The sequence below is a fragment of the Cornus florida genome, unplaced genomic scaffold (genome assembly GCF_030987335.1).
Source record: "Cornus florida cultivar Cherokee Brave unplaced genomic scaffold, ASM3098733v1 CherokeeBrave_3.0.0_Hap2_Chr04, whole genome shotgun sequence".
Lineage (NCBI taxonomy): Eukaryota > Viridiplantae > Streptophyta > Magnoliopsida > Cornales > Cornaceae > Cornus > Cornus florida.
Window position 1 is genome coordinate 99,783,655 of NW_026775574.1, and position 278,533 is coordinate 100,062,187.

At 35.3% G+C, this 278,533-nt stretch overlaps 14 protein-coding genes, 1 long non-coding RNA gene and 2 pseudogenes across 23 annotated transcripts; 10 read left to right on the forward strand and 7 right to left on the reverse strand.

Annotated features, from left to right (window-relative positions):
• Positions 1 to 8,434: 8,434 nt before the first annotated feature.
• On the reverse strand, positions 8,435 to 9,916 carry LOC132305465 (uncharacterized). Its single transcript, XM_059803105.1, has 3 exons — positions 9,586 to 9,916; positions 9,296 to 9,429; positions 8,435 to 9,148 (listed from the first exon to the last, which is right to left on the reverse strand). The coding sequence occupies exons 1-3, from the start codon at positions 9,914 to 9,916 to the stop codon at positions 8,435 to 8,437; spliced, it is 1,179 nt and encodes a 392-aa protein (XP_059659088.1).
• A 58,198-nt stretch (positions 9,917 to 68,114) lies between these two features.
• Positions 68,115 to 83,570, forward strand: LOC132304170 (uncharacterized). The gene is made up of 4 exons (XR_009481523.1): positions 68,115 to 68,445; positions 68,730 to 68,794; positions 69,047 to 69,100; positions 82,968 to 83,570. It is a non-coding gene; the product is annotated as an uncharacterized LOC132304170 (long non-coding RNA).
• Positions 83,571 to 93,595: 10,025 nt separating this feature from the next.
• LOC132304171 (U-box domain-containing protein 45-like) lies at positions 93,596 to 100,497 on the forward strand. The gene is made up of 6 exons (XM_059801729.1): positions 93,596 to 93,825; positions 94,641 to 94,735; positions 95,173 to 95,358; positions 95,919 to 96,026; positions 97,247 to 98,409; positions 99,440 to 100,497. Exons 2-6 carry the CDS (start codon positions 94,685 to 94,687, stop codon positions 100,221 to 100,223), a joined length of 2,292 nt encoding a protein of 763 aa, XP_059657712.1. The 5' UTR covers positions 93,596 to 93,825; positions 94,641 to 94,684; the 3' UTR covers positions 100,224 to 100,497.
• A 1,556-nt stretch (positions 100,498 to 102,053) lies between these two features.
• On the reverse strand, positions 102,054 to 103,863 carry LOC132302372 (AAA-ATPase At3g50940-like; annotated as a pseudogene).
• A 2,289-nt stretch (positions 103,864 to 106,152) lies between these two features.
• LOC132305466 (AAA-ATPase At3g50940-like) lies at positions 106,153 to 107,376 on the reverse strand. The gene has a single exon (XM_059803106.1). It carries the CDS (start codon positions 107,374 to 107,376, stop codon positions 106,153 to 106,155), a length of 1,224 nt encoding a protein of 407 aa, XP_059659089.1.
• A 2,766-nt stretch (positions 107,377 to 110,142) lies between these two features.
• LOC132304175 (AAA-ATPase At3g50940-like) lies at positions 110,143 to 112,496 on the reverse strand. Its single transcript, XM_059801735.1, has 2 exons — positions 111,370 to 112,496; positions 110,143 to 110,855 (listed from the first exon to the last, which is right to left on the reverse strand). The coding sequence occupies exons 1-2, from the start codon at positions 112,363 to 112,365 to the stop codon at positions 110,364 to 110,366; spliced, it is 1,488 nt and encodes a 495-aa protein (XP_059657718.1). The 5' UTR covers positions 112,366 to 112,496; the 3' UTR covers positions 110,143 to 110,363.
• A 2,795-nt stretch (positions 112,497 to 115,291) lies between these two features.
• Positions 115,292 to 119,801, forward strand: LOC132304178 (uncharacterized). Of its 2 annotated transcripts, none has more exons than XM_059801739.1 (4): positions 115,292 to 115,842; positions 117,041 to 117,316; positions 118,248 to 118,385; positions 118,746 to 119,801. In XM_059801739.1, the coding sequence occupies exons 1-4, from the start codon at positions 115,519 to 115,521 to the stop codon at positions 119,385 to 119,387; spliced, it is 1,380 nt and encodes a 459-aa protein (XP_059657722.1). In that variant the 5' UTR covers positions 115,292 to 115,518; the 3' UTR covers positions 119,388 to 119,801. The 2 variants fall into 2 exon arrangements, with proteins under 2 accessions (XP_059657722.1, XP_059657721.1); XM_059801738.1 differs by having other exon boundaries at positions 115,293 to 115,842; positions 118,743 to 119,801.
• Positions 119,802 to 120,101: 300 nt separating this feature from the next.
• LOC132304173 (uncharacterized) lies at positions 120,102 to 131,707 on the forward strand. 3 transcript variants are annotated; one of them, XM_059801731.1, is made up of 5 exons: positions 120,102 to 120,322; positions 127,384 to 127,748; positions 128,947 to 129,222; positions 130,154 to 130,291; positions 130,652 to 131,707. In XM_059801731.1, the coding sequence occupies exons 1-5, from the start codon at positions 120,199 to 120,201 to the stop codon at positions 131,291 to 131,293; spliced, it is 1,545 nt and encodes a 514-aa protein (XP_059657714.1). In that variant the 5' UTR covers positions 120,102 to 120,198; the 3' UTR covers positions 131,294 to 131,707. The 3 variants fall into 3 exon arrangements, 2 of the variants coding, with proteins under 2 accessions (XP_059657714.1, XP_059657713.1); XM_059801730.1 differs by having other exon boundaries at positions 120,103 to 120,322; positions 130,649 to 131,707; XR_009481524.1 differs by lacking the exons at positions 127,384 to 127,748; positions 128,947 to 129,222; positions 130,154 to 130,291; positions 130,652 to 131,707 and adding an exon at positions 123,810 to 125,098 and having other exon boundaries at positions 120,190 to 120,322.
• On the reverse strand, positions 120,930 to 123,478 carry LOC132304177 (AAA-ATPase At3g50940-like). The gene is made up of 2 exons (XM_059801737.1): positions 122,321 to 123,478; positions 120,930 to 121,810 (listed from the first exon to the last, which is right to left on the reverse strand). Exons 1-2 carry the CDS (start codon positions 123,314 to 123,316, stop codon positions 121,319 to 121,321), a joined length of 1,488 nt encoding a protein of 495 aa, XP_059657720.1. The 5' UTR covers positions 123,317 to 123,478; the 3' UTR covers positions 120,930 to 121,318.
• Positions 131,708 to 132,007: 300 nt separating the features above from the next.
• LOC132304174 (uncharacterized) lies at positions 132,008 to 143,613 on the forward strand. Of its 2 annotated transcripts, none has more exons than XM_059801734.1 (5): positions 132,008 to 132,228; positions 139,290 to 139,654; positions 140,853 to 141,128; positions 142,060 to 142,197; positions 142,558 to 143,613. In XM_059801734.1, exons 1-5 carry the CDS (start codon positions 132,105 to 132,107, stop codon positions 143,197 to 143,199), a joined length of 1,545 nt encoding a protein of 514 aa, XP_059657717.1. In that variant the 5' UTR covers positions 132,008 to 132,104; the 3' UTR covers positions 143,200 to 143,613. The 2 variants fall into 2 exon arrangements, with proteins under 2 accessions (XP_059657717.1, XP_059657715.1); XM_059801732.1 differs by having other exon boundaries at positions 132,009 to 132,228; positions 142,555 to 143,613.
• On the reverse strand, positions 132,836 to 135,384 carry LOC132304176 (AAA-ATPase At3g50940-like). The gene is made up of 2 exons (XM_059801736.1): positions 134,227 to 135,384; positions 132,836 to 133,716 (listed from the first exon to the last, which is right to left on the reverse strand). Exons 1-2 carry the CDS (start codon positions 135,220 to 135,222, stop codon positions 133,225 to 133,227), a joined length of 1,488 nt encoding a protein of 495 aa, XP_059657719.1. The 5' UTR covers positions 135,223 to 135,384; the 3' UTR covers positions 132,836 to 133,224.
• A 260-nt stretch (positions 143,614 to 143,873) lies between the features above and the next one.
• Positions 143,874 to 155,290, forward strand: LOC132304179 (uncharacterized). 3 transcript variants are annotated; one of them, XM_059801741.1, is made up of 5 exons: positions 143,874 to 144,134; positions 150,287 to 150,651; positions 151,850 to 152,125; positions 153,056 to 153,193; positions 153,554 to 155,290. In XM_059801741.1, exons 1-5 carry the CDS (start codon positions 144,011 to 144,013, stop codon positions 155,102 to 155,104), a joined length of 2,454 nt encoding a protein of 817 aa, XP_059657724.1. In that variant the 5' UTR covers positions 143,874 to 144,010; the 3' UTR covers positions 155,105 to 155,290. The 3 variants fall into 3 exon arrangements, with proteins under 3 accessions (XP_059657724.1, XP_059657723.1, XP_059657725.1); XM_059801740.1 differs by having other exon boundaries at positions 143,875 to 144,134; positions 153,551 to 155,290; XM_059801742.1 differs by lacking the exon at positions 150,287 to 150,651 and having other exon boundaries at positions 144,059 to 144,134; positions 153,551 to 155,290.
• Positions 144,742 to 147,264, reverse strand: LOC132304180 (AAA-ATPase At3g50940-like). Its single transcript, XM_059801743.1, has 2 exons — positions 146,138 to 147,264; positions 144,742 to 145,622 (listed from the first exon to the last, which is right to left on the reverse strand). Exons 1-2 carry the CDS (start codon positions 147,131 to 147,133, stop codon positions 145,131 to 145,133), a joined length of 1,488 nt encoding a protein of 495 aa, XP_059657726.1. The 5' UTR covers positions 147,134 to 147,264; the 3' UTR covers positions 144,742 to 145,130.
• A 2,021-nt stretch (positions 155,291 to 157,311) lies between the features above and the next one.
• LOC132304181 (probable pre-mRNA-splicing factor ATP-dependent RNA helicase DEAH4) lies at positions 157,312 to 170,917 on the forward strand. Its single transcript, XM_059801744.1, has 16 exons — positions 157,312 to 157,693; positions 158,374 to 158,466; positions 158,571 to 158,675; positions 158,922 to 159,139; positions 159,387 to 159,439; positions 159,547 to 159,663; positions 161,355 to 161,446; positions 162,350 to 162,436; positions 163,221 to 163,435; positions 163,533 to 163,625; positions 164,101 to 164,224; positions 165,166 to 165,310; positions 165,945 to 166,014; positions 169,368 to 169,528; positions 169,919 to 170,094; positions 170,216 to 170,917. Exons 1-16 carry the CDS (start codon positions 157,494 to 157,496, stop codon positions 170,364 to 170,366), a joined length of 2,100 nt encoding a protein of 699 aa, XP_059657727.1. The 5' UTR covers positions 157,312 to 157,493; the 3' UTR covers positions 170,367 to 170,917.
• A 1,827-nt stretch (positions 170,918 to 172,744) lies between these two features.
• LOC132304182 (urease) lies at positions 172,745 to 192,729 on the forward strand. 3 transcript variants are annotated; one of them, XR_009481528.1, is made up of 20 exons: positions 172,745 to 172,986; positions 173,604 to 173,742; positions 174,046 to 174,119; positions 175,038 to 175,083; positions 175,573 to 175,678; positions 177,379 to 177,521; positions 178,198 to 178,308; positions 179,359 to 179,522; positions 179,670 to 180,042; positions 180,115 to 180,223; positions 183,328 to 183,467; positions 184,376 to 184,513; positions 184,617 to 184,708; positions 186,135 to 186,264; positions 186,338 to 186,496; positions 187,588 to 187,737; positions 188,595 to 188,729; positions 189,525 to 189,596; positions 189,693 to 190,478; positions 190,678 to 192,729. XR_009481528.1 is itself a non-coding variant. In XM_059801745.1 (19 exons), the coding sequence occupies exons 2-19, from the start codon at positions 173,617 to 173,619 to the stop codon at positions 189,912 to 189,914; spliced, it is 2,490 nt and encodes an 829-aa protein (XP_059657728.1). In that variant the 5' UTR covers positions 172,746 to 172,986; positions 173,547 to 173,616; the 3' UTR covers positions 189,915 to 192,729. The 3 variants fall into 3 exon arrangements, 1 of the variants encoding a protein (XP_059657728.1); XR_009481527.1 differs by having other exon boundaries at positions 172,746 to 172,986; positions 173,547 to 173,742; XM_059801745.1 differs by having other exon boundaries at positions 172,746 to 172,986; positions 173,547 to 173,742; positions 189,693 to 192,729.
• A 5,617-nt stretch (positions 192,730 to 198,346) lies between these two features.
• On the forward strand, positions 198,347 to 200,052 carry LOC132302373 (stemmadenine O-acetyltransferase-like). Its single transcript, XM_059799209.1, has one exon. It carries the CDS (start codon positions 198,559 to 198,561, stop codon positions 199,852 to 199,854), a length of 1,296 nt encoding a protein of 431 aa, XP_059655192.1. The 5' UTR covers positions 198,347 to 198,558; the 3' UTR covers positions 199,855 to 200,052.
• A 49,230-nt stretch (positions 200,053 to 249,282) lies between these two features.
• Positions 249,283 to 250,592, forward strand: LOC132305467 (vinorine synthase-like; annotated as a pseudogene).
• The last annotated feature ends 27,941 nt before the right edge of the window (positions 250,593 to 278,533 follow it).

The following is a 278,533-nucleotide window of genomic DNA, read 5'->3' on the forward strand; positions in this document are numbered from 1 at the left end:
AGTAGTATCGGGCTTGAGAACAGTGATCTTGGACTAGCCTCAAACTCAATTTGGGTTTGAGCGAGGTGGGCTTCATAAACTCATCAAGGATAAGTTTATATTTATGATGATGTGGATTATTCTCATTGGAGGGAGATTTTTCCCTCCACACTTTGCCCCCAATTCCTCTTTAATTGGGTTACGGCTCCTAATTAAAGAGGAATTGAAGTTGTGTAGTTTCCACTTTCGCACGAGGCGTTTCCATTTGTGTCTTTTGTTATTCTGACTCAAGGACTTCATCAAGACTTGCTTTTGTTCTCAGTGTGCTCGTTCCGTCCATTGCGTTTGTAATACCCCGATATTTTAAAGGATTTATTAATTAGAATTAATTACTTTTATTTTATTTTTAAATGATATATTTGATTTAATTTGAATTAATTGCGTTTATTTTAATTTTTAATTGATTTGTTTTATTGAGTGCTTAGATTAATTGTTTTATTTTATTTATATTTCGTGAATTATTGATATAATGATTGTTGTGTGTGTGCTTAGTTATTGATTGAATTGTTGGCGTGTTAATTTTATTGGTATGGTGTAACTTGGTTGTAATTTATTGTTTTGTTTATGTGCTTAGTGTAATTAGTTTTTAGTTTTTATTATTTAAGTGTCTATTTAATTATTTGATTTATTTAAATTAATTGGGTTTGGGATTAAGGGAAGTTGGACCAAAAGATGTGGTATTGGGCTTGTATGAAGCCTTATTGGGTTAATTAATAAAGGCTCATGATTATTTAATTATTTAAATGATCATTTTTTGTATTAATTATAAATATATATAATTATATATAAATATAATTAATTAATAATTGTTATAGAAAGATATATATAAAGATATATATTTATGAATATATATAGGTCTATATGATTTAATTAACCCACGAATTAATTATGGAAGGTATATATATATATATTTGTAATATAATATGTGTTTATAGATATATATTATTTAAGAATTATTATTTTATTTGAAAGTCCTAGTAAGAATAGGATTTGGATTCTAATGTGTATAAATATACACATAAGGATTAGGGTTAAAAAGTTTACACGTTAGAAAAATTAAGAGAGACAGAGAGGGAAGAAGAAGAGAGAACGGACAAGGAGTAGGCCGGATCTGAGAAAGAGGATGCCGGAATTGGAAGAAACAATCAAAGGTTAAAGCTTCGATTTCGTTTCGAATTCTTCAGGCAAGTTCTTTTCTAACTCTCCTCTTAGGACCCATAAGTTTATCACCTTGAGTATCAATATTTAGATTTAAACTTGTTTGATTAAATAATAGTTAGATCGGATAAATAAAACCCTGAATTATTATATTTTATTTTTTTAAAAAAATAAACTTTAGATTTTAAATGGATAGTTGAATGTGATATGTTTATTTTAGAATCAACTAATATGCTTGATTTATGACCCATAATGGTTCATTAGGGTTTATAGAATTTTTGATAATTTTCTATAATTTTTCAGAAATTTTTGGGATTTTTCTATAATTTTTATGATGTTTTAGAATTATATATATAATTATATTTGTGTATAAATATAATATATATATATATATACTGTTCTACGGTGGGGGTCGGTGGCGCATCAAATAGGGTGGCTAATCCAGTGTAGCGCGGCGTATAGTTTTATGGTGTATGCGTTGATTTGGGCCGTGGGTAGAATTAATGGATGATAGATTGTTTTAATGTTTTGCGGTGCATGATATGTTGATGCACATGCAAAATCCAATGGTTGGATTTAAATGAGGGAAGGGAGATGTTTCAGTGCATCATAATGCATAGGAGTATGGTCCGCACGCACATCTGGGTTGTTGGATTGGTCTGGTCAACAAAATAACAATCCAATGCATCGCGGCTCACAGGAACACGGAGGACAGCCAATGAAAAGCTGCCAACACGCGCCGAGAGTACATCAGGCGTGTGAGGACGCGTGCAGGCGCGTGGACGCGCCTGCCAGCAAATAATGGCGCGTGGAAGCGCGTGCAGAGACTGTGGGAAGGTGTGGCAGCGCGTGAGAGAGCGTGGGGATGCGTGCGGGGCCTTGGAAAGTTCCTGTGGGGTCCAATAATGTTCCAGAGTTGATTTTAAGCTAGTTGGTGTTGCAATCAACCCTCAAAGGATGTGTTATTGGTGTTCGGAGAGTTATAGAGTATCACCACGGTATTTACTAAGTGTATATATAATTAATTAATAACTTGTGATGGAATGAAGTATATATATATATATATATGATTTATTTAATTGATGAGTAGTGTGGATAGTTGTATATATATGATTTAAGTAATCAATGATTATTAATGATGGTGTTTTATATGTATGTATGTATATATATCATTTAAGAGTATTAATATTATTATTCTTATTTGGTATAAAGGAGTGTTTGATTAAATCATAATAGGCTGATTATTAAATTATTGATATGCAAATAATATGCATGAGGTGTCTATGTATGATTTAGGTTGTTGTGAAGTTTGAATTGGGTACATGGTTGAATGTAGGCATGGATAAGTTGCCGTAGGCGTAAATATATTGCCTAAGTATTGGTATGAATAAAATACATATATAGGAAGTATGGATGAGTTGCTAGTTTAAAAATATAAATATATATGTTTGTAGAGGCATGGTTGAATTATCAATGTATAAAAATACATACATGGAGGCATGGTTGAATTGCCAATGTGTAAATAAATATACTTGTGGAGGCATGGTTGATTTGCCAATGTATAAATGAATATACCTAAAGGAGGCATGGTTGAATTGCCAATTTGTATAACTAAATATATTTATAATGGCATGGTTGATTTGCCAAAGTGTACTTATATTGATATGTGTTAAATGATTAAAATATCATCTATGGTTATGTTATGTATAGATTGGATTAGGATTAGATATTCTTAAGCTAGAATAGCCTAGTACTTACAGGTTAGTGTATTACTTTATATATATTAATAAAGTAATACTGGTGGAGACATGGATGATTCGTCAAAGCTTGAATATTGAATATGTGATTTAAATAATTACAGTTATTATTAGGGATGAGATTAAATATATTTTTTCATTAATTATGTTTTATTATTTAAGTGATTAAATAATCATTCAGGATGGGATTAAGGTTTAAGGAACTTTTCTTTAAAAGAAATAATGGATTGGTGTAGGTATGATTAATATTTAATTATTGTTTATAGGTTTTGAAAAGTTAATGAACCTAGTAGTAGATATGGTTAGGGTATTATATATAATTATTTATATATAAGCGTATTATTGTTTATTAAAGTAAAAATTTTATTAGGTTTGGTTTTGATCAGAGATGATCTATTTATTGGTTTTCAGAAGCCTGGTAGAGTGAACTTGCTCGTAGGGTTTAACCCACGATTTATTTTTTTCAGATTATTAGAAGTTCAAGTCTCAAGGTTGAGGATCCGTGACTGGAAGACTTATCTATTCTTTCTATTTTATTTCAAAATAGGATATTATCACTTCCGTAAGTATTAATGGATTAATAGATAGTGGATTTTGGTTTAGGGGTCCTTGAGTTACAGGATTCCCGAGTTGTAAATTTTGGAAAATTATTAATGAAACTTTTATTTAATAGATTCCCTTCAGCGAGTTATTTATTCTTTTTATTTTTGTAATCTGTGCTTGTTTAAATACTTTAATTGTTTTGATATCCTCTGATTTTGTGCGCGGACTTGATCAACCCGTGTTCCGAAATTAGGGGGTATCACAGCGTTCTTCACATTCTCATATTTCCAGGTTAGTTCTTCTTTTCTTTTTTCCAATCCTACATTATGAGTACTTCGACTACTCCTGAACGTATAGAAATTGCAGACTCTGAGCCCACGCCCTCGTCTCTCCCTAATCTCATTAGGGTTCCTCCTCCTAGGGTTTCGAACTTTCTTAAGTCTGCAAATGACTCGGTTAATCAACCAGATGTTTCCCCAATCCAGGCTGAGACATCCACCTCTAGGTCGGACAATATTATTACTGAGGAAGAAAGAAACGTAATTTTATCTGTTCGTCGTATCAAGTTTTCCATTGAATCCGTAATGGAAGATTTTGAGATTCCCGAGGGGGTAAAAATTGTAGAATACCCCAAGGGCACTGATTTTTGTGTCAGCAAGGGCGTCGGAAAAGACGAGTTGCTCATTTCTGTTGGGCATCTTAACGCTCTTAGATTCCCCCTTCGTCATTTTTATCATTTAGTCTTTAATAAATTGGGGATTGCACCCCTACAAGTAAACCCTAACTTCATTCGAGTAATCTCGGCACTCCTCATTCACCGATGGCTGGAGAGTCTTGACCTGACTCTGGCTGACTTGCTGATCACTTGCACTATTTCTAAGCATGGAACCGAACTTGGTCGTTTCTATTTCACCTCTCCCTTGCACCAGAGGATATGTACAGACCTCTCTACTTCTAAAAAGAAGTGAAAAGAGAGGATGATAATTGTTAAAGGGAGATGGGCCGTACCTCAATCGAGCAAACTCCCAATCCCACACAAGTTCGGGAAGTTAGGTATAAAACGTCCCCCTTCTCTTCATGAAGATTGTTTTGGCTGTTTCCCATGTCGAGTCTTATTTTTTCGGTATATTTATGAGTTTCTTGGTGTTTTTTCAGTGACATTCCCTTCCTCTGCTGCTAAGAAGATGCTTTCCATCATTGAAGAGCAGGTTTAGAAGGACCCTCCTTCTGTTGAGGACTTGCTTACCTCTGCAAACCTTAAAGCAGTTGCTTCCAGAGCCGTAGCTGCAGATCTCATGGACCTCTTACTTTTATCTTTTGATAGCTTCCCCATGACTGAGGAAGAAAAACAAAGGGCTGAAGCCTTAAAGAGAAAGGCTGCGGAAAGTGCCCCATTGACTATATTGCGCTCAAACGAACAGGAGAAGGAGATTGATGTAATTCCTCTTAACAAGAAGGCGAGGTTAACTTCTTCTTCAACCACGAAATCCAAGGGTGCTTCCAACCCAAAAAGTAAAGGGAAGAAGGCTGAAGAGACTAATCTTGAAGAGGAGGTCAGAGCTTACGTCCTTGCTGAGGTTGGAGCACCTTGGACTCGTTCTTTCTCGAGAGCTGACAAATCAGTCCTCCATACCGGTGATTCTATGATCACTGATCCATCTACGGCGCTGGCTGTTGCTCGTGGAATGTGGCTCCCCAAGGATGAAGAGATTATTGGTAGGATGGGATTGGAACAGCTGCTCCCTTCTGCCCCCATTCGAGCCATAGAGGTTTGCTCCTCCCCTCTTCTTCTATTGTCGTAATCATCTCACCAATTTTCTTATATTGTTATTGTTTCTATCTGACAATGCAGGGCCTATACCACACCATGGCTCTTTGTGCCACCGCTAAGGCTCAGTCTCTCTCCATTCAGAAGTTGGAGAAAAACCTCAGCAATTCTGAGAAGAAGGCATCATATGCCATTGCAAATGCACAAATTGCATATGAAGCTAGGGATGTTTATAAGAAGCGTCTGGCTACTTCTGATGCAAAAGTGGAGTCGCTGGAAACTAAGGTCTAGCGTTTAAATGATGCTCTTAGCACCTGTATCATTGCAGGGAGGCAGATGCAGGGGCGTTACTCCAGTTTAGTGCGTTTGTCTAGCGCTAAAGCCTATAGGTCCGGCTTCAATCAAGGTTCAGGCGAGAAAATAACAGATCCTGAGGCTTTTATTACTCATATGGGGGTGTCTTTCCCTTATGACGAGGGTCCGAAGGCTCAGGAAGCTGAAGTTTTCTTTGCTGGGATGGTGAAGGCTCATCCTGAAGTCCCTCTATCTCCAAGTGCCTCAACTCTTGCAGCTGCTCCTGGCCCATCAAATCCTCCACCTTTAAGTCCAGCTGTGGTGGATGCTTTTGAATCTACCCCGTTTGATCCGAAGAGGAAGTAGGATCAAGTAATCTTGTTTTTTTTTTGTAATGAAACAATATTTGGAATGATAGTTATGAATAATATAACCATGCTTCTTAAGCTATGACGCCTTAATTTTGATTCGACTGAATATGCTTGAATGCTTTTAATATTGTACACACTTTATTAAATGTGATCATTTTGAGGAAAGTACTCTGCCTAAGGGTTCCACATTTGTTTTAGTCCGAAGCAAAACTAAATAAGATATGCAGAAGGGATCTCCTTTGACGGTTTACCTGATAACGGAGGACTATTTTTTCCTTTGGTGATTTAACCTTCAAGGGAACCCTTCTTGAAATGGATTTGTGTGAAGTAAGTATGTTTGTACTTGTTTCTTCTTGTATTTTTTCGATATGGGACAATCTCGTGGCTCATATTACCGAACTTAGAGTCAGTGAGTATGACCTCCACAAGACCTCGGTATTGAGCGTAAGAGTAAGTTTTGCTAAACCGGACACTTAGGGTCCGAAGCGAATGAATTACTCCCCGGCACCGAGCCTGGGGGGAGGTTTGCCGAGCTGGACACTTAGAGTCTGAAGCGAATGAATTACTCCCCGGCGTTGAGCCTGAGGGGAGGTTTGCTGGGTCGGACACTTAGGGTTCGAAGCGAATGAATTACTCCCCGGCATTGAGCCTGAGGGGAGGTTTGTTGGGCCGGACACTTAGGGTCCGAAGTGAATGAATTACTCCCCTGTGCTGAGCCTGAAGGGAGGTTTGCTGAGCCAGACACTTAGGGTCTGAAGCGAATGAATTACTCGCCGGCGCTGAGCATGAGGGGAGGTTTGATGGGCCGGACACTTAGGGTCCGAAGCGAATGAATTACTCCCCGGCGCTGAGCCTGAGGGGAGGTTTGCTGAGCCGGACACTTAGGGTCCGAAGCGAATGAATTACTCCCCGACGCTGAGCCTGAGGGGAGGTTTGCTGGGCCGGACACTTAGGGTCCGAAGTGAATGAATTACTCCCCGGCGCTGAGCCTGAGGGGAGGTTTGCTGAGCCGGACACTTAGGGGTCTGTAGCGAATGAATTACTCCCCTGCGCTGAGCCTGAGGGGAGGTTTGCTGAGTCGGATACTTAGGGTCCGAAGCGAATGAATTACTCCCCAGCGCTGAGCCTGAGGAGAAGTTTAACTGAACCATCGTATATATATTCATCATCATTTCATTTTTTTTTTTTTTTTTTTAAACAACTTGTCATGAAGCCGAAGAGTCAAAAATGATAGGAGGCCAAGAAAGCGAGTAACAGTGGATGGGAAGTTTCCTATTCGTTTATTTTGGAGACTTTCTTCCACTGAGACTCCCTTCTTGGCGACCAAATGTAGTGGATTACGCATATATCAGCTGCATTCTTTTTCTACTTTTATCCGATGTGGGACATAAATTAAATTTTGTCAAAAAGGTCAGTGTAAGGAATGCCTCTGGTATTGGGCTTAGCCGCCTTTAATACCAGTGGGCTCTCCTTACACTGTAGTCAACTATTTGAATATTCTCATATATAACAAAATGTAAAACATACTTTTTTTTATCGATGTGGGATAGAGAGCTTTAAATATAGGCAATAACTTGGGTTTTTTTAAAAAAGAATCATTGTGAAGAATGCTTCTTGATAACTTGATTGCTTTGAATAAGAATTGCATAATGCGTAATATGCATAAAAATCGCATAATTATAGGGTACTAGTATGGCCCCCATTTTTATGGAAAGAAAGAAATGAAGTAAAATTGTACCGAATACGATGGAAGCAACATAAAGAAATAACTTGACTGATTGTGGGCATAAGCAGCCTTATTTGTGAAGAAATTCTAGCAAAATTGACAAACTTATCTAATGGTAATACCTTTTAAGGTGTATTGCATTCCAAGGACGCGCAATGGGACGTCCGTCAGCTTCGGCCAAATGATATGCTCCCTTCCCCACTACTTCGGTAACCCTATAGGGTCCAATCCAATTAGGTTCCAGTTTCTTTACATGAGCTGTCTCTTGCTTCAAAACCTAATCGCCTACCACAAAGCTCCTGAACCTGACGCGTTTGTTATAACTGTTACGCAACTGTTGCTGACATGAAACAAGCCTAATTGTCGCAGCATCCCTCTTCTCGTCCAGGAGATCGAGGCTGTGTTCAAGCTGCTGACCGTTGTTTCCTTCAAGTAACAAGAATGTCCGAAGGGTTGGAACTACCGCCTCGGTTGGGATCACAGCTTCGGATCCATAAGCCATGGCAAATGGACTTTCCCCCGTGGGCCACCGTGGAGTAGTTCGGTACGCCCAAAGCACCTGAGGGAGATTCTCGTACCATTTTGTTTTGAGTTTCTCTAACTTCTTCTTTAAACAATTGAAAATGGTTCGGTTAGTTATTTCAGCCTGTCCATTCCCTTGTGGATGACTGACTGCAGCTAGCTTTTGTACAATTCCATGCTCGGTGAAGAATTTTCTTGTACTCTTATTGTCGAGGTTCTTACCATTGTCCATCATAATGACTTTTGGTACCCCAAACTAGCAGATGATGTTGTTCCAAAGGAAATTCTTTACCTGCTCATGGGTCACACTTGAGTAAGCCTCGATTTCCACCCATTTCGTGAAATAGTCTGTAGCTAGCAGCACGTATTCCTTTTGTTCCACGGTCTTGGGTAAAGGGCCCACCATATCAATCCCCCATTGTGCGAACGGCCATGGATTTGCCATTGCATGCAAATCTTCGGCAGGTTGATGCTTCATTGGACCGTGGCGCTGACACTTATCACATCTCCCAGCATACTCTTCAGCATTCCGAGCCAAGTACAGCCAGAAGTAGCCTTGAGTTAGAACCTTATGTGTAAGGGATCTGCCTCCAGAGTGGTTACCGCAATCTCCATCATGAATCTGTTTCAACACCACAAGAGCCTCAGTAGGGCTTAAACATTTCAGGTTAGGACCTAAAAATGACTTCCGATATAACTGGTTGTTGATGATGGCATATTTAGCTGCGGTGAGTCTGAGCTTCCGCGCCTCAGTTTTTTGGTTTGGAAGAGTCCCATGCTTGAGGTAGGCTTCCAATGGATCAATCCAACATGGTTCTCGCGGAATGACTGGAATCACCATTACTTCTTGCTGAGGGTTGATGCTGGGTTCATCCAGGACGTCAATTGGCATAATCCGAGTTAGATCTTCATTTGAGGATGACGCTGCTGTGGCCAATTGATCTGCTTCAGCATTCTCAACATGAGGTAACTAATGGAATTTGACTTGATTGAATCCTCGTGTAACATTCTCCACAGCTTCTTTATATGCTTTTATCCTTTCCTTTTTGGGATGAAACTGACCTGTCACTTGATTTATAACAAGCTATGAGTCACTAAAAACTTTTAAACAACGTACCTGAAGGCTGCTGGCCAATCGAAGACCAGCAAGTAACGCCTCATATTCAGCCTCATTGTTTGTAGTAGGGAAATTCAAGCAAATGGACTGCTGCAACTTGGTGCCTTCGGGTGTTGATATGACAACCCCAACTCCTGCACTTGTTTGGTTTGAAGAGCCATCGACCCGAAGCTCTCACTGTGGTTTTGGGAGTTCTGGCTCTTCAGGAGTGTCCTCATATTCTAGAAGAAAGTCTCCTAAGGCTTGTCCCTTGTGCGACACCTTCAGCTCATAAGTTATGTCAAAGGAACTGAGCTCGATAGCCCATTTGGTAATTCTTCCAGATAGATCTGGCTTAGAGAGTATACCCCATATAGGATAGTTGGTGAGTACCACAATGCTATGAGATTCAAAATAATGCCGAAGCTTCTTCTTGGCATAAACCAAGGCTAAGATGATTTTCTCCGCTTTGCTATACCATGTCTCCGCATCTGTCATTGTCTTACTTGTGTAAAAGACTGGATGTTGATTCTTTCCTTCTTCTCTAATCAACGTTGCACTTGTCGCTATGCTAGAAATTGCTAAGTACATAATAAGAACTTCTCCGGGTTTTGGAGAGGATAGAATTGGAGGTTCGGCCATATAACGTTTCAACTGATTGAGGGCCACCTGCTGCTGAGGTCCCTATATATCCTTATTCTTAGATCTTATGGCATCAAAGAATGGTTTGCACTTATCTGATAATCGGGATATAAACCGACTGAGGGCTGCAATCCGACCAGTAAGAACTTGCACCTCCCTACAATTTTTTGGTTCCTGATTCTGCATGAGGGCCTTAGCCTGAGCCGGGCTTACCTCTATCCCTCTTTTATTCACTATATAGCTGAGGAATTGACCCGATGATACTACAAATGAGCACTTGGAAGGATTCAGCTTCATGTTGTATTTCTTCAGAGAATTGAAAACTTCCTGGAGGTGCTTCGGATGGTCTTCCTTCTTCACACTTTTGACCACCATGTCATCTATATATGCTTCAACTGTCTTCCCTAACAAATTGTCAAATATCTTATTAACAAGGCGTTGATAAGTGGCCCTGGCGTTCTTCAGCCCGAAGGGCATGACCCTGTAACAATAAGTCCCCTTTTCTGTAATGAAAGCAGTTTTCTCTTCATCTTCTGGGTTCATAGGAATCTGATTGTATCCCGAGTACGCATCGAGGAATGTCAGCCTCTCGTAGCCAGTAGTAGCATTAACCATCTGATATATCTTTGGCAGAGGGAAGCTATCTTTAGGGCAAGCTTTGTTAAGGTTGGTATAGTCTACACAAACCATCGATTTTCCATTCTTCTTTTGTACGATCACCACGTTTGACAGCCATTGTGGATATTGCATTTCTCGAATGAAACCTGCTTGCAACAACTTGTTCACTTCTTCAGCTATAATGCGATTGCGTTCGGGAGCAAACCTTCGATGTTTCTGCTTAACCAGTTTGAACTCCGGATGTACCTTCAAGCTATGGCAGGAGACTAAAGGATCGATTCTTACCATGTCCGAGTGATCCCATGCAAAAGCATCTGCATTGCTCCGAATGACATCAATTAATGCTTCCTTTTCTTCAGACGTGGAATAAGAGCCTAAATAAGTGACCTTATGAGTGTTACCGAGGATAACTTCTACGGCTTCGAAGGTCTCCTCGGTAGGCTTCGTAGCTTCTTCTTCCTCCTCTACCTTAAGATACTTGGGCAGAGGGCTCTATAATTGCTATTTGAATATATTTCTGGAAATCACGCCTGGTTGAAGCTGTCTAGACACCTTCTTTGCTTCAGCTTGCGTCAGCATATAGCATTCTTTCGCAGCGACTTGATCACCCTATAGGTTAATAACCTCTTTTTCATCCGGAGATAAGCACCGCATCACCTGATGAAGGGTGGACGAAACTCCTTTCATCTGGTGTATCCAGCCTCTTCCCATGATGAGATTATAGGAAGAATGGATCTCTGTTAAGACAAAGTTCTCCTTCAGAGTCCTCTTTGCTGCAGTAATGGATAAGTCTATTACCCCAAGGGGATCTACTCTTGTGCCATCGAACCCCATCAATGGGCTGGAGGTAGGTCGAATAGATGATGACGGGATCTCTAGCTGCTCAAAGACCGTCTTTGTGATGATGTTGGCGCTACTCCCTGGGTCTATCAAAACCCTCTTGATCATGCAATTTGCCACTAAAAGACTGATGACCAATGGATCCTCGTGGGGGAGTTGAATTCTGGATAGGTCACTATCGCCGAATCTGATACTGATGCTACCCGAAGCGATAGCATTGACTGAGGATATCTTCCTGAGCTTATAGGTTGCCCTCAATCTGGATCTGTATACCTCCTCGGACTCTTGATCATCTTCAAATCTGTCATGTATTGCATGAATAACCTTTACTTGAGTACCTTTTACCTTGCGAGGATAGACCTCGCGGGGCTTTACATACTCCTTCGTCATGAAGTAGTCTGCCAACTCACCTCTGGCTATCATATTTTCTACTTGTTGTCTAAGGGATCTGCAATCATTAGTTGAATGCCCATAATCTCGATGATAAGCGCAATGCTTGCTTTTATCCCTTTGCTCCAAGGTTGCTTCATTGGCGGTGGGGCTGTGAACTTCATCTTATTCTCTTGGAAGAGCCGAGCCAAGGTAGTTTGGAGAGGTGTAAACCCTTCCTCTATCCTTTGCCTCTTCTCAGGTGCCTGGGTGATCGGCGTTGAGGCGCGTTAGCTTTTCTAAATTTTTGAATTTAGAATTCTCTTTCGAGGCTTGTTCTTTACTATCACGAGGGTGGCGTGCTGCACTCGGTGGGCTACATTTTCCTCGAGCCGAATGTAGATCTGGGCCCTGGCATTGAGAGTCTACATGTCGGGAGGAGAATATTTAACCAAGGAAGTGTGAAACTTTGTCCCCTGAATCATTGCAAGTTTAAATGTTTCTATAGCAGTCGCGAGATGACAGTTTGCTATTTCTGAGGCTTCCATGTTGAATCTAAATAAGAAATCCTGCACTGTTTCCCCCCTTTTTTTGCCTTACGGTGAAGAGGCTAGCAATACTCTTCTTTTGCTTCTTATTTCCATAGTATTGTGCTAGGAACATGGTGCACAGAGTTACATAATCTGGGATGGACTTATGTGGCCTATTCCTGAACCACTCTAGTGCTGCTCCTGTTAAACTGGTAGGAAAAACTCTACACATCCAAGGATCATTACGGTCATCCAAAGCCATCTTTTGGGCCTAATGATCTAGGTGCCGAGAAGGATCTTCCGTACCGTCAAACTGAGTAAAGGAAGGTATGGTAAATTTCTTGGGCCTTTCAACCATATACACATTGTCAGTGAAAGGAGTTTTCACCAGGGAGTTTTTGTGCTCTCTAGCCATCTCAGCGGGTGTCTGAATCTTCAAGAGTTTCTTCTCATCAAAGGCATCTTGAACACTTGCACCATCTGGAATTCCATTAGACCACACCGTGAGCTTATGGCTAGACTCAACTTGCTCATCCTGTGTGCGACGAGGGATGTTGTCTGAAGTGACAACCTCGAACCTTGCCCTCTGTTGTTGCTGAACTTTATTTGGCTGAGCCTCGTTGGGTCGTGCCCCATTAAGTGGAAGCCCGTTAACTGGAGGAATATTCTGATTAGAGGGTGCTGCTGTGTCACCTAGTGGTGGCGGTGGTGCCAACTAAGCCATCGCCGTTTGCAGAGTGTTATTCTGCTGTTGAAGCAAGGCGATCTGAGCCACGCTAGCTTTGTTTGCTTGACGAAGTACGTCAAACTGGTGTAGAAACTCTTCACGCATCTTTTGCATCAACTTCATCTGTTGATCTGTTGAAGATCCTTCGTTCGACATTCTGGATGGTAGTTGCAGGATTCACTTGTGAAACAAGAGTGGGAATATATTTGCACACTTTCCCACAGACGGCGCCAAAGTGTAGGTGCAAAATTCCGCTCAACCAATAATGATTGAGAAAAATAATACAACACACTCAAGAACAGTAAAAATAAATAAGAACAGTGTATAGAGAAGCGTAAAATTGCTTGGATCCATTTATTTGAGGTCTAAGCCTCTATTTATACACACAAATTGGTAGAATTAAGGTAGGACTCGCGTTGCTTGTCCTCCAATTCTTCCCATACATGACTTTCTTTACAAATAGAGTTCTTTCTATTGTATAATATTTCTTACGTAGAACTTGCCTTGTATAGAACTTCCTATCAAAGAATTCTCCTTTTATGATAAATCCTTCTACCGATAGGATTTGTCCAATCTTGGAAAACTGGGCTGAATATACCTTGAACCAGTTGGGCTTGAATAACGGGCCGGATGTTTGATGTTACCATATTGGGCTGATAATCTCTTGATTCGGGCTTCAACAGGGCTGAAGGTCAAATAACAGTAGTATTGGGCTTGTGAACAGTGATCTTGGACTAGCCTCAAACTCAATTTGGGTTTGAGCGAGGTGGGCTTCATAAACTCATAAGGATAAGTTTATATTTATGATGACGTGGATTATTCTCATTGGAGGGAGATTTTTCCCTCCACAGGAACATTACAGGAAGATTGATAAAGCAAATTGCCAAAATTATATTTAGGGAATTCCTAAAGAGTATATGGTCAATTTTTGAACGTGACAGGATGAGGCGCTCTCATTCTTGTTGCATTGTTGGAGAGAGGTAGATATCTGTAGGGTTCAGAAGAACCTTTCTATCATTGGACAAATTTACTGATAATCTTAAAGAAGGTTCCAATTATCAACCGATTGACGTGGTGGGCTTTGGTAATGACATAGTTTGCATCCTTGGTCATGTTGATGGGTAATTGATTCGTAAGATGTAATGATGATTGGGTCCTTTGGTTACTTGTCCTAACAGTAGTATCTCGGATATGGCTCGTTTGTATGTACATGGTATGTTGTGTCTGCTGTATAGATGGTTTTAGCTTACGCTGGTCTTTTCTTATTATTGTTTATGGACTTCTATATTCCTTATCTGCTGTATAGATGGTTTTAGCTTGCCACTGATTTTCTTCTTTTGATTTAGGGGGCCTGAAGGGATAGGTTATCAGAATGGTGGTGCGTAAAGACAAGCTTATGGTAATGAGTTGGATTTACGAGTATGGGTAAACCTATAATGAGCAGAACATTATTAAATTATGTCAGACTTGTAATGTATTTATGTTGGTAAGAGTTTTAATTGGGCTCGAGATTTGCTAGCTGATGTGAAGACCAACACTATGTATCCTCCTGGTTGGTTTGAAAAATTATATTATTGTTATATATATAAATTATTGTACTTTTAATGATCAATCTCTCTCTCTCTCAAATTAGACATAAAAGTCGAATAGTGTTTTTCCTGAATGCTAAACTTGTGGAGGATGATTTTTCATAGTAAAAGATTGTGCAGCCTGTCAATGGTTTATCCGGGATGAATAATCAACTAGACTGCAAGATCCTTTTTTTTTTTTTTTTCCTTATGGCAAGCGTATTGGCCCCACAATGCACGCCCTATTCAAATCACGAGTGCGATTCGAAAACGAAATCTCAAAGACTTACCTCCCGATCCTTGCCAACGCCATTATGCCCCAGGGGGCAAATTGCAAGATCCTTGAGAGGATCAAAAATACTAAAAAAATATTTTATTTTAGTGAATTGACATGAAATTGATTTTTTTTTATTCCATGCTTTTTTATGCTAATTTGCAGTGTGCAGGAATACGCAACACTATTATTCAACACAATTATTTAGAAATTACAATACAATTACTTGTAACTTGATATAATTTGCAATACATTAAATTAACGCATGTCGAAATGTTTGCAATATGCAAGGAATACTCGCACACTTTTATCAGCATGAGACCACGGTGGGAAATAATAAACTACATCCCCGAATACAAAGTAATCTTGAACGACAGAAGAGATGTTTTATTCATTCACCTAACAAGATACAGAACTTTCTCCAACAAAAATTAATTGAATTTTCCCTCTCTTCTATGTTTCTGTTTCTAGTATGCGTGTGTTGCAAAATTGTGTGAATGTAGCTTTTTTGCAACAGTCTGCTTTAGGAAAGTACCAATGACGTTGGATTTCCCTACATTCTTAATCAACCTACCATTGGTGTGTACATGAATGGCTCGAGTTTTTGCGAATAATGTAACCATGGTCAAGTGGCCCGAGCCACTTAGTCTCAAAATCAATTTCACCAAACCATATTAAAATTTGTCCGAACCATTTAATTTGGGTTGTACCCAATTTATTTTATATTTAGTATATATGCATTTTTTGAGTGTGAGAGTATTACACGGAGTTGGTTATAGTCATATCCGTGAATTTGAAGTGCTGATCATTGTATTGAGAGAATCGCCATCCATTAGCACCATGCGGGGTGTAAATTGTCTTTAGCACATAACACCCAATACTAGTCTCGGTCCAAGTTATTTTTTTATTATTTAAAATTTTATGGTTATAGTTTGCATGTTTAATTAAATATTTAGTTGAATATATATTAATTATGGGTTAAGTGCTCTGACACCCCCTCAGGTTTGGATTTATTGCCCCCATATTAAACCTTAGTCATTTTTGCTTTCACATCCCCTATGAAAAGTAAGAAAAAAAAATGATTTTACTATAATACCCTTACCTTTATTTAACTTTAAACTTATGTCAACAGATAAAACGTGAAATGACAATATTACCCTACACTCAAAAGAGTTTCTAATTTTTTTTTTTTTTTTTTTTTTTTTGATAAATTCTATAGAATTGACTTTGCAGAAATAGTGATGGCCATGGCTTCTATATATATATATTTTCCTCACATGTGGTTGTGGTGTGGTGGCAGTGGTTGTGGTGACCATGGTTTGTTTTCTGCTCTTCCAGTGGTACTGTGGTTGTGGTGGTGTTTGGATTCGCCATGGAAGATTTGTTAGGGTTATTTTGGTCCATTAAATTGGCATTATATTTACATAAAACTATGGAGGGTAATTTAGGCATTATATTTTATCAATTTGAAAGAAAGGGGTGTCACAACAAGATAAACCAAACCTTGTGGGGGTGTATTAGCAAAATTGGCTGAGGTTTAATATGAGAGCAATAAACTGAAATCTCAAGGGGTGTTAGAGCATTTAACCCATTAATTATTTCTTAACATAATATTAAGGATGAACTACAATGACCTAACCCAACCAAACCCAATGTTGGCATTACCCCCATATATCCACTATTTGACTTTCATGTTTGTTGAGAAACAAAGATAGAACCTTGCAAATGTAGATGAGGTTAAATATTTAATATATGACATTTCCAAGATATGAAAACCATAATAACTATGTCATAGTTAAAATTTCAGGATTATCTTAAAATTATAGGGGGATATTATCCGTGGATGAGATTTGCAACAAGTTACCTTATCATATAATATATATTTATAAATGTGTGTGTTCTTAATTCTAAGAGATTTAAGATAGGACAAAAAATAATTTATAATACTGGTTATACAGGGGGATAATATCCATGGATGAGATTTGCAACAAGTTACCTTATCATATAATATATATTTATAAATGTGTGTGTTCTTAATTCTAAGAGATTTAAGATATGACAAAAAATAATTTATAATACTGGTTATACAGGGGGATATTATCCATGGATGAGATTTGCAACAAGTTACCTTATCATATAATATATATTTATAAATGTGTGTGTTCTTAATTCTAAGAGATTTAAGATAGGACAAAAAATAAATTATAATACTGGTTATAACAGTAGTGCATCTTGTTTCAGTGAGTAAAATATTTACTGGGACAATTAGAGGAGTTCATTTTTCCAGTTAAAGAGTTAAGTGTGCATGTTTAATTGATTTTTCGTTGGGCTCCACGATCCTGTAATGAGGTTGCTCATAGAGTGAGTAAAAATGCTTCAAGTCAAAAGTGTAATGATCTACAATGGCAGATTTGGCCTCAATGGCTTTCTGATGTATTGTTGGAGGACTTGTCCTCTGTTTCTTCGTAATGCAAATCTCTGTTCTTGAAAAAAAAAATTAATAATAATAGAAAAAGAAAAAACCAGTGAGCTAAGGGGAAATTAAATACATAATTTATTTTCTTTAATATATACAGACCTCAAAACTGATTTGATCGTCGAAGGGTATCCAGCTGATAACACACCGGTGCCAGGCCTTGCTCACCATCCCTTTTCTTTTGCAGGAATAGTATGGATTCAGGTCGTGCAGAATTTCGCTTAAACAATTACAAAATAATGTAAGGTAAAATTAATAAAACATGATTTAGAAAATCCGGTATAATGCTCAAAAAAATACTTCAAGTAAATCTTCAATGGAGTGAGATATGATATTGTGATTAATGGAAAAGAGAAAAAGAACTTGTAATTAAAGTGGCGGGAGGCATTACAACGAGAGACAAGGAAAAGTACGTGATAGACAAGGGGGAAAAAAAAGGAAGATAAAAGTTTAAAGGGGAATATGGAAAGTTTTACAATTCCAATATATATTAAAAAAATAAGGGGTTATAATGATAATGACAGAGAAGAATAAAAAATATGGAAGGGCAATTAGAGGGAGAGGGAAAAAAATTAAGATACGTATCTAAATCTTTTGGGCCCACAATTAAAGTTTACTATTGATAGGAAACAAAAATTTTAAGAAGATCGTAATATATGAAAATTGTTAGAGTTGTACTACACAATCAACCGAATTTGATTCCAGTTGTTATGGCGGAAACGCAAAATAACAACGCACATTGTTCGAGGAATAATCAAGCAATCGCAAAGAATAAAAAAATCACACCTAAGAACACAAGATATACATGGTTCACCCAAATCTTAGGGTTACGTCCATGGAGCACACCGAACAAATTCACTATGAAAAAGATGAAGAATTACAAGGAGAATTCTCTCTCAATCTCTCTCAATTGCTCTCTCTTGTATTGGCACAAATTTTTCTCTAACTTTCTCACCTTATTTATAGAGTCCCCAAACTTGTCCTACAAGAATTTGCCTTTTGTAGAATCCAAAACCAATAAGGAAGTTAAATCAGATTAGGAAACTGAATTTTCCTTAAACCAATAAGGAAGTCAAATCAGATTAGGAAACTGAATTTTCCTTAATAGATTAGGAAACTGAATTTTCCCTAAAATTCAGTACTCTTGAAGTTTCCATATAATTAAATGTTCCTAAAAATCTTCCACCTAATCAGACTCCACAAAACCACAGCAATCTCCCACTTGGAGTCTGGAGCACTTGTAAACCCATTCCATCCTCTTCTCTTGCATGTCCCATACATGTCGGTGCGCTTCTTTTTGTCTTCAAGCTAGAAAACCAACTAAAGTTGCACACAACTTCAGTTTCTCCATAGTCACTGTCTTGGTCAACATGAGTGATACCAAAGTTCTATATGCTTGGTCCTTGAATGAAATGCTGAATTCTTTGCCAGATGTATCGCACTCTGACTATCATTATGCAAAACATTCTTTACCTGTTCGAATCCCAACTCTGTTAACAAACCTTGTAACCAAATCATCTCCTTGCTAGCCTCTGTCATCGCCACATACTCTGCCTCTGTAGTAGATAACGCTACAATCCTCTGTATTTGCGAAACCCAACTAACTGCAGTTGTACCCACCATGAACACATACCCGGTAGTACTTCTTCTATGGTCCACCTCGCCAGCAAAATCTGAATCTACATAGCCATGTAGCTTCACTTCGCCCCTTTTCAAACATAGGCATCTATCTGTGGTACCCCGTAGATATCTCAATATCCACTTTACTACTTCCCAGTGTAGCTTGCCCGGATCCTTCATGAACCTGCTTACTGCTCCACTGCATATGCAATTTCTGGTCTTGTGCACACCATAGCATACATTAAACTTCCAATGGCTAAGGCATATGGAATTTTAGCCATGAAGTTTTTCTCATCATCTATCTTCGGACACTGAACATGAGATAATCAGAAGTGATTAGCTAAGGGAGTACTCACCGCCTTAGCATTATTCATGTTGAACCTCTTCAGAACCCGTTCAACGTACTCAGTCTGAGACAACTGCTCCCAAGAATCTGCTTCACTGCACCAAGATCCTTCATCTCGAATTCACTAGACAACTGCTTCTTTAATTTGCTGATTTCTTCAAAATCAGAACCTACCACTAACATGTCATCAACATAAAGTAGAAGGATAATGAATTTGACTTAAACCTCTTGAAGTAGCAGCAATGGTCAATGTTGCACTTTTTCTAGCCATGTCGCTTCATAAAACCATTAAACTTCTTATACCACTGCCTCGGGGCTTGCTTCAAACCATATAAGCTTTTCTTTAACTTGCACACTGGTTTTTCTTTCCCTTTGACTAAGAAACCCTCCGGTTGTTGCTTGTAAATCTCCTCCTCAAGGTCACCATGGAGGAAAGTAGTTTTGACATCTAACTGCTCGAGGTGCAACCCTTCTGCTGCAATAATGCTAAGAACTGAGCCAATGGTACTCAGTTTCACAACTGGGGAAAAAATGTCTGTGTTATCAATCCTTGCTTTTGCTGAAAGCCTTTGACCACCAATCTCGGCTTGTATCTCTTGGAACCATTATGTTCCTCTTTTACCCCGTACACCCATTTGTTGTGAAGAGCTTTCTTCCCCATGGGCAACTTGGCTAGTTCGCATGTTTTGTTGGAGCTAAGGGACTTCATCTCATCTTCCATTGCAAGCTCCCACTTGCTAGCATCTTCAACTTGACATGCTTCATCATAGCATTCAGGCTCACCATCATCTGTGAGCAACATATAATCCAAATATTTCCTATTCGGTACATGAGGTGGCATAGACCTTTTGGGTGCAGGCATAGGAGTTGGAATCTGCGGTGAACTATGCTCTGTGAGTTCTGGCCAAGAACCCTCATCTGTCTATTCCGCATCAATGCTCTCTGGATCATCATCCAACTCAACAAACTCATGCTTACTCTGTACAGGACTAGTTAACTGTGCTGCATCTCTATCCTTGTATATCACATTTTCGTTGAAAATCACATCTCTACTTTTGATGATTTTCTTGTTCTGATTATCCCAGAGTCGATAACCAAACTCATCTCCACCATACCCAACGAAGATACATTTTAGTGACTTGGGGTCGAGCTTCCCCTAGCATGGTCACTAATATGCGCATATGCAATACAACCAAAAACTTTCAACCATGAAAGATTTACCTCTTTGCCATTCCATACCTCTTCTGGTATTCGATGCTCCAAAGGCACCGATGGTCCACGATTAATTAGGTATGATGTTGTATTGACCGCTTCTACCCAAAATTGTTTGGGTAGACCCGAATGTATGCTCATGCTTCTGGCTCTTTCTGTCAATGTTCGGTTTATCCGTTCTACCAATCCATTCTGCTGTGGGGTTCCTTGCACAGTCCTCTCTAATCTGATCCTATTATCAAAACAGAACTTCTTGAACCCAGTGTCTTCATACTCACCACCATTGTCTAATGTAATACCCCTAGTTTTCAAAAGGATAAGATTGGAATTTAAATTTGATTCTATGTGTCAAATTGTTTATTGAATAATGGTTTATTTTGTTTTACTTAAATGAATTATTTTTATTGTGTTTATTTGAATTAATTAATTTGTTTAAATATGATTTTTGCTTTTCTGTAGTTACATTAATGATGTTTATAGACTTAGTGTTTAAGGACTTAATTGTCATTATTTGAATTAGTTGCATTTATTACATTAGTGGATTTAACTTGTTTGATGGTGTGTCCTTAAGTGTTTTTATAATTTTATTTTTATTTTTTTTATAATTGAGTAATTAAGTTAAATAAGTGTTTTTATTACGTTAATTATTTACAGTCCTTTGGAAGTCAGGTATGTAGGTGCCGTAGATGATAACTGAGGTTTTGTTGGGCCGACTGGGATTGGAATTAAGGCTTAGTCTCTAATTGGATATGGACTAGGGTTACGGTAATAAGCTTATAAATATAAGCATTACAGTGGTTTAGGTTTAGAAATGTGAGCATAATGGTTGTAAAACAGAGAGAGTTACAGAGGGAATTACAGAGAGAGATAAAGGGATAAAGTCTAGGGTTTTGCCTTAGGCTAGGGCTGAACCAAGGAGGAGGAGGAGCAGAGGTTGGCTTGTGGGTAAAACCAAGAGCAACAGAGGTGGAACGGTCGTCAGAGATTTCAAAATTCAGAGACGGTTAAGGCAAGTTCTTTCTTTCCTCTTTCCCTTTGACCTGTGTTCTGTGCACCTAGATAGTCTCTAGGGTTAAACTGATTATTAACTGAACTTTACATGTTTATTACATGCTTTATTAATGATCTGTAAGTGTTCAATACGTTCTGTAATGGTTTGTGCATAACTGGGTTTCAAGTTGTTCATTAAGCAAGTTAAATCGGTAGCACTTTTAACCTCTGTAATTGAGTCCAACTGGTATAATCAAACCCCTAGAAAGCTACTGGGTGTTTCTAGGAATCTTAAGACCAGGTTTAAAAAGGAACAGAAGGGTAGGAAAGGGGCGTAGATGAAGCAGATCATCGAAAACGGCGAAGGAACGAAACAGAGGCTCTCAAAGGAGAGAGAGACGGCTCTCCCATGGAAAGAGCCGGCTCTAGGCAAGGAGAGCCGGCTCCCCTTGTGGGAGAGCCGGCTCTAGGTAGTTTTAGAGCCTGCTCTAGGTTTCTAAGAGCAGGCTCTGTAATCTTAAGTGTGTACTGAAGCTTGTTTGTGCGTTGTTCAAACTGTGTTCTGCTCCACTGTGTGTGGGTTAATGTGATGGTTTTAAACATTAATTCATGGAGTGTTAAAGGCCTAGGGTGTAATATTTATAGGCTAATGTTTTAAACTGTAGGAAAGTCTAAGGCAAGTCGTAAGCAATTTACGGACTTAGTGGACCGAAAGGATTTAATTGTGCAAACTGGGTCTATAAATTAAAAAGAGTTGGAACATGGATTCCAAACATTATATCATGCTATACTAGATCCATTTTTAATAAATTAATGTCTTTGTACTCAGGGATTTAACCGTAGGAAGGTATACAGCAGTGCAGGTTGTTAACGGATGGAAGAGGTTTAATTGCTTAATTTTGTTTTAGCAATTTAATGGAGTATATATATATTTATAAATCTGGTTGTAGGTGCATGCTAGTATCATTTAATTAACAAGTGTGACCTATGCATATCCTAGATGTTAATTGTTGAAATATATAATACTTTTCTGCAATGCATGGATTTAAGCTTGGAACTTTAGTTGCGGTAATTTTAAGCATTACACTGCAATTAGTTGGATTAGAGTTTGGACTTAAATTGCTGAACTAGTACTTAGGTTCTGTCAATCTAATTGGACGTTGGCTTGGAATTAATTGAAGAATTAAATATATATTTTCTGTCAATTACCTGGATGGATGCTGGAATATAACTTGACCAATTAGTAATCTTTGTCTCGTTTAATTACATGGATAGATTCTGGATTTTTAATTGATGACTTGTTTAAATTCTGTGTTTATTAACTATATGGATAATATGGACTTTATTTGATGTACTGCTTATAATGTTGCATCATTTACGGATCATTTGCATGTATGCACCGGTATGGGACGGTGTCATACAGAGGGATGGATTAGGTCACAACGCTAATTCCTACCCATTCATACATACAAAATGGATTAACTAAAATAGTTAAATCCTACATGGTTTCATGTCCTGTCAACTAAAACAGTTGAATGACATACTGGATGATTGTTTATATTTCTGCATTAAGAAGGATAGGGTTTTAACTAAAACGTTTAAATCCTGATTATATGTTATGTCATGGCAACGAACAGTTGAGCGGCACTACATTGGTTTGGATGGGAATTTATATATATAAAATATGGTACCGCGATCTGAGCTTGAGTCTCATAGTCGACGGTTAGGGTGCGTATATGCAATAGGATGCGTAGCTAGCTATGTTGGTTGAGGTATACCCTGTTAGGCTTAGGTAGTCATGTCCACTCAGGTGCGTATTGCATGTTGCCTTCTATTCAGGTTGAGAGCCTCAGCATAGTGTAGTGAGAGTCCTGTAATGTGGATATAAATTTATTTATTACGGACTATATAGATATGGTTGAGACATCTAGGATGTATCTGCGTATTGGATCTCTGTTTGGATTATAGTTAGGATAGAACTTGTTCGTGGGCCTGACCCACTATTATTTTTCAGGTAACGAACGGTTCCAAGTCTTAGATCTTGTTCGTGCTGAGCAAAGACGGCTTCTCATTCTTCCGGCGACGTAGGAGCTTCTTCATGATTTAGCAGTGGAGTTCTTCAGTTGATGATTTCAGTGTTGTAGTTTTTAGGGGTCCACCAGATGGATTCCCGAGTTGTATTAGAAATGGAGAATTTGGATGTATCAGAATAATTCTTTATTAATTTAATTTTATTCTGAGGTTTCGGTATTTGGATTATCATTCTAGTTTCTTTTCAGCAAATTTTTATTTATTCCTATTTCCTCAATTGTATTTTGTGTTCGTTTATTGCTAATTGGTTTGATATCCTTGGGTAATCGGGCGTGGGTGTGACGGTTCCGATTTTCACCATTTTCATTTTTTTTTGGAATTTCATTGATGCAAGGGCATTTCGGTCTTTTTTACGTTTTGTGTTCGGGATTGTGGTTGGGTCCATTTGCATTTTGTGCATTTTAATGTGCATAAACTATATGGTATTTGGATAAGGTGCATTCACATGTTTTGTGATGTAAAATGGAAGAATAAAGAAAAAGAGAAAAGAAATTCAAAATTTGTGAGACCCACCACTAAGCCTTAAGTGGTCTAGAGACCACCCATTTTTCCTCACAAGCTTTCTCTCTCCCGTAACTCCTTCCTCTCTCAATTCTCTCTTTATTTATTTCTTTTCTTTTCTTTTCTTTTCTTTGGAAACAAATCTTTGAAGCAAGTTTTCTCTCTCATTTCTTGGTGGATTAAGGTGCCGTTTGAGGCAAAACGAAGCCCGCGACGAGCTCTACGTGCTCATTCAAGCAATTTTAGTTCTTCTTAGGGACTTCGAATTTAGAGACCCATTTTGAGTTTTCGCAAATTAAGAGGTAAGGGTTTCTAATCCTTGAAATTCTTGTTCCCTAGTGAATTATCCTCTGTTAATTATAGCTTAACATGCTTATTGGTGTTGATTACCTCTAAAATGATTTGATTGTTGTATATGGAGTACATGATTATGTGTATAAGTGGCTTTTGTGTGAAAAAACATGCTTAAATGCCAATTTTACATGCTTGTGTGCTTGATAACTTGTCAAAAACTTACTATGTGGAATACATGTCTATATGTTGATTTCTTATGCCCATGATGTTAGATGTTTACTAGAAATTTTGCTAAAAGGAAGTATGTTAAATTGTATAGTATATGAATCTCCCATTTATCATGGCATTGAGTAGTATGTATTGTTCATGCATGTTATTGGGCATGAAAACGGGGAAAAATGTTTGAAAATGAGAAAAGGGATTTCGGGAAATAAGCTTTGGATAAAAAGAGTTTTGAGAAAACCCAGTCGCCGCGGAGTCACCAAAGGGCCGATAGGTTAATGTAACTTAGAGGGAACTAGGGAGATTGCCCTAGCATGGTTGAGCTATCTGGGCCCATAATGACGCTGCGGAGTTACCAACAGTCAGGGACAGTAGCCAATCCTTCTCTCGGCACTGAGGGGGTGCCAAAGGGGGTTACATTAACAGTTTGAAAAGTGACAGATGGATGGTTTTGAAAATAGAGAGCGACATTGGCATGCATTGCATTTTATTGCACTATGTTGCTAATGCTAAATTTGGATATGATGTTGTATTTTCCCGACAGAGTATGACCCCGACTCCTATTGTTCTATTCTTTATTTGGGTTCACAGGGATACAAGAGGCGAGTCTTAGGCACCACCTACTGAGCAATTTTGTTCACCCCATTTTTTTGACATTTTTTTTACAGGAAACGGGAAAAAAGTGACGGATAACATTCTACCATAGACTTAGTATGGATTAGGAACTTATTTTGTTGTTTTTTGTACTTGGGTCACTCTATTTTTGTAAGATTAAGCATAATGTATTTTGTACGATAACTTATGGACTTTGAATATTATAATTATACCTATGGGCTTGTAAAGCATAGACATTTGATCTTAATCTTGTATTTTGGGACTGTGATTATGATACTTGGATGATATAGTATGTGGTTGTACCACCATGGAATGTATTAGATGTTTATTGTGTTGGGACAGGTTAAAAAAAAAAATGCTTTTAAACAGGTTGTAGGACGATTTTTAGCGAAGGTCATGCCAAAATTTTTTTAAAATTTTGGCATCAGTTAGGGTCGTTACAGTGGGCCTGTCCAACCCGCATCCGGAAACTCGGGGGTATCACATCTGATCTCAACCTCTTGATCTTCAAACCTATCTCATTCTCCACCATGGCCTTCCACTTCTTGAACACATCAAATACCTCAGATTTGTGCTTCAAAAAATAAACCCATACCTTCCTCGTGTGATCATCAATGAAAGTCACGAAGTAGGATTTTCTATCAATGGATGAAACAGTGGTTGGCCCCCAAACATCTGTGTGAACTAACTCAAGTTTTTCTTTTCTGAGATCTCTGCCACTCTTCTTAAAACTGACCCTCTTCTTCTTGCCCATCACGCAACTCTCACAGAAGTCAATATCAATTGCCCGTATGCCTAGTAGTTTCCCCTTTGAGTGCATAATCTTGAGCACCCTTTCACTCATGTGACCTAGTCTCTGTTGCCAAAGGTTGTGATCTTCTCCGTTTTCTACAACTGCTATAGACCCACAAGCACTGGTAGTTGTGTAAGGAGTGCCAGATTTCTTACCACGTGCAATGGTCATAGCACCTCTGGAAACTTTCCACGAGTCTCTATTGAAGGTTGTAATAAAACCTTCATCTGACAATTGTCCTACCGAAATCAGATTCTTCCTCGAGTCAGGGATGTGTCTCACATCCTTCAACTTCCAAGCTAACCCATTCAACTTGATTTGTACTTCACCTTTGCCAACGACGTTGCAGGGCTGATCATCACCAAGATACACCTTACCAAGGTTACTCGGTTCATAGCTATTAAATAGTTCTTTGTTTGAGGTGCCATGAAACGATGCGCCAGAATCTAAAACCCATGACTCCGCCTTGCTCTCCAAAGAGCATATCAATGCATCATCTGATTCTTCTGAAACAAAATTTACTTCAGTTTTTCTTTCAGTTCCCTTCTTTGGAAGTCTGCAATCAAAACGGTAATGTCCCTTCTTTTCACAATTCCAACACTCAACGTCACTGAGATCTATAAAATTCCTGAAATTTTGAGACTGTGTCCTTTCATTCCTTGACTTGGATCTGCCTCTGTTTCTATTACTGTTGCCCTTCTTCTTGTTTGAACCCTTGCCTTTGCTTTCAACATTCAATGCCGAACCACTGGTGGAAACCACTGTTGTTTGCCTTCTGATTTCTTCAGTTAGAATCATACTCATAACTTCATCAAATTTCAACTTGGTCTTCCCTGCAGAGCTACTAATCGCTGTAACTGTGCCACTCCATCTTCATGTTGAACAACTTCTTGATCAAGTGCACCTTGTTCGCTGCAAAAAGCTGTTCATACATACTAGAAAGGGCTGCTATGAGAGACATCGTCGTCTTCTCGTTTTTGATGTTGAAGGCGACTGGCTTTGACAACGTCAATCTGACGGTGCCAAGAGCTTTCCTATCAAGTAATTCCCAATCTGCATCCTTTGTATCATCTGGCTTCTCTCCCAAAGGTTGATACAGATTTTTCTGAAACAAGAGGTCTTCTATTTGCATCTTCCAGAAACCGAAGTTTGTGCCATCGAACTTCTCGATCATGGATGTGGATGTTTTATCTTCTGATGCCATTACTCCCACTCGAACGGACAGATCTGATCAAAAGACTTTCGAAATTTTGTCAAACACCTTCTGTGCCCTAGGTTCTCAACCAAAGGCTCTGATACCAGTTGTTAGAGTTGCACCACACAATCAACCGAATTTGATTCCAGTTGTTATGGCGGAAACGCAAAATAACAACGCACGTTGTTCAAGGAATAATCAAGCAATCACAAAGAATAAAAAAAAATCACATACAAGAACACAAGATATACATGGTTCACCCAAATGTTAGGGCTACGTCCATGAAGCACACCGAACAAATTCACTATAAAAAAGATGAAAAATTACAAGGAGAATTCTCTCTCAATCTCTCTCAATTGCTCTCTCTTGTATTGGCACAAATTTTTCTCTAACTTTCTCACCCTATTTATAGAGTCCCCAAACTTGTCCTACAAGAATTTGCCTTTTGTAAAATCCAAAACCAATAAGGAAGTTAAATCAGATTAAGAAACTGAATTTTCTTTAAACCAATAAGGAAGCCAAATCAGATTAGGAAACTGAATTTTCCCTAATAGATTAGAAAACTAAATTTTCCCTAAAATTCAGTACTCTTGAAGTTTTCATATAATTAAATCTTCCTAAAATCTTCCACCTAATCAGACTCCACAAAATCACAACAAAAATAATTTTTTTTTTGGGGCATTTTATAATTATAGATATATTTTGAACCCATTATTACATTTCACTGTTGGAAGGAAATAAAAATATTAGAAATTTTATAATATATGAAAATAAAATATTTTGAGGTATTTTTATTAATTAGGGGTCTTAAGCGATCGCTTAACTTGTCTACATTGGAGCTTGTCCTGTATTGAATTACAAGTGTTCCAAAATACAAAACACATTCGAGACGAAGAGCTATATTGATAACACATTCGATTAATAACCAAAATGAAGTGTCATAAATGCGTTGAAATATAATAGGAGCTATCATTGGTTTTGAGACGAACAGCTGCACCCAGACAGGCACACATACACCGAGAGGCACCAATGTAGTCAATAAATATCACCTTGGCCATAATTCATTCGTGCCAATTCTTTGATTTCTTCTCCTCCTCTTTCACGAATACAAGTGGGTTCAAGCCATGGTCAAGTCACCCGAGCCACCTAGACCTAAAATTAATTTCACAGAGCCAAATTAAAATTGGTCCAACCCATTTTGTTCGATTTATACCCAATTCATTTTTTATTTAGTATAGATGCATTTTTTAGTCAAAAATAGTATCACAAGGATGTGCTTCGTCGTATCCACTTGTTTGAAGTATTGCTACTAGTGGATGGATATCGTTGGTCCTGGTCATGAGAGATAATCACCATAGAGTAATTGTGTTAAGGACATAATATCCGATACCAACCTCAATCCAAGTTTTTTTATTTTATTTTGAATAATTTATTATTTTATTTTGTGTGTTTAATTAAATATTTAGTATATTATTTCTTAACTTATTATTAATTATTTCATAATATATTATTGTAAGGTTTGTTATATGTTAAATGTTGCATAGTGTATTTTTCAACAATATGTATCTGTTTCATGGGCGCGAATCATTTGCTGTAATTATTCCTGCAGTCCTCTACTGTCTACCGTCTTGTGGCCTTGGTTTGGCCACGTAATTCTTCATAAAACAAACACTAAGTCCGCGTTTGACAATTACACCATTATTTATAAGTAACATTTTACCACCATTTATAAGTAACATCACATAATCTAAAAAGTAACGTTACCATTTGTAAAAAGAAATATTTTTAATAAATATTTACAGTTCTCTCTGTTTTTCCTTCTATTTTGATATGAGAATGTAATTTAAGTTTTACTACTTCTTTTTTGCATGATAGTTTGAAATTCGTTCATCGTCATAATGTTTTGAATCTATCGTACGTGTATGTGCCTACTGGACCATTTTGTTTCATATTTTCCCCCCAAGGACCCACATGTCACTATGCCAGTTAGCTTGTTGGCATTCTCTAGATGTATTATTTCCATGCCCAATTGGAACTTGGATGCATCTTCATGAAACAGAACCGTGACACATGTTTCTCCATGGTGTTACATTGTTATTCATTCCATAGTTCTCATTGCACAATCTTATGAGACCAAAGCATTATCTGTTTATTCGGGTTGACTATGCACTCTCTAATCACATAGAGCTCTATGAATTAAAATAGTGAAATTTGTTGCATTTCCATTTATTCTCCATGCTTATTAGCGTTGGGGTCCTCACAACAAATTCTTCAACTCTACTTGCCTTAGTCCACAACGCTCATAAGCCTACTAAATGTCTCCATCACCATAATGAAAAGCAATGGAGATGGAGGATCTCCGTGTAGCAAAAGCAACACTAAATCCTTCTCCTTAACCATCCCCAAAACATTTCCTTTCCAAGATGTACAACAAAATGTTCTTACTAACATAATTGTGCACCTTGTCGATATCCAATTTGCACACAACTCTCGGTGCACCACTACCCAGTCTGGAGTCGACAAACTTGCTGGCAATGACCATAGTTGTTAAAGGTGTGCCCGAGGCGCTGGGCACAACCATGGCGCTTGGGCAAGTGTGAGGCAAGGCAAATAGACTTAGGCGCGCACCTATTGGATAGGCACAACAGGTACAGTGCGTGGTGAAGGCGCTCCTTATTGGAACCATTAATTTTTTCTTTTTAGCTTTAACGGTTCAAATGTTTTTTTGTTCTCATATAAGTTAATGGTGTTGATCCGAAGGTTTCAACCTAAGGGTATTTTGGCATTTTTTATTGCAACAAACTATTATAGTTTGAAGCTAATCATTCTTCTTGTGTTTAAGGTTTGATGAGTGTTAGTTTAACGTGTAAAGTTAATTTTTGAGTAACTAGTTTGAATGCTTAATTCATGACTTAGTGGAGTGGTGTATGGGCGGGAGGTGGTTGTCAATGAGGATGGGGCTGCTTCTGACCTTATACTGATTAGATCTGTTCTTGATCTCGGACATGGCTCAGGTGGCATTGGGTAGGCCCGTGTTGGATCATATTCCTTTGTTGCTTGATTGTGGAGGGCTGAGGAGGAAGAAGAGTCCTTTCAAGTTTGAGAATATGTTGCTTAGAGCGGAAGTTTTCAAGGAGTCGGTTCTCAGAGGTGGTGGACAGGTGGTTATGTGGTTTTGGGGAACAGGGACTTTCTGATTTATGTCATGGTGAGGATGGGGTTTGCTTAGAGGTGGAGCTTATGGATTCCCCTTTGCATTCCCACGACGAGATTCTCTGTGCTGGTTAGTGGCGTCCACACGGTTTCTTTGTCAGCTCGAGAGGATCGAGGCCGGGGTTCCCTCATCTTGTGGTGGGCGCTTTGGAAGGAGAGGAACCTTAGATTCCCTGATGGGGTGGAGTCTCCTTTGGGGGTTGGTTGGATATTCTCTTCTAATTTCTTTATTTGTTTGGGTACCTGGCTCTAATTGTAAATCTGTGGAGGTTTTTGTGCTGTTTTTCCGATCCACGTCCTTTTTTTTGGCCGCTTTTCAATGGATACTTATTTATCGATATACATATATATATATATATATATATATATATATATATATATATATATATTTGCATGTGCATTACATATTATGTGAAAATTTACATAATTCTGTCCCTCTTTCTTTCTTTTCCATCTACTTCTCCTCCTTATTAAAAGAGCATCATTGATATTCCCCCGTCGTGACTTCTTCCAGTCCCTTTGTGGCCATGCCTCTATGTCTTGGAGTCGGGATTTACTACATTTTGTGAGCATTACAGGAAGAGTGATAAAATCAAAGTGAGTGGCAAGAATCACTTTGTGGTCAGAAGGTTTCATGCAAAGTGAGTGGCAAGAATCCCGATAGATTTTGCGATATTTCAATGGAACATTACAGGAAGAGTGATAAAATCAATTGCCGAAATTATAGAGGGAATTCCTAAAGAGTATATGGTCAATTTTTGAACATGACGGGGATGAGGCGCTCTCATTCTTGTTGCACTGTTGGAGAGGTAGATTTCTCTAGGGTTCAGAAGAACCTTTCTATCATTGGACAAACTTACTGATAATCTTAAAGAAGGTTCCAATTATCAACCGATTGACATGGTGGGCTTTGGCAATGACATAGTTTGCATCCTTGGTCATGTTGATGAGTAATTGATTCGTAAGATGTAATGATTGGGTCCTTTGGTTACTTGTCCTAATAGTAGTATCTCGGATATGGCTCGTTTGCATGTACATGGTATGTTGTGTCTGCTGTATAGATGGTTTTAGCTTGCACTGGTCTTTTCTTATTATTGTTTATGGACTTCTATATTCCTTCTCTGCTGTATATATGGTTTTAGCTTGCCACTGATTTTCTTCTTTTAATTTAGGGGGGCCTGAAGGGATAGGTTATCAGAATGGTGGTGCGTAAAGACAAGCTTATGGTAACGAGTTGGATTTATGAGTATGGGTAAAACCTATAACGGGCAGAACATTATTAAATTATGTCAGACTTGTAATGGATTTATGTTGGTAAGAGTTTTAATTGGGCTCAGGATTTGCTAGCTGATGTGAGACCAATACTATGTATCCTCCTGGTTGGTTTGAAAAATTATATTATTATTATATATATAAATTATTGTACTTATAATTATCAATCTCTCTCTCTCTCTCTTAAATTATGTATCCTGGTTGGCATTAAATTGATTTTTTTTTTTTTTTTTATACTAATTTGCAGTGTGCGCGAATATGCAACACTATTATTTTACAATTTATTATTTGGAAATTACAATTTATTATTTGGAAATTACAATACAATTACTTGGAACGTGATATAATTTGCAATACATTAAATTAAGGCATGTAAAAAATGGTTGACATATGCAAGGAATACTTGCTCACTTTTATCAGGTGAGAAATAGTAAACTACATCCACGAATACAAGTAATTCTTGAAAGAGAGAGGAGACGTTTTAGTCATTCACCAAACAAAATACAGAATTTTCTCCAACAAAAATGATTTGAAATTTCCTCTCTTTGGTTTTTGTTTTTAGTACGCAAGTGTTAAAATGCTTTATGAAGAAAATATCAGTCACAGTGGGCACGTGGTTGGATTCCCCCTGCATGCTTAATCAACCTACCATCATTACGTTCATTTTTAAGCTGTGAGGTCGGGAGTATTTTTTTTGTTTTTTTTTTTCTTGGCGCTATCCTTCCTTCCGTTCTGAATGTTTGGATGTGTTGGAGGCTAGCCCTCTTTTGTAATTGTACTTCATTGTTTTATTTATTAAATTTTCCATCATTTAGAAAAAATAATAATAAATAAATAAATCTACCATTACATTGTGGCGTGCACGAACATGAATGACTCGAGTTTTTGAGTTTTTGTGATACTCTTAATTTTCGAACGCGGGTTGATCAAGTCCTTGCCCAAAAACCGACGGATATCAAAACAATTAGTAATAAACGAATGTAAAATACCAAGAGGATAAATAAATATACTTTGAAAAGAAAACTAAATAATAAATAAATAAACTCCTCTGATAATAATCTCCAATAAATATTCCCATAATAATGATCATCTACAAGTAATCTTAAATAAAATCCTCCAACGTATAACTCGGGAATCCGTAAAACATGGACTCCTGAATAAAACCCAACATTGGGATAAACGTCTAAACAATAAATAAATGAAGTATAAGCATCGAATGTTCGGAAAAGTGAATGTGAAAGCTCTCTGATCAGCACGTGAACTCTAAGTTTGGAACTGACGTGGACCTGAAAAATAAAAGTGCAGGTCAAACCCACGGACAAACTCTTTCTACTACAACCCAATTAGAGAACCGATAAACGATATATCCCTAATCAAACTCGTGCAATAGCTATATAGTCGATAAATATATATATATATATATATATATATATATATATATATATATATATATACACACACACTATAGACTCTCATGGGACTATAAGGCAGTCTCAACCGTGTAGTGGGTATCTCATAAAAAATCGCACATGAGGTGGTCATGAGTCCCCATTTTACTAGGGCACACACATCTTCTATATCCAACTACCCATCTCAACCGGCAATATACGCCTCAGTCCTAACCACTAATCCCGAGACCTTAAACTCGTATCATAACACACATAAATATATATCTAGCCATATCCTGACAATGACACACCAAACATATATTACCATAACCATATCCTGACAATGACACGGCAACATATAAAATATTGTAGCCATATCTTAACAATAACACAATAAAATGTCATAGGCACACCATGAAGTAAGTTTATACTTATTAGCCAGCTCACACTCACATACATGTATCACATAGCCATATCCTGACAATGGCATAAAATAGAATGGATCTAACTTATTAGTCAGTCCACATATACTCAGCAATACAACAAAGCCATATTGTGACAAATGCATAAAATATCAAGGAGCCTAGCTTATTAGCTATCTCAATGATCACGTCACATACACTCATTAATCTCATCGTAGCCATATCTAATATTGGCACCAAATACAACACAACCAAACCAGACTATAAAAGCGAGTCTATGATTATTAACCAACCCACATGTTCTCCACAATGCACATAACTCATATATGAATGATTATTATTAATTACAACTTATATGTTAAATAAGTTCATCATTGTGTATATATAATAATCATCATTTAAGAATATATATCATCATCTATTATAATATCCCATAACAAACCAATATGATGAGTATCACAAACACAACTACAATTGCATTATGATTAATCATCATAAGTAACATGATTAATATCATAAATCACATTATAATTAACATCATTTATAATATGATCAATATCATTTATCAAAATATCTAATAATAACAATAATATAATAAATATCACTTATCAACAAGAATGAATAATTACGCTTAATAGCGTTTCTCATATTATATCATATACTCCGACTATGATTATTATCTTCTAATACTATACCCACCATATTTTCAATATGATTAATATTATTTATCAAACATACACTCTATATTTAACTCATCATTTAAAATTTATCTATAGTGAACGAAATTCCAGAAATTAGCCTACAAATAAAGTTTCTCTAAAAATTCTGGAAAAATTTAATAAAAAACGTAACCAACAAAAATTACCAACTCTAAAATTTTAGAACAATTGGATTTCATTTCAGCCTCCAACAAAAATTACAAAAATATTATGATACCTCCTAACAGATTAAAAACATGATTTTGGAACCTGGTTTTCGGCCAAAAACTGACATGACCCACAAGCTTTTGCTAGTGGGTTTTTCTCAATCGATCATTTCCACCCAAAAAACACTATTATCTGGTCGAAAACGGACTTATCAAACTGCTGCTCAGAATTCTATCCAGACAGATAGAGTTCTACCTTACATCATCTGAAGATTGTTTCTTAATAATTGTAGAGAACAGTTTAATCATTTAATTACAGTTAATCAAAACACAAACAATGTTCAAATTCATCCGACAACAACAATTAATCAAATTAGAGTTTTCAAAACTAAATTAACAATTTTTAAGAAACAAAGACATACATATATATCTACAAGCATATACAATTCAATATAGATCAAATTAGATGATGTAATCATGTTCAATTTCCTCTTCATTAAACCCTAAAGTCAAGCATAATGTGTATAATTTATAAGAACTAATAAGAGGAGTAGAACATAGAACTTGTATAATTGATTTTCAGATCGAAAATCAATTACAACTTCTCTGGTCGACTTCCTCAACTCCGGCAATGATTCCGGTCACCATCTTCCTTCTCTCTCTCTCCTTAGCCAAGCCCCCTTTTCTTCTTCTCTCAAAACTCACATAGAAACCAAAAAACCCTCTTCTCTAACTATTACACATGTATACAAGGTACCCACAAATCCTAACCTAAATCCAACTAACATAATATATATATATATATATATATATATATATATATATGATGACATATATGATAATTTAATTTAAATAACACAAAAATTAAATTTTATACACACACACACACACAACTACACATTCCCCATGGCCCAAATCCTTCTCAACACACCTAGGCATCTTCCAACTAGCCCAAACCCATTACTTTGGTATCTACTAACTCTAAGCCCAATCTGTGCTATATTAAAATAAAATAAATAATTAAATAAACCAAGTAATTATACCTCCAGCAATTAAACACATATGCACAACTTAAATAAAATATTTAAATTAAACAAATAATAAAGCAATTTAAATTAACCAATTAAATCAAATAACACAAACAAGACAAATAATGCAATTAAATCAAATCAAATAAGCCTTTAAAATATAAGGGTATTACAGTTTTTGAGTTTTAGCGAATAACGTAACTATTACGTCTAATGATATTTTCAATGAATCTGGATTACAAGTGTTTCAAAATACGAACCACATCCAATCGCCGGTGACCGTTGAAGAACATATTTTGTTAATAACCGAAAGGATATATTATACATGCGTTGGAATCGAATAGATGTTATCACTGGTTGTAAGATGAAGAGGTGCACCCCAATAGACACACCAATACACCAAGAAGCATACCACTTGGCTACCATAATTCATTTGTTCCAAGTCTTTGATTTATGTTTTCCCTCTCTTATGAAACCAAATAGGTTCAAGCCATGGTCAAGTCGCCCGAGCCACTTAATCCCAAAACCAATTTCACCGAGCCATATTAAAATTGGTCCGAGCCATTTGGTTCGGGTTTCACCCAATTCAATTTATATTTAGTATAGATGCATTTTTGAGTCAGAGAGAGTATTACATGAAGTTGGTTAGTCATATCCACGAATTTGAAGTGTTGATCATTGTATTGACTCTTGAGAGACAATCATCATGAAATCCATCTGCACCATGCGGGGTGTAAATTGTCTTAAGCGCATAATACCCAATACTAACCTAGCTCCAAGTTATTTATTTTAGTAAATTGTCTTAAGCGCATAGTACCCAATTCTAACCTAGCTCCAAGTTATTTATTTTATTATTCATAATTTTATGGTTTTATTTTGCATGTTTAATTAAATATTTAGTTGAATATATATTAATTATTTCGTAACATATTATTACGTGTAAACTAGAATGACCTAACCCAACCAATCGAAAACTCAAACCCCACTGTCGCCATAACCCAATGTCTACCTCTCTCTCCTCTAATGTGGTTAATCTCTAACATTAATTCACAGTAATGTGTGTGACTTACTATAAGAACAAGCTAGAGATAAAGTGGGTAAAATGAGTACATATGCACTAGAGACTGATATACATGCTGGTTGAGAAACAAATGTAGAACCTTGAAAATGTATATGAGGTTAAGTATTTAATATATGACATTTTAAAAATATGAAAACCATAACAACTACGCCATAGCTAAAATTTCAGGATTATCTCAAAGATGGGGTTATTATCCATAAATGAAATTTGCTACAAGTTACCTTATCATATAAGACATTTATAATATTGGTTATAATAATAGTGCAGCTTATTTCCAGTGAAGAAAATATTTATCGGGACAATTAGAGGAGTTCATTGTTCCAACTGAAAAGTTAAATGCGCAAGCTTATAAATTCTTGAAGGGATTAAAGTAAGTACCAAGACAATGAAATAAATGTGATATAAAAATCATTCTAAGCCTTGAAACATTAGTGATATACTAAGTACTATATTAGATATGAAATATTTCACATCAGATTCCATAGTATATTCTCAATAGAGTGAAACTATGATCTACTAATTTGACATATAACCCCCCTGAACTAACCAATTTGGTGCAATTAACACCGTCCGGTGATAAGGTGGTTGAATTTGACCGTAAAGACGCACATGATGGGTCACGTGACAACCCAAATTTTTTAAAATGACCATACAACCCTTTATGAAACTAAAAGACCATAATGCCCCTTTTATTACCGTTAAATCCCAACCAAACATTCTCAATCGAATTCCCACATACACACACACACATACACACACACACACACTTTGTAATCATATATATCTAAATCAGTTGAATTATCATTTGAATACAACAATTTGTATTGGAAAGAAAAAGAAAAAAAAAAAAAAAAACATTTTAATTAAAACAAACAACCACCATGGCAGCCAACACACTCTCTCTCTTAAACACACGTTTTCTCTCTCTAACCAGCACACTCTCTCATGGTGGCTCTGCATCACCCTCACTTTGCGCCCGTCTTGTTTGGTCGAGTTTTGCTGGGATCTTGACACTCTACAAATTTGTTGGGATCCTTGTTGCCATACAAATTGACGCACACCCTCTGTCGCCTCAGTCAGATCATTCAAGAACGGCTCGTCGGCGGAGGAGGAGGTCATTGATCCATCTCATCGGACCGAAGGTCGTCGGCAGTGGTAGCGAAGCACGGCGGTGGCTTCCCCCTCCAGAAAAAGACCCACCGCTCCTTCCCGGAACCGACCCAGCACTGATCCAGACGATGGTGGCTTTGCCAGAATCAGCCTCCGCTCCTTCCCGGTGCTTAACAGCGATAGCGGAGTCCCCGTTCGTGGTGGTTGTTGGTTGGGGTACAGTTTGGCCCAAGGAAGATGTTGTACAGATTTTACCCAAAAAAAAAAAAAAAAAAAATTTTGACTGGTATTTTGGTTTTGTATATTCTGGTAGTGGTTTTTTCGTATAGATTAGGCCTTCCACATTAAACTAATGGTGATAAGGTTGGTGTGTGTTGTCAATTTTTTAGTGGTTGCTAAGATTAAACCCTCCATGTCAGACCATGGTGATAGTGTTTGTTTTTGTTGCTGATATTTTAACTGAAACGACGCAATTTTTATAAGGGGTAAAATTGTCTTTCACTATTTTTGTTTTCACCAATTGGCCGGAAATGTCACATTGGGGGTTAATTGCACCAAATTCAATAGTTCAAGGGGGCAAATTGTAGTTCAGGGGGGTTAATTGCACATGGCCAATAGTTGAAGGGGGTTTTTTTGCACTTTACCCTATAAATTATAGTAAAGTATATCACAAGTTGAGATTATAAGACAGGCTAATTAGTAAATGTGATTACATGCACACTATCAATCAAGGATTGGATCATTAAAAGGCAATAAATATTATAGTTGAAATACACCTTAAGTTTGCATTTATTAAGGTATCCAGTTAGACTAGAGGTATAAGAGTGACGGAATTTGCATGTAAGATATTAAAGACTTCAAGTCCAATAGAAGATATGTCTTTAATATTAAAAGTCTAGTTGTATGTCCTCAATATAAACCATGCTAAAAACTTTGAATAAATCAAACATATAAGTCAATAGACTCACTTAAAGGACATTTCGAAGTAAGTCTACACCTGTGTCATAAAAGATAATGATATTGCTAACAATAAGTAATTTTAGGGCACAAAGTATACAATTGCTCTTAACTTGGGAAATCTATGAAGAGTGTAATATTTGCAAAGACAATATTGTGGCCTCATATAAACTGAGGTTGTACTAGAGAGCAAATGGACAAGTCATCGAGAAGAATGTAATTACCCTAAACCCCAACAAGCCACCTTAATGGAAACCTTATCTAGCTGATTGGAAATCCCGACATCTAGATTCAAAGGGACAACGCACATTTTGAGTGACTTACCAGTAGCACTGGGAAGATTGAAATTTTCTACCCATTCCCTATATGATGATGACATAGTGTTGCCTGTCACATGGTTCCAGATAAGCTATGCTTTTAATGTCTCCTAAGACTTGAAAATTCAAGTGGGGTATTGCAGAATACTTTTAAATAGGAAATCACTTATGTGAGTGTGAAGTGCTCCACTTCCATTAGAACCTTAAAGGCCAGGTTGATCTAGTAACACTAATGAATATTATGAGTTGTTTAGGGCCAAAATGAACACAACAATGAGAACTAACTTTGTGAGATATGGTATGGTATTGTATTGTCTTGGTTTACACAAATATCTGAATAATTCAAGGTGTTAGGTCCATTAGTTAGCCAAGTAAATCTGCTAGTTATACACTAAATAAGATTCAAGGCCAAAAGTTATCCATCCCGAAGCAGTAACTTGCCAACTAAACTCTCTTTAGGGTCTGCATAATCATCTATTACTTCTAAGAAGCTAATTTTCATTCATGTGCGTGGTAGTTAGAAAATTGTGTGAATGTAACTTGCCTACAACGGTATGCTTTACGAAGGAGTCTGTAACATTCCATAAGGGTAAATCTTACTGTTATAATCGCGGTGGGTTGTTGGTTGGATTCCACTATGTGGTTAATCAACTTACCGGTAACAGTCGGTTGATGGTTGGATTTTTTAATCCAGCTACCATTACGTTGTAGTGCGTACGAATATGAATGCCTAAGCTTTTAGGAAGTGGTGTATAGCGTAACCATTTATTTTCAGTAACTTTGGGTTCCGGGTGGCTCAATTTAGTTCGAGGCTTTAGGTGAAAATAACATAAATATCATTTCACAATTTTATAATTTTGTAATTCTTTTATATGAATTGGTTGTTCATTTATTGAATTTTCACTTCTTTTTTTTTGTTATATTTTGATTATTAATTGAAACAATTTTATCAATAGCTTCTAAGGTTACAAAATAATTTAAGGTAAAATCAGTAGAACCTAATTTAGAAAAATCCGGTCTAATGGTCCAAAAAATACTTCAAGTAAATATTCAATAGAGTGAGATTATGAGATTGTGATTAATGGAAAAGAGAAAAGAAGTTGTAATGAAAGTGGAGGGAGGCATTGTAATGAGATTTTTTTTTTTTATTTTCCTGATTATGATTGTCTCATGAGCCTGATTGTTAGACAGGTTTAGGTGGGATTCATCCAATTTTGATTTGGTAAGATTCGGACTGTTTTAGAGGTTATTTGGTAAGTGGGTTTTCATTTTCCTTCCGATATTTGAAGCTTCAATTTTATGTCATGGCTTGAGTTTAAATAAAAGTTGAACAGATAGATTTCCTATGGTCTCTGTTCTGTATTCTGTTGAAATGGCCTAATTTAAGTTTCAATTAGATTTTACTTTCTGCTGGCTACCTATTTGAACCACCTAGCTAGCAAATTTCTTGCTTAATAAGTTAGCAAAAGTAGTATTTGAAACATGCTTAACCAAACAGTAGTGCTTGTGGGTTTCCCTTTGTTCTCTCTTCAAACCAATGCTTGTGTTTTCCTTTTTCTTTAACTCACTTCTTGCTCAGATATTGAGTTGTTTTGAAATTTGAAAGTTTGTTTCTGAATTTGGTTATAATAAGGGTTTCATCTTTACGATGATGATGATGATGATGGTGATGGTTATAAGGGTTTCAGTTTTTTTATTCTAAAACTGTGTACCATGCATTAATTCGTCACTTTTAGTCTCGAAAAGCACTTACTTAGAGCTCTGAAAGGACGGGTGAGATTAGATAGTCTTGTCCTAGAGCGAGCTGCTACAACTAGTTGGTTGATTGAATATATGAAAACAGGTGGTTTCAACTGCCTCAACATTTGATTAGTTGGTGGAGCATGAAAGGCTTGCTGCAAAGCCATTTTTGGCTTGTCCTAGCTCCAACTTTATCATTTGATGTTGCCATCGGATTGATTTTTATAAGAGCTGTCCAAAAAATATTTTTAGGACTCACTTAAAAAAATATATATTCAGAAGCCAAACATCAGGGAAAATATTTTCCGGATTTCTACAAACACCTGAAAATTAAAAATGAAAATATTTTATACTAAAAAAATTTATTTTTTGTCAAAACAAACAGAGGGAGGTGGATTTTCCAAGATTAGTTAGTTATCAAATCCTCTCTTTTCAGAAAATAAGTAGATTGTTCGGCAAAGAAAAGAAAGGAGGTGACAATTTACTTTGATGCTAAAGTTACTAGAACTGGCACTCAATAGTTAAATAACAAATACTAGTTATGACTATCGGCTTGCAAATTAAAAATTAAAAAACTAATTCAACTAAATTTGAAATATCATAATACTATAAGATGTAAAATATGTAGTAAAAAGATAAGGGGAAAAAAAAAAAAGATTAAATATTTAATTAAGTTATTCTTGACAAAATAAACTTCAAAATTATATTATATTATCATGTATTTTGATGTCATCTAAATATTGAGCTCTCACGCATAGAACTTTGAATAGAGCGGGTTTGAAGTGATGGGGGAAGTGCAGAAAACACCCCTCAAGTATACTTTTAATAGCACTTTTACCCCTTATTTGTAAAAGTGTACAATAAACACCCTTAATCTTTTGAAATTGTGCAAAATTAATCCTTTGTCAAAAATCTTACATAAATTATTACTCTAATACCCATTTTACCCTTTTAGTCTTCCAAAAATACCCATCCTTCTCTCTCTCCTCTAGATGGCTGTCTTATGTTGCCTCATAGAGTAGGGGTTCATGTTCTCACATAACAGTCAAACTGATTCAACGTCGATCCCGTTTCTTCGCAATGACTAAATGGAACTCATCCTTAGGGCAAAATGCACCCTCCAAAAGGGGTCACCCGGCACTACAACTATGGAAACAAAGTATCATCGTGGCCGGTCCTTTTCTTGAATTATTCGAGGCGGCAGCAAAATTCACATCGATCAATCCTACAACCTGTGTAAAACTCAATCCAAGCTCTCCACAGTCGTCGCCCACTGCTCTCCACAGCCGGTCTGCCGTCACCGCCGCTGCATCGCCGAGCCCTCCCTTGCTCACCAGCCGCTGATTCCACCAGCCGAGCTCGCCGCCGAGTCATCCACGGCCAAGCTCTCCACAGCCGAGCTCGTCTTCTCACCACCGTCCGTCCTCTCTGCAATCGCTCCATCAAAGCCGAGCTCGCCGTCGCTCACAGCAAAGAAGCTCACAGCCGGTCCATTCCGTCACCGCCTACTGCACCGTCTTTGCTCACCGGTGTTTCCGATGATGGGGTTTCTAGCTCTCGCAGAAGCCGGCGATTGTGACTGTCGAAGGTGGAAACGACGGGTGGCGAAAAATCCTTGGACACTTCAATCTTGATTTTGTCGTTGAACTCTGCTAAATCCTTGGACACTTCAATTGGGTTCGCTTTCGATTGGATTTTGCAAATCAATTCTTGTGATTGGGTTGCTTGTGATCTGGGGTTGAGAATTCTGTTGAGATTTGGTGAGAATTTTGCAAATCAATACATATATGTTGAGAATTTTGCGATTTGGCTTGCTTATGATCCGGCCGCCTGTATCACCAATTCCAGAAATTGGAGTTGCCGAAGTGGAGCCACGGCGGCCGATGGTGCTCATGGATGCGCAGGACCGAATTGCAAAATGGGTGTGCATCACTGTTTATTGCATCACTATTTATTGTCCTTTTTTGTCTTTTAACAAAATTTTGTATTTTTACATATTTTATAAAATTATTAACTAAGTGTATTTTAGTCAAATTTTGTTTTAAATGTGCCAAGGGACTTGATTGCACCAAATTGAAATTTGAGGGATGTTTTTTGCACGGGAGGGGTGCGATATACACTGTAAGCATACTTGAGGAATGTTTTTTGCACTTGATCCTTGAAGTGATTTTATGTGAATCCAAATCCAAATTCAAATTCATCGACCCAAATTTTAAATCTATCAAATGGTATTATCCATATTCAATCCATATACAAGTATCTAACATTAGCGTGATCTATGAGTAAACTTAATCCATGTAATAATTACGTAGACAAATAAATGGCCTATCTCCAAAATATGAATTTCACACCTATTTTTCCTATCAAAAAAATAATATAAAACTTCTCACTCATCATTAAAAAAATCGACTTAAGATCGGACATTGGACAAAAATTTTGGTTTCGAATTAAAGTCCAACCCATTTAAAAGTGGACTAAAGATTGGACAAAAATTTTGGTTTAGAGTTGAAGTCCAACCCATTTAAAAATGGACTTAAGATGGATCAAAACTTGGGCCGAGCCACTTCCACCACTTCCATTTCAAGCCTCACTCACACATCAGGGAACAAAATCGTGCAAAGTAATATAATTATGGGTGCAACTTAGGCAGGCTAATACCTTCCTTAAAAACAAAAAAAAATTAGGCAGGCTAATAACCCCAGGGCTTGGCCCAATTAAAAAAGGCTTGAGTCCTAGTGTCTCATGAAATATTAGATCTCAAGTTCAATTCCTGCTAAGTGTAAACATAATGGGTCTATCATGAAGTTGCTGCCATGCTAAAAATAAATACTATCATAAAGCGAGCGAGCTTGCTTTGGGGAATGGTAGTCTCAAATTAGATTTGGTCTATAGAGTCAAACAATGTCATATTGCTCTTGTTATGGATGGCTTCTTATGCTATGTTTGGTTGAAGGGAATGAGGGGGATAAAACAAATATTTAGTGTCCGGTTAAAGGGATGGGAAAAGAGAAAAGAGGAAGGAAGCAAGTATCCCTCCTTCCTTTATAATTTTCTATTGCCCGGATTTGGGGAGAGAGGAGAGAAAAAACAGAATAATAACAAACAAGTTTTTAATTTTCATTTTTAACCTTCTTGTTGTATAATTTTGAATGGATATACAATTTTTGTAATTTTATATAATGTGTATATTAGTCAAAACAATATAAAAATTTTATTTTCTTTCCTTCCAACCAAACAAAAAAAAAATTTGTGTAACCGCATCTATCCTTTCGACTATTTATTTCCATCCAACCAAATAAAAAATTAGAGAGACCTTCCTTTTGCAGGGATGTCTCATCTATCTATTCCCCTCTCCCTTCCGTTCATTGTTCCATCCATCCAACCAAACGAAGCATTAGTGTCTTCTTTTTTGTGTGTTTATGTTACAATAAAAAAAAATAAAGTAAATAAATAAACTGTATGGCATTATTGGTGAAAAAGTTGGTGATAATAATGTTCTGAGCCCAATTAAAACTCTTACCAACATATTCGACTTTTATGTCTAATTTGAGAGAGAGAGAGAGATTGATCATTAAAAGTACAATAATTTTTATATAACAATAATATAATTTTTCAAACCAACCAGGAGGATACATAGTATTGGTCTTCACATCAGCTAGCAAATCCCGAGCCCAATTAAAACTCTTACCAACATAAATACATTACAAGTCTGACATAATTTAATAATGTTCTGCTCATTATAGGTTTTACCCATACTCATAAATCCAACTCATTACCATAAGCTGGTCTTTACGCACCACCATTCTGATAACCTATCCCTTCAGGCCCCCTAAATCAAAAGAAGAAAATCAGTGGCAAGCTAAAACCATCTATACAGCAGATAAGGAATATAGAAGTCCATAAACAATAAGAAAAGACCAGCGCAAGCTAAAACCATCCATGCAGCATACACAACATACCATGTACATACAAACGAGCCATATACGAGATACTACTCTTAGGACAAGTAACCAAAGGACCCAATCATCATTACATCTTACGAATCAATTACCCATCAACATGACCAAGGATGCAAACTATGTCATTGCCAAAGCCCACCAACGGTTGATAATTGAAACCTTCTTTAAGATTATCAGTAAGTTTGTCCAATGATAGAAAGGTTCTTCTGAACCCTAGAGAAATCTACCTCTCTCCAACAATGCAACGAGAATGAGAGCGCCTCATCCCCGTCATGTTCAAAAATTGACCATATACTCTTTAGGAATTCCCTCAAAAAAATTTCAGCAATTGGTTTTAACACTCTTCCTATAATGTTCCATTGAAATATCGCAAAATCTATCGGGATTCTTGCCACTCACTTTGCATGAAACCTTCTGACCAGATGCTCACAAAATATAGTAAATCCCGACTCCAAGACATAGAGGCATGGCCACAAAGGGACTGGAAGAAGTCACAACGGGGGAATATCAATTATGCTCTTTCAATAAGGAGGAGAAGTAGATGGAAAAGAAAGAAAGAGGGACAGAATTATGTAAATTTTCACACACACGCATATATATATATGCATATATATATATATGTATATATATATAAATATATATACAAGTATCCATTGAAAGCGACCAAAAAAAAAGGGCTTTGGGTTGGAAAAACAGCACAAAAACCTCCATAGATTTAAAATTAGAGCCAGGTACCAAAACAAATAAAGAACTTAGAAGAGAATATCCAACCAACCCACAAAGGAGACTCCACCCCATCAAAAAATCTAATGTTCCTCTCCTTCCAAAGCGCCCACCACAAGATGAGGGATCCCCCGGCCTCGATCCTCTCGAGCTGACAAAGAAACCATGGGAACGCCACTAACCAGCACAGAGACTCTCGTTGTGGGAATGCAAAGGGGAATTCCATAAGCTCCACCTCTAAGCAAACCCCATCCTCACCATGACATAAATCAGAAAGTCCCTGCTCCCCAAAACCACATAACCTGTCCACCACCTCTGAGAACCAACTCCTTGAAAACTTCCCACAATATAATAGTTTGTTGCAATAAAAAATGCCAATATAATAGTCATGAATTAAGCACTCCACTAAGTCATGAATTAAGCATTCAAACTAGTTACTCAAAAATTAACTTTACAAGTTAAACTAACACTCATCAAACCTTAAACACAAGCAGAATGATTAGCTTCACAATATAATAGTTTGTTGCAATAAAAAATGCCAAAATACCCTTAGGTTGAAACCTTCGGATCAACACCATTAACTTATGCGAGACAAAAAAAACATTTGAACCGTTAAAGCTAAAAAGAAAAAATTATAGATTCCAATAAGAAGCGCCGTCACCACGCATTGTACCTGTTGCGCCTATCCAATAGGTGCGCGCCTAAGGCTATTTGCCTCGCCTCACACTCACCCAAGCACCATGGTTGTGCCCAGCGCCTCGGGCACACCTTTAACAACTATGGTCATTGCCAGCAAGTTTGTCGACTCCAGACTGGGTAGTGGTGCACCGAAAGTTGTGTGCAAATTGGATATCGACAAGGTGCACAATTATGTTAGTAAGAGCATTTTGTTGTACATCTTGGAAAGGAAATATTTGGGGATGGTTAAGGAGAAGGATTTAGCGTTGCTTTTGCTACAGAGAGATCCTCCATCTCCATTACTTTTCATTATGGTGATGGAGACATTTAGTAGGCTTATGAGCGTTGTGGACTTAGGCAAGCAGAGTTGAAGAATTTGTTGTGAGGACCCCAACGCTAATAAGCATGGAGAATAAATGGAAATGCAACAAATTTCACTATTTTAATTCATAGAGCTCTATGTGATTAGAAAGTGCATAGTCAACCTGAATAAAGAGATAAAGCTCTGGTCTCATAAGATTGTGCAATGAGAACTACAACGAATAACGATGTAACACCATGGAGAAACATGTGTCACAGTTCTGTTTCATGAAGATGCATCCAAGTTCCAACTGGGCATGGAAATAATACATCTAGAGAATGCCAACAAGCTAATTGGCATAGTGACATGTGGGTCCTTGGGGGAGAATATGAAACAAAATGGTCCAGTAGGCACATTATAAGGCACATACACATACGATAGATTCAAAACATTATAATGATGAACGAATTTCAAACTATCATGCAAAAAAAAGTATAAAACTTAAATAACATTCTCATATAAAAATAGAAGGAAAAATAGAGAGAACTGTAACTCAAAGTTTTGAAACAAAATGAACCTCTTTTTGATCCATTCATTTAGTTGAAGCAACCTGTTATAAAAACAATGTAAGGACATGAGACACATTCTACCAAATATTATATTGTTCAAAATCAATGCTTAGATATGTCAATATAGATATTTATAGTGTCCTAATAAAAGAAAGTCTCAATAACAAAAGATAAAATTTTAAATGCAAATAAAAAAAGCATAAACATCTCATGAGAATACCAAATGTCCCATGTGTGTACTTATAGATGTACTTAAATATTTGAACATCAAGGCATTAATAAAATTCAAGGGGAGTAATAACATAAATAAAATTCGATGTACCAGTCGTAACTATGCTCTCCTAATTGTATCTTAACTAAAAAATGCACAGAAAAATATAGGTGAATATTTGAAAGAGCTAAAATTAAATAACATCCACATAAACAAACTTCGAAAGCAGAAATTTTAGTGCATAGAGCAACAGAGTAAAACATACCCTCGACTAACTTGTTTACCAATAATATATCCAGCCACAATAGACAACCCCCTAGCAACTGTTGAGGTACAAAAGGGCAATAAAGCGTGTGAAACCATTTTTAAACTGAATTTGATAAAATATGAGGCACAACAAAGACACAAGCTTCAATGGAAACTTACCGGGACCAGAGGTCGTTGAAGCTACAGCTACACACATCTTGTTGGCAATCTGTAAGCAATCATTCCATAAAAATAGATTTTCAGACCAAGAAAAAGCATCCAAATATTAAATTATTCACAAACTGGAACTATTATACATAATTGTATGACACATAACGGAATAAAATTAGGGTTTTATCATTGAAAAGCATGAATAAAAAAAGGATGACATGTAAGGAGGAAAAGGAACACACACAAACACAAATCAAAAACCCTAGGCACCGCAGTAGGCAGAGTCAGAAAATCAAAAACTATCCACAATGTAAAATTGATGCTATCAGAGACTGAGTTTCCGTACCTGAAAGCCCTAATTGAGAACAGAGGTGAGAACAGTAACTGGGTTATAATTATCTTACACGAAACCCACAGGTGCTTCTCTCGCGTTTTTTCGCAATTGCTTTTTCCTTTACTAGGGTTTCAATCAAACAGCTTTTAAGGGGTGAACCTAGTTGTTACGTTTGGCTATAGGCGTAATATTCTCCTTCTTGTGGATAAGTGGGATGGTCGGACTGGTCCGAAGACTCCAACCTATGACCATACAACTTTAGTTTGAAACAAATATATACATGTATACATATATGTATGAAACAACACTTTTTGTTGAAAAATACACTCTTACGCGACATTTAACATATAACAAATCTTATACTAATAATGAGATAATTAATAATAAACTAAGAAATAATTAATTAAATATTCAGTTAAATATTTAATTAAACATGCAAAATAAAGCAATAAAATTATTCAAAATAAAATAAAATAACCTGGATTGAGACTGGTATCGGATATCATGTCCTTAAGACAATTACTCTGTGGTGATTATATCCCAGGACCAACAATATCCATCCACTAGTAGCAGTAATTCAGACACGTGGATACCACAAACCACATCCTTGTAATACTTTTTCTGACTAAAAAATGCATCTATGTGGCTTGGACTAATTTTAATATGGCTCAGAGAAATTGATTTTAGATATAAGTGGCTCGGGTGACTTGACCATGGCTTGAACCCACTTGTTCTCATGAGAGAGGAAGAGAATAAATCAAAGAATTGGCACGAATAAATTATGGCCAAGGTGGTATTTATTGACTACATTGGTGCCTCTCGGTGTATGATGTGCCTGTTTGGGTGCACCTCTTCATCTCAGAACCAATGATAGCTCCTATTATATTTTGACACATTTATGACACTTCGTTTTGGTTATTAATCGAATATGTTATCCAACGATCACAAACTATTAGATGTGTTTTGTATTTTGGAACACTTGTAGGCTAGAACGTAGGCAAGTTAGGCGGTCGCCCAAGGCCCTAGCCAATAGAAATGCCTCAAAATATTTTACTTTCAAATATTATAATATTTATAATATTTTTATTTCCTTCCAACAGTGAAATGTAATAATGGGCTCAAAATATTTCTATACTTATCTCAATTTTAGAAACGACCCCAAAAAAAATTTTATTTCCATATGTTACAATCTTCCTAAAATCTTTATTTCCTTTCAATCGTAAACTTTAATTGTGGGCCCAAAAACTCGAGTCATTCATGTTCGTGCACACCACAACATAATGGTAGGTTGATTAAGCATGAAGGGGGATCCAACATTGGTATTTTCGTAAAGCATATTGTTACAAACAAGTTACATTCACACAATTTTCTAACACATACATACAAGAAACAAAAACAAATAGAGGAAAATTTTAATTCATTTTTGTTGGAGAAAGTTCTGTATCTTGTTTGGTGAATAAATAAAAAGTCACTTCTTTCTTTCAAGATTACTTTGTATTCGTGGATGTAGTTTATATTTCCCACCATGCTGATAAAAGTGCGCAAGTATTCCTTGCCTATTGCAAACATTTTTGACATGCGTTAATTTAATGTATAGAAAATTATATCACGTTGCAAGTAATTGTATTAAAACCATTGACATAGGCTGCACAATGTTTTATCAGGAAAAATCATCCTCCACAAGTTTAGCATTCAGGAAAAACACTATTCGACTTTTATGTCTAATTTGAGAGAGAGAGAGAGAGAGAGAGAGAGAGAGAGAGATTGATAATTAAAAGTACAATAATTTATATATATAATAATAATATAATTTTTCAAACCAACCAGGAGGATACATAGTATTGGTCTCACATCAGCTAGCAAATCCTGAGCCCAATTAAAACTCTTATCAACATAAATCCATTACAAGTCTGACATAATTTAATAATGTTCTGCTCATTATAGGTTTTACCCATACTCATAATTCCAACTCATTACCATAAGCCTGTCTTAGAAGAGATTGAGAATATCCAAACAAATAAAGAACTAAGAAGAGATTGAGAATATCCAACCAACCCCCAAAGGAGACTCCACCCCATCAAGAAATCTGATGTTCCTCTCCTCCCAAACCGCCCACCACAAGATAAGGGATCCCACTGCCTCAATCCTCTCGAGCTGCGAAAGAAATGCCCGTGGAAACACCACTAACCAACACAGAGAATCTCGTCGTGGGAATGCAAAAGGGAATTCATGCGCTCCACCTCTCACCAAACCCCATCCTCTCCATGACATAAATCAGAAAGACCCTGTTCCCCGAAACCTCATAACCTGTCTGCCACCTCTGAACCAACTCCTTGAAAACTTCTGCTCTAAGCCACATATTCTCAGACTAGAACGGACTCTTCTTCCTCCTCAGCTCTCCCCAATCAAGCAACAAAGGAATATGATCCAACACGGGCCTACCCAATGCCACCTGAGCCATGTCCGAGACCAAGAACAGATCTAATAAGTAAAAGGTTAGAAGGAGCCCCCTCCACATTGACAACCACCTCCCGCCCGTAGACCACTCCACTAGGTCATGAATTAAGCATTCAAACTTGTTACTCAAAAAATTACTTTACAAGTTAAACTAACACTCACCAAACCCTAATCTACCAAAGTTTTCATCTTTAATCTTTGGGAATAAAATCTTATGGCTTGGATCCATTTACCTTTGCCATTGATCGTTAATTTAATTTAAAACCTAAAAACATATACTCAAGCAGAATGATTAGCTTCACACTATAACAGTTTGTTGCAAAAAAAATTTCCAAAGAACCCTTGAGTTGAAACCTTCGGATTAACGCCATTAACTTAGACGTGCACAAGAAAACATTTGAACCATTAAAGCTAAAAAGAAAAAATTGTAAGTTCCAATAAGGAGCACCTTCATCACGCATTGTACCCGTTGCGCCTATCCAATAGGTGCGCCCCCTAAGGCTATTTGCCTCGCCTGACACTCGCCCAAGCACCATGGTAGTGCCCAGCGCCTCGGGCTCACCTTTAACAACTATGGTCATTGCTAGCAAGTGAGTCGACTCCAGATTGGGTAGTGGTGCACTGAGAGTTGTGTGCAAATTGGATATCGACAAGATGCACAATTATGTTAGTAACATTATGTTGTACATCTCGGAAAAGAAAAATTTTGGGGGTGGTTGGAGGAGAAGGATTTAGTGTTGCTTTTGCTACAAGGAGATCCTCTATCTCCATTACTTTTCATTATGGTGATGGAGACATTTGGTAGGCTTATGAGCGTTGTGGAGTTAGGCTTTGATCAAGGATTCAGACTGGGCAGGGACTCTCCTAGTTAGATGAAGATCGCTCATCCTTTGTTTGTGGATGACACTATTGTGTTTTTGTGATGTTGATGATGCTCAGCTCAGGCATTTGAGATGATCAACTCGGACACTGGAGATGTGTTTTGGTATGCTTTTAGGCAGTATGTCAGTATTTGGCCTGAAAGTCAACCTTCAGAAGTGCGAGATTGGGCCTACAGCGGAGATTGGGGTTATAGCCTCCTTCGTGGATATTTTGGAGTCCTCACCATTTTTAATTTTTTATCTTGAGTAGCCTTTGGGGTGTGCCAACAAGGGGGGAAGGCTTACCCTTTTGCATGGGTGTACACCTATTCAGCTAGGTGGCTTAGGTGTTTGGAGGCTGGATGTCTTCAACAAAGCGTTCTCAGACAAGTGGCTTTGAAGATGTGTAAAGGGGCACAGCTTCCGAAGAAGGGTGATTTCGTGCAAATATGGAGATTTTAGGTGCAAACGGTACTCCTTGGAGGAGAGGGGTCCCGCTAGCATGGGTAGTTGGAAAGTCATCCAAAAAGGTCGGGGTTGATTTCCAAATCATATTCGATTCAAGCTAAGGAGTGGGAGGCGGCTTTGATTGTAGCTGGATATCTAGTGACGGGACAGACCAATTGCTTGTGCTTTCCCGAGGCTATTCAGTATCGTAATTGATTCCCAGATGGCTATGAGCTTGATAGCGGGAGGTTGTCATGGGATGTATGCTTCTCTAAACGTTTTCAGGATTGGAAGGTGATCAATTGTGAGAATGTGGTTGTCGAGGAGATGGACGAGCGGATATGGTAAATTTTTTATCACGGGAGATTCGAGGTGCTATTTTTGAAGGATGGTAGTCCCCCCAAGGAAGTCTATCCTTGGATCACCAAAGCTCCGGGTGGAGGTGAACGGCAATGTTGGAGAAGATTCTATCGATTGACAACTTTTGAGTACGAGGCAGCAAAAGTATATGTGTTTGGAGAGTGAATAATCAAACTACATAACGAGGTTAGGCAATCAGAGTTGAAGAATTTGTTGTGAGGACCCCAACACTAACAAGCATGGAGAATAAATGGAAATGCAACAAATTTTACTATTTTTATTCATAGTGCACTATGTGGTTAGAGAGTGCATAGACATAACAAGGTTAGGCAATCGGAGTTCAAAAATTTGTTGTGAGGACCCCAACACTAACAAGCATGGAGAATAAATGGAAATGCAACAAATTTTACTATTTTTATCATAGTGCACTATGTGGTTAGAGAGTGCATAGTCAATCCGAGTAAAGAGATAAAGATCTGGTCTCAAAAGACTGTGCAATAAAAACTATGGAACGAATAACAATGCAGCACCATGGAGAAGTAACATGTGTCACGGTTTTGTTTCATGAAGATGCATCCAAGTTCCAACTGGGCATGGAAATCATACTTCTAGAGAATGCCAACAAGCTAATTGGCATAGTGACATATAGGTCCTTAGGGGCATACATGAAACAAAATGGTCCACTAGGTACATTATAGGCACATACACGATGTTAGATTCAAAATATTATAATGATGCAGTAATTTCAAACTATCATGCAAAAAAGAAGTATAAAACTTGAATTACATTCTCATATCATCAAGGACCAAAATAGAAGGGAAAACAAAGATAAGTGTAACTCAAGTTTCAAAACAAAACGTTCTTTTTTTTTTATCCTTTCACTTACTCGAAGCAACCTGTTATGAAAACAATGTAAGGACATGAGACACATTCTACCAAAAATATTATATTGTTCAAAATCAATGCTTAGATATGTCAATATAGAAATTATTAGTGTCCTAATAACAGAAAGTCTCAATAACATAATATAAAATTCTAAATGCAAATAAAAAAAACATAAACATCTCATGAGAATACCAAATGTCCCATGTGTGTACTTATAGATGTACTCAAAATATTTCAACATCAAGGCATTAAATGGACCCAAATGTGGTTTCCTAAGCATTTTTCAAGCGAAGTAAGTTGATAAATAAAATTTGATGCACCATACATAATTGTGCTCTCCTAAATGTATCTTAACTAAAACAAATAACATTAAAAAAAATAGATTAGTTGTTAAACCAAATATCTAAACAATGAAGTCACGATTGTGCTCATTCTTCATCATAAAGTGTGGTCAGGAGTTAGTTTTATTCTCTGGTCATCAGAACTTGAGGTATATTCAATTTCAATAAAATTGAACGCCAAACATGCGACCTGGGATGTTTTCCTTCAAGAATACACTTTTGTACTCAACCATAGTAGAGGGCAGACAATAACCAGCTGATGCCATCAGTCGTGTCTTGCCCGTCCTGCAGGCTATGAGTGCTCATGTGATACGATTTGAGAGGGTGAAAGGTGATTATGCTACTTGTCCTGATTTTGGTATAATATTCCAGGAGGTTCAAAATGGAAACCGGCGTGATTATGTTGACCTTGTCCTTAGAGACGTTTCCTGTTTCGAGGCTCTCAACTTTGCATTCCCCGAGCTTCACTTAGAGACTTCTTAGTCAGGGAGTTGCATGCAGGGGTCTTGCAGGTCACCTTAATTGAGGATATATTTTATTAGCCATCCTAAACAAAGATGTTGCCTGGGTAGTGCCCAGTGTCGTACTTGTCTGTTACAGATCTGCTTCCTCTTACGCAGTTTCTCTTTCACACTCCCATTTCTTCTGCTCGACAAAATTCTATGGAAGAAAGGTTTGTTCACTTTTTAAAAAGCCTGGGATTCCTCTCGAATCCAACACTCTCATGTGCCAAGGATTTCTGTAGCCTGCTGCATCATTATTCTTCACAAGAATCCATCTTTTGTTAATCTACAGAAAAGATAACGGAGTTTACCTTCTATAGGTGCCAATTGCTTCAAAGTTTCAGATCATAGAGATCTTCATCTTGCCTGCCAGTCCAAGACATCTACAAGTCTGATGGAAGGTCTGATTTGAGCTCTCCGAAGGCTATTTCTGACAGAGAAGGTGGCTGCCAACAGAAGATGATAGTTTGTGTTGGCAAAAAAATTCGCATCACTCTTCGTCATGATTCTGCAGCTTTGTTGGTCGAAGAGTTGAAAACGCATAGGGCACTGACTGATGAAATGCCATGCACAGCTCCAGATCCTCAGGATGACAGATTGGTGGGGGGTGAGGGGCAGCTCCATTGACCGGTTGTCTTGCGAAGAGTCTGAGGAGGGGCCAGGTTGTGAGGGAAGTGTGCTTATGGATCAGAGGGGCTGGCCTCTTGATGTTTTACTGAGGGAGTGGATGGAGTTTCCAGATTTGGGCATCGATGGCCCTCTGCCTGTGGTTCAACCGGAAGGTCCGGAAGGCATGGCAGTGGGTATTTTTGAACAGGAAATTGTCAATCAAGGCAAGGACTGAGGAGTGGGTTAAGGAGAACATCAGTGTGAGAAGCAATATTTTGGGTGTTTCTTTTGAAGGCAACAAAGAGCAGGCTTGTTAAATTATTCATGCGACAGACGAGGGGAGACAGAGGTGAGTTTGAAGAAGAAGTAAGGGGGACCGGAACGCTATTGTTTCATTATGGAGTTCTAAATCATATTTTGGAACGTCCATCGTAAGTTGGCCCAATACATATGTAATCGACTTACAATCAGATATAGGCACTCGTCCAAATTTTAATGCGGAGGATTTATCACCTTACCGAGGGCTTAGAGCCTCCTTTTTCTTTTGGTTTGTCTACAGGTGGATCTCCTTCGTCACTAGCTCCAGTGCTTCATCTTCCAGAAGCCCAGCCACAGTCAAGGGGTCGTCCAGACTCAAATTCAGCATGGATTTCACAGGATCAATTCCGTTGTATCGATCCTGATCTTCTAGAGCAGTATCTTCAGAGTTTCCCTCCGGATGAGAGTTTTTCTCAGCAGGAGAGAATTGATGGAGATAGTGACGTGTTTCGCACCTATGTCAGGGTATTTTGGTGCTTTAGGATAGGAGATGACTAGCAAAGGTTGATATGTGAAAAGGGAGATTCTCTCTCTCTCTCTCTCTCTCTCTCTCTTGCTCTCAATGGAGGAGGATGGCTCTTAATGGGTTTCTTGATGTCTATGGCAATGTGAAGGATGCGGAGAGGAGATTGTTGTGGAAGGAATTGACTAATTTCAAAAGAGGTGAAATGCCCCCAAGGTGGGTGGGTGGTGATTTCAATGTGGTCAAATTTCCATTTTAGAGGTCTTTGGGGTGGGCACCTCATTGTCTCTCTGCTTTGTCTAAAGAATTAGATAAAAAGAGATATAGAAGCTAAAGATGGGTTTTTAAATCATCCACAAATCACCGCTCTCAACCGAGTCATGACCAAGATAAAAGTGATTGTTGCTCCAGCCGATGTCACAACCTATCTTGGTCTCGATCTCAACCAATCAAGTTTTAAAACATAGCTATTGTAGGTGTGTGCGGGCACTAATATACCGACTCGTAATAATATTTCCAAAAGGTCCATATCACAACAATAACAACAGCAATTTTAAATCATAAAGCGAGCTAGAATTAAAGCACCAATGTGAAACCTAAAAGTTACACATGAAAAAAAAATGTCAAGAATATCTTCCATGTAAAACTTAACTGACTTGAGGGCACTAATTTAACTTAATAGACCATATCTTGCCTGCTCGAGGCCAAAATTTATTCCTTTGACACCAACCCTAAAAATAAGAACAGAATATGCAACTCCACGCACAAATTAAACTAAGGGTATTTCCAAATAGCAATTTAGCTCTCAAGTCAAGCTGCCCATTTCTCTTACGATTTTTTTCCCCTGAATGGGATTATATTATGAAAACAAGAAATAAAGTACAGCGCAAGGAGGAGGCATACCACCCAAATTAGAATACAACTAGCACACAACATTACAGACTAAAAAATAGCAAGTCTGCTAGACTAAAATGAAAATCATGAAGAACATCCCAAACAATACAATTTCTCTTACTATACTTCCCAACCTCCAACTCGCTTTGCTAGATTTAACTTGCAAAAACATAAAGCGAACTCCAAATTATTCATCATTTTCTTTGTTTTTAATTGAGTAAAAAAAATGGAAGTAGATTTTGTCCTTTGTAGCACAATGGCATTAAAAGAATAATATTAACAAAAATAAAAATAAAAATAGTCTACCTTCTTCTTGTATAAGTAGGGGATGTTTTATTTATGATACTTACTCATATTGGTATTTTTCAGAAAATAAACCAATTTCCTTTTATTTTAACATCGTTATAAACATGGTGAGAATTGCAACAAAAATGTTTTAGTTTAATAAATTAAAACATTATCAATGCAATGGTGCTCAAAAGCAATAGTATCACAAATCCAAAGTAAATTAGTAAACTACTTAGAGTAAAAGATTACACAACTAGTTGAGCAAAATGAAAATCCCCAATTGCATGAGCAATTTCTCAGACATTATTAATGAGAAACGGTTTTCAATCAAAACGACATAATGTTGCTCAAACACAAACATGCATCAGCTTCGCTAAAGAAGGCAGGCCAAGGGAGGAGGAAGAACAAACACTTTTCAGCCTTCACGGATCTCAATTAAGATCATAAAACACAGTTGAAGAATACTAATATACATAACAAGCCGTAAATATAACTTTCAAAAAAACAAAAAAAAAAAAACCCATAAATCAAAAGAAAAAAAAAATGCGCAGAAATATATATGTGAATATTTGAAAGAGCTAAAAGAAGCTCTGCAGTAGTAACATCCACATAAACAAACTTCGAAAGCAGAAATTTTAGTTCATAGAGCAACAGAGTAAAACATACCCTCGACTAACTTGTTTACCAATAATATATCCAACCACAATAGACAATCCATACCGACTGTTGAGATACAAAAGGAGAAGAAAGCGTGTGAAAATATTTTTAAACTGAATTTGATAAAATATGAGGCGCAACAAAGACACAGGCTTCAATGAAACTTACCGGGACCAGAGGTCGTTGAAGCTACAACTACTCACATCTTGTTGGCACTCTGTAAGCAATCATTACATAAAAATAGATTTTCAGACCAAGAAAAAAGCATCCAAATATTAAATAATTCACAAACTGGAACTATAATACATAATTGTATGACACACAACGAATAAAATTAGGGTCTTTCCATTGAAAAGCATGAATAAAAAAAAAGATAATGTAAGAAATAAAAGGAACACAAGCAAACACAAATCAAAACCCTAGGCACCGCAGTAGGCAGAGTCAGAAAATCAAAAAACCATACACATTGTAAAGTTGATGCTATCAGAGATTGAGTTTCCGTACCTAAAAGTGAGAACAGAGGTGAGAACAGTAACTGGGTTATGATCATCTTACGCGAAACCCAAAGGTGCTTCTCTCGCGCTTTTTCGCAATTGTATTAATAAGGGGTCGAACCTAACTAAATTGTCACCTTTGGCTACAGGCGTAGTATTCTCCTCCTTGTGGATAAGTGGATGGTCGGACTGAGCCCAAGACTCAAAATTTAAGAAGCAGTACACGGATACAACACAATACATATATGGAGATACGATAAATTTAAAAATATATATATAGGTTACGGATATGGCAAGATACCGTAATAAAAAGAATTTAGAAATTTTATTTATATATATATATATAAATAAATTAAATTTTTGATTATTTTTAAAAAATATTAAGAATCTAAATGCAATCATTAATATAACATAGAAATTCGTTTCACAACACATAAAACGAGCGTTTATAATTATCACTTAATAAAATTTACACTTTCCTTAACAATTATAATATGTTTTTATTGATGGAAAAGTTGCATTTTAATGTTTAAACTTTAAACTTATTAGCAATATCATTGTCTTTAATAGCACATGTGTAGACTTACTTTGAAATGTCTATTAAGTGAAGTTTATTGACTTTTCTGTTTGATTAATTCGAAGTTTTTAGCTTGGTTTATATTGAGTACATATAACTACACCTTTAATATTAAAGACATATCCACTCTTGGACTCTAAGTTTTTAATATTATACATCCACATTGCATCAGTCTTATACCTCCAGTCTAGTTGGATACCTCGATCAATGCTACCTTGTTATTGTCTTTCAATGATCCTATTCTCGATTGATAGTGTACATGTAATCATATTTATTAAGCCGTGTTACAATCTCAGCCAGTGATATACTTTACTATAATTTATATTTGGGATTCACATCTACAAAAGTTAGATAGGCTTTTGTTATCATAACTAGTATTAGTTAAATCTTACTCTATTGTTGTAATACCCCTAGTTTTGAAAGGGATATAATCGGAATTTTATTATTTATTTTATTGTTTTCAGTATTTATTTTATTATTTTTAAGTGCTTATGTGGCTATGTGTGGAATTTGAATGACGGGTTGTTTGAATTGATTTGTGGATTTAAATAGATTGTTTTCTTTACTTGTATTTTTTTTTTATTTAATTGATAAATTGTTATTTAATTGACTTGCCTAATTATTTCTTTGTATTTTTGTTTTCTTTAATCAACTTAAATAGTTTTTAATTGTGTAAATGTTTTATTGGTTTTTGAATGGAATTAATTGGATTAATGGAATATTCCTAGTTGTAATGAAAAATAGGGTTTAGTCTCTTACTATCTCACGCCGACTAAACTGAGCCTCAATTAGGTTTTCTATGGTGGATTAAGATTGGGCTTAGGGTTTTGATTAGTGCCTATATATATATACGGTAGTATGTCTTCAAAAAGGGTTGAGAACCCTATATACGTACAGTGTTAATAGAGAGAAAAACAGAGAGAGTAACAGAGAGTTACAGGGAGAATTACAGAGAGAGATAAAGGGAGAAAGTCTAGGGTTTTACCTTAAGCTAGGGCTGAACCAAGGAGGAGGAGGAGCAGAGGTTGGCTTGTGGGTAAAACCAAGAGCAACAGAGGTGGAACGGTCGTCGGAGATTTCATCGGAAAATTCAGAGACGGTTAAGGCAAGTTCTATTCTCTCTCTATCCCTTTGTCCTGTGTTCTGTGCATACCTAGATGTCTCTAGGATTTTAATTGAATTTTAATCTAATCTGGCATGCGAAATATATGTCAAGTTGATTATCAGTATATATATGGTTGTTTAAAACAATTCTTGAATGACTTGTGTGTTTGGTTTATTTTAAGCTTACAGATTGGTTCTGTTTTAATGAATGATTTAATTCGTATTATTATAAACAAGGGATTAGGATGTCAAGGAATATATATAGGATGGTTAAGATCAGTTTTGATTATCTGTATATGTTCTAGTATTACCTGTAGTTATGTCTGCAAATCGAAGATCAAGTTGTATGTTAACGCATAAGGAATCGGTAGAGGTTTTAAATCATTGTAATAAATTTCAATTGTCGAACCAAACCATTGGGATGCTATTTGGTATTAATAAGACCCTTAGGATTAGTTTTAGAAACCAACTGAAGAGTAAAAAGTGGCCGGGGTCGAAACAGATCATCGGAAACGAAGAAGGAAGCGGAACAGTGGGCTCCCCCTCTTTGGAGGCGGCTCCAAAATGTTTTGGAGGCGGCTCCAAACACTTTGAGCCTGCTCCAAAAGTTTTTGGAGCCGGCTCAATGTTGGTTTGAGCCTGCTCTATTTTTTTTTTAGAGCAGGCTCTTTCCATTTTGATGCGTACTGTAAGTTTTCAGCTACTATTTAGGCTATTGGGGTTTCTGAACAGTTTTAAAACTTTAATGGGGGTTTCAATAATTAATTTAGGATGTAATTAAGGTTTTGTATTGCATAAAATACCCTATTTGTATTAATGGATTTAACAGTGTGCTATTTAACAACTTGTGCGCGATTAACTGCTGGAAGGAAGTTAAATTGTCTAATTTTAATTTGACAATTTAGGGTGCTATAATATGATTCTAAATTAAATTTTAGATGTATGAGGGAGTCTTTTAATTAACAAATTGGACTTGTAGCATAGTTTATGGTTCGGTGCTAAAACAATAAAAATAGTATGCAAAGATGCAACCTAGCATGCAATTGATGGATAAAAGGAACTGAATTGCTATAATTAATTTTAGCAATTTCTTGGACAATATTATGATTTTAAAACTTATTTATATGCATGATAGAGTTATTGATTTATTAAAACTGATATATTCATGCTTTGGATGTTAGTCATTGAACTATTAAACAATACATGGTTTAACTCTTGGATTTAAATTGTTGAACCTTTAAACATCATTCTGCAATTATTTGGGTTATAGTTTGGACTTAGATTACTGAACTAATACTTAGGTTCTGTTAATCTAATTGGATGTTGGCCTAGAATTAATTATATATATTTTCTGTCAATTACTTGGATGGATGTTGGATAATTAACTCGATGAACTATTAAATCTTGTTTTGTTAGTTACATGGATGGATTCTGGATTATAGATGATGAACTATTTAAATTCTGTTTATTATCTATTTGGATTATATGGATGTGTTTGATGTACTGCATAAAATGTTGCATCATTTACGGATCATATGCATGGTATGTACCGGTATGGGACGGTGACATACGGAGGGACGGATTAGATCAAAACACTAATTCCAACCCATTCATACATGCGGAATGGATTAACTAAAATAGTAAAATCCTACATGGTTTCATGTCCTGTCAACTAAAATAGTTGAATAACATATTGGATGGTTGTTTATATTTTCTGTTAATAGGAAGGATAGGGATTTAATTAAAACACTTAAATCCTAATTATATGTTGTGTTTTGGCAACGAATAGTTGACCGGCTCAACATTGTATTTGGAAGGAACTTATATATATAATTGGAGTAGGGATTTAATTAAAATACTTAAATCCTAATTTTATGTCGTGTCATGGCAACGAATCAGTTAAGCGGCACTACATTGGTTTGGATGGGAATTTATATATATAAATTATGGTACCGCGATTTGAGCTTGAGTCTCATAGTCGACGGTTAGGGTGCGTATATGCAGTAGGATGCGTAGCTAGCTATGTTGGTTGAGGTATACCCTGTTAGGCTTAGGTAGTCATGCCCACTCAGGTGTGTATTGCATGTTACCTTCTATTCAGGTTGAGACCTTCAGCATAGTTAGCGAGAGTCCTGTAGTGTGGATATATATTTATCTATTTACGGACTATATAGATATGGTTGAGACATCTAGGATGTATCTGCGTATCGGGTCTCTGTTTGGATTGTAGTTAGGATATAACTTGTTCGTGGGCCTGACCCACTATTATTTTTTAGGTAACGGGCGGTTCCAGGTCTTAGAGCTTGTTCGTGCTGAGCAGAGACGTCTTCTCATTCTTCCGACGACGTAGGCGGTTCCTGTATGTTATGGCATTGGATTCTTTTTCGGTGGTTCATTTCTCAGTGATGATTTTATTATGGGTCCACCAGATGGATTTCCGAGTTGTATTAGAAATGGAGAATTTGGATGTAACAGACTAGTTCTTATTTATAAGATTTATTCTGAAGTTTTCAATAAAGGATTTTCATTTAGTTTCTTTCCAGCGAATTTTATTTACTCATGTTTATCTTAATTATGTTCTGTGTTCGGTTATTACTAATTGATTTGATATCCTCGGGTAATCGGGCGTGGGCCTGGCCAACCCGCATCCGGAAATCCGGGGGTATCACAATTGGTATCAGAGCACTCCAGGTTCTAGTGTCCTTAGGAGTGTTTTTCGTTATAGGACTTCCGCGTTGCGTCTCTTAATTATGCATTTGTGCCAGATTCTTCCGTGAGGTGGAATGTATGCAATTAATTAATTTGAAGATGATCCAATTGTTGTGTTCTCATATTGTTTTCATTTTAGTTTGAGTTGTTGTTCATGTTGGACGATGCTGTGGTTCTTCCCTTCACCTTGTACACCCATATCGGCATATGATTTTAGATTGTTCAAAAAATCAAAACCCATATCTTTCAGTTTCCATCGCCCGCTGATCCAGTTCGGGTTCGCAAGCTTCAACCGCTGTTTCTCAACTCTCAAGCTTGCCCCTCTCTCTCTCTCTCTGCAACTGCTAACTTAATTGTATGTATGGTTTTGTTTTAAATTTTTTTTTCTTCTAAATCTACTAATCTAGATCTGTAATTATTGTTTTGCAAACTAAATCCTATTTGGTGAAATTTTTTATGATATTTTTTAAATAATTTTTTTTTTTTAAGTAACAAAATTTGCATTGCATTTTGAGGTAATCACTGTAATCTACATTTTATTTCAGTAAAACAAATATATATATATATATATTTATTTCTATAACCTTTTTTTTTTTTTTTTTTTTTTTTTTTTTTGTGGTCAATTATGTCTACAAGAAAATTTGAATCTGGTCGTGAAAAAAGAAAAAAAAAAAAAAAAAATTCTGAATTGGATTAGAAATCTGCAGAGATTGAATCTGAAACAATTTTTATCAACATGTCAAGCTTTTTGAAGATGGAAATCTTTTCAGAACTAGAAGAAAAAAAAAAAAAAAAATCATAACAGGAACTTTGACAAGCAAAAGTAGTTAATATAGGGTAAAGCTCTAAATTACTTCTTCAAAATTAAATTACTTACAAAAAGCATGCTTTTGAGTGAATTACATAGTGTTGGAAGGGGCTTGCCGTGAACTTCCTCACACTCTGCTTCCACTAGTAGATTCTCAAATAGGATTAGTAAATTGGTCAAAAGAAGAGATAGGGTACTAAGTGGCGAATTGTTCAGAAATAAATTGGTAATTTTTTTTATTAATTACCCAAATAGGATTCTCTATGCCTTAATCAGTCAATTGTCTAAAAAAACATTGTTAGTTGACTATAATTGAATGAAACAACAATTGATTTTGGTTGATATATTTTGATTTAGCCCACTCCATTGAGAAATCTTAGATGTTTTGTTCCACATAGAAATACAATCCGTGTAATGCACGAACGATATATTCAATCTTTCTGCTATATTTTTATTTTCAAATTTTGGTTTTTGATTTTCTTTTGTTATTAGAATATAGAATATCATGATATTGATTTGTTAATTTTGAAGATTATTCCTAAACTGATGTATTGTACTTTGTTATTGGATTAATTTAACATAAGGGCTGAGTATAATATGTGCTAATCACACCTATTTGTAATCACCTCTCTTTCTATGGATAGGTGTCCAACATTTTGACTGAAAGCATAATTGGGTTGGGTTGATACATGATACAAATAATACTTAGATGGTGGTGTTTTAATTGTTATGAGTGAGATTGTGAAACCTCTTCCTCACAACTAGAGTGTTTTCTTATTTTTATGATTAGCATCGGGCCTTAACTTTTAGCGATAACAAGGTTCAAGAAACATGCCTCTTTAGTCATCAGGTAACAAACTCTTACTTTTTCTAAATTTTAATTAGTATTTTTAGCTATTGGTTATGTTTATTTATTCATATTTTACATATTGATTTTTTGTTTTTGTTTTTGTTTCTACATACATATATATAATATTGTTATGATGTGATGCTTGAACAAGGATTAAAGACTTGGAAGTTTAGTTTTCAATTTTAGAATATATGTTTTATAAGTTTATTAACGCTTTTAAACTTTTCCTCTTTTGTCCTAATAATACAGGTATCTTTTCTGAAAGAAGAGAGTTGATGGGAATGGGTGGAGTCGGCAAAAAGAAAAAAAAGGTATGTTTTTTTACCTAGCTAATTGAATTATATAAATCCCCTTACTGTTGTGGTAGTGATGTTGGTTTTAAAATGACCCATTGTGATACGAAGTCTCTTTTTAGTTTACCTTAATCAAATGTATATGTATGCAAGAGGATTATGTGATTCTAGATGAACAATTCTAGATGAGGATGTTAATGTCAATGTTTGAGGATATTGATGTCAACGTTGACTCTAGTGATGACGACTGATGATAGTCATACTTTCTTTTTCACAATCTTTCTTTTTTTTTTTTTTTTTTTTTAAAAAAAAAAATTATTTAGTAATTTCTCCGAGTGTTGAACCCTAATTTTTGTATCGTTCACGATCATTAGTTAGATGCAAAAAAAAAAAAAAAAAAAGGTTATTTAATAATTTCTCCAAGGGTTGAACCCTAATTTTTGTTTCATTCACGATCATTACTTAGATGCAAGGGGATGGGATTCTCTCTCTCTCTCTCTCTCACACACACACACACTCACACTCACACTCACACTCACACACAGCCAGCCTTCCTTTCCAGCATTGCTCACATGGTCCCACGCTCCCACATCACGTGCCCATGCGATGTTCTGATTGAGGGAGTGAGACTTTCCAGTTTCCATGAAATAATAATAATACAGAGAACAGATACAAGAAGGGACCAAAAGACAGACACATATAACTATAAATTATATACACCCAAACAAATCAAAGTCTCATGTAACAACATCTAGAAAATAAGTCAAACACATAACCAGTAAACGTCTCAATATTGATGTTCTCTCTCTCCCTCCCTCTCTCAATCAAGTAAGTTCATTGTAATAACGTCCAAAAAGAATCCAAATTCCATTAGTCTACATTTTTACTTTTGTGGCTTATTGCATCTAAAATTAATGTTTAAATATGTTTGCTAGCATATCAATTCCACACCTTAGATCGAATTGGAATTGAAGATTCAATCATTTCAATTATCAAGCAATGTTAAGCATTCAAACCTATGGGCCAGAGCAAGGGCCTTGGTTCAAGTTAGATCACGCTAACTTTTTTGTTTTTCTTTTTCTTTTGGTGATAATGGTGTCAGGTCTCTTAATGAACAACATAATTCACTATCGAACATATGTAGTCCCCCGACCCATACATTCTTGGTGCCGCTTATTGAAGAGAAGAGTAATTGTATATATTTAGTTCGTTAGATTTATATTCAGGTTTGAGTTTGTTTCTGCTAGAGTCATCCTAGGTCATTTCATTGAGGTCCTTAAAACTGGCACAGTGTCATGTCATGTAGAGTTTAATCTTACTCTCAAAGTGCAGAGCACAATTTTATTAAGAAATTAATTTAAATGGAACTTAAAAACCAACATTTGGCTCAAATTTCATTAAAAAATTAAGAGAAATACAAGTAAAAATGGTGACAAATAACCATGACAATGTAGTCTTAAAATTGAATCTGATTATTTTCATTCTAAATTTGGTAGGCCAAGTGTTATGGATAAGACGTAGGTAGGCCCAACATGAAGCCCAATGTTTCTGCAATATACAATTCTGTGGTCTCAGATTAAACTTGGCTAGAGGGTTGCTCTCGTTCGAAGTAAGTGGTCCATTTGGAAGATTTTAGGATGCAATCCTGCTAGAATTCATTGTGTTTTTAATTTGGGCCAAACAGTTCTGAGTAGGCTGCATATCCCAATCGTCCTATTAACATTTAACAAATACTGGAATAGTAAACAATTTTTAATTTATTAAAGGACATTATTATAAAATTAATACTAATATAAGTATTTTAAATAATATTTCTAACATAAATTAAAAATTAATTTATATAATATATCACTAAATACTTAATTTTTTTTTTTTTTTTAAAAAGTGCTTAACATTACAAATCAATGCCCAAACAAAAAGAAAAAAAATCAATTTCTCTCATCATTTTTCTTCATTTTCACCCACTTTTAAAAGGATAAAAAGGTCATTGTGCAAGGGGTTAGCCAACCTCTTCTCCTGCCTCTAAACCCTTCAATCTATACTTCATCAAAACAAACACAACATGCAGTTTTCCTCCAAAGTCCAAATCATTCCATTTCTTTCCTCACATTCCCATGGAAACAAACAGGGCCTCAGTGGGTGCATGATATTGAAACAAACATTTGTGATGATTATCATTATAAGTTATAACTGAAAAATCAATATTGGCCATTCATCTTTAAAAAAAAAAAAAACAGTAATTGTAGTCAACTAAAAATGAATTCCATGTTTCTTCTCTTCTCTCTTGGTACAATTACAAAAGATGATCACAAAAAATGGAATGGTAATTATATAACATGACCTTCAAATGAACCGAGTCGAGTCTGAGCTCGTCGATATATGTTCAGAGATGCCCAGATAACTAAAATAGAAACTACTATAACAACAAGAATATATTGTAATAAAAAAGGTTTATGTTTTGTTGAAACAAAATTTCATTTAGTTGAATGGTTTCTAGAATCTTTTAATGCAAAAAAGATTCGAAAAGAGATCTGATTTAGGAGATAGCATTTACTATATTATTTAAAACTGATTTCGGATTATAAATTCTAATTGATGTATAATAATTTGGGATCTTTGTGGTTCCATTGCGGTCATGGAATTAACACCTTTCATGTGGTAGGCTTTCAGTTTGATGTGAATTGTTATCAATTCCTCTTAAAAGATTTTTTTTTTTATGGTAGGTTTTACTTCTGCTAAAAACAAATGACACACACACACACACATATATATATATTATTTTTAAAAGAAAAACAAATTTATTTATAAAAGGGAGAATATACAAACAAAGAGGCCCAATAAGAAATTAGGCCCAAACAAACATAGAAAAAGGTAAGGACCCATTCAACCGTGACTCATCCAAGGGCGGATGCAGAGGTTACCAGAGAATAGAGAAGACTCGAGTCCCTCAATAATTGTTGTAAAATTTTATTAATTGATATTATGTTATGGATACGTGTCACACCTAAACAAACTTTCATAATCGTTGATTAATTTTTAATCTAAAGGCTATCATTCAACTTTTCGAAAGTAGAATAAATCCGCGTAATACTTTAAATAGTCGCTGATAATTATGGTTAAAACAAAAATGCAATGAAGAATATCACGGTCATAATGTAAAACATCAACGACCACTGCTGTTGCAATTTACACGTAAATAAAAGATGACCAGTCATTCACTTTTCGGGAAAAATAAATATCGGTTGTTGTGTTGACAGCATAACTGATACTTTCGGCTTTTCAACCCAATTTTTCAGATAAAGTAAATAACTCTTTGACCAAATTATAAATGCATATATATATATATATATATATATATATATATATATGAATGGATGAGAGAGAAAAGAAGAATAAAATATTGATGTTATAAATGCATATGGTATACTTTTAGGGCAAATCATTTCAGCCTAAGGCAAATGCCCACGTCTTCTTCCTAACCACTTTAAAAGTTAAATTTGATTTAATATTTTTTAATTAATATTTTTGTAAGCCTGAAGTATTTTTGTAATTTTAAAATAACTATAATAGTTTTTAATTTAATATTAAATAATAAGTTTAAGTTTAACAATTCACAACTCCTTTAATGAGTTGGCCAAGAATTTGGGATAACTTCATAAATTTTATTAGTTCGCAAGTTTTTTATTTTTTCTTTTAAAAAAATTTTTATCAAAAATTTTATACACGGCTTTGAAAGTAAATGGAGTATATAAAGGAAATTAATATGAAGTGGGTGTTTTTTTTAAAACTATTTGGCAACTCATTGTCCACATAGTCCTCTTGCTCAATGGTCACAACCATGACAAGCAGTCGGAAGTCCAACAATTAACATTCAAATTATTATGAATGTGGAAAAAAATTGATACATTCATGCATTTGATCCTAAACTCACTTTAATACGCAAATAATGAATCCAACGCTTTATATTTAAGGAAGAAATTATTAAATGGTTTTAGACCATTAATATTTAACAAATTATTTAAATACAGATTCTTAAATTTAAAAAAAACCTCACAAGAATGAATTAATAAATTACAAAATTTTATAATAAAAAATTTTTTATTAAATTAATTCACTGTCAAATAAATCAAAATCACCTAATAATTTATCATATTTGGGTCTAATCTCGTATTACCTAACAATCACCGTAAATGTGAAGGAATTCAATGTGGATTTATTTAAAAAAAAAAAAAAATTAATTTGCATTTGTGGCACCAATCTTTTCCTTGCAGAACGTGTAAGCCCCGTCTTGGGCTCAGGTCTTTGGCACACTGAATCCTCATGCAGCCGCAGATGAACCCACTTATACTAACACAATCCAATGGCCCAGATCAAGCCACATCTAGGGCTCAGAAAAAATAGATATAATAATTTAGGGCAAATCATTTCAGCCTCCCCCAATCTCCATCTATAATCTCGTTCTTAGATCTGAACTTGCCCTCTCTCTCTCTCTCTCTCTCTCTCTCTCTCTCCCCCCGCAACTGCAAACTAGAAAATCTAGAAGAATCAGAAGTGCAAAACCCATATATTTCAGTTTATCTATCTGTCTGCAAGAATCAAAAGTTCAAAACCCATATCGGCATATCATTTCAGATTTTTCAAAAAATCGAAACCCATATCTTTCAGTTCGGGTTCGCCGTTCGCAAGCTTCAGCCGCTGTCTCTCAACTCTCAAGCTTGTCCCCCCTCTCTCTGCAACTGCTAACTTGTATGTATGGGTTTTGTTTAAAATTTTTTCCTAAATCAACTAATCAAGGTCTGTAATTATTGTTTTGCAAACTAAATCCTATTTGGTGAATTTTTTTTTTTTTTTTTTTTTGCTATATAAATTAACAAAATTTTGATTTAGCCCATCCCATTTAGAAATCCTGCTGAGATCCGCTGATATTAATAATGTTTTGTTTCACATATAAATACAATCTATGTTTTAATTGTTACGAGTGAGGTTGTGAAACCTCTTCCTCATAACTTGAGTGTTTTCTTATTGTTAAGGTTAGCATCGGGCCTTAACATTTAGCAAGGATAAGGTTCAAGATATATGTCTCCTCAGTCATCAGGTAACTAACCCTTGCGTTTTTTAAAAAAGTTTTAATTTGCATTTTTAACTATTGGCTATGTTTATTTATTCTGTTTTATTTACTCATTTTTTGTTTTGTTTTTGTTTCTACCCATATGTATAATATTGTTATGATGTGATGCTCGAACAAGGGAATTAAGGATTTGGAAGTTTACTTTTCAATTTCAGAATATATGTTTTATAAGTTTATTAACGATTTTAATACTTTTCCTCTTTTATCCTAATAATATAGGTATCTTTTCTGAAAGAAGAGAATTGATGGGAATGGGTGGAGTAGGGGAAATAGGTATGTTTTTTTTTTTTTTTTTTTTTTTTTTGCATTTTTCACTTTGTCTGCAGAAGAATCTGCAAGAATAACCAACTTGATATGTAATGTCCACATGATACTTTATTGTTGTTGCTACACATATACTTGATTGCTGAATTTTTTTTTTGGGAACTTATACCTTATTTTTAGTGATGAAGGACGGATGTATTTCCTGGACCTAGAAAGGTGCCCATGCAGGAACTATTTTTATTATCATCTAAATTTTGATTCGATGGTTGTCCTCTCAGAAAACCATTTCACTCACCGCCGTGCAATATTTTGGTTTAAATAAGTAATTTTTTTTCTTCTTATTACTGATTTTGGTAATTGATTTTTAGAAGATACCACCTTGAAAAGAGTCAATAAACTTGCAAGAAAAGTAAACAAGAATGTTAATGAATAAGTAAAAATAAACCAAACTAGTGAGATATATTGAAATAGTATAAGATCATGTATACTACAACCAAAAAATATATTATGATTGTTATGTTTTAAGGTCATAGTCTCGGTCAATTCACTCAATCTATATATTTTTGTGATTTTGCTTTTTTTTTTTTTTTTTTTTTTTTTTTCCTAATATTACATTTACTGTTTACTTTTACTAACTGCATTTATATCCAAGTAGTGCTACTTCAACCATCTCGTGAATGTTTTCATTTGTAATCATATCCTTCATAGTCTAACATCGCACCATAAAAGGATGGCGGGTCTAAATGTTGTTTTATAGAGCTCTCCTTTCAACCTCAAGGGAAAATGCCTATCAAATCCAATTTATCTCTCGTTATGAATAATTGAGCTAAATAACAAAAAAAAATGTTCGCTATATGTGCGCCTCTTAATTCTAAAACCTCATTGCATTGTCAATTATCTTTCTAGATTTACTAAAGTTACAATTTATATATTCAATTTTGTTTCAACTAATCTTTAAATCCTTTTGAGTTCTAAAGATTCCTCCAAACCTTCTACTTGGCATTGACTCCTTCTAGAGTCTCATCAACTAAAACAATATCATCAACGAATAACCTACACTATGGAATCTCATATTGGAGGTGTGGCTTGTCACCCGTGATCAAAGCAAAAAAGTACGAACTTAATACTCACTGTTGGAATAGCCTACTGTCATTGGGAATTCACTTGTACCCCTTGCAGGTGTTCTAATTATAGTCGCACAACCATTGATCATACATATCTTATTGGGTCAATGTATTACTTTGTGAAGGTCTCTAGGAGGCTTTCTCCCTATCAATAAAAACCATAAAGAGATTAATGTTATTCTCTCCATATCTTTCCACTAGTCTCCTCAAGAAGTAAATAGCTTCCATCTTGGCCTACCCGACATGAATCATATTGATTCTCCAACACTCATGTCTCTATTCTTGGGTGTTGTTCAATCTCTCTCTACTAAAGTTTCATAGTGTGACTCATCAATTTAATATCACTGTAATTACTACAACTTTGTACATTCCTTTATTTTTATATACAAATATTAGAATACTTTGGTGCCACTCATTTCCACATCCTTGTAGCTGTTATTATTCATTAAACAATTTTGTTAATCAAAACAGTACAAGGCCATGAATAAAAAAGTATTTTTGACTTAACCTCGGAAATTAAGGATTAATCTTAATTATGAAAATACTTTATTACTACTACCATACTACCATTTGATTTACAGGTAAAGCAGAAAGAGAGACTGTGTAAATTATCTCCCTAAATGGGACTCCACGGATTTGTTATCACAATGCTAGGAAAGTCAATTAAATGATTAAATGACTTTTATGTTTCTTTAGGGGTGACTAGTTGGTATGCTAGGCTAAAAATCCAATATCTGAATGCATGCCGGATTTAGATTGGAACAAATTGAAAAAGGGTTATGATTCGGCCGGTTCATGGAGGTGTACATGTAACGGTATTAGACTCTTGAAAAAGGGTTACAATCCGGCCGATACGGCGAACTTAGCATTTTTAAGAGGTGACAATTTGTGTTAATGGGTCACCATTATAATACTAATAATAATAATAATAATAATAATAATAATAATAATTGTGTTAATGGGTCATGTTGGTATGCTACAAAAATAGGTATAGTATTTTTTTTTTTTTTTTTTGACACTAACACGTAAAACAAAACGATAATAGCAATACTCTATATTAAATGATTCATTCAAAGATACCGAAACTATTTCAACGGGTAGTAGTTAATTGTTGTGAAAAGAATTTATGGCTCTTGCCTTGTAACATAACTCTATTTCATAATACTGGACTTACAAAAGAAATGATAGAAATATCAATTGAGCAGATTAGAAATTAATGACTTCATATAGTTAAAGTAACATTTACATTAAATAATAATAATAATAAATTTTACATTAGATTGTTCTGTCTCAATTGTTCTGTCTCCTACGTGATAAACACTATCTTTTTCTTTATGTGTTCTCATAGTATAATTTCACAAGCAAGGAGATGATGTCCATTTTTTATTTTTATTTTTTTTTATCATAAATTGTAGAAATTTCTGTCAAAGAGCCTATGAAAAAACTGTCCCTTTAGATTTCGATCCTAATAGTTCTTTAACTAGTCATAGATTAGGACGCTAGTCGTAATTAGATTTTTATTCCATATTTATCTTCTAAATACTAAGGGAAATAAAAGTCACACAACCATGCACCAGCATATATTTACTAAGTTATTGAAATGAATAATATTATAAAAAATTAAAATACATTATAAAAAAATTAAAATGATTGGAAACCCTTTGTACTTGTAATAATTATCTACATATTATATATTATATTTATATAGTCCAGAAGATAGATAGATATAGATGTGTAAATAAAAATAAAATTCTACACATTCAATAAAACGTAGTGAAAAAATAAAATTACTACACTTGTTAAAGAAGTTTGAGTAATATCAACTACATAGAGATAAACGTCACAATTATTTAGTTTGTATATCTTAGATAGCTTATAGTGATAGAATTCTATAATGAAAAAAAAAAAAAAAAAACTATTTATATTATTATGAGTAAAATGTTTTTTTTCAATTGTTTTGCAAAATCATCAAATAGTGATAATAAATAATAGAATAAACTTAGGTAATATTAATGGTGAGTGGAAGATTCAACTTTTTTGTTATTTTGTTTAGAGTTTTAGAGTGGAAAGAATTATAGGTACAGTGATTTTTGTCAAATAAAAATAAAATTTATAAATTCAAAGCAATGTTTAAAAAAAAAAAAGTAAAAAATACTACCCTTGTTAAAGAAGTTTGAGTAATATCAACTACCCAGAGATAATCTTTAAAATATTTAGTTTGTATATCATAGAAAACTTAAAAGTGATAGAATTCTAGAATGAAAAAATCTATTTGTATTATTATGAGTATGAAATATGTAAAGAAACGACAAGTATATAGATATAGATATGCTTTTTGTCTTTAAACAATATCACATAAAAAATAAAATAAAATATAAGGAAGTGTTTGTGTTCTACTATAATATCTTATTTTTATAATTAAATTTTATTAGTTGCTGATATATTTATTAAAATAAAAAATAAAAAATGATATTAATATGCATTTCTCAATCTCCAAACCCTTTTATCCTGCAATTTTGTAGTTCATTGTGTCTTAATATGCATGGTCTATTTCAGAAAGTCAAATTGCCCCCTTTTTCTCTTTATTTATCATAGGTGTTTTTTATAGTATGATTTATATTACATTTATTGTATTCTTAGGACTGTACAATTTGTGTTGAAAAACCTTAATTTTTTATTATAAAAAAGTTTATATTTAGAAAGAATTAGAAAGAGAATAGAAAACTTAAATTATTATCATAATGGAAAGAGTTAGAAAGATAATAGAATTAGAAAAAAGTAAATTTATATTTAGGAAAGGGTTCAAGGGAGGGAAAAAAGGTAAATTTATATTATTTAATTATTTAATATAAATAATAAATAAATAAATAATGTAGCGTAACTCTTTGTACTTTTAATAATAAATCTAAGTATAGATAATTATTTTTCCATCATAACTCACCGTGGTTATAATTCTATTTCATTGTCATCCATTAGACTTTTTAATGTTCCAATAAATATTTAGATATTTTATATATTTAATTAATTTATAGATCATCAAGAGCCATTGATTAACGATTCGTCCAATTGTTTAGGACGTAATACGTGAGCCCAATCCATTAAGAATATTTTAAGGTGGTTCTTATTCAAAACTAGTGTTGATCAAAGGTTGAAGATCAATATAACATATATGATATTCCTGTAGCTCATAATGGACATCAGCAGTCAACAATGCCAAAGTGTAACATGACATTATAATTATAATACAATCTTTACAAGGTTAAGGTAGGGCTATATATAAATCAAGTTGTTCATGGATAGTTCGGATTGACTCTTCGTAGGCTTGTTGTGATGTGGCCCTTCTACAGGCTTTCATTAATGAAAGCAGGCTTGAAAGACTGAATATTTTTCTTTCTTTTTTGTTGAAAGGTAAAGGTTAATTTCATAAATAGAAAAGAGAATTACAAAATCCCGAGGAAGGCTAGGATATAAACATATAAAGGCCCAGCCCAAAAAGAAATTACAAGCCCAGCCCTAAAGAAGCCCAAATTGGAAGTAGCAAACATGATCGTTAATCACAAATTCTAGTGACACAACGATTAGCAGCAAGGTGAGAGCCTCACCACCAACAATTCCTAATCTGCCGGAGGAGTAGGACAGACCATGGAATATCCCATTCATTAAAGATACACCTATTGATCGAAGAATCCATAGGAGGGTCAACCATCTTTCAACCTGATTGATTCAGGGATTTTAGAGATCAGTGAGTTTGCTGAGATCCTTTTCTTCTTGAACATTCTACGATTCGTTCGGTCCAAATTTTGTAAACAAGTGAAGCAAATGCCAGATGAGATAAAGACACCCTGCAATCTGTGACACTGTTCTTCCAATGATGCGATGCCCAAGCAACCAACTCATTCCCAAAGGAGTGGAAAATACGAAATCCATAACGTGTTTGAATGCATGTCCAAATGGGAGAATGGTAAGAACACTGGAAGAAAAGGTGATTGTGTGACTATGGCATAATGGTGCACAAAGGACAGAGGTTAAGGTAGTTTAAGAATGATGTACATTCTCGATCCAGAGTAGACAATCTAGATTAGACAGTAAGCCACGATATGAATAAATGTTTTGGCATCATTGGTTTGGACCAGACCAGTTTCACAGGTGGAAGAGATGGAATGTGCCGAGAGTTATACTTAAGACTATGTACAATGGAAAACTTTCCAGTTAGGGATGATATCCATAGTACTTTATCAGGTGTGTTTGGGTTAGGGTTAGGCAATGTATTGTGTTGTGTGAGCTGTGGAATAATGCTGGTAATGGAGTTGGGAAATGTCCATGATGAACATGTGATAAATGTACTTACAGTGGTCTTGCTATCAAAGGTGGATGAAATAACTTCGTGATTTCGACCTTGAGATGCAAAGGACCGTGGTAAGGCCAACTGTCATACCAGAAATTGGTTATAGTTCCATTACCAATTTCGAATTTGACTAAAGGTCTAATACCAGGTCTAAGTTATAGTAGTTTCCTCTATGTCCATGAACATTGACTGGGAATATTAACTTCCCAAATGCTCCTACCTTTCAGCAAATAGGTTTTGAACCAAGCGATCCATAACATTCCTTCTGTGGCCCGAATGACAGTGCAGGTTTGTTCCATAAATGTAAAGAAGGGATTCCAAGGCCACCCGCTCTGATTGGTAGACAAATACAGGGCCAAACAATCTTTGCCCCATGCTTCTTTAGCTCAGGACCTATCTAGAGAAAGGCTCTAAAGATACATGTGAGCTCATTGATGATAGACATTGGGAGGATGAGTTTAGAGCTCAAATAAACTTGTATGATATGAAGTATGGATATAATAAGTTGAATAATCTTCCTGCAAAGGATTAAAACTTGTTAGTCCAGTGACGAATACTTGCTGTAATCTTGTTAATGAGAGCCTTACAGTCAACAACTTTCAGCATGGTGGAAATCAGAGGCACCCCAAGATATCTAATTGGAAGATAACCTTTTTCAAACCTATCAAGCTCTAAAATTGTAGACTTAACAAATGGTGTCACCCCGGAAAGGAAGGTGTTGCTCTTGCTGTGATTGACATGAAGTCCGAAATGCTAGCATCTCAGTATCCTTAAGGAGTAAATGGGCTCAAGGAATACTACCATGGCATAAGAGCATCACATCATCAGCAAAGATAAGATAGGTGAGGCCTGACTCTTTACATCTCTAATGAAATTTGAATGGGTTTGAGGTAGTAATCTTGTCAAATATGGATGAGAAAACCTGCATTGCAAAGATAAAAGACAAGGTGAGCCCCTTAGCTCCCTTGAAGAAACCATGGAACTCCCCAAGTCTCCATTGATTGAGGTAGGGAATAAGGTAGAAGTAATACATAACTTAACCTAAGTAATAAATAAATCAGGAAATCCAGCAGCTTGAGAGTATCTAGTATGAAAACCTAAGAAATGGAGTCAAAGGCCTTCCTCAAGTTAATTTTCAAAGTGCATCTGGGAGAAGTTGAGTACCTGTGATAACCATTGAAAAGTTCTTGTGCCAAAATGATGTTATCATCAATACATCTGCCATTCTGCCCTGAATGAAAGCTGATTATGATGGGCATATGATGGTAGGCAGAATATGTTTAATTTTGTTGGTAATGAGCTTTGAGATGCATTTATAGATAGTAGAGCAACATGAAATAGGTCTGAAATCACTAAAGGAGGTTGGGTTGGATGATTTAGGTACCAGAGAGATATATGTTTAATGATTCCATTATCTATGATTGAGTTGTGAAAACTTCTGGATAGGTATCCTACATCTGAACCGAATTCTTTCTGGTTTAAGAATCTCTTTCTTGTTGCTCTGGAACAATTAGGAGATTCTCTAGAAGCATTCTATTCAGGATTCTAAGAAATACTGGATTTGTTTTTTCGATTGTTCACAACGGAGTGGAAGAAGGGAGGAGATTCTCCACAGAGCGGTCATTTAGGGGCCTTAGCTGGTGATCCGGGTTATTTCCCTCTCGACAATGAAGCTTATCCCGTTAACCTCTTTTAACAACTTTATTGAAATAAAGAATTCTGTTATGGCTAGGATAATATCAGGTCTTACAATTGGCCAAGCTTTTTTTTGAAGAAAACTGCATTGAAGCCATCAGGGCTAGGGGCTTTGTCATTGCTCAAAGAAAACATACAATTATGGATATCCTCATTTGAAAGGATAGCAATAAGTCCAAGGTAAAAAATATAGATTTGAATAACCACTTGCCCATAATTAGATAGTTCAGAAATGCTCATTTCTTCTTCTAAACAAAGAACAACCAATTGGCCATATTATAGCAATTCCATATTGTTTAAACCTTGTCAATTATATTTTGGGATTTACTAAAAATGTTGGGTCTGACCAATTCGATTGATACATTATGATATTGAATTCAAGTTTATCCAGAAAGTGATCTACCAACCAATCGATTGATGCCCTTTGGAAATGATTTGATCAATTGAAGCCATCACGGCCAGGGGCTTTGTCATTGCTCAAAGAGAACATACAATTATGGATCTCCTCATTTGAAGGGATATCAATAAATCCAGGGTAAAAAACATAGATTTGAATAACCATTTGCCCATAATAAGATATTTTAGAAATGCTCATTTCTTCTTCTAAATGAAGACTGACCAATTGGCCATATTATAGCAATTCCATATTGTTTAAACCTTGTCCATTGTATTTTGGGATTTGTTAAACATGTTGGGTCCGACCAATTCGATCAATACATTATGATATTGCATTCAAGTTTATCCAAAAAGTGATCTACTAACCAATCAATTAGTGCCATTTGGAAAGGATTTGATCAATTGACCAATCAAATTTGTGTGTGTTGGACACTAATGGGTTATACTTTTGGTTACGTGTTTAACACGTCATGGCCCATAATTTAAAAATAATTTTATAATTTTCGACACCTGGTTGACACATCTTAGACACTTAGTTAACATATTGTGGGCACTTGACCACCACATCACACACTCTTCCTTTTATATAAAACAAACACGTGATTGTCATGGAAAAATATTTACATACATCAAAGTGTCCAAACTCTTTTTCTTTGCAAATTTGACATTAAACACATGTCAAAATATGAACTGCCCTTTGGCGTACGACTGTTGGAACCTCATTTTCGGTTATTTGGCATGCATTGGGTAATACCTCAGTTTTCCAAAGGTTAGATTAACGCGTGGAGAGGATGCCACGTGAGAAGTCACGCTCGCGATTATTGGAGGACAGTTACTGTGTGTGGTGGTGTATTTGGAAAGACAGGAATAACAGGATTTTCAAAGGAAAGGAATCACCATTGGTGACCTTAAAACTTCATATTATTCACTCTATTTTTTGTTACATGAGGGGAAGCACTTGTTCCTCTACTGTTGACTTAGTTGATCTTTTGGACTCTATGGGTCCTTATGTTTAGTTTCCGCTTTTGTTTAAGGGACACGTTCTTCTTTTGAACACTCTTCTAATCGATTATTACTTTAAAAAAAAAAAAGTGTCAAAATATGTAATGGGAAAAAGCACAACTATAATGACAAAATTAGAGAGTAATATCATATATATAATATAATATATTCTTTTTGACATTTGAATAGCTTCATAGTCTAACTTATGCGACTTTAGTATAGCAATTATAAATTAATTAAATTTCTATAATTGTCTTAATTAATAGATATATAAATTAAAATTTAAACTTATATTTATGTTTGTCGTGTCCATGCCATTTTCGTGTCTTATTTTTTTAGAATTTCAGGTGTCGTATCGTATCCGCGTCCTATGTTCGCACTTATGCTTCTTGGTATAAAGACAATTAAATTAGATATACATATATTAGGTATTACTATAATATAAACACCCATAGCTGCTATTTTTGCTACATAAATATCCTCTAGCACTCCCAACTTATTCTTTTCATGACAAAAGAAAAGGCCAAAGTACCATCCCATCTCCTACTTCACCCCTAAAGCCCTCTTTGTTGCGTTTCCATGTAAGATTCTCTATTTCTTCTTGCTAACACTAACAACTAGTTCAGGTTTCATGATTGCTTCCACATTGGACTATAATGGTTGAAAATTAGAGGTATTCTAGCATGACAACAAGCAAATTAGTGTTCCTTCATTGGCAGCTTCTTATTCTCCAAGTATCCACTGTCATGCTCCAATCCATGAACAGAAAGTGCATGCATTTATTCATTTCTGTACATGTGTCGTCCCACACTGTATTGGAGGAGAAATTATTGAGACTTCTCCGAATGGACACTCCTTACTTATGTAAACACGTTTTGAGCAAAACCGTGAGTATCGAGAGGAGAGTGTACGTGTAAGGCGAACAATATCTACACGGTGCAGACGGGTCGTTACATTATATATATATAATTTTTTGTTTTTTTCACTTGAAGTTCAAAATTGTGTGGGTGAGATGTTAGCTTTTGTTGTGATTGATTTTGAGGAAGACTTCTGTGGGATGTAACAAAAACTAGCCCCATATTTTTCATTGTTGATGGGATTGTGAAAGCAAAGATTAACACATAATAGTAAGAAATGTAACAAGTAGTCACCCCATTTTCGTCAATTTCCTTCTTTTACACGTTTGCAAATCTCAATAAAATTTTCATAAGCTACCCAAAACAAGCCTAGTAAAAAATTTAAAACTTCCTTTACAATCTCTACATCTCTCTACTTGTTGATTCATTCTCTCCCATTTTTTTGTCCTTCTAACAGTATATTCATTTTGTTTTTGCTCGTCTGCGGTGCGCATTGTTGATTTACTTTTTAGGATGTTCTTTCAGAATTTTTTATTTAGTGAATGAGTATTATTGGGATCAATTGAGAAAAGATAGTTTTGACAGTGGAACATATTTTCACCCATTAAAAAGTAGTGTTTGATTGCATTAGGTCCTTGACAATGTTTTTTTTTTTTTTTTTCTTGTATTTTGTTTTATATTTGTTATCTTCTGTGGATTGATCAACTTGTTGGACATTTTTGTGTGATCAACTTGTTGGACATTTTTGTGTCACTAATGTGTGCCCATAATGGGGAGAAGATGAAAGAAAGAGCACATAATAGATCAACGGTATTAATGCTTAATAACTTAGGAAAGGGCATTTTTGTCTTTTCGTTTATTACCAAAAGAGATTATTGGTGTGCCAATAACAGCTCCTAGCCTCCCTATGGTTTGATTTATTCCATGTTGAAAAATAATTCTCCATAGATTAATTTTTCTCTCCCACAACCCCATAAGTGGACCAGTAATTAGTTTCTTTGTTTTTAGTTAATATTGATCATTTTATTTAGTTAATATTGATCATTTCCATCATGTAATCTTCTAAATCATATAGAAACTGTATAATTCATCATATTTTGTTACTTGTGATATTGGTGACTTGACTCTAATAAATGTATATCAAGAACATTCTTTCGTTAGTATATTAATTAACAATATTAATATGGAAAAAAGGTGACATTTTTTATTTCTTTTTTATTCTAACCACTCATCAATATGTTTTCAATAGTTCTAAGTTATAATCGGATGAATATATATATAGCTTGAAGATACAGGAAAATTTGTTACTGGCTTATCCAATTTAGTGAACAAAATATGATGGTCAAATCTCTTATGATAAATTAACATATGGAGACTTAGTAACCACAATCAATGCTGAAGGATTAAAAATATGACATAAATTAACATATGGAGACTTAGTAAGTAGTAACCACAATCAATGCTGAATGATACAAAATTTGTACTGATTTAAAAGTAGAAGAACAATTCAAAAAAGAAAATTTAACCACTGTCCACGTTATAACACCATATGTTACCAAACAGACCCGTACCCAGTAAAGATAAGCTAATACTGTTTACCAAACAAACCCCGACACCCCCCCCCCCCCACTTTTTCCCCTATTTAAGACCACACACGCAGAAACCAGATTGAAGCAGCTTAGAGAGAGAGAGGGCAAAAACCAGAGTTCACAAACTACTTTCTGAAAGGAACCATGGCTACAACCAAGTAAACGCCTTCCCATTCTTCCCACTTTTTTACGAGTTTTTTTTTGTTTGATCTAAATAGATTTTCATTTTCTTTGTACTTTTGTAGAAATCTTGTTCTGACACTGAGTTTTTTTTTTTTGTTAGATCTTAATATGCATAAATTGATTTTGATATGTTTATTTCTACTCGAGTTCTTTACTTTGGTATGGTTTGACTCATGTTTGAATAAGTTAATATTATATATTTTCGAGTTTTTTGTGTTTGATTTCAATGTTTATAAATAGATTTTGCTTTGACTCATGTTTTGCTTAATTTGAACTTTGGTTTGGGTCTTCAGCTTATTTGTGAAATTTCAAAGAAAATCGCCATCAACACCATGTTTTGTTTGTGCTACGGCTTGAAAGATTGTCCATGATTTTTTTATTTTTTGGTTTGCTTCTTTATTTTTTGGTATGCTTTGAATGATGTTTGCTTAATGTTTAGCAATCAGTGATTGTGTAAGCATGGACATTAATATAAACCTGATTCTGTAACTGATAGCAAAATGATTTTGTTCTCCTTGGAAATTCTTAGCAAAGGCCTTATTACATGTTGTTCTTCTTTTGGTCTTAAGGGTTGGAATTGCTCCTTGTCTGTGTTTGATTTCAATGTTAATATTATATATTTTCGAGTTTTTTGTGTTTGATTTCAATGTTTATAAATAGATTTTGCTTTGACTCATGTTTGCTTAATTTGAACTTTGGTTTGGGTCTTCAGCTTATTTGTGAAATTTCAAAGAAAAGTGTCATCAACACCATGTTTTGTTTGTGCTACGGCTTGAAAGATTGTCCGTGATTTTTTTATTTTTTGGTTTGCTTTTTTATTTTTTGGTATGATTTGAATGATGTTTGCGTGATGTTTAGCAATCATTAATATAAACCTGATTCTGTAACTGATAGCAAAATGATTTTGTTCTCCTTGGAAATTCTTAGCAAAGGCCTTATTAAATGTTGTTCTTCTTTTTGTGCAAGGGTTGAAATTGCTCCTTGTCTGTGTCCCTGTTCTATTCACATGCTGCTGGCCCAAAACCCGTATAGATATTGTATGACTTGCACACACTAATCACTGCTCACGGTTTTGCTCGAAACGCTTTTATATGGTTTGGGGATGTACATTTTTTTTTTATAAGTAATGGTTTAGGGTTGTACATACAACAACCTTTTTTTTTCCCCTTTGAACTAAATTTTGTACGATCCAAAATTCAAGCACCAATTCGGTGCTACCAAATATAACATTATTTCATTCATAATTAAGTGTTGATTGGGTCTCTTATATTTGTCGTGATCGTATTGCTTCTATTTTCTCATATTATTTGATATGTTTTTCTCTGGAGTTTTATTTGTTTTTTCATATGTTGTTGAGATGGTTTTATGTCTATTGATGAGTAGTAAACCCTTAAAAAATATATTCCCCTTGTACCTATGTGAGTTTGTTTCTCTCAACTATAATATTAAAATACGAATTTAGGCATGAGTGTTTTCTTATGGAGTCATTATATTTATCAATTTTTAAGTAATATTCTACATAAACAAGTTAAATTTCTCTTAATTTTTTAGTAAACTATACACACACAAACACACGCACACACACAAAAGGGGGAAACTTGGTAATTTTAATAATATCAATTTACCTTTCTGATCTTAAACCAAAAACGAGGAAACTTCTTTGAGAGAGTGTGACCAAAACAGTCAAGGTCTAAGCACAGTATAAGCTAAAGCTAAGCATTTGCAAGAATCAAAAAACAGTCGAGGTCTAAGCACAGTATAAGCTAAAGCTAAGCATTTGCAAGAATCAAAGAGTGCTACATTTATAATAAAGACAGAATGTATTCTGCTTTTAGAGTGGTCCTGTTTTGAAGAAATTTTTACATGATACTAGACTGTATCGTCCCGGTCAATCAATGTGTTAGTTAAATCAATCTTATTCCTTTGTTTTATTTTTTATAATATGGTATTATTTTTATATCAATAATATTAATTCTTAGTTAAGATCAACAGCTGATTGGTTTTTGTACATAAATTCAATTAAGGATCACCATTATATCTAATATGAAGTTATATATTTTATATATCATATTAGTTGGATATGGATTATATTCAAACGCATGTGTAACTTTTACTAGCATTTATATATATATATATATATATATATATATATATATATTTACATTTATGTGCTTCCATAGTCATGTATCTATCAACGCAAACACAAACACACAAAAAAGGGGGGAGACTTGATAATTTTAGTAATATCAATTTACCTTTCTGATCTTAAACCAAAAAAGAGGAAACTTCTTTGGGAGAGTGTGAGACCAAAACAATCAAGTCTAAGCACAGTAAAAGTTTTATTATACAAATGTGAAATTCTGGTTCAATTTGGTATTTTTACACGTCTCAGCTTGCTGCACCTTGGTTCCAGAGAGATTAGGTTTAGGTTTTTCAGTTAAGTTGCTTAATGTTTTGTCTGTGCTATGGCTTGAAAGATTGGTTTGCTGCTTTATTTTTTGAGATTTTATAGGTTTTGATTTGCAACACATTGGTGATGTTTTATTCTTCTTTCCTTACTGTCATTTCATTTTTCACTTTGTCCAGAATAACCAACTTGATAATACTAGATGGTTAATTCTACAAAATTTTTATTTACTTTCACAATTTTTTGATGCTAACTGGGGTTTCATATTTGTGGTTAAGATTTACTCGACTTTGGAACCATGCTGGTGCACTAATCAACAAAACCAAGGAGCTTGTGTTTAGACAACATATTCAGTGCCCCAAATTTTCGGATTGTGGGAATGACTACTGGGATCATCACGGCTTATGATGTTCTATTTCATGATGATATTCAGCAAATTGTCCATGATGAAATGGCTCCTGTTATTACTGAGCTCCAAAAGACTACAGCAACTATGGAAAATCTCAAGACCCAGATGGAAATTAATGGCAAGTCCATTGATTCTGGAAATGCCACCCAACGTGAGTTACTGGGGGTGGCAAAGAGGTTTGGGGAGAAGTACTCGGAGGCAAAGAAGGCCGGTGGGAAAGACAAGGCAGAGGTCTAGAAGGGGCAACATAATTGGGCTACTCTGAGTTTTGATTATGTCTCATACAAAATAAATTTGTGAGCGATGTTGAAACATCTGGTTTTTGGCACTTTATTTCTTCTAAAGCTATCATCTTGGCACTTTATTTCTTCTGTTTATATTCATCTTCTACTTTACTCGTGTTGTGAGTGATGTTGAAACATCTGGTTTTTGGCACTTTATTTCTTCTAAAGATATTCATCTTGGCACTTTATTTCTTCTCTTTATATTCATCTTCTCCTACTTTACTCGTGTTGAAATTTGTGAGTGATGTTTAAACCTCTGGTTTTTGGCACTTTATTTCTTATTCTCTTTTATATTCATCTAGGCACTTTATTTCTTCTCTTTATATTCATCTTCTTCTACTTTACTCGTGTTGATTCTATCTTACAAAAAAAATGTACTCCTGATTTTTGTCAAAAGTCGTCATTATTTAATTGGGAGTAGAACTACACTCGATATCTAATTTATATGAAATAATGTTGTGTATGACTACTGGTCTGCAAATTTAAAAATTAATTCTAAGCAAATAAAATCATAAAATTAAAGGGCGGAAAATTATAAGAAAAAATAAATAGAAATTTTTTTTTTGAGAAAAACTACCCATTGTTTTGTCATTAAGATATTCCAAACAAATTTGTTTCAAAAAGTAAGTTCAGGTATTGAACAAACTGATCCACACGCGTCTCCCACTTTTGGTTCTACGAATGTTTGAATGGACTTAAGGAATGGGCCTATTATGTTCATGAAATACTTAGATTTAAAATTTTTGAATTTAGGCCCAAATTGGTTGGAGGGTAAAGGAAGGAAAATAAAAGAAAGGTAACGGAGTGGGGGAAAAAACAGTGTGCTTGGTATAGTTTTTTAGGGAAACAGAAGGGTTTGGAATGATACAAATTAGACATAAAATGTTAGTTTTGTAATTTTCAGAAAAGGAAAAGGAAACGGATGGAAAGACTTACAATTTTAATGAAACATTGTTAATATCAAATTTGCCCTTACTTTTATTAAAGGCAAAATCTATGAAAAGAGTATCATAATAAATTTATTTAAATAGTTTTTTTTTTTTTTTTTTTTTTTTTTTTTTCTCTCTCTCTCTCTCCAAACATGATTACTATCATTTTCTTTCTTTTCCTTCACTAATGAATCAAACACAATAAGCTGTTAACAATGTCCTCTTATTTCCTTTCTTTTCTTTCTTATCCTAACTAATGTTATATTTTCTTCTCTTTTTTCACTGTACCAAACATAGCCTTAAGGTTTCCATGCTTTAGAAAGTATTTTATGACTTTTAATAACTTTAAGAAAATTAAAGTGTGAAAACCCCATGTTCGGAGACAAGCTTTGGAAAGTATGATTCTTAAAGGTAATATGGAATCCCTTAAATTAAACTTTTGCAATCCACCATCTAAAACTAAAAAAAAAAGGTTGCATTCAACACACAAGTCGTGTCATTTAGCTTCTCCCTTTGCATGAAGCAAACCTATACTAAAAGACAAAATTTAAACATGTCAAGAAACTTCTGAAAATTTTGGAAGCTTTCATTTTTATTCAAGTATTACCAAAAAAAAAAAAAAATTTGCAATCAGAACTTTTCCTATCTTCAAATCAGAACAATATAATATCAAAAAGTAAGAAGAATTCCAAGCTAAAAGACTTGACTCGAGTTCATAACTACTAATTGTCAAAGAAATCGTGCATAACATTATATAGGAGAGAAATGAAAAGAAATAAAAGGAAAGGAAAGGAGATTGTTAACCACTTACCGTGTCATTAGTAAAAGAAAAAAAATAAAGATATTAATCATATTTAGGGAAAGAAATAAATGAAACTATTTAAATAAATTAACTATCATATCCTTTTTCATATTTCATTAAAAATGTCAGTATTTCCATTTCCTCCCATTTTTTTTAGAGGATTACAAAACTAACATTTCATGCCTAATTTGTATCCTTCCATATCCCTCCGTTTATTTTCTTTTCCTTTAAAAAATTATACCAAACACACTATTTCTTTTGCTAGGGTTGGTTCTTTTGACTTACAACTTCTTGTATTTTTTTTTTTGGGTAAATAACTAAATAAGTAAGCATATATATATATATATATATATATATCATAAATAAAATAAAGGTTAATTCCACCTACACCTCCTGACGTTTGTCTATATTTCACTTACACCCCTCTACGTTTCAAAATTCCATCTACCTCCCTTGAGGTTTTGGTCTATGCAACAAACTACGTCTTGCTGTTAAGTAACTGCCAGCATTAACAAATCAGTACAAGGTCAATTTTGCCCTTACAATACTTGAAATGACATTTTTAACCTCACTGACCATTGCAAATTTACAAAATTACCCTTAACTTATAAACTCAAAAGGACAACTGTGTCCTCATATCACCTCTGCAACCGTGCCTTCATATTGACAAACCTCTGCAAATCTCACTGATGACGGTCACCGCCATCGTACAAGCAAAAGAAATCAAAGGAAAACCAAATTGGAAGCTTCAGTGATTGGGTTGTGTTCGGTGTTGAGTGGAGGGCGGTACATAGAACAATCAAAGGAAAACCAAATTGGAAGCTTTAGTGATGACCCAACTGAACTAAAAACTCCATTAGCAACGAGCTCTAACGACCCATGCCGACCAGTTTCAATAGGAGTTCCACCACGGCAATAGGATTTTTATTTTATTTTTTATATCATCACAATCACCACCAACAACGATATTCGGTGATGCGCGACATCAGCCACCAGGGAAGGGGAATGTGTTAACTGGTATCGGGAATGGATCAACAGGCCTGTGAAACGGAATCTTGATCAACGTTCTTCGCCTTCTTTACCCCATTTTTGTCAGGAATTGGAATGGGAAGAAGCATGAAAATCCGGCTGTGTCTCCGGCAGGCAACTGGGTTTTCTGATATTGGTCTAAGAATGTGTTAACAGGTCTGTGAATGAGGGTTCGAGAGTGGGCGATGCTTCAATGGAGGGCGCCGACGAGACTGTTTGGTGGGAATGAAAAATCAAGCGTGAGGCGGACTGTGACTAGGCCAGCGGATAAGAAAGACGACGATGCTCTGAGCTTTGAATGGTCAGCAAGGGCAACGTCCTACTGGCGCTGAAGCTTGTAATTCCAACAATGCCGACGAAGTTACAGAGCTCCGGCGAGTCAATGGCCGTCTTGTACTGGGTTTCACCGAGGTGGATCGAGGAAGCTTGTAGTGTTGTCGTACTGAAGCACGTTGTTGGGTCGTTGTTTGGCCACACTTAAGCACGCTTGTAGCTTCACCGGACTAAAGCACATTGTTGGGTCGTTGTTTGGCCCCACTGAAGCACGCTTGTAGCTTCACCGGACTGAAGCACGTTGTTGGGTCGTAAGAGGGTTGAGCGGGGTAGTGGCGGTGTCTTTTTGAGATAGTGGTGGCCGTTGAAGAAGAAGACGGTGGTGGGAGGAGTCGGCGGTGACAGAAGAAAGGGACGGTGGCGGAGGAGAAAGAGATACAAAATAAATGTATAAATATTCATTTAAATGGATAATTAAAGGGCATTTTGGTCTTTGAATTTTATAAACAATCTATGTATAGATCTTCATATATAATTGATGGGTAAAACTGTAAAATTACTAAGATCCGTTAGTAGAGCAGACGGCGGTTACACATAGGGGAGGTAGGTGAAATTTTGAAACTTAGAGGGGGTGTAAGTGAAATATGATCAAAGGTCAGGGGTGTAGGTGAAATTAACCCATAAAATAAAGATGTATATACAAGTGGCAAAGGGGCATACCCATTAAAACAGTATGGGCCAATCCATACTAACTTACCAGAACAAAAACCCAAACATGGTAGCATCAACAAAATCAATGCCCAAACAAAGAGTAAAAAATCAAAACCAAAACCTGTCCAAATCCAAACAAGACGTCCACCTCCGTTTAGCCCAAAAAGTAGCCCAGGTAAACTACCACAACCCACCCATAGGCATGGGCGGGGCGGGAAGGTCCATGGGTCAGTGGTCTGGCGTTATGGCATGGTTTCCGGTGGTGGTTTTGGAGGGATGATCCTCAACGGACGGAGAAGAAATTATTTGTGCTATGTAGTTCAACGAAAGAGTTTGAAAGATATTATTCCTTAGCAATTTCTTCAGCAAATGGACAAACACACTTCTTAAAGTGAAAGGTGTAGATTCAATTCCGCGTAAAAATAAATAAATGTGTTTGAATATTTTGCTAAAGAAAAAAGAAAAAAAAAAGTGTCATGGTACATTTCAAGCTAATAATGTTAAAATTCCTCCTATAGAGGGCAAATACATTAACTTTTTGGTTGGAAGAATTTATTGTTCATGTATATTTATTGCAAAAAAGGTGGATGCTCCCAAAATTTTGTAGACAACAGCATTGAGGGCGTATTCATTATAGGCTTGACATTTATATATATATACATAACCAGTATATAAAAATCGTAACGGGCATGATGTTGAGATGAAACGAGTTTATAGGTTGAACCAACCTTGGAATCCTTCTGTCAATATAATAAATGATTAAACTTTTGCAAGTACGGATGCATGCATGCAATTCCAATAGAGGACCCCAAGAATGAGAGGTACCAAACAAATCATAGATCCCACATGATATTAACATGGGGTGTTAGTGTGGGCACACATATACAAGTGTGTGTGTATATATATATATATGTATAAAATATGATATTAGAAAAGAATAGGTTGTTAAAGGCAATTAGGCCATGTTTGGATAAGAGGAAAAAGAAAAGAAAGTATTAGTTGTGAAGAAAAAGAAAATAAAGAAATCACTGTGTAACTTATAAAGAAAAAATAGAAAAAGAAAAGATAGCATATCTTTATATCATGTTTATAAAGATTATTTAATTTGTCACTAATATCAATGGCAATGGTGAAACTTGAGTAGTTTGGCTTAGTTGAAAAAAACCATTTGTCCCGATATATCATAAAATATCACTCACTGTCTCAGTATCGATTCTTCTTAGATATAAATAATTTTTTAGGGACCACGTTTGCGAAAATGATCCGTGTGGAAGCACTTTGCACAAATCTAGTGAATTAGCCGGGACAGAGCCGTGGACACTGTGATTGCAATTTCTCTCATCATTTTTCTTCATTTTCACCCACTTTTAAAAGGATAAAAAGGTCATTGTGCAAGGGGTTAGCCAACCTCTCCTTCTGCCTCTAAACCCTTCAATCTATACTTCATCAAAACAAACACAACATACAGTTTTCCTCCAAAGTCCAAATCATTCCATTTCTTTCCTCACATTCCCATGGAAACAAACAGGGCCTTAGTGGGGTGGATGATATTGAAAATGTGTACCATAAGCATGTGTGATGATTATCATTGTAAGTTGTAACTGAAAAATCAATTACCATTCATCTAAAAAAACAGCAATTGTGGTCGACAAAAAAAAAATGAATTTACGTGGGGTCCTCACTTAATGATTGTGTACCAAAATTGCATAGTTGTGATCATAGGTGTCTGCTATGACTTCCATTTTCTTCTCTTCTCTCTCGTGGGTACAATTATAAAAGATGATGCCAAAGAATGGAATGGTAACTATACATAACATGACATTCACATGATATTGCTGGCCTCTCTTTTTCCTTTTTAGATCAACAAAGTGATAATCTAATCATCCTAGGAGCAACATAAAAAGAGAAAGTAAAGTATCAATAATAATAGATAAAAATAAAATCGAATTGACCATTGCTAATCACACTCATGACATCTAATGAAGATGTATATATATATATATATACATCTTCATTAGATGTCATGAGTGTGTATATATATATATATATATATAAAAATATATCAGAACGGATAAAGAATCACAATGGCTGGATGAATTTTATTTGAACACACACACACACATATATATGGTAAAATAAATTATATATTTTTTGAATTCAATTAACTACATACATATTAAAAAAAAATAAAATTAATGTGAGTCTTATATATTTTTATTTTTATTTTTTCTTGGCAAAGAACTGACACACTCATTTATTACTACTTGAATCTATCACATTTTACTTTAAGAGATAAAAAGAGATATGTTACAAGCGATCTTGTCCCACATTGGATTGATTGGGTATAAATGGGTTAAATGTTAGCACAATCTAATAGTTTAAATTTTGGGATTAGATTGAGAAACACCTGCCTATTAGGGCTGTAACTCGGGTGGGCCCAACCCGAACTTTACTCGGCTTGGACAATGTTTTTTTACTTTCGGTCCGGGCTAGATTTGTTGAGCCTGAATTCAATTTGGTTCGGGCTTGGGTTGATTTGATGATATGTAGTCCGAAGCCCAAATTGATCCCAGACTGAAATACAAAACCCGATCAACCCTCCCAATAAATGTTGATATTGTGACATTCCTTATAATTTTAATGTTATTGTTATTATTGGTTTGTAATGTTTAATTTCTATGATTTTGTACCTTTTTTTTTTTTTTTTGGTAATCGTGAGTGTCCGGGCCAGCTTGCGCGCACCTCGGCTAATTTCACGAGACCCTGAAGTTAACGATTGGGTAAGTCTCCATGAGCCTGTGGGAATGATTTTGTACCTTTCAAAAACAAAATTTTATAATTTTGTTAATGCGACATAAAATATTGGATGCAAAACAGTAAAAGTTTTCATTTATTATCAATCTGACTTGAATGCCTAAAAAAACAGAAAAACGTCGCCCGAATTGAGAAACCCGAATTAAGCCCGAGATTAAAAAATTGAGCATGAGCTACGCTTGGGCTCATCAAGTTGGTTTTTGGTTGGGCTCGGGTTGAAGGTTTTATACATTGGGCTGAGCCCCTAATTGATTCTTCAATCCGCCTAAGTTGCAGACCTACTGCCTATTACTGCCTATTACAGTTGGTATCCCGGCCAGGCACATACCTATGTGGTCTTTTTTTATTTGTAAATAAAACTATAAATTTTGTAAAATTTTGAAAATGCCCACCTAAAATTATTAAAAATTTCAAAAAAACTCCCTCTTAACAAAATTTATGTGTCCATCACTGATTTCCAGGAGGTATGTGAGACGCCCCATTTAAATATTGAATTTCTCTTTTATTATTACTATTTTTATTTTTTTGAGTCACAATAAAGTGAAAGGAAAAAAAAAAAAAGTGCTCTATTACCTTTCTCATTACCAAAATCATGATGTGGATTGATATAAAAATAATAATTTAAATGGCCTTTATGGACATTGTGCACTAACCTCCTTGAGATGAGTTTGGTAACCATCGGAATGTGCAGCTGTGGAGTCCACCGGCCAAGCCAACGAAATAATAATTAAATAGTAGACAATTAGACACTAATCTCAATTCTGGCTGGAATTTTACATGTTTTGGATATAGACAACAAGCCAAATCAAATATTTAGATTTTGAATCACCCAAATTTGAGACATGCCAAAACGTTAGTACATAGTGTGAATATATATTATTCTAATAAAATTCAAATTACATCACCCTCAACCATATTCAATTTTGTTTCATGTCAACATGATGACTAGGTGGTCCATTATCATTTAATAGTTTCCCGCGAATCATAAGGACAGCTCTCTCATTATTTATTTTTACTTGTTTAGGATTATAAATGTACCAACTGTGGTGACTAATCAGTTAAATGAAGTTGGCATCACGATTAACGGTTTTTTTTAAGTTAAATACTGTTTGTGATTGAAAATAATTAAGTAAAAGCATCATGTAGTCAACATGTCATGTCATTCTATTAATTATATACACAATTAAATTTAAACAAAAGTAAGAACATTATATGTTTATAGCCGTTAAATGATGCGTTCAAACTTTTTAGAGAAAGAAATATATAAAGAGATTTAAATTTTCTTGGACGAGCTGAATAGCCTAGTTAAAAGAGGTACTCTCTTAAATTCTGTAGGAATTTAAGTTTGACTCACCCTATTATCCTCCTCTCCCTTACTAAGTAAAAATAATAATAATAATAATAATAATATTCTCTAACATAAGATTGATAATGAATCGAAATCCGGTCATGTGAAGGGAATAATGTGCTGTGTGTTGGTAGATTGTTAAATGTTGTTGCATTAGTAATGTAAAAATATTGCATAAACAATGTAAATTGTTGTATAAATAATGTAATGACATGTGATACACGAAACGATCCCATTTTATAAAATAATATGTGAACCTCACCCAATTGGTGGAAGAGCCTCCTGGCCAAAAAAAATAAAAAATAAAAAATAATAAAAATAATAATAATAATCAAAATCCTATCGCATGAAGTGTTAAATGTCATTGCATTAATAATGTAAAATAATTACTTGTTGTATAAATAATGTAATAATAGTCGGGTTCATGGTTCGTAATATCGGATGCAGTCGTTATCGTTTTGGAACGAATTTAAATAAAGTAAAATTGACCGATATAAATTACGTATCGAAAAGTTAGATATTGTTCAATGCATGGATACGTACCTAGTCATACGGTGAACTATTGTTGGGACACAAAAATTTTTGTAACATAATACGTGAACCTCACGCGATTGGTGTGGAGGGTGGTACTTGTAAGTATTCCACATCATCATCGAAGGCAATTTCCACGGGATTGGATAGAGAGGAGAAAGCTACAGCTTTTTCCAAAAATTACGGATCTATCAATTTATATAAAAAAATCATCATCGAGGGCAGGTTTCAATTTATATAAAAAAAATCATGAGAAAATGAAAATCAGTGGTGAAAAACATGACCACGTGGACAGATGTGAACTCAATTTAATTTAATCGGACAAAATAGGTATTGCCGTTTCCGTACTCCTTTATGGGGACATCCGCCGCTGAAAAAATCTCTTTCGCTTTTGCATTTACCAAAACACCCCACTAAACACTTCTTCCAAACTTGGACTTCTAAACCTCCTAACAAACCTGTAAACAAAGACTTGAGTTTGACTTGTATGTGGCCTAATTGGGTTTGAAAAAAAAGAAAGAAGTAAATTCAAACCCAATTTCGGACTATTTTACTTGTGCCTTTGAATTTGGATTTGATTTGTTTTTTTTTTTTTTTTTAACTTTGATTGAATCACTTATCCAATGTGCTATAATTTATCCTATTATTATATTAAAATAAAAAAGCTTTTAATAAAGATTCCTTATTGTTAGAAAAGATTGTCATGTGATGGTTGATGTATAACTATTCTATTAAATAAGGAAATTTAAATGACAATATATTTTTTGGCCAAGTGAAAATGCATTCATTTCCTCTGCATTCACAAGATTTATGATACCATCAGAGTGAAACAAGATATTTGATTATATTAGGGTCTCTTTGACATGCGTTTTGTTTTTAGTTAAAATAGAAATATTATTTTTACTGTAGGAGTGTTGGAAGCATTTTTGCGGTGAAAATGTCGGTTTTGGGCCATGAACAATTTGTCTACTATTATGGTTTTGGACCATAAACAATTTTCAAAACAAGAAAAAATAACTTTTTAGTGCCCGTCTGTCTGTACAACGGGTGACGGCTCAAGACTCAAATAGAACGGTCAAATAAAGTGAAAATAAAATAAGGCAACACTAAACATGCCTTTATTGTCAAAATCGACAATGTAATAGCCAAAAAATAAAAATCCCATAAACAAAACGCATGCCAAATCGGACGTTAGTAACAAATAAATTCTTTGTATCCAAAATATTTTGAAGATAAATAATAATCAAAAGCTACGAGAACTTTATTCAAATTATTAAAATACAAATAGAATATACTATTTTTATTGTTACAGATATAAGAAAAGATTTAATTACATAAAATAAAAAAATAAGATAATTAATAAAATCTCAGAATCCTAATTTAATTACACAAAATAGAAAATAATACAATCCAAAACATCCCAAAATTCAACTCACTTGGCCAAACGTAGCACATGGTCAATACAATCTAATTGACTTGTTTTCATCATCATCCAATTGACGATTAGTCATAGGGTTGGCTCTTCTATGTTTTTCGTTGACCAAATGAATTGGCCCCTAAAGGGTATAATTGTCATTTCACATGCATTGATGACAGATCTGCAAACAGACAAAATTCGGAGGTCGGCAACTGTCGGCCGACGAACAAGGAGACATTAGCGGCGAAAATACCAATCAGGACTCCCAATTTTCCGTAAATCCTAATAAAACCTTATTTTAAAATTCGACACACACCCTCAGTTATTTTATTTTTGTCTCACTTGAATATTATTTCTTATATTCCTTACCCTTCTCTTAACCAAAAGCCCTCCTCTTGCCTCCCTCTCTCTCTCTATAGACACTTTCTCTCTCTAAAAATCTATCTCAAGAACAGCCGATCCAAGCGCAACTCCTGCGTGTGTTGAGATGTGCTAAATATAATGAAAAACGTAATGCAGTGTATAGCACAGTTAATTTGTGTTAATGGTCGTTTCTGTGATGCGATATTGGATGATTCAGTTATTTCTGGTAGGTTTTCTGTTAGAAATCTATATAAATTTAGTTATAATTCCGTTTTCAAATATATACGGGTTTTAGGTTTAGTTTGTTTTTGCGATTGTGTTCGAATTGCTTGCGAAATCCGGTTTTTTATAACTGGGAAAATGTGTTTATTTGTTTTAATAATTTTTGGTTTCTTGTTAATTTGTTGGGAATTTGATTTTCGTATAACTGTTTCGTCTCATCGGAGATCTTCAGCTGAAGATGGCATTTTGGTTATTGGGAATTACGAATTTTATTTTTGAGTTTTTGAAACTTCCTTATTTCATGGAATGCTCATATCAATTTGTATGTATTGGTTTTAGTTATTTATTCCTGGTACTGATTTATATACATATAAGCAAATGTTCTATTTTTGAAGCTGTTTGGCAAAATGGGTTATATGAATTGTTTTTTTCTATGATGATATAGATATCAAATTTGTTCATCAAATGCTAAAAATCAAATTGTGGCTTTTGGTATGGTGGCATTTCTTGATTTCATCTTCTTTCTAAATAATAATAGTCTATGATGATGTATAGATCAAATGCGTTCCATCAAATGCTAATAATCAAATTGTGGATATTTTTGATTTCATCTTCTGTTTCTGGACTCTGATTTTCCCTTTTTTCATGACATCTGGTAAATTGTGGGTTCGTTTGACAGAAATATAATTTGAATTGTATTTATTATATTTGTTAATTGTTTATTGTGACAATTAACTTGGTGGCTTTAAACATCACAATTTCACAACTTCATTGTGCATTGCTAAAAGTGATTCAGCTAAATTCTGTTCTTGCATTCAGGTGGTTCAAAGTTGAAATATAGTCTTCCACGGTGAATTTGAAACATGGATGTTGCCGAGGTTGAAGAAACTTTACTTGCAATTGGTGATCCGAAGGTATATATATACACACATGGAATTATGAGAGTTCAGCTGAGCAATTATTAGTATTTGTTTGTTTGCATCTTTGTTGTTTTGTTTACTCTCTTCCATTTGAAAAGACTTTCCGGTATGACTTTATAGTTTTAATGTTGAGATATTTGTTATAGCCATATGCAATTATTTTAGTTGTTTTATATGCTTAGGGTGCTTTAGATTTCTTTGCTTTGCACTTTTTTAATACATACATACATACAAGAGACATTTTAAAAGGGTATTTGGCAAATTTTCAATTTAACCTTTCAAATTGAATTTAAGGATAAGAAATCATGCTGTGGTGCATCGTAATATTTGGTTTTCCAGTTTCTTGACTGATTATTGGTCATTACATTTTTAATTATTCTCGCAACAGTATGCCTTAAGTTCGTTAAAGTTCACAGTGGTTGTTAATGCAGTTACATGGAGGGATGTGCAAGTCACTCTCTACAATTTATTCCAAGGTGTTGGGAATTTTCCCCGTGCTGGAAGAGGCACGGCCTAGGAGCACGTCAGGTATTCAGGCGTTATGTTCTTTGCATATAGCGCTTGAGAAGACCAAGAACATCCTTCAGCATTGCTCCGAAAGTAGTAAAATTTACTTGGTATGATATCTCCCCAATTTTTCGTATTTTATGCAATAATTTTGACTTCTGCTACTGAGAACGGGCTTCCCATTGAGAGGGTCAGTCATTCATTAGTTGATGTTTCTTTCTCTTCTTACCAACGCCACTGTTCAAAATAATGCCATGGTAGCTCTATTTTCATTTATGTTAATTAATTGATATCCCCTGGTCATTTTAATGCTTCTGTAAATGTAGTTGTTTTATGTTTGGTTTGTAATGGAGAATATGCTTTGAACTTTTGCTCACTTGTGCACGGGCACAAACGTGGCTAAATATATGAACTAATACTATTTGTGGCCGTGGATTAATGGATAAGGGCACATAATGGGATGTGCATAAAAAAATATGCTGGTCCTTCCTGGTTTAGAACTTAGAGTCTGTATGTTTTACTAATTTGTCAGCTATATATTGTGAAGTTAAATTTTTTAACATATGGCTGCTAACTATCACTTCAGCACATAGAATTATCCTTTTAAAGTTTCTCTTCATCCCACCACCCTAAAGAATGTTCCACTAATAGAATTATCCTTTTCATGCAGGCTATAACTGGGGACTCTGTTGTTCTAAAATTTGAGAAAGCAAGATCTGCTCTTGAAGATAGTCTTAGGCGGGTCGAAGATATTGTTCCACAAGCTATTGGTTGTCAGGTATATTAATCTAGGTTCCTTTAGCTATCTCTTTCTTGTCTTCCTGGTTGGTTCTTTACAGTGCTGTAAAGTTGGATAAAGTTTTTGGTTTATATGCTGTAAAAAGTAGCAGTATTAAATATAAGTTTGTGTCCTTGGATGATTTTCTCGGTGGTAATGGTATTTGTTGATTTTGTGAATGAACCATGGCGTTGTTAGTCAACTTAATTTGGTTGGTCTCGATGTATTTCTAAGTTCCACCAAATATTCATTGTCATCTCCAGGTCAAAGCAATTAAAATGGCGTTGTTGATCTTTATAAGTAATACTCAATATTTGGTTTTAGGGTGATTTCATTATTTCTGTTGAATGAAAGTACGGCTAAGAAATTTCCTGTACATTGATGTGATATAACGTTAATTGACCTCATCAGTTGGGGGTATAATTCATCACGCATGATGGTTACTGAAGATATAATGATCTTTGTCCATATAATTCTATGACAATGGGTTTAGGGGAGTTTCACCTGTGTTGATCAGTGAAAACTCCAACCAGGAACTTTGTTGTACATTGTTGAGATAGATTGCAGAATGATCTTATTCCATCTTGGATGGAGTTGATTATGTAGGATCGTTGCTGCAGATATTATGGTAGGTGTTGGAGTCAGCTTTTTGTTTTTCTTTTCCTTCCATGTGGCCGCAAACAAAGCTAATCTTAGTGTAATGGGTATATCAAACAAAGGGAAGAGAAAAAACAAAAGAGGAAATAAAGAGCTCAGTTTGCAACATTTGGTCCCTTCTTGTAAGCTAGTTTAAATTAGTTGTTGTCTACAAAGTTGTCCTATTGATCCTTTAAGTGCTCCTGTATGCCTTTTCACAGTGAGTTGTGGTTCTTTTTGAATTATATTTTTCTCTTTTCTGAATAGAATGTACTTCTGTAATTCAACTGTCAATAGTTTTCTTGAATTTGTATAGAATAATCGACCACATTATTGTCCTTCATTGGATTGATTTTTAGTTCTTTATAGCTATTTGTATTTCAACTGTCAATAATTTTCTTGAATTTGTATAGAATAATTGACCGCATTATTGTCCTTCATTGGATTGATATTTAGTTCTTTATGGCCACTGCCTTTTTATAAAGGAAGTGTTCTATTGTTCTTGATTATAATTTTGTGTGTGTGTGTCTTTTTTTTTCCCCAAAAGGTTTCTTGATTATAATTGTAACTAACACCTACTTCAGATTTCAGAAATTCTAAGTCAGCTTGAGGTGATTGAATTCTCAATTGATCCATTGGAGAAGCAAGTTGGTGATGAACTAATTGCATTGCTCCAGCAAGGGAGAAGATTCAACAGTAACTGTAATGACAATAGCGAGCTTGAATCTTTTCACCAGGCTGCTTCTAGACTTGGCATTACCTCTTCTAGAGCAGCCCTTAGAGAAAGAAGGGCTCTGAAGAAACTCATAGAAAGAGCTAGGATTGAGGAAGATAAGCGGAAGGAATCAATTGTGGCTTATCTTTTACATCTCATGAGAAAATATTCTAAGTTATTTAGAAGTGAATTCTCAGATGACAATGATTCACAGGGTTCAACACCTTGTTCTCCAACCGTTCAGGGCTCTTTTGAGGGTGATGGTCAAGCCTTTGAGCGACATCTCTCGAAACTCGGTTCTTTCAATTTCAAGCCAAACTTCAGAAGGTCAGGGCAGATTCCCGTTCCCCCTGAAGAGTTGAGGTGTCCGATATCATTGCAGCTCATGTACGACCCAGTCATTATTGCTTCTGGGCAAACTTATGAAAGGATTTGCATTGAAAAATGGTTCAACGATGGGCACAACACCTGCCCAAAAACTCAGCAACAGCTTTCCCATCTTTGTTTGACTCCTAATTACTGTGTTAAGGGTCTCGTTGCTAGTTGGTGTGAACAGAATGGAATTCCCATTCCAGATGGTCCCCCAGATTCTCTTGATCTCAACTACTGGAGGCTGGCCCTGACTGAGAGTGAGTCAGCAAATTCAAAATCAATAGACAACATTGCCTCCTATAAGTTGAAGGGAGTAAAGGTGGTTCCTCTGGAGGAGAGTGGTATTATTGAGGAAGCTGAAGGAAATGAAGTGGAAGATGTGTCTTCACAGGAGGAAGAGTCTGAGCTTCATGTGTTTGAAAGATATGAGGACTTTTTGACTGTCTTGGGAAAAGAGGAAGACTTGAGAAAAAAATGCATAGCGGTTGAACAGATAAGACACTTGCTAAAGGATGATGACGAAGCTAGGATATATATGGGGGCCAATGGGTTTGTTGAAGCACTGCTGCAGTTTTTAGAGTGTGCTGTGAATGAAAGGAATGAAATGGCTCAGGAAATTGGAGCTATGGCGCTATTCAACCTTGCTGTTAACAATAACAGGTCTGTCTTCTTGTTCAATAATTTCAGGGGCTTAAAACAATGTATCCTGTAGCCATAGTAATAGATGGACAAATAGTATGATTTATAGCTGTAATGAGGGTTCCAAAATATTAGACTCTCTTGGCCACCATATTTTATGATATTAGTGGCAAAACTAGTAGATCTTGCTTTTCTTGGGCTAAGTGTTCTTTAACCGATCCCTAACTTCAATCCCACCCTCCACAATGCTTGCTCATTAAAGAAACAAAATAATAATGCTAGAATTAAATGGAATTTTAGTAACGCATGCAGCCATCATCACAATTCGGTTGTGATCACACAATCTCCGTGTAAAAAGAAGAAAGTCGATCATCATAATTTCCTGATATTGTATACTTGCTAATTGTTGGATATGTGCGCAGAACATATTGTATTTTTGTATTAGGTTTGGATAATTGTTCTTCCGTAAAGGTTTCGTTGGCTTGATAAGTTCCTACGGAAGCCAATCAAAAATTTTTATGACTTGAAAAATTGGCTTGAACTATGCATTTGTTGTTTGGAGGTAATACGATCCTTTAGCTTTGAATAAGCCTTTATTGTAGGTGTTAGATGTTCTTTTTCTTCATCATAAGCGCCTATTTGGGAAAAAGTACACAGTTCCTAATTATTTTTTAACATTACAGTATTCCTTCTCCAAAGGGGTGACTTGATAGGGCGTAAACCTCACCAACTATCCTGAACTACTTTCATGTACCACAATACCACTAGGCTACAAGGTTGTGGTCTATATTATAGTCAATAAAACGATAGAATCAAGTTTCCAATTCCCATTACCCTTGCAAACTTGGTTTGATCTTCTTATTGGAATTGTTTTATTGATCGTGAGAGCATTTTTAAAAGTTTTATGGTTGCTGCTGTGATCGTGCTACTGATGATCCTTACTCTTTCATTTTTATTTAATTGATGGCGTAAACTCGTAAATTGATTACTACAACCATGTAGAAACAGTGAATGGATTTTAATAAACTTCTTAATTTATCTTGCTTTTCAGAAACAAGGAAGTGATGTTGGCTGCTGGAGTACTTCCATTGCTGGAGCAAATGATTGCCAATTCCAACTCTCATGGATCAGCAACAGCCCTGTACTTGAACCTTTCCTGCCTTGAAGAAGCCAAGCCTAACATTGGCGCAAGTGAGGCTGTTCCCTTTTTAATCGAGGTTCTTCAGGCTGAAGCTGATCCTCAATGCAAGCTTGATGCCCTCCATGCTCTCTATAATCTCTCCACCCACCCTTCCAATATTCCCAACCTCCTCTCAGCTCGCATCATCAATGGCCTCCAGTATCTTATCACGGACTCTTGTGACCATGCATGGACAGAGAAATGCGTAGCTGTCTTTATAAACTTAGGTTTGAGTAAATCAGCAAGAGATGAAATCATAGCAGCCCCAGGCCTTGTCAGTGCACTTGCAACAATGTTGGACATTGGTGAGCCTGTTGAGCAGGAGCAGGCTGCCGCCTGTCTTTTGATTTTATGTAACGGGAACGAGAAATGCAGTCAAATGGTCCTGCAAGAAGGGGTTATACCTTCATTGGTGTCGATTTCAGTGAATGGGACTACAAGAGGGAAACAGAAGGCTCAGAAACTTCTGATGCTGTTCCGTGAGCAGCGACAACAAGAACTTTCACAGATTCAGACTCATCAGCATCCTGAAAATAGTGACTTGGGGATGACTGATTCAGATTCGAAACCACTAAGTAAGTCAGTCTCGAGAAGAAAGGTGGGCAAGGCTCTGAGTTTTTTGTGGAAGACCAAGAGCTTTTCAGTATCTTCCTAGTGTCGAGACCTCTTATCTCTCTGCTGTAAATTTCTGGTGTATCTCCTTTTTGAATTGTTTTCTCTTCTCCCCTCAGGCATTCACTTCTTGTATTTTTTTAGTTTTCCACAGAGAAGAAGAGATGTACAGGCCCTGTAATTTTTGGTTTTCCTTACCTTCCTTTTGTGGGTAGGTTTACATGTAGCATGGATACTATAATTCTGGCTTTAGGTCAATGTTCTAAAGCAATCCCAAGTGTATGGATGTGAAAATTAATGCAAATGCTTTAGAGAAACACCGCCTGCTTCAATTTTTCGTGTGACTCTTATCTCTTTTACCTCTTAAAATGGATGGTAAGGAAAATTAAAATGTTGTGTGTGAGTTTTTTGTCAATGAAAAAAAAGAAAAAAAAAAGGGTTGAAAAAAAAGAAAAACAGAAGAAAAGAGAGTATGAATTGACTTTCACAAATGAAAAAAAAATATATATATATATAAAACTCAAATAATATCAGAAAGATGACTCATTAAGTAAGTTTCCCTCGGTGTCAAGAATTTTTTTTCTGTTATCTTATTAAAAATATAAAAAAAAAAATCTCGTCAATTTTTTTTCCCTGTTATAATCTTTTTAGCAAGTTTGGCCGTTAACGGTTTGGTTATGAAAAACAAAACATACATGCATGACATTTATCATCAGTCCAAAAAAATTCACTAATATAGCAGGAAATTTATTTTTGCTCCTTAAGCTGTGTAAAGACAATGTTATCCTCTGATCTAGAATGACAAAACTGTACTCATTTTGACTGATTTGAATTTACCAATATGGCCTATTTCAATTATAAACCACACATCCGTATATTTCAACTGCAAAACCTAAAAGCTCGATTGAGAGAGAGAGAGGGAGTGAATTGCTAATGGTGCAACGAGTGATTAATCGATTAGTCTCAGCTGGTGCAATATAATGGTACGCCTCTAACTTTCATATACTCATTCATATAGAAGGAATTGTTCATGTAACACTCGACAATTTGAGTATATAACTGGTTTGTTTGAGAATGATGATCAATTTGATTATTGCCCTTTTCATGTTCGGATTTTGAAAAAAATAAAATTGAAGAGATCATGAGATGACCCATTTGAATGAAAAGAATGGGATGGCTTTTTGATCAATCAATCTTGTGGGTTTGGGTTCGAGAAAGAAGAAGATGAAGAGGGATTTGAGAGCTCTTCAAGCTGTCAAATTGATGTCCATCTTTACAAGTTTAGGATATTGATAAGTACTTTAAATGGTGAATTAAGCTTGTAGTTGGAATTTTTTGATTTGTTATATTTCTATTCTTCCTAAGAGACATATTAGTTCTTCTTTTTAATATGAACAAAACCCGTTTTCGGATGTCAAGTAGTACTAATTAAATTAAATGATTATTGGAGTTCATACTTGAGAGTGGGCCTTAGCGCAATGACAAAGCTAGTCCACTGTGACTGGAGGTCACGGGTTTGAAATCAGAAGTAGTCTTTCCTTCCGAAAGTAAGGACTGTGTGCATTAGACCCTCTCAAACCCCGCAATGGCGACAGTCTTGTGCACTAGGCTACCCCTTTTTGAAACAAGTGCAGAGTCAAACTCTCGACCTTCAAATTTTCTTCTGGGAAGTCATTTTTCCTTTAGTAGTCTATCAACCATATATAGGCAAATCACATATGCAGAGTATTCTATTACAAGTAGTTCAATAAAGTTGCAATTGGTAGAGGTGTTTTTGTTGCTCATTTAATGCGTGGAACTAATTGGATGCAATAATTTGAGTGATCACTTTGGCTTAGGCTTGCAATAGCAACAATTCAATGCTAACAAAGTTCTAGAACCTTGGAGATTTGCGTTTTCCTTTTCTAGCCTTTCTCTTGTTGTTCCTCACTTTCTTCTCACCACTTTTCTTGATTTCTTCACTTTCTTTTCCTTCTTCGTGGGTTTCTTTTTCTTCAGCCTTTCGTTGATCGAATTCTATCCTTTTCCTTTTCAGGAATTTTGTTAGTCCTCCTAGTGCAACGTCTGCTTCATCACTTTTCATGAGTTCTTCTGCAATCTGCGCTGGGGTGACCTCCACCTCTGTCATAAGCTTTTCAATTTCAGAAAACGTGTAGTGGTTGGTTATACCAAGGTAGTTGGAAGCAAGAATCTTGAACCCCCCAAAAGTGCAGTAGGACATGTGAATGTGCATGTCCATGCGACCTGGTCTCAGTAATGCGGGGTCAAGCCTGTCCTTGTGATTGGTAGTAAACACAATTATCCTCTCGTCGCCACAGCTTGACCATAGCCCATCAATAAAATTAAGCAGCCCGGACAACGTCAACTATACAAAAATAACAATCAAGAAGTGAGGAAGTTACGAGGTTGAATGAGACAGCAAGAAGGAGAAAAAAAACCTATCTAGGTTTGTGGGAAGGCTCCCACAAATGCTATTAACTAAGCCAGCCAGTTTTTAGGATAGAACTATGGTTTTGAACATTAGGGGCTTAAAAGAAATTAGTATCAATCTATTTTCTACTTGGTCACAAGGCACGTGGTCTAGTGATATTTCCTCTACTTTCGTATCGAAAGGTAAAGAGTTCGGAGTTATTGTCAGGAAGAAAAGAAAATTACTACTTAGACTAATGGTGACTCAATCTATTGTCTTACCTGACTTTCACTTTGGTTGTAACCTCCATCTTGTCGGTTCTCCAAGTTAACACTGCAATCAATATCCTCAATCACAAGGATCGATCTATTCGTGGTAGAGTGCAATAGGCGTTTAAGCTACGCATTGCTTTGAAGACTCGTGAGCTCCAAGTCATAAATGTCGAATTTCAGATAGTTCGCCATGGCAGCAACCAGACTTGACTTACCTGTACAAGGGGGGACCGTACAACAAATACCCACGTTTCCATGCCTTCCCAACTCTCCTGTAGAACTTTCTTCTGCTCACGAATCTGTCCAAGTCGTCTATTAATTCCTTCTTCAGTGTTGGGTCCATTGCCAATGTGTCAAATGTGGATAGATGGTCAAGATTGACTGATCCCACCCCACAGTAGTCTCCAAGGGAGCAGAGTTTTACTACCTTGGTTTCTTCTTTTATGGCCTTTGACCTCTCTAATACATATGGCAAGTAAGAGCTCAATACCTTCGTATTGTACTTTTTATTGAAACTGAGTTCAACGGATCGATGCTCAACCTTTTCAGTAGAAAAGCTGCTTTCGTCGTCAAAGCTCGTCTTTTGAGTCTCGGTACAAATGATTTCCCATACAAATTGGATTACTTTATACGTATCAACGATCTTTTCCCCTTTGTTGATTGTGACTGAGAGTTCTTCCTCTCGATGCCTTGGACACCTTGAGCCGCTGAACTGATGGAGTAATTCTTGTGCGCAAGTAGATTTGTGAAGCCTCGAAGACTTGATTGAGGGAGAGTCCATCATATTCATCAATGATGAGAGTCATTTGAAACGAAAGGCTCCCCATTAGCCCTCCGAGTTTAGATAAGAGCTTCTCTCGGAGTTGTTGAGGTATAAGCTGGTTGGTCATGTTCTGGACTTCATTGAACACCGACCTAACCAGCATTGCTGATGCAGCAAAAGTGGTGTACGTTGACAGAACTGATGTTGTTGAAGGCATGCTTGATACTGAAAACATGCTTGGAACTTAGGAATCAAAAGACTAAAAAAGAAAAAGGTGGTTTGTTATTGCTTTTGCTTGCTTGGTTTGTAGCAGTTTTAGGTAAATGGCTTTTATAGAACATCGGCTAAAAGGAGCTTCCATTGGAAGCTCTTTGAAAATTAGTGGCAACTAAAGTCCACAGTCCACACCACACAGGAAGAAATTGTAGAATTCAACCATGTTTCCATAAAGCAACGTGCTTTGGAAGCAGAGCATGACAAGGACAAGCATGTTGAAGAACTACCTTCTCAAGGAATTCTCATACACTGTAATACTTTTCAACAAGCTTTAATCTGTTTTTTATTTTATTTTATTTTAAATTTTATTTTAAAATTGACAACAGGGTGACTCCGTCTCTAAGATTCTATTGTAAGCTGAGATTTCTTAAATAATTAAAAGCACATTACTCAGCAATTAGCATATGTCACACCTAAGAAAAGAGTTGAATAATGAAATTGATAAGTTAATTTTGCATATGTCAGCATGTATATTCTAAGTTTTCTTATACTCCATATATGTCACACTTCAATTAACATTTCTACAGATTTCTTATCCTCCATATTAATTAAAAGGGATAATTTCACTCACCATCTTTCAGGTTTGGCCATTTTTCACCCTCAAACATCTTTCAAAAACAACTATCACTTAGGTCTATTTTTTATTTTCCGTTAAAGCCTCCGTTAAAAACAATTGAAAAGACAATTTTGCCCCTAATTTTTAAATCTCATTTATTCCAAAATATCAGGTTACTGAAATGACAATTATACCCCTACATACACCTTACGTCAACGCTTCGTCCAGCCCCGACCGTGGCCCACCTCTCTCCGGCCAGTCCCACACATTTCATCCTCTCTTCATCTCACCATCATCTACCGTAGATACAAAAACCTCTGTTTCCTTTATTTGATTTATGATTTTCTGCAACGGGTCGGGCTACTGGTTCGGTGTCGACCGAATCAATGAGACCCATTTTTTTATGCAAAGGCTCCGGCGACTCTCTCCAACTCCTTCACCACACCAGAGTCCAGACCCATTACTCTCTCCTCCTCCTTCACCACATAGAGTGATGGATCTTATCACTGGTTCGGTGTCAGCCGGGTCGGTGGTGCTTGAAGCGGCGGCTGGTGTTGTAGATTTGTCGGTGTTTATCTTTAATCCATCAAAACTAACAAACAAATACATCAGCCAAATCTAAGTATCGCCATTTCCATGGATTACTGAACCAAATGAATATTACACCACACCGGCCATGGATTACAGGACTCATAACAAAATCGAAGGAGAAAACGGAGCATTAAAATTCCTTTAATGATCCATTCATATATCTTTTGGTTCATGAATTTTTCCTCTGTTCGATTCTGATTTTTTATCTTTGATTTCGCATATAAGCACTAATTTTCTATTTTCATACCTTCAATCTTGTTTTATATATTTATGTTTACAGTAAGATTTTTTTAGTGGATTTCTGTTGTTTAGAGTGTGCGAGAGTTCATGTAGGGAACTGTGTTGTTTAGACTTGTTTGTGATGCCAAATCAAAGAGAGAAAGAAAAAGAAGAAGATTCAAAGAATTGAAGAACAGGAGGAGGAATTGATATGAGAGAACGAGAAGAAAGTTGGAGAGTCCTTTTGGCTTGCTGACCACACGATTAGACCCAATCAAATATGGGTTCTTGATGAAACCATTCATAAATCTCTATGTATATATATATATATAATTGGTAAATATACAACTTTCTAGGGGTATTTTAGTCTTTTAAATCTGATTCTTTCTAAAGAGTTGGTTTGACAAATTCAAAGGGTGATTAAGTCATTTTACGTTGTGTCAGAACTGTTCAACTAATGGTTGGAGGTGTTAGTTAAAAACGGAACAAAAATTTGTGACTTGAGTAATAGTTATTTTTGAAATATATTTGAGAGTGATATTTGACCAAACCTGAAAGAAAATGGTGTAAGTAAAATTAACCCTAATTAAAAACATGCATAGGAAAATGGCAGGCTGCAAAGTACAGAATTAAGGGACAAGCTCATGATATGAAAAACAGGCATGTTTTTGTTATATTTTTGGTAATATAACCATAATTCATAAACTTTGGTCTCAGATTGAACAGTTTGTGGGATCAAGTTCCCCTCCCCCAGTTTGCCAGGATTAATATATATATATATATAAAGCAAATTATTCAAAAAAAAAATTGTGATCACTTTGGCTTAGGCATGCAATAGCAACTATGACAACAAGAGTATCCTAGAAACTACTCTCTCTTCCTTCTTCATGGGGGACCACATTCTATCCTTTTCCTTTTAAGAAATTGAGTTAGTCCTCGCAGTGCAATGTCTGCTGCATCACTTTTCATGAGTTCTTGTGCAACCTCTGCTTGGGTGACCTCCACCTCCACGAGTAGGTTTTCGATTTCCGGAAACATATAGTGGTTGGTTATGTCTAGATAGTTGGAAGCAAGAAATTTGAACCCACAAAAATTGCAGTAGGACATATGGATATGCATGTACATGCTCTCTCTTGTCAGCAACGTGGGGTGGTGAAGCTTGTCCTTGGTAGTAATCACAACTATCCTCTCCTCACCACAACTTGACCATACCCCATCAATAAAATTAAGCAGCCCCAACGTCTTCTGGCTGTCACTTTGGTCTGGTCGGTCCTGCAACTCACTGCAATCAATATCCTCAATCACAATGATGGATCTTTTCGTGGTAGAGAGCAATAGACTTGTAAGCTCTGAATTGCTCATCAACCGACTTGTGAGCTCGAAGGCATAAATGTCAAATTTCAGATAGTTTGCCATGGCAGCAACCAAGCTCGACTTACCTGTACCAGAGGGGCCGTACACCAAATACCCACGCTTCCATGATTTCCCGACTAAACTGTCCAAGTCATCTATTAATTCCTTCTTCAATGGTGGATCCATGGCCAATGTGTCAAATGTGGATGGATGGCCAAAATTGAGTGGTTGGAGTGATCCATCCACCCCAAGGAAGTAGAGCTTTACTACTTTGGTTTCTTTTTTAATGGCTTTTGACCTCTCTAGTACATATGGCAAGTAAGAGCTCAATACCTTCTCTTTGTACTTCTCATAGAAACAGAGTTTGATTGATTGATGCTTACCCTTTTTAGTAACTTGCCATACAAGTTGGATTCCTTCATATGTATCAATTATCTTTTCCACTTTGTTGATTCTGACTGAGAGCACCTCCTCCTTTGCTGTCCTGCATACCTTGAGCTCCTGAACTGAAGAACAAAAAGTAGTTCTTGCGTGCAAGTAGATTTGTGAAGCCTCAAAGACTTCATTGACGGAGGAGACTTCATCATATTCATCAATGACCAGAGTCATTTGAGATGAAAAATTCCACATCAGCCCTCCAAGTTTAGCCAAGATCTTCTCTATAGTCTGGTTTATCATGCCGAACAGTTTCTTAACCGGTATTACTGTTGTACCAAAAATCAAGCATGTCCACAGTAGTAATGCTGGTGAAGGCATATTTGATAGAGCTTCAGAACGACCTGTCAAATGACAACAGGGCTCAAAAAATTATATAGCAAGCTTCGATTTTGCATATAATATGTCACAGCATTGAACAACTTAATTTTGCATATATCAAACACCAATGAAATTGAACAATCTGAATCACCATCAAAATTCATATGTAGTATAAGTATCAAAATTCATATGTAGTATAAGTTTTTTTTAAGTAGTACAAAAAAAAGTGTGCGTGTGATGTGTTCTCTTTAGTGTACGGAAGAACAAGAGAAAAAAAATAAAGTGTGCTGGAAAGATGTATGTGTGCATATATATATATATATATATATATATATAAAAGTGTATTTCACCTAATAAATGGATCTCTGGAATTGAAGAAAGAGACGGGATATGGTCTCTTTTATGTAGGAATGGTAGGTGTTGTGGTGTCTAGGGTTTTTCGTATTTATAGAGAGAGAAACAAATCACAAGTGGCCCTGCAATAAATGGAAGGAAAAAATATAAAAGGAAATTGAGAATTATGATTTTATTATTATTATTATTATTATTATTATTTATGTTTAGTATGGTAAAATTTTATAGAAAAATAAAGGAAATAGAAAGATCTTAGGTAAAAAAAATTAATTTTTAGAATTTTATTAATTTATATTATAAAAATGATTATATTAAAAAAAATGGGCGTATAAAAATTACGATGACTCACAAAATCATTCATCAATCACCACCACCACTGGCGAAGCTTTCTTCTCCGGCGAACCGCCACCACCCCTTTCTCTTTGGGCGAGACTTTTGCTGTATATTGCAACCTTTACATACAAAATTGCAAAATATATACCTATATAAATATAAGTTATATATAGAGAGAGAGTATAAGTATCATATTCATTGTCATATTAACTTGAATAACTACCGTATTTTAATTTTTATCAATAATTATCATATCAGTCGATAATTATTATCGATCAACAAATTTATTTTATTGATGGGGTACCTTTTGCCATTCCAAAGTTGAATGGGCTTCCATTATCTCACTCTCTCTAGGTGGGAGGGACTTGAAAGAATGAATTTGGGTGAACTAGAACAAGACCCGGTAAAAAGTCCAAACAATTTTGGAATCTCCTTTCAAGCCCAACATCTCTTTTTTAAATAGGAAATAATCTGTAAAGGCTAATAAAAAATAATATATTTTTACAAGAGGTCTCGAATTTAAGACTTGATTGTAATCATTGTAGTACATTTTTTTTTTTCTTTTCAATATAATTTGAAAAAGATTTTTTTTATTTTATTCACTTTTTCATGTAAGAGTTGTGTGAAATATTGCAATTTTACTAGCTCAATTGCTATTGTGATAAAAATTACAGTTGGTTTTTAACATCCCATTGTGATGGATGGAATCAGAGAATTTCTCACAATGTATTCAATGCATTGGAGCACATTGCAATAATACTAAATAATTACTTTCTATTATCAAATATTTTTCCCTCTCTATTCTGATTTCTTTGCAGGTTTGGTAAAGAAGATTACTTCGTTAGTGGTAAGGTCGCGGTGAACAAAACCTAGATGTTTTGGATTTTCACCACCATTGTTGCATTTGAGGGCATGAACCGTAGGAATCATCCTTGTTATTTTTGTATTTATATTATTTAAAATTAAAATTTACGGACATTTCGAATTTAAGTTACATAATTTTTCTTAGCCGGTGTCGCCTTCACACTAGGAAAGCATTCCTGTTTTCACGATTCCATTTTCAGTTTATGTAACTTAATTTTACCCTTTTTACACCCTCCGATTTACTCCAGTTCGGTTGTCTACATGTAAGTCTAGAATGACATAACAGAACAAAACTTTGACTGGCATGAATTATGCCCTATGTCAATTACAAGCCACACATCCGACTGCAAAACCGATGAGGTCGATGAAGAGAGAGAATTGCTAATGGAGCAACGAGTGAATAATCGATTAGTCTCAGGCTCTCGGCTGGTGCAATATAATGGTACGCCTCTAACTTTCTGATGGGTTCATATATACATTCATATACAAGTAATTGTTCTCATGTAGCACTCAACAAATTCATGTGATTTACTCTACTGATCGCCGATCTCATCCACTCGGAGAAGCGAGGAGGGTCGCTCGTCGTCGAGGATGATGATCGGATTCTCATGGATGTATATAACTGGTTGTTTGAGGATGATAGATCAATTTGAGTATATGCCCTTTTCATGTTCAGATTGGAAAAAAAAAATAAAATAAATGAAGAGATTATGAGATGACCCATTTGAAAATTGTGGGCAATCAATCTTGTGGGTTTGGGTTTGAGAGAGTGGAAGATGAAGAGGACTTGTTGTGAGAGCTCTTCAAGCTGTCAAATTGATGTTCATCTTTACTAGTGTAGGATATTGCTGAGTACGTTAAATGGTCAATTAAGCTTAAGCTTGTTGATTGAATTGGTTGATTTGTTGTATTTCTAATCTTCTTGAGAGCCATATTAGTTGTTCTTTATAATTTGGACAATCAATCTATTTTTGAATGTCAAACAGTACTAATGAAATTAAATGATCATTTGAGTTCATCATACTCGAACCCCTATTTGAAGATTGACATAATCCACATGGAGGGTAATATTAGTGGAAAAGCGAAATTAACTCGGGTAGAGTCGCTTAGAAAGGGGATATGATAGCATGTTATTTGACTGAGGCTATGCCCTTAGAGCGGAATTAAAACATATGATTCATGTAGCCAACCTAAGTAATTGGGAAAAAGGCTTGGTGGTGGTTGTTGAATTTGAAACTTACTCTCATAGGGACTTCAACTCTCAACCTTCAATTTTTATTTCGAGAAAATCATTATTCCTTTATTAATTATCCTATCAACCATATATAGGCAATCAGAGATGCTGAGTCTCCTATTACAAATTGTTCAATAGACATGGTGGAAGTATTTTTATTACTTATTGAAGTGTCGAATTATTGGATGCAATGATCAAAGCCCTAGAACCTTGGGGATTTCCTTTTTCCTCTTTTAGCCTTTCTCTTGTTGTTCCTCACTTTCTTCTCACCACTTTTCTTGTTTTCTTCACTTCCTTTTCCTTCTTCATGGGTTCCTTTTTCTCCCGCATTTGGTTGATCGCATTCTGTCCTTTTCCTTTTAAGGAATTCTGTTAATCCTCCTAGTGCAATGTCTGCTTCATCATTTTTCATGAGTTCTTCTGCAACCTGTGCCGGGGTGACCTCCACCTCAGTCACGAGCTTTTCAATTTCAGAAAACATGTAGTGGTTGGTTATACCAAGGTAGTTAGAAGCAAGAATCTTGAACCCACAAAAAGTGCAGTAGGACATGTTGATGTGCATGTCCATGCGACCTGGTCTAAGCAATGCAGGGTCAAGCCTGTCTTTGTGATTGGTAGTAAACACAATAATCCTCTCGTCGCCACAGCTTGACCATAGCCCATCAATAAAATTAAGCAGCCCGGATAGTGTCAACTGTCAGCGAGGAAAAAAACGACAATTAATAGGTGAGAAAGTTAGCTAGGAGATTACCACATAGCTAGTAGCTTGGAAGGGGAGGTTGAGAGTTCGAGTCCCTCTAGAGGCAATATTGTGAGTTTGTGTGCGTTTGCTTGAACTTCCGGGAAAAAAAAAAAAAGGGTTAGCTAGGAAATTGAATCAGCCAGCAAGAAGACCTAGCTAGGTTTGTGGAAAGGTCTCCCAAAAAATGCTATTAACTAAGCCAGCCGTCTTTGAGACAGGGCTATGCTTTGGAACAGTAGGGGCATATAGCAAGTTCAGGGACCAGAGGTGTTTCCTTTTAAAGTTTTTCTTCATCAATTACTACTTGGTCACCGAGGCATGTTGTCTAGTTGTATTCCTGAGCGGAAGGTGGAGGGTTTGAGTCTCCTTAAGAATAATATTGTAGAATTATTTTCTGGAAAAGATTTGAAAAAGAAAAAAGAAAAACTACTTCTTAGTCTAATGGTGACTCAAGCTATTGTCATACCTGACTTTCACTTTGGTTGTAACCTCCATCTTGTCGGTTCTGCAAGTCAACACTGCAATCAATATCCTCAATCACAAGGATCGATCTATTCGTAGTATAGTGCAATAGGCTTTTAAGCTGTGCATTGCTTTGAAGACTTGTGAGCTCCAAGTCATAAATGTCGAATTTCAGATAGTTCGCCATGGCAGCAACCAGACTCGACTTACCTGTGCCAGGGGGTCCGTACAACAAATACCCGCGTTTCCATGCCTTCCCAACTCTCCTGTAGAACTTTCTTCTGCTCACAAATCTGTCCAAGTCATCAATTAATTCCTTCTTCAGTGTTGGATCCATTGCCAATGTGTCAAATGTGGATGGATGGTCAAGATTAACTGATCCTGCCCCACAGTAGTTTCCAAGGGAGCAGAGTTTCACTACCTTGGTTTCTTCTCTTATGGCTTTTGACCTCTCTAGTACATATGGCAAGTAAGAGCGCAATACCTTCACTTTGTGCTTCTTATCGAAACTGAGTTCGAATGATCGATGCTCAACCTTTTCAGTAGAAAAGCTGCTTTCATAGTTGAAGCTTGTCCTTTGAGACTCGGTACAAATCATTTCCCAAACAAATGGGATTCCTTCATATGTATCAACGATCTTTTCCCCTTTGTTGATGGTGACCGAGAGTTCTTCCTCTTGTGGTGCCTTGGATACCTTGAGCCGCTGAACTGAAGGACTAATCCTTGTGCGCAAGTAGATTTGTGAAGCCTCGAAGACTTGATTGAGGGAGAGCCCATCATATTCATCAATGATGAGAGTCATTTGAGACGAAAGGTTCCCCATTAGCCCTCCGAGTTTAGACAAGAGCTTCTCTCGGAGTTGTTGAGGTATAATCTGGTTGGTCATGTTCTGGACTTCATTTAACACCGACCTAACCAGCATTGCTGATGCAGCAAAAGTGGTGTACGTCGACAGAACTGCTGTTGTTGAAGGCATGCTTGATACAGAAAACATGCTCATAACTATTTGGTGGACACAAAAGACTAGAAGAGAAATAGGTGGTACAAGTGTTGTTTGTTATTGCTTTTGCTTGCTTGGTTTGTGACAATTATGGGTAAAGGCCGTTTTATAGAACATTGGCTAGAAAGAGCTTCCATTGGAAGTTCTTTGAAAATTAGTAGCATCTATAAAGCACACCACACAAGAAGAAATTGTAGAATTCAACTTTGTTTCCACAAAGCAACTTGCTTTGGAAGCAGAGCATGACAAGGACAAGCATGTTGAAGAACAACCTTCTCCAGCAATTCTCATATACTGCAATACTTTTCAACGAAAAGGACATGAAGGTGACTCGTTCTTAAAAATTGTATCGTAAGCTTAGATTTATAATTAAAAGTACATTACTTATCATATGTCACACCTGAGAAAAAAGTTGAACAATGCAATTGATAAGTTGATTTTGCATATGTCAGTATGTATATTCTAAGAAACACACAACTAACGATGTCGACAGATTTCTTCTATTAAAAACATTCATAGGAAAAGGTCAGGCAACAAAGTACAGAGTGAAGGGACAAGCTTATGACACGGTATGAAAAACAGGCTTCTTGTTTGGTAATAAAACCATAAACTTTGGCCTCAGATTGAACATTTTGTAAGATGGAGCGGAGTAGGTACAGAGTGCGTCGCATATTCTTATGAAATTCACTTTCATCAAATACCCGTATTAAGGTTTAACAATCAAAACTACAAAGTTGAGATCTACTTCGTTTTATGACTGAGTTCATCTAAATTTTGGGCTAATACCAACAAATGTTTGGACAAGCATTGACACATTGTTACAACTTACAGCCTACCACATTGGAGATGAGTGATGACTTCCAATTAAGCAATAGGAAGATCTGTGCTGTAATGAGTGTGTGTGTGTGTATATATACATATATATATTCATTGAGAGAGAGAGAGAGAGATTTTATTTTCCTACTTGTCTTGTAGGTACACCAAAGATGGACGGATGAACAAATTTAACGACAAAGAATTTGGATGATAGAGAAAGTGAAACAAATAGCATTTTCTTTTTTAAAAACTAATCCAACTTTGTTTATCTCGAATAGGTTGACATGGAATCTGAGTTTGATTTTGTTTTACTTCATTTGGTATTCTCTAAATTTGGATTTGTCATGAATTAATTTTATATTGTGTGCATAAAAGCACTACAAAAGTTGTTTGTTTAACAAGAAATTAATTTAAGAGAACAACAAAAATATATGCAGGCCAAATCCGGCCAAAGCAATCCTTTGCCGTCTGAGTTAGCCACTTAGTTTACCATATTCATTGAATTTTAATAAGTTATTGTGTTCTTCGTCACCGGATATCGGTAATTTTTTTACCATAGGTTATTCAATGATTCACTTTATGTCCGATGTTACAATATTGATCATCTACTGTAATAACACCGTGTCATACATAAGAAGATAATTGTGATCATTTACACTTGTAAATGGATCACAATTGTTCTTCGTTGCATAACACTGTATAGAGAGGATTCCAATTCCAAATGTTGAGCATAAAAATTTGAAAATTGAGGTCCCTTTAATATAAAGTGACCGTTGTGATGACATTTTTTTTTAGTTAATGTAATTTAATTAAGGTTGTTCCTTAATTTCTAATAGTATATTTAAAATGGGTAATGCTTTAAATTAACCTATATAGTAATTTTTATGCAAATCAAATTTGTATTATTAAGATTGACTCCATTTTAAATATTACTTTCATGTTATAGGTTTGGGAACTTAAATTAGTGTCTTGAATTTGAAATTGGATGAAATTTGGTTTAAAATCGCTACTAAATCTTCTTCCCCAGTTTAAAGCAGGTGATTTGATGCTGCCAAACATAGCATCATATTATAAGAAATTCAAGTTGTCGTTGAGTGCACAAACTCAAGCTAATATTATGATAAATTGATTCTCTTATATAAAAATAAATTTACTCGATTAGATGAGTTATCATTTAATTTAATAGATTTTAAAATATCCTACAATTTTCATTATAGAATTTGTGAGATTACTGCACAAATATAATAACTCTTAGATTGCTAACGAGTAACGACTATGCTTAACCCAACTTATTTAAAATTGCATATAAATTGAAATGGTTGGGACAAAAAAAAAAAAAAAAAATGAGGAAAGGAAATATTATATAAACAAAATGCCAACTAAAAATAAAAGAAATGAGATGGAGTTCCTTAAATCCTTGATTCAAGGGATTTGATGGATTCTGGTGGGACCCAATTGGGCCCAACAAAAAACATCCAAAGAGTTCAATTCAAATACAAAAATATTAATAATAAAAAAATTAGTAGTAAGTTATTTTGTTTTTAATTTTATTATAACTAAAATATTTGTCTTGTACATCATTACTCACATAAAACAACAATTATTCCATTTATTTTCTTTCTTTTATTATACTATTCTTCTATGGTCATTCCGTTTCTCCATCCTTTGTTTTTTTAGGCAAAAAGATTATTACTATCACTTTATTTCTTCTAAAAGTAATTTTAACTTAAAATATGAATTGCATTCATTTTAAAAGAGATTTATTTTTTAAAAATTAAATTAGATCACTAACATTTTTTAATTGTTTTTTAGTGCATTCAATACTCAATAGCATGTAATTCACTTTTAAAAATTGAAATCATATTACTTTAGATTTCAAACTAAATTTTTCGATCTCCAATTTCAAAGTATAGCCCACAACTAATTTCAGTAGCTATTAGTATGAGATAAAAACAAAAATAATCCTCAACTAATTTTGAGAATAATCTCCAATTAATTTTTAAGAACGAAATAAATGCAATAAAAATATCTGTAATAGTTATTATAGTTTGATCATAAATAAATAAATACTACCCCCTTCCTCTCTCTCTCTCTCTCTCTCTCACACACACACACACACACACACAATGCAATGTTTTCTTGTTTTAAAACCAAATTGCAGTGTAATTTCTTACCATTTGGACTAAACGCGACCGAGTCAAAGTCGTTAGACCCACCTCCCACCTCCCACCTCCATTAAAACGCCTTGGCCTTCCTCTCTCTGAAGCTTCTCTCACAAGTCCACTCACACTTACAGTGAGACCTCTCTCCATTTCCACCGGCCAGACTCACCGGAAAATGACGGTATACCGGAATTCGTCTCCCGGCTTCCTCGCCGGAAAGCAAGTGTTTCCGGTCGATTACGCAGCCGAGGTCTCGCAACGGCTCGTCGACGCTTCCCACGCCGACGACCTCAACTCGGCCCTCGAGTGCGTCGCCGACCCCTTCGTCGACGTCAACTTCATCGGAACAGTGTGCTTGAAGACGAAAAGGACAGATGTTGTCTTGCACGATGAGTCGGCCAACGAAGTTCGTTTCGAATTCGAAGAGTTCAAGACGGAGGTCACTGCTCTGTTCCTCGCAGCTCATGCCGGAAATCTGACACTCGTCAGAAAATTACTGGTCAGCTTATTTTTGTGAAAACAAAGTTATTTTTATTATTTTTTAATTTCTTCGATTTTTTCTTTTCATTTTTTTCCGTTATTGGAATGTCTCGAGAATTGTTAATAATTTTATATAAATAATACTTATAATGAGAGGAAATTCATAGCTTTTCTCAGTGATTGTGTTTGAAATTTCAAGGGTCTATCTTCTAGTTTTCGAAATTTCTGTGAGTTCTAGATTATTGTATTCGTATATCACAGGTGTGATTCACTAGAAAGGAAAATGATTTTAGATTTGGAGTCACTATATAAGAAAACATTTCGCACACACATACACACACTGAGAGAGAGACTTTTTGGTTGTTGTCATGTGTTTGATTGTCTTCAGAGAACTTTTGCTTAATACAGATTTGAAATTTGAAATCAACCTTGGGGTTATTGCACGAAGGTCATATTGATTTTTGACTGTTTTCTCATTAGTGAGTAATAATTACACGATTTGAAATTAGTTAATTAGTCATTGCAGCTAATAAAAACAACAACAACTCGTTCCGAATTCGGACCATGCCCGTACTCACAAGGGGCCTGTGGGGCCAGCTGCTTTGGTGGGACCCATAGGCCCCTTGTGACAGTGAGTGTGGGTTTGGTCCGAATTTGGATGGCATATCATTTCTGTAGTAATAATAATAATAATAATAGTAGTTAGTCATTGTATTTATTATTGTTTTCTTGAGTGAAGATTATATAGAATTGTGTAATTACTTACAAGAATGAACACTGTTGATGTTGTTGAATTTTAGGCTTCAATTATTTCACTGGATTTTTTTGATAAAAATTCTAATTTTTCCTCAATTTATGTATATATCTTTTGGAGTGCCTGAATATGCTTTGGAACTGGCACAAAAATGACTGATGAGCTGTGTCTGTACATGCATAATGCCTCCCTCTCTATCCTCGTGACCCTCTGAATTAATTCAGAACCTGACAGATATCCTGAGAAATTATGGATATCAGTAGATATTATTCACTGATAGTAAATGTTCTCACTCTGCATTGATTGCTTCACTTGACAAGCAGTGTATGAACTGGAAATTCTCATACAAAATTTCAGGCTCCGAAAGCGGTAGAGAATTTGTTATATATAAATGTTCACTGAAACAGTATAATCCTGATGTCATGTTCATATTAGTGGTTGTTTGGCTATTTTATGATGACAGAGTGTTGGAGCCAATGTGAATCAGAAGCTGTTCCGGGGCTATGCTACGACAGCGGCAGTGAGGGAGGGCCATATTGAGATATTGGAGATGCTTTTGAATGGTGGAGCATCTCAGACAGCATGCGAGGAGGCTTTGTTGGAAGCAAGCTATGTGGGGCAGACCAGGCCTGCTGAGCTGCTCATGGGTTCCGACATGATCCGCCCACATGTTGCTGTGCATGCTCTTGTCACGGCATCCTGCAGAGGGTTTGTGGATGTTGTTGAGACACTCATCAAGGTACTTAATATTATTAGTGTAAATCTCTATTTCATCATTGCATGTGGGCTTTCTGTCATAAAACGAGCACGCAAAATGATTGTAGACCCAATACAGTTGAGTTTAATCACTATGAAAATTATGAAAAACATAGGCCAAAGACTGAAAATGGTGAACTAAGATTTGTGTAAGTGACTCAATATAGTAGAGATAAGGCTTACTTTAACTGAGCAACCTTGATGTGATGTATTTAAGTCTAATCGGACTGACAGTGATGATGAAACAAAGGCATATCAAAACTAATTTCCCCTTAAGTTGCTATCAGGCTAGGAGTTTGAGTATCAATTATTTGATTACCTCTATTTATGGTTTTGAAAATGCAAAGTTCTGCACTAACTTCAGCTGTCTCCAAAGCCCAACTTCATTTAATTATTTTCATAACAGCACTTACTTCTCTGCAGGATATTTTATTCTGAGTGTTTCCCGGCTACAGGTAAATACATAACATATTGTAATATAGGTTAATCTACCTACCATACACCAAAATTTTCAGTGGTAAGTTCTGATTTTCGGTGCCAATTATTGTTGCCTAGAAAGATCCAATGATATGTGGCCTCTCAGTAAGATGGCATAATACTTCACTGCTCCTCTTCCATCTATTTGGAGGCTAGCAATCGGCACCATTTGTTTGGTTGCAATTGTGAAAAATAAATATACCATTTACTATTTTGAAAAAATATATGTTGTAACTAGGCACCTTGACTTCTGTACAATGTGGGGGAATATGACATTACCTTTAATAAGCTCTGTTCTCCAAAATTGATGAAGGGTTCAAAATGGACTTGATGAAGATTGCCCTATTGGATGCCAATTCTGTCTGTTACTTCATTAATTGAAATTCTCAGATCGTTAATTGAAATCTCAAATGGCATTTGTGCTTTGTTTGGGGCAGTGTGGAGTCGATGCTAATGCAACTGCGCGGGTGCTGCTTAGGTCTTCCAAGCCGTCTCTGCATGCCAATGTTGACTGTAATGCGCTCGTTGCAGCCATCGTTAGCAGGCAGATTTCTGTTGTCAGATTGCTGCTACAGGTAAACACCGTGTGCAAGATTACCAAAACTACCCAAGATGTACAGGTGTATATATATCTGATGCTTAACAAATCCAAAGACTTGGACAATACTGATTACATGCTGGGCCAGAACAGTGCCCGGTTTGATCAGATAACTGTGAGGCCGCCAGTTTGAGTACAGCTCTTATAATTCTGCTGTTAGCATCTCACAAACACCTAATTTTATGGGCCTTCCATATGACTTATGTACCAATGATGTGAGCCTGATGGAAAGATTTCTGCTTGGTTGTTAAGTTGTTTAAACAAGCATTTTTTGTTTTTATCTAAATCACAACACTATAATCTAATATCACATTTGCCTTTTGATAATGTAAAGAAGGCTGGTGTTAGAACAGACGCAAAAGTGAGACTGGGAGCCTGGTCATGGGACACAGCTACTGGAGAAGAATTTAGGGTGGGTGCAGGGCTAGCTGAGCCTTATAGTGTCACCTGGTGTGTAGTGGAGTATTTTGAAGACAGTGGTGCTATCTTGTGCATGCTCTTACGCCACCTCTCCCCTAACATCCCTCATTTTGGGAGGACCATCATCCATCATGCCATCCTATGTAACAACGCTAAAGCAGTCAATGTGCTTGTGAATTGTGGTGCTAATGTAGAGTTCCCTGTTGAAACAGATGATAAAACAGAGTTCCGCCCTATTCATTTAGCTGCACGGCTTGGGTTTGCTGAGGTTCTCCAACAATTTATCAATGCTGGTTGTAATCTCAACTCAAAAACAAATTCTGGCGATACTGCGTTGATGATATGTGCAAGAAATAAGTGTGAGGAGTGTCTTCAACTTCTGGCATTGGCAGGTGCTGATTTTGGTTTGGTTAATTTGGCTGGTCAGTGTGCCAAGTCAATTGCTGAATCCATGTGGTTGGCTCTTGGCTTCCAACAAGCAGTTCTAGATGTAATCCGAACTGGGGTACCTTTTGCCATTCCAAAGTTGAATGGGCTTCCATTATCTCACTCTCTCTAGGTGGGAGGGACTTGAAAGAATGAATTTGGGTGAAAAGTCCAAACAATTTTGGAATCTCCTTTCAAGCCCAACATCTCTTTTTTTAATAGGAAATAATCTGTAGAGGCTAATAAAAAATAATATATTTTTACAAGAGGTCTCGAATTTAAGACTTGATTGTAATCATTGTAGTACATTTTTTTTTTCTTTTCAATATAATTTGAAAAAGATTTTTTTTATTTTATTCACTTTTTCATGTAAGAGTTGTGTGAAATATTACAATTTTACTAGCTCAATTGCTATTGTGATAAATATTACAGTTGGTTTTTAACATCCCATTAAATGTGATGGATGGAATCAGAGAATTTCTCACAATGTATTCAATGCATTGGAGCACATTGCAATAATACTAAATAATTACTTTCTATTATCAAATATTTTTCCCTCTCTATTCTGATTTCTTTGCAAGTTTGGTAAAGAAGATTACTTCGTTAGTGGTAAGGTCGCGGTGAACAAAACCTAGATGCTTTGGATTTTCACCACCATTGTTGCATTTGAGAGCATGAACCGTAGGAATCATCCTTGTTATTTTTGTATTTATATTATTTAAAATTAAAATTTACGGACATTTCGAATTTAAGTTACATAATTTTTCTTAGCCGGTGTCGCCTTCACACTAGGAAAGCATTCCTGTTTTCACGATTCCATTTTCAGTTTATGTAACTTAATTTTACCCTTTTTACACCCTCCGATTTACTCCAGTTCGGTTGTCTACATGTAAGTCTAGAATGACATAACAGAACAAAACTTTGACTGGCATGAATTATGCCCTATGTCAATTACAAGCCACACATCCGACTGCAAAACCGATGAGCTCGATGAAGAGAGAGAATTGCTAATGGAGCAACGAGTGAATAATCGATTAGTCTCAGGCTCTCGGCTGGTGCAATATAATGGTACGCCTCTAACTTTCTGATGGGTTCATATATACATTCATATACAAGTAATTGTTCTCATGTAGCACTCAACAAATTCATGTGATTTACTCTACTGATCGCCGATCTCATCCACTCGGAGAAGCGAGGAGGGTCGCTCGTCGTCGAGGATGATGATCGGATTCTCATGGATGTATATAACTGGTTGTTTGAGGATGATAGATCAATTTGAGTATATGCCCTTTTCATGTTCAGATTGGAAAAAAAAAAATAAAATAAATGAAGAGATTATGAGATGACCCATTTGAAAATTGTGGGCAATCAATCTTGTGGGTTTGGGTTTGAGAGAGTGGAAGATGAAGAGGACTTGTTGTGAGAGCTCTTCAAGCTGTCAAATTGATGTTCATCTTTACTAGTGTAGGATATTGCTGAGTACGTTAAATGGTCAATTAAGCTTAAGCTTGTTGATTGAATTGGTTGATTTGTTGTATTTCTAATCTTCTTGAGAGCCATATTAGTTGTTCTTTATAATTTGGACAATCAATCTATTTTTGAATGTCAAACAGTACTAATGAAATTAAATGATCATTTGAGTTCATCATACTCGAACCCCTATTTGAAGATTGACATAATCCACATGGAGGGTAATATTAGTGGAAAAGCGAAATTAACTCGGGTAGAGTCGCTTAGAAAGGGGATATGATAGCATGTTATTTGACTGAGGCTATGCCCTTAGAGCGGAATTAAAACATATGATTCATGTAGCCAACCTAAGTAATTGGGAAAAAAGGCTTGGTGGTGGTTGTTGAATTTGAAACTTACTCTCATAGGGACTTCAACTCTCAACCTTCAATTTTTATTTCGAGAAAATCATTATTCCTTTATTAATTATCCTATCAACCATATATAGGCAATCAGAGATGCTGAGTCTCCTATTACAAATTGTTCAATAGACATGGTGGAAGTATTTTTATTACTTATTGAAGTGTCGAATTATTGGATGCAATGATCAAAGCCCTAGAACCTTGGGGATTTCCTTTTTTCTCTTTTAGCCTTTCTCTTGTTGTTCCTCACTTTCTTCTCACCACTTTTCTTGTTTTCTTCACTTCCTTTTCCTTCTTCATGGGTTCCTTTTTCTCCTGCATTTGGTTGATCGCATTCTGTCCTTTTCCTTTTAAGGAATTCTGTTAATCCTCCTAGTGCAATGTCTGCTTCATCATTTTTCATGAGTTCTTCTGCAACCTGTGCCGGGGTGACCTCCACCTCAGTCACGAGCTTTTCAATTTCGGAAAACATGTAGTGGTTGGTTATACCAAGGTAGTTAGAAGCAAGAATCTTGAACCCACAAAAAGTGCAGTAGGACATGTTGATGTGCATGTCCATGCGACCTGGTCTAAGCAATGCAGGGTCAAGCCTGTCTTTGTGATTGGTAGTAAACACAATAATCCTCTCGTCGCCACAGCTTGACCATAGCCCATCAATAAAATTAAGCAGCCCGGATAGTGTCAACTGTCAGCGAGGAAAAAAACGACAATTAATAGGTGAGAAAGTTGGAGATTACCACATAGCTAGTAGCTTGGAAAGGGAGGTTGAGAGTTCGAGTCCCTCTAGAGGCAATATTGTGAGTTTGTGTGCGTTTGCTTGAACTTCCGGGAAAAAAAAAAAAAGGGTTAGCTAGGAAATTGAATCAGCCAGCAAGAAGACCTAGCTAGGTTTGTGGAAAGGTCTCCTAAAAATTGCTATTAACTAAGCCAGCCGTCTTTGAGACAGGGCTATGCTTTGGAACAGTAGGGGCATATAGCAAGTTCAGGGACCAGAGGTGTTTCCTTTTAAAGTTTTTCTTCATCAATTACTACTTAGTCACCGAGGCATGTTGTCTAGTTGTATTCCTGAGCGGAAGGTGGAGGGTTTGAGTCTCCTTAAGAATAATATTGTACGAATTATTTTCTGGAAAAGATTTGAAAAAGAAAAAAGAAAAACTACTTCTTAGTCTAATGGTGACTCAAGCTATTGTCATACCTGACTTTCACTTTGGTTGTAACCTCCATCTTGTCGGTTCTGCAAGTCAACACTGCAATCAATATCCTCAATCACAAGGATCGATCTATTCGTAGTAGAGTGCAATAGGCTTTTAAGCTGTGCATTGCTTTGAAGACTTGTGAGCTCCAAGTCATAAATGTCGAATTTCAGATAGTTCGCCATGGCAGCAACCAGACTCGACTTACCTGTGCCAGGGGGTCCGTACAACAAATACCCGCGTTTCCATGCCTTCCCAACTCTCCTGTAGAACTTTCTTCTGCTCACAAATCTGTCCAAGTCATCAATTAATTCCTTCTTCAGTGTTGGATCCATTGCCAATGTGTCAAATGTGGATGGATGGTCAAGATTAACTGATCCTGCCCCACAGTAGTTTCCAAGGGAGCAGAGTTTCACTACCTTGGTTTCTTCTCTTATGGCTTTTGACCTCTCTAGTACATATGGCAAGTAAGAGCGCAATACCTTCACTTTGTGCTTCTTATCGAAACTGAGTTCGAATGATCGATGCTCAACCTTTTCAATAGAAAAGCTGCTTTCATAGTTGAAGCTTGTCCTTTGAGACTCGGTACAAATCATTTCCCAAACAAATGGGATTCCTTCATATGTATCAACGATCTTTTCCCCTCTGTTGATGGTGACCGAGAGTTCTTCCTCTTGTGGTGCCTTGGATACCTTGAGCCGCTGAACTGAAGGACTAATCCTTGTGCGCAAGTAGATTTGTGAAGCCTCGAAGACTTGATTGAGGGAGAGCCCATCATATTCATCAATGATGAGAGTCATTTGAGACGAAAGGTTCCCCATTAGCCCTCCGAGTTTAGACAAGAGCTTCTCTCGGAGTTGTTGAGGTATAAGCTGGTTGGTCATGTTCTGGACTTCATTTAACACCGACCTAACCAGCATTGCTGATGCAGCAAAAGTGGTGTACGTCGACAGAACTGCTGTTGTTGAAGGCATGCTTGATACAGAAAACATGCTCATAACTATTTGGTGGACACAAAAGACTAGAAGAGAAATAGGTGGTACAAGTGTTGTTTGTTATTGCTTTTGCTTGCTTGGTTTGTGACAATTATGGGTAAAGGCCGTTTTATAGAACATTGGCTAGAAAGAGCTTCCATTGGAAGTTCTTTGAAAATTAGTAGCAACTATAAAGCACACCACACAAGAAGAAATTGTAGAATTCAACTATGTTTCCACAAAGCAACTTGCTTTGGAAGCAGAGCATGACAAGGACAAGCATGTTGAAGAACAACCTTCTCCAGCAATTCTCATATACTGCAATACTTTTCAACGAAAAGGACATGAAGGTGACTCGTTCTTAAAAATTGTATCGTAAGCTTAGATTTATAATTAAAAGTACATTACTTATCATATGTCACACCTGAGAAAAAAGTTGAACAATGCAATTGATAAGTTGATTTTGCATATGTCAGTATGTATATTCTAAGAAACACACAACTAACGATGTCGACAGATTTCTTCTATTAAAAACATTCATAGGAAAAGGTCAGGCAACAAAGTACAGAGTGAAGGGACAAGCTTATGACACGGTATGAAAAACAGGCTTCTTGTTTGGTAATAAAACCATAAACTTTGGCCTCAGATTGAACATTTTGTAAGATGGAGCGGAGTAGGTATTCCTAATCTACGATGTGCGTGCTCATCACGTGTCGGCGCATGCACATCATGAACATACCAGTTTAGTGCGGTGCATTGGGCGCTTGTAGACCAATGAGGTGTATATTTTCGCAAGTGCTTGTAAAGTATTTTACGGACCAAGATCCTCTGTTGTACAACATGGCATGGCCACTATATTTTTCACAAGTGTTTGTAAAGTATTTCACGGACTAGGATCCTCTGTTGTATAACAAGGCATGACCTGCATGGGTGTTGTAATCACAACTCGTATTTTTCCCCTTTTGTGATGACACAAAACATCTTTATTAGATGCATGCAAAAACGTAACTAACCAAACTTTGATATATTCATTTACAAAAATAGACAAAAATAAATTTGCGTCTATCTATAAAAAATAAGTTGAAAGGATCAAATATTAACTATAAAAGAAAAGAAGAGTAACATGGTATTAAGCTTTTCATTATTTTGCTCTTTCCAAGTTTTACATTTGACTATTTGAGGCTTCTAGTAGCTTTGACTTTACCAACAATAAAAATTTTGAAACTTTCAATAACTTTGCTTTTTAAAAACAAATAAAGTAATTATGGTACACTATTTTATATCACAATATCACATAATAAATATAATATTATGATACTATATTACTAGTGGGCTTAAGAAACTAAAATATTTATTATATTGGGTTTAAACTAAGTAAAGGCCCAATGAGACTTCTAGGGTCTGAAAGGGCCATGTTTGGGCTTAGGCACCTTAAGTCCTCCGGCATCATCTATTTATAAAACCTTACAAGGCATGTTCCTCTGGCCCATAGCCAGCTCCACCCCTGGTAAACGACAACTGTATATGACCAGTAATGGATTATGAGACATTTTAAGAGGCTCGATATCACTATGTTTCGAAAAAAAAATAATAATAATAAAAATAAAAATAAAAAATAAAGCGGAGAATGTGAACTGTGAAGCAACGTGGGAGACTTTCAACCCATACAGTGTTGATGCCTTGAAGCATGATCAAGTGAAATTTTCTAGACTATTTTTTATTGACACTGACATTCCATCTAAGAGTTGTGTTCTTAAGTTCAGCATAATAGATTCATTTAACAGTTGAACTTGCACAGTGACATTATTCGTGACAGTGCGTCGCATATTCTTATGAAATTCACTTTCGTCAGATACCCGTATTAAGGTTTAACAATCAAAACTACAAAGTTGAGATCTACTTCGTTTTATGACTGAGTTCATCTAAATTTTGGGCTAATACCAACAAATGTTTGGACAAGCATTGACACATTGTTACAACTTACAACCTACCACATTGGAGATGAGTGATGACTTCCAATTAAGCAATAGGAAGATCTGTGCTGTAATGAGTGTGTGTGTGTGTATATATACATATATATATTCATTGAGAGAGAGAGAGAGAGATTTTATTTTCCTACTTGTCTTGTAGGTACACCAAAGATGGACGGATGAACAAATTTAACAACAAAGAATTTGGATGATAGAGAAAGTGAAACAAATAGCATTTTCTTTTTTAAAAACTAATCCAACTTTGTTTATCTCGAATAGGTTGACATGGAATCTGAGTTTGATTTTGTTTTACTTCATTTGGTATTCTCTAAATTTGGATTTGTCATGAATTAATTTTATATTGTGTGCATAAAAGCACTACAAAAGTTGTTTGTTTAACAAGAAATTAATTTAAGAGAACAACAAAAATATATGCAGGCCAAATCCGGCCAAAGCAATCCTTTGCCGTCTGAGTTAGCCACTTAGTTTACCATATTCATTGAATTTTAATAAGTTAATGTGTTCTTCGTCACCCACCGGATATCGGTAATTTTTTTACCATAGGTTATTCAATGATTCACTTTATGTCCGATGTTATAATATTGATCATCTACTGTAATAACACTGTGTCATACATAAGAAGATAATTGTGATCATTTACACGTGTAAATGGATCACAATTGTTCTTCGTTGCATAACACCGTATAGAGAGGAATCCAATTTCAAATGTTGAGCATAAAAATTTGAAAATTGAGGTCCCTTTAATATAAAGTGACCGTTGTGATGACATTTTTTTTTAGTTAATGTAATTTAATTAAGGTTGTTCCTTAATTTCTAATAGTATATTTAAAATGGGTAATGCTTTAAATTAACCTATATAGTAATTTTTATGCAAATCAAATTTTTATTATTAAGATTGACTCCATTTTAAATATTACTTTCATGTTATAGGTTTGGGAACTTAAATTAGTGTCTTGAATTTGAAATTGGATGAAATTTGGTTTAAAATCGCTACTAAATCTTCTTTCCCAGTTTAAAACAGGTGATTTGATGCTGCCAAACATAGCATCATATTATAAGAAATTCAAGTTGTCGTTGAGTGCACAAACTCTAGCTAATATTATGATAAATTGATTCTCTTATATAAAAATAAATTTACTCGATTAGATGAGTTATCATTTAATTTAATAGATTTTAAAATATCCTACAATTTTCATTATAGAATTTGTGAGATTACTGCACAAATATAATAACTCTTAGATTGCTAACGAGTAACGACTATGCTTAACCCAACTTATTTAAAATTGCATATAAATTGAAATGGTTGGGACAAAAAAAAAAAAAAAAAAATGAGGAAAGGAAATATTATATAAACAAAATGCCAACTAAAAATAAAAGAAATGAGATGTAGTTCCTTAAATCCTTGATTCAAGGGATTTTCTTTCTCTTATCATACTATTCTTCTATGGTCATTCCGTTTCTCCATACTTCGTTTTTTAGGCAAAAAGATTATTACTATCACTTTATTTCTTCTAAAAGGAATTTTAACTTAAAATATGAATTTACATTCGTTTTAAAAGAGATTTATTTTTTAAAAATTAAATTAGATCACTAACATTTTTTTAATTGATTTTTAGTGCAGTCAATACTCAATAGCATGTAATTCACTTTTAAAAATTGAAACAGTAGATCATATTACTTTAGATTTCAAACTAATTTTTTCGATCTCCAATTTCAAAGTATAGCCCACAACTAATTTCAGTAGCTATTAGTATGAGATAAAAACAAAAATAATCCCCAATTAATTTTGAGAATAATCTCCAATTAATTTTTAAGAACGAAATAAATGCAATAAAAATATCTGTAATAGTTATTATAGTTTGATCATAAATAAATAAATACTACCCCCTTCCTCTCTCTCTCTCTCTCTCACACACACACACACACACACACACACAATGCAATGTTTTCTTGTTTTAAAACCAAATTGCAGTGTAATTTCTTACCATTTGGACTAAACGCGACCGAGTCAAAGTAGTTAGACCCACCTCCCACCTCCATTAAAAAGCCTTGGCCTTCCTCTGTCTGAAGCTTCTCTCACAAGTCCACTTATACTTACAGTGAGACCTCTCTCCATTCCCACCGGCCAAACTCACCGGAAAATGACGGTATACCGGAATTCGTCTCCCGGCTTCCTCGCCGGAAAGCAAGTGTTTCCGGTCGATTACGCAGCCGAGGTCTCGCAACGGCTCGTCGACGCTTCCCACGCCGACGACCTCAACTCGGCCCTCGAGTACGTCGCCGACCCCTTCGTCGACGTCAACTTCATCGGAACAGTGTGCTTGAAGACGAAAAGGACAGATGTTGTCTTGCACGATGAGTCGGCCAACGAAGTTCGTTTCGAATTCGAAGAGTTCAAGACGGAGGTCACTGCTCTGTTCCTCGCAGCTCATGCCGGAAATCTGACACTCGTCAGAAAATTACTGGTCAGCTTATTTTTGTGAAAACAAAGTTATTTTTATTATTTTTTTATTTCTTCGATTTTTTCTTTTCATTTTTTTCCGTTATTGGAATGTCTCGAGAATTGTTAATAATTTTATATAAATAATACTTATAATGAGAGGAAATTCATAGCTTTTCTCAGTGATTGTGTTTGAAATTTCAAGGGTCTATCTTCTAGTTTTCGAAATTTCTGTGAGTTCTAGATTATTGTATTCGTATATCACAGGTGTGATTCACTAGAAAGGAAAATGATTTTAGATTTGGAGTCACTATATAAGAAAACATTTCGCACACACATACACACACTGAGAGAGAGACTTTTTGGTTGTTGTCATGTGTTTGATTGTCTTCAGAGAACTTTTGCTTAATACAGATTTGAAATTTGAAATCAACCTTGGGGTTATTGCACGAAGGTCATATTGATTTTTGACTGTTTTCTCATTAGTGAGTAATAATTACACGATTTGAAATTAGTTAATTAGTCATTGCAGCTAATAATAACAACAACAACTCGTTCCGAATTCGGACCATGCCCGTAGTCACAAGGGGCCTGTGGGGCCAGCAGCTCTGGTGGGACCCATAGGCCCCTTGTGACAGTGAGTGTGGGTTTGGTCCGAATTTGGATGGCATATCATTTCTGTAGTAGTAATAATAATAATAATAATAGTTAGTCATTGTATTTATTATTGTTTTCTTGAGTGAAGATTATATAGAATTGTGTAATTTCTTACAAGAATGAACACTGTTGATGTTGTTGAATTTTAGGCTTCAATTATTTCACTGGATTTTTTTGATAAAAATTCTAATTTTTCCTCAATTTATGTATATATCTTTTGGAGTGCCTGAATATGCTTTGGAACTGGCACAAAAATGACTGATGAGCTGTGTCTGTACGTGCATAATGCCTCCCTCTCTATCCTTGTGACCCTCTGAATTAATTCAGAACCTGACAGATATCCTGAGAAATTATGGATATCAGTAGATATTATTCACTGATAGTAAATGTTCTCACTCTGCATTGATTGCTTCACTTGACAAGCAGTGTATGAACTGGAAATTCTCATACAAAATTTCAGGCTCCGAAAGCGGTAGAGAATTTGTTATATATAAATGTTCACTGAAACAGTATAATCCTGATGTCATGTTCATATTAGTGGTTGTTTGGCTATTTTATGATGACAGAGTGTTGGAGCCAATGTGAATCAGAAGCTGTTCCGGGGCTATGCTACGACAGCGGCAGTGAGGGAGGGCCATATTGAGATATTGGAGATGCTTTTGAATGGTGGAGCATCTCAGACAGCATGCGAGGAGGCTTTGTTGGAAGCAAGCTATGTGGGGCAGACCAGGCCTGCTGAGCTGCTCATGGGTTCCGACATGATCCGCCCACATGTTGCTGTGCATGCTCTTGTCACGGCATCCTGCAGAGGGTTTGTGGATGTTGTTGAGACACTCATCAAGGTACTTAATATTATTAGTGTAAATCTCTATTTCATCATTGCATGTGGGCTTTCTGTCATAAAACGAGCACGCAAAATGATTGTAGACCCAATACAGTTGAGTTTAATCACTATGAAAATTATGAAAAACATAGGCCAAAGACTGAAAATGGTGAACTAAGATTTGTGTAAGTGACTCAATATAGTAGAGATAAGGCTTACTTTAACTGAGCAACCTTGATGTGATGTATTTAAGTCTAATCGGACTGACAGTGATGATGAAACAAAGGCATATCAAAACTAATTTCCCCTTAAGTTGCTATCAGGCTAGGAGTTTGAGTATCAATTATTTGATTACCTCTATTTATGGTTTTGAAAATGCAAAGTTCTGCACTAACTTCAGCTGTCTCCAAAGCCCAACTTCATTTAATTATTTTCATAACAGCACTTACTTCTCTGCAGGATATTTTATTCTGAGTGTTTCCCGGCTACAGGTAAATACATAACATATTGTAATATAGGTTAATCTACCTACCATACACCAAAATTTTCAGTGGTAAGTTCTGATTTTCGGTGCCAATTATTGTTGCCTAGAAAGATCCAATGATATGTGGCCTCTCAGTAAGATGGCATAATACTTCACTGCTCCTCTTCCATCTATTTGGAGGCTAGCAATCGGCACCATTTGTTTGGTTGCAATTGTGGAAAATAAATATACCATTTACTATTTTGAAAAAATATATGTTGTAACTAGGCACCTTGACTTCTGTACAATGTGGGGGAATATGACATTACCTTTAATAAGCTCTGTTCTCCAAAATTGATGAAGGGTTCAAAATGGACTTGATGAAGATTGCCCTATTGGATGCCAATTCTGTCTGTTACTTCATTAATTGAAATTCTCAGATCGTTAATTGAAATCTCAAATGGCATTTGTGCTTTGTTTGGGGCAGTGTGGAGTCGATGCTAATGCAACTGCGCGGGTGCTGCTTAGGTCTTCCAAGCCGTCTCTGCATGCCAATGTTGACTGTAATGCGCTCGTTGCAGCCATCGTTAGCAGGCAGATTTCTGTTGTCAGATTGCTGCTACAGGTAAACACCGTGTGCAAGATTACCAAAACTACCCAAGATGTACAGGTGTATATATATCTGATGCTTAACAAATCCAAAGACTTGGACAATACTGATTACATGCTGGGCCAGAACAGTGCCCGGTTTGATCAGATAACTGTGAGGCCGCCAGTTTGAGTACAGCTCTTATAATTCTGCTGTTAGCATCTCACAAACACCTAATTTTATGGGCCTTCCATATGACTTATGTACCAATGATGTGAGCCTGATGGAAAGATTTCTGCTTGGTTGTTAAGTTGTTTAAACAAGCATTTTTTGTTTTTATCTAAATCACAACACTATAATCTAATATCACATTTGCCTTTTGATAATGTAAAGAAGGCTGGTGTTAGAACAGACGCAAAAGTGAGACTGGGAGCCTGGTCATGGGACACAGCTACTGGAGAAGAATTTAGGGTGGGTGCAGGGCTAGCTGAGCCTTATAGTGTCACCTGGTGTGTAGTGGAGTATTTTGAAGACAGTGGTGCTATCTTGTGCATGCTCTTACGCCACCTCTCCCCTAACATCCCTCATTTTGGGAGGACCATCATCCATCATGCCATCCTATGTAACAACGCTAAAGCAGTCAATGTGCTTGTGAATTGTGGTGCTAATGTAGAGTTCCCTGTTGAAACAGATGATAAAACAGAGTTCCGCCCTATTCATTTAGCTGCACGGCTTGGGTTTGCTGAGGTTCTCCAACAATTTATCAATGCTGGTTGTAATCTCAACTCAAAAACAAATTCTGGCGATACTGCGTTGATGATATGTGCAAGAAATAAGTGTGAGGAGTGTCTTCAACTTCTGGCATTGGCAGGTGCTGATTTTGGTTTGGTTAATTTGGCTGGTCAGTGTGCCAAGTCAATTGCTGAATCCATGTGGTTGGCTCTTGGCTTCCAACAAGCAGTTCTAGATGTAATCCGAACTGGGGTACCTTTTGCCATTCCAAAGTTGAATGGGCTTCCATTATCTCACTCTCTCTAGGTGGGAGGGACTTGAAAGAATGAATTTGGGTGAAAAGTCCAAACAATTTTGGGATCTCCTTTCAAGCCCAACATCTCTTTTTTTAATAGGAAATAATCTGTAGAGGCTAATAAAAAATAATATATTTTTACAAGAGGTCTCGAATTTAAGACTTGATTGTAATCATTGTAGTACATTTTTTTTTTCTTTTCAATATAATTTGAAAAAGATTTTTTTTATTTTATTCACTTTTTCATGTAAGAGTTGTGTGAAATATTACAATTTTACTAGCTCAATTGCTATTGTGATAAATATTACAGTTGGTTTTTAACATCCCATTAAATGTGATGGATGGAATCAGAGAATTTCTCACAATGTATTCAATGCATTGGAGCACATTGCAATAATACTAAATAATTACTTTCTATTATCAAATATTTTTCCCTCTCTATTCTGATTTCTTTGCAAGTTTGGTAAAGAAGATTACTTCGTTAGTGGTAAGGTCGCGGTGAACAAAACCTAGATGCTTTGGATTTTCACCACCATTGTTGCATTTGAGAGCATGAACCGTAGGAATCATCCTTGTTATTTTTGTATTTATATTATTTAAAATTAAAATTTACGGACATTTCGAATTTAAGTTACATAATTTTTCTTAGCCGGTGTCGCCTTCACACTAGGAAAGCATTCCTGTTTTCACGATTCCATTTTCAGTTTATGTAACTTAATTTTACCCTTTTTACACCCTCCGATTTACTCCAGTTCGGTTGTCTACATGTAAGTCTAGAATGACATAACAGAACAAAACTTTGACTGGCATGAATTATGCCCTATGTCAATTACAAGCCACACATCCGACTGCAAAACCGATGAGCTCGATGAAGAGAGAGAATTGCTAATGGAGCAACGAGTGAATAATCGATTAGTCTCAGGCTCTCGGCTGGTGCAATATAATGGTACGCCTCTAACTTTCTGATGGGTTCATATATACATTCATATACAAGTAATTGTTCTCATGTAGCACTCAACAAATTCATGTGATTTACTCTACTGATCGCCGATCTCATCCACTCGGAGAAGCGAGGAGGGTCGCTCGTCGTCGAGGATGATGATCGGATTCTCATGGATGTATATAACTGGTTGTTTGAGGATGATAGATCAATTTGAGTATATGCCCTTTTCATGTTCAGATTGGAAAAAAAAAAATAAAATAAATGAAGAGATTATGAGATGACCCATTTGAAAATTGTGGGCAATCAATCTTGTGGGTTTGGGTTTGAGAGAGTGGAAGATGAAGAGGACTTGTTGTGAGAGCTCTTCAAGCTGTCAAATTGATGTTCATCTTTACTAGTGTAGGATATTGCTGAGTACGTTAAATGGTCAATTAAGCTTAAGCTTGTTGATTGAATTGGTTGATTTGTTGTATTTCTAATCTTCTTGAGAGCCATATTAGTTGTTCTTTATAATTTGGACAATCAATCTATTTTTGAATGTCAAACAGTACTAATGAAATTAAATGATCATTTGAGTTCATCATACTCGAACCCCTATTTGAAGATTGACATAATCCACATGGAGGGTAATATTAGTGGAAAAGCGAAATTAACTCGGGTAGAGTCGCTTAGAAAGGGGATATGATAGCATGTTATTTGACTGAGGCTATGCCCTTAGAGCGGAATTAAAACATATGATTCATGTAGCCAACCTAAGTAATTGGGAAAAAAGGCTTGGTGGTGGTTGTTGAATTTGAAACTTACTCTCATAGGGACTTCAACTCTCAACCTTCAATTTTTATTTCGAGAAAATCATTATTCCTTTATTAATTATCCTATCAACCATATATAGGCAATCAGAGATGCTGAGTCTCCTATTACAAATTGTTCAATAGACATGGTGGAAGTATTTTTATTACTTATTGAAGTGTCGAATTATTGGATGCAATGATCAAAGCCCTAGAACCTTGGGGATTTCCTTTTTTCTCTTTTAGCCTTTCTCTTGTTGTTCCTCACTTTCTTCTCACCACTTTTCTTGTTTTCTTCACTTCCTTTTCCTTCTTCATGGGTTCCTTTTTCTCCTGCATTTGGTTGATCGCATTCTGTCCTTTTCCTTTTAAGGAATTCTGTTAATCCTCCTAGTGCAATGTCTGCTTCATCATTTTTCATGAGTTCTTCTGCAACCTGTGCCGGGGTGACCTCCACCTCAGTCACGAGCTTTTCAATTTCGGAAAACATGTAGTGGTTGGTTATACCAAGGTAGTTAGAAGCAAGAATCTTGAACCCACAAAAAGTGCAGTAGGACATGTTGATGTGCATGTCCATGCGACCTGGTCTAAGCAATGCAGGGTCAAGCCTGTCTTTGTGATTGGTAGTAAACACAATAATCCTCTCGTCGCCACAGCTTGACCATAGCCCATCAATAAAATTAAGCAGCCCGGATAGTGTCAACTGTCAGCGAGGAAAAAAACGACAATTAATAGGTGAGAAAGTTGGAGATTACCACATAGCTAGTAGCTTGGAAAGGGAGGTTGAGAGTTCGAGTCCCTCTAGAGGCAATATTGTGAGTTTGTGTGCGTTTGCTTGAACTTCCGGGAAAAAAAAAAAAAGGGTTAGCTAGGAAATTGAATCAGCCAGCAAGAAGACCTAGCTAGGTTTGTGGAAAGGTCTCCTAAAAATTGCTATTAACTAAGCCAGCCGTCTTTGAGACAGGGCTATGCTTTGGAACAGTAGGGGCATATAGCAAGTTCAGGGACCAGAGGTGTTTCCTTTTAAAGTTTTTCTTCATCAATTACTACTTAGTCACCGAGGCATGTTGTCTAGTTGTATTCCTGAGCGGAAGGTGGAGGGTTTGAGTCTCCTTAAGAATAATATTGTACGAATTATTTTCTGGAAAAGATTTGAAAAAGAAAAAAGAAAAACTACTTCTTAGTCTAATGGTGACTCAAGCTATTGTCATACCTGACTTTCACTTTGGTTGTAACCTCCATCTTGTCGGTTCTGCAAGTCAACACTGCAATCAATATCCTCAATCACAAGGATCGATCTATTCGTAGTAGAGTGCAATAGGCTTTTAAGCTGTGCATTGCTTTGAAGACTTGTGAGCTCCAAGTCATAAATGTCGAATTTCAGATAGTTCGCCATGGCAGCAACCAGACTCGACTTACCTGTGCCAGGGGGTCCGTACAACAAATACCCGCGTTTCCATGCCTTCCCAACTCTCCTGTAGAACTTTCTTCTGCTCACAAATCTGTCCAAGTCATCAATTAATTCCTTCTTCAGTGTTGGATCCATTGCCAATGTGTCAAATGTGGATGGATGGTCAAGATTAACTGATCCTGCCCCACAGTAGTTTCCAAGGGAGCAGAGTTTCACTACCTTGGTTTCTTCTCTTATGGCTTTTGACCTCTCTAGTACATATGGCAAGTAAGAGCGCAATACCTTCACTTTGTGCTTCTTATCGAAACTGAGTTCGAATGATCGATGCTCAACCTTTTCAATAGAAAAGCTGCTTTCATAGTTGAAGCTTGTCCTTTGAGACTCGGTACAAATCATTTCCCAAACAAATGGGATTCCTTCATATGTATCAACGATCTTTTCCCCTCTGTTGATGGTGACCGAGAGTTCTTCCTCTTGTGGTGCCTTGGATACCTTGAGCCGCTGAACTGAAGGACTAATCCTTGTGCGCAAGTAGATTTGTGAAGCCTCGAAGACTTGATTGAGGGAGAGCCCATCATATTCATCAATGATGAGAGTCATTTGAGACGAAAGGTTCCCCATTAGCCCTCCGAGTTTAGACAAGAGCTTCTCTCGGAGTTGTTGAGGTATAAGCTGGTTGGTCATGTTCTGGACTTCATTTAACACCGACCTAACCAGCATTGCTGATGCAGCAAAAGTGGTGTACGTCGACAGAACTGCTGTTGTTGAAGGCATGCTTGATACAGAAAACATGCTCATAACTATTTGGTGGACACAAAAGACTAGAAGAGAAATAGGTGGTACAAGTGTTGTTTGTTATTGCTTTTGCTTGCTTGGTTTGTGACAATTATGGGTAAAGGCCGTTTTATAGAACATTGGCTAGAAAGAGCTTCCATTGGAAGTTCTTTGAAAATTAGTAGCAACTATAAAGCACACCACACAAGAAGAAATTGTAGAATTCAACTATGTTTCCACAAAGCAACTTGCTTTGGAAGCAGAGCATGACAAGGACAAGCATGTTGAAGAACAACCTTCTCCAGCAATTCTCATATACTGCAATACTTTTCAACGAAAAGGACATGAAGGTGACTCGTTCTTAAAAATTGTATCGTAAGCTTAGATTTATAATTAAAAGTACATTACTTATCATATGTCACACCTGAGAAAAAAGTTGAACAATGCAATTGATAAGTTGATTTTGCATATGTCAGTATGTATATTCTAAGAAACACACAACTAACGATGTCGACAGATTTCTTCTATTAAAAACATTCATAGGAAAAGGTCAGGCAACAAAGTACAGAGTGAAGGGACAAGCTTATGACACGGTATGAAAAACAGGCTTCTTGTTTGGTAATAAAACCATAAACTTTGGCCTCAGATTGAACATTTTGTAAGATGGAGCGGAGTAGGTATTCCTAATCTACGATGTGCGTGCTCATCACGTGTCGGCGCATGCACATCATGAACATACCAGTTTAGTGCGGTGCATTGGGCGCTTGTAGACCAATGAGGTGTATATTTTCGCAAGTGCTTGTAAAGTATTTTACGGACCAAGATCCTCTGTTGTACAACATGGCATGGCCACTATATTTTTCACAAGTGTTTGTAAAGTATTTCACGGACTAGGATCCTCTGTTGTATAACAAGGCATGACCTGCATGGGTGTTGTAATCACAACTCGTATTTTTCCCCTTTTGTGATGACACAAAACATCTTTATTAGATGCATGCAAAAACGTAACTAACCAAACTTTGATATATTCATTTACAAAAATAGACAAAAATAAATTTGCGTCTATCTATAAAAAATAAGTTGAAAGGATCAAATATTAACTATAAAAGAAAAGAAGAGTAACATGGTATTAAGCTTTTCATTATTTTGCTCTTTCCAAGTTTTACATTTGACTATTTGAGGCTTCTAGTAGCTTTGACTTTACCAACAATAAAAATTTTGAAACTTTCAATAACTTTGCTTTTTAAAAACAAATAAAGTAATTATGGTACACTATTTTATATCACAATATCACATAATAAATATAATATTATGATACTATATTACTAGTGGGCTTAAGAAACTAAAATATTTATTATATTGGGTTTAAACTAAGTAAAGGCCCAATGAGACTTCTAGGGTCTGAAAGGGCCATGTTTGGGCTTAGGCACCTTAAGTCCTCCGGCATCATCTATTTATAAAACCTTACAAGGCATGTTCCTCTGGCCCATAGCCAGCTCCACCCCTGGTAAACGACAACTGTATATGACCAGTAATGGATTATGAGACATTTTAAGAGGCTCGATATCACTATGTTTCGAAAAAAAAATAATAATAATAAAAATAAAAATAAAAAATAAAGCGGAGAATGTGAACTGTGAAGCAACGTGGGAGACTTTCAACCCATACAGTGTTGATGCCTTGAAGCATGATCAAGTGAAATTTTCTAGACTATTTTTTATTGACACTGACATTCCATCTAAGAGTTGTGTTCTTAAGTTCAGCATAATAGATTCATTTAACAGTTGAACTTGCACAGTGACATTATTCGTGACAGTGCGTCGCATATTCTTATGAAATTCACTTTCGTCAGATACCCGTATTAAGGTTTAACAATCAAAACTACAAAGTTGAGATCTACTTCGTTTTATGACTGAGTTCATCTAAATTTTGGGCTAATACCAACAAATGTTTGGACAAGCATTGACACATTGTTACAACTTACAACCTACCACATTGGAGATGAGTGATGACTTCCAATTAAGCAATAGGAAGATCTGTGCTGTAATGAGTGTGTGTGTGTGTATATATACATATATATATTCATTGAGAGAGAGAGAGAGAGATTTTATTTTCCTACTTGTCTTGTAGGTACACCAAAGATGGACGGATGAACAAATTTAACAACAAAGAATTTGGATGATAGAGAAAGTGAAACAAATAGCATTTTCTTTTTTAAAAACTAATCCAACTTTGTTTATCTCGAATAGGTTGACATGGAATCTGAGTTTGATTTTGTTTTACTTCATTTGGTATTCTCTAAATTTGGATTTGTCATGAATTAATTTTATATTGTGTGCATAAAAGCACTACAAAAGTTGTTTGTTTAACAAGAAATTAATTTAAGAGAACAACAAAAATATATGCAGGCCAAATCCGGCCAAAGCAATCCTTTGCCGTCTGAGTTAGCCACTTAGTTTACCATATTCATTGAATTTTAATAAGTTAATGTGTTCTTCGTCACCCACCGGATATCGGTAATTTTTTTACCATAGGTTATTCAATGATTCACTTTATGTCCGATGTTATAATATTGATCATCTACTGTAATAACACTGTGTCATACATAAGAAGATAATTGTGATCATTTACACGTGTAAATGGATCACAATTGTTCTTCGTTGCATAACACCGTATAGAGAGGAATCCAATTTCAAATGTTGAGCATAAAAATTTGAAAATTGAGGTCCCTTTAATATAAAGTGACCGTTGTGATGACATTTTTTTTTAGTTAATGTAATTTAATTAAGGTTGTTCCTTAATTTCTAATAGTATATTTAAAATGGGTAATGCTTTAAATTAACCTATATAGTAATTTTTATGCAAATCAAATTTTTATTATTAAGATTGACTCCATTTTAAATATTACTTTCATGTTATAGGTTTGGGAACTTAAATTAGTGTCTTGAATTTGAAATTGGATGAAATTTGGTTTAAAATCGCTACTAAATCTTCTTTCCCAGTTTAAAACAGGTGATTTGATGCTGCCAAACATAGCATCATATTATAAGAAATTCAAGTTGTCGTTGAGTGCACAAACTCTAGCTAATATTATGATAAATTGATTCTCTTATATAAAAATAAATTTACTCGATTAGATGAGTTATCATTTAATTTAATAGATTTTAAAATATCCTACAATTTTCATTATAGAATTTGTGAGATTACTGCACAAATATAATAACTCTTAGATTGCTAACGAGTAACGACTATGCTTAACCCAACTTATTTAAAATTGCATATAAATTGAAATGGTTGGGACAAAAAAAAAAAAAAAAAAATGAGGAAAGGAAATATTATATAAACAAAATGCCAACTAAAAATAAAAGAAATGAGATGTAGTTCCTTAAATCCTTGATTCAAGGGATTTTCTTTCTCTTATCATACTATTCTTCTATGGTCATTCCGTTTCTCCATACTTCGTTTTTTAGGCAAAAAGATTATTACTATCACTTTATTTCTTCTAAAAGGAATTTTAACTTAAAATATGAATTTACATTCGTTTTAAAAGAGATTTATTTTTTAAAAATTAAATTAGATCACTAACATTTTTTTAATTGATTTTTAGTGCAGTCAATACTCAATAGCATGTAATTCACTTTTAAAAATTGAAACAGTAGATCATATTACTTTAGATTTCAAACTAATTTTTTCGATCTCCAATTTCAAAGTATAGCCCACAACTAATTTCAGTAGCTATTAGTATGAGATAAAAACAAAAATAATCCCCAATTAATTTTGAGAATAATCTCCAATTAATTTTTAAGAACGAAATAAATGCAATAAAAATATCTGTAATAGTTATTATAGTTTGATCATAAATAAATAAATACTACCCCCTTCCTCTCTCTCTCTCTCTCTCACACACACACACACACACACACACACAATGCAATGTTTTCTTGTTTTAAAACCAAATTGCAGTGTAATTTCTTACCATTTGGACTAAACGCGACCGAGTCAAAGTAGTTAGACCCACCTCCCACCTCCATTAAAAAGCCTTGGCCTTCCTCTGTCTGAAGCTTCTCTCACAAGTCCACTTATACTTACAGTGAGACCTCTCTCCATTCCCACCGGCCAAACTCACCGGAAAATGACGGTATACCGGAATTCGTCTCCCGGCTTCCTCGCCGGAAAGCAAGTGTTTCCGGTCGATTACGCAGCCGAGGTCTCGCAACGGCTCGTCGACGCTTCCCACGCCGACGACCTCAACTCGGCCCTCGAGTACGTCGCCGACCCCTTCGTCGACGTCAACTTCATCGGAACAGTGTGCTTGAAGACGAAAAGGACAGATGTTGTCTTGCACGATGAGTCGGCCAACGAAGTTCGTTTCGAATTCGAAGAGTTCAAGACGGAGGTCACTGCTCTGTTCCTCGCAGCTCATGCCGGAAATCTGACACTCGTCAGAAAATTACTGGTCAGCTTATTTTTGTGAAAACAAAGTTATTTTTATTATTTTTTTATTTCTTCGATTTTTTCTTTTCATTTTTTTCCGTTATTGGAATGTCTCGAGAATTGTTAATAATTTTATATAAATAATACTTATAATGAGAGGAAATTCATAGCTTTTCTCAGTGATTGTGTTTGAAATTTCAAGGGTCTATCTTCTAGTTTTCGAAATTTCTGTGAGTTCTAGATTATTGTATTCGTATATCACAGGTGTGATTCACTAGAAAGGAAAATGATTTTAGATTTGGAGTCACTATATAAGAAAACATTTCGCACACACATACACACACTGAGAGAGAGACTTTTTGGTTGTTGTCATGTGTTTGATTGTCTTCAGAGAACTTTTGCTTAATACAGATTTGAAATTTGAAATCAACCTTGGGGTTATTGCACGAAGGTCATATTGATTTTTGACTGTTTTCTCATTAGTGAGTAATAATTACACGATTTGAAATTAGTTAATTAGTCATTGCAGCTAATAATAACAACAACAACTCGTTCCGAATTCGGACCATGCCCGTAGTCACAAGGGGCCTGTGGGGCCAGCAGCTCTGGTGGGACCCATAGGCCCCTTGTGACAGTGAGTGTGGGTTTGGTCCGAATTTGGATGGCATATCATTTCTGTAGTAGTAATAATAATAATAATAATAGTTAGTCATTGTATTTATTATTGTTTTCTTGAGTGAAGATTATATAGAATTGTGTAATTTCTTACAAGAATGAACACTGTTGATGTTGTTGAATTTTAGGCTTCAATTATTTCACTGGATTTTTTTGATAAAAATTCTAATTTTTCCTCAATTTATGTATATATCTTTTGGAGTGCCTGAATATGCTTTGGAACTGGCACAAAAATGACTGATGAGCTGTGTCTGTACGTGCATAATGCCTCCCTCTCTATCCTTGTGACCCTCTGAATTAATTCAGAACCTGACAGATATCCTGAGAAATTATGGATATCAGTAGATATTATTCACTGATAGTAAATGTTCTCACTCTGCATTGATTGCTTCACTTGACAAGCAGTGTATGAACTGGAAATTCTCATACAAAATTTCAGGCTCCGAAAGCGGTAGAGAATTTGTTATATATAAATGTTCACTGAAACAGTATAATCCTGATGTCATGTTCATATTAGTGGTTGTTTGGCTATTTTATGATGACAGAGTGTTGGAGCCAATGTGAATCAGAAGCTGTTCCGGGGCTATGCTACGACAGCGGCAGTGAGGGAGGGCCATATTGAGATATTGGAGATGCTTTTGAATGGTGGAGCATCTCAGACAGCATGCGAGGAGGCTTTGTTGGAAGCAAGCTATGTGGGGCAGACCAGGCCTGCTGAGCTGCTCATGGGTTCCGACATGATCCGCCCACATGTTGCTGTGCATGCTCTTGTCACGGCATCCTGCAGAGGGTTTGTGGATGTTGTTGAGACACTCATCAAGGTACTTAATATTATTAGTGTAAATCTCTATTTCATCATTGCATGTGGGCTTTCTGTCATAAAACGAGCACGCAAAATGATTGTAGACCCAATACAGTTGAGTTTAATCACTATGAAAATTATGAAAAACATAGGCCAAAGACTGAAAATGGTGAACTAAGATTTGTGTAAGTGACTCAATATAGTAGAGATAAGGCTTACTTTAACTGAGCAACCTTGATGTGATGTATTTAAGTCTAATCGGACTGACAGTGATGATGAAACAAAGGCATATCAAAACTAATTTCCCCTTAAGTTGCTATCAGGCTAGGAGTTTGAGTATCAATTATTTGATTACCTCTATTTATGGTTTTGAAAATGCAAAGTTCTGCACTAACTTCAGCTGTCTCCAAAGCCCAACTTCATTTAATTATTTTCATAACAGCACTTACTTCTCTGCAGGATATTTTATTCTGAGTGTTTCCCGGCTACAGGTAAATACATAACATATTGTAATATAGGTTAATCTACCTACCATACACCAAAATTTTCAGTGGTAAGTTCTGATTTTCGGTGCCAATTATTGTTGCCTAGAAAGATCCAATGATATGTGGCCTCTCAGTAAGATGGCATAATACTTCACTGCTCCTCTTCCATCTATTTGGAGGCTAGCAATCGGCACCATTTGTTTGGTTGCAATTGTGGAAAATAAATATACCATTTACTATTTTGAAAAAATATATGTTGTAACTAGGCACCTTGACTTCTGTACAATGTGGGGGAATATGACATTACCTTTAATAAGCTCTGTTCTCCAAAATTGATGAAGGGTTCAAAATGGACTTGATGAAGATTGCCCTATTGGATGCCAATTCTGTCTGTTACTTCATTAATTGAAATTCTCAGATCGTTAATTGAAATCTCAAATGGCATTTGTGCTTTGTTTGGGGCAGTGTGGAGTCGATGCTAATGCAACTGCGCGGGTGCTGCTTAGGTCTTCCAAGCCGTCTCTGCATGCCAATGTTGACTGTAATGCGCTCGTTGCAGCCATCGTTAGCAGGCAGATTTCTGTTGTCAGATTGCTGCTACAGGTAAACACCGTGTGCAAGATTACCAAAACTACCCAAGATGTACAGGTGTATATATATCTGATGCTTAACAAATCCAAAGACTTGGACAATACTGATTACATGCTGGGCCAGAACAGTGCCCGGTTTGATCAGATAACTGTGAGGCCGCCAGTTTGAGTACAGCTCTTATAATTCTGCTGTTAGCATCTCACAAACACCTAATTTTATGGGCCTTCCATATGACTTATGTACCAATGATGTGAGCCTGATGGAAAGATTTCTGCTTGGTTGTTAAGTTGTTTAAACAAGCATTTTTTGTTTTTATCTAAATCACAACACTATAATCTAATATCACATTTGCCTTTTGATAATGTAAAGAAGGCTGGTGTTAGAACAGACGCAAAAGTGAGACTGGGAGCCTGGTCATGGGACACAGCTACTGGAGAAGAATTTAGGGTGGGTGCAGGGCTAGCTGAGCCTTATAGTGTCACCTGGTGTGTAGTGGAGTATTTTGAAGACAGTGGTGCTATCTTGTGCATGCTCTTACGCCACCTCTCCCCTAACATCCCTCATTTTGGGAGGACCATCATCCATCATGCCATCCTATGTAACAACGCTAAAGCAGTCAATGTGCTTGTGAATTGTGGTGCTAATGTAGAGTTCCCTGTTGAAACAGATGATAAAACAGAGTTCCGCCCTATTCATTTAGCTGCACGGCTTGGGTTTGCTGAGGTTCTCCAACAATTTATCAATGCTGGTTGTAATCTCAACTCAAAAACAAATTCTGGCGATACTGCGTTGATGATATGTGCAAGAAATAAGTGTGAGGAGTGTCTTCAACTTCTGGCATTGGCAGGTGCTGATTTTGGTTTGGTTAATTTGGCTGGTCAGTGTGCCAAGTCAATTGCTGAATCCATGTGGTTGGCTCTTGGCTTCCAACAAGCAGTTCTAGATGTAATCCGAACTGGGGTACCTTTTGCCATTCCAAAGTTGAATGGGCTTCCATTATCTCACTCTCTCTAGGTGGGAGGGACTTGAAAGAATGAATTTGGGTGAAAAGTCCAAACAATTTTGGGATCTCCTTTCAAGCCCAACATCTCTTTTTTTAATAGGAAATAATCTGTAGAGGCTAATAAAAAATAATATATTTTTACAAGAGGTCTCGAATTTAAGACTTGATTGTAATCATTGTAGTACATTTTTTTTTTCTTTTCAATATAATTTGAAAAAGATTTTTTTTATTTTATTCACTTTTTCATGTAAGAGTTGTGTGAAATATTACAATTTTACTAGCTCAATTGCTATTGTGATAAATATTACAGTTGGTTTTTAACATCCCATTAAATGTGATGGATGGAATCAGAGAATTTCTCACAATGTATTCAATGCATTGGAGCACATTGCAATAATACTAAATAATTACTTTCTATTATCAAATATTTTTCCCTCTCTATTCTGATTTCTTTGCAAGTTTGGTAAAGAAGATTACTTCGTTAGTGGTAAGGTCGCGGTGAACAAAACCTAGATGCTTTGGATTTTCACCACCATTGTTGCATTTGAGAGCATGAACCGTAGGAATCATCCTTGTTATTTTTGTATTTATATTATTTAAAATTAAAATTTACGGACATTTCGAATTTAAGTTACATAATTTTTCTTAGCCGGTGTCGCCTTCACACTAGGAAAGCATTCCTGTTTTCACGATTCCATTTTCAGTTTATGTAACTTAATTTTACCCTTTTTACACCCTCCGATTTACTCCAGTTCGGTTGTCTACATGTAAGTCTAGAATGACATAACAGAACAAAACTTTGACTGGCATGAATTATGCCCTATGTCAATTACAAGCCACACATCCGACTGCAAAACCGATGAGCTCGATGAAGAGAGAGAATTGCTAATGGAGCAACGAGTGAATAATCGATTAGTCTCAGGCTCTCGGCTGGTGCAATATAATGGTACGCCTCTAACTTTCTGATGGGTTCATATATACATTCATATACAAGTAATTGTTCTCATGTAGCACTCAACAAATTCATGTGATTTACTCTACTGATCGCCGATCTCATCCACTCGGAGAAGCGAGGAGGGTCGCTCGTCGTCGAGGATGATGATCGGATTCTCATGGATGTATATAACTGGTTGTTTGAGGATGATAGATCAATTTGAGTATATGCCCTTTTCATGTTCAGATTGGAAAAAAAAAAATAAAATAAATGAAGAGATTATGAGATGACCCATTTGAAAATTGTGGGCAATCAATCTTGTGGGTTTGGGTTTGAGAGAGTGGAAGATGAAGAGGACTTGTTGTGAGAGCTCTTCAAGCTGTCAAATTGATGTTCATCTTTACTAGTGTAGGATATTGCTGAGTACGTTAAATGGTCAATTAAGCTTAAGCTTGTTGATTGAATTGGTTGATTTGTTGTATTTCTAATCTTCTTGAGAGCCATATTAGTTGTTCTTTATAATTTGGACAATCAATCTATTTTTGAATGTCAAACAGTACTAATGAAATTAAATGATCATTTGAGTTCATCATACTCGAACCCCTATTTGAAGATTGACATAATCCACATGGAGGGTAATATTAGTGGAAAAGCGAAATTAACTCGGGTAGAGTCGCTTAGAAAGGGGATATGATAGCATGTTATTTGACTGAGGCTATGCCCTTAGAGCGGAATTAAAACATATGATTCATGTAGCCAACCTAAGTAATTGGGAAAAAAGGCTTGGTGGTGGTTGTTGAATTTGAAACTTACTCTCATAGGGACTTCAACTCTCAACCTTCAATTTTTATTTCGAGAAAATCATTATTCCTTTATTAATTATCCTATCAACCATATATAGGCAATCAGAGATGCTGAGTCTCCTATTACAAATTGTTCAATAGACATGGTGGAAGTATTTTTATTACTTATTGAAGTGTCGAATTATTGGATGCAATGATCAAAGCCCTAGAACCTTGGGGATTTCCTTTTTCCTCTTTTAGCCTTTCTCTTGTTGTTCCTCACTTTCTTCTCACCACTTTTCTTGTTTTCTTCACTTCCTTTTCCTTCTTCATGGGTTCCTTTTTCTCCCGCATTTGGTTGATCGCATTCTGTCCTTTTCCTTTTAAGGAATTCTGTTAATCCTCCTAGTGCAATGTCTGCTTCATCATTTTTCATGAGTTCTTCTGCAACCTGTGCCGGGGTGACCTCCACCTCAGTCACGAGCTTTTCAATTTCAGAAAACATGTAGTGGTTGGTTATACCAAGGTAGTTAGAAGCAAGAATCTTGAACCCACAAAAAGTGCAGTAGGACATGTTGATGTGCATGTCCATGCGACCTGGTCTAAGCAATGCAGGGTCAAGCCTGTCTTTGTGATTGGTAGTAAACACAATAATCCTCTCGTCGCCACAGCTTGACCATAGCCCATCAATAAAATTAAGCAGCCCGGATAGTGTCAACTGTCAGCGAGGAAAAAAACGACAATTAATAGGTGAGAAAGTTAGCTAGGAGATTACCACATAGCTAGTAGCTTGGAAGGGGAGGTTGAGAGTTCGAGTCCCTCTAGAGGCAATATTGTGAGTTTGTGTGCGTTTGCTTGAACTTCCGGGAAAAAAAAAAGAAGGGTTAGCTAGGAAATTGAATCAGCCAGCAAGAAGACCTAGCTAGGTTTGTGGAAAGGTCTCCTAAAAAATGCTATTAACTAAGCCAGCCGTCTTTGAGACAGGGCTATACTTTGGAACAGTAGGGGCATATAGCAAGTTCAGGGACCAGAGGTGTTTCCTTTTAAAGTTTTTCTTCATCAATTACTACTTAGTCACCGAGGCATGTTGTCTAGTTGTATTCCTGAGCGGAAGGTGGAGGGTTTGAGTCTCCTTAAGAATAATATTGTACGAATTATTTTCTGGAAAAGATTTGAAAAAGAAAAAAGAAAAACTACTTCTTAGTCTAATGGTGACTCAAGCTATTGTCATACCTGACTTTCACTTTGGTTGTAACCTCCATCTTGTCGGTTCTGCAAGTCAACACTGCAATCAATATCCTCAATCACAAGGATCGATCTATTCGTAGTATAGTGCAATAGGCTTTTAAGCTGTGCATTGCTTTGAAGACTTGTGAGCTCCAAGTCATAAATGTCGAATTTCAGATAGTTCGCCATGGCAGCAACCAGACTCGACTTACCTGTGCCAGGGGGTCCGTACAACAAATACCCGCGTTTCCATGCCTTCCCAACTCTCCTGTAGAACTTTCTTCTGCTCACAAATCTGTCCAAGTCATCAATTAATTCCTTCTTCAGTGTTGGATCCATTGCCAATGTGTCAAATGTGGATGGATGGTCAAGATTAACTGATCCTGCCTCACAGTAGTTTCCAAGGGAGCAGAGTTTCACTACCTTGGTTTCTTCTCTTATGGCTTTTGACCTCTCTAGTACATATGGCAAGTAAGAGCGCAATACCTTCACTTTGTGCTTCTTATCGAAACTGAGTTCGAATGATCGATGCTCAACCTTTTCAGTAGAAAAGCTGCTTTCATAGTTGAAGCTTGTCCTTTGAGACTCGGTACAAATCATTTCCCAAACAAATGGGATTCCTTCATATGTATCAACAATCTTTTCCCCTCTGTTGATGGTGACCGAGAGTTCTTCCTCTTGTGGTGCCTTGGATACCTTGAGCCGCTGAACTGAAGGACTAATCCTTGTGCGCAAGTAGATTTGTGAAGCCTCGAAGACTTGATTGAGGGAGAGCCCATCATATTCATCAATGATGAGAGTCATTTGAGACGAAAGGTTCCCCATTAGCCCTCCGAGTTTAGACAAGAGCTTCTCTCGGAGTTGTTGAGGTATAATCTGGTTGGTCATGTTCTGGACTTCATTTAACACCGACCTAACCAGCATTGCTGATGCAGCAAAAGTGGTGTACGTCGACAGAACTGCTGTTGTTGAAGGCATGCTTGATACAGAAAACATGCTCATAACTATTTGGTGGACACAAAAGACTAGAAGAGAAATAGGTGGTACAAGTGTTGTTTGTTATTGCTTTTGCTTGCTTGGTTTGTGACAATTATGGGTAAAGGCCGTTTTATAGAACATTGGCTAGAAAGAGCTTCCATTGGAAGTTCTTTGAAAATTAGTAGCATCTATAAAGCACACCACACAAGAAGAAATTGTAGAATTCAACTATGTTTCCACAAAGCAACTTGCTTTGGAAGCAGAGCATGACAAGGACAAGCATGTTGAAGAACAACCTTCTCCAGCAATTCTCATATACTGCAATACTTTTCAACGAAAAGGACATGAAGGTGACTCGTTCTTAAAAATTGTATCGTAAGCTTAGATTTATAATTAAAAGTACATTACTTATCATATGTCACACCTGATAAAAAAGTTGAACAATGCAATTGATAAGTTGATTTTGCATATGTCAGTATGTATATTCTAAGAAACACACAACTAACGATGTCGACAGATTTCTTCTATTAAAAACATTCATAGGAAAAGGTCAGGCAACAAAGTACAGAGTGAAGGGACAAGCTTATGACACGGTATGAAAAACAGGCTTCTTGTTTGGTAATAAAACCATAAACTTTGGCCTCAGATTGAACATTTTGTAAGATGGAGCGAAAAAAAAATAATAATAATAAAAATAAAAAATAAAGCGGAGAATGTGAACTGTGAAGCAACGTGGGAGACTTTCAACCCATACAGTGTTGATGCCTTGAAGCATGATCAAGTGAAATTTTCTAGACTATTTTTTATTGACACTGACATTCCATCTAAGAATTGTGTTCTTAAGTTCAGCATAATAGATTCATTTAACAGTTGAACTTGCACAGTGACATTATTCGTGACAGTGCGTCGCATATTCTTATGAAATTCACTTTCATCAGATACCCGTATTAAGGTTTAACAATCAAAACTACAAAGTTGAGATCTACTTCGTTTTATGACTGAGTTCATCTAAATTTTGGGCTAATACCAACAAATGTTTGGACAAGCATTGACACATTGTTACAACTTACAACCTACCACATTGGAGATGAGTGATGACTTCCAATTAAGCAATAGGAAGATCTGTGCTGTAATGAGTGTGTGTGTGTGTATATATACATATATATATTCATTGAGAGAGAGAGAGAGAGATTTTATTTTCCTACTTGTCTTGTAGGTACACCAAAGATGGACGGATGAACAAATTTAACAACAAAGAATTTGGATGATAGAGAAAGTGAAACAAATAGCATTTTCTTTTTTAAAAACTAATCCAACTTTGTTTATCTCGAATAGGTTGACATGGAATCTGAGTTTGATTTTGTTTTACTTCATTTGGTATTCTCTAAATTTGGATTTGTCATGAATTAATTTTATATTGTGTGCATAAAAGCACTACAAAAGTTGTTTGTTTAACAAGAAATTAATTTAAGAGAACAACAAAAATATATGCAGGCCAAATCCGGCCAAAGCAATCCTTTGCCGTCTGAGTTAGCCACTTAGTTTACCATATTCATTGAATTTTAATAAGTTAATGTGTTCTTCGTCACCCACCGGATATCGGTAATTTTTTTACCATAGGTTATTCAATGATTCACTTTATGTCCGATGTTATAATATTGATCATCTACTGTAATAACACTGTGTCATACATAAGAAGATAATTGTGATCATTTACACGTGTAAATGGATCACAATTGTTCTTCGTTGCATAACACCGTATAGAGAGGAATCCAATTTCAAATGTTGAGCATAAAAATTTGAAAATTGAGGTCCCTTTAATATAAAGTGACCGTTGTGATGACATTTTTTTTTAGTTAATGTAATTTAATTAAGGTTGTTCCTTAATTTCTAATAGTATATTTAAAATGGGTAATGCTTTAAATTAACCTATATAGTAATTTTTATGCAAATCAAATTTTTATTATTAAGATTGACTCCATTTTAAATATTACTTTCATGTTATAGGTTTGGGAACTTAAATTAGTGTCTTGAATTTGAAATTGGATGAAATTTGGTTTAAAATCGCTACTAAATCTTCTTTCCCAGTTTAAAACAGGTGATTTGATGCTGCCAAACATAGCATCATATTATAAGAAATTCAAGTTGTCGTTGAGTGCACAAACTCAAGCTAATATTATGATAAATTGATTCTCTTATATAAAAATAAATTTACTCGATTAGATGAGTTATCATTTAATTTAATAGATTTTAAAATATCCTACAATTTTCATTATAGAATTTGTGAGATTACTGCACAAATATAATAACTCTTAGATTGCTAACGAGTAACGACTATGCTTAACCCAACTTATTTAAAATTGCATATAAATTGAAATGGTTGGGACAAAAAAAAAAAAAAAAAAAAATGAGGAAAGGAAATATTATATAAACAAAATGCCAACTAAAAATAAAAGAAATGAGATGTAGTTCCTTAAATCCTTGATTCAAGGGATTTTCTTTCTTTTATCATACTATTCTTCTATGGTCATTCCGTTTCTCCATACTTTGTTTTTTAGGCAAAAAGATTATTACTATCACTTTATTTCTTCTAAAAGGAATTTTAACTTAAAATATGAATTTACATTCGTTTTAAAAGAGATTTATTTTTTAAAAATTAAATTAGATCACTAACATTTTTTTAATTGATTTTTAGTGCAGTCAATACTCAATAGCATGTAATTCACTTTTAAAAATTGAAACAGTAGATCATATTACTTTAGATTTCAAACTAATTTTTTCGATCTCCAATTTCAAAGTATAGCCCACAACTAATTTCAGTAGCTATTAGTATGAGATAAAAACAAAAATAATCCCCAATTAATTTTGAGAATAATCTCCAATTAATTTTTAAGAACGAAATAAATGCAATAAAAATATCTGTAATAGTTATTATAGTTTGATCATAAATAAATAAATACTACCCCCTTCCTCTCTCTCTCTCTCTCTCTCACACACACACACACACACACACAATGCAATGTTTTCTTGTTTTAAAACCAAATTGCAGTGTAATTTCTTACCATTTGGACTAAACGCGACCGAGTCAAAGTAGTTAGACCCACCTCCCACCTCCATTAAAACGCCTTGGCCTTCCTCTGTCTGAAGCTTCTCTCACAAGTCCACTTATACTTACAGTGAGACCTCTCTCCATTCCCACCGGCCAAACTCACCGGAAAATGACGGTATACCGGAATTCGTCTCCCGGCTTCCTCGCCGGAAAGCAAGTGTTTCCGGTCGATTACGCAGCCGAGGTCTCGCAACGGCTCGTCGACGCTTCCCACGCCGACGACCTCAACTCGGCCCTCGAGTACGTCGCCGACCCCTTCGTCGACGTCAACTTCATCGGAACAGTGTGCTTGAAGACGAAAAGGACAGATGTTGTCTTGCACGATGAGTCGGCCAACGAAGTTCGTTTCGAATTCGAAGAGTTCAAGACGGAGGTCACTGCTCTGTTCCTCGCAGCTCATGCCGGAAATCTGACACTCGTCAGAAAATTACTGGTCAGCTTATTTTTGTGAAAACAAAGTTATTTTTATTATTTTTTTATTTCTTCGATTTTTTCTTTTCATTTTTTTCCGTTATTGGAATGTCTCGAGAATTGTTAATAATTTTATATAAATAATACTTATAATGAGAGGAAATTCATAGCTTTTCTCAGTGATTGTGTTTGAAATTTCAAGGGTCTATCTTCTAGTTTTCGAAATTTCTGTGAGTTCTAGATTATTGTATTCGTATATCACAGGTGTGATTCACTAGAAAGGAAAATGATTTTAGATTTGGAGTCACTATATAAGAAAACATTTCGCACACACATACACACACTGAGAGAGAGACTTTTTGGTTGTTGTCATGTGTTTGATTGTCTTCAGAGAACTTTTGCTTAATACAGATTTGAAATTTGAAATCAACCTTGGGGTTATTGCACGAAGGTCATATTGATTTTTGACTGTTTTCTCATTAGTGAGTAATAATTACACGATTTGAAATTAGTTAATTAGTCATTGCAGCTAATAATAACAACAACAACTCGTTCCGAATTCGGACCATGCCCGTAGTCACAAGGGGCCTGTGGGGCCAGCAGCTCTGGTGGGACCCATAGGCCCCTTGTGACAGTGAGTGTGGGTTTGGTCCGAATTTGGATGGCATATCATTTCTGTAGTAGTAATAATAATAATAATAATAGTTAGTCATTGTATTTATTATTGTTTTCTTGAGTGAAGATTATATAGAATTGTGTAATTTCTTACAAGAATGAACACTGTTGATGTTGTTGAATTTTAGGCTTCAATTATTTCACTGGATTTTTTTGATAAAAATTCTAATTTTTCCTCAATTTATGTATATATCTTTTGGAGTGCCTGAATATGCTTTGGAACTGGCACAAAAATGACTGATGAGCTGTGTCTGTACGTGCATAATGCCTCCCTCTCTATCCTTGTGACCCTCTGAATTAATTCAGAACCTGACAGATATCCTGAGAAATTATGGATATCAGTAGATATTATTCACTGATAGTAAATGTTCTCACTCTGCATTGATTGCTTCACTTGACAAGCAGTGTATGAACTGGAAATTCTCATACAAAATTTCAGGCTCCGAAAGCGGTAGAGAATTTGTTATATATAAATGTTCATTGAAACAGTATAATCCTGATGTCATGTTCATATTAGTGGTTGTTTGGCTATTTTATGATGACAGAGTGTTGGAGCCAATGTGAATCAGAAGCTGTTCCGGGGCTATGCTACGACAGCGGCAGTGAGGGAGGGCCATATTGAGATATTGGAGATGCTTTTGAATGGTGGAGCATCTCAGACAGCATGCGAGGAGGCTTTGTTGGAAGCAAGCTATGTGGGGCAGACCAGGCCTGCTGAGCTGCTCATGGGTTCCGACATGATCCGCCCACATGTTGCTGTGCATGCTCTTGTCACGGCATCCTGCAGAGGGTTTGTGGATGTTGTCGAGACACTCATCAAGGTACTTAATATTATTAGTGTAAATCTCTATTTCATCATTGCATGTGGGCTTTCTGTCATAAAACGAGCACGCAAAATGATTGTAGACCCAATACAGTTGAGTTTAATCACTATGAAAATTATGAAAAACATAGGCCAAAGACTGAAAATGGTGAACTAAGATTTGTGTAAGTGACTCAATATAGTAGAGATAAGGCTTACTTTAACTGAGCAACCTTGATGTGATGTATTTAAGTCTAATCGGACTGACAGTGATGATGAAACAAAGGCATATCAAAACTAATTTCCCCTTAAGTTGCTATCAAGCTAGGAGTTTGAGTATTAATTATTTGATTACCTCTATTTATGGTTTTGAAAATGCAAAGTTCTGCACTAACTTCAGCTGTCTCCAAAGCCCAACTTCATTTAATTATTTTCATAACAGCACTTACTTCTCTGCAGGATATTTTATTCTGAGTGTTTCCCGGCTACAGGTAAATACATAACATATTGTAATATAGGTTAATCTACCTACCATACCCCAAAATTTTCAGTGGTAAGTTCGATTTTCGGTGCCAATTATTGTTGTCTAGAAAGATCCAATGATATGTGGCCTCTTAGTAAGATGGCATAATACTTCACCGCTCCTCTTCCATCTATTTGGAGGCTAGCAATCGGCACCATTTGTTTGGTTGCAATTGTGAAAAATAAATATCCCATTTACTATTTTGAAAAAATAAATGTTGTAACTAGGCACCTTGACTTCTGTACAATGTGGGGGAATATAACATTACCTTTAATAAGCTCTGTTCTCCAAAATTGATGAAGGGTTCAAAATGGACTTGATGAAGATTGCCCTATTGGATGCCAATTCTGTCTGTTACTTCATTAATTGAAATTCTCAGATCGTTAATTGAAATCTCAAATGGCATTTGTGCTTTGTTTGGGGCAGTGTGGAGTCGATGCTAATGCAACCGCGCGGGTGCTGCTTAGGTCTTCCAAGCCGTCTCTGCATGCCAATGTTGACTGTAATGCGCTCGTTGCAGCCATCGTTAGCAGGCAGATTTCTGTTGTCAGATTGCTGCTACAGGTAAACACCGTGTGCAAGATTACCAAAACTACCCAAGATGTACAGGTGTATATATATCTGATGCTTAACAAATCCAAAGACTTGGACAATACTGATTACATGCTGGGCCAGAACAGTGCCCGGTTTGATCAGATAACTGTGAGGCCGCCAGTTTGAGTACAGCTCTTATAATTCTGCTGTTAGCATCTCACAAACACCTAATTTTATGGGCCTTCCATATGACTTATGTACCAATGATGTGAGCCTGATGGAAAGATTTCTGCTTGGTTGTTAAGTTGTTTAAACAAGCATTTTTTGTTTTTATCTAAATCACAACACTATAATCTAATATCACATTTGCCTTTTGATAATGTAAAGAAGGCTGGTGTTAGAACAGACGCAAAAGTGAGACTGGGAGCCTGGTCATGGGACACAGCTACTGGAGAGGAATTTAGGGTGGGTGCAGGGCTAGCTGAACCTTATAGTGTCACCTGGTGTGCAGTGGAGTATTTTGAAGACAGTGGTGCTATCTTGTGCATGCTCTTACGCCACCTCTCCCCTAACATCCCTCATTTTGGGAGGACCATCATCCATCATGCCATCCTATGTAACAACGCTAAAGCAGTCAATGTGCTTGTGAATTGTGGTGCTAATGTAGAGTTCCCTGTTGAAACAGATGATAAAACAGAGTTCCGCCCTATTCATTTAGCTGCACGGCTTGGGTTTGCTGAGGTTCTCCAACAATTTATCAATGCTGGTTGTAATCTCAACTCAAAAACAAATTCTGGCGATACTGCGTTGATGATATGTGCAAGAAATAAGTGTGAGGAGTGTCTTCAACTTCTGGCATTGGCAGGTGCTGATTTTGGTTTGGTTAATTTGGCTGGTCAGTGTGCCAAGTCAATTGCTGAATCCATGTGGTTGGCTCTTGGCTTCCAACAAGCAGTTCTAGATGTAATCCGAACTGGGAAGATTCCTCAATCAAGCAATGCTTCAGTATTTTCTCCTATACTGTTCGTCACTCAAGCAAATGACATTGAGGCCTTAAAGAAACTTGTTGAGCAACCTGAAATTGATCTTGATGAACAGGATGGAAATGGATTTTCAGCAGCCATGCTTGCCGCGGCAGGTGGTCTTGTTGAGGCATTCCGGTTGCTTGTATATGCAGGGGCTAATGTAAAGCTGAGTAATAAATACGGTGAGACAGCAATTACTCTATCAGAAGCAAACAAGAAGAGTGATGCTTTTGAAAAGGTAATTCTTGAATATGCACTTGCAAAAGGGAAACATGCTTCCACTGGATTTTATGCTCTACATCGCGCTGCATGGCGTGGTGATCTAGAGTCGGTCCGTATGTTAACTAGTGGGGGTTATGATGTCAATGTCCCTGACAGTGATGGATACACTCCACTCATGTTAGCAGCAAGGGGAAGTCATGGAAGCATGTGTGAACTCCTAATCTCATGTGGGGCTAGGTGCGACATTGAGAATTCAACATGTGAGACTGCACTCTTGCTAGCAAGGAAACATGGTAAGGGAAATGATGCAGAACGCGTGATATTGGATGAGCTTGCTCGGACACTCGTGTTAAGCGGGGGACATGTGAAGAAGCACACAAAGGGAGGTAAAGGAGCCCCCCATATGAAAGCACTCAAGATGGTGGGGAATGCAGGGTTGTTGAGCTGGGGGAAGTCCAGCAATAGAAATGTGATATGTAGGGGGGCCGAGGTGGGCCCCAGCTCAGCATTCCGTTGGAACCGCCGTAAGAAGTTCGACGTTGAAGAACCGGGAGTTTTTCGTGTGGTCACAACGAAGAACAAGGAAGTGCATTTTGTTTGTGAGGGTGGGATCGAAATGGCAGATTTGTGGGTGAGAGGAATTAAGCTTGTGACAAGGGAAGCTATTTTCGGTAAGAAGCAAGGACAAGCTTGAATACTGGATGGTAACTATATTTTGGCTTTTGTACAGAAGTTGGGGAGAGGAGATATCACCTTTTGTTAGGCAGAATGTCTTAAATCTAATCTTCCGAGAAAGAAAAAAAAATGTCTTAAATCTATTGCATTACAAAAAAATGCTCTCTAGTTTGCCAAAACTGTTAATTTGCTGATAATAAGAAGGCCTTTTGCATTTGCATGGTATTTGCTGATACAGAATAACATGATATCACTACCTCCCAAAATCTCTAGATAAAGCACATTTTAAAGACATTTAACCTAATTCAACATGTGACAGATTCTGCCAGGAGTAGCATTTTCATGAAGACCACAGTTTCAGTCTCATGAGCAACACTAAAACTTAGCCCCATCAAAATCATGAACATGCTTGACTATAAGGCAGAGGAAGAGCTTGTCAGATAGGGTGAGTTTAGTTCAGTGTAGTTGAGTGAATCAACTCTGCAACTCACTGAATAAAGGGGTGAGTCAACTGAGCTTGGGCTTCACAGGCTAACGGTTTCAGTTAGTATCAAACCGTCTGGATGGACCTTAAAGGAAGTGGTGTGGGCAACACAAGTTATCTATTTACTTTTTAAAAAGTAGAGTGCCACGTAAGCTAAAAAGTGATGACGTGGTACTCTACTTTTTTTATGCATATGTTCCATGGTGTGGAACTCAATTATTTCATTCTTTATTTATTATTTTATTAATTTAATAGAACGTTTGGAAGTAAATTGAGCCGGTGCTGCCTTTTGTTTTTTTTTGCCTTCAATCAGATTTATTAAACAAAGGAAAAAAGAATGAAGTATTATCTAAAGGCAGTTCTATATGTGGACAATAGCTTAGAGCATGCAACCAATTGTAGAGAGAAGTGTGTCAGAGTGTATAGAGAGAGAGAGGTCCCCACAGGTGATAATCCATTGCATTGTCGTGGACAATGGTATAGGTAATATCTATCTACTTTATACATTATTTTAATGTTTTTTGGTCACTTTTGCCTTCCCCCAGCAAGAGCTACACTAATCCATAGCTCAAACAAAAATAATAAAATAAAAAGTAAATAATGAGGGAAATGTATCACACCATTGCACATCCTTGAAATTGCACATTCTTTAAAAAAACAATATAGAGTGCCACATCAATATTTTTTATTAAATAAAGTTGATGTGGAATTTTACTTTATAAAAGTAGATTGAGTATGCATCTAAATGCATACCAGATGCTCTTAGACAATGGCTATAAATCCCACAAAAGATATACTCTACTTTTTTCACCGTACCGTCCATTTCTCTCTCCAAACTGACACATTTCTACTCTAAACATGATGCCGCCCGGATGCTCTTATAAGGCAATAGATTCAAATTTCAGAGACCTGCCAAAACCTATAATTTGTTGTTAACTAGTCACACCACAAATTGGGTATGGCTGAAAATCATCACATTGTACATGATTCAAATGTAAATGGTATGGTTGAAAATCACCACATTGTAAACGATTCAAATGAAAATGCAACTATAAGTGTTTTTAGTGAGATTACTTGTGTTTCTCAACTTGTTGCCAAGGGAAAATATATATATATATCAACTTGAAAGAATTAAGAGGGATTTGAGCCTATTGATGAAGAGAAATCGAAATGTCCGGAATTGGGGCCTTTCTTGTAAAGGAAAAGAAGAGGTGATTGAGACGCCAATGTGGTGTCGGTCGAGAATTCTTTGATAGTAAAGATTTTTTTTTTTTTTTTTTCTTCATTGGTAAAAAATTCACACATCCATTTGTTCCGCTATAGATTCACCTTCATCATTCCCTTTGAAAGATAGATGAGATTAATAGTGTGACATACTTTCTCATCAGTTCAATAATTCGTATCAAGACCTGAAATAAACATTTGGAAGTATGTGCACGAGAATTTACTTAACAAAAAAAGAAAAAAGGATTGGCATCCCATCCGTGTTGGACTTCAAGTAGCAAAAGATGCAATTTGGGTCAAAAATTGAAGAAATCAAAATGCTAATTTGTGGGTGGTGTTCAGAAATGTTAAAAGTATTGGGCTATCAATTCAAATATGCTGAAAATACAGGGGCCCAATGAGAATTCCAATACAATTTTTTTTGTTTTTTTACACAATTCCAATACATTTTTTTTTTTTTTAAAAACAATTCCAATACATTCCAGTGAGTGAGTTTTTAATTACTACTATTATTATGACAGTATATTTATTTATTAAATCCGAACTATACTTGAATGCAGGGAAGAGTTGTCTAAATGTACATACCTTCGGTAGTCAGACCAGCAATTCGATTCATGGTCCTCGTGAGGTTTACCACTAAAAACCCTAATTTATGATAATTTTGGTTTGGCGCGACTTCGAGCTTTGAATTGGTTGATCAATGGCGATTCTTCCTATCCTCCAATTCGAAGAACAAATTTTAGAAACAGTGGAACGAAACCCAGTCGCAGTAATCATCGGCGAGACTGGGTCAGGAAAGAGCACTCAACTCTCTCAGATGCTTCACAAACGTGGTTACACCAAATCTGGAATGATCGCCGTCACTCAACCTCGACGAGTCGCTGCTGTCTCTGTCTCTAGGTATATTCACACACACACACACATATATATATACACATATATAGGTAATTTATCTTTACTTCAAAGTTCAAACCACTCATGAAAGTTTCTGAATTAGAATATCACGCTATAATAAATCGAAATTCAAGCTATAAATATTACTTTATTCTTAATAATTACACGTCTAATTTTGGTGATGGAAATAAATTAGTTATAGCAAGGTTCACTTTCATTGATATTTTGACCAAAAAGTTGACTTTGTTGAGCAAAATAGAGCAGAATGGATGAATAGGATTCATGTAGCCGACCCCAAGTAGTTGGAAGAAGGCTTGGTTGTTGTTTTTGTTGTTATTGTTGTATTTGACTTGCTAGGTGTTCTTATGTTTAGCTACATTGAAGAATGTTTTCAAATTTTATTTATATCAGTCAATTCAAGTTGCAACTCATCAAGTTTGTTCTACAAACTTCTCCAATTATGTTTGTGCATATGTATATATATATTTATTTCTTTTATGGCCTCTAACTAGTAAATTATCTGAAAGTAAGCATCATCAACTCAAAGTTTCACTGTTAATTAATAAGGTTTTGGGGTGGGTAGATATATATATATATATATATATATATATATATATTTTTTTTTTTTTTTGGCTCTTGGAGCAATTCGTATGATTTCTTATATATAAATTGTTAATGGTACACAGACGGGTTGCGCAGGAGCTTGGTGTTCGGCTGGGGGAGGAAGTGGGTTATGCAATTCGATTTGAAGATAGAACTTCAGAGAGAACTCGCATTAAGTAATGTGTTTTTACTTGTCATTGGAACTCTGTTATCTTATTTATGCTGATTTGTATGATGCCAACTTTACTGGTCTCTAATGATGTGGTTGTGAACTGCCCAGATACCTTACTGATGGAGTTCTCCTTCGTGAAAGTCTTTCTAATCCGGAGCTCAATCAATATTCTGTGATCATTTTGGATGAAGCTCACGAGAGGAGTCTAAACACGTAATTTTTTGTCACGCTTCTTTGACACAGTTTGTGCTTTGAATTAATGGTGTTTCGTTATTTTTTCGATCATACTAGTATTACTGAATTAATAGTGACGCGTAATTATTTTTCGATCATTTGTCGTACTCCTTCCATTTTGAAATTTCTGTTGTATGTAAGTCTGTCGGAATTTTGTTTATGTACTTTAGTCTTTAGTTGCTCTATATTTATAGTGCACTTTACTTATGAAAATGTCTTGGTTAGGGATATATTGCTGGGACTGATGAAACGGCTAATTAAAATGCGTGCATCCAATTTGAAGGTTTTGATCACTTCAGCTACTCTCGATGGTGAAAAAGTGTCCAGATTCTTCTCTGACTGCCCCATACTAAATGTCCCAGGGAAATTATTTCCTGTGGAAATTTTACACAGCGCAGAGAGCCCGAAGAGTTATCTTGAGTCTTCTTTGAAAACAGCTATTGGTATGATTAGAACTTTGATTTTCATGAATTGTTATTTGTTTTTTAAATTTGGTAGCTTGGTGCTGTTGCTTCAGTACATTTTTGTTCTTGATTTTCAATTGATTAATTAAAAGATCATGTTGTAATTTGCAGCAATAACATCTTGTTCTGGTTTTGGTTTTCACTTCTTATGAATTGCGCTAATTATTATTTCTTCCAGTAAATATAGCGCTAATTATTGTGAATATTCAATCAACTTTTTTCCTAGATATTCATGTTCAGGAACCAGAAGGTGATATCTTAATTTTCATGACTGGACAGGTGAGCATTTTCTTTCCCTATAGCTCAGGAGTCATAATTTTCAATTTTATTTTCTTATACTATGCTTGTTTTTAATTGGAAAATACTTACATGAGGCCTTGCTGTAGGATGATATAGAGAAGTTGGTATCTAAGCTGGAGGAGAGAGTTCAACGCCTGGAGGAAGGATCCTGTATGGATGCTATAATCCTTCCTCTTCATGGATCTTTGCCACCTGAATTGCAGGCTCGTCTTATTATTTTTTCAATTTTCATTTTTGGCGAAACCTTGCAACTTTTTTTTATTAATATATATTCTTGCTATAAGAGAGGGATACTTTTTCAAGTATTTTGTATACCATTTCAGTTATTGTTTCTGTCTGAAAATTTTCCTTATTCAACACTACTCCTATAACAGCATATGTCATCAATGTTTGGTATTGCTGTATCATTCAAGTCACTTGGAGCATTGAGATCGATCTATCACAATATATCAGATCATTATCGATCGATACATTGATATTTTACTTATATTGTTAAAAGAAATTTAAATAATTCTAAAAGTTTTAGAAATATTAAAGAAAACATGGATCAAGAAAAAGAAAAAATCCAACACGTTGTCTCTAAAAGATTAATACAGATGATACTGAACTAGTCTACTGCAACTCAACTCAACAAATATTTTTTCCAATTATTTGGGCCGGCTAGATGAGTCCTGTATGCTTTACCAAATTAATTTACTGTAATATTATTTAATAATTAGATAATAAATATTTCAACATAGTTCAAGATAAAAATATCTAGCATAATTTCACCTAGATGTACAATAATTATGTGCTTCAACAATTTCAGGTAAGAAATGATTGTTTATCCACAATCGAAAACTAAATCTTGAAAAGGGAAATTCATGACTTCTTTAGGTTAATAATATTCAAGGCTTGATTTTCCCTAAAACCCAAAATATTTTTTTATCTTTAATGTGAGAGATTGAAAGAGAGGTAAGTTCTATTTTGTGGTGTGTTTCGACACACATGTAAGAGGTTTAGGTATGATCAACAATTTCAGGTAAGAAATGATTGTTTATCCACAATCGAAAACTAAATCTTGAAAAGGGAAATTCATGACTTCTTTAGGTTAATAATATTCAAGGCTTGATTTTCCCTAAAACCCAAAATATTTTTTAATCCTTGATGTGAGAGATTGAAAGAGAGGTAAGTTCTATTTTGTGGTGTGTTTCGATACACGTGTAAGAGGTTTAGGTATGAAGAAAGGAAGGGAAAAGGAAGTTTTTTAGTAGCTGGTGCGTTTGTTGAGGAAGTGACATATAACACTTGGAAGACTTAAAATAGTGCAGTTTGCTAGGTTTGTATTGGATTCTGGTCTAAAGAGGTTTGAACACTTCTAAGAGGAAGCCGTGTTCATGTTTAAAACGGCATTTCTTGAGTACTCATAAAAATGTGTAAGACATTTTAGATGTCTCCATTAGTCCATTATTTAGAAATAGAATATTTAATTTCAGGAAAGCAGCGCTTGCTTCTTGGACCTTGGGGATGCGATTTCTTATACAACAGAAAAAAGTACAATTGTAAAGAAGAATCTAATTAAAGGTTTTTGCAAACTGTATTAAAAGGTTTGGCCATATGTTTTCAGAAAAGAATGATACAAGAAGGTTTTATCTTAGAAGTTGGCATGAGAGGAAGAAAGGAATCATGATTTATCTGTGTACCTATACATATAGATTTCTTCCTGGTTTATTTTCTTCATTGGAATTATGTTGTTTTTGCTTCTTAACTGCGAATATTTTTTTTTTTAACCGAATTGAGTCGAATGTGAGAGTATAGTTCACTTTGGTGTCCCTTTTTTTTTTTTTTGCAGCTTTTTCCAAATCAATTCTCGTTGTGTTGTTGTTGATGCTTTATCTTTGCATTGACCCTACAGGTGCGGGTATTTGCTCCTCCTCCTCCAAATTGTAGGCGATTTATTGTGGCCACAAACATTGCTGAAACGTCTTTAACTGTTGATGGTGTTGTGTAAGGAGACTTGAACACTTTGCATGGACATTATAATTTGAGTAGCTCATTTCATTCAATTACTTCTTTAAATTCATGATGCTTATATCCCTTTCCATATTTCCACTTTTTAATATGGTAGCATAGGCTTATGTAGCATGACTTAAACATGTAAAAACATGTTTCTCGATGATGTGATATGCAGTAGTGTGGCATATGATTAACACTTCTATATTACCAAAATGACTTACAATGCTATATGTTCAGCACCAAAAGAAGACTACACCATGGAGTCAACCATTTCTTTGTGACGTTTATTATGTAGATGTGTACATGGTTATTTCCATAATACTAAGTAAGTAGAAAAAATGTTGCTTTATTATCTTAAAGAACACTAGTACAAAAATGGGTTGTAATAGCCGCGCCCAGGTTGGGGTGTTGGGTTTGGGAGCGTTCTGTAACTAAATCTGTCTATATTACTCATAAATCAGCACCAATTTACCGGGAAAGTATATAAGGAAAAGTCCTTGACGAAACTAAAAAGAAACACGACTATCCATGATTTCTACAAAATTTGAAAAAGGATCAAGGGAAGGATTCATCGACCCTGCGCAAGCTTTGAATAAGGACGTAAAGTTTTATGTTTATTTTATTTCAGTGAAAGTGAAAATTCAGATATATTATTCATTGCAGCATTTTGAATCGCACATCTTCTTTGCTATGTTAGAATTTGAATGTCCCTATAAATTATTGTTATTATTATTCTTTTACTGTTTTACAGTCTCTTTTTCTTTGAGCAGATTCTTATCCCATTCCCCTTGTCTTGCACGAAGTTTCATAAATAAATGCCAACTCACAGAAAAAGTTTGGTGCCTTTTTGGGTTTATGTCAACCTGTTTTCTCATGTCAATAAATAAATGGCAGGTATGTTATTGATTCTGGTTATGTGAAGCAACGGCAATACAACCCATCAACTGGCATGTATTCCCTTGATGTTGTTCAAATTAGCAAGTAAGAAGTTGATAATTTCATAACTTTTTATTTTTCTTCAGCAGATTTTAGCAACCCTAATCATTCTAACACATGTTTGTTATAATCTTCTGTCATTTGAATTTGTGCTTATTTTTGAACAAATTATGAGTTTTTTAATAATCTTCTGCTCGTCCCACACTTGTAATTTGTGTTGGATTTATCACATCTTTGGGCTCTTCAGTATTTTATTAGAGACCAACACTTTGATTTGGAATTTTTATGTATTTAACTTTATTCCTGTAAAAAAAATTCTTATGATCTTTTCATTGTGCGTTGTTGTGTGCTGAAAGAGATGATGTTTTTGATCTGAGACTTTGACCGCACAGGTAAATCTGTTCGATGTCATTAACTGCTTTGTATTTGTAAGCTTATGAGTGTTTTAAAGATCTGGGGAGCTACATTACTAAATTGCTTTGAACTTAAGGGCTTGGATGGAAGTTCTTTGACTTTGAGAATTCAAAGCCTTTATTCCTGCTCTCTTATAGGGCACTCCATTGGGCAATCAAGTAGTCTATGGACTGTGATTTTGGTGGTGGTTAAAGGAAAGCTTTTTCCCATCTCCAACATGTTTATTTCTACTACAAAAGAATAAGTGATGAAAATAGTTGTAGTGCCTCTCCGGTACTTTGCCTGATATATTAGTCTATGCCTATTATTATTATTATTTTTTCCCATTTTCTTTATCTTAGATGGCGGACTAATCAGTTGCTCTGGACTTAAATTTACCTTTTGATTTTGAGCTTCTACGTTTGTATAATTGCAGGGTGCAAGCTAATCAGCGTGCAGGGCGAGCTGGAAGAACACGTCCTGGGAAGTGCTATCGTTTATACCCATCCATGGTTTACAATGACAACTTCCTGGATGCAACAGTCCCTGAAATCCAGCGGTCTTCTCTTGCTGGCAGTGTTCTTTATTTGAAATCATTGGATCTCCCTGACATCGATATCCTCAAATTCAATTTTCTTGATCCCCCTTCTTGTAATGATGCAGTTCTTACTCACTTCTTTGTTGCTCATGTTTTGCTCTTTATATTTGGCTGATAGAGTGACCAGAATTCTGAATGGCTTTGCTACAGCTGAGACTTTGGAAGATGCTCTTAAGCAACTATATCTCATTGATGCTATTGATGAAAATGGATCGATTACAAGTGTGGGACGAACAATGGCTGGTATTAATATCTCATCCAATTTATTGGCTGTTTCTATGTTAGGCTACTGAAAAAAAAAAGAAAAAAGAAAAAATAAGTATGACTATGTTAGTCTAGGTTAACTGTTAAGCATAGTGCTATCATTTTGAATAATATATGCATTTTGCTAGACCTATCATCATCTTCAAGACTTCATCACAAATGACACACTGCGTATTAATGCTTTAAATAATTATATTTATGTATTGTATCTTTTGATCAATCTGCTTTAGTGCTTGAAGTTTTGTTATTCTTCTCAAAACTTCAAGCACTCTGTGCATCATTGATGTCATCAGCATCACTATCCTAAGGATTTTATTCATCTTTGTGTTAGCCTATATGAATCTCCGCTTAGGCTTCTCCTTTCTGGATGGATGTTTTTCGGTGAATGCTTGGCCTTCTATTTTTTGATTGGTATTTTTTGGGTTTACTGAGAATCTTCTGTGCTTTTACGCAGAGCTTCCACTGGAGCCTTCACTCTCCAGAACCTTAATGGAGGCAAATGAAAATGGTTGTTTATCCCAGGCTTTGACGGTTGCTGCTATGTTATCTGCGGAAACAACATTACTTCCTGGTCGAAGGTAGACTCCTAAATTTGTTACAGAAGATGATTTTTTTTTTGTGGATGCTGCAATGATTTTGTTCTGTTATCTTCAAGTTCACTACTAATAACTGGCAGACCTAATGTGCACGTAAAAGGGCCCTAATTATTTGTTGATGTTCTAAATATGTGGTTATTTCATTTTGAATCGAAAAAAAGAAAAGAAACTAGTGTAAGACTGATATAGTAAGGTTTCTGAATTAAATCTTTTTGTAGTGGCTATCAATGCATGATATCAACTATAAAAAAGTAGGCCATTAGACACTATTGCTGCCGATTAATTAAGGGCACTGGAAAGGATCGACGGGGTTTAGACATAGCTCTTGGCATTATTTGTAGAAAGTGGCTCCCATCGGACTAAATCCATATTCTTATGCATGGCAGCCCTCCCCTATCTACTTCTCAATTCCATTTTAAGTACATATTAATAAAGCAGTATTAAAACTCAAGCTGATTGGTTTGAATAAAATGAGGTACTAGCAACTTATGGAAACTCGTTTACTTCCTTCACTTGCAGTGAAATCAAGGTTACTGGATAAGTGCACAATGACATTCCGGAGTATTTGGCATCCAGATGGACTGACACCATTATGTCAAACAGGGTCAACTGTTAAGCACCACCATCCATGTTATTATTTTATTATTAATTGATACGATAAGAAAAATTAGGACCATGTTTCCTGGAAAGACATGTCATATAATGTAGCTGTTGATTAATATGGAAGTTTGCAGTTACATAATTTTTTGCTCGTGTGTGTGTGTGTGTGTGTGGGGGGGGGGGGTAATTAATTAAGAATTTAAGAACTGTTTGGAGACCGTTTCCATTCCAATAACAGTTTTTAGTAAATATAAACACTTCTTTACATGGCCATTGTGAATTTTTCTTCATTGAGACCATATTTTCGATACATTGGATTGCAGCAAGAGCACTGAAAAGAAGAGGAAGCATGCTCCAGACCTTCCTGATGGTTCTGGCTGGGGCGATCACATCCAACTATTACAGATCTTTGAGCATTGGGATCAGACTGACTATGATGTAGATTGGTGCAAAGATAACAGCTTGCAGGTACCCTCTCCTATTCTGTTTCAGAACATGACAGACTCAGTTATTCAACATCTGGTGGCTCTTCATAAAATGATCTTGTAGCCATTACATAGGGCTTATGTGCTGTTTGATAAAACTGAAAATTAAGTACTGAAAATTTTAAGAGCTGAATTTTAAGCACTGAAGTTTTTAAGTAGTAATTAAAAAATAAATATTTTTTAATATCTTTTAAAATTTTAACCCATTTTAAGTGGCGCTTACCGTTTTCATTGATATTCAACTTGCGTTATCAAACACACTTAATTGGATAAACATTTAATTTGTTCAGAATTAAGCATTGAATTGAGTTATCAAACAACACCTTAGTCTTGGTAGACTTCACATCTTTTTAAAAATGACATCCGGGCATTAATTGCATTACTTGGGCCATGTGGCAGAAGCAAGTTAATGATGCACATGCATGCTTGTACTTTTTCCTGATATTCTACAGGCTTCTAGTTGTGAAATATTAAGGATGGAAATATATGGCACCGAATTGCTCAGATAGTTTGATACTGAGATGTTGTGCCATCCTGGCCTTCCTTTCTGTTTGGTTGGAAATCTTGCTTTGGTATTTAAGATTCAAAAATGTTTTGGCCGAACTTATTGAATGCAGGTGCGAGGGATGCTATTTGTCAAAGATGTTCGGAAACAGTTATCTCAAATAATGCAGAAGATAGCAAAAGGTTAGATTTCATTACTATTGAGGAGCTTATATAAAACAAAATACATTTTCATTCGAATTTTAACCTTTTTGTGGTATTTTAATGATCATTTGTTTTTTTAAACTACCTTAATTCAGGCATTTTTATTACATAATAGCAGTCATTATGTTTATTATTTTTCATCAGGTAACAAGTCTGTTGTGGTTAAGTTCATCAAGTTCTTTTCACACTTCACCTTAGGATTCTGTCTTCATTGATTTCTAATCATTGAATGTGATGTGATGTCTTTGGTTTCTACTCCTGACACTTTACTTTAAGTGTGCAACTGTGCATAGTACTGGTTTAAATGTCCAATGGTAATCCTGTTGATTCTGGCAAGGTGCTAATTTTTGAAGACATGTTATTTATGGCGTTTGCCTGATCCAGCTTTTTGGTCCTGCTTCAAAGTGTCATTCCATTCTTATTAATGTAAATTACCTTGACCTCCCTTGAGGTTTGCAATTTGCACCAACAAAAAACCATCAACTGTCCCTGAGATTTTCATAAAACTACAGATTCCCCCTAGCCGTCAGTGGTCTGTTAAGCCCGTTAATTAATATTCTCTGAATGTCAAAATTGCCCATTTATATTACGGAATGGCACAAGTACCCGTGCTCATCATTGTAAATGATGAATTTGATCAGTTTTGGAAGGGCAAAACTACCCTTATCTTCCTCTTAATTTTCAGTTAACACCTCACTCTTTCTCTCTCCAAAATTTCTTTAGGCTCTCTAGAATTTCCTTATTATCCTTATTATCTCCTCTCAATCTCCTTATTATCTCTCCTCTTGACTCCATCACCACCACCTCCTATGTTCTCTCTCCTCTCCAGCCCTCCACCACCACTTACTATTCGTATATATATGAACCCAAATATGAAACTAAACACACTCTCTTATATATATATACACACACACACACACACACACACACACAGCCTTAGGATTGCCTCATGGCCGCATCTCATTTCTTGAAGGAATGGGGGTGAATTGATGGTGTCGTGGAGGATGAACATGATATCATGTACAATAATAACGAAAGAGACAAGAAGAAAAGAGAGAAGCAATCTTATTAAACACACCACAAATACGTGATTATAGAGATGTTTTATAATGAAGAAATAAACCCTTGTAAAACAAGAAGAAAAGGCTACTCTACTCCATATTATATAATAGCATCAGAAAATAGAAAAATAAATAACTCTCTGACACCCTCCCTTAAACTCGTGATATGAAAGTGAGAAGCATTGAGAGTTTGCCGAGAAAAAATGAAAATGTATAATAGTGTAGGATTTCCTAAAAAAGTCAGCCAACTGCATGGTAGAAACAACAAACAGTAAGGAAATAGTCTAAAGCTGAAGATGGTGGTGGACAAAGTGACAATCATTCTTGAAGTACTTGGTATGCTGATGAAAGACAGCGTTGTGTGCAATTTGAATGGAACTCTTGTTATCACAGTACAGAGAAGTGGGAGCAGAAAGAGAAACCAAACTAGCAACCAACCACCATTGCCAAGCATCTCCGCTTCAGCAAAAGAGCGAACAACAATTGTTTGCTTCTTGCTTTTCTAGGAAATGAGAGTCACCTTGAAAAACTCGGAAGCTATAAGTGGACTTCTGGTTGGTGGAATTGCTGGCTCAGTCTAGTGTAAAGTACCATAGCAGATGTAGAGGAAAACAATAAACTCTAGTGCAAAGTACCCGAAGATAGCGAAAAGTACGAAGAACTGCAGCCCAGTGAACGGTAGTAGGAGAAAATACAAACTAACTGAGAAAGTGAAGGTGGTGTAATAGGGAGATACACTAAACTGCCAACTATACCTCAACACAAAGTATACCAGCTAAAGGAACACCTTCAGATGAAGCATAACGAACACTAAACTCTAGGGGAGTCTCAACTGTTAGTGAATCTGTGAGATGGGCTTTGAAATAACCTTCGTCACGTACTGGGACTGAGAAGGAAGATAGCCTTTAGGAGAATACGCTATTTTATTCCCAAGGAAATAGTGGCGAGGACCGAGATCCTTCATCTCAAACTGTAGTTGCAACTGTGACTTCGAGAGAGCAATGTCATACGCGTCATCACCAGTCAGAATCATGTCATCAACATATAAGAGGAGAATAATACGGCTAGCAAAAGTAGAAAGAAGACGGGGGACTTAATCATGATCACTTGGACGAAAGTCTAAGGCATAAATAACTGTAGAGAACTTCTTAAACTAAGGCGTAGGAGATTGTTTGAGACCATATAATGTCTTTTTGAGTTTGCACACCTCACTAGGGTTATGGGAAAGACAAGGAGTAACCATATAAACTTCTTTAACCAAATCCCTATTTAAAAAGGCATTTTTGACATCCATGGGTGTTAAAACCACACTGCTGAACAGCTGCAACAGCAATAAGGTGCGCACAGATATCATTTTGGCGACAGGAGCAAAAGTCTCCTAGTAGTCCATACCATATTCCTATACGAAGCCCCTTCCAAGCAGACGGGCTTTATACCTCACCTCTCTACAGAACCATCTTGGTCTTGATTTTATAGACCCACCTGCAACCAACTGCACTGTTCAAGGGGAAGCTCCTATGACTTCAATTGACAATGTAACATAGGGTTTTTAGGGATGTTTGTTGGTGAAATAAGCATATGCCTAAATTGTGATTAGAAAAGCGGGAAAAAAATTAAGCAGCAATTTAAATGAGAATGTTGATTGAAAATTTTGATCCAATATACACAAAACGCCGCAAGTCGTCATCTACCATAAAATGTCCTAGTCCCAATATAATATGGTATTAATCTTGTGTTACATTGACTCTTTTATTCCTCCAAACGCACTTGAGTTGACACAACATGTCATGCACATATGCACATCGGATACTTAGATCTTCTTCATGTGATAATGAAAGAAGAAAAGCTCACGTTTGATACCGAAGAAGGGTTTCCTACTTATGAGATAGATTGAATCCTCCTTTAAAACCCCATAGCATATAATTTAAATTATAATGGCGTATATTTTTAAACAACAATAGTATTATTATATGATACACTTTTGACACAACATATTATGTATCTAAATTTTAGGGCATGTCCATGTACTGCAACAAATACCCAAATCCATGTAACACAGGTATTACCATAGTAAAAAATGAGTCTTATAGCCTGCACATCTTTTACATTTACATGGCAATTATATCATAGATCTGCTATTGTGAGAGTTTTTCCATTGTTTTGGTCAACTTAGTTGCTCTTGGTTTGTCATCATTTTCTTCACCCTGCTTGTAAATTTGAATATCCTTTATTTTGGTACTAATAATTTTTTATGTTTTATATCAAAAACAGGACCCTTGGATGTACGGACAAAGGAAAGATGGAAAGAAAGCCGACAGGATTATATGAATTTGAGGAAGGCTTTGTGCGTTGGCTATGCAAATCAGCTCGCTGAGCGAATGATTCGCCACAATGGCTATAGAACTATTGGTTTTAAGTCCCAACTTGTGCAGGTAGAAACTATGAAAAAATAGTTGAATCTTGTTCTGTTACTGTGTCATGTGCAAATTTGTTTCATCAATGAATTTAATTCAAATTTTCATGATTTATTCACTTCTTCAATGACTAATTTCGATGCAAAGACCTAACCCACAAAAAAAGAAGAAGAAAAAAGGTTTGATGCAAAGTTGAATTTGAAATAAGCATTTAAGAATCATCATACTGATGTAATACAAATCTGTCTGAATCTGGAGAAGTGACTAGCAGTGAGATTTTGAGAAGCTAGCACAATCAGCTATACTGTTTTACATACATCTAGAGATATTCTTTTTCCTTTTTTTTTTAATAAAAAAATTGTTGTTGTTTTAAGTATATGCCTGAAGCTAAAGTATTTTCTATTTCAGGTGCATCCATCCTCTGTACTGAGAACTGATGAAGAGGGAATGCTTCCAAATTATGTTGTGTACCATGAGCTTATTGTTACCTCACGTCCATACATGCGATATGTGTGTGCAGTAGAGATGCCATGGGTCAGACCCATCTTACAGAAACTTGAGAAACTGAATATTAACAAACTCAGGTAAACCATCTTCATTTTTTCTCCAGAAATGTTCAGAAGCAATATTGTTTTACTTGCTTAAAGTTGCACTTCCATTGTTGTACCACCATTGACCTAGAGCTTGCTTGTTTGTGTGAAGCAGTGGTGGATCTAGTCAGTCTGAAGAGAGTTTTGACGGAGAAAGCTCCAACTTGCCAAAAAGAGTGGTTGATGTTGTTGGGCCTACTGCTGACCCTGGCAGCATGATCCAAGCAGCTCGGGAACGTTTTCTTGCCCGGAAAGCAAATAGATAGTGTTACTAATTGGAATGTGGAATTGGTACAATGATAGTCTCCACTGGATGGGAATTAACTTTACTGTAGCTGATGAGAGCAAGGATTGCTGATACTTCTTGAAGTCTCAACTATTCTGTTAATGTCATCTCAATCTTTTTCTTATTTGGGAGACGATATTAATGTGAGGCAACCCTCGGAACACGTCATGAAGGCAAGTTTACTTCTGATTTTGCCGAATTTTGTCTCCAACAAGACGTTAATTCACTGCCTGCAACTATTATGCTAGTAGCGGTATGACATATACTCTGTAAATTCTTATATTTAGTTACAGTAGTCAGTTGTACTCAAATATAGGGGAGAAACAAAAATCAGTTGCATTTCTTCACATGATTTGGAGGAATAATACATCACACTTAAAACATTAAACTTTGTACCATTTTGCAATTCTTTTTCTTTTATTTTTAGAGATGGGTCTATTCATGACCCAAGTGTTTCATTGCTAACTCTTGATATGTTGTTGTAAGAGAAAGTTTGAATTAGTCATTCTTCAATGTATTGAATTTTTGCTACTATTGGTCCTTTTTTTTCTGCATTAGTTATATTTACAGGGAAATGAGATATTACTTATGTAAGCCTCCTCCAAAAAAAGCCTCTTACAGTCGATGCTCTTTTATATTTAGTTTCAACAAGTGGAGTGCTAGAGGCTCCTTTTGGAGCTTCTTACACTGGATGGTCCTTTTTCTTTTTCAGTCCCGAATTCGCCTTATTCGGACTGGGATGGAATTAAAGCAGCCATTTCTTCTAGATTTTAGATGTAATTCAATTAAACTCACTAGTATTTTGTTAATTAATTGTGGGGTGTTGGTTGGTTCTTTTGATTTGGAAGAAAATTAGTGATATAGATTAGCAATGTTTGTTGTCCGCAAAGCTCTTTTTACCCTTTTTTCTGTTCCTCTCCTTTCTCAGCTTTCTGTAGCAAAGAAAGAACTTAAACTCACTAGTATTTTGTTAATTAATTGTGGGGTGTTGGTTGGTTCTTTTGATTTGGAAGAAAATTAGTGATATAGATTAGCAATGTTTGTTGTCCGCAAAGCTCTTTTTACCCTTTTTTCTGTTCCTCTCCTTTCTCAGCTTTCTGTAGCAAAGAAAGAACTTGTGCGCTTTTCTTTTCCTTCCCCCTTCCTTCAATTCCTTCTCCCTTGCCAAACAAACTGTTTGAACTCTTGGTCTCTTGACTTGAGTTCAGTTGAGGAACAAGGGTGACACCACTGTGTGTGTATGTGTTAGAGAGAGAGAGAGAGAGAGTGGTTAGTTGAGGTGCTGATGTTTCATTTGTCAAATTTCATTATTCATTACATTGACCTAATTAATGACGCTAAGTTTTGCTTTGGTTTTTGGTGACTTATTTGACAACCTTATCATCTTTAGCCAAAGCATGACAATTTACCCAGTTTTTTATTTGTCCTTTTTGTTTGGTTCTTTTTCTATCACAGATGGGCAGTTAAAATACTGCTAGTGCTGACACACACAATTTGAACAACTGCTAAGTGTTGTCATCAAATAATTTTGTATGCTTTTGAAGAGAGAATCATACGCGGTGTAACCCAAAATATACTATATTTCTCACAATACCATTGTTTAATATATCAATAATTACTTTATTTTTTTGTTCCTACTAATATGTGAGATCATGCAACGCAATCCTGCACTCGAATTGAGTAAAGTTCAAACTATGTATGCGGATAATTACGAGAAACCAATTACATAGTTTTGAGTCTTCAATAATTTTTTTTTTTTTTGGGTTGTAAAAATATCTTTTATTAATCCAATATTAGAATGTAGAGTAATGACTTTAATCAATCCAATATAAATTACTCTTATTTTCTTATTATATGAATAATTAATGTAAAAAATAAGTAAAAATATCTCTTTTTTTATTGTAATTTTTACATTTGGCAAAACAAATTACATTTTTCACATTTAAGTAAAAACATGCCTTTTGTTTTGTCTTTTTAGGAAATAAAAACAGAAAACAAGAAATATTTCTGGCTAGTGAACGAACTAACTACTACAAAATAGTGTAATAGAATTTTTATTTATTTATTTTATTTTTATTTTTATTATTTTTTTAAAATTTAAAGGTTAGAGTTCAAGTACCCAAGTTAAAATTTGAAGGTGAGAATTCAACTTCTGTATGCAAGATCATGTGCACTCAAACTATTTAGTAGGGCAATAACATAATACATTGTACAACAATAATTGATTTATATAATAATTGATATAATCATAGTTATTGCACAACCGTTGCAAAATATAAATATAATGATATATCATAGTTGTTGCATAACCATTGCAAAATTGTTGCATTGATTGTGTCATTTAAAATTATTGTGCAAGTGATTGAAAGCGTCACAGACGAGAATGGGGGCTGTAGTTGGTTTCTGGAGGAGAAAAAAAAAAAAAGAAAATTGAATTTTGTTTAAACATTTAAAATAGCATTATCTTTTTTGGGAAAATAAAAATCTGAAATTAGTCTTCTTAATTTCCAAACACTGTCAGAGTCCGTGTCCTTCATTCATTAGTCGCTGAACAGAATCACACACTCCCAGTTGAATTGCCGAAGTTCTACTGACTACTGGTATCGTCTTCTTCTTTTTCCAGTCACATTTTTGCCCTAATTTGAACAAAGAAAAACCAGTATATATATATATATATATATATAGTAGCTCTTGTAGACTATATATATATATATATACTGGTTTTTCTTTGTTCAAATTAGGGCAAAAATATATATATATATGCATATTCGTCGATCTTTAACAACACGGGTAGATGAATATACATGTCTATCTATATCATATTGATAAGTTGTAAATGAATAATTTAATTGAGCTCTTGAACTCGGCAAGTAATGGTTTGACTGAATTTTAAGGTTTGAATGATTTAGAATGGTGTAACTCTCAGTAGAATTAGGGATGGTGATGTGATTGATCCAATCAAGTTATTTATCTCTTATAGATTTTTCAATTGAATTTTTCTTTATTATAATTTTAATCTGGTTTGAACCTGCTTCATTACTTATAGTCGATGTTTTGACCGTCACTGTTGAGTTTTTTAGTTCATATTTACAGTTTTGGATCATCATCCACTATATTAGAGCTCATGTATGTGTATGAATGTATTGTTTTCCTTTTACAGTTTGTTTGCCTGCTTAGTACACCTCCATACGGTTGTTCTTGATTGGGATTGTGACAGTGAGAGAGACAAAATGAAGCTGGCTCCAAGAGAGGTCGAGAAATTAATGCTGCACAATGCTGGTTTTCTTGCACAGAAGCGTCTTGCTCGTGGCCTAAGGCTTAACTACACTGAAGCTGTAGCACTTATAGCAACACAGGTCGGTGATTTGAGACCTTCTTTAATCCGTATCTGAACATTGTAGTTCTTTAATCAATATATACAAACTTCCTTGTAATGTTAATTCATTCAAAATTTCTAAAGGTTGCTATGCATAAACAGATTTAGTATGATTGTAGATAGATTAGAATGATGAAAAAAGAGTAGTGTAGCTTGCTCCCATATCTCAGCTAAGTTTATGTTTAGTTGAATTGCACACATACAAATCCTTTGATGTTTCCATTTTAAATGTGGTTTTAAACAGCCAAGTTTGAGAGCTGATATACTTGTTTGTTGTTCATAGATTTTGGAGTTTGTTCGTGGCGGTGAGAAAACTGTGGCAGAATTGATGGACCTCGGGAAACAACTGTTAGGAAGGTACGATTTAAATTAATTGTTTAATTTATTCTTTTATTTACATAAGGCATATTCTATGATGATATAGTGATTTCATTTGCAATCTAAAAAATAAATTTCCTACATGGAGTCATGGGAAGATGGCTTGAGAATACTGTATGAGTCTAAGAAGAAACAATGGATCTTTTTCTGTTCTTTTGAATGTTTGATTTGATCAAGGGTGATGTTCTTGTAACTTCAAGAATGAGAAGAATAAGATAAAGTGAGGAAAATCCCAGGCTTTATATGATGAAATGGATAGGGCTGACAGCTGAAAAGATTCAGTTGATGGTGAGAAAGCAAAGGCTTGGTGATCCAAGAAAGGACTTTCATAAAGAAGAGAAGAAAGGGCAGTGAAACTAGTTCATGGGGTTGGAATTTTAGACGACTGTTAAGAGTTTTTGGCATGCCAGAGACTTTTTTCTTTTTTTCCTATTATATAAGGGGCTTGTTGAAGTTACTTTTGGAGTATGTATTGTGGCCTTATTGGTATTTCCAAAGTGATAAAAATGAGAAACCTCTAGCTTCAAAAAGTTTCATACCCAGTTCTGGTCCCGCTATAGTAGGGTCCTTGGGAGGGAGGACTCAAGACAGACCTAACTTTTGGTAATTTCACAAACTGGCTTCTTTGGGGCTCGAACTTGCACCAATTGCAGTTAAACCACTGACCAAAGCACCCTCAAGTTTCATGAATTTAGTAATGGGTAAATAAGGATGCCTATAATTAAAATTTTAACAATAAAATCATTGTAAATTTCTGTTGCCTAGGACCCCATGGCTGGTGTATTCTGTATTTATGAAGTTTCTGTGTTCTTTTATACAGAAATATGTTTTTCTTGTCAAGAATTGGTTACATTTGGCAACATTTACAAATGGTGACGGTTGTCTGCTTGTTAACAGGAGACAAGTTCTTCCAGCTGTTCCACACCTTTTGGATACCGTTCAGGTAGTGAATTTTATTGATATTATAATTAAATTTGCAGATTCCTTTTGTAGTTGTAAATTAAGTCCCAGCAAAATTTGGTTCTAACTTGGTTATCTAGCTTCAACTGATTTGCTTGAGCAAGTTATATGGGAACACTCAGCATGTTTGAAATTCTTTTCTTTGTCCTTCTTTGTTGAATAATGACCTATATTCAATGATATTATATTCACTGCTTGATAGTATTGCCATTTTCTAAATCCCCCGCTTCAATATTACATGTCCTTGTCTGCCTGGCCAATAGCATTATAGGCTATAAGTTGAAAAATATGTTCCCTGTTTCAGGAAACAAAATTCTTTCTACTCTGAATTTTTTTTAATTTTCTCTGGTGCTGAAAGCTTGTCATACATTTCAATTTCTTACTTTCTTTCTTTGTGGTGTATAAATGAAACTTATATTTGTTCCGGATTCAATTGTTTTAAGTGAAAATCAGCTTCTGATTCTACATTTAGGTTGAGGGAACCTTTCCTGATGGGACAAAGTTAATTACCGTCCACAATGCAATATCTAGTGAAAATGGAAATCTGGAGCTAGCTTTACACGGTTCTTTCCTCCCAGGTAAGGATGTTGTATAGATTCCCATGCTTTTAAGGTCTTCACTTTGTTTGGTTGGTTATCACAACCATGTTACTGAGCTGTTCTAATTAGAAGATTTTGTCAAAGGCATTTCATGTTGTGCATCTATGCTTAAGAAGATGTTCTAGTTTTAGTTGTGTGAACTATTGCCCAAACACCTCATTCATGAAGATCCTTCTTTGCTTAAATAGACCATTAACTATGGCCAATAAATAATGAATGGAGCTTTCCTCACTTGTTCATGTTTTAAAGACGTTGAGGAGACTGAATATTCATAGTATTTTTTTATTTTGTTCTGCAACTGCTCTATATGCTGCATGTCTGTACTTGGTTTTTGTCTCGTCTGGCAGTATGAGATCTATATTTCATGCAGTTAGCTCCTTGAATAAATTTTTTATAGACCCTAGTACAAATTCCTCAACTCATAAAATTGAAGGTTAAAGTATTTTAAATTATCAAGTTGATATAACTCTTCAGTTTCACAATAAGATTTGGCCTCAGAGTAATGCAGTTGGCTCTTCACTTTCACAGTAACATTTGGCCTCAAAGTAGTGCAATGAATCAACTTATATCCTTATATAATACCATATCAGGCACCTGGATTAGAATCAATTTGGGGCATTAGGCAAGTCTTTTTGAGATGTTCATTCTTTCATTGATTTTGATAGGCGCTGAAAGGAAGCAAGTCAATCTCAAGAGCAGTGTGAGGCTGCTTATTCATTTTATTTGGCATTCTTAGTTGAACAATGTTCGTATCTTAATGATACTATGATGTCCCTAAACTGTTGAAACATGCTGACACCTTAAAGAAACATACTGATTGCTGACTAACTATACTCATTGCCACTTGTTGGGTACTATGGAGTATAGATCTACTTTGGGGTGTTTTTTTCTTTTTTTAAAAAAGAGATCGAATAAAAGGTTGTACCAACAATGAAATAGTGAGGCAATAGGCGTATTTATTTTGTGCTTTTGCTTGATACAGTCTACCATACTGTTGTTTAGGTCAATATTTAGAGAAACATGGACCTTTTTTTTTTATCCCTGGGTAACATGGAATTCTATACAAACTTGCTGTAAAAAGTTGGTCACAAATGAAAATCAATTGGAATAGCAAGGACAATAAAAGCTTAGTCGCAAATATAGTTATAAGCTGATAATTGATATTAAGCAAGTCTGGCAAAATGTTGGTTTAGTTCTGCCGCCATAAAGTTGTTGGTTTCATTCCAACATACCTTACAGTATTTGAAACTACTTGATATTCCAACATAAACTTTTATCACTTTTAGATTCATCTGTGAGAAACCTGTGGAGTGCTATGGAGCTATATTCTAATTGGAAGCCACATTTCCCTCCTTTGGAAGACTTGATCTCTGGTGGCTATAGCGTCATGAAAACTAGGACAGTTGATAGATTAAAACAATTACTCCCTACCACTTAAGTGACCATAAGTTATTTTTGCAGATCAATTGTTACACTACTGTCTTATGTACCTAGATTTCTTGAAATTTACAGGGCCAAAGTTGATGATTTGATTTTTCATTTCTGTATAATTGCATTATGTATTGGTAGATTCTGAACCGTAGCTTTTTACAAATACTGAAGGAGGGAAATGTATTCTATATGAAATGATTCCTAATTTCATTCTGAAGGTCATTGATGGAAGAATGTTGGTTCTGCAGTTCCTTCCCTAGAAAAGTTTCCCAGTTTTGAAGATGGTAAAATTCCTGGTGAACTAAGCTTTGGAGGTAGAAATATTACGCTCAATTCTGGTAGGAAAGCAGTCATCCTCAAAGTCACTAACACAGGAGACAGGCCAATTCAGGTTTTTGCTTTATACATAAGATTCCATAATGTTGTGGCATCTTTACTTCTTTTCTATTTTGTCTAATCCCACTTGGGAAGTGCTATATTATATGTACTTGATTAACATGTTAAAGTTATATACTCATTTGTAATTAAATTTTATAATTCAATTGCAACTTCAGGAATTTGAGATGAGATTTATCGTGTTCTTTTTTTTTTTTTTTTGAATTCAGAAAGAAAAATATATTTATTGTGTTTTCTTCAAGAAAACATGAAGTCTATGATATTGCATAAAATGACGATCTTCATATTTCTTAATTAATAGCACTGTCTGGGCTGGATAGAGACAGTCCCCTACAGTTGTTCTTTTGTTTTAGCTTCTGGGATTTGCACAGCAAAGAAAGTGTTATCCACCGTTGGACTAAGTTTTTATGGTCCAATTGGTCCTATTAAGTTCCATCATCCATGTGATAAGAATATGACATTTTCTTTGCTATGGTTGAACTGTATTTCATTTCCCTTTTACTGCACTCGCAGCAATATCATTTCTTGTTGCAATTTGTAAAAGCCTTTCAAGTCTTCTGTTGTATGAACTTAGTTTTGTTATAGATAGGAATTACTGCTTAAACAACAATTCGAATAATCTGATATTCCTCTGTAATGATTGAGTGAACTAACATCCTTTTATCATTCAGGTTGGCAGCCACTATCATTTTGTTGAGGTGAACCCTTTCTTAGCTTTTGACAGAAGGAAAGCATATGGCATGCGGTTGAACATACCTGCGGGTACAGCTACACGATTTGAGGTTGGAAATTTAACCTCATTTACTTTAAATTACAGTGTACCTGAACTATGCATTTCTCAATTCAAACTAGTGTGCTTCATTCCTCTTAATACATACATATTCTGCATGGCAGGTATGAATTTAGCACTTAAGAGGTACATACCGTACGTTCTTACTGAATTATATAAGATAAAGGAGGATATTGTCCATGGAGATGGGAAAAAGTGGAAGAAGTGGGAACTTGCTGTTCTAGTGTTGTGTGGTCAATGTCTACTTCTCATATATAGAAGAGAACTCTATAAGATGTCTTTTGGATCTGCTGAGATAATGCTAGGCAATCTAGAAACACGTCCATATATTGAGTGTAATTGAAATAAGGATGTAGAGATGGATAAGTGGCAAGATGAGAGATGGTATCGTTTAATGAATTAGGAAGGTTAAGATATATAATCAGTTGAAAACACATAAGGCTAGTACCTAGTATTGGTCCTGCATATATGGGCTGCAGCAAGGGAAATACTAGAGACAGATATAACCTTTAATTAATGCAGAAGGTATGTAATATGATGATCTCTGAATGCAATAGTAAGTAGGAGGTATTTGTTCATTTCGGAAGTTTCGGCCGACCGATCCTTGCCCAGATCGGGCATTTTTCTGTGGGCCACTCGGTCCATTCTCCGAGCATTTCTTGGCTCATGCCTTGACTCAATTGAGATCATTGGTACCCTTATTGATGTTGCAGTCGTGTTAACCACATTGGTTGACCATTTTTCATGCTTAGCTTTTGCGTTCGGGACTTGGATTAGAGTCTGGTTTACCTTTCCTTTGTCATGAACCGGGTTCTTAGAATTCGGGGCGTGACAGGCTCTAAAGACTAAAATAAGATGAATGTTAAAGGAATGTGGGACCAACACTAGGTAATGACCATTTCTTACTTTTAAAAATTATATTGTAGTTCCATTATTATATTGCACTGAATAATTAGTTCTGTCAAGCATCTTACTTCATGATTTGCTCTTTAATTTTTCCTCTCTATGGATTTTAAGTTTGTATCATTATTTACTTTTCCAGCCAGGGGATACAAAAAGTGTTACTCTTGTAAGGATTGGAGGTAAGCAACAGATCAGAGGAGGAAACAACATTTGTGATGGGCCTATTCATGATGACAATATCACAGCAGTAGTGGAAGCTGTATGCTCAAGAGGATTTGGCCATTCAGAAGAAACGAATGCCAGGTTTAGAAAATCGGCCAAGCGATTGTGTACTGCTTATTTTCACTTCTCTTTAATGTTACTTAAAAGTTAGGTGCTTAATTGAATATTCGTGATCTGCCAATATGGTTATGGATAAAGAAGATGCCTTACTTGAAACTGAATTTGCAGTGAAGGTTTCAGTGGAGAAGGATCTTTTACTTGTACAATTTCTCGCGAGGCCTATGCTAATATGTATGGTCCTACTGCTGGCGACAAAATTCGGCTTGGTGACACTGACTTGTTTGCAGAAATTGAAAGCGATTTTGCTTTTTATGGTGATGAATGCGTTTTTGGAGGTGGAAAAGTTATAAGGGATGGGATGGGGCAGGCTTGCGGGAGTCCAGCTGACTGTCTGGATACTGTTATCACAAATGCTGTGATTATTGATTATACTGGAATTTTTAAGGCAGATATTGGTATTAAAGGAGGTCTTATTGTGGCCCTTGGGAAAGCAGGCAACCCACATGTCATGCATGGTGTACCAGACAACATGATAATTGGGGTGAGTACCTTCTAACATTGTGAAATATGATTGTCAGGTTAACATTGTGGTATTTTCCTCTTTTTCGAATAGGTTAACACTGAAGTTATTGCCGGAGAAGGAATGATTGTAACAGCAGGAGCCATAGACTGTCATGTGCACTTTATATGCCCTCAATTGGCATACGAAGCTATATCAAGTGGTGAGATTTCTATATAATTAAAAGCATCTTAGCTAGGAGGTGTTTGTTGGAAGTGTTGAGAACAAAAAGTATCATGAGTGGTTGTATTGGATTATGGTGTACTGTGTTACCTTGTAACACTGTTCTTGATTTAACTAGAATACTAGATATGATCAGGTTCGATAATGTTAGTTTTCTTTAGATTTAGGGATGTAACATATATAAATCTTATTTTGGATTAATCAGAGTGTCACTGATTCTGAGACCTGGGTCTTTCCTTGATTTTCTTCTCCCCCCTGGGTGGTGACTTGCTGACTGGGCAGTGGGCAGTCATTTTTTTCTTTCTTGCTGACTGGACAAGCCCGAACCGCATATGATTCGCACCTGCTCTAGGAGAAAGGGCAAAGATAAATAGAATTAGGGATTTTTAGGAAATTAGAGTTACATATTTATGTTTATTTATTATTTTTGGTAATGTTTAGTTTAAGGTTGTTAGAGAGTTTGGTTAAGGTAGCAGCTGATGTGGATGGGTGAGTAGATTGTAATGTCTGAAGGAGCTCGCTAAGCTAAGTAGTGAGCGTATCATGAGAATCAGAATCTGAAGCCACATGTCCAGATGTAGTACACGGCTGCAGTGGCTGTGCAGTACCATCTATAACCTGATGTGCATGCTGTGGTTTATCATATTTCACCCAACAATAAGGTTCAGTGTGATTTGTACCACCACAATGATCATGCTTTCTGTCACCACGTCCACTAGGGAATTACCACGAAAACCATGACCACCACGGCTACCGTGAGAACCACCGCGACCTCCACTTCTAGGGACTAATGCAGAAGACTCTGTAGGAGGTACAGTGGAGCTTTGCCCCAAAGATGACCGCAGTAGATGAGAATAAGCATTAACAGTTGTAGGTAACTTCTCGCTAGCGAGAATCTGATCTTTGACGCCACAAAGATCTGTGCCTAAACCGGATAGTAATGAAGCAACCATAAACTCCTCCCAGTGCCTCTTCTGTTGCTCTAAATCAGTAGTAAATGGTCGATGTTGCAGTAACTGATCCCACAAAATTTTCAGGATATTGTAGTATTCTGACAATGGTTTCCCGGACTGCTTAGTAGCAAAAATCTTCTCATACAACTCATAAACTCGAGAAACATTACTTTCGTGCGAAAATGAGTCTGCAATGGAGTCCTAAATCTTCTTAGACGAATCACAAAATGCAACTATACTAGCAATCTCCAGTTCTATGCTGTGCCAGAGCCATCCCATAACAACACTATCCTCACACCCCCAATCTTCAATCTTCTCTCAGAGGGAGGATTTTCAGTCAAGTATTTCAATTTCCTTCGCCCACGCAGGAAAACCTGAACTGCATGAGCCCAAGAAAGATAATTAACTCCATTAATTTTTTGCGAGATAATCAACTCGGGCATATCATCCTTGACGGTCTGTGGCTTAGTCTCAGCCATGGGTACTATTTAAACAGAATAAAACAGTAGCTGAACAGATTATAGGTCCAGAATCAACACACACAGCAAACTAACAGGTTTAATCTCAGATTTTATAGCACCAACAGCAACCCAAGGACAAAATCGCAGCAGCCAAAGAACCCAATCAAGGTTTAACAGCAGATTTCATCACCAAACGTACCTAAACAGTAACAACAGCCTGCAGCCCAAGAACCAAAACAAGGTGTAACAGCAGATTTCAGCACCGAACTCACCAAAACAATACCAACAGCTTGCAAAAAGCCTCAGCCGAACCTCCTTTTTGGCCAAAAATTAAACCTAAATGCAATGAATCAACACCCAACCATCAAACAATCTCCTCTAAGACCCAAACTACATCCTTTAGAAGGGATTTCAACAAAAAAAAAAAAGGGACAACCAAGAATGGCTCCAAAATCTAGATAAAAACTATAGGGCTGAAATTGCGAAAATGTTTCAAAAATAGAAAATGACACTCAAAAAACAATAAAATACAACATGGATACCACCATAATTGCCATAAAATTCGGGCGAGCTAGTTGGTGTGGTTCTTGACTTGTATATGCTGACATCAGAATGACATCAGCATCAATACACTGATGTCAGCCTCTTCTGGTGTTGGGCAACTGAGTGTGACTGAGTTCTGGACTTGATTTGGCTCTGATACCAAGTTATGATTAAAGAAATTAGGGTTTGTAGAAGTAGAGAAGAAGAAGAAGAGAGGAGAGGAGAGAGAGAGAGAGAGAAAGAGGAGAATGTTCTTTGAAAGGTTTGACTCTCACCTATTATATATTAAGTAGACATAAAGATAATAGTGCCCTTGATGAATAAAGAAATAACAAACCAAGCTCTCTAACCAAGGTTATTTTTGTATGTTTTTATTTTAAGGGTTTCTCATGGCTCATATAAGGCTTTTATGTAATCAAATTATTCAGCTTTGATTATTGAATAATATTTGTGGCTTTAGAACTGTCTTGTGAGATTTTCTCCCTCTATTGTTCTTGCTCTTGTCAACCCCTTTGTCTATTTTCTCACCCCCTTCATCAACTTGGTATTAGATTACCATTCTACCCTACATTAACTTCGTATTATAGCCATCTCGTTCTACATCATTGTAGAGTGTTTTATTCTATAAACTAGTGCACGGAGTGGAGGCTTATGTGTCCTACTTCCCTAATTCTTGAATCTATTTATTATCATGAGTAATTGCAATGTACTGAAATCTGGTGGTGAATGGTTAAAACAAGGTAACTAATTAGGAGGGTTTGTGCATCTTCTAATTGATCCAAAGTTACCTGATAGACTTCAATCACATTTACTGGGGATCAGGTTGACTTCAATGGTATGTACACATTTAAGAAACTTCAAGACTGTAATTGTGAGTCCAAGTAACAAATTTCACAAAATGCACGCAACAAATTTCACAAACCGCACAAAAGGCAATTAAGGGAAGCTCACTTATTTTTATCCAGAGCTTTGTATATTTTTGTTTATTTTCACTCCAGATAAAAATTTAGTGGTCCATGAATTAAAATTCAAGTATTCGATCCCAAGTTGAGGGGAAAATTTAAATTATATGTTTTTCTAGAATGTTTTTTGAGTTCATTTTCCCTAAACTCTTACCACATATGCAGGCATCACAACATTAGTGGGAGGTGGAACAGGACCTGCTTATGGGACACGTGCAACTACCTGTACGCCAGCACCAAATCACATGAAATTAATGCTGCAATCCACTGATGACCTGCCACTTAATTTTGGTTTCACAGGAAAAGTATGTATTCTTTGTGAATTTACAGTTTATTTTTATTTTTATTTTTATTGTGTATTATATAATAGTGTGTGGTTTTCACCGTGTGGAGTTGTATCCAGTTGTACTGCAATACAGTTTAGTTTTCTTCTTCACTTATTCTATGATTTTGCACTTATTTTCAATTGGCTTTGCACTGTTTTGATGGTATCAAAGTAGGTTTTACGCATCTGAATTGACGCTGAAGAGGGAAGAAGAAATGATCAATTGAACTCTTCATCTGCTTCAGCTTTTCTCTAAGAAAACCCTAGCCCTAACTCAAGCTCTTTGTCTGCTTTGGCCTTTTCCTCTGACTTCACATTTTCCAGTTCTTCTTCATCTTTGGATATCGATATTGGTTTATTACAGTTTCAGTTTTTGCTGATGCATTCAGTTGCAGTTTCTTCATCTCATTGGCTAGTGTATCTTCAGTCTTCAGTATGGCACTATTTCTCTTCTACATATTTCCTCCTAGTCTTAGGCGGATGAATTATTTCCAAGCAGTCATACTATCACTCGGTTTCAGTTCTTACTAGGCAAACTCCTCAATGTTTCTCCCATCATGAGTTTGAGAGGGAGTGTTAGTGTATATACGTGTTATAACTATGGGTGGATTTGTATTTTTCTTTAATTTTGTGAGTAATATAATCAGCAGAGACCTCCATATTGTGTGGTTTTTTACTATGTAGAGTTGTATTTAATTTTAGTACTGCAATACAATTCTGGTTTACTCCACTTCTTTGATCTTGCACCTATTTTTGATTGGTTTTGACTGTTTCAACAAGCTTATTCACGCACAAACACACTCTTTGAGGACCTTTATAAAGTGGCTAGATATTTAAAATATCTGCATGTGCAATTACATGCGCTGTTTAAAACTTGTGTGTTTTTAGGGGAATAGTGCAAAACCAGAAGGGCTACATGAAATAATCAGGGCTGGAGCGATGGGCCTCAAGCTTCATGAGGACTGGGGAACTACTCCTGCCACCATAGACAATTGTTTGACTGTTGCGGATCAGTATGATATTCAGGTTACTTTGTTTTGTTTTTAGGAAAGAGAGTTTGATACTAGAGCAGGGTTAATTTTTATTTCACATTTATCAGTTTTCCTTTATTGATTCCATGAATTGACAGGTTAATATTCACACAGACACCTTGAATGAATCTGGATTTGTGGAACACACAATTGCTGCATTTAAAGAGAGAACTATTCACACTTACCACAGGTATTATAAGCTGCATTCCACAAACCTCCTCCCCAAAAAGAAAAGAAAAAGGAAAAGGAAAAGGAAAAGGAAAAAGAATTACCATTTCTCAATCTTCGTTGTTTTCATATTAATATGCTTGTAGGTACTTTTGCGTAGATCTTAATTATCCCAAAGTGATACATTTTATATTGATTTCTCAAAATTAACCTTTCTTGATCAGGAGATTATCATTGTTTTTGGGTAATTTGAGAATACTACTTTTGTCTTGTTGAGATTGTAATTTTGGTTTCACTCTTCTTTGATGTCTTTAGGAGCAAAATTTTGAGTGAGAATGAGGAATTCCTTTTTCTTAGATTAAAATATATGATAACTTATACAGAGCTAATTTTTATAGCCTTTAATGTCAATAACATCTTTGAGGAGACTTAATAGATGCCTTATGATGGAAATCTTTTCCAACTGAGCAAAAGCTTTTGTTTTATGTTCTGATACTTCTGTTCTGAGTTATAATCTTTGAAGTGTGGAAGTTCCCTTTCTTTGTTGGTTTTTCTGCTACCTATAATGGCTTAAGTGGCACAACCTTAGTAAACCTTGCTCCCTTTGTGAAGATAGACTCTTTAGACTCTGAGGAAGTTACCTTGTTCTGTACAAACCTTTCTCCATTTGGTAATACCATGTATGGCCACCGAAGGGTAAGATGTGCACTATCTTTGTGTTAGGCATCATTCTGGTTGTTTATGGCCAACACTATTTGCGGCTTTGAAGCACCTTCTCCTTGTACTATTCTTGATCACATGATCAGATGCCCTTTTACCATGCGGCTGTTTTGGTCTCAATAAATGTCTGTTGTGATTTTTGTGAAAGAAAGGTGTCTCAAACTCTCCATTACTTTTAATTTCCCCAACTAAAAATCAGAGCCATGTGGACCAAACCCCACAAAAGTAGTCCCTGATCATGTGATACCTATGTGGAGTGTGTGGTTCACTGCTGGAGCGCACGTGGACTATCTCCCTTTGCTCTTCTCCTAACATAAAATAGAGGGAATTACTGTCACGGTAGCTCCTTTGTTGTTAGCAACCTTAGTTGCAGCTTCTTGTGGTCTTTGATTTGGTTTGCCTCATTGTTGCTTCAGTCTTAATCATTGCCCTCCTCTGACTGTAGACTTTGTTGTAACTTTACGTTGGTTGCATGAAATTGTCGGCTTATGTTTGACTGCAGTACGGAATGTTGGTCTTTTTGCAGTACGCTCATTTTGCGTACTGTTTCTTAGTCCTCTTACTTTCTTCTTGGTGCCTATTATTTTTATAGAATCTAAGCTGTCAAATTTACATTGTTTAGTTTACAATTTTCTGTTGGTCAAGCCAGGTTAAGTTATTACAGGGTTTTTTTTGGGTCAAATCATGCAACTTATTGATGTGTATGTCTTGTTTATCCTTTTATTCAGTGAAGGTGCAGGTGGTGGCCATGCTCCAGATATAATCAAAGTTTGTGGTGTAAAAAATGTTCTGCCCTCATCAACAAATCCAACACGCCCGTTCACTTCAAATACCATAGATGAGCACCTTGACATGCTGGTATGAGAAGATATTACAAGTAACGATATTGTATTTTTAGTGGACCGCTTTTAATCGATTTGAATACATACAGATGGTCTGCCATCATCTTGATAAGGACATTCCAGAGGATGTAGCTTTTGCTGAATCACGGATTCGGGCTGAAACAATTGCTGCAGAAGATATTTTGCATGATATGGGGGCAATTAGCATTATCGCTTCCGATTCACAAGCTATGGGTCGCATTGGAGAGGTTTCTAAATCAACTCATAATTTTTTCATTATCTTCTAGATTGGTAATCTTATTTTCTGGCTACTTGGTCATGAATTTAATATGCTTTTGCTTGGTTGCTCCTTCCAATTTCATGTTGGAACTCCCATTTGAAAATACTCATAGTCAAATATACGATCATGGGCATATGATGACCATGTGGTGACTTGCTTATGACCATGTTATGGTTTCAAAGTATGTGATTGATTAAATTACATATTTTAAATCTTTTTTTGGCATTGAGGAGAATAGACCACTGAAATGGTTTTAAAAAGCTAACTTCACTATTATGTTTATAGTCAAGAAGATTGAGATGCTTTTGAGAAAATTGTAATAGGTGCCAGAAGTGAAAAGAATGCAGCATCCTACATTTTTCTTGGCTGCCTCTTCCTGAAAAATACGCTGGTTAATGGCGATCATGCCTCTTTCTTCTCCTGTCATTAGTTATTTTATATAGCATCTACATTGCAGTCAATATCATAATTAGTCTCCTCAAGTAGCATTGATTCATTTCTTTCATTTTGGTTATGTGTAGATTTAAGTTGTTTGATGTTTAGATGCAGATTGAAGGTTGAGAAAATCACTGTTGTGGTTGTAACGGTCCATTGCGGTTATGGCCGAGTCACTCTGAGTTGGTTATAATTCTGTCTCAAAATGATCTCATGTTGAGTCGGTTGTGATCGTTGCTGAGTCATGCCAAGTTTTAATTCCTTGGTTAAACCGAATACAATAACATTTGCAGTCTGAAAGACCATTTCACTATGCTTTTTCCTAAGGGTGTCCCCATTGCCAAAGCTGCATTGGCTGTTGCAAAGGCAATGAACTGCTATTAGGCTGTCACATTGTGCAACCATGGAAGAAGCAAGTACTAGTGTTTGCAAAAGCACTTTCCCTAATTGCAGCCAATGCAGCATTGGTAATAGTGACAGCTTTTTCATAATTGTGGTGGATTGATGAAATATTAGCCTTTCCAGACTGTAGACTGATCTATTAACCTTTTATTCCGAAAGGCATTTTTTGTTTGTTCATACTTCAGATTTTGAGTCATAATTCAGGCATACTTTTCTTACTAGGTGATTAGCAGAACTTGGCAAACAGCGCACAAGATGAAGTTATTGAGGGGATCCGACAATGACAACCTCCGGATCAAACGATATATTGCAAAATACACTATAAATCCTGCAATAGCTAATGGTTTTTCGCAATATGTTGGGTCAGTTGAGGTATGCTAGTTTTGATGTTCTTTTGATCTTATTCATTTTATGACTAGAAATCAACCTGTTTGCATTTTTATCCTCACTTATTTCCACTCCAAACATTTGGCAACTTTCTGCTATAATGTCTGAAGGAATTGGATCTATCATGTATAGTTGCAGTCATCAGTGATCAGTTATCCAATGATATCAATTTTTGGCATTGGAGTAGTTGTAGATGGAAAGCTTCAAATGATGGTCATTGACATTTGACCCAGGATCATATATCTTTGTCAAAATATGCATGACACTGTGCAAGACATGCACCCCTCCACCAACCCACACACCCAAATAGATAAACTAAACATGGTAGTACAAATCAAGTTGATTGACATATTTGCTCTACAAGCATCCAGTTACTTGTCAATGTTTAGCAATCTCAAGTGAGAAGTGCACACCATGATTTTTCACTTCTTTAAGAAAGTAATAGGGGCGACAATATTTGTTTTCTGTCTTATATATACTCCTTTTAAACTTTAATTCTAAATATTCTTAATATATATATATATATATATATATATATATATATATTTTGTGATTTGGAGTAGAAAAGACTTGCACAAAGTGAATAATGTTAGACTCAAACCCTCATCCTTGCGGTTGTCAACCTGAGCTTTTACCATTGCACCAAGTGATGGCTCCTATTGATTTTGAATTGTATTTAATTGATTATTTGTTATCACTATTCTAGTCAACTATATACTGTCTTGACTTGTTGAGTACAAGTTTAAACAAACTTGCGAAGTTTCAATTCAGTAATATCAAAATTAATTGCTTATGAATATATATGTATCTCAAAATTAAGTAGGAGTATGCATTTGCTGCAGGCGGGGAAGTTGGCTGACCTTGTTCTTTGGAAACCATCTTTCTTTGGGGCAAAACCTGAAATGGTAATCAAAGGTGGGGATATTGCATGGGCTAACATGGGCGATCCAAATGCGAGCATTCCTACTCCTGAACCGGTAAAGGATTGCATTTTTTATCTATACAAGCATGCTTGTCAGCTGATTGACAGGGTTTAATGGTGATAAGGTGTTTGGTATCATTTGACACTATATAGTCACACTGACTGAGAATTATTACGTACTGTGGCCCCACTTAATTGAGAGTGTTGGGGGTAGACTGGATACATACTTAACATTTGGCATTAATTGCACAAATTGGCTGTTCCTAGGATTTGAAACCACGTTCTCATGTTTTTATTAGTTTGAGCATTTACTACTGACTCGAACAGAATATTGCCACTGCAAAATGCAAATTAAGAATCTTGAGTTACTATCACTGTTTTAGAATCTTATTAGTCTGCTCCCCGATCATGGCTTTTGAAGTGTGAGCCAATGGTGCTCCCCATTGTGACTTCAAACTCAAAAGCAGTTTTGCTTTCAAGCTGTTTCTCTTGCTGGATCATTATGCATAAATCTTTCTCATTCTTTATATAAATAGAAATTGATTTTGAATTGTCCAGAAAGAAATCAAAACTTTGGATAGTTAAAAACTAGATTATGGCAAAATTGGGATTCAATGACTAACTAACATAGAAACAATTGCGTTACTTTAATCGTTGGTCATTGTAAAATAGCTATTGTTTTTAGTGACCAGTAGTCATTGAAAAACAATTGTTTTTAGGTTTGAACAGTAATTGTAATTTCCCCCTATTTTATTGTATTGGAGTTTCATTTCATGGGCTTCCTGCACTAGATTCTCTTGACAAATTGGTGTATTTGGTTCAGTTTTTATTGAAGCACAAGTTGTTGCAGGTGATTATGAGGCCCATGTTTGGAGCATTTGGCAAGGCTGGAAGTGCTAATTCCATTGCTTTTGTCAGCAAGGCATGGACTCTCTCTATTTGTGTGTGTGTTTGTGTGCTCTTGTGTGATTCTTAATCAGTTTTCTTTTACTTTGTTTTAATTTATCCTTGCAAACAGGAGGCTGTAAAATGTGGAATAAAAGCTTTGTATGGACTCAGTAAGAGAGTGGAATCCGTGGGCAATGTGAGGAGCCTCACCAAACTTGACATGAAGCTCAATGATGCACTTCCGAACATCAAGGTTGACCCAGAGACATACACAGTGACAGCTGATGATGAGGTTCTTACCTGCGCTGCAGCTACCACGGTTCCTCTTTCCAGGAATTACTTCCTCTTTTAGGCATCATTGTTATTGTCTTATATTTTTCTAAGCTTTTTGGTAATAAGGACTTGTAGACCTGAAATAAACTATTCCAAATTCAATAAATACAAGTTCCAAATTGTTGCCTCTCTGCTGCATGTGCTGTATTTTATGCACTTAGGTATAACAATATTTTCCATTAGCTGATCCTGACTTTCTGTTCTTTCTTTGAATGCCAGTATTCCTGTGGTAAGTATTCTAATTAAATTTCTCATCAGAGGCAGCAAATGAAATACTCTACTGTGTTGATAAAGTGTGAATCTGAATGCGATGTTCTCTTCAGCTGCCCTCCGTGAGGACGCATAGATTGTAACTAAAGTTTAGGGATCCAATAAGCAAGGAATCTGCACCAGATTTGATTACGTAAAAGATAAGGAAAATTTTGGATGAATAGATTTTACGATTTTTTTCTTAATATCTTAATACTCTATTGGATAATTTTTACAGAATGTTAGGGAACAGTTCTTGAGGCAATGGTAAAAAGCGAATGCTTAAAGTGTGAGGATGTGGGTTCAAGTATCAGAGCAGAATCTGCAAAATAAGGTAAAAGCTTATCTCTGAATGGATAATTACCTTTTTTGTTTACATTGAGATTTCCTAGCTCAGATAATTATTTTTCATTGTTTTTTTTTTTTTTTTTTGGCATATGGTGTAGATTGTTTGTGGTTGGGATTTCTAAGATTCACAATCTTCTAACTTTTTAATTTTTTTTCCTTCTTTGCTATGCTTTCTGCACCAATAGACGTTTGTCCTGTGCTACAGTCACTTAATAAAACTTCACAACCCATGCCACAAGGCTGAAGCTTAAGGTGAGTTTTTCCATTTCTATTTTTTATTGTTGTTATTATTTCATATTTAAGGTAAGCAACATTCGTACGCATCACAATGAGTTTTTCATTTTTGTACATCTCAAATCTTGATTTTTTTTTTTTGTCTTGCTGTGTTCACCATAAAATTTATACTTGTTGCTATATATTCATGAAATATTTCCTTCGTAGAATTGTGCACTGTGACGAATTCTTGTGCCGGTTTAGGTTTTGGGTGTTGCGGTCAGTTGACTGAGCTGGAGGTAGTGATATTTTATTGTGTTAATCCTGTTATTCCAAAATAATTTTTGGGTCTACTACAGAGTATCTTTATTGTGAGAGCTTGATACACACGATTGGGTTGGTTCCTTAAAAAAATAAAGCTTTTGGGCAATTGCTAGTCTAGTATGAATACTATTAGAGTTGCAGTTTCGGGAGGAGTTCAAGTGTGTTAGATGTGAGCTTTGTGTGCATTATTGGCTTTAATCTTCATGAGTTCACTTCTTGGAGCAATTGATAGTCATACTTTCTTTTTCACCATCTTTTTTTATTTTTTTAAAAATTAAAATTAAAATTTATTATTTTTTTCCTGACAAACTAGGAGAAGGGGAATGAGAAAACGGATACACTCGTTCAGAGAGTTGAGAGTTCTACCGATTAGGTCACTGAATAATACTCACACCGTCTAATTTTAGTATCTTAAAACATGTTTTTGTCGTTTTATGTCATCCCTTTTTTTTCTTCCATATCTGTTTGATTGGGTAATGAACTGTAGGAATAGAAAATTCATTTTAAAAGTCAAAATTGTTTCCTTTTCAAGACTTGGACATGGAGTCATCTAACATACAAGACTTGGAAATGGAGATGGGAGTCATTTTCCATACCAGTTTTCGTATTTATAATACAGACTCATGAATTGTATGGTGTGTGTTTATGGGTGTGGTGGCAGTAATAACAACTGTGAGGATTCAATTCGTGCATATATATATATATATATATAAATCTCTGGAAAAATTTGGAAACAAAGTCTCACATATGCAAGTTGTACTCTCCTTTTTGCAAGTTTTTGTTTTTTTAAACAAAAATATATAAAGATCCTTTTCTTTGCAAATGTTTGTGTCATCGATTGTGTTTAAATCGGTACAACCGACTGCATAAAGGTGTCGAATTTTAATATATTATTATTATTATTGTATATATGTATCGTGTTGCATTGTGATATAGTGTACCTTTAATAATCGTATATGAATGGAGTAAGAGATGAGAAACTGAAGATGATTGAATCCAGAATAACGCCTACATTACCATTCTTTGTAATATATTATTATTATTATTATTATTATTATTATACTCTTGTGATCCGCTTTTCTCAATACAGAATTCGATTGAACTAAGTCATCAAGTGTCATTGGTTTACACTATTTAATAATTTTTCCGATCTGGATCTTTAGTTATTTATTCTATTTTTGTAAGATCATGTGGAGATTATTTATTTAGATGCACGACTGCCCAAATTAGGTTGACTATCGGCCCCTTCACACTGGCGTATTTTATTCTATTTTTGTAAGATCATGTGGAGATTATTTATTTATTTTTTTGTTTGGAGAATTGAAGAGAACCATTTTTCTTTTCTGTGATATGACTGAGATTTATATAGAAAACACCATTGCAAGGAATGTAATGAACCAAGTCATCTTGTGCCATTTCTCCTTTATTTTTTATTTTTTTTTATTTTAGTTCTTCATCTCTGTTTGATTGGGTGATGAATTATCTGTGAACTGTGATATGACATTAACATGTAATGAACCAAGTAATTTATCATTGTAGAAATAGAAAATGCAGTTTAAACTTTAAAAGTCAAATTGTTTCTTTTTTTCAAGCTAGATTATAACAGAGTAACAAATCCATGATACACCCTTATTTTTAAAATGCTTAATATAACCTTAAAATGAAAATGAAAAAAAAAAAAAAAACAAAAAAAAAACAAACAGATGAAGGTTGAAGACGGACAGGGACGTAGAGACAGACTTAAAGTATTTTATAATACAGACTCGTGAATTGAATGAATTGTAGGGTTTGAATTGTTCTTAACCTAATCGACTGAGATTAATAATAAAATGATTAGATGCAACTACTGTGTGCATATTACTTTAATCATCCCCTGATCTGTCATTGATAAAAATAATGTTATGGAGCATGTGCTCAGGGGTGTTGTGGCAGTAGATAAATAATACTCCATGTAAAGACGTGATCTGGTTGGCTTTCCTAGCTTTAAATACAAGAATTTGGTTTGTTTCGTGGACACGAGATTGGGTGATAGCATAGAAGCATGGGTTAACTTGAAAGAAGAGGACATGGCAGTGACGAGCCAGGATTTCAAGTGAGGGGGATGCACACTGCCAAACAAGAAAAAATAAAAAAAAGCAATACGGAGTACACATATATATATATATAACAACTATAAAATTCAAAAAGACAAAGAAGAAGAAAATTATTAAAATATAAAAGGAAATAAAAATGAAAGAACTTTAATAGGAAATAGTTAAAAAGTTTCAATTGAGAAAGAAAAATTTGACTTTTTCTACTAAGAAAATTTAAGGAATGTGAAGAATAAAAGAAAAAATAAGAATATAATTTTAAGAACTACAAATTTGAGGGAGGCACTATATAAATTTTTTCATACATATAATTTTTTTTGTAAAAATTACCAAATATATTATAGATTGCTGATTAACTCAGGGGGCACGTGTCCCCCTGGACTTTCATTGGCTCCGTCCCTGGCCAAATTTGAAGCTCACAAAGAGCTGCTAGCAATGGATTCCACATCCTTAAATGAGAAAACTGTTAGAATTTATTCATCACTTTAATGCGGCCTTGTAATGGTTAAAGTATACAGTAGCATCAGAATATTTTGACACGTATACTCCCTTTCAAATGAAAACTCTTGGAAGGATATACCATGTGTCGAGTATTCAAGATATTATATATTTTCTCTTGTGCTTGATTATATTTATTATGCATTATGTTCTTCCACGAAGAGGAATTTATAGAATTAATTGGAAGGTGATCCAGGTATTCTGCTCTCTATCCACTTGTATATATATATATATTTTTCCCTTTTAGTTGGAGTTAATGTTGGAAGATGATGTTGTTCCCTTAACATTGTACACCTTTTTTTTTTTTAGTTAAATCAAAGCTTGATTAAAAACAAACGCATACGTTGGTAATTGATATACTTATAATGGAATATTAAGTTACAAACTCTTCAACAACTCTTAATCTTGATATTTAAAGTGGGAATAATTATTCCTTTAAAATGAAAATTCATTAAAAATCTGAACCGAAAAAATGAAAATTCATTTTAAGGAATTAATGAAAATCTGTCGCATATAATTATGCATTTGTGCCAGATTCTTCCGTGAGGTGGAATGTATGCAATTAATTAATTTGAAGATGATCCAATTGTTGTGTTCTCATATTATTTTCATTTTAGTTTGAGTTGTTGTTCATGTTGGACGATGCTGTGGTTCTTCCCTTCACCTTGTACACCCATATCGGCATATGATTTTAGATTGTTCAAAAAATCAAAACCCATATCTTTCAATTTCCATCGCCCGCTGATCCAGTTCGGGTTCGCAAGCTTCAACCGCTGTCTCTCAACTCTCAAGCTTGCCCCCCTCTCAACTCTCAAGCTTGCCCCCCTCTCTGTCTCTGCAACTGCTAACTTAATTATATGTATGGTTTTGTTTTAAATTTTTTTTTTTTCTAAATCTACTAATCTAGATCTGTAATTATTGTTTTGCAAACTAAATCCTATTTGGTGAAATTTTTTATTATCTTTTTTAAATAAATTTTTTTTTTTTAAAGTAACAAAATTTGCATTGCATTTTGAGGTAATCACCGTAATCTACATTTTATTTCAGCAAAACAAATATATATATATATTTTTATTTCTATAACTTCTTTTTTTTTTTTTTTTTTGTCAATTATGTCTACAAGAAAATTTGAATCTGGTCGTGAAAAAAGAAAAAAAAAAGAAAAAAAAATCTGAATTGGATTAGAAATCTGCAGAGATTGAATCTGAAACAATTTTTATCAACATGTCAAGCTTTTTGAAGATGGAAATCTTTTCAGAACTAGAAGAAACAAAAAAAAAAAAAAAAATCATAACAGGAACTTTGACAAGCAAAAGTAGTTAATATAGGGTAAAGCTCTAAATTACTTCTTCAAAATTAAATTACTTACAAAAAGCATGCTTTTGAGTGAATTACATAGTTTTGGAAGGGGCTTGCCGCGAACTTCCTCACACTCTGCTTCCACTAGTAGATTCTCAAATAGGATTAGTAAATTGGTCAAAAGAAGAGATAAGGTACTGAGTGGTGAATTGTTCAGAAATAAATTGGTAATTTTTTTTATTAATTATCCAAATAGGATTTTCTATGCCTTAATTAGTCAATTGTCTTAAAAAACATTGTTAGTTGACTATAATTGAATGAAACAACAAATGATTTTGGTTGATATATTTTGATTTAGCCCACTCCATTGAGAAATCTTAGATGTTTTGTTCCACATAGAAATACAATCTGTGTAATGCACGAACGATATATTCAATCTTTCTGCTATATTTTTATTTTCAAATTTTGGTTTTTGATTTTCTTTTGTTATTAGAATATAGAATATCATGATATTGATTTGTTAATTTTGAAGATTATTCCTAAACTGATGCATTGTACTTTGTTATTGGATTAATTTAACATAAGAGCTGAATATAATATGTGTTAATCACACCTATTTGTAATCACCTCTCTTTCTACGGATAGGTGTCCAACATTTTGACTGAAAGTATAGTTGGGTTGGGTTGATACATGATACAGATAGTACTTAGATGGTGGTGTTTTAATTGTTATGAGTGAGATTGTGAAACCTCTTCCTCACAACTGGAGTGTTTTCTTATTTTTAGGATTAGCATCGGGCCTTAACTTTTAGCGATAACAAGGTTCAAGAAACATGCCTCCTCAGTCATCAGGTAACAAACTCTTACTTTTTCTAAAATTTTAATTAGTATTTTTAGCTATTGGTTACGTTTATTTATTCATATTTTACATACTGATTTTTTGTTTTTGTTTTTGTTTCTACATACATATATATTATATTGTTATGATGTGATGCTTGAACAAGGATTAAAGACTTGGAAGTTTAGTTTTCAATTTTAGAATATATGTTTTATAAGATTATTAACGCTTTTAAACTTTTCCTCTTTTGTCCTAATAATATAGGTATCTTTTTTGAAAGAAGAGAGTTGATGGGAATGGGTGGAGTCGGCAAAAAGAAAAAAAAGGTATGTTTTTTTACCTAACTAATTGAATTATATAAATCTCCTTACTGTTGTGGTAGTGATGTTGGTTTTAAAATGCCCCATTGTGATACGAAGTCTCTTTTTAGTTTACCTTAATCAAATGTATATGTATGCAAGAGGATTATGTGATTCTAGATGAATAATTCTAGATGAGGATGTTAATGTCAATGTTTGAGGATATTGATGATGTCAACGTTGACTCTAGTGATGACGACTGATGATAGTCATACTTTCTTTTTCACCATCTTTTTTTTTTTAAAAAAATTATTTAATAATTTCTCCGAGTGTTGAACCCTAATTTTTGTTTCGTTCACGATCATTAGTTAGATGCAAAAAAAAAAAAAAGTTATTTAATAATTTCTCCGAGAGTTGAACCCTAATTTTTGTTTCGTTCCCGATCATTAGTTAGAGGCAAGGGGATGGGACTCTCTCTCTCTCTCTCACACACACACACAATCACACTCACACTCACACTCACACACAGCCAGCCTTCCTTTCCAGCATTGCTCACATGGTCCCACGCTCCCACATCACGTGCCCATGCGATGTTCTGATTGAGGGAGTGAGACTTTCCAGTTTCCATGAAATAATAATAATACAGAGAACAGATACAAGAAGGGACCAAAAGACAGACACATATAACTATAAATTATATACACCCAAACAAATCAAAGTCTCATGTAACAACGTCTAGAAAATAAGTCAAACACATAACCAGTACACGTCTCAATATTGATGTTCTCTCTCTCTGTCTCTCCCTCCCTCTCTCAATCAAGTAAGTTCATTGTAATAACGTCCAAAAAGAATCCAAATTCCATTAGTCTACATATCCAACACATAGATTCAATTATTCACCATGACAATAACCATAATCCGGATAATGCCAGCTGCTAGCATAATATCATCATATAGGGCAGGCATTCCCCGGCTCTATATTTCTACAATAAATTGTTTATGCAAGTATGTCAGCAAATTGGAACCAACTAGGAAGGTCCATATCGAATCTCAGACGTAATTAGAAAGGGAGCACTACACATCAATGACAGCAAATGCATTAACGCAACAAATGGATGGATGTTACTAATATCGTTATTTCCATCACGTGAATATATGAGAATTCTAGTTGCATCTGATAATTTTGATCATCAAGTAGATCCACTTTTCCATCTCTATCCCAAGTTAGCATGTACCTCAAGGAGACAGCTATGTGCATATTAGTTTAATCATCTGTCATTGATAAAAATAATGTTATTTTATGGCGTATGCGTTCAAGGGTTTTGTGGCAGTAGATATATAATACTGCATGTAAAGACGCATCGGAGTTTATTAAATTTAACAGTATATGCCTTGTTATTTATAGGAATGGAATATTTCCAAGTGGCCTCATGCTTCAAAATGGGGTAATTTTATAAAAATGAAATTTTGTGGGTCAAAGGACAAAAGAATGGGTCAAAATTAAGTTTTTCAAATTAATGGAATCTTTTCATAGTCTGAAGTGGACATGAAAGTTTACTATGCATCATTGTTTTATTTCCAAAATACCTTTATATTGTTGTTATTGATCTCTTTCTGTCTTTGCATTTAACGCCTGTGCTTGATTGCTCGAGCATTTTTCTTTTCTTTGAGTGAAAGGCCCTCTTTCCAATGTAGTGGAATACTTTTAATGGGTTCTTACATGGCATGGAGGTGACCAAAGGCCCACAAGACTAGAAGTCTCAATTGTTTCACAAGCTGCTGTAGACCTACTCCAGAGCAAACCCATTTTTTTTAAAAAAAAAGCAAACCCATTTCATCATCAATCTCTCTCACACCCCCAAGCCAGCCCCTTCTGAATATGTTCATCTGCAATGGCAAAAACAATTCTTTCTTTTTGATTGGCCATCTCTCTCTTTCTTCTACCTAGCCAGCAAACCTATTTAAAAAAAAAAAAAAAAAAAAACAGCAAATCCATTTAATCATTAGAAAAGTGCAAATGATCAGAAGTTTTGGATGAATTTATCAGGTTTGTTGGTTGTGCATTTGGGAACAATGGTTGTCATAGATGTGTTTTTCTCTCTAGATATGAAGGGTAGCAACATAATTTCATAACAATAATAGAAGAGTATTTTAAGAATAAAAAGATAATGTATAATAAATTTTCATGTCTATTTTGAGAAAATTCTATTAATTTTAAATTTTAAATTTTGGCTCCATTCTTTTGTCTTTCACCCCAAAGTTCTATTTTTAAGGAATTATATCTTTCACATATATTCTTTTTGCAGGTTTATTATTATTTTTTTTCTTCATATAGTTCTTTTTGCAAGCTTTTTCAACTCAATGTCTTGACTTTCGCAGCTCTATTTAAGTCACACTCTCTACCATCTAGTGTGCAGTATTACCTTGAGAATCACATATTAGATACACAATTATTGTGGGTGGTTTGGAAATTAATTTTGTGCTAAGTATATACTCTTAGATCAGAATGAAGATTGAAGTTGAAGTTGTCTCCTCAGAGACCGTCAAGCCATCTTCTCCAACCCCTAATCACCTCCGCCATTACCAACTCTCATTCCTCGATCAAATAGCTCCCCCTGTGTTTTCACCTCTACTTCTCTTCTACCCGGCGGCGGCCATAGACAAGTCCAACCAGCTCAAGAACTCCTTCTCGGAGGCCTTAACCCGATTCTATTTCCTAGCCGGCCGGGTCATCGACAACCTCTATGTCGACTGCAATGATGCCGGTGTCCCCTATGTGGAAGCCAGAGCTGCCTGCCGGCTTTCTGAAGTCGTCCGGGATCCAAGCCCGGGCGAGTTCCACAACTTCATCCCATATGAATTGGACGACACTAGGGACCTCCCCATGGTCATTCAAGTCACCATGTTCACTTGTGGTGGCATCGCAATTTCTCTAGGCATTTCTCACAAGGTTGCTGATGCTTTGTCCTCATTCATCTTTCTCAATAGCTGGTCCGCCATTGAACGTGGTGATAGGGACTTACCACCGTGTCCACCGTTTGACTCCGCCGTGCTCTTCCCACCTAGGAACATAATGGGCTTCAAAACTACCTCCGGCATTGTGAAGGAGAAGGTAGTGGCAAAAAGGTTTGTGTTCTCTGCCTCTAAGATAGATGCCCTTAAAGAGAGATACACAAGCAAAGACTACCACCCTACACGCCCAACGCGAACTGTGGCTCTATCTGCCTTCATCTGGAGCCGTTTCATGGCCTCCACTCAACCCAAAACCGGTCATGACAAGACCTACATGGTGCAACACGCGGTGAACCTACGTCCGAGGATTGATCCACCATTGCCAGAGAACTACTTTGGGAATATTTGCCGGCACACAAATGCAGTACCGTCGTCCATGGACGGTACTGAGGATGCAGGCATAGTGAATTTGATGAGAGATTCTCTAAAGAAAATCAATGGGGATTACGTGGCGAAACTCCGGGAGGGTGACAAGCACTTGGACTACCTCAAAGACCGAGCGGAGAAGTTCAACAGTGGGGAGATTGTTTCGTTTAGCATCACTAGTTTGTGCGGGTTTCCTACGTATGAAGCAGATTTCGGGTGGGGAAAGCCGATACTGGTTGGCTTTGCTAGCTTTAAATACAAGAATTTGGTTTGTTTCGTGGACACGAGATTGGGTGATGGTATAGAAGCATGGGTAAACTTGAAAGAGGAGGACATGGCCAAATTTGAAGCTGACAAAGAGCTGCTAGCAATGGTTTCCACATCCTTAAATGATAAAACTGTTAGAATTTGTTCATCACTATAATGCGGCCTTGTAATGGTTAAAGTATGCAATAGCATCAGAATATTTTGACACGTATACTCCCTTTCAAATGAAAACTCTTGGAAGGATACCATGTGTCGAGTATTCAAGGTATTATATATTTTCTCTTGTGCTTGATTATATTTATTATGCATTATGTTCTTCCACGAAGAGGAATTTATAGAATTAATTGGAAGGTGATCCAAGTATTCTGCTCTCTATCCACTTGTATATATATATATATATATTTTTTCCCTTTTAGTTGGAGTTAATGTTGGAAGATGATGTTGTTCCCATAACATTGTACACCTTTTTTTTTTTTTTTTTTTTAGTTAAATCAAAGCTTGATTAAAAACAAATGCATACGTTGGTAATTGATATACTTATAATGGAATTTTAAGTTACAAACTCTTCAACAACTCTTAATCTTGATATTTAAAGTGGGAATAATTATTCCTTTAGAATGAAAATTCATTAAAAATCTGAACCGAAAAAATGAAAATTCATTTTAAGGAATTAATGAAAATCTGTCGCATATAATTATGCATTTGTGCCAGATTCTTCCGTGAGGTGGAATGTATGCAATTAATTAATTTGAAGATGATCCAATTGTTGTGTTCTCATATTGTTTTCATTTTAGTTTGAGTTGTTCTTCATGTTGGACGATGCTGTGGCTCTTCCCTTCACCTTGTACACCGTGTGTTTGGTTAAATCTTAAAAAAATAAAATAAAAAAAGTGTAAAGATGGTAGTAGTAATTGATACAATTATAATGGAGTTTTAAGTTATACCTCTTCAACTACTTTTATGAGTAGTTTGGTATAGAATGGAATGTCTATTTCAACTATTCTTTTATTGGGTTTAAAATTTAAAGTGAGAATGATGATTATTCTCTTTGAAATGAAAATTTCATTCCTTACATCTAAGCCAATGAAATGGTCATTCCATTCTCAAGTAAAACTTAGAGGAAAAGAAATAAATAAATTTCCATAAAGTCATGTGGAGACTTGAATGGAACCAATTCCATTCCCAAGTAAATAAATAAATTAAAAGTTAAATTTCCAAAAAGCCATCACATTCCAAGTCCAAAAACTACCTCCCCTTGCGCCGCTACCACCGCCTTTCGCCATCACCACCAACATACAATTGCTTTCCACCACCGCCACCGTCGGGCCTTCCACTACCACCACGGCTGGTTGCTAGTACTGCCGTGAACGCCTTCCACCACTTCCACTGCAGTGGCCTCCACCACCACTACTTAGAATGATGTTTTCATTTCGTTTCTACATCATTTTATTTTATTTATCCAAACAAGAGAATGAGACCATTTCGTTCCCTTTTTTTTTCAATTCTCAACTTCGTTCCATTTCTTTTTCCATTCTATTCCATTTCAATTCTCAGTATGAAACTAGGCCTAATGCTTCATTGTGTAGTTGGAGTTATATATTCACATAATAATGATTTTAATGGACGAATATGTAAACATGCGACTCTTAGTCTTGAAAAATGATATTTGCTAATATGCTAAATAAGGTTTTAAACCATTCTCTAAGGCTTTTGTGTAATAATTAACACTAACACATTTAGTACTTGAGAAATGGTTTGAAGATCTTATTTAATGCATAGAATTTGCATATTATAGTTTTGAGTCGGGCCAACTTTGAAGTTCTGCCGAACTAATTAGGTTTTGAGCAATATTGGAACAGAAAAGTATATTAGCAGACTTTGTTCATACTTTTATATTGAATTTCACATATTGCTTTCATATATTCCATTTCCTTTCACTAATAAATTAACAAAATGTTGAGTATAACTTTTAAAAAATAATAATAATAATTGAGCAGTTGGTACGTAAACAATTGCTTTAATATGTGAGATTTCCTTTTGCTTATTTGTTATTTTTTCCTTTTATTTTTTTACAACATTTTGATGGTGCAGGTGGTACATAAACTCTATTTTGTTGTATACTGTATTGTCCATAGCAAGACTCCACTCTAACTCCACCCTTAAAAAGGATATATAGGTCATTGGATTCTCAAGTTGTATACAGGGCCGGTCCAACCCAAGGCGACAAAGGCAATCGCCTAGGGCCTCAAAATTTGTAAGCCCATGGATGATGGGTCACCAAAAAAACATAATATTTTTTAGGGTAAATCATTTAAGCCTTCCCTATCGCCTTCATCTCTATTCTCGTTCTCAGATCTGAACTTCACTCTCTCTCTCTCTCTCTCTCTCTCTCTCTCTCAAGCTATTACCTATATCAAAACCCATATCGGCATATGATTTCAGATTGTTCAAAAAATCAAAACCCATATCTTTCAGTTTCCATCGCCCGCTGTTCCAGTTCGAGTTCGCCGTTCGCAAGCTTCAACCGCTGTCTCTCAACTCTCAAGCTTGCCCCCCTCTCTCTCTGCAACTGCTAACTTGTTTTTTTTTTTTTTTTTCTAAATCTACTAAACTAGATCTGTAATTATTGTTTTGCAAACTAAATCCTATTTGGTGAAATTTTTTATGATCTTTTTTAAATATATATATATTTTTTACAATATAAAGTAACAAACCGTAATCTACATTTTATTTCAGCAAAACAAATATATATATATCTCTTTATTTCTATAACTTCTATATCTGTTTGTTTTTTTTTTTTTTTTGGTCAATTATGTCTACAAGAAAATCTGGTCCTGAAAAAAGAAAAAAAAAAAAAAATCTGAATTGAATTAGAAATCTGTGGAGATTGAATCTGAAACAATTTTTATCAACATGCCAAGCTTTTTTGAAGATGGAAATCTTTTCAAAACTAGAAAGGAAAAAAAAATCATAACAGACAAGCAAAAGTACTTAATATAGGGTAAAGCTCTAAAGTTACTTCTTGAAAATTAAAGCTTTTGGGTGAATTCCATAGTCTTGGAAGGGGCTTGCCATGAACTACCTCACACTCTTAAATAGGATTAGTAAATTGGTTAAAAGAAGACATATGGTACTGAGTGGTGAATTGTTCTTGGTAATTTTTTTTTATATATTTATTAATTACCCAAATAGGAATTTCTATGCCTTAATCAGTTAATTGTCTAAAGAAACATGGTTAGTTAACTAAAATTGAATTAAACAACCGTTGATTTTGGTTGATATATTTTGATTTAGCCCACCCTATTGAGAAATCTTGGGTGTTTTGTTTCACACAGAAATACAATCTTTCTTAGATATTTTTATTTTCAAATTTTGGTTTTTAATTTTCTTTTGTTATTAGAATGTAGAATATCATGATATTGATTTATTAATTTTGAAGATTATTACTAGACTGATGCATTGTACATTGTGATTGGATTAATTTAACATAAGAGCTGAGTATAATAGGTGCTAATCACACCTATCCGTAATCACACCTCTTTCTACAGATAGGTGTCCAACATTTTGACTGAAAGCATAGTTGGGTTGGGTTGATACATAATACAGATAGTACTTAAATGGTGGTGTTTTAATTGTTATGAGTGAGATTGTGAAATCTTTTCCTCACAACTTGAGTGTTTTCTTATTTTTAGGGTTACCATCGGGCCTTAACATTTAGCAATAACAAGGTTCAAGAAACATGCCTCCTCAGTCATCAGGTAACAAACTTTTTCTAAAATTTTAATTGACATTTTTAGCTATTGGTTATGTTTATTTATTCATGTTTTATATACTGATTTTTTTTTTTTGTTTTTGTTTCTACATACATATATATAATGTTGTTATGATGTGAAACTCGAACAATTTATTAATGCAAATTAAAAACTTGAAAGTTTAGTTTTTAATTTCAGAATATATGTTTTACAGGTTTATTAACGCTTTTAAAATTTTTTCTCTGTCCTAATAATATAGGTATTTTTTCTGAAAGAAGAGAGTTGATGGGAATGGGTGGAGTGGGCAAAAAGAAAATAGGTATGTTTTTTTTTTTGCATTTTTCACTTTGTCCGGAAGAACCTGCAAGAATAACCAACTTGATATGTAATGTCCACATGATACTTTATAGAGTAATTTTTTGTGATGGGTTTATTGCTTGCTGCACCTTGATTGCAGAGAGATAAGTGTGAAGTTTCCAAGTGTGGACCTACTTGGCCACATTCCTTTGGGTTAGGTTTAGATTTAGGTTTAGGTTTTTCAATTTATTGAATGTCAAATTCTGGCTCAATTGATTTATTTCATGATAATACTAGAAGGTTAATTCTACTGAACTCCAAAAGAATAGAATGATATGCATTGATTAAGTTCAGTGTGGACCTACCACTTGGCCACAATCCTTTGGGTTAGGTTTTATGGTTTATTGAATGTGAAATTCTGGTTCAATTGATTTATTTCATGATAATACTACATGGTTAATTCTACAAAAGTTTTATTTACTTTCACAATTTTTCCATGCTAACTATTTGTTCATCTGGGTTTCATATTTGTGGTTAAGATTTGCTCTGCTGTTGAAGAAGTCTGTTACACTTCTCCGGAAGGTGAAGGAGGAAGTGACTGCAGAGAAGACAAGATATTCAATGCACAAATGTGCGAATGATTGCCGTGACTAGCGGGGTCGTCACTATATATAATGTTATAATTAAGGAAGATATTGAGGGCGTGGTTAAGAACATTATTCACGATGAATTTGGCTCCTCTCGTCATCGAGCTCCAAAAGAATAGAACCAATCAAGAGCCAAATGGAATCCAATGGCAAGTCCATTGATGCCGGCAATGTCACCCAAACTGAGTTATTGGGGGTGGGTAAAAGGTTTGGTGAGAAGTATTTGGAGAAGTAAAAGTAGTTAAGATAGGGTAAAGCTCTAAAGTTACTTCTTGAAAATTAAAATACTTAAAAAAAAGCATGCTTTTGAGTGAATTCCATAGTGTTGGAAGGGGCTTGCCATGAACTACCTCACACTTCCACTGGTAGATTCTCAAATAGGATTAGTAAATTGGTCAAAAGAAGAGATAGGGTACTGAGTGGTGAATTGTTCATAAATAAATTTGCAATTTTTTTATTAATTTCCCAAATAGGATCTTCTATGCCTTAATCAGTCAATTGTCTAAAGAGACATTGTTAGTTAACTAAAATTGAATTAAACAACGGTTGATTTTGGTTGATATATTTTGATTTAACCCACCCTATTGAGAAATCCTAGATGTTGTGTCACATAGAAATACAATCTGTAATGAAATATTCAATCTTTATGCCATATATTTATTTTTTTTTCAAATTTTGGTTTTTGATTTTCATTTGTTATTAGAATGTAGGATATCAGTATATTGATTTGTTAATTTTGAAGATTATTCCTAAATTTGAAGATTATTCCTAAACTGATACATTCTACTTTGTTATTGCAAATTACTTGCCATGAAAGAGTTTCATTGTTCACCCTAAAAATAAAATTTATTGCTATATATATTCATGAAATATTTTTGTGTTCAATGATTAAACATTGTGACAACCTGTTGCTTGAGTAAGATTTTGAGTATTGTGCTCAGTTGAAAAATTGAATAAATTTGACACATTTGATTATATGACATCTTGCAATTGGCCAAGATCTATGGTCCTAGACTATTTAATAATTTCTCAATTGAGAACCCATTAGTGAAATTTTCACTATGATGACCATTTGATCTCTCCACACGTGGCCACTCTCATATGATCATGAATGTGAAGCACACGAACTGATTACGTGGTCCAGGACTAATAGTCTTGATCACCGATTACCAAATGACAAACAAATAAATAATTTTTTTCATCATAAGATGACATGCAAGTACAAAATTAATATATTTACTTACGTTCTATATAATGAATGGTCAGGGCTAATAGCTCTAAGACCATATAATGATCTCTCAAAAAGCACGAGTGGACAACGTGATAGGAAGAACTCAAGTAGTTTGTTTTTTTTATTTCTCCAATCCACAAGTATTCAATTCCATACTAGATTGTCCAACTGTATATGCCAAAAATTGATAGGATTTAATTTAATTTAGTTTAATTTATTTTATTCTATTATTGTAAGATCATATGGCCCGGGGGCACGTGGCCTTTTCAATTTTTAAAAAATTGTATTTATATATATATAATTCTTAAAATTTTAAAATTCCTCTCTTCAATTTTGTATTTGTTAGATTGTGTCCCTAAACAAGTGCTGTCTTCGTGTGTCATATATATATATATATATATATATATATATATATATTGTTATTTCTTAATTCTTCATATCTACTGTTTAGGAAATAGATAAACTTAATTCACATAATTTTTTTAAATGGGTGTCACCCTCACGTTTTGCACGCGTTTTCGTTCTCATTTTCCGTACGCACTTTCTTGCTCTCACTCCACTTTATTTGACTTAAATTTTGTAGTTTTCGCGTTTCCACTCTCAACTCTTGTTTTATGTAACTTAGAGATGAACAACTTATTACATATGATCTGACATTAACATGTAATTTTTTATTTTAACACCATTAACACGCAATTTAATTAACCAAGTACTTTATCATTGTATGAATAGAAAATTCGGTTTAAAAGTCAATTTGTTTCCTTTTCAAGTTAGATTATTATTATATATAATTGATTAATCTTTCAAAAATAAAAAATAAATAAAGAAATATGAGATGTATGGTGGGACTAATTTAAATAGATTATATTTATGAATATAAATGAAAAATTGAGAAAAGAATAATTTCTTTTATATAATAATAAATTATATTATTATTTTATTGCTGTATCTTTGTCGTGTTCGTATCCTGTTTTTTTGAAAATTGTTGTATCGCCGTACCCGTGTACGTGCTTCATAGATTGCAATCTGCTCCCATTTCCATTGCGCTACAGGCAATGGCTGCAATAAACCAGCTAGTCTTTGGTGCTCAGCCTTCACCTGCTGACAGGTAAGGCATCTAGCTACAAACTGTGCAACATCTTTCTTCATTCCATTCTATCAATACTGACGTTTCAAATTGTGATACATTTTAGTACCACCCGGATGAACTGCAAAGCGGAAAGTGTGAAACTCCCGTAGAACATCCTCCCGACAAACTGTGGGAACAACTCCACAAGTCCCTGAACCGTAGACCTCCATCTACATGCAAAGTCCAATCCTTTACTGTCTCACCACTAGAAATCAGGGTGTGAATAACATCTAAATCCGGATCTTGCCTCTGTGACTTAATCACTTGTCCGACAAGAGTGGGCTGAGCCACGAGACTAAACTGCCATCGTCATCATAGCAACACAATCCCATCTTTGCTAAGTATTCAAGCATCTTCCACTTCTGAATGGCTAAACTAGCCAAAGTCCTATGAGATTTCCGGCTTAAGGCATCTGTTACCAAATTTGCCTTACCTAGATGATACTGCAAGTCAAAATTGTAATCTTCCAAGAATTCAACCCATCGCCTTTGTCTGTTGTTCAAGTCCTTTTGGGAGAAAAGGTACTTGAGACTCTTGTGATCCGAGAACACCTCGAATCTCTCACCATACAAGTAATGTCTCCAACACTTCAAGGCAAACACAACTGCCACCAACTCTAGGTCATGAGTAGGGTAGTTATACTCATGAGTCTTCAACTGCCGAGACCCATAAGCCACTACTCTACCATCCTGCATCAGCACACAACCCAAACCATCACGTGAAGCGTTACAATAGATCATATAACCCAAGCCACGCTCGGGTATCACCAATACTGGAGCTATAGTCAATCTTGTCTTCAACTCCTAAAAGGATGACTCACAGGCTTCATTCCATGTAAATTTGATCCCCTTTCGAGTCAAACGAGTCATAGGTGCTACCAAGCGAGAAAAATCCTTCACAAATCTTCGATAGTAACCCGCTAAACCAAGAAAACTGCAGATCTCAAACACTCTTGGGTTGCTCCCAATTCAGAATTGCTTCAATCTTTGATAGGTCCACTGACACTCCACTTTCTGAGATAACATACCCCAAAAATTTCACCTTTTGTAGCCAAAACTCACACTTCTCATATTTGGCATATAATCGGTGCTCCTGCAAAATTTGCAATACAATACTCAAATGGATCTTGTGCTCCTCCCGGGATCGTAAATACACGAGAATGTCATCCACGAAACCACCACAAACTGATCTAAGTAATCGTGGAAGACACGGTTCATTAGGTCCATGAATGCCGCTAGCGCATTAGTCAAACCAAATGGCATAACAAAGAACTCATAATGTCCATACCGTGTACGGAACATTGTCTTCGAGATATCCTCATCCCTAACCCGCAACTGATAATAGTCTAACCTCAAGTCAATCTTCGAGAAACAGCTAGCTCCCTTCAACTGGTCAAACAAATCATCTATCCTTGGTAAAGGATACTTGTTCTTGATGGTGTCATGATTCAACTTCCGGTAATCAATGCACAACCTTAAAGAACCATCTTTCTTCTTAGCAAACAAGACTGGTGCGCCTCACGGTGACATACTCGGTCGGATGAAACCTTTCATCCTCAAATCATCAAGCTGCTTCTTCAATTTTTCTAATTCAATCAGTGCCATACGATACGGTGTCATAGAAATTGGCACAGTACCAGACATCAAATCAATAGCAAACTCCACATCTCGATGTGGAGGCAATTCTGTCAAATCCTCTGGAAAAACATCCAAGAAATCACGAACAACTATAGGGTAATCCTTTTCCAGAACATCATCTTCTTCGGCTAAAAGACTAGCCAAGAATTAATCACCATGACCTCGCCCACGAATTTCATAAAATGATGAAGTGTGGGAATCACTCCGATCTCCCACGAAAAAGAAGCAATCTCCCTCAGGAATGCAAACTGTAACTCTTCCTATGAAACAATCGATCGTAACATGAAACGAAACTAACGAATCCATCCCGAGAATGACATCAAAACCAGTCATCTCTAGGAGGATAAGATTAAACACAAAAATCTGCCCGGCTATCACGATGGAACAATCTTTCACAAAGTAACAAATCGCTAACACGCTGGTTTATTTAAAATACTTAATATAATAAAAACTTAAGAGCATCTTCAGCGTCTATTAAAAATATTTTTTTGTGTAATATATACACTATCACATATGATTTGTAATTTTTTTTCATCTTCAACAGTCTATTAAGATATACCGTCACATCACCAATATGTAAAAGGGTTGTATATTTTACACAGCACTTTTACACTACCATGTAAGCATATTTTCTCTCTCCTTCTCTTTTCCCACTCACGGTTCTCTTTCTTCTCTCTCATTCCTTTACGCCTCTTTGTTTCCCACTTTTTTAGGGTGCAATAGAGAAGAATCTGTAATTAGCGGCAAGGTAAGAAGTGCTCGACCATCTTTTATTTATTTATATATATTTTTAATAAATATAGTTTGATTCGTCACTTTCGTTTGATATTTATCTTCTGCAATCGTACTGTAGATTCTAGGGTTTTTTTAGATTTTTTTTTATCCCTTTACATTATATTCTAATGAAATAAATACGTATTAGTCAAATATTAGATATATATTTTAATCACGTAGTTTCTACATACTTGAATCTTATTTTTATTATTTGTTATAAGTTTCCGATGGCGATGGCGTGAAAGGTTTGTTATTGGCGGGATCGGAAAGTGAAATATATGGGGAAATTATTATTTTTTTCCTAATTGAGGAGGATTGGGACGTGAGGTTTAATCGCCAAAAAGTAAACTAAATAAAGTAATTTTGTAAAAGTTATGTAAGGCATTAGGTATGACACGTGGTTGATTGTTATTAGGGGATACTTTTTTATACAAAAAGTATAAAACAATCACTGAGCTAAAAATAGTTAGTGCAAAATTTTTGTGTAAATCTACTCTGACACATCAGATTTACACAAAAATTTTAACATACCGCTAGAGATTTTTTAGAGAATTTGACGTCCGACATGGATGTTCCATACTAGAATTGTGGGGTTGGAATTGTTCTTAAAGCTAAACCTAATGGACTAAGATCAATAATATGATTAGATGCAAACACCGATTATATATCTCTAATCGTCTCCTGATCTGTCATGAAAAATAATAATAATAATAATAATAATAATAATGCTATTTTATGGCTTATGGGTTTAGTCTTCTACATTTCATCTAAGAAGACCAATAGAAGTTTATTTATTATTTATTTATTTTTTTTGGAATATGGTACCCATGGAAGTTGATTCGATTAAAGTATATGGCTTGTTAATAGCAATTGGATGTTCCCAACAAGCAACGTGTTTCTAAATTGTACGATATGCTATATATATATGTATGTATGTATGTATAATTTGGAAATAAAGTCTCACATATGCAAGTTGGATTAATTATTTGTCTTGCAAGCTTTTTTTAAACTCTATATACAATATAACACGGTGATTATGATTAGGATTCTCTCCTTTGCAAATATAGTTCATGTTTAGTCCCGTGCATTTAAATTAACAATACAATTTTAAATCGTAATAACTTTAAATTAATAACATAACAAGTACGTAAAGATATTAAATTCTCAATTTAATAAGGTTACTGTAACGACCACTCCACCACATGGTATGATATTGTCCGCTTTGGGCCTGAGCCCGCACGGTTTTGCTCTTGGGCTTCACCCCAAAGGGCCTCATACCAATTGGAGGTGACACACTTACATATAAGCACTTCACCTTTCTTCTACCCAGGCGATGTGGGACTGTGCACCCGTAGCTCGCCAGTGTGGTAGCCTTACAGTGTCTCTCGCACCCGCCCACGGCACTCTCGCCCACAGGGTCATCACAATCCACCCCCCTTGGAGGCCCGACGTCCCCGTCGGCACACTTTCAGCTGGGTCAGGCTTTGATACCATTTGTAACAACCCACTCCACCACATGGTATGATATTGTCCACTTTGGGCCTAAGCCAGCACCGGTTTTGTTCTTGGGTTTCACCCCAAAAGGCCTCATTTTGTAACGACCCACTCCACCATATCAACAACTGTAACAACATATTCCTTATTGTTGTGTATTACCTTGCTGTTACTAGTCGATTTCATTGTTCTGGATCTTTTTCGTATTCCCAAAGAAGTCCCTACTTCATAAGCCAGTTCTTTTGTTTTGATTTATGATTTCAGTCACCCTAGCCACAATTGCATTTGTTTACCAAATAAAAACTCACGCAGCCAAAGCCAAAGAATTGGATTTTTGCTAAATTTTATTGGGTCTTGTCACATCATCTTTATTCCAATTTTCTTTTCTCCACCTTCCAAGCTTCTACAGATTCCTTGCCTTATTTTTTATATTCCTTTACTAAATTAACACTAAAAACAAAACTATCATTAACTCCAATTACTAAATTTCTTTTATATAACCCCACAATCAATCAGTATAAATCTATGCTAATCTGCAACTCCAATTAAACAGAAAGAAATAATGAAATAAATATAATTTCTAATCACTCAATAACTCCTTAAATAATCTCCATATCTATCATGAGTTCTACAATTAAATTATATTTAATAATCTAACCATTAAAACATAAATAAATACAAAGTTACAAGCGAGAATTAACTTGCCTGAATTACCATCACCACTTGAGCTTTTTCTCACTTCACAACAACGAACGAACGCGTAATAATCATCGGAATAGCAACGTAGATAAAAACTGAATACACAACTAGGTCTAGATATATCTACATATATATCCAATGGTTGGGTTCAATAAGAACTCTTTTAATTTTTTTATAAAAACTAAATGATAACTCTGTTATTCCCTTTTAAAAACAATCACCTATTTATCTTTTTTCTTTAAAAGAGAATTCTTATATAACAATATGTGTCCATATATATATATATATATATATATATATATATATATATATATATATATAATAAATTACGGGATATTACATGCCCACGGCACACCCACCCACAGGGTCATCACAATCCACCCCCCTTGGAGGCCCGACGTCCTCGTCGGCACACTTCCGGCTGGGTCAGGCTCTGATACCATTTGTAACGACCCACTCCACCACATGATATGATATTGTCCGCTTTGGGCCTGAGCCCGCATTGTTTTGTTCTTGGGCTTCACCCCAAAAGGCCTTATACCACGCTTTGGGCCTGAGCCCGCACGGTTTTGCTCTTGGGCTTCACCCCAAAAGGCCTCATACCAATTGGAGATGACACACTTACATATAAGCACTTCACCTTTCCTCTACTTAGGCGATGTGGGACTGTGCACCCGTAGCTCGCCAATGTGGTAACCTGTCAGTGTCTCTCACAAGCTTTTAATTATTCGTCTTGCAAGCTTTTTTTAAACTCTATATACAATACAACACGGTGATTATGATTAGGATTCTCTCTTTTGCAAATATAGTTCATGTTTAGTCCCGTGCATTTAAATTAACAATACAATTTTAAATCGTAATAACTTTAAATTAATAACATAACAAGTACGTAAAGATATTAAATTCTCAATTTAATAAGGTTACAGTCGTACAATACTATGAGATTATATATCTATGATATAAATATATATATTGCATGAATATTACATCCTCGTTACATGGGTGCTGCATATGCTATCGTGTTGTATTACATGGGTATTAAATTTTTGATTTTGATTTAACAGTGCAATGAACGAGGAACAAGACGATTCAAATTCACTTGGCCCATTTGACAACCATAGTTGTTTTGTACTTTTGCTTTGATTCGAAATAAAAGCAATGTTTTTGCTTTTAGAGTCTGTTCAACACTATTTGGAAACTTGTTTGGTAACGTAAATTTGTTACAAAATTTTTAGAAGTAAAAATATGAAAGAATATTTCGTAAAAAGTATTGTAAGTTTGAAAATTTGAATAGATAGTTAAAAATGTTATTTTAGAAATATATATATATATATATATATATATATATATTTTTTTTTTGTGAACAGTGTTTTGTTACAGTATGGAAGCAAATAAAACTATTATTTTAGTGCTTTCGATTTTGACCTTAATTTTGGAACGCTTCGGTACTATTCAAAATCACAGCAAATATGCAAGTAAAAGCAAAAAAACACGAAACAAACATGCCCGATTAGTGTTGAATATTTCAAAATTTTTGTTAAAAAGTCTAAACAATTTTTTTAAGACACGAGGGCTCAAAGCCTCAAACCATGAAATAATTAGCACGTGAAAATTTGGATATACTGAGAGTTACTGATGATGAAACCGAGAGAAAGAAAAACTAATTAGAAGAATCAAGAAATAAGTATGAAGAAAATTATCTGAAGAATTAGCTTTTACTCAATCACCTTTACTTACACAATATATATATATATATATATATATATATATATATATATATATATATATGCACACACACACACACACACACACACACACATATTTTTTCTCAAGAAGTTGAAGGAAAAAGCATATAAATGGGCTAAAAAAGTTAAAGCAGGTATTTGACGCAATAAGATGAAGTTCTTAATGGTATGAATCTCATCATATGCCACAAAAAGCCACTTTATCCGAAGTCATACTTGATTACCAGCTCTTTTGAAGTGGAGATAACTTATATAAGACATTATTGATCATATCATTTGAGAAGTACCCTATTCCCAATTGAAAATGATTCAATAATTTATAGCTCTGAAATTATATTTTTCTACAATGAATATTTTGAGATTTTTTGTATTATTATAAATAAATTTATTGCAAGAATATATATATATATATATATATATATATATATATATATATATTAATTCATTAATAATATTTTAAAATTTTCTAAGAGTGTATTTGGTTGTAGGAAATTAGAATTTGTGAATTTTTTTTAAAAAAAAATAACTAAGAAAATTGAATCAAAATTTTCTTAAATTCCATCAATTTTAATTTCAAAACTCCAATTCTATGCAACCGAACACTCATAACTTCTTTTTATAACTTTGACTTCCTGGGTCACCGTGGTTAGCTATTCGTATTGTGCACCCTAGGTTGACTATACCCCTTTCCTTGGATTAATGAATACGAATTTATTTCATTGTTATTTTAAGATCTTTTTTTTTGGATAATTGTGGAAAACTAATTTTAGTTTGCTAAAAAAAATTTCCTTCTCTTTTTATTTTTATTTTAATCCTCTCCTCTGTGATATGATTGATATATATGTTCATGCAAAAATTGGCAACGTGGACTTTCCTAGGTTATGGCTCTATTTAAGTCACACTAAGTGATAGTGTTTACCTACAGAAATCACATAGACGCACAATTCTTGTGTAACTACTCTTCGGATCAGAATGAAGGTTGAAATTGAAGTTGAAATTAGACATGGACAATCAAGCCATCTTCTCCAATCCCTAAACACCTCCGCCATTACTTGTTGGGAAACGTGTAAGTTTTAAAAAAAATTTGAAATTTTTTTATACATTGATCTTGATTCATCACATAGAGATAAGTTTTATACAAAAATAAAATATGATGTATTATCCAAATAATAGATTGAATACTTACATCAAGGTTTAAGTAAACCTCAGATCTCTCCTCTAAAGTGAATATTCTCACTTATTGTAAATCCCTTTCCTAGATATCTTCTCCTTGGATCTCCATCTTCTTAGTAATGTTTTTGACTCTAGGAATTACATATAAGCCTCCATGAATGACCTTGAAAAACTAAACTTGTGGGAGGCTCCATTAGATGAGAAAAAATATATTCTTTTTTCTTCCAAAAGTTACTCTAAAATATACATAAACTATGTATATATAGACAACATAAAAATAAGAAAAGAAAACAATAAATCCTTCTCAATCTCTAATTCCCATGTCTCATATCTAATAAAATTCCAATATCAAGTCGGGTTATGAGCGAGAATCCTTTAAACTTATTATTTTATTGGTTACAATGAATTAATAATTGGCCCGATCCATAGACCCAATTCAATTAATTTATACTCCACTAAAAGAAATTAATTGAACTCCAATTAAATAATAAATAACCTATAAGTCAATGTTGCACTTTGACCCCTCTATGCATAATTAGTTATCAGATAAATAAAGCCATCAATCCGACTACTTAATTAATATATTTATTTTGGTGCCTTTGATTATTTCTGACTTGATCACAATAAAACATTTGTTTGACAAAAATAATAATTTAAATAAATATATAATAAATCATTTTGTCTAAAAACATACGAAGGTCTTCGAATTTACTTTGTGATCAACAATAATTAATACAAAATAAATATAAGTAGCAATGATGCAAATATTGAAAATATAACCCTCTAACTATTAATTACATAATTACTCAAAGTGCCGATCTAAGGATTCCGAAGATTCCGCTGAACAAATCAAAGTAATTACTAATTAATAAAAGAGTCTATACTTCTCCCATGCTTAAGAGTCAAATGCAATGACAGTGATAGGGAACGATTGCATACGATAGCTCTCGCAATATATCTCAACCTAACGCGAATCAAGTTCAAGTTTTAGTTAATAATGAGTCCATCCTTAATTACTGATTATGAACTATTTATGATTACTATTTATATTCATGTATATATTGATCGCTATCAGATACATATATAAATATCTATTGTAATCAAGTGGACATTATCAATTCCATAATGAATCGAAACATAATACATTGAATTCAACAATTGTATAAAGCATAAATATTTCAAATATGTTAGGAACATATGTTACTTTAATTCAAATAGGAATTTGCTATGCCAGGGCATATAAATCCCAACATTACCAACTTTCATACCTTGATCAAATGGCTTCTCCGGTGTTTCAACCTCTAGTATTCTTCTACCCATTGAATGATACTAATAATACAAACATGGACCTCATTAGCCACCACTTCAAGAAGTCCTTGTCCGAGACCTTAACCCTATTATATCCCCTCGCCAGACAGGTCATGGACAACGTCGTAGACTGCAACGACACCGGCATCCCCTACGTGGAAGCCCGAGCCACCTGCCAGCTCTCTGAAGTCATCGGGACGACCTAAACCCACACGAACTTAATAAGTTGATCCCTTATGAATTGGATGACATTAGGGACCTCCCTATGGTTATCCAAGTCACCATGTTCACTTATGGTGGCATTGCAATCTCTATAGCCATCTCTGACAAGGTTACTGATGCTTTGTCATTCTTCATGTTTGCTAATAACTGGGCCGTAATTGCACGTGGTGATTACGACATACCGTGTCCACGGTTTGAGTTTGCTGCGCTCTTCCCACCGAGAAACATAATCGGCTACAAACCGACCACCGGCATAGTAAAAGAGAATATAGTGACAAAGAGGTTTGTGTTCAGTGCCTCTAAGATAGCTGATCTTAGAGACAAATAAACTAACAACACAAGCAAAAAAAATAGTACCTATGCTATTTTCTTGATTTTTGTCATTTTTAGATATTTTTCAAAAATTCAGTTAAATTCGTTATTTTTAGGGTCTTTAAGAATGATTTTGTGAATCTAGAAGGAAAATTAGCATATCGATCAAAAAAATTAAAAGTCTCGATGGATTGACCTCAGATATATTATCGATCGACCCAAGAGCATTTACTTTTGCTCAATAGATTGATGATGCACTAAGTTCGATTGACGGATGGAAAGTGCTAGAATTGGAGTATCCAAAGTGATCTAATGGCTAAGATCCTTCAAAGATAATACTACAAGCAAAATTCGTTTTGAGCAATTACATGAAGAAATGAAGCTTTTATATTCAAATAATTAAGGAAACAACTTAAGCAGAAAGTTCTGGACTCGCTTGAGTATTTTGTGCATAACGTCTTACTCGAAACTCAGAATTAGGCAAATTTAGTGGCTCTGGAAAGAAGACTCGAAAACCTGTCATTTTTGTGTTTAATAGAAATATCGTGATCCGCACTCGAAATAGTTCAAAACGACGTTACAAACTAATAAAAATTTAGATGATTGATTGGGATTCTTTCTTTTGACGGGCTTTTTCTATTTCCCTTTTCTGGGAAGAAACCCTACAACATATATATATATAAAGGGAGCCTTCCAGAATGGAATGGGACACACGGAGAGATTACACAAGTTTGCAAAGGAGGGGAGATTTGGTGGCTTAGGGCGCCTCTCCATTGTTGAAGCTTGAGCAAAGTGATCCCGATTAGAATTACAGTTCATGGAAATGGTGTTCATCACATAATTGAAGTTTTCTACCTTCTCCATGAATAGCTGAACTCCTTCGGAAAGAATTGATGAAACCCTAACCAACAATATATATGTATATATTTAACCATATATATATATATATATATATATATATATATATATATATATATATATATAAACCAATGAACAAAGCTTGCAAAGTCTTAATTAAGAAGTTTAGAGTACACATCATTTAACACTGCAACTGAAAAGATTATTTTTTGTTTCGAACCCACAACTTCCGTACATTAATCCAGATATCCATCTTAATGATAGTACGATCGATGTCCCTAACATTGTTGAAAACATATATAAATTGACACATTAAAGAAACGTACTGTAAAGAGTTGGTCGCAAATGAAAATCAATTGGAATAGCAAGGACAATAAAAGGTTGCAATTCTATATAAATTTTTATTGTCCTTTACTTTATGGGTTAAGTGAATTTTTTTAACTTCTTCATGGGTACTCATGGTGCACGCTAGGTCATATTTGCAGCTTTCCTTGGATTGATAGATCCAAAGAACAACTAGACAATAAAATATTAATAAGACTAGTTTTGATTATTTTTAATTTTTTTTTAATCACAACTGCTAGAAACCTTTTTGAATAGATTGACCATGTGCTAATAAAATTAATACGAATTTATTTCGTTATGTTATTTTAAGATAACGTGGAGACTTTTTTGTTTGGATAATTGTGGAAAACTAATTTTAGTTTGCTAAACAAAATTTCCTTCTTTTTTAATTTTTATTTTAATCCACTCGTCTGTACGTGATATGATTGATATATGTTCACACAAAACTTGCCAACGTGGACATTCGTAGGTTGTGGCTCTATTTAAGTCACACTAAGTGACAATGTTTACCTACAGAAATCACAGACACACACTTCCTGTGCAACTTCTCCTTAGATCAGAATGAAGGTTCAAGTAGAAGTTGAAGTTGTCTCCACAGAGACTATCAAGCCATCTTCTCCAACCCCTAAACACCTCCGCCATTACCAACTCTCATACCTTGATCAAATAGCTTCCCCGGTGTTTCAACCTCTCGTATTCTTCTGCCCATTGAATGATATACTAATAATACCAACATGGACCTCATCAGCCACCACCTCAAGAAGTCCTTGTCCGAGACCTTAACCCGATTCTATCCCCTCGCCGGACAGGTCATGGACAACGTCGTAGACTGCAACGACACCGGCATCCCCTACGTGGAAGCCCGAGCCACCTGCCAGCTCTCTGAAGTCGTCCAGGACGACCTGAACCCACACGAACTCAACAAGTTGATCCCTAATGAATTGGATGACATTAGGGACCTCCCTATGGTCATCTAAGTCACCATGTTCACTTGTGGTGGCATTGCAAACTCTATAGCCATCAGGGCCGGCCCTGAGATTGAAAAAATTTTCGAGAGGCCCTAGGCGGACTTTCAATGTGAGGTCCTCTATACATAAGTGATATGCTTGCCCTAATTGTTTTTTTTTTAGGCCCCTTCTTGCTGCATTTGGTTAGACTTTTTTTTTGGTAGCCCATCATTCCTAAGGCCCTTTGCTGCGGTTATAATTTTTTTTTTTGGTGGCCCAACATTCATGGCCTATAAATTTTGATTTGCTGCATTTAGTTGTAATTTTTTTTTTTTTCTTTTTGTGGCCCATCATACATGGGCCTATAAATTTGGAGGCCCCTTATATTCTGAGGCCCTAGGCGACCGCCTTGGTTGCCTTGGGCAGGGCCGACCCTGATAGCCATCTCTCACAAGGTTGCTGATCCTTTGTCATCTTCATGTTTACCAATAGCTGGGCCGTAATTGCACGTGGTGATTATGACATACCGTGTCCACGGTTTGAGTCGGTCGCGCTCTTTCCACCGAGAAATATAATCGGCTACAAACCGACCACCGGCATAGTAAAAGAGAATATAGTGACAAAGAGGTTTGTGTTCAGTGCCTCTAAGATAGCTGATCTTAGAGACAAATAAACTAACCACACAAGCAAAGAAAATAGTACCTATGCTATTTTCTTTATTTTTGTCATTTTCAAATATTTTTCAAAAATTTAGTTAATTCCATTATTTTTAGGGTCTTTAAGAATGATTTTGTGAACCTAGAAGAAAAATTAACATATCGATCGAAAAAATTTAAAGTCTTGATCAATCGACCTTACACATATTATCGATCGACCCAAGAACATTTACTTTCGCTCGAAACCTACACAACGTACCTTAATAGATCGATGATGCACTAAGTTCGATTGACAGATGGAAAGCGCTAGAACTGGAGTATCCAAAGTGATCCAATAGCCAAGATCATTCAAAGATAATTCTACAATACTATAAGCAAAATTCGTTTTGAGCGATTACATGAAGAAATGAAGTTTTTGTATTCAAATAATTAAGGAAACAACTTAAGCAGAAAGTTCGGGACTCGCTTGAGTATTTTGTACATAACGTTTTACCCAAAACTCAGAATTAGGCAAACTTAGTGGCTCTGGAAAGAAGACTCGAAATCTGTCATTTTTGTGTTTAATAGAAATTTCGTGATCCGTACTTGAAATAGTTCAAAATGACATTACAAACTGATAAAAATTTAGATGATTGATTGAGATTCTTTCTTTTGACGGGCTTTTTCTATTTCCCTTTTCTGGGAGGAAACCCTACAACATATATATGCAAAGGGAGCCTTCCAGAATGGAAGGGGACACACAGAGAGATTACACAAGTTTGCAAAGGAGGGGATCAAGATTTGGCGACTAAGGGCATCTCTTCATTGTTGAAGCTTGAGGAAAGTGATCCCGATTAGAATTACACTTCATGAAAATGGTGTTCATCACATAATTGAAGTTTTCTACCTTCTCCATGAATAGCTGAACACCTTCGGAAGGAATTGATGAAACCCTAACCAACAATATATATATAAACCAATGAAAAAAGCTTGCGAAGTCTTAATTAAGAAGTTTAGAGTACACATCATTTAACACTGCAGCTGAAAAGATTATTTTCTGTTTCGAACCCGCAACTTCCGTACATTAATACAGATATCCATCTTAATGATACTACGATGTCCCTAACATTGTTGAAAACATATATATATATTGACACCTTAAAGAAACATACTGTAAAAAGTTGGTCGCAAATGAAAATCAATTGGAATAGCAAGGACAATAAAAGCTCAGTCGCATATATGGTTATAAGCTAATAATTGATATTAAGCACGTCTGGCAAAATGTCTGGTTTAGTTTTGCCGCCATAAAGTTGTTGGTTGCATTCCAACATATATACCTTACAGTATTTGAAACTACTTGACATTCCAACATAAACTTTTATCACTTTTTAGATCCATCTGTGAGAAACATGTGGGGGTGCTATGGAGCTATATTCTAATTGGAAGCCACGTACACGTACGTACACTTCTCTCCTTCGGAAGACTTGATCTCTGGTGGCTATAGCGTCATAAGTTATTTTTGCAGATTAGTTGTTACACTACTATCTTCTGTCTTGAAATTTACAAGGCCAAAGTTGATGATTTGACTTTTCATTTCTATATAATTGCATTATGTATTGGTAGATACTCAAAATTATCGTGTAGAATTACTCTACAAGACAATTAAGTTTTTCTCGTTTGATAGATTGTCTTGGCGTTCATTTTGATAATCTAATTTTGTGTATCTTAAAACATGTAATGAACCAAGCGGTTTGTCATTGTAGGAATAGAAAACTGAGTTTAGAAGTCAAATTGTTTCCCTTTTCAAGCAAGGTTATGAAAGAGCAACACACCTGTACATTTAAAGTGTTTAATATGGAGATGGATTGGTCTTCCGGACTAGACTTTGCGTTTCTTATAATACAAACTCGTGTATTGTGTGAATTTTATGTTGAATTTCTGTTGGCACCAAAACTTGGCAGCCACTTCAGCAATGACGTGGACCAGTGAGGAGCTGACAAGTATGTAATAGGATTCCAAGTGAAGTCGGCCAATAGAGAGACAAAAGGAGAAAATCTAGGAATTCAACCACCTCACCCAACAAGGTTGTTGCTGAAATCTTGGTAATTAATATTTGAATTAATTCAAATATGTTATTTGAAAAGGAAAGACTTAGAGATTTAGTTACAACAAATAACTAAATCTCTACGAGGTAGGAATTTAGTTGAAGAAGGAAATTAAATCCCTATGAAATAGGAATTCAACGAAGGGGCAGCCGCGTAAATAAATGGGTGAAAGCTACAAAAGGTTATTCAGGCTATTTAAGGATCAGCCGAGCCTATGGAAGGAAGTTGCTAAAAATTAGCAACTTGTCAGCAACTTTTTAGCAACTAGCATTGACTAAATCTAAAGGAGTTTTCTTCGGCAAAGTATCTTCAACTAAAGCAAATAAAAGAAAGGAAAATTCAAAGATGAAGCAAGGCGTAACAGGAATATTGAAGCATGACTTTGTTTGAGTAACAAAGTGAAGAAAATTAAGGGCAGCGAGATATTTTAGCAAGAAATAAATAGATTAGTTGAATTAGAACTTCTATAAATAGAAGTCTTGTAATCTATTCCAATTGGTCCAGCACTAACCACAAATCAGCATGAATCAAAAATTTATCAAATGACTCAACGTCAATCTTTATCTTCAATTCATTTGTCCAAATGGCAAATTTCATTCGAAGAAACTAAGTTCCAGTAACTTATTCTTCTTTTGCAATGCTTAATTATGCTATTTACAAATTAAATCTTTGTTTTATGCAACGGATTCGATGACAAATCTTTGATTAGATTTATGTCATTTTAATTCGGCCAGGATTTTATTCAAAAAATGTCATTATTTTCCGTGTTATTTCAATTTAGCCAATTTATTTTAAAGTCCATTTCAATTCAGCCAGTTCATTTTCATTCACTTTAAATCACATTTTATTTTCTTTTAAGCACCTTAGATAAAAAGTCCTTGCTACAAACAAGGTATAAAAAGAATCTTGCTAGGAGTTCTTACTAGTCTCTCTCCCACACAATCGCCTGACAGTCAGCTATCGGAAAAAGGGATAGGCTGGTGTTCGAATCAACATTTTGAGTGTTTTGTACAAATACTCTGGCACGCCCGCAAAGAGTCCATCGACCGGCGTAAAACCGCGCAAACATATTTGGGCACGCCTGGTGGGACTACTAGAGGGTGTTTAAAAGAAGCAAAAATGCCACTACGGCTTATAAAGAATTCTAAGGCCGTGGTTACTGAAGAAGAACTGGAGGAAGGACATCAGCCAAATCAGGCTGAGAACTCTGCATCAGGCCCTACTGATGAGCTAGCAGTAATGCAAGTACAGGTGAGCTCTTTGGTAGATGCAATGGGAAGGATGAGTGCACGTTACAATGACCTGCGCGAGACTATGTCCCAACTCTCAGCTGCCATTTTAAACAGGCTGACTCAGGCAAACAGTTCTAACAATCAGAAATCGGCTCCTCAGCCGAATCCGTCACAATCTCATCGGCCAGAGAGGGCTGTTGAATCATCACAACCATAGCCGCCAGTAATGATATTTCAACCAGGTTCAACATCAAATCAGCCGGCTTATACGCCACCAACCTGGGCAGAAAATCATCCTCAGCCTACTATGTCAAGTTTTAATCAGCCGCCAATAGTAAATCCATGGCCACAGGTAATTCCACCAAACCCTTATTGGGTATCTTTAAACTAGGGGGGCAATCAGATCAGGTGGAGACCCCCAAACCCACTATATAATCATGTGCCACCACAATCAGGGCTCGGGGGGCAGAACATAGCCAATCAGCCACATAAGTGGCCGAATTACTATCAACCATTGGCTAATCAGCCGCCAGTTTATAATCAGGTACCACCAGTAATAAATCAGCCACCACAGGTCATGTTAGACAGAAGACAATTAGCTGATTTACTTACCCAAAAGTATGGCCTGGAACTTAGAGGTGCTGGCCAATCAATATATAGAACTCCATATCCAGAAGTGGTAGATCAAGTTGAGTTTCCTAGAGGATATAAAGTCCCTGACTTTGTAACCTTTAGTGGGGAAGGGAATCAATCGACTGTGGAACATATTGGCCGTTTCACAGTTCAATGTGGGGAGGCCAGTGTGAGCCCTTGGTTAAAATTAAGACTTTTTCCTAACTCATTGATAGGGGCAGCTTTTTCATGGTATATACGTTTACCGCCTAACTCTGTTTTTAATTGGCCACAGATGGAGGAGTTATTTCACAATCAGTTCTATTGAACCGAGACGGAACCAACTCTGGCCGATTTATCCAGGTTAAGCCAGTTGTCTAGTGAATCGGTCGAAACATTCATTGCAAGGTTTAGGAGGGCAAGGTTAAGATGTCGTGTACCTCTTCCAGAGCAGGAGTACATCCGTCTAGCTTTGAATGGCCTTGATTTTGAACTCCGGAAGAGGTTTGAAGGAGTCCCATTCCCTGACATGTATGACCTGGCCGAGAAAGCTACCAGGTATGAGTTGGTCCTTAAGAAGGAAAAGGAACGAAATAATTCCTTGAAAGGTACGTACTATAGGGATCCCAATTATGAAGTTTTCTCAACCGATTTGGTTGAAGAAGAAGATCTTGATGCTAATCTTGCTGAAATTATTATCAAGAAGCCTTATGTATGTGAGGCTTTGACAAAACCAAAAGCATCTACCAATGGTACTCAGCTATCGACATCATCGGCCACAAAGGGTACGGCCGATACTGGTAAGGTTTATACGTTTGACTTGGCCAAGACAGAACAAATTTTTGATCATTTGTTGGCCGACAAACAAATTGTTCTGCCAAAAGGACACAATATACCATCAGCCACTGAATCCAAAGGAAAAGAGTTCTGCAAATTTCATAATTCATGGAATCATACTATTAACAATTGTTATGTATTTAGAAATGTATTGCAGAAAGCAATTGATGAGGGCGTGTTGAAATTTCCTAAAAAGAAGCCAGATGTGATGGGGGTTGATGGTGATCCATTCCCTAATATTATGAATACCAATGTAATCAGCTTGGCACTTGAAAAAGCCGCTGATAATGATAAGCAAGAAGGATCACTAAAACTTCTGGGTAGTTCGTCATCGGCCAGTAATGATGAACAGAAGGTAAAGGATTTGGAGAATCAGTTGAGAGAGGCTTAAATTGCCCTCATCAACCACCGTTGCTGCCCAAATTGCAAAGGCCGTGGGAGTACTCAAGACAAGAGGAGCTATTTTCAATCGACCAGGAAGCGCAGTGTAACGACCCGCTCCACCACATGGTATGATACTGTCCGCTTTGGGCCTGAGCCCGCACGGTTTTTGTTCTTGGGCTTCACCCCAAAAGGCCTCATACCAATTGGAGGTGACACACTTACATATAAGCACTTCACCTTTCCTCTACCCAGGCGATGTGGGACTTGTGCACCTATAGCTCGCCAGTGTGGTTGCCTGGCAATGTCTTCGCACCCGCCCACGGCACACCCGCCTACAAAGTCATCACAATCCACCCCCCTTGGAGGCCCGACGTCCCCGTCGGCACACTTCCGGCTGGGTCAGGCTCTGATACCAACTGTGATACCCCCTAATTTCGGAACACGGGTTGATCAAGTCCGCGCACAAAACCAGGGGATATCAAAACAATTAAAGTATTTAAACAAGCACGGATTACAAAATGAAATAAAGAATAAAATAAAACGCTGAAGAAATCCAATTAATAGTAAATCCATTAATAACTTCCAAATGGTTACAACTCGGGAATCTCGTAACTCAAAGACCCCTTAACCAAAAGTTACTATTTAGAATTTCAACCAAATAAATACTAATATCAACTGAAACAAAACTAATATCCTACTTTTAAATAAATAGAAGGAATGGATAAGTCCTCCAACCGCGGATCCTCAACCTTGAGACTTGACCTTCAACAACCTGAAAAATAAATCGCGGGTTAAACCCTACGAGCAAGTTCCCTCTACCAAGCCTCTGAAAACCAATAAACAGATAATCTTTACCAAAATCATCCCTAATTAAGCTTTAACTTTAATATATGATGCTACAAATATATATAAATACTTATATATATAGTACAAGAATCCTATCTGTTAATAGGGCATTAAATTGTCAAAACCACCCACCAATAATTAATTATCAGTCATACCTAGACCAAGCCCCCCTTTTTATAATTTTCTCATAAAGTAAACCCCACTCACCTTTACTCCATCCTAAACAGTAATTTAGTCATTTAAACAATAACTTACAATTTAAGGAAAAATCCAATAAATCCAAAACCCAATAATACTTTTGATCATTTAAATTACATATCTAGAATTTAAGCTTTGACAAATCATCCATGTCTCCACCATTATTATTTTATTATCATATATAAAATAATACGCCAACCTGTATATACTAGATTATTATAGTCATAATCCAACCTATACAAACAATAACCTTAGATGAAAGTTTAGTCATCTAAGCACATAACAGTTTAATTATGCACTGACAAATCAACCATGCCATTTATAAATATATCTATTTATATACTAGCAATTCAACCATGCTTTCTTAAGTATATTTACTTACACCATTACTTAGCAACTCAACCATGCTTCCCATATATGAAATTTATTCATATTTAATAAGGCAGTATATTGAAGCCTTTGGCAACTCATCCATGCCTACAATTCAACCATGTACCAACCTTAAACTTGACAAGAAGTTAATTCATACGTAGATATCTTATGCATCTTACACGCATAACATTAATTTAGTAATCAATCAATCCAGATATTCTTAAATAATATATATATGTGTGTGTGTGTATATATATATATAATCGTATATTAATTAATCCATACGTTACATATATATAACAAATATATATGTACACCCTCAAATATATATATAACAAATATATCCAACCAAATTATTAAATAATTATAATCACGCCAAATAGATGCAATTAAATAGCGTAGTAGCATCCGACAACCCTCAAACATCTAAAATACATCATCTAATGATTAATTTCAAAATTAACCAGCTTGAAATCAATCCTGGAACATCACCGGACCCCACTGGAACCTTCCGGAACATCACACGCATCCCCACGCGCCCTCACGCGCCGCCCCAAGCACCTTCACTTGCTGCACGCGCCCCCACGCGCAAGAACCCACTGGCAGGCGCGTCCACGCGCCTACACGCGCCCTCACGCGCCCTCTACACTCTCGGCGCGTGTTGGCAACCCCTCATTGGCTGTCCTCCGTGTTTTGGTGAGCCGCGATGTACCGGATCAGCTCCCATTCATCAACCACATCTAAGCCATTAATTGCCGCATGTGCATCAACTTACAATGGACCGCATCACACCAGATCAATCCAACTAAATTAAATTAATCCTATGGCCCAGATCAACGAGTGCACCATTTTCCTACGTACACGACCACACTGGATAAAAATCCTATTGATGCGCAAATACTAGCCGCCTCCAGTGTGTTTGTTAAACAATTTAACATATATATATATAACAATTTCTAAATTAACATTAAAAATATAAATTAATTTCAGAAAATTTTCAGAAAATCTCAGAAAAATCCCAAAAGCTCTATTTATTATTTTGGGCATAAATGAACATAAGGTTCTATTTACAATTAAATTAAAATCCATTTAATTTAATTAATCGTGCTACACAAGGTTAACGCAAAATATAAAAATTTTAAAAAAATAAAATTTAATTAACCTAACCTCACATACAAGATCTAAATTATCAGAACAATGCATACATATATCCACATGTTTAATTCTATAATTTTGTAAAGAATAAATAAGCTCCTCCAATCTGAATAATAATTTAATTTAATAAAATAAAAATTATAATTTTGATAATCAAGGTGATAAGTTTATGAGTTCTAAGAGGAGAAGTAGAAAAGAGCTCGCCTTTTCTTTTCCAAATCCGGTCTCCTCTTACGTTCTTTGATCCGGCCTCCTCTTCGTTAGCCCTTCTTCTTCTCTTTCTAATTCTCTTATTTTTCTAACGTGGAAAAACTCGTAACCCTAAAGTCTTATGTGTCTATTTATACACATCCAAAAACCTAAATCCATTTCCCATTAGGATTATCATATAAAATAAATAATATTTATCTTTTAAATAATATATATACATACATATATTTTAATATAAATATATATATATTACCTTCCATATATAACCATTAGTTAAATAAATTATATATACCTATATATATCAATATATAATTATATTGACATATATACCCCTCCACATGATTTAATAATGAATTAATTTATACACATGTAATTATATAGGTATAGTTATACAAAGATAATTATTAAATATCCTCACACCCATGGGCCTTTACTAATTAACCCAACAAGGCTTCCTCCAAGCCCAATACCACATCCGTTGGTCCAACTTCCTTTAATCCCAATCCAAATAATTTAAATACCTAAAATAATGAAATTAAATTTAATAACTACCAATAATTAACAATAAAGTTACACCAACATAAAATCACGCAAATTAAATAAACAATTCACTAACTAACATTCCACAAATCAAACACCATATAAATTTAACAAATAAAATTACAAAATATAATTTAATTAAAACAATACAATTTACCTACGCACTTAATTAAATAAAACAAATCACAACTATTAAGCACCTAATTAAATAAAACAAATCATTTAAAAATAATAATAATAATAATATAATATAAATTAATTTAATTAATAAATCCTTTTTAAAATATCGGGGTATTACACCTTGTGGGCGGGTGTGCCGTGGGCTGGTGCGAGAGACACTGTCAGGCTACCACACTAGCGAGTTACGGGTGCACAGTCCCACATCGCCTGGGTAGAAGAAAGGTGAAGTGCTTATATGTAAATGTGTCACCTCCAATTGGTATGAGGCCTTTTGGGGTGAAACTCAAGAGCAAAACCGTGAGGGCTCAGGCCCAAAGCGGACAATATCATACCATGTGGTGGAGTGGGTCATTACAAATGGTATCAGAACCTGACCCAGCTGGAAGTGTGCTGACGAGGACGTCGGGCCTCCAAGGGGGTGGATTGTGATGACCTTGTGGGCGGGTGCGAGAGACACTGTCAGGCTACCACACTAGCGAGTTACGGGTGCACAGTCCCACATCGCCTGGGTAGAGGAAAGGTGAAGTGCTTATATGTAAGTGTGTCACCTCCAATTGGTATGAGACCTTTTGGGGTGAAGCCCAAGAACAAAACCGTGCGGGCTCAGGCCCAAAGCAGACAATATCATACCATATGGTAGAGTGGGTCGTTACACGCAGCGTTCATGAGAGGTTGGGATTTCAGCCCAGACAGAATCATGAAAAAATCAATAGGCCAATATTCAGGGAAAATGGGCCGAGGGCAGTAAGAATCATTTGGTCATCTGTGGCCGATAGAGTTCTGCCAGAGCAACATTCTTATCCTAGCTTCAAAAGGAAACTAGTAATTCAGTCAGAAATATGGGTTCAAAAGGGGAAAGAATCTAGCCGTGTAAGAACGGTCAGACCTCCCTTGGTTGACCATGGCAGATGGACTCGAATGAATCATCCGAAGTTTCCTAAGCAGCCTCCTACATGTACTCAAAACAAGAGAATGCAAAGGAAAAATGCAGAACTTAGAAAAAATGAGAATAAAATCAACCAGGTTCAACCAGCCAAGGAAGATGAACCAGGGGTGGCTGAAGACATGGAGGTTGCTATATCGTTTGGAAATGAGGCATCCTCTTACGAGGAGAAAGACGATCATGAAGATTAAGACCCAAAGCATGCAGCCAGGTACATGATTCGTTTTGGCTCCTACCAGATGAGGTAAATTGTAACATGGTTTTTGTTTTACCTTTTATTTTTGAAGCAAGGACAGAGCCAATGGTGAACAAGGATGTCAAATCAGCCAAACTTAAAGAGGAGGCTAAATCATTAGAGATCAAGGATGACTCGAAGAATTCATCGGCTGGGATAGGATTAGTCTCTCAAGGCCAACCAACTGAGGCCGATAAAATTATCTTTGAGAAACCACTTCTGGCCATGACACAATAGCTAAGGCCGTTGTATGTTAAAATGTGGGTTGAAGGTCAGCCAATTAATAGGGTGTTGGTCGACAATGGTTCGGTGGTAAATGTCATTCTAGCAACTACTTTAAAGAAATTGGGCAAAACCATGGATGATGTGGTTCCAACCGATGTGGCCATCAGTGGTTTTAACGGGGGATCTAGTAATACCAAAGGTATTCTGCCTTTGGAGATTACTATAGGTGGCAAAACATCTTTCACGGCCTTCTTTATCATTGATTCAACTGCGGCCTATAATCTCCTTTTAGGCCGAGATTGGATTCACCCTAACATGTGTATCCCATCAACATTACATTAAATGTTGATTTTTTGGGATAGAAATGAGGTAAAAATAGTTGGGGCCGATAATAAACCTTTTATAGCCAGGGTGTATTCAGCCGAAGCTTCACTTTATGCCGAAACTGTTGTACCTATCAAGTTTATAGGCATCAACAGGATGGGTCGACCAGCAGCAGCAACAATGAAGAAGAACTTGATTAATACTGATATTGAAGAGTTATTGACAGAAGCAGCTCGGCCGAAAATTGATATTTTTAGGTCGACCATCAAAGAAATAGAAGATGTTTCTGATGGATTACATAACTAAAGAAGAGAAGAAGCGGCAAGCTTTCAGGGCCACTTGCATAAGACTGAAAACATATTTGGCTAAAAAGAGATTGGCCAAAGAAGAACTGTTATATAAAGAGGTATCGGCCAGTACGGCCGATATAGTTCAAGAAGGTTTCGAAAAATTGGATGCAATCCAAATTGAAGATCTGGAATCAGCCCCTTCCAGGATGGAAGATAATAAAGCAGAAGTGCAGGATCCTTTATTTGAAATTAATGTTGGTACTAAAAAAGATCATCGGCCATTATTTGTTGGTGTTTTGCTTGAGCCTAATTTTCAGGCTGATTTGATCAAGTTACTAAAGGAATATAAGGATTTCTTTGCTTGGAGTTACAAAGAGATGCCTGGCCCATCAAGGGAGTTGGTATAACACAGATTACCTATCAAGAAAGATTTCCAGCCTTATAAATAACCACCAAGAAGGATGTCCTTGGAAGTGATGCTCAAAATTAAGGAAGAAATTGAAAGACTTCTTAAGGCAGGATTTATTCGAACAGTTAGGTATGTAGAATGGTTGTCTAATGTTGTTCCAGTAATAAAGAAAAATGGCAAACTTAGGATTTGTGTGGATTTTCGTAATTTAAATATTGCCACTCCAAAAGATGAATATCCAATGCCAATGGCCGATCAGCTTATTGATTCGGCTGCTAAGCATGAAATATTGTCTTTTATGGATGGCCATTCAGGTTATAATCAAATCCATATAGCCGAGGAGGATATTCACAAAATGACTTTTAGATGTCCTGGGTCAATTGGCACTTTTGAGTGGGTTGTGATGCCATTCGGCCTGAAGAATGCAGGGGCTATTTATCAAAGGGCAATGAATTCAATCTTCCATGATATGATTGGCCGATTTATGGAAGTTTACATAGATGATGTAGTTGTGAAGTCATCGGCAAAAAAACAGCATTTGGAACACCTAAAAAAGGCCTTTGAAAGAATGAGAGTCCATAAGTTGAAAATGAACCCATTAAAGTGTGCTTTCGGGGTATCAACCAGGAATTTCTTGGGATTTTTGGTACACAAACGAGGCATAGAATTTGATCAGAATAAGGCCAAAGCTATTATGAATGCTATGGCTCCAACCAACAAAAAACAGGTGCAAAGGTTTCTCGGCCAGGTAGGTTTTCTTAGAAGGTTTATTTCTAATCATGCTGGCCGAGTACATATTTTTTCTCTTTTATTAAAATTGAAGTCACATGAGAAATTTCATTGGGAAGAATCCCATCAGAAGGCTTTTGACAAAATAAAAGAGTATTTGGCAAACCCCCCGGTAGTAATGCCTCTAAAGAAGAAATAGTCGTTGAAGCTTTATCTATCGGCCGCGGAAGAATCAATTGGTAGCATGCTTGTTCAGAATAATGAACTTGGGAAGGAACAAGCTGTTTATTATTTAAGCAGAGTACTAACTGATGTTGAATGCAGATATTCTTCAATTGAGAAGCTTTGTTTATCTTTATATTATTCAGCCATAAAATTAAGAATATATATACGGCCGGTTGATGTTTACATTCTGTGTCAAACTAACGTGATTAAATATATGCTATCAAGGCCATTGATCACTGGCCGAATAGGTAAGTGGGCATTGGCCTTGATGGAATTTAATTTTATTTTTGTTCCACAAAAATCAGTTAAAGGAAGGGTTCTAGCTGATTTCTTGGCCGATCATCCTTTAACTGATATTGATCCACAGGTATTTGATGAATTGCAGTCATCAGCCATATTCCTAACTCCTTGGATATTGATGTTTGATGGATCAAGCACGGCCGATGGAGCAAGGGCAGGTATTGTTATCATTTCACCAGCCGGAAGAAAGACTTCATTTTCATTCTTTTTAGATTTTAAATGTTCAAATAATCAGGCCGAATATAAAGCACTTATAATCGGCCTGGAAATTCTAATTGAAATGGCTGTTGGGGATATTAAGATTTTAGAAGATTCAAAGTTGGTACTAAGTCAAATTACTGAAGATTTCAAATGTTTAAGTTGGCAATTAAGGCCGTTTCATTCTCTGGCCACTTCACTGTTGAATCAATTTAATACTGTTCAACTTAAGTTCTGGCCAAGAGGACAGAATAAGGAGGCTAATAACATGGCCCAAGCAACATCTGGAATTAGAATACCAATTGGAATGGAGGAACAGTTGATAAAAATCACACGAAGATCATTACCTTCGGCCGAATTAAGAAATATTATGTTGGGCGACTCCTGGGTAATTGATATAGAAGATCTGGCCGATGATGATTGGAGGATACCATTCATAATGTTTCTCCGAAATCCAAACATCAAGGCTGATAGAAGTATCAAGAGAAGAGCAATCAATTTTCTATTTCTTGATGGGGATTTATATAGAAAAGGGCTTGAGGATGGACTTTTACTACAATGCATAAGTAAAAAAGAGTCACTTCAGGTTATGGCCGAGGTACATAAAGGCAGCTGTAGAGCCTACCAAGCTGGGATAAAGATGAGATGGCTGATTCGAATGTATGGATATTATTGGCCAAGGATGAGAAAGGATTGTATAGATTATACAAAAGGGTGTCAGGCCTGTCAAACACATGGGCCAATTCAAAATGTACTAGCAAAAGAATTACAGCCAATAATCAAATTATGGCCATTCAGAGGTTGGGGCCTTGACCTTATAGGTAAAGTTAATCCACCATCAAGTGAAGGCCATCACTAGGTGATTGTTACTACAGATTACTTTACTAAATGGGTTGAGGCTAAAGCTTGCAAAACAGTTGATCAACAAACAGTGATTAACTTCATGGAACAACATATTGTCCATAGATTTGGAATTCCAGAAACATTTGTTTCAGATAATGCAATAGTGTTCAGGGCAGTTGATGTACTACAATTCGGCCATAATATGAACATCCATATGTCAGCCTCTACACCATACTATTCCCAAGCAAATGGTCAGGCCGAGTCCTCAAACAAAATTTTGATAAAGATCATTGAAAAAATGATCAAAGATAAACCAAGAAGATGACATGAGACTTTATTTGAGGCTCCATAGGCCTATAGAAATTCAAAGAGAACAGGCACAGGGGTTACACCATATATGTTGACTTATGGCCATGATGCCGTTCTGCCTATGGAAATGAAGGTTAGATCGGCCAGGGTTGCATTCCAAAATAATTTAACTCCGGCCGATTATACTCAAGCAATGTTGACAGAGTTGGAAGACTTGGATGAGGTTAGACTGGATGCTTTGGATCATATCATAGCTCACAAAAGAAAGGTAATGAGGATCTACCATAAAAGGGTAAAACCTAAGTTTTTTGCTGAAGAAGATTTAGTTTGGAAAGTCATTCTGCCAGTAGGTAAGGTTGATAGAAAATATGAAAAGTGGTCTCATAAATGGGAAGGGCCATATCTAGTTCATCAAGTCCTAAGTGGAGGAGCATACAGGCTGAAGTATCTTAGTGGCCGATTGCATGATTACCCCATTAATGGCAAATACCTTAAGAGGTATGTACCAACGATCTTTGAAAGAGAAAATTAGAGTTAACTAGTACCTTTGGCTGACCATATGTAATAAAATTCGGCCTATTTATAGGCTGATATAGTTGTTAAAATTTTAATAAAAAGGAAAATGCTCGTTGAAATGTTGATGATTGTTTAAAGCAGCAAAAAAGGCCATTCATTTATTAAAGTGTATAAAGATTACATCATCTGAGTACATACAATAAAATGGCTACAAAAAGGGTCCCGTTGAAATAAAAGGTTCACATGTTTGCAAATTTCTTCTTGAAATCAGCCCAATCACCAAGGACCGATTGAAAGCAACCATGGCTTGCCTCTTTGATTCTTCTAACTAGGTAATTCTTCACGAAGATTTGCATGCTCGTGAGCAAGGTCTTGTGCTTCAAACTGTAATGCGGTAGCCTCGGCAGACAAGATAACCTTACGAGCATAAATTTGGTCAATCTCTTTTTAGAGGACTTTCTCTCTTTCCTCAAGGCTGATGAACTCTATATTCACTCGGTCAAAGGTGGAAGCTTGAGTCAACAATTAATTGCCGAGAGTATCCTTCTTGTTTTTGCTCTTATTGAACTGATTGATGGATTCATTGGCTTAAAAAATTTCATCAGCCAAAGCTGGCACTTGGCCTTTGAAGGTAGCTATGGTGGCTTGCAGGTCGACTGGGAAGTTTGGATACTGGCTGAGCGTAGTAAGCACAGCTCACTCTCAAATTCCAGAAGATCAGCAGCATCTCTTTTAAAAATTTCATCCAAAGCTCTTTTGGTTTTCTCTATGGTTTGAGTTAGAATAGTGGCTGAAGTGACTGGAGTTGCTCCAGAAGACTCACTTTTTTTTCTTCAGTCACTAAAGCTACCACATCTTTGAAGAAATTGCTCAGGGCCAGTAGTGATGAAGCAGGAACTTTTGGTGGAGGAAATGAAGGGATGATTTGTGTCTCTTCATGCACAACTTGTTGAAATAAAAAGAAGGGGGTTAGATCCCAAAATTTTGGAGTATGACAAAAAATTATGAGGTAGTCAATACCTTAGATGATTCAGCCATGTCTGCAATTAAAAGTGGCTGATGACTGGTCACTGGTGGAGGAAATTCTGGCTGAATAGCTGTACTGTCTACTTGGGATGAAGCTTTGGCAGGAGTGACTTGAACATTGAAGGGCACCTCAGTGGGATCATGAAAATCCTTTAAAGGACTGAAGTTCCTAACTGGGCTATAAACCAGGTCGAGAAGAGGAGATTGCTGCAAGAGAAAGATTATCGATAATTATCAAAAGTGATGAAGATTTAAAAAAAAAAAAAAAATTATCATTACCTCCTTTTCATCCGAATAGTGATCAGAATGATCATCAGCCACATTAATGATGGGTTCATTGACCAGATCAATTATGGGATCATCAGCCACGTTTTCTGTAGGCTGAGGACTGTCAGGATCTTCTTCAATTTTTTGTTTCTTACCCTTGCTGAGTTTTATCCTCTTTAAAGTCCCATGGGCAGTTGATTTCTTTCTTTTTCCCTGAAAAAAAAGGAATTTTTGTTAAACATTGTCTCGGCCGATGATAGTAGTGGCCGAGAGTTAAGTATCGATATTGGCCAAGTATTTTAATAATACGGCCGATATGGTTTACCTTGCCTATAACTGGAGGGGCTGGAGGAATATCAGGTTTGATGGTTGATTCAGTTGCCGCAGGCTGAGAAAGTTGGATGGAGGAGATCTTATCATCTTGAAGCTCAACATTTTTTGGGTTAAGAGAGGCTGATAAAGTTTCATCGTCTGAATCTGCAAAGGGGTAAGGAAATTTAATTCAAAACTTTTAAATAAACATATATATATATATATATATATATATATATATATATATATATATGGAAAGAAAGGAAGAGTATACCTTTGAGAAGACTGGCTGTGGCCTTTACTTTAGCTTTTCTTTCTTTGTTTATCCTTGTTGGAGCATTTGTTGGCTGAGAGAAAGGAAGTTTCTTGGCTGTTTGTTTCTTGCCTTTGGGAAGATCTTTTTGGGGTACCTTCTTTGGAGTAACAACCCTAGTAATTTTGAATGTCCCCTCAAAGGCCACAAAAATGAATTTAAATGACTCCAAGATTTTAATAACAAGGGACTGGCACTCAGCCGTCCTGGTAGAGGTAATGTAAGAAGACCACCATTGGTCAAAATTGGAATCGGAGGCTGGGTTTTTTATGAAGGGTTGGAATCTGAATTCAACCTGTAAACTAGAAAATCGAGAAGATACATTCTTAACATAAGATTCATCCGGGAATACCACACGTCGATTGAAATTTTTGTTAAATGAGAGGTAAGGAGGCATGGGAATCATTTGAGTCAGGCCGAATTGCCTAGCAAGCTGACTAGGGTTATAAAACTCAACCCCAACCTTTGAATTTACTGTCCCCAAAGGACCAGTGTTGAAATGAAGATCTCTTGGAAGAAGGAAACTGGCCCACATGGCCGAAAGCTTATCAGTAGTCTTTTTTGTGGATACTCCTTGAGGAGGAGTCGGCCATCGAGGGGCTAAAGAACAGTGAGAAAATGGAAGGTACTGGCTGATGAATCTATGTTCACAGCCAGAGTAGAAGAAATTAAAACAATCTCCAAATGAGTGAGATTTGGGCACGGCCGATGCATAACTTACAAAAAGGAGTGAGTCATTGGCCGATGGCCTCACCACAGGCCCAAATTCAAGAAAGTAAACTTGCAACCAAATTTGAAATAACCAGAAGGGGCCACCGTAACGTCCAAAGTTAGAGGTAAACAGGTCATAAATTCCTCTATATAAATGGGATAGCACTAAAGGAGCTAGAGCAAGGGGTTTACCTCTAGAGAGAGCAACGGCCACATGAATGTAATCCTTGGTAACTTGAAAGGCTGGTACACATAGAAGGAATTTGTTTAGCCAGGCCAACAATAAGGCAATATGCTCGACATCATTTACAGGAACGCGAGGATCCATGGTAGAGGTTAAATATTTACCGTATGAGGATTTAGAGGATTTGGTTCCAGTTTGCTTAGAGGGAAAAATAAAGGGGGAGTCCTCTTTTACCAGTAAAGTATTCACATCAATTCCAAAGGGTTTGAGGCCGGTTAAATAACATACATCTTGAATGGTTGGAGCCATCATGCCACACTTCAAGTGTAAGGAGTTGGTGGTGGTCGACCAGTTGAAAATAGCTGTTATCATCAGAGCCCTGTCCTGAGCAATATTTGTTTTGCTCAATTGAATGGCATCGTAAATACCACAAGTTTTCCACGTCTCTCCTTTTACAACTCCAACTCGGTCGACCCAATTGATCCAAGCATCATTGGGAATATGCCATGTCCTGAAATGAAAATTTGGTAAATTGCCATTTTCATTAGGAGGGAAAGCTTGAAGAAATGGAAGTGCCTCGGTCGAGGGGTAGTAAGGCGAGATAGATGAAGGAGCTTCATCAAGGAAAGCAGGACCTAAACCCTTGAAGTCAGTACGAAGATCTATAAGAGTATTAAGGCAATACTTGTAAGAAGAAAGAGTTTTTAGGGATTTCTCGATGGCACTGCTATGAGTTGAAGAATCTAAAGGTTGTGGGGCCGAAGTAGAATCGGTTGACTTGGTTTTCTTAAGAGCCATGAAAGATCGTTAAAGGAATCTGGATTGTTGAGAGATGAGGAAAGGAATTTTCAGAGTTAGCGATAAGGAATAGGGATGGCAATGGGGCGGTTTGGGGCAGGTTTTCCATTCCCCATCCCCGCCCCCGTTTATTTTTGGTACCCCCATAACCGCCCCATAACCGTTTAAGTTTTTGCTTGTAATCCCCATAACCTCCCCTGCCTCGCCCCCGCTTGCCCCGCCCCCGCCCCATAACCGGTTAAATTTAAAAATTCCAAATTTTTTATTCTACACAAGTTCTGTAGCTGTAGCAAAACCACATAAATTTGAAATTCTGTAACAGAACCTTATAACTCCAAACATTCATGCAACATCTTCTAACATTAACCAAAAATAACATTATTAGCATGACCACATAAATCTGAAATCTGAACTTTTGTAACAAAACCTTATAAATCTGAACATTCATGCAAGATCATCCAACATTAACCAAAAATAACATTCTTCCAAGTTCCAACATAAAGTAATCAAATTAAAGCAACATGCTTCCACCAAACAAAGAAAAAAAAAATTCCAACAAACAAACATAAGAGTTTCCAACAGCAGCCTTAATTAAGAGGAATAAAAGTATTCAAAACACTAGCCAGAATCTGAAACCATTCTTTGTAGTCTCTTCAAAACCACCAATTGTCACCAACCTAATCTGAAATAGAATAAAAACAATGAATTTTTTTAAAACAATGTTAAGTTGAAATATATATATATATGTATAATACTAAAAAAAATAATGCAATTACCAACAACTATATTGGGTGGGGACTAAGTAAAGTAATAATGTATAGTTAGCCCATTTATTTCATTCACAACAACTAAGTAAAGTAATAATATTTATTTATTGTTTCTTCACTAGTAAGTAAAGTAGTCACAATTTTTAAGGCAATTACCAGTTACTTATTCTGGCAGTTTATATCTCTCCAAGGAAATAAAATTATATTAAAATAAAAATTACCATATATATATATATATATATTTCTTGGGGAGGAATAAATTACAAGATAGATAGATATGTGCCCTTTCAACGACGATGTGGGGTTGCGTGGTTTGTCCAAAAAAAAAAAAAAAAAAAACAAAGATTAAAAAGCCCATCAACAGTGAGTTCACATGAAGAAGAAGAAGATATTTAGTAATTGTCTTTTTCTTATTGGAAAGGAGTTGGTTAATTGCATGATGCTTTTTCTTCAATCCAAAGCTCAATCTATTAAAAAGTAGCCTATCGTCTCATCTAATCCACATTCATCAAGTGTCCGACAAGATTGGGTTTTTGATAATTACCTTTTCCTTCTTCTTTCATATCAATCCACCATAATTTGTTCATTACTATTGGATCTCTTTGTATAGAGAGAGAAAGATATACGCTACAACTAGATGAAGACATATAGACCAAAAAAGGAGAGACACAGAAATTCTATGTATAAAAATTACCAATCCATGAAGCCAAGATCTAAAAAGAGTACCAAATCTGAGGGAAATCTTAGAGGAATACCTTTTGGGATAAGCTTCGACCACTAAGAAACCACAGATATTGGGATTTTGTGAAGAATCGATGGTTAGATAACTCAGATCTATCAGTGCTCAGTGCCGAATGCCGCCTCACTATCAGAGATTCAGAATATAACGTTTAAAAGTAAAGTCTGAAAGTGAAAGTGAATCTAGGGTTTCAATATATATATATATATATATATTGAGGTTAATTTTGTAAATATATTAACATGGAAGGGTATACTAGTAATTTAATATATTAATCGGGGCCGGTTTCGGGGCCGATGCGGGGCGGGGATCTGGGTCACCCGCAATCACCCCGCAACCGGCCAGTTTTTTTTTTTTACCCCCCATCCCCACCCTATTTAAGTAAACGGTTCTCCAAATCCGCTTTAAATGGGGCGGGGGCGGGGCGGTTCCCCACCGGGTTGGGGATTTTTGCCACCCTTAATAAGGAGGAATGATCTCAGAAATTTCAGAATAGGAAGCTAAATACTAGCTGGGTGTAATGACGGATTGATGTAATCACCGCTTTAATTGGGAAGTGGATAACCATTAAGGCAGGTTGTTGGAAAGAGAAGGAATTAATTACCAAAAAATTTGAAATTCAAGCTTGGTCGACTCAAATTCCAAAAATCTTATTGGCCTGAGTGGCCAATAAAACATTTTGAAATTCAGGGGGCATTTGTTGACACAAAACTTGGCAGCCACTTTAGCAGTGACATGGACCAGTGAGGAGCTAACAAGTGTGCAATAGGATTCCAAAGGAAGTTGGCCAATAAAGAGACAAAAGGAGAAAATCTAGGATGTCAGCCACCTCACCCAACAAGGTTGTTGCTGAAATCTTGGTAATTAATATTTGAATTAATTCAAATATGTTATTTGAAAAGGAAAGACTTAGAGATTTAGTTACAACAAATAACTAAATCTCTACGAGGTAGGAATTTAGTTGAAGAAGGAAATTAAATCCCTATGAAATAGGAATTCAACGAAGGGGCAGCCACGTGAATAAATGGGTGAAAGCTACAAAAGGTTATTCAGGCTATTTAAGGATCAGCCGAGACTATGGAAGGAAGTTGCTAAAAATTAACAACTTGTCAGCAACCTTTTAGCAACTAGCATGGACTAAATCAAAAGGAGTTTTCTTCAGCAAAGTATCTTCAACTAAAACAAATAAAAGAAAGGAAAATTCAAAGACGAAGCAAGGCGTAACAGGATTATTGAAGCATGACTTTGTTTGAGTAACAAAGTGAAGAAAATCAAGGGCAGCGAGATATTTTAGCAAGAAATAAATAGATTAGTTGATTTAGAACTTCTATAAATAGAAGTCTTGTAATCTATTCCAATTGGTCCAGCACCAACCACAAATCAGCATGAATCAAAAATTCATCAAATGACTCAACGTCAATCTTTATCTTCAATTCATTTGTCCAAATGGCAAATTTCATTCGAAAAAACTAAGTTCCAGTAACTTATTCTTCTTTTGCAATGCTTGATTATGCTATTTACAAATTAAATATTTGTTTTATGCAACGGATTCAATGACAAATCTTTGATCAGATTCATGTCATTTTAATTCGGTCAGGATTTCATTCAAAAAATGTCATTATTTTCCATGTTATTTCAATTCAGCCAATTTATTTTAAAGTCCATTTCAATTCAGCCAGTTCATTTTCATTCACTTTAAATCGCATGTTATTTTCTTTTAAGCACCTTAGATAAAAAGTCTTTGCTACAAACAAGGCATAAAAAGAATCTTGTTGGGAGTTCTTCCTAGTCTCTTTCCCACACAATCGTCTAACAGTCAGCCATCGGAAAAAGGGATAGGCTGGTGTTCGAATCAACATTTTGAATGTTTTGTACAAATACTTTGGCACGCCTGCAAAGAGTCCATCGACCGGCGTAAAACCGCACGAACAATTTCTTAACCTAATGGTCTGGATTAATAATATTAATATTCACTTCATGAATAAAGATGATGCTCCTATTTTATGGCCTGCTAGAAAAGAAAGAATTGTTTGTTTATAAAGTAAGCCACAAAGAATAGGCCGAATTGTTTATAAAGTAAGCCACAAAGAATAAGCGAATCTCAAGGGAATGAATTAATTAAAACGTTATTTCTTTAATCATTACCAATCTAACATGTCATGAAAGTAATGTTATTTTATGGCTACATATTTATATGATAACTGTTTATGGTTTCATTTTAATTAAAAATGTGCACTCTTATAAAAATTTTGTACAAGTGAAACCTTATGTATAAAGTTCTCGCATTTAAAAATTTGCTTATAGCCTCGGTAATATGGCAGGCATAGTTGACAAAAATGATTAGTTGCTATGGTATATATGAAAGTATACAAATTTCAACAGCCACTGTTTCAACACTTATAATTGCTTGTTTCTTTATTGAAGAGCTCTAGGTTAAGAAGCCCTAATCCACCTTCGATTTTGGGTTTGCACACTGATGTCCAGGCAACTTTTGCTCCTCTTTTTCATATCAGTCCCATACCAAAGAAAAATCATCAGCGGAGAGTTGAGCTCATTCATCACTACCTTAGGCGGACAAACAATTATTTTTAAGAGGAGAGAAATTTTGATACAACTATTTGTGGTTCATGTAAAAATTTTAAGTGCATGATCTAGAAGTCTATTTGATATACAAATTAGGAGTCTATTATTAGCGGAATTTCTATACAATCATATTAGAGCTGAATTCAACTAGATATTATTAAGTATTTATGATACATGAGTAAAATATACAATGTTCCAGGGATATTTACTATCGTATTCCCGCTCAACGAACGTACAATCATACTTAAAAAATAAAAAATAATAAAAATAAATAAAAAACTTGATTTTTCATATATAGAAGAAACAAATTGAAAGTTACTGTTCTCAATTTTTCCTATATGGAGACAAATTGCACTCCTCATTATCCTTAGCTACCCACGTGATGGCATGATTATGTGGTATACGTGATGTACTAGCTACTCGCTAATATTTTATTTTGTTTATCACATCCCTTAAAAAGATATTCAATTCATATTAGATTTGACCACCTTGGTTGTCCAACTGTATATGCCAAAAAATTAAATTGAGGGTAGGATATTGGGGTTTGAACAGAGAGTGATACTGGGAGAAGGGAGTATTATATTGATTATCCATAACAACTTCAAATTTGTCATCAAGTACATGACCTATAATTATTCTATGATGGTTTCGACAAATCTTTCCTGTGATTTGTCGTAATAACATATATCTCTCTTTTAGTTTGAAAATTTACTTAGAGCTCTTGTGTGTCACAGACAGTTAAATACATTAACAGACCTAGCTAATTTATTGAAATGCCCTTAATTTTTATGGTAAATTATTAAAGTACCCTATATATATATATATATGTATATATATATATAGAGAGAGAGAGAGAGAGAAAGAGGCGATCTGAGAGTTGAGCTTTGCAACCTCTTCACCACTTACCACCGTTTCTTGGTAGCTGCCTCAACTCACACTCTATATAAACCACCCTCTCACCCAAATCAAATTCACATCTAACTTCAATTCCCCATAAGATTCCAAACTCCTATGTTTTTCTCTCTCTCTATACATGCACACACAAACACACATATATATCTATAACACTAATGGCAGAAACAGGCAACCATAATAATGTTGTTTTCGCCAGAAAGAAGCGACCGGTCTTCGATGATAGCGAGATTTTTGTCAAAAAATCAATGTCAACGGTAATAGGGGCATAGGTAAATCCGGCAGGGGCATTGGCCAATGCTTGCCATGAGTCCGACGAGCACGGCGGGGTCAACATGTCAATCGAGGCGTCTGCCACATTCACAGTGATGGAGCCGGAGACCATGGGCCAGATGTTTTCTGGAGAGCTAGGCGCCGATCGCGATTTCTTTATCAACAGCCGTCACTTCAGTCTCACCGTCTTGATTCTTGGCCATCAAATGGCCGCTTTCGAGGGCACAAAGCCCGTCTACTGTACCATTTGGCTTCAATTCACTCTACCTAAATTGTCTGAAACCAACACCAGTTCCCTCAAATCCACAATTGGCTTCAATTCACTCCACCCAAATTCTCAACTATGTGATGTTAAACAACACAAAACAGAGAGATAAAATTTCAAAATCTATTACTAGTGCTCGTAAGATATTTTCTTATATTTGTGGCCCACATGATTTGGCGCATGATTTACTTTTATTTTTTAGTGGTTAAATAAAATAGATATCAGATTAATATTATATTATTTGGTCAACTTGTAAATTACTTTTTTGGTAATTAATTATTAGAGAAGTGTTTTCCTATTTATTCCTTACTTTGATGGAAAATAGAATTAAAGTTACTAAAAGGAAAACTGGTCATCTCTTTGCCTTTATAAAAGTGCATATTCCCATCAGTTATGTATCCTAATGAAATATAACACGTATAATGTTTATGTGTACAAAAGGTCAAGAGAGAGAAATCAGTTTTCACACTTTGACTTACAGTTTATCACATTGTTCGTTCTGCAGAAAGGATCTCGACGTTTGCCTTGATATCTACGGTATTTGCAATTACAGATCGAGGTATTTATATCTAACTATTTATTTATGCATTATAGGTATGTGAGAATAATGAAATTCTAAGATTTGGGATTCATGTTTATTTGTGATTAATGATTTGCACGAATAATTAAAGTTTACATGTGGTATCAAAGCTTACGGTTTATGAACTCATTATTTTTCATTAATGTTGCATAAGTTTAAATTAAAATTAAATAATTTAATCTATTAGATTTAGCGTCTATAGCGTTCTCATGGAACTGTTTGCCCGTCATATGCTTTGATCAATTTGTTGACATCAAACAATTAATCAAAATTGTGTGCCTCGATTTCCAAACTTAAATGAATTGTTGAAAGTTAAATAATGATACATAGTTTACATGATAGTTTCCATATACGTAAAACAAATGCATAAATATGGGTATTGATTTATGATCAGTGTGGGTGCATGATGGATTAGTATGATGGATCGGTGAATTTATTTTGGTTTACATGTATTGATTTCCGAGCCTGTATTTTGATTTTCATAAATTGGTTTCTTAGCCTCGTTGAATTGCCTGATAGTTGAATTATATATGTGTTTAATTCTTGATTTTCGTGCATGGTCTAATATAGGTTAATGACAGAGTCACATTTAGTACTTAACACGAAATTATAAAATAATCATATATGTCAAGTTAATGGTTATATAAGTTAAGTTTGTGATTTGCTTGATTAAATGGTTTTATAGATTGATTTCTTTAATTAAAAATCTGAATTTCTAGAATAATATGTGAGTCTATATATTTGATCTTATTAGACATACAAATAAATTATTATTTTGTACCCATACTTACATACATGATGAATAATCAATTTAGAATTGATTCAATTATGATCTTAGAGTCTGAAAATAAAATAATATATTTTATTATGCATACAAAATAAAAAATGATATTTTTTGTAAAATTTCGGACTATTAAGTTTTTGGGACTAAGTTGCTTAAACTTGGATCGATCAGTATAAATATGTGTGTATAATGTTTAATGATAAATTAATGATAAATTAGTAACTAGCTAATTTAATATTCATGTTATGTGAGGGTTAGTAACTACCAAAGTGGCCAACCATAATGATTGATGAATATTAATTTTAGTAGTAAATATAATTAATGATAAATTAGTTACTACCTAATTTAATATTCATATTATGTAAAGATTGGTAGCTGCCAAAGTGACCTAACCATAATAGTTGGTGAATATTAATTTTAGTAGTAAACATAATTGCAATATTTAATGAATAATTGATACTTATGATTTTTTTTTTTTTGGTTGTGATATTCATGAATATTGAGTTTATTTAATTATAAAAAATAATTTTCCAAAGGGAATTGATTTTCAATTGATTAAATAAAAATTAAGGGGTTGTATGTATTTTTTAATTAGGTAGATATAGGATATCCAAATGTAACTTACTTGTTTAATTAAATAATGCATCACCATGAAGGTATACATATAAATACATGTAAGCATCATTATTAGTATTTTATAGTTATCACCCAAAGGGGTACTATAGTTATACATTGTATTTATATTTTTAAGTTATACATACGTGTTGTTAACTCAAAGCATTATTGTTGTGAGTATTTTATCTTATTATGTTTATTTTATTACATCCCTTAATTCGCATGTTATATCTATTCTTATTCTCAATTAGACTAACTTCTCATAATAGAATGAGTAAGTTAGGTGTGCTAAATTTTGATTTAGCATTTCAAATTGAGAAACATATTGTTATTATTGATAAAAACAGTGAGGAAGAAAAGATACTTCATAAAGCTTGGGATAGATCGAGCAGATTAAGCATTATGGTTATGTGAATAATTATTTCCCATAATGATAGTGGTAAGGAATATTTGATTAGAAGAATGTTTTCGTATTGTAAATAAATATTTAAAACAAAAATTATTAATTTATATCACTACTATGCATTTTTGTTGGTACTCTTACCATGTTTGGGTATGTTCTTAAGATGACTAATGTTGCTACAAAATTGAGAACCTTATGGATGATTGTGGATGAAAATTTTCTTATTCAATTTATTCTCAATTTTTTGTCTACTCAGTATGGGTCATTTCGAATTAACATTATTAAGACAAATGGAAAGTGAAAGAATTGACCATTATGTTAATTTAGGAGGAGACAAGGCTTAAGCAACAGGTAATCATTATGTTTATCTCATAACTCAAGAAGTTAGAAAGAAATTTAGGAATAAGCCTGAAAGGGCATTAAGTGAGCAACCCCCAAAATTAAAAGATTTAAATCAATTTACTAAAAGAAATGAATGTAATAATGTAAAAGTGTCATTTATGTATTGAACATTTTTAGAAAGATTACATGAAATATAAAGAATGATTCGAAAAGAAAGATAAGTCTTTTAACTTTTCTATATTTCGAATCACTTATTAATATTCCTTTTAATACATGATAGGTTGACTTAAGTACTAATGTTTATGTTTCTAATAAATGTAAGGATTTCATATGTCCTAAACAACAAATTCAAGTGAGAATTTCTTATTTATAAGAATTGGGAAAAAGTTTTGTTGAAACCATTAAGACGTTTTGTTTAGTCTTAAACAATGGATTTTATTTAAATTGTTTAAAACTCTTTATATTTCTTCAATTTCTCTTAATTTGATTTTATTTCAAAACTTTACGTTAATGATTTTTCCTTTAAGTTTGATAATGATATTTATTCAAGAAATTCTAATTTGTCAGTTATGGTATTATTGTTGATGATTTCTATAAATTCAAAATTGATAGTTTATTTATTAAAACCCTTTTGACCATGCATCATAATGTTAGAATTAAGTGTAACTCAATTAATGAAAATTCATTTATCTTGTGGCATAAAAGACTAGATAATATTCAGTGAAAGGTTAGGAAAATTAGTAAAGGATGTGATTCTTCTGTATCTAAACTTTACTGATTTTGGTGTGTGTGTGTAGATTATAGTAAGGGTAAACAAACCAAACACACAAAGAAATAAGCCACAAGAAGTACAGAGTTTCTTGAAATTATTCATACAGACATTTGTAGACTTTCTGATGTTCCATCTTTGGGTGGAGAAAAGTATTTTATCACCTTTATAGTTGATTTTTTCACATTATGGATATATCTATTTGTTGCATGAAAAATCTCAAGCAGTGAGTACTCTTGAAATATACATAAATGAGGTTAAAAAACAACTAAATAAAAAAGTAAAAATCATAAGGTTATATAAAGGTGGTAAATATTATGGAAAGTATGATGAAACGGGTTAATACTCTAACCGTTTGCAAACTCCTTGAAATACATGGCATTTGTGCTTAATACATTATGTCAGGCATGCCACAGCAGAAGCGTGTAGCTGAAAAGCGTAATCGTACTCTTATGGATATGGTTAGGAGTATGTTAAGTAATTCATCGTTACCCATAATGTTGTGGATGTTAAGTAATCTAAAGGGTACCAGTTTTACTATCCTAAATATAATACGATAATTATTGAAAACGGTAATGTCAGATTCATTGAAAATGGTGAAATCAGTGGAAGTGATAAAAATAAGAATGTGATCATTTCAGAAATTAGGGTACAAATCTCTTTACCTATAATTTCTAAAGAAATAATTGTTCCTTCAGTTGTTGAATCGTATAACAACAAATAATAATTGAATGATCAACAACTCCATGATAAGATTGTCATCAATGAATAGATTGTAAAAGAACCACAAGGAATAACATTAAGGCGATCTCAAAAAAGGAAATCTACTATTCCGGATAACTATGTGATATATCTACAAGAATTTGATTTTGATTGATTTTTGAATGGGAATTTAGAAAGAGGAAGTCTATATGGAATAACCCAAAGGCTTTACATTAGAAAGTAATGAATATATGGTCTGTAAACTTAATATGTCAATATATGAACTAAAACAAGCTTCCTGACAATAGTATATTAAGTTCAATGATACCATTATTTCTTTTAGTTTTAAGTAAAACACTGTTGATCAGTGTATTTACTGTAATGTTAGTGGGAGTAAGTTTATATTTCTGATTTTATATATTGATGAAATTTGTTTGGTAGTAGCGTTTTTTGTTTATTATATGAAACTAGAAGTTATCTCGAAGAACTCTTAAATGAAATATATGGATGAGGTATCTTACGTGATAGGAATAAATCACATGAATTTTTAGAATTGTCTCAAAAAGCATATATTGAAAGAGTTCTAGAAAGTTTTGGTATGGAACATTGTTCAACCAGTATTTCTCCATACATAAAAAGGGATAAATTCAGCCAATGCAATCCCAAATAATGAGTTAGCTAGAAGGTAAAGAAACGAAAAATATTCCTTATGCATATATTGTGGAGTTTGATGTATATACAAGTTGGTAGGAGATAAAAGATTATATGCTCACACTTAGGAAGACATTTTTATGAATATATGGATAATTATTAATTCACAACTGGTTATTTGTTCTGGAGGAACAATATTATGAAAAAGTGTAAAGTAATTTACTATTACTTTGTCTATTTTGAATTTTTAATTTGTAGCATGCTTTGAGGTTACAATTTATGGTTGCAAAATTTATTTCAGGACTTAGAATGTGTACCATTTTCAGATTGCTGAAAATTTATGCTGCAATTGTTAATCTTCTTGTATGAAAAATGATAGGTATTCTAAAGTTGAAATACTTTATTATTAAAGAATATGTTTAGAAATAACGAATGTCTATTGAACATATAAGCACACAACTTATGATTGTAATCCTTTAACGAATGGACTACCACCCAAGATATTTATGAAATATGTTGAAATAATGGGTCTTGAATGTAGTCAATGATAATTATTTTTTAATTGTGAATTGCTTAACAGTGTTTATATATATTTAACATTTTGCGCTAATTAAATGTGTTTATGATATTTTCTATTAATTAATGTACATGTACGTATTGCTTTAATAAATGGTAATAAGAATAGTCTTGGAAAAGATATTATTGTTAAATCATTGTTGATACTTCTCATTTATAGACTATGCTGAATAGGTTATTAGAGTTGTGGTACATGGAAGGGACTGTGTTATTTATGGACATATAACTGCCATGACTCGCATTAGTAGTTTATTTACCATGATATCTATGATGACCAACTTAATAAGTCAATCTAATTTATGGTGCATACTAATGACTATTTTACTAAATCACTACAGAAGTTATCATATGGGCCAAGTGGGAGACTGTAAGATATTTTCTTATATTTGTGGCCCACATGATTTGGACGCTTGATTTACTTCTATTATTTAGTGGTTAAATAAAATAAATATCAGATTAATATTATATTATTTGGTCAACTTATAAATTACTTTTTTGGTAATTAATTATTGGAGAAGTATTTTCTTATTTATTTCTTACGTTGATAGAAAGTGAAATTAAGGTTATTAAAAGGAAAACTAGTTCTCTCTTTACCTTTATAAAAGTGCATATTTCCATTAGTTATATACGCTAATGAAATATAACACGTATAATGTTTATGTGTGCAAAAATTTAAAAGAGAGAAATCAGTTTCCACACTTTGACTTGCAATTTATCACGTTATTCGTTCCGTAGGAAAGATCTCGACATTTGCCTTGATATCTACGATATTTGCAATTACAGATCGAGGTATTTATATCTAACTATTTATTTATGCATTATAGGTATATGAGAATAATGAAGTTCTAAAATTTAGGATTTATATTTATTTGTGATTAATGATTTACACGAATAATTAAAGTTTACAGTGCTTACTTTCAGATATCAAGCTCATAACAAATGTAACTAGAAACATCAAACTACCAAATTCGATTGATGTATATGATACTGTAACAAAAAACAAATCTAAAAATGGACCATTCAGATTGATGCACCAAGAGAGAGAATGTGGTATTTTAACTGAAGAGAGAGAAAGTGGTCTCAGAAAGTGTTATGGGCATTTAACTTAAATAAGTGGATGACATCAACATAAATCGTCGTCGACTGGTGTTGACCGTAACAGAAGAGAGGTCTATGTAAGATAGTTTCATTTTTAGAAAAAATCTGTATAAATTCTCAAACAAGAGAGAAGGTCCCCATAATTATGACAAACTATAAGGAAGGTCGGTGTAAATTACCTTGTTCATATGAACATATACTTATTTATATTATTTTATTCTACTTTTTTTAAATAATAATAAAAAAATTCTTATGTTAATATGTCCCCCCCCCCCCCCCCAAACAAGTTATAAACTCATTATTTTACATGTGTTTGCACAAATATTAAGAACCTAGTACGTAAAGGAGCAATATCTTTGACTTTCATAGCTCTATTTAAGTCGCATATTACCATCAATATAGTTGTTACAGAGATCACATATTAGACACACACAAATTCTTGTGGGGTGGGTTTAGAAATTAATTTGTTGCCAGTATATACTCTCAGATCAGAATGAAGATTGAAGTTGAAGTAGTCTCCACAGAGACCATCAAGCCATCTTCTCCAACCCCTCATCACCTCCGCCATTACCAACTCTCATTCCTTGATCAAATAGCTTCCCCGGTGTTTACGCCTCTAGTTCTCTTCTACCCGGTGGATACTACTAACCTGGTCGACCTAGACAAGTCCAACATGCACCTCAAGAAGTCTTTCTCCGAGGCCTTAACCCGATTCTATTTCCTTGCTGGACGGGTCATTGACGCCCTCTACATCAGACTGCAATGACGCAGGCGTCCCCTTTGTGGAAGCCAAAGCCAGCTGCCGGCTTTCTGAAGTGGTCCGGGATCCAATCCCTGGCGAATTCCACAAGTTCAGCCCATGTGAATTAGATGACATTAGGGACCTCCCTATGGTCATTCAAGTCACCATGTTCACTTGTGGTGGCATGGCAATTTTTCTAGGCATTTCTCACAAGCTAGGTTGCTGATGGTTTGTCATTATTCATCTTTCTCAATAGCTGGTCCGCCATTGCACGTGGCGATAGGGACTTACCACCGTGTCCGCCATTTGACTCCGCCGTGCTCTTCCCACCTAGAAACATAACGGGCTTCAAACCGAGCTCCAGCATTGTAAAGGAGAAGATAGTGGCAAAGAGGTTTGTGTTCACTGCCTCTAAGATAGCTGCTCTTAGAGACAAATATACAAACACCACAACCAAAAACTACCCTACGCGCGTTGAGGCCCTATCTGCCTTCATTTTGAGCCGTTTCATGGCCTCCACTCAGCCCAAAACCTGTCATCATGACCAGACCTACACGGTGCTTCAAGTGGTGAACCTGCGAACGAGGATTGACCCGCCATTGCCGGATAACTACTTCGGGAATGTTTGCTGGCACGCCATAGCATTAATACCTAATTCCATGGACAACAAGAGTACTGATGAGGACGAGTACTGTTATGGCATAGTGAATTCGATGGGAGATTCGTTAAGGAAAATCAATGGGGATTACGTGACATTACTCCTGGAGGGTGACTTGGACTTGCTCATCCAAGAGCGAGCCAAGAGGTTAAACAGAGGGGAGATTGTTTCCCTTGACTTCAGTAGTATGTGCAGGTTTCCTTCTTATGAAGCTGATTTTGGGTGGGGAAAGCCGATATTGGTTGGCTTTGCTAGCTTTAAATTCAAGAATTTGGTTTGTTTCATGGACACCAGATTGGGTGATGGAATAGAAGCATGAGTTAACTTGAAGGACGAGGATATGGCCAAATTTGAAGCTGCCAAAGAGCTGTCAGCAATGGTTTCCACACCCATAGATGGATGATAGTTGATCATGTTGGAAGATGCTGTACGTGGTAGTTACCCGTACACCTTGTGTTTGGTCAAATCAAAGCTTGATTAAAAAAAATATATAATAATTATTAATTATCACATCAAGCTGGTTGATTGTACGATGGGATAAAAAGAAAAGGATAAAAACAATTGTGAAATATATCATTTTTTATGTAATTAATACATTTACCTGATAATGAGTTTAATGGAAGAATATGTAAATGTGAGAAAAGTACACAAGGAATATTTTAGAGATGGTATCCCAGTCAAATATTCAATCATGAGTATAGTATACTTTTTTGTAAATGCATACTCTTGGTTAAATCTGATCAAATATTCCTTTATTAACAAATCGAACATAAATTTACTTTCAAAAAATTCGTTGAATTTTTTGTCCGGTCCGAATCCGTTAACAAGTCTAGTTACATACAAATAATTCATTCACGGTAGAGCAATAAATATGAATCGGTCCTTTTGACTCTTTTTGTGTCAAAAAATAATTTGTCAACCCTAATAGTTGAAGGGAGTTTTGTGTTAAAAAAAAAAAATAGTAATAAAAGAAAACAAAATAAAAAAATTCAAAGGGTCTACTCAAATGGTTACAAGTCAGTAATTATTATTATTATTTTTTCAGGTAGGTAAAGTCGTAGTATATTTTGCAATTAAAGTTAATATATTCTCATCACTGTTATAACATTCAAGACATAAGGTTGTTTGGAGATCAATAGATCCATCATTGCTGCTTTGGGAATATTAGCCAACATGCAATAGCAGCACTGTGTCCACGCTTCTTAGCTTGACTTTGTAGCTCTAGCGTTCAATTTTTTTTTCTTCTGTTTTTTTTTATTTATTCCTTTTCAAAGTTCTTCCATATTTTTTATTTTTTTTAAAAATTTCTTATGTTAATATGTCTCCCTCAAACAAGTTATAAACTCATTATTTTACATGTGTTTGCACAAATATTGCGAATCTAGGTACGTAAGGGAGCAATATCTTTGACTTTCATAGCTCTATTTAAGTAGCACATTACCATCAATATAGTTGTTACCCAGAGAAATCACATATTAGACACACAAATTCTTGTGAGGTGGGGTTAGAAATTAATTTTGTGAAGTAGTCTTAGATCAAAACGAAAATTGAAGTTGAAGTAGTCTCCACAGAGACCATCAAACCATCTTCTACATCCCCTAATCACCTCCGCCATTACCAATTCTCATGCCTTTATCAAATAGCTTCACTAGTGTTTTCCCCTCTACTTCTCTTCTACCCAGTGGATACTAATACCAAACTCACCAACCACCTCAAGAACTCCTTATCCAAGACCTTAACCCTATTCTATCCCCTCGCCGGACGGGTCATCGACAACCTCTACGTGGACTGCAATGACGCGGGTGTCCCCTACGTGGACGCCTGAGCCACCTGCCACTTCTCTAAAGTCGTCCAGGACCCAATCTCGCACAAACTCAACAAGTTGATCCCTTGTGAATTGGATGACGTTAGGGACCTCCCTATGGTCATCCAAGTCACCTCTTTCACTTGTGGTGGCATAGCAATCTGTCTAGCCATTTCTCACAAGTTTGCGGATGCCTTGTCATTATTAATCTTCGCAGATAGCTGGGCCGCCGTTGCACGCGGCAATACAAATGTACCCTACTGTCCACATTTTGACTCTGCCGCGCTCTTTTTGTGAGATATTATTTTATTTTTGACAATTATCGTAAACAAAACAAATCCAAATCTAGTTGTAATTCAAATTACTTGTTCTACAAGTTATCAAGTTCGACAGCGATTACAGAACTGGAAAGTTGTTCAAAGTTACCATAATTGAAGATCATTCGAAGAAAAAGGTAAGAACAACATTTTAAGAAGAATTCTAAACATGTTAGGACATTCTACACTTGGTATTCCATTCAGACTTACCATATACAGTGTGTCAAGCTTAAAAGAACCATATTTCAAGTTTTGGCCAACTTGAACCGGTTCAGCCCCTTTGAACCGGTTCAAGGTGTCCTATTTACAGTACAATTTTCAGTTACCTTTCTTGATTTGTTTCCTAATTGGTCTAGAATTGTACTAAATTAATTTTTTCATATTTTCAGAGGGATTAGGTCATTCTATACTCTATATAAACCATGTCATATACATTGGTTTAATAACGGCTTTTGCATTATTAGTTTGTTATTCTCAAAAAACCTTAGGAAGATTTTTGTCTCAGAAATTTTTAAAGAATTTTCTGTTTGTCTTTCTAGAACATATACACATAAACACTTGAGTTTAGAGTTGTATTGTTCGAATCCTGATCATGATCATACAGTTGCATTTACATCGATCAAACAAAAGCAGATCTACTTCTACATCAAATCTAGAAGTTGAATAGAAGTAAAAACGATCACACTCTGAAAGAGTTGGAGTATTCGAGGAGTGTTGTCTGATCTACTTGCTACTCTTCTACAAAGATCAAGCATAAGCTTAGGTCAAGTTGTTGTTGGACGGGGAGTCGCAAAGCCAGGGGATTGTCAGCAGTTAGTGTTTGGTAGAACGATAGGGTGTGAGTCAGAGTCAAAGTTCAGTGTACTTTGTTTCAAGCATAATGGATCAGTTTACTTTGGACTGCACAGTATACGAGGTTTTTCCGACATATTTTATCAATTGGGGTTTCCTCGCTAAAATCCTGGTGTCATCCCTAACTTTACTTTGCTCTATTTTAGATTGCATGATATTAATTTATTAATTGCTAAAATAAAGCAAGTTAGAAAAACACAAGATCTGTTTTTAGATAATCAAAACTTTCTAAATATTTTCCGTTGCGTACAACTCACACTTTCCACCTAATAACATAACTGGCTTGTATATATTGAGCTCATCTGGGATGGTGAAGGATAAGATAGTGGCAAAAAGGTTTGTGTTCACTGCCTCTAAAATCACTGCTCTTAGAGACAAATATGGTGCCAACAACAACACACGCCCAACAAGCATCGAGGCTCTATTGCCCTTATTTGGAGCCGTTTCATGGCCTCCACTCAACCCAAATCGGATTGGGATCGAATTTTTTGTTCAATTAATCAAATCGGATTGGGATCGAATTTAGATTAAATTGCATTTTACATTTTTCTTGTTTGTCTCTTCCTGAAAGACAATTTAGTTCCCGGCTATATATCATGCCTCGGTTCTTTTGTCAATAGTTATGTTATATAGCGTATCCATCTTGTGTGCGTGTGTGTATATATATTATTTATATTTTGGAAGTTAAAAGCAAATGTGTAGATGTAATTTATGTACAAACGGGCCGTTGCCTGTTGGACTAACGGACATGTAACCCAATCAAAGAAGACAAAGCGATTGGGCTAGGCCCATTACATTCTATACAACTGCAATTCAAAAAAGCAACCGTCACTTAAACTTAGCTTCATTTGCACTATTATTGACTTCATAGTTCATTCATGTGTAATATTTTTTAATTCTTCATATCTGTTTTATTGGTGATGAACAACGGATTACATGTAATCTGACATTAACATGTAATTAATCAAGTAGTTTACAATAAATCCGTAACACACGGGTATATTTAAAATGCTTAATATCACTTTAAAATGAAAAACTTAGAAAATTTGGTGATGGACAGAGACATATATATATATATATATATATATAGTGCATGTCAGAATTTGTATTTTATAATACAGACTCGTGAATGGTATGAATTTTATGGTTGGAACTGTTCTTAATCTAATGGACTGAGATTAATAATATGATAAGATATGCCTTCTTAACCAAATCGGACTGAGATTGCTAATATGATTATAAGATGCAAACACCTAACATATTTCTTTAATCAACCCTTGATCTAATATATAAACAATTCTTCATGTGGAAGAAGCATTGGAGTTGATTAAATTGAAATAGGGGTATCCTTGTTAATAGGAATTGAATATCCCCCAATAGGCCACATGTTTCAAAATTGTACAATATATATACCATATGGAGCAATTTGCCACCAAAAAAAAAAACCACCTTGATTATCCAAAATTGCCACAAATTAATTAATAATTTGATCTAAAACACTCCTGAATTATTCAATCGTTGCAACTTTGAGACTATTTAAGAACGATCAAATTGCATAAAGGCTCCTTGGACTATTAGGTTTTCTCTAAAATGATTTTCATTTTCGATTTTCTTTTCCTTTTTAACTTTCAAAACATCGAAAGTTGAGAAATTTTTGAAAGTTACGCATCATTAAAATGATGTCATATTATCCACTTCGGATATGATTTAGTGGTTTACTCACTGAATTTTGGAGCTTAGTAAGCCCAAGGTCTGGGGTTCGAATCCTGTTACCCCTACAGCGACTTACCCAGCCTGGGTGGGGAGGTACCCTTCCAGGTCCTCGGAGATTAGTCGGATTGTTGAGGGACCCTAAGGGTTCGCCCCAGCTGCCCCTACAGCGACTTACCCGGCCTGGGTGGGGAGGTACCCTTCCAGGTCCTCGGAGATTAGTCAGATTGTTGAGGGACCCTAAGGGTTCGTGTCATCCCGAACACCCCAGGTTAACTAAAAAAAAATGATCTCTTAATATAAATTTAAGAAAATTTAAATTTTCTTTGAAGTGATTTTCATTTTAGGATTTGTCACCATTAAACTGATATTATAAAGATTAAAATGCCCTTTTTTTGTTTTAGGTTTTCTATTAATCTTTAATTTTAAAATAATAATAATAAAAAAAAGAATTATTACATATAAATGGTGCTAATGACCTATATTTATTATTTGATAAAATCAAAGTCTCATAGTTTCAAAAAAAATGAAAACATGAAATAACACTTTTTGCCCTAAATGAGGTACACTTTTAGGCTAATAGGTACCCTTTTTGTGCATGCAGGTACCACTTTTTGTGTTGCACAAAAAAGTGGTACCTGATGTACAAAAAGTAGTACTTATGTGAATAAAAGTGGTACCTTTATACCCAAAACAAAAGTGATAACTGATACATAAAAAGTGATACCTCCGTGCACAAAAAGTGGTACATATGTGTGTAAAAGTGGTACTTCATTGAGGGTAATATAATTTTAATATGTGCCTAAAAGTGGTACATCATATATTTTAATATATGATGACCATATAATTTTGGAAAAACCTAAGCAGAGAATAGATCACCATGTGAACTAATTAACTTATTAACAAATATGATTCTCTACTACCTCAGATTGTTAACCAGCTTGCACATCTTATAGATGTACTCCCTCACTGAACCATTAAGTAAAATATATGATGAATGGGTTTTCCTTATAGATGTACATCTTATAAGGAAAAACACTACCGGATTAATTAACTTATTAGCAAATATGATTCTCTACTACCTCAGATCATTAACCAGCTTACACATCTTATAGATGTACTCCCTCACTGAACCATTACCATCATATCCACTAACATAATCCATGTCAGATAATAGTATTGTAGTTACTTCTTAATACCCATTAACTTTTTCTTGATCAAATCAAAACTAGAATATCACTCTGAATAGTATCACCAATAAGAGTATAAATTAATCTAATGGCATGATTGTACCTGTAGTTCACTTAAAAAATGTAACAACTTTTCTACTTAAGAAGACAATGCATTGGGCATATGGGTTTCTTTCTAAAACAACAGACACGTAGTCAAAGAAATCCAATATAATATCAAAACCTGTCTTCTAGACAATAAAATTTTAACCATTCAATGGATCAATCCCTATGAGCTATCTTTAAAATTGCAGAAGCGTCTGTAACCTGAATAAATGTTATATTAAATAACATTGCATAAACAACATATAAAATAATATGTCATAACTTTAGGGATTATTACTTTAATTCGTGCTTAGGGTTTTAAGCTGAATTTCTCAGGGTGTTTTACTATGTGCAAAACCATCTATCCTGTGGGAACAGATAAAATGCCATCTAAAATCACCTTTTGGCAGAATTTTAGATTTTACTTTACCTCCCAAACCTGCGATAAAATCTCACATAGACCTATTTGATTATACTTGAATTATTGCTAAACACTTCCACTACCTTTTGGCAAGAGGGTTATTTAGTTATAATCCAAACACTCTCAAATATTCTACTCACTTATCCCACACTAAGACATTGATCACCTTTTGGTAGAACAAACGCCCTTATGTAAGTAAGTGCACTGTAAGACCTCAATAAGACCAATGCCGGTAAAATTTAATAAAATAATAACCTCCATGAGCGTGTCACCTTTTGGCAGACAACACCCACTTTAGCTATTACCTTTTAAACGGTCACTTTATCATTCTTCCTAAACCCCAAGGAAAAACTAAACTGACTTTAGCTATTACCTTTTAGACGGTCACTTTACCAGTCTTTCTAAACCTCAAGGAAAAACCTAAACTGAAGTTCTATCTATTTAAGTTAAACAATTTCTTTATAATGCACATAAACTAAACCTAAATATTATGGAACACTTAATTTCCCCGTAATATAAATGGCTTTAATACAAATAAAATAAAATCCCTTCATACATCTTAAGAAATTACAGTGAACAATATAATAATCGCATGCACTTCAATCGAGATTTAAAAAATCTCAATTCTTTATATACTTTAATTAAAAGAAATCTGAAACATGATGCATGCATATTATATTTAATAGAGAAATCCAAATCTTTAATTAAAATATATGATGACCATATATTTTAATATATGATGACCATATAATTTTGGAAAAACCTAAGTAGAGAATAGATCACCATTTGGACTAATTAACTTATTAGCAAATATGATTCTCTACTATCTCAGATCATTAACTAGCTTGCACATCTTATAGATGTACTCCCTCACTGAACCATTAATTAAAATATATGATGAATGGGTTTTCCTTATAGATGTACATCTTATAAGGAAAACCCAGGAGTGTTTTCCTTATAAGATGTACATCTTATAATAATTTGATCTAAAACACTCCTAGATTATTCAATCGTTGCAACTTTGAGACTATTTAAGAACGATCAAATTGCATAAAGGCTCCTTGGACTATTAGGTTTTCTCTGAAATGATTTTCATTTTCGATTTTCTTTTCCTTTTTAATTTTCAAAACATAGAAAGTTGAGAAAATTTTAAAAGTTACACATCATTAAAATGATGTGATATTATCCACTTCGGATATGGTCTAGTGGTTTACTTACTGGACTTTGAAGCCTAGTAAGTCCAAGGTCTGGGGTTCGAGTCTCGCTGGGTATTCTTTGTGGCTAGCCTCCGCTGTCCCTGCAGTAACTTTCCCAGCCCGGGTGGGGAGGTACCCTTCCGAGTCCTCAGAGATTAGTCGGATTATTGAAGGGCCCTAAGGGTCTGTGCCATCTCGGACACCCCAGGTTAACTTAAAAAAAAAAAATGATCCCTTAATATAAATTTAAGAAAATTTAAATTTTCTTTGAAGTGATTTTCATTTTAGGATTTGTCACCATTAAACTGATGTTATAAAGATTAAAATGCCCTTTTAGTAAAACATTTTTTGTTTTAGGTTTTCTTTTACTCTTTAATTTTAAAATAAAATAAAATAAAAAAAAGAATTATTACATATAAATGGTGCTAATAACCTATATTTATTATTTGACAAAATCAAAGTCTCATAGTTTCAAAAAAAATAAACATGAAAAAACATTTTTTGCCCTAAATGAGGTACACTTTTAAGCGAATAGGTACCCTTTTTGTGCATGTAGGTATCACTTTTTGTGTTGCACAAAAAAGTGGTACCTGATGTACAAAAAGTAGTACTTATGTTAATAAAAGTGGTACCTTTATGCCCAAAACAAAAGTGATAAGTGATACATAAAAAAAGATACCTCCGTGCACAAAAAGTGATACATATGTGCCTAAAAGTGGTACTTCATTGAGAGTAAACAATATTTTTCTATGTCCACGTCAACATTTAAGTCAATTTAGTTTTTTTTGAAAGTACAAGACTTTGACTCCATTAAATGGTAAATATGGGTCATTTGTATCATTTATATGTAATAATCTCTAAAAATAAAATATAGCAAAAATTTGAAAATTATTTTAAAATATTTTTATTTTCTAATAGACACATCTAAAGTTTTTCTATACAAATATAATCCATTTAAATGATTTCTTTCAGAAATAATTTTTATCAACACTATAAGTTGAATGAGATATTGGGCTCAAATCCCCTGCTGTGAGTTACCATACGGTCCCTTGCTGTGAGCTGATGAAAGGCCTTAGTTTGGCCACGTATGCTTCAGTTTGTAATATGTCTGTGGGCTCCACAAAAATGGTGCAAAACTCATTATTCCGTTAAATTTGCCTTCCGTTAACTTATATGGTAATTTATTACATAAAAAGAAAAAACAAATACTCAAAAAGCTAACCCCAATACAATCTCAGAAAAGACGAACCCCTGCAAAGAAAAGAAAATGGCGGCAAAGAACCCTAAATTGTTTGGGTTTCGATCAAAGAAAGGAGAGTCAAAATTCAGCGTTTGTTGGTCGCGATCTTCGCTGGCCTTGGTTTGCTTGCCGTCAAATTCCGGCGCCGTGATTCTAGGTTCTTCTCTGGCCACGGTTTGCTTCGCTATCTTCGCCGGCCTTAGTTCGTCAAATTCCGGCGCCTTGATTCTAGGTTCTTCTCTGGCCACGGTTTGCTTCGCTATCTTCGCCGGCCTTGGTTTGCTTGCCGTCAAATTCCGGCCACGGTTTGCTTCACTATCTTATTAATATTGTGCATTTAATATATTGTTCATTTACAGTGAAATTTTTGTTTTGAACGGAACAATGTAGATTTAGAAAATTTATGATTCTTTCATTTATCATCGATCTGTCATTGTAATGAATGTAAAATCTTCCATAATTGATTTTTAGAACTGAATTGGCTTCAGTAGGTATGAATGTGTTATCAAAAAAATTGGTATGAAATGCATGCGGCAACCAAATCAGGCTGGAAACGAAAAAATGAAAAAATGCATAAAGGAGCCGGCTCCACTTTAAAGTGGAGCCGGCTCCGCTACCAATTAGAGCCGGCTCCACTACCAAGTAGAGCCTGCTCCACTTTATAATTGAGCCTGCTCTATTTAGAGAATGCTCTAAATCACCTAGAGCAGGCTCCAATAAATATTGGAGCCTGCTCTAGGTAATTTATTAGACATTTCAGAGGTTAATATTTGATATTAATGAGAGAAAAAAAATTGCGAAGTTTAAAAATATGAACTCTGATCACCTTCACCATCAAAATAAGCTATTGACACAGTTCTGTAAAACTAATTTCACACCTCTGTAAAACTAATTTGACACCTAAATTTAACATTTTTTAATTCTTTCATTTGTCATCTGTTAGTGTAAATTATGATATTTTTCTACTCGAAATTGACATTGGTTAAGCATTCTAGCATATTTGAAATGTTGGATAATTGTAGGATTTTTTTTCTATAATCTTCTCTAGTGAATGTAAAATCTTACATAATTGTTTTTTTTAACTGAGTTGGCTTCATTAGGTACCAATTTGTTAACTTCGCAATTTTTTCTTCTCATGTATGCGGCAATTACACATTTCACAGGTTATTATGTAACATTTATGAGAAAAAATACATTGTGAAGTTTAATAAGTAGGGACACTAATTACCCTCCACTACCAAGTAGAGCCGGCTCTACTACAAAGTAGAGCCTACTCCACTTTGTAATTGAGCCTGCTCTATTTAGAGAAGGCTCTAAATCACCTAGAACAGGCTCCAATAAATATTGGAGCCTGCTCTAGGTGATTTATTAGACATTTCAGAGGTTAATATTTGATATTTATGAGAAAAAAAAAATTGCGAAGTTTAACAAATAGGAACTCTGATCACCTTCACCATCAAAATAAGCTATTGACACAGTTCTGTAAAACTAATTTCACACCTCTGTAAAACTAATTTGACACCTAAATTTAACATTTTTTAATTCTTTCATTTGTCATCTGTTAGTGTAAATTATGATATTTTTCTACTCGAAATTGACATTGGTTAAGCATTCTAGCATATTTGAAATGTTGGATAATTGTAGGATTTTTTTCTATAATCTTCTCTAGTGAATGTAAAATCTTACATAATTATTTTTTTTTAACTGAGTTGGCTTCATTAGGTACCAATTTGTTATCCAAATATTTTTTCTTCTTATGTATGCGGCAATTACACATTTCACAGGTTATTATGTGACATTTATGAGAAAAAATACATTGTGAAGTTTAATAAGTAGGGACACTGATTACCCTTCACCATCAAAATAAGCTATTTACACAGTTCTACTAAACTAATTTCACACCCCTACAAAACTAATATCACACCTAAATTTAACATTTTTTTAATTCTTTCATTTGTCATCCGTTAGTGTAAATTATGATTTTGTTTTACTTAAAATTGACATTGGTTAAGCATTCTAGCATATTTGAAATCTTGGATAATTGTAAGATTTTCTTCAATAATTTTCAATAACCATTCTAGTGAATGTAAAATCTTCGGGCTCAAATCCCCTGCTGTGAGTTACCCTACAGTCCCCTGCTGTGAGCTGATGAAAGGCCTTAGTTTGGCCACGTATGCTTCAGTTTATAATATGTCTGTGGGCTCCACGAAAATGGTGCAAAACGCATTATTCCGTTAAATCTGCCTTCCGTTAACTTATATGGTAATTTATTACATAAAAAGAAAAAACAAATACTCAAAAAGCTAACCCTATTGACAATCTGAGAAAAGACGAACCCCTGTAAAGAAAAGAAAACGGCGGCAAAGAACCCTAAATTGTTTGGGTTTCGATCAAAGAAAGGAGAGTCAAAATTCAGCGTTTGTTGGTCGCGATCTTCGCTGGCCTTGGTTTGCTTGCCGTCAAATTTCGGCGCCGTGATTCTAGGTTCTTTTCTGGCCACGGTTTGCTTAGCTATCTTCGCCGGCCTTAGTTCGTCAAATTCCAGCGCCTTGATTCTAGGTTCTTCTCTGGCCACGGTTTGCTTCGCTATCTTCGCCGGCCTTGTTTCTGTTTAGTTAAGTCAAATTTACTCTTTTTTTATGCTCTTAGATGCTGCTATTTTTCACGAATAAGAAGGTCACAGTTGTGATTACCATTGATATGATTTATTGTCTAAATTTTATCTGCATTTGTAAATTTAATTAAATCTTTACAACTTGCTTGTTGAATTCAGTTTTAATTTTTTTACTAGTGAGGCAAAATTGATTAAATTTATAATGGTGATGAAAAGTTCACCATTTAAAGTGTCAGAAAAATATAAGTAAATGTGGTGGTTGAGAAAACCTTTAGGATGAGTGATGGATTGCCCTTGAGAAGGTCATGAGTTGGTGACAAAGAAAAGAGTAGTTCATAATTGAGTAGCTTTAACAAGTCGAGTTAATCAGGAGAACTAAGAATTTACTTGGAAAATATGATTCTGATCAGTTTATGTATCATGTATTGGTTTTTTTTTGTGTTACTCTTCCACATCAAGTTCCAAATTTTAATTTTATTCTGTCTGTTAGGTCATTCCACCAGTAGCTTGGGGGGCTCATTGTTTCTAGTATGTCAATAAAGATCCTTATTAGATTCAATCACAGAATATCAGTGTACTTGGTTTATCAAGTACCCTAAATCACTTTGAAACTTGCTGTAAATGAAGACCAATCTCTCTCTTATGTTAGAATTAAATCTTTACAACTTGCTTGTTGAATTCAGTTTTAATATTTTTACTACTGAGGCAAAATTAATTAAATTTATAATGGTGATGAAAAGTTCACCATTTAAAGTGTCAGAAAAATCTAAGTAAATGTGGTGGTTGAGAAAACCTCTAGGATGAGTGATGGATTGCCCCTGACAAGGTCATGAGTTGGTGACAAAGAAAAGAGTAGTTCATAATTGAGTAGCTTTAACAAGTCGAGTTAATCAGGAGAACTAAGAATTTACTTAGAAAATATGATTCTGATCAGTTTATGTATCATGTATTGGTTTTTTTTTGTGTTACTCTTCCACATCAAGTTCCAAATTTTAATTTTATTCTGTCTGTTAGGTCATTCCACCAGTAGCTTGGGGGGCTCATTGTTTCTAGTATGACAATAAAGATCCTTATTAGATTCAATCACAGAATATCAGTGTACTTGGTTTCTCAAGTACCCTAAATCACTTTGAAACTTGCTGTAAATGAAGACCAATCTCTCTCCTATGTTAGAATTAAATCTTTACAACTTGCTTGTTGAATTCAGTTTTAATATTTTTACTACTGAGGCAAAATTGATTAAATTTATAATGGTGATGAAAAGTTCACCATTTAAAGTGTCAGAAAAATCTAAGTAAATGTGGTGGTTGAGAAAACCTCTAGGATGAGTGATGGATTGCCCCTGACAAGGTCATGAGTTGGTGACAAAGAAAAGAGTAGTTCATAATTGAGTAGCTTTAACAAGTCGAGTTAATCAGGAGAACTAAGAATTTACTTGGAAAATATGATTCTGATCAGTTTATATATCATGTATTGGTTTTTTTTTTTTTGTGTTACTCTTCCACATCAAGTTCCAAATTTTAATTTTATTCTGTCTCTTAGGTCATTCCACCAGTAGCTTGGGGGGCTCATTGTTTCTAGTATGTCAATAAAGATCCTTATTAGATTCAATCACAGAATATCAGTGTACTTGGTTTATCAAGTACCCTAAATCACTTTGAAACTTGCTGTAAATGAAGACCAATCTCTCTCTTATGTTAGAATTAAATCTTTACAACTTGCTTGTTGAATTCAGTTTTAATATTTTTACTACTGAGGCAAAATTGATTAAATTTATAATGGTGATGAAAAGTTCACCATTTAAAGTGTCAGAAAAATCTAAGTAAATGTGGTGGTTGAGAAAACCTCTAGGATGAGTGATGGATTGCCCTTGACAAGGTCATGAGTTGGTGACAAAGAAAAGAGTAGTTCATAATTGAGTAGCTTTAACAAGTCGAGTTAATCAGGAGAACTAAGAATTTACTTGGAAAATATGATTCTAATCAGTTTGTGTATCATGTATTGGTTTTTTTTGTGTTACCTTTACACATCAAGTTCCAAATTTTAATTTTATTCTGTCTGTTAGGTCATTCCACCAGTAGCTTGGGGGGCTCATTGTTTCTAGTATGTCAATAAAGCTCCTTATTAGATTCAATCACAGAATATCAGTGTACTTGGTTTCTCAAGTACCCTAAATCACTTTGAAACTTGCTGTAAATGAAGACCAATCTCTCTCCTATGTTAGAATTATGTGGCATAGCCTACAACCAAGTATTCTCCTTGCTTACATGTCAAGACCACAGTTGTTCCAAGCGTCATACTTTATGCAGTTAAGTTTACATGTGCATTGCATAAACTTACTTAAGTAATGTGGAGATCTCCATGTTAAAGTCATAGAACCAGAAATTGCTAAAAACTAACATATAACTCAAGTAATTACTATTTATGTGTAAAATAACTAAACTATTTATAAGTTCTACACTACATCACTTTGTGAACTAAAATAATCCAATATGGACTGCAAAAGGTAAAATTATATATATGTTTGTAAAGTCTGTATGCTTTTTGTAATAATTGCAATAATTTCTTATTTATGAATACATTGAAATTCCATTATTTTTTATTTACATTGCACAAAATAAAAATTGATGAATGCGAAATTTTGTGAAGTCTACCAAGAGAGTAGCTTGCAGACTTTCATTATTTAGTCATTAGGCATCTAATCCCTTCAATATGCTTCTTCTTTTTCTTCTTCTTCTTTTATTGCACTAAATAAAAATTGATGAATGCGAAATTTTGTGAAGTTTACCAATTCATTATTTAGTCTATAACCACACAATATTCATTCTCCAATTTTGGATAATTGTTCGTGATTGTGTTAAAAATTCAATTACATAAAAGTGAAAATTGTTGACAACTAAATACCTCATAATCCCTTTCAAAATCCTCTTTAAATTAACATGTGACTGTGTTTTTTTGGATGCTTTTTTTATATGATAAAATTTAACTTTTAACTTTAAATAAAATATAAATAATATGATCTTTTAAGCTTGTAACTTTTAACATTTATGCTTCTAAATTTACTTAAAGTCTTATTATGATCTCTGTTTTTATAAGTGCAACATCTCATTATGAACTCATAATCTAGGAACACAAAATGGGAAGGATTAAGCATGTGGCCAGGCGCGCTGAAAAAAAGGGAAAAATTGCAACAAAAGCCAAAGAAGATGAACAAAAAAAAAAAGATGTGGCATCTAAACGCGATGGAAAAAGAATTGCTGTAGATAGTGAAAGTGTGATACCCCCTAATTTTGGAACACGGATTGATCAAGTCCGCGCACAAAATCAAGGGATATCAAAACAATTTAAGTATTTAACAAGCACAGAATACAAAGATGAATAATAAAGAATAAATAAACCGCTGAAGAAAACTAATAAATAAATATTACTTAATGATTCTCCAACAATTACAATTCGGAAATCCCATAACTCAAGGACCCCTTAAAACATTATCCAATAATCCAATACTATTTAAAAGTACACAAGATGAATAGACGAATGACAGTCTCCCAGCTGCGGATCCTCAACCTCGAGACTGGAACCTCTAATAACCTGAAAAATAAATCGTGGGTTAAACCCTACGAGCAAGTTCACTCTACCAGGCCTCTGAAAACCAATAAGCAGATCATCTCTGATCAAAACCAAACCTAATAAAGTTTTAACTTTAATAAAGCACAATATACATGTCTATATATAATTATATATACTATACTAATCACATCCATTAATAGGTTTATTAAATTTTCATACCTATTAAATAATTATTAAAATAATATTCATACCTAGACCAATCTACCATTTCATTTTATAAAAACTCCTTTGACCTTAATCCCATCCTAGTCAGTTGTTTAATCATTTAAACAACAAATTATAATAAAAGAAATACTCTATTTAATCCCAACCCGATAATGATTTTAATTATTTAAATCACATATCCAAAATCCAAGTTTTGACAAATCATCCACGTCTTCCCCAATATTATTTTATTAATGTAAAATAATACACTAACCAGTAAGTACTAAACTATTCTCATTTAAGAATATCTAACCCTAATCCAATCCATACATACAACAACCATAGATGATATTTTAATCATCTAACACATAACAACGTAATTATGCTTTGGCAAATCAACCATGCCGTTGTAAATATTTTTATTTATATATTGGCAATTCAACCATGCCTCCATAAGTATATTTATTTATACATTGGCAATTCAACCATGCCTCCGTGTATGTATATTTATACATTGGCAATTCAACCATGCCTCCACAGGTATATTTATTCATACATTTAATTAGCAATTCATCCATGCTTTCCATATATGTATTCTATTCATACAAATATTTAGATAATATATTTAATCATTTGACAATTCATCCATGCCCACACTTTAACCATGAATTAACTTTAAAATTAACAATACGCTAAATCATACATAGCCATCACATGCATATTATACGCATATCATTAATTTAACAACCAGCCTATTAAGATATGCCAAATAAGAATGATAATATTAATCATCTTAAATGATTTATATATATATATACCTACACATATGTTATTTAATGTATATATGTGTTTAACACCTTCTTTAATAATCCTTGATTATTGATTTTAATTATTAATTTATTATATTTACACAAATTAGTGCAACTAAATATGTCAGAAATAGTTTCCTTTAAATACTCCATATTGGTTTAAATAGTTTTCTGACACTTTCTCACTAAAACATAAATATCTCCTAGTAGGATGGGAATCTGATAATGAAATTGGTACCATTGGAAAGAAGACGAAAAATCCTTGAATTTGAGCTCAAGAATGACCCAATTTCGATTTAAAATGACTAAGTTATGACCGTTTTAATTTCTAGTGTCGAATTAGGCCAACATAGTTTCTCACGCGCGCCCACGTGCTTACTATGCACTTGCACGCACTGGATTCAAGCCTCCTTGTGTGCTGGTATTGGCTAAGCTCTTTCAGCTACCGTGAGCTCACCACACTGAATCCATCACTTCCTTTATGCCGCATCCAATGGTCATAAATGAGTGCGCAAATGAACACGCTCACACTAGATTATTTTCTATTAACTATAATAGATCTAAGGTCCAGATTAGCGAGTGCACCATCTTCTCATGGTCTGCAATACACCAAATAATCCCATAGTTGACCAGACCACTTCTATGGTCCAGATACACCTGCGCACCAAACTTTTATGCGCCGCAATGCACCATATCAATTCACATAAGTTTAATTAATCAAATGGCCCTAGTTGGCGTATACACCCTATTATCCTACACCGCGCTGCACTGGATCAATTCTTTATTGTGCCGCCGCTCCACATGCGCCAGTTACCTAGTATATATATATATATATATATATATATATATATATATATAATTATTTTCCTAACAAATAATAGGAAAATAAATCCTAATAAATTCCTAAAAATATCAGAAAAATTCCAGAAAATTACAGAACAATTCTAGAAAATAAAGAAACCATAATTAACTCTCTTGGGTCACAAATCCACCTATAGATTGATTTTAAAATATACATAACACCTATATATATCAATTAAAATCCAATAATCTAAAAATCAAATATAATAGTTTATACTTTTTAATTATTCCGATCTAACCATAATTTTTAAACAAATAAATTTAATTAAAGCCTTGATACTCAAGGTGAAATCCTTATGAGTTCTAAGAGGAAAGTTAGAGAAAACTCACCTGAAGGTTTCGAAACGAAACCGACGCTTTAAGCTTTAATTATCTCTTCTAATTCCGACGTCCTCCTTTTCAGATCCGACCTCCTCCTTGTCAGCCCTTCTTCTTCCTCTCTCTCTGTCTGTTTTATTTTTCTAACGTGTAAAACCTTTAACCCTAAAGCCTTATGTGTATTTTTATACACCTTAAATTCCAAATCCTATTCCAACTAGTATTATGAATTAAAATAATAATCTTTAAATAATTTATATCTATAAACATATATATATATATAAATATATATTCCTTCCATAATTAACTCATTAGTTAATTAAATCATATATACTTATAAATATCAATAAATATATATCTATATATATATCTTTCCATAACAATTATTAATTAATTATATATATATATATATATATATATATATATATATAATTGATACAAAAGTGATCATTTAAATAATTAAATAACCACGGACCTTCATTAATTAACCCAACAAGGCTTCCTTCAAGCCCAATACCACATCCGTTGGTCCAACTTCCTTTAATCCCAATACAAATAACTTAAATACCTAAAATAATGCAATTAAATTTAATAGCTACCAATAATTAACAATAAAGGTACACCAACATAAAATCACGCAAATCAAATAAACACTTCACTAACTAGCATTCCACAAATCAAACACCGTATAAATTTAACAAATAAAATTACAAAATATATAATTTAATTAAAATAATACAATTTACCTACGCACTTAATTAAATAAAACAAATCACAACTATCAAGCACCTAATTAAATAAAACAAATCACTTAAAAATAATAATAATAATATAATATAAATTAATTTAATTAAGAAATCCTTTTTACAATATCGGGGTATTACAGAAAGTAATTGTGATGATGCTTCATACTCTCTTTCTGCCAGTTCTCCATCTCAATCATCAAGTAGTAGCGATGACATTAAAGGTGGAGGTCATTTAAAGCGTAGAAAGGTTAATTGTCAATCGAGACAGACTGAGAGTGTGAAAAACATTATAGGAAGTTCAAAACTGAAGCAGAAGGGACGAACTGTAAGCCATCATGGACCTTGCTTCTTCAAATTTAGGTATATTTTCAAAACCCTGAATGACAATGAGATCAAATTATTATAAATTTCATGTATTCTGTTATTATTTTAAAAAATTTCTTTTTGTAATGATAAATTATGTTGTTTCCATATATTTTTTATTGAAGTTATTGATTTGATTAATACAAAAATTTGATTAGAAAGAAATAAAATAAGAAAATATTGAGACTAAGGTACTGAATATATATTGATTAGAAAGAAATATAATAACTCAATATATATATATATATATATATATATATATATATATGTATATATACAAGAATACTTTGAGACTAAGGTACTGAATATATATTAGTATATAAGTATGTATATATAACATCATTATGTTAAATTGACTTAGATTTATGAGTGACTATTAGTTTTTCAGCACTATGTGAATCCCTTAATGAGATGGTGAAGGTGTTGAGTGTGGCAATTAATAAAAAATTTTGCCAAATTTTTTCTTTTGACGGTGACGATGAAGGTGGTGAATGTGACAATTAACAGTAAACTTTGCCCAAAAATTTTCAAAGATATGTTAAATAATCTATAACTAAGTGTATGTTTTTTTTTAATATTTGGAAGAAAAAAAACAAAAAAATAGATGTCGCTCTTTTCATTATTGCACTTTAGAGGATTCGCACCCATTTAAAAAGGCAAATGAAAAATTGTTTGTGCTGGACTTATTTTGTGGACTGTGATGTTATCAAGTAATGTTATGAAGATCCTTGGTACTGATTTTAACTTTTCTGTTTTTTTACTAAACTTGATTTAATTATATTTTTTGTTTAAAGTGATGTATTGCACCAATGTTCTTACCTTAGTTATATCTATGTTGATGTATAGAAAACAAAGTCGCAATGTAATTAAACAATAAAGTTTAGAAAATTTTAAATGGTATTAAAAATTTTAATTATTCATTGTGTTTATAATTTCAGAAAATATTATCAGGAGAAGTGCAAAGCAGAAAACCCTTCCAAGAATTGGAGAAAAGTTGATTATGCACAAATCAGTAAAGATGCCGGAGAAGTTTAGAATAAAATGAGTGAAACTGAAAAACAACCTTTCAAGGATGAGTGGGAAAAGGAAGAAGCGGAAAGGAAAAAAAAATGCACCAAAACAAGCCCCCAAACAAAAGGTATTATGTCATTTTGCCTTCCCTTCCGTCCTATTATTGTTTCATTATTTGAGGCACGGTCCCTTGTTTATAGTATTTTTGTTTTGTAATTGATCATTTAATTGAACATTGATCCGTAGAAAAATCAGAATCATTGGCACAGATGCTCGATCGATCAATTTGTCAAATGTGTATCCCAACTTGGTGATGAGAAGATCAAAGCGATTGAGGAAATTGGCTTTGGGAAGTTACTGAACTTGAAATGCACACGTCTGGATCGTAACCTCTTTCGTTATATATTCAGTAACTTCGACTGCCACACCGATCTTCTTAGAGTCGGCCATAATGAATATATCTCTACATCAGCACATGATGTCAATTTCATATTTGGCTTGCCTTGTGGGGAGACGGACGTGCCAGAAGGTTCTGATGTTGAAGCAGAATGGATAAATAACTGTGGATTTCGTAGTCTGGGAGGGATGCACATAAATGCTTTGCAAGACAAGGTTACACAACTTGATGTTGGTGACGATTTTAAGCGAGCATTTGTTTTATTTGCATGTGCAACAGTCCTAAGGCCAAATGGTCGGAGTAATGCCCACCTAAGAGGGTTTGAATCTGTGAACAAAGGCAATTCAATTAGGACTTACAACTGGTGTGGTTATACTTATAAACATTTGGTTGAACCCCTCAAAAAGCCGGGAAAAGAAAGACAGAGTTGGACAGGGTGTTTAATTTTTCTGCAAGTATAATATTTTTTTTTTACTGAATGTTACCTTTTAAAATACTTAGTATATTGGATAAAGAAAAGCCTTTCCTCAAACCTCTATATCTTAGGGCAAGTGTATATATGTTAATTATTTGATGTCATTGAATTCAGTTACTATATCTCATCCGAGTTGATGTGAAATGGCCCGGCAAAGGGGATGTCCAATCTGTGAGTTTTTGGACAGATGAGAATGTAAAGAAATGCCTTCAATGGGAGGAAAATATGGGAGGCTTTGGACATGGTCAGGTAATTTAAATTTTTTTTGTACTTGTAGTTTTTAATTTTTAATTAATTAAAGCATCATAGTTGTATTTATTTTTATAACCGAGTGTAAAACACTTGTGATAGGCTCGTCCCACAACCAATTCTACAAGTGGTCATGAAGTCCCTATCAGTGATTATTATTCGTCACCCTCACATTCTACATCTCGTATAACCAATCCAACTGCCTATACAAGTTCGGACTCGGAATACGAGGTAACTATACATTCCATTAATAAATGGATATTTTCATGAAGTTTACATTACATTATGTTTTTTTTTTGTATATTTGTTCTTATTGTCATAAGATCGCAACTTCTTAACCTATTATCTGATGTGTGCAGCGCTGCTTTCAAGAATTGAAGATGCAACTTCAAAATACTAACCAAATTTTCAGGAGACTTCAATCCATTAGGGAAAGGCGACGGGAGAAACGAAAGAAAGGTACTGTGGAGGGTAACACCAGTTCAAGTCGTACGAGTATTGGAGAAGAAAGTGGTGAGCATTTGAATATGCAGCCACAAAGCAACTTCTCCGATCCCCATTTGGTGGTTCATGGAATAAGCGGTGAAGGAGTAAATATTGATGAAAATGACATTGTTGAATTTGACGATGAATGTGGAGTTGATGACAATTCTGACCAAGTTGAAAAGTGCTTTAATCATGTAGAAGAATCAAATGTCGAAGCCAGTATCTCAAATACTGACCAATCCATGGCTCATGCTGGGACGGGTAATCTGGAGGCTGTAGGAGAGGGTGTTGAAGATGGCTTAAATGTTGCGCAAGAGGCACAAAAGGATATCAATTTCTCAAACATCCCTATAGGTATAATTCTTTAAATGCTCAACCATCTTTTCATTTATCCTATTATGATTACCTTAAATTAGTAATTGATATTGATTATACATGACAGGAGTTGATGATTATGTCCCCAAAGAAATTGTTAGTGGTCGTCGACGAGGTAGGTCACGATATGCACACTCTCCCTGGGACCAAACAGAATCTATGAAAAAAATTAAACTTAGTACTAATGACAAAATGTTGTTGAAATATGTCAGAGCCCCTGACCGTGACAAAACGTAAGTAATGGATATGACAGATTCTAGGCATGCCCTTTTTTATGCTTAATCTTATGTTCAATGTTTTTTAAATACTTATTTTATTCTGTTATGTTAGTGAAACTTTGGTAAGTATTGATGCTGCACAACTAAATCGGGCTGATATTCTTACGATGTTCGGTGATGAGTGGGTGGCAAATGTTGTGAGTGGATTACATAAATATTAACCCCATTCATGTTTTTAGTCTATGTTAAATTTGTTTTTTTTTTTTTTTTTTTTTTTTTTTTGTCCTTAACATATGGTCTTCCTTTCTTATAGGTAATTGATTGTTATTCGACGCTTCTAAACAAAAAACAGGATAAAAAGAAAATGAAGTACTATTTTTCCAGTTTTGCGGTAAGTTGCATCAAGAATGAGAATGTGGAGTTTGTAAGTAATAAGGAGGAGCGCAGCAAACGCTTGGTGAGCGCCTGGGACAAATACTGCAAAAAATTAAAAATAAAGATCAGCGACTTTCATAAATCTGAGTTGGTATGTTATTTTCTTTAACAATCCATGTCTTCTGCCTATGGTTTCTGGTTGTGACAATATTCCACTACTAATATATGTCATGTGTTTAACAGTTCTATTTCCCTGCATGCGTCAGTAATCATTGGTTCTTGTTTGTCATTCACCGTCCGGATAAGCTTATTCATTACATATGTAGCAGCGGACTTGGTTTTAGGCACACAAATTATGGTTTATTGGTGGTATACAACTCTTTTATTCTAATTCATTTCATTTTTAATTTGATATGATCATATTGTTAGTAATTTTGTTTTTATATTGCAGAAAGATTTTCTTGACATTGCACTAGGAGAAAAATTGGATTTTTATGATATCATAAAGCATCAAGATTTACCCGTGCAGCCTGACCCGTATGTTTGACTTTATACTTTTGAAATCTTTTTGTTATTTAACTTATTACTTGTATGTTTGACATGAACTTCCTCAGTAGCTCTCTTATACAATTTTTAATTATTGTTCAGACATTCATGTGGACTTTTTCTTATGAGGTTCATGGAGTTATGGGATGGCAGAAGATTGTTGGGAAGCTTCAATGTTAGTATAATGTCATTGTGAAATATTTTTCTATTTTACAGTGGTTTAAACATAATATATATTTTTTCCTAACAGTATATTACTTCTATGTAACGGTACAGACGGACTCTACTGTGATCCGTATAGAAATGGCACTGCAACTTTTGACGGATCCTTTGAACGAATGTAGGCAAGAGATTTTGAACAACAGTGCCAAGCATAGGAGAAAAGTTAAATTTGCACCAGGTTGCAAGCTTTAATTTTAGGTAGTGATGAAACTGGTGCTATGTTAAGGTTTAATTTTTGTCAATGGAATGCCTTTTGTCATGAAAGTTACTCCGTTTTATTTTTGTCGTACCTTGTAACGATTCAGGCTTGTATGTTAGTTTTGTATAAATTTGGGTACAAGGTAGTTTTGTAAAAAGTTGGCTCTGTATTCATATACTGAATCTGGTCAATCTCTAAACTACTTTTCATATCTCAACATGTTTATTTGGTTGATTCATTTAGGAAATCTAAGCTTATCAGAGCATATATTTTATTGCTTTTATATGCTTTGCAAGTAAATGGTTGCACCCACTATGGTGTTTTTGAGTAGTTCACAGTTAATATTGACGTATCAAATTAAATAAATAAATACCTAGTAGTGAGGTCTGAAACACACTCTATCCTCTGCATATTTTTTAGGGCTTTTTAAGGCGTCAGGTTTATTTATTTGGATTCTACGCACCATGGGTCATGTTGACCTCATTAACATATATCCTTTAGCAAGTCTCTACTGTCTTAAATTATTCTCCATTTTCAAAATTGAAAGCTTTCACGTAAGGCTGTCTTAAATTCTTCTCCATTTTCAGAACTGAAAGCTTTCATTGGAGACTTGTGTAATCCTTTGATGTAATTGAATACAAGTGTTGGCCTAAGGATGTTATCTAAAGGTCAATCTTATGTTTTGATGATTACAACCCATTAATGATGTTTATGTACTAATATTTTCATTGAGTGAAGTATAGTTGTTCAATCATTCAATCCTTAATGATGAGCTACAAGTTCTATTTCAAGCATTCCAAACACTCAAGCAATGATTTCAAAGAAGCATCAAAGTGCAAGAAAATAAAGAACAACTCGGTCTTCAAAGATCATTCAAGCTTTTCAGCAAATCTTTATCAAGCCTAGACGATCATGATCAAGAAATGAAAAAAAGGGTAGATAGGATGGTGAGATACTAAGGTTCAATGTCAAAGTTTAGTTGAATATATTTCGAAACTCAAAATTACAATTCATGCATATCATTCTCATCTCATCTCTCAAAGAACATAAAATTAGCTCATTTAAACACATTCATACGAGCCTTACATCATACTGGAATTCATTTTAAGCCTCCTACTGAAAGTAGAGAAGGCTCTACAAAAATTAGAGAAGGCTCAAGGGAAAGTAGAGAAGGCTCTAGATTTGTACAGAAGGCTCAGAAAATTAGAGCATGCTCCATTTCAATTAGAGACGGCTCTAAAAGCTTTTTTCAACAAAATGAAGTTTCCATCCAAAGAGCAGGCTCCCAAAAATTGGAATAGGAAGAGCCGTCTCTAGAAAAGGCAGAGCCGGCTCCTTCAGTGCTAATTTTTTTTTTTTTTTTTTTTTTCAACTCTCGGGATCTCCTCTGCAGACAATTGAGCCTGCTCAACAAAAAAGAAGAGCCGGCTCCTAAAAATGCCTTAAACATCCATCTTTCGGCATCTATGAAAAAGCCCAAAAGAGCCGGCTCTAAAAATTAATTGAGCCGTCTCCAAAAAATTGGGTTGAGCCGTCTCCACATTTCTTCTTGAGCCGACTGTCCATTATTTTTTTTTCATTTTTTTTTTTTTTGTTTTTGCTTGGCAAGGAGCCGGCTCTAAAAATTCTGAGAGCCAGCTCCATATTTATTATGAGCCGGCTGCCAACTCAAAGAGCCGGCTCAACAACTTAGAGCCGGCTCCATTGAACTTCAAGAGCCGGCTCCATTAAATCCCAAGAGCCGGCTCCATCTCCTTAATATGGCCCTTCGAATTGCTCTCTGTTGTATATCATTACTCACTGTTGGGCATAATTTCATTCACTTCCAGAGAGCATCTCGGCTAGGGCTTTCTTCATTCTCCTCTAGTCTCTTCAAGCAAGTAAGTTTTCATCTATTTTTTTCTACATTTCATAAATTCATTACTTGTTTATTGAATGTTCAGTAATTAATTTTTAATTTACTCCTTTGATTTCATCATTCCATGAGACCCTTGATTGCAATGTAGCCTTTTTCTTTCACATGTAAAAGACTTATTCTAGCAAGAATTGCTTAGTCTATGGTCTGCAAATTCAAAATTTATGCACAAACTTCCATTTGTCCTTTAATCAATTTGTTGATCCATCATATTTTGATCAAATCTTGTGTTCTTGCATAAATTTGGTCAAAAAAAAAAAAAAAAAAATAGTTAGTTTGGCAAATATTTTTGTTTGTTTTTGTGTTTTATTATCTAAATTTATTTTTGAATACTTGTGATGACTTTGGTTCATTTGAGTAGTACATTTCACAATTATGTTGAATTCCTACTCTTAGGATGAATTTATATATATCTCAATCCCTAGAGCATGTTATATAAATTTTTTTTTGTTTATCAATTTCACATTTTAGGACTGTTCCATGCACTGTCCTGTTAAAATTCCATATGCTTCCATTTCAATTTAAATTTGAATCCTCTAGTATGCCTCCATTTTGGTTCTTCATGTCTAGATAAATTATTTTTCCCTCAAAATTCTAACTAAATGTGCAACTTTGACTGGGCCTTTCCGTTGATTCAATTTGTTTTACTGTTAATCTTCTGTCTACACTTATTTGAGATTAAATTTTTTCATTACCTTTTAAATTGGATTTTTATTCAGAGAATTCATCTGTAATTTCAGTTTAATTTCTCGAAATGTCCAAGGCTTCATCCTCACGTAGAAAGAATCCCTCTCGTGGACAAAAACGGTCTACTCAACATAATGATGAATCAGGCCCTAGTGAACCAAATCCTCCTCCACTTCAAATCTCTGCCACCATGCTATATAAAAACCCCACATACAAAAGCATATATGACAAATTCTTTCAGCATAGAAAAGTGGCCACAGCAATGGTGTTGTCTAACACAATTTGCAATGATCTTCATCTCAACACGTATAGATTGTTTGATGCAATTGGCCTTGGATCATTTGTTGGAATGAATGAAGGTTACTATCCAAAATTAGTAAAGTTATTCTACACTCATCTTGAAGAAATGCCTGGACAAGAAAAACTTAACTGCTATGTGGCTGGAATATATTTTCACCTTGATACAAACAGCATTGCTCGAATCCTTCATCTTCCCTCTGTGGATGGAATTCAATTCTATTCTCATTTCAACTGGTTTGAAGGACAAGGCTTTGATAAACTCGTGCCTATTCGGCAAATGAGTTATGATTCAAATGTAACAAATACCAGAGAAGTCAACACCAAACAATTAACTATGGAAGCTTGGCTGATTCACAAGATCATCATGTACTCTATTCTTCCCAAATCTGGCAGTCGATCTAAAGTTTCCCACATGGACGTCTTTCTTATCTGGTGTGTCTTAAATGGCAAGCACTTTGATCTTGCATACATTATATTTCATCACCTTCTTACATGCAAAAGAAAGAAAAAGGTCTCTCTTTATTATCCCATGGTTCTCTCTCACATATTTATGGCTAAGAAGGTTCCGCTTGATAGTCGTGAAGCAGTCAAACCAGGGCCAAGACACATTCTCACTGCCTCCAATCTTGCGTCAATGGGGCTAAAAAGGGATTACAATAATGTGTGGTTTTATCCTAGGCAACGAAGGTTGGAAGAGGCTCGAGCTAGAGGAGAAGAGATTGAGGATGTTGATGATGGGGATGAAGACGACCATGAAAGTGATGACGATGATGAAAATGAGGAAGTTCCAGTTGAAAATCGTACCAATCGTGCTCTCTTGTTGGAAATTTTCAAAGGAACTCGTTAAAACCAAGCCACTCTTGAGAAACAACAAACTCAACTTGACGAAATGCACATGGCAATTGCTCATCTTAATGACGATTTTACAGAATTTCAAAACCAATATGGACCTTCTTCTCCTTAGAACAGTTTTTCTCCATTTCAAACCCTCTTTTGTGTGCACTTATTAGCTTTATTTGCTTTAGAGAAGCATTTTTCTGTGTTTTATAAACTGTGCCTTTATCTGTCATATGGTACTCGTGTTCACGTTCTCTTTATGTTATCTATAAATTGCCATATTTGCTTATCTTTTGCCCTTTAATTCATTCTTCTCTGATATTTCCTGAAATGACAAGTTATTTTTCTTTATCTATTCATTTAGTCTCCCATTTTTTTTGAGATGACAAAGGGGGAGAAAGATGTGTTATCATGCTAATGTGCTATTCTATTGCTTTTTTAAGTATCTTGATAGATGCATATTGATAGGATTCGAAGCTCAAAATTACAATTCATGCATATCATTCTCATCTCATCTCTCAAAGAACATAAAATTAGCTCATTAGCTTTTTAAACACATTCATATGAGCCTTACATCATACTGGAATTCATTTTAAGCCTCCTACTGAAAGTAGAGAAGGCTCTACAAAAATTAGAGAAGGTTCAAGGGAAGTAGAGAAGGCTCTAGATTTGTAGAGAAGGCTCAGAAAATTAGAGCAGACTCCATTTCAATTAAAGACGGCTCTAAAAGCATTTTTCAACGAAATGAAGTTTCCATCCAAAGAGCAGGCTCCCAAAAAGGAGAGTCGGCTCTCAAGGCTAGGAGCCGCTTCCTCTTGTTTACAAGAGCCGGCTCCTTCTAGGGTTTGGATAATTCATATAGTTTTGTATGTGATATTACTTATACAGCAGGGTGTGAATACTTAATTATGAAGGTGAAGATTGTATTTTTTTTAAGGAATATAAATTTTTTTATGCTTTCTTATTAATATACACACACGCGCCCACACACACACATATTATTTTATCTATATTCACTTCAAATCAGAAAAACAGTATGGTGAATTCAGATAATTTCATATGTGCTATTACTTAAATAACAGGATGTGAATACTTAGTTGAGATGGTGAATGTACTTAGAAGAGATTTGCCGGTTCAACCAAATATCTCTATATAAGTTTGCTGTTGTAGATATACTTAGTCATGTCAAACAAGCAGTGCATTTAATTATACATTTACAGCTAATGTTGTGAGTTATTACACAATTTCGTGTTCAACTAATCCTAACCTACCACATTAATTGGCTATGCACATTGACTATATATCCACCATAAGTTTTTCCCTTTCTGGTAAACCAATAGTTAACCTTCCCCCAAAAGGTAACCAGCATACACAAAACAAGTTGGCTCAGAAAATGAAAATAGAAGAACTCCCACCGCCGTTGCTCAGTGGGGTGGTTAGTAAAGTGGCGGCAAATAATTTTCAAGACCTACTACAACTTCAACAATGGTAAGGATTTAATTGTACATTATTGTTTTATGTTTATAATATTTTTTTCATTCACGAAATTTTTTGTTAAAAGTGTTTAAATATGTGCAGTTCTCATAACCTAGCTATGGTGTGTTTGGAGCCACATATGTTACGACTTCTCAGTTTTAAATCCTTGTACGAAATACAAACGGGGGGTACCAGTGATACTTACTATTTGCGATGCGTGTTCATGCAAAAGTGTGTTGATAATGGCAATTTGGAGGCTATGTTTGTCTCCGGAGTG

Coding starts and splice junctions, on each gene's coding strand:
- LOC132305465 (XM_059803105.1), bottom strand. CDS start 9,916: ATGGCCGAACCTCCAATTCTATCCTCTCCAAAACCCGGAGAAGTTCTT. Junction 9,430..9,585: donor CAAATGGGCTATCGAGCTCA/GTTCCTTTGACA, acceptor AAACAAGTGCAG/GAGTTGGGGTTGTCATATCA. Junction 9,149..9,295: donor GATTGGCCAGCAGCCTTCAG/GTACGTTGTTTA, acceptor AAATTCCATTAG/TTACCTCATGTTGAGAATGC.
- LOC132304171 (XM_059801729.1), top strand. CDS start 94,685: ATGGATGTTGCCGAGGTTGAAGAAACTTTACTTGCAATTGGTGATCCG. Junction 96,027..97,246: donor CACAAGCTATTGGTTGTCAG/GTATATTAATCT, acceptor CACCTACTTCAG/ATTTCAGAAATTCTAAGTCA. Junction 98,410..99,439: donor CTTGCTGTTAACAATAACAG/GTCTGTCTTCTT, acceptor CTTGCTTTTCAG/AAACAAGGAAGTGATGTTGG.
- LOC132305466 (XM_059803106.1), bottom strand. CDS start 107,376: ATGCCTTCACCAGCATTACTACTGTGGACATGCTTGATTTTTGGTACA.
- LOC132304175 (XM_059801735.1), bottom strand. CDS start 112,365: ATGAGCATGTTTTCTGTATCAAGCATGCCTTCAACAACAGCAGTTCTG. Junction 110,856..111,369: donor ACAACCAAAGTGAAAGTCAG/GTATGACAATAG, acceptor CCTCGCTGACAG/TTGACACTATCCGGGCTGCT.
- LOC132304178 (XM_059801738.1), top strand. CDS start 115,519: ATGACGGTATACCGGAATTCGTCTCCCGGCTTCCTCGCCGGAAAGCAA. Junction 115,843..117,040: donor CACTCGTCAGAAAATTACTG/GTCAGCTTATTT, acceptor TTATGATGACAG/AGTGTTGGAGCCAATGTGAA. Junction 117,317..118,247: donor TTGTTGAGACACTCATCAAG/GTACTTAATATT, acceptor TGTTTGGGGCAG/TGTGGAGTCGATGCTAATGC.
- LOC132304173 (XM_059801730.1), top strand. CDS start 120,199: ATGTCAATTACAAGCCACACATCCGACTGCAAAACCGATGAGCTCGAT. Junction 127,749..128,946: donor CACTCGTCAGAAAATTACTG/GTCAGCTTATTT, acceptor TTATGATGACAG/AGTGTTGGAGCCAATGTGAA. Junction 130,292..130,648: donor TTGTCAGATTGCTGCTACAG/GTAAACACCGTG, acceptor GATAATGTAAAG/AAGGCTGGTGTTAGAACAGA.
- LOC132304177 (XM_059801737.1), bottom strand. CDS start 123,316: ATGAGCATGTTTTCTGTATCAAGCATGCCTTCAACAACAGCAGTTCTG. Junction 121,811..122,320: donor ACAACCAAAGTGAAAGTCAG/GTATGACAATAG, acceptor CCTCGCTGACAG/TTGACACTATCCGGGCTGCT.
- LOC132304174 (XM_059801732.1), top strand. CDS start 132,105: ATGTCAATTACAAGCCACACATCCGACTGCAAAACCGATGAGCTCGAT. Junction 139,655..140,852: donor CACTCGTCAGAAAATTACTG/GTCAGCTTATTT, acceptor TTATGATGACAG/AGTGTTGGAGCCAATGTGAA. Junction 142,198..142,554: donor TTGTCAGATTGCTGCTACAG/GTAAACACCGTG, acceptor GATAATGTAAAG/AAGGCTGGTGTTAGAACAGA.
- LOC132304176 (XM_059801736.1), bottom strand. CDS start 135,222: ATGAGCATGTTTTCTGTATCAAGCATGCCTTCAACAACAGCAGTTCTG. Junction 133,717..134,226: donor ACAACCAAAGTGAAAGTCAG/GTATGACAATAG, acceptor CCTCGCTGACAG/TTGACACTATCCGGGCTGCT.
- LOC132304179 (XM_059801740.1), top strand. CDS start 144,011: ATGTCAATTACAAGCCACACATCCGACTGCAAAACCGATGAGCTCGAT. Junction 144,135..150,286: donor TCGGCTGGTGCAATATAATG/GTACGCCTCTAA, acceptor TTATACTTACAG/TGAGACCTCTCTCCATTCCC. Junction 153,194..153,550: donor TTGTCAGATTGCTGCTACAG/GTAAACACCGTG, acceptor GATAATGTAAAG/AAGGCTGGTGTTAGAACAGA.
- LOC132304180 (XM_059801743.1), bottom strand. CDS start 147,133: ATGAGCATGTTTTCTGTATCAAGCATGCCTTCAACAACAGCAGTTCTG. Junction 145,623..146,137: donor ACAACCAAAGTGAAAGTCAG/GTATGACAATAG, acceptor CCTCGCTGACAG/TTGACACTATCCGGGCTGCT.
- LOC132304181 (XM_059801744.1), top strand. CDS start 157,494: ATGGCGATTCTTCCTATCCTCCAATTCGAAGAACAAATTTTAGAAACA. Junction 162,437..163,220: donor GATGTTGTTCAAATTAGCAA/GTAAGAAGTTGA, acceptor GTATAATTGCAG/GGTGCAAGCTAATCAGCGTG. Junction 166,015..169,367: donor AATGCAGAAGATAGCAAAAG/GTTAGATTTCAT, acceptor TATCAAAAACAG/GACCCTTGGATGTACGGACA.
- LOC132304182 (XM_059801745.1), top strand. CDS start 173,617: ATGAAGCTGGCTCCAAGAGAGGTCGAGAAATTAATGCTGCACAATGCT. Junction 179,523..179,669: donor TCAGAAGAAACGAATGCCAG/GTTTAGAAAATC, acceptor CTGAATTTGCAG/TGAAGGTTTCAGTGGAGAAG. Junction 186,265..186,337: donor ATGAGCACCTTGACATGCTG/GTATGAGAAGAT, acceptor GAATACATACAG/ATGGTCTGCCATCATCTTGA.
- LOC132302373 (XM_059799209.1), top strand. CDS start 198,559: ATGAAGATTGAAGTTGAAGTTGTCTCCTCAGAGACCGTCAAGCCATCT.